We start from the raw sequence: 272,964 nt of genomic DNA, 5'->3' as shown, positions 1-272,964 counted from the left end.
CCCCCTGGAGGTTGGCGACGTCCGTCCCGGGCCTAGAGTGCCGCGCGGCAGCGGAGAGGGGCGTGGCGGCCGCAGGCCCTGCCTCGTCCGACCCCGCACAGGGTCGCGGGACAAGCGGTCTTTTGAATCTAATTCCCCGCAGCGATTGGCTGGTCCAGCGGGCAGTGTAGCCAGTTTCACAAAGAAGGAAACTGAGGACCAGACTGGGAAGTGACTTAGACAAGGGCAAACAGCCATCCTTGGCTCCAGGCGGTCGTCCTGGCGCCCGCTCTTTCCACGTCGCCACAAGCTCTCTACGAAACCCCTTGTTAAAAAAGCTAGACTCCTCTCGAGATCGGACGGTCCCTGTCCTAGGTGTGTCTACTCTTCGCTTGGGTGCAGCGCTGCTCTGGCGGAGCACAGGCGCGACCTGTGTGGTGCATGAATCCTGACCTGGGTCACGCCACATCCAGCCGCTGACGGACTTGAGGGACAACCACCTGAAGGTAACCGGGCAAGTCTCCTCCTTCCCGAGCACCTGAGCAGAACCGGTTTCGGCAAATACTGAACCTCCGAGACTCAGAAGAGGAGGGGTTAGTGGAGACGGAGGCGGAGGAATCTTCGCGCCCCACTGCCTGCCTTAAGCCCGGAAGTGCTGGCTTCCTGCTCCACCGCGACTGTGCAAAGCAGTTAACTAGACCAAGTGGACCAGGTGGTGTCTGGGCACGTGCTCTGCGGAAGGTGCTGGAGAAAGAGGGGAGACCAGTTGCCTGCCTTCAAGGAGCCCGCCTTCAAGGAGCCGGCTGAGTAGACGACAACAGTAGTCATCAGGATCTGCTGAGCGCTCAGTGGATGGGCCTGCTATATTTTTATTTTAATTTCTTTTCCTGTAACCCTACCTGCAAGAGTATGAGGAAGGAATTACCATCTTCATTTTGCTGATGATTGAACACACTCAGAGAGGGGAGGGGACCTGCCCAAGATCACACACTGACAGCCAGGACTTGAACAGAAGTCTTTCTAATAGAGAGCTTTTATTTGATTATTTTATTTTATTTTATTTTATTTTATTTTATTTTACAGAGAGAGACATAGTGAGAGAGAAGGAACACAAACAGGGGGAATGGGAGAGATAGAAACAGGCTTCCCGCCCAGCAAGGAGCTCCATGCGGGGCTCGATCCCAGGATCCTGGGACCAGGACCTGAACCAAAGGTAGACGCTCAAGGACTGAGCCACCCAGGCGCCCCAGAAGTCTTTTTAAATGGTCCCTAGCATTCCCAGCATTGCACCATGGCTCTGCGGGTTCCACAGTGCACACTCACACCTGCTGCCCTATGTGATCTTCATACTTGCCCTGGGAGATAGATGGACAGCTAGCTACTAGCCCCACTTCAACGTGTTTGAATGACTTGCTAATTCTCTTGGGGAGCAAATGTTGCTGCATTTCCTCTGTGCACACCCTTCCTGTTCCCATGTTGGACCACATGCTTTTGACCACAGTGTTCCCCGGCCAAGAACGCCCTCCTGATTTTTATGCACTAATTCAACATAACCCATCTCTTGTGGCCCTACCTCTTTGGTGCACCCGGACTCCAGCCCCCATGCTCATTTGGGTCTGAGTGCCTGATGTTTTCATGAGCTTCCCGACATGAGCTGACAAGTGTCCTGAGCACAAGGCCATGGCTTCTCTTGCTATGTGCCCCTGGGCAAACAGTAGGTGCTCAGTGAATATTTAACGCTGTTAACAATAAATCAAGCGAAATAAACCTTTGACACACAGCAGAGGAAATTTAAATTAGACCCACAAAAGCATTTTCCCCAGGCGAGCTGTCCTGCATCAGAAGTGGGTCACATTCCCTGTCTGGATTGTCTTGGTAAGATCAGCCTTCAAGACCGGAGGCTGGACCTTCAGACCTTTCCAGGGCCCCTCAACCATTCTTGGAAGACACTGAAGGACAACTCAAAAACACCGGTCACCCTTCCCCCATGGCTGTGACTTGTCCATTTTATCCCTCATGGATATTTCAGATCCCAGATTGTTAGCCTCAGCTAGCCAGCATGCCTCTTGGCACCTTCCTCACCATCCGCCGGCATTGTGGGCTCTGGGAATGAGACAAATACTTAATATCAGCTTGAGCCAAATGTAATTAGGAACATCAATCTTCTGCCCACAACCCACGTGACAAGCCCCAAAGGCAGACAGAAAATGTTCCTGATCCCTCACGGGCTGGTGGCTCACCCCTCTCGTCTCATCTCCCCCTCGGGATGGAGGTCTGGGAGAGAGAGAAGAGCCTCTCAAAGAACTCTGCCTCCCCTTGTCAAATCCGAAGAAGATGCTCAGAAATGCCTCTTCTGTGGTGCAGGTGTCTATATCACAATACCTCCTGCCCTGAGTTTCAGCAACAAGGCCCATCTCACTTCACATTCTCCCCAAAGCATAGCCTGAGAAAAGGAGCTGTCTCCACTATTACTGCCCTCGCAGCATTTTCTTTTGCTTGGGCCACACCAACTGGTCCTCCTGCCTCCTATCTTGTGCCCACCCATCCATTCTCTACCCAGCAGCTCATGCACTCCTGAGTAAACACACACAGATCTGCTTCCATGAAACTGATCAGGGGCTCCCTGATGCCTTCAGGATGAAGTCCAAACAGGGTCCTCCAAGACCCACTCCAGTCTCTTTCACCTTCAGGCTTCTTGTCTCATCATACTCTTACCCATATCTTCCCCCTCAGTACCTGTCAGAGTCTTCCTCATTCTTTCCTCAGATGTTGCCTCCTCCAGGAAGCCTTCCTGGATTATGATGAGGATGGCGTAGCCGCCCAGCCTCTGTGCTACTTTCCACACTCCCCGAGTTTCTTTCTGTGCCTGTGCATTGTTTTGACATTTCCTGTTTGTGTGTTTGGCGTCCTGCAGTAGGACAAGCTGCTTGAAGACAGGAACTACTCCTTTTCTTGGCTATTCCAGCACACAGCAATTCTAGAGCGTTCCTTCATCCCCTTCCCTCTATACAATTCTCATGGTTTCTATTTCTCCCTTCCTGGCTCTTCTTCGTTTTTTTCCCAGTCTCACTCCTTGGCTACATGTCTTAGACCCTGGGTTCTCTCCAGTCCCTGTCTCTGTCACCCCCACCTCTCCATGCTTCAAATCTGCAAGTCTGTGTCCTCCCCATATCTATGTGTACCTGTATGCATGCTGTGCCTATGTGGGATGTACGGAAATGGACAAAGAAGGGAGAAGCTGCATAAGTGAGGGAAGCTCTGTGAGGGAAGCCTGGGGTCAGCTGCCCCTGCCCTTGTCTGCTCTCCCAGCTCTCTCTGGGGCCATGGTGGCAAACAGGCATGTTCAGCCACTGGCAAGGAAGATGGAAGACACCGCAGGTGCAGCCCAGAGATAGATGTGCTCCAGAAACTCTGCCCACTCTTATACAGTACAAGGCTTCAGTGCTGTGGTCTGGAACCCTAATGCCTGGGCTCAAATCCTGGCTCTCCCGCACTATCTGTGGGATCAGGACAGGTGTTTGATCTCCTTGTACCTGTCTCCTCTTCTCCAGTGGAGGTAATACCACTGGCCCAGAGAGCTGTTGTGGGATCTCAGTGAGAGGGCACTGGGGGCCGTGTATCTGCCTGAGCAGCCTGTGGATTCAGACTCCTCCAGGGTACAGGGAAGGGAATCAGAAGCCTGAGCTCTAGTTCAAGCTTTACCATCTGTGAGCATGTGGTTTACCAAAGCCCCCTAGCCTTGCCAGGCCATGGTTTGCTCCTTTATAGAATGAGATGACAGAAACCCATCGACTCTAGTAGTATCAATTGGCAAACGTGTATTAAAGATAAAAAATGTTTGAAAGAAAAAACGAAGGGGAAGAAAAGCCAGCCATGCCACCAACCACCAACAGAGGGCGTGAGCGGTCCCTGGTATCTGGCCACCTGGGACCCCGGAACCAGATTCCCAGCTTGGAGCTCCTTTTGCGTCTCAACTTCGGGAACACCTCCACCTGTGCCTCTCAAAGCCTGGGTCCCAGAGCAGCAGTAGGTGGCTCTGGGAGCTTGTTCTAAACGCAGATTCTTGGGCCCCACACCAGGCTTACTGGCACTGGAACTCTGAAAGTGGGTCCAGCGCTGTGTTTAAGTCCTCCTGGGATTCTGAAGAGCACTGATTTTCAGCATACAGTACAGCAGGCATCCTGTGGGCCAGTGGCTGGAAGGTGCTTCACAAACCACACAGAACCAGGAGGAAGGAAGGGGCTGTTTCACCTCCTGTCTCTCAGGCAACAGCTCGGAATTTTAACCTGTGCTTCAAAATTGTAGCTAGAGGCTTTTAAGATCTTTCCACCAAAAATGAGGAGCTTACAGGCATGGCAGAACCAGAGAAGGGCCCTGGCTCTGGGTGTTCACACTTTGGCTTGAAATCGTGTACAGCCTCAGGAGCTACAGGTACTGCCCAGGGTTAGCCCCCCTCGGTCCTTCCAGGACGATCCTGAAGATGCCCCCAGGAGCGGGAAGTGCCTGGGTATCCTGATTTTCTTGTGGGAGAGAAGGCCCTCAAGCCTCAGAGACTTGGAGAAGGGTCTCAGAGATATGCTTATGGGGTGACTACCCTTCCCAGATGCCCTCAGCCAGACCAGTCCCTGACAGTCCCCTCCCCCCGCAGATCCCTCTCCCTCTGTGTCTCCAGGGACAGACTCCTTCAGGAGGAGTCTGGGGCTCCTTTAATAGAATGAGAAGATCCTGGATCCCCCACTGCCACCCCAGGAATGCTCCGTGCCATCCTCCTCCAGTCTGGCTCAGCAGAAAGTCCTCCCATTCTGAGGATCCCCCTCCCCAACACCCAGACACTCTATCCTCTCCCTCCACTGAGCCCCTAGCACTTACCAGCTTGTCCCTGTTAAATACCCCGAGGTGTCACTGTTGCATTTCAATCCCCCCTCACTTGTAAAGAGCAGGCTTTAGACCAGATGGTTCCCAAGGTCTCCCCCTGCTGTAAGACATTCTGACTCCGGTCTACAAGAAGCAGGCTTATCTCCCCCTCATTAGGACTGCTCTTAGTGTGGGCAGGGCCTTATGGAAATCTGTGTGTGTGTGGCGGGGGATCCATGTCTATATAAACAATTTGATTTTTAAATGTACTACAAAATTCTTGGCCCATATATGGTGTTGTGATTTATCAATAAAGATTTATAATAATGTGTAGAGAAAGGAAACTAACTAACTTGTTTATTGTCCAAACAGGGCATATGAAGATTTTTTGTAGAACCCAGGAAACATCTTTTCTTTTCTTCTCTTTTCTTTTCTTTCCTTTTCTTTTTTTAGTATATTTTTTTTTAATTTATTTGAGAGAGAGCAGGAGTAGGGGAAGGGCAGAGGCAGAGGGACAAGGAGACTTCCCACTGAGCCTTAAGCCCAACGTGGGACTCAATCCCAGGACCCTGAGATCATGACCCAAGCTGAAGGCAGACACTTGATCAACTGCGCCACCCAGGCGTCCCCAAGAACCATCTTTTCTTATTCAACTGTCTCTCTATATTCTTTATTGTCAAATACGTCATTCCTGGTTAATTCCTCATCTTCCACCAGGAGAAAAAGGCAAGAACACTGCTATCATTCACAATGTCGCGCTTCTTAGGAACCTATTTGTAGCCAGATAGCACGGGTCCCCTTGCCTCTGCTGGTCCCTGCTACTGTCTCTTTCATGCCAGTTGCGTCGCTACTGATGACACTGTACCATCCACTGTGACATCCAGAAATCCTGGCTTCCAATGAATTCTTCAAAGGGTCATCTGCTTCATCGGTGATGCCCCTCCATGCGAGTCTTTATTTATTTATTTATTTACTTACTTGAAAGAGGGTGTGGGGAGAGGGGCAGAGGGAGAGAGAGAGAGAATCCCAAGCAGGCTCCATGACCAGCACAGACATGGGGCTCGATCTCACGCAGACGTGAGGCACGATCTCACGACCCTGAGATAATGACTCGAACTGAAAGCAAGAGTTGGACACTCTGTGGACTGAGCGCCCCCCTCCCCTACCCAGGCCATGGCTTGTAGGTGCCCACGGCCAGGGGCACCATCCATTACTTCTTCCTCTTCCTCCAGACTTCCTTCCAAAAGGACAGAATCCTGCGAGGGGACCTCTGCAGGCGGGAAGATTCATGTTTTCTGCCATCGTCAGACATGGGGACCCAAGATCAAGAATCTGAAGGTGACCAGTCCCAGGAGCCTTCCCTGGGCTGGTGTCTCAATCTGTCTTTACTTGATCCTAGAGTTTATGTCCATTTTGCAGATGAAGAGATAGAGGCTCAGTGAGCTGGAGCCCAAGGTTGTTGGAAGAGGCAGTGATGGAGACAAGAGTCACCCGTGGGTCAGCCTGCCTCCAAGCTGGGCTCTTTCTGCTGCACCACTCGGATCTCTGCCCTTTTGGACAGTTACTTCCCTATGCTCTCCGCTGCTTAGGTGGGACTGGCTTGGCTTCCACGGTCTCCACCGAGCCCCAGGGGATACTGAAAGGAGAGCACAGAAGCACCCCTACTTTCCTATTTGGGGTTTCCTGGCTCTCAAACCAACCCACCTTTGTGGTCGCTTGGCTTGTTCCCAGTTGTCTTAGCCCCTGGACTCTTCTCATTGTGAGGACACCAGCTTACGAGTCACCACCCAGAAGTTTCTTCCAATGTCGGACAATTTCATGATCAAGACCCTCAGTAGCCCCCAACTCATTCTATAAGGCCAGGATTACCCTGACACCAAATCCAGACAAAGACATCACAAGAAAAGAAGACCCTAGAACAATATCCCTTATGAATATAGATGATGTAAGGTCTGAGTCATTGCTGTGTTACCTGCAGGCACTTAACACATGCAGAGACCTCTCTGATCCTGCCAACAACCCCAGGGAGCGGCCGCCATTTTTCAGGTGGGGAAACGAAGTCTTAGAGGGTAGGTGATTGGACATAGCTGCACAGCTCGTGAGTGGCAAAGCTGGGACACCAACTCATGTCCAGCTGTCAGCAAGCTGGCTCTTCCGACAGCATCACCTAGCCATCCGCAGAGGGGAAGAGAAACAGCCTCCACACAGGCTTGCCCTTTGTTCCAGAATCCCCTCTGCAGGGATGCTTGCTCAGGTGACTCACCAGAGAAGCTTCTCCCTGCAGGTGAGTTGCTCCCCCCAGCCTGCTGGGCAGGGCACAGGACCCGTTGGAAAATGACTCCCTAGCCTACGCGCTGTGAGAGCTAGGTGCGCAGGGAGAAGGTGGAGTGGGCGGACGATCTGTCACTGCCGGGATGAAGTCTTTGCCTCTCTGCGCCTCAGTCCCCCCGCCTGCAAAATGGGGGGGAAAGCTCCCAAACATGAACAACAACAAACACTGGTGAGGATGTAGAGCGACAGGGACTCTCGTTTGTTGCTGGTGGGTACACAAGAGACACAGCCACTTCGGAAGACGGTTTGATGGTTTCTTACAGAGCTAAACATACTCATACCATACAATCCAGCACTGATACTCCCTGGCGTTTACCCAAAAGAGTTGAAAACTGACATCTATGCTACGCACCTGGGTGGCTCAGTTGGTTAAGAATGTGCCTGCGGCTCAGGTCATGATCCCAGGGTCCTGGGATCAAGTCCTGCATCAGTCTCTCTGCTCAGCGGGAAGCCTGCTTCTCCCTCTCTCTCTGCCCTTCTCCTGCAACTCCCACTGCTCATGCTCTCTTTCTTTCTATGAAATAAATAAATAAAATATTTTTTAAAACCCTAACATCTACACAAAATCTACACGTGGGGTTTATAGCGGTAAGCAGCCTTATTCATAACTGCCCAAACTTGGAAGCAACAATGACCTCCAGCAGGCGAATGGATAAACAATGGAATAGTATTCAGCACTAAAAAGAAATGAGCTACTGAGCCATGAAAAGACATAGAGGAAGCTTAAATGCGTATTACTGAGTGAAAGAAGCCGATCTGAGAAGGCTACGCACTGTATGATTCCAACTACAGGACCTTCTGAAAAAGGCAAAACTATGGAGACAGTAACAAGAGCAGAGGTTGCCAGGGGCTAAGGGAGAGAAGGGATGAGTAGGCAGAATATAGAGGATTTCAGAGCAGTGAGACCGTTCTGTATGCTCCTGTAAATGGTGGACGCATGACATTACACGTTTGTCGATACCCACAGAATGGACGACACCAAGCAGGAACCTTGATGTAACTTACAGACTTCGGGTGACAATGTCATGTCAGTGCTGGTTTGTGAATTGTAACAAATGTCCCACTCGCTGCGTGCTGGAATTTGAGACGGAGTCTATGTCTGTGGAGGAGAGGGATATGCGGGAATTCTGTATTTCCCCCCCCCTTTTTTTTTAAAGATTCTATTTATTTATTTGACACAGAAAGAGAGATCAGAAGTAGGCAGAGAGGCAGGCAGAGAGAGAGGGGGAAGCAGGCTCCCTGCCGAGCAGAGAGCCCAATGCGGGACTCGATCCCAGAACCCCGAGATCATGACCTGAGCCAAAGGCAGAAGCTTAACCCACTGAGCACCCAGGTGCCCCAGGAATTTTGTATTTTCTGCTCTATTTTGCTGTGAACCTAAAACTGCCTTAAAAAATAAAAATCTATTTTTAAAGACAGAAGCAAAACGACCCAGGTCTCACGCTAGGATAAACAAGCTTGTGCCCGTGGAGACTGTTTGTAGACAGCAAGTTGGTTTATTGGTCTGAAGGGCCAGTGATATTATGTTCTTAAATTCCAGCTCGCCAGAGATCAGCACCGGGGTGCAGGTCGGTCATTTTGACTTTTTGGGTCCCAATATCCTTCTTTACAAACCAAGAGGAAAACACATGTTCTTTGTTCCCATCCCCATGACAACCCCTCAGAGAGTGAGTAGTGGTAATGATGGTAATAGGCACCTTTATGTCTAGACCCTGCATTAAGCCCTCTATACACATGATTTCATTTAATCCCTACAACCATCCTGATTTTATAGATGAGAAACAGAAGCATGGAATTAGAGTAGGAGGGGGAGCAGCAGGTGGGGAACAGGTAAGGTGCCCTGGGTCGCCCGGCCGGTCAGTGGCAAAGAAGATTCTGGAAGGCTCAATGTTTGTATTCAACCTCCTGTTTTACCCCCATGCCCTCCAGGGCCAGCCAGGGGTTGGCCCCATTGCCTGATTGCTGGGGACTGGCTTCATAGTAACAGGTGATGGTTACAGCCAACATTTCTGCAGGACTTACTGTGAGCTGGGACCATCCTTATGGACGTGACACGCACTGTTTCACTGATTTCTTACCATAATTCCGTGGAATAGCTCCTGTTTTGATGCCCAAGGGAAGGTGAGAAAATTGCAGCATAGACGTCAAGAAGCAGAACATGTCAGATCCAAGCAGGATCATGGGGGTCAGCTGGTCCGAGTTTTTTATTGGACATTTGGCACCAAACCCCTCAGGTCCCTGAGCTGCTGCAAGATCAGTTGAGTCAGGCATGAGTGAGCAAGCGAGTGTGTCTGTGTGTGTGTGTGTGTGTGTGTGTGTGTGTGTGTTATGCACATTGTGCTGTGCTGTTGCAATCCTTCCTTTTGGGACTCAGGAAATCAAGAGCCAAGAGAGGCCAAACATGAGCCCCAGGAGCCTTGGTTCCTGCCGTGTTCACCCTAGGAGCTTCTGGTGGTACAGGCTCCTTCCCCAATGTGATATCTGTGCCCACACTCCAGGCCAGGAAAGGAAATCCAGGAGCAGTGAGGTCTCATTTGCCCTTGAAACACAGAGGAGGACGGAAAGCAGGGAGGGGTCACCATGCAGGGAGGGGGCAGGCGGTAGCTCAGGGAAGCCACGCCCCTAGGGCCGGAAGCCAGTCCTGCAGTGCGTTGACTCCCTGCAGGTGTGACCCAAGGCTGGAGGGGAGAGGCCAGTGTCCCTACAGGTACCTCTCCTATTCACAGGACGGAGACGGGACTTTCAGTGGGAGCCCCTCCACGAGGATGTTTTGTGTGGCGATCAGGAACCTAAGAGAGAATCAGCCCGGTCTGAGTCCAAATCCTGTCTGCTATTTGCTGATTGTGTGATGTTGGTTGAATTACCTAGCCTCTCTGGGCTCTAGTTTCTTCCTCTATCAAATGGGAATAATGACTGACAGGAGCTACCTACCGAGGCAAAGTCCGTACCTGAGCTGGGACTGGCACTGGACAGAGTAAGGGCTCAGCATATACTAGCTGCTTATCAGCTGTGTACTAGGATTCCTGATAATATCTGCCTTGTCATGAAGATTAAGGGAGAAACATACATGCAAAGTGCTCTGGAAGGATCCCGCACAGAGAAGGCATTGACTATTTTTAATATTAACGCCCTCTTTCCTCCTACCTCTTCTCACATGTGCAGGGCACCTAGGGCAGGCGGGAGGCGCTGCTTGACTTTAGGATGCAAAGTGCAAAGTTAGCAGTGGGTTCTGCTGCCTCCCCACAGTGGTGGAGGAAAGACAGGGCTGCAGGAATTCGTTAGCACCAATTAACACTGTGAGGCTCCCTTCTGCTCTCACCCTGGTCTGCCTCCCTGCTGGCTCAGGGCCTACAACCACATGGCAGAGGAAGCAGCCAGGCTTGGGGCGGGGGGGGGGGGGGGGGGGGGGGGGGGGGGGGGGGGGGGGGGGGGGGGCGGTGAGAGGGATGTTGTGGAACTCTCAGCGAAGTCTGGGTACCCCAGCAGGTATTATTCCCAGTTGGGCAGGAAGGTTCCAGAAAGGGGTGTGGTGGGCATGGAATAATGGGCAGGCCTGGTCTTAGGGCCATAGACAAATGCTCTTCCAGGCAGGAATGCTTTCTAGGGCATCTGACACCCGGAATAGGGGCCGTCCCCTTCCCCTGTACAATGAACTTAACTGGAGCCATGATCTTGCAATGAAAGAAATAATCAAAATGGCTGGGAAAGAAATATAGACAGCAAAAATGGTGTGTGTGTGTGTGTGTGTGTGTGTGTGTGTGTGTGTGTGTAAGGGGGCATATTGTTAAGTCAGTGTTTTTTTACTTACTTGCAATGAAAAAATAATCAAACTATAATACACAATTGTGTAGAATTATATACAAACTTTATATATATAAATTCATTATATATGGACTTTATATATATATTCATGACTATAAAAAATTAAAAAATAAAAGTCCTAAAAAGGAAATTAGCAATGCTTAATACTTTTCATTTACCTTAATATGTTTTTAAAAATAGAGAAAAACTTCTCTCTCTTTATTAGCCTGTTAGGGTAGCAAATAATCACATGACAACTCCTGCAAATATGTAAATATGTCCAAGTGAATCTTCCTAAATCACATTCAATCCATGATACCTCAGCCATACTTGTCCATCCAAATTTGCTCCTAATTCATGAAAGAACAATTTTTTTAAGGTTTTATTTATTAATTTGACAGACAGAGATCACAAGTAGGCAGAGAGGCAGGCATAGAGAGAGAAGGGGGAAGCAGGCTCCCCGCTGAGCAGAGAGCCTGATGCAGGACTCGATCCCAGGACCCTAGTATCATGACCTGAGCCGAGGGCAGAGGCTTTAACCCAATGAGCCACCCAGGCGCCCCATGAAAGAACAATTATTGATTTTAACCTTGAAAACTTTCCTCCACATGGAGCAGCAGATATATAAATAGGAAGTCTTGAATAGAAGGATAAATTTGGTCGAGATGATTTCACAACAGAATCTAGAAATTGCAATGTGTTTGTATCTTTGTTTCTTTAGTATTGATTATAGTGGTTTTCAAATGTTTCCATAGGCAAAAATTTCCAGTAAAATATCTTTGCCAGAAAATTCTCACCCTATTTGGTAAAACCTAAAGTTTTTCTTTTCCAAAAACCAGAGAAAAGGGCAGAGAGAAAGATTCTTGACATGATTTTGACCCATTGTTTTAGAATATGACAGTAACTGAGTGACTCATGTTCTGTTTCTTCATTTTTATATCTTTTAAAGATTTTATTTATTTATTTGATGCACAGAGAGAGAGAGAAAGAGAGAGAAGCAGGCCTCCCGCTGAGCAGAGAGCCCAATGCGGGACTCCATCCCAGGACCTTGAGATCATGACCTGAGCCGAAGGCAGATGCTTAACGACTAAGCCACCCAGGCACCCCTGTTTCTTCATCTGTAGCCACTGATGATTTTGAATCTACAGAGACACAAACAATGCCTGAAGGCTTGAAGGAATTCCCCATAATTAAAGTGTTCTCCAAACAATCCTGTGTAGAAGCTTAGTTTAGGTGTGTCAAGGCCCACTGTATGATTGTGAGTTCTCTGAATTGACTCACATGTCGAAATCACTATTTATTAAAGGGTAAGTAAGTAAAAACCACTAACTTATAATACATCCCTGTACACACACACACACACACACACACACACACACACACACACAATACAGTAGTTATTTAGAGCTTAGACCACCTAACATTCTCAAGGGATATTGGCCCGTAGCTCTCTTAGAACATCTTTGTTGGGATTGGTATGAGGGTAATGCTGGCCTCCTAGAACGATTTAGGTGTTCCCTCCTCTTCTGTTTTCTGTAAGAATTTAGGAAAGACGGGTGTCGATTTCTCCTTAAATGATTGGTAGAATTCACCAGGGAGGCCATCAGGTTGTGGGCCTTGCTTTCTTGGGAGATTTTTCATTATTGACTCAAGCTCTTTATTTCTTACAGTTCGGTTCAGATTTTCAACTCTGTTTTGTTCATCTCTGCTCTAATCATTATTGTGTCCCTCCTTCTGCTTGCTTTGGGCTCAGGTTGCTCTTTTTACTAATTTCTTAAAGAATTTATTTTTAAATAAACTCTGCACCCAATGTGGGGTATTCATAGCCCCGAGATTAAGAGTCACACGCTCTACCAACTGAGCCTGCCAAGTGACTCTCTTTTCTCTGGTTTCTCAAGGTGTAAAGTTACACTACTGATTTGAGAACTTTCTCCTTTTATGATGTAGGCATTTACAGCTACAAATTTCCCTCCCAGCACTGCTTTCCCTGAATCCTGAAAGTTCTGGTATTTTGTGTTTATGTTTTTATTGTATCAAAGTATTTTCCAATTTTTTCATTTCCTCGTGATTTCTTCTTTGACTCATCAGTTTCTTAAGACTGTGCTGTTTAATTCCACAGATTTGTGAATTTTCCAGTTTTCCTTCTTTGTTGGTTTCCAGTCTCTTCCCATTGTGGTCGGAGAAAATAGTTCGGATGATTCAGATTTCCAGGATTCATTGAGACTTGTTTTGTGGCCTAACATGCGGTCTCTCCTGGAGAACTTTCCACATGCACTGGAGAAGAAAGTGTATTCTTCTGTTGTTGGATGGAATGCTCTGGAAATGCCTGTCGGGTCTATTTGGTTTATAACTGTTCACGTCCTTTATTTCCTTATTGATCTTCTCCCTAGTTGTTCTCTGCATTATTGAAAGTGGGGTATTAAAGTCTTCTATTTTTGTAGAACTGTGTGTTTCCCTTTTCAGTTCTGTCCCTGATTGCTTCATATATTTTGGGACTCTGTTGTTAAATGCACATTTGTTTACATCCTTATTTTTTCTTGTTGGATTGACCCTTTCATGAATATATAATATCCTTGTCTCTGGTAACAATTTTGGAGTTAAAGTCTCTTTTGTCTGATATTAGTACGTATAGCCCATCTGCTCTATTTTGGTCTCTCTTTGCATAGAATATCTTTTTCCATCCTTTCATTCCAACCTGTTTGTGTCTTTGGGGGTTTCCAGTATAGGGTTGCCAGATTTAGCAAATAAAAATATAGGACATCCAGTTAAATTTGAATTTTGAGACACAATGAGTAATTCTTTTAGTAGAAGTATATTCCATGTACTCTTTGGGATGCATTTATACTAAAAAAATTATTCACTTTTTATCTGAAATTTAAATTTAACTGAGCATTCTGTATTTTATCTGAGAACTTTATTCCAATAAGAATGTAAAGACACAGCCCTACACTCTGGAAATTTCTGATTTAAGGGGAAAAATCAGGACCTAGCTTGACAGGCATCTACTTCAAGTGGGGAGACAGTGCGATCTTCCCATGAAGGCGGGGGTGGGGGGGGCAAGTCAGGCCTTGGCACCACGGTCTCTGCTCCTTCTCGGTTCTTCCCCCACCCACACTTCATTGTCCACCCAGTGCCCAGCACCCAAAGGCCACCTTTTCACCCAGTGGGTTGGAGCAGGGGAGTCCCAGCCAACTTGCTTTTGGGGGACAAGTTACATGGGAGACCAGGGCTCTCCCAACCCCTACAACACATGTATCCTCCTAGACATGTGCTCACAGTCCCCACTGCCCAGGTACGTGCTCCCCAGCTCGCTGGCCCTAGATACACCTTCCCAGGCACTGTACACACAGGACTGCCCAACACAGCCCCAGAGAAACATGTTCCTGTCTGCTCAGACCCCTGAAACATGTTCTGCTCACACAGACACTGGCCCTGCACCCATTCACATACGTGTTCACACTCTGTCGACCCTGTACCCAATCATAGATCCGTCACAACAAACCTCATATACTCTGCCTGTCCTTTCTCAGGCTCGTGTGTGTGTGTGTGTGTGTGTGTGTGTGTGTGTGTGTGTGTGTGTTGGGGGGTGGATTTTCTCCTGCTATCTCTATCTGGATATCTGTCCAACTTCCGCTCTCCCACCCCAGCCGTCTTCTCCCTCCCCACAGCGAAGGCTGAGGGAGGGTGGGCAGGCCTGGTCTCCATGGCAACGAGGGACCCTCCACCTGGGAAGGAGAAGGTGCTGGGAAGCAGTGTTGGCTTTTGCCCAGGTCCTGGCTCTGAGTGGGGCTGGGGGGTGGGGTGAAGGCAGTGGGGAGAGTGGGGGAGGAAGGCCCGGGATGACCATCTGGACCCAGGAGAGGGGAGCTACAGGCCCGGCCCAAGGACTCTGCAATGGCAGATGGGCATCATGGCGCCTGAGCGGCATGGGGAGGAGGGAGACAGCCCCGCAGAGCACCTGCATCCTGGTCCTCCTCCACAGCCTTACCGCCTTCAGCACCCTCAGACCTCACTGATTCTGGAAAAACCCCTTTCACAGCTCCCCTTCCTGGGACCCCACCAGCATGGAGAGGTGGAGCTGTGAGGGAGTGGGGGTGGGGAACCCACATGGCCCTTAAAACCACCAGGGCTCTTGCGCCCTTTGTGTGCTACTCTCTCGGGGGACCCGTGGCCCCTTCCTGCATTCCCATTTTGGATCCTCTCCCTGGGAGCTGGTGGGGAAGACTCTCCTGATGGTGCTGTACGAAACCCAAAGAGTGGGAGCCGATTTGTGCAAACCTCACAACAGGGTGAGGAGGCCCAGGCTCTGGTTCCTCCGGGCGGGTGCCTCTGGTGGTCCCCGCTGTCTGCTCTCACCCTGAGTGCATGAGTCAGAAGCCTGGCAGACTGGCCCCAAGCTCCTGAAAAACGTGCCTGAAAGGGAGGGCCTACGGTGGGCAGCTAGAGGGGACTGACTGGCAAGCGCTGACGGAGGGAATGGGTTGTTTGTGGGGCAGCGCGCTTTGAGAGAGGGAAGGCTGCAGCTTCTCCTGTCCCTCTGTGAGAAAGAACTTGCAGACCCCTCCAGGGAATACAGCCGGGTGACAGCCTCCAGCACCTTCCATTAGCTGAATGACAAGGCCTATCTTGCCAAGCAGCCCTCAGCTGCTTGTGAGCACAGTGTGAGCACAGCGAGTTTCAGGGACCCGCCTGTGTGCCTGTGAAAGACCCCTCAGACTGGCAGTCTAGGCTCGGGTGTCCCTGTTGGGTGGGGGTTGGGGGGTGCTTTTGTGAGTCTTGTGTCAGGGGCTGCTGCTCTCCCTGCCAATCCCGTTTCTTCCCTCCCCGTCTGCCACAGATTTAAGCCTCGACAACTTCCTGCACCTCTGACTCCTTACCACAGGACCCAAAGTGACACAGAGGAGAGCCACGGTCGTGCGCGCACACGCATGTGGAAACACAGGGTGGTCTGGAAGCCCTGGAGTTAAGAAGGCTGTGGGCCGCCCCGCCCTCTGGTGGAAACCCTTGGGAACTACACCTCCAGGAGGAGAGACGGGTGGGAAGCATGGAATGGTCTCTTCGTGACCTCAGGTTTACTGACTGTTTGCTCTGAGACCATCAGAGATCACCTTACCAACGGGGAAACTGAGGCCCAGAGAGAAAAAGGATTAAAGACAGAAAAGGCCTTGGGGCTGACAACATCTTGTCACCACCAAACCTGTTTCCTCTACTCCTCACCCCCATCTTGTCCCTTCCTCTCTTCTTGTGCGCGCTAGCTTAGGTTCTGTCAACGGTGCCCTCTTCCTCCGTTGGTAGCCAATCCCACACATCCTTCCTTCCTTCCTTCCTTCTTTTCTTTTCTTTCTTTCTTTCTCTTTTTCTTTTTAAGATTTTATGTATTTATTTGAGGGAGAGAGGCCCAAGCTGGGAGAGTGGCACGCAGAGGGAAAAACAGGCTCCCCACTGACCAGGGAGCCTGATGCGGGGCTCGTTCCCAGGACTCTGGGATCATGACCTGAGCCGAAGGCAGACACTTAACCAGCTGAGGCACCCAGGCGTCCCATGTGCATTCCTTTCTTACACTGTCCTGCTCCCCAGACCATGGTGACTGCCTCCCCCGAGGTCCCCGTGGCCCATCCACCTCTGTGCAGCAGAGTGACCTTCCTGAAACAAGCCACCAGTGGCACCCTGGCTTCTGAGGCCCTCCGCCCTGTGGTCCTATCTGGCTACTCCCCACCCTCCGCCGATCGTCACTGAGCACCGGAGAACAGCAGAAGTCCCATGTCCCCCAGCCCAGGCATGCTTGTTTCTTCCACGTGGACTGAGCGCCCTGCACCCAGGAGCCTTTAATCCCATATGGCGGGTGTAAGAGTCCCTCACTGCTCCTGTAACACATTACCGCAAACCTAGTGGCCTAACAACAGCACACGGTTGTTCTCTTAGAGCAAGTCCTAAGTCCAAAATCAGCCTCCCTGAGCTGAAGTCAAGATGTCAGGAGAGCTGGCCCTTTCTGGAGGCTTGTCTTTCCACTGACCTCATCAGGCCACCACTCAGGAAGCAAAGTTCAATCCATGCTTTCAAAATGTAAGAAGGGGGACAGGTCTTCATTTTCCTAAGCCACACTGACCTCCAGTGTATATACTTTTTCTCATACCACCGAACGGTTCTGCAATTGTCCATGGATGAGAAATGTGCTCACTGCATGGCCTGTCTGGGCCACTTCCTCATCGTTATCTCATTTTACTCCCCACAGGACCCAGAGATGAGGGACCTGAGGCTCAGAGAGGGGAGTTAACTGGACCAATGTCACACAGCAAGTCAAGGTAAGTCTGGTTCTGCCCCAAGGTCTATCCAGCTCCTCACACCTACCTCTCCTACAGCCCCCAGCAAGGAGCTAGTAGTGGGGCTGTGGCCCCATAGCCTCCTTCTCCTTTCTTCTTGCAGACCACATCCTGTCTGGATTCTGGGGGAAGGCAGTTGCTTTCTCCTCCCCACCCCCCAACCTTCCCAGACATCTGGAGTTGCAACAGAACCCCTGGGCCTGCCAGGCAGTGGAAGCAGGAGCCAGCTTCCAGAGAGGCTGGGGTTAGCCGAGGGAGGCATTATGCATGGGGTGGGTCCCCACCAACCCCTTGGGTGGATCCCCAAAGCAGATCAGGCCAGCCTCACCTGTCAGCTTCTCCCGCTTGCCCGTGCCCTCCCCTAGGCCGTTGCCAGCCCCAGCACACTCACTGGCCCCTGTGGGAGGCCCTGTGCTTCCTCTACGCTCCCTGCCATCCCCTTCTGGGAGGTGCCCCCAAGTACCTATTGAGCTGCCTGGGACCACCGCCAGCCCCCCCCCCCCACACCCCTGCACCCCAGTCCAAAGACTCATTTGTTTGTTTCCAAGTTCGCAGTGCAGTTCCAAGTGCAGACTCGGGGGGCAGATGGCCCAGGCTCAAGCCCCGGCTTTGCCACCCACCAGCTCTGTGACCTTGGACATTCCCCTATCCTCTCTATGCTTACAAGTGATCATGAAAACAAAGGTATCCGCCTCCCAGGGTTACATGTGAGGCACTCAGACCAGCGGCTGGCTTCCAGTAAGCCCTCGGAGAAGATGCTGCTATGGTGTGAAGTTGCCTTATTTCTGAAAAGCTGGGCGTGCAAAGCACAGTTCTGGGTTCCCCTCCCTGCTCTGACATTTTCCAGATATACAACCTCAGTTGGACCCACCCAGAGGTTCAGCTTCCTTGTCTGCAACCCTCCCAGGGGTCCACTGCAGATCGAACTCCATATTGTAATTCCCTACGTGTCCCCTTCGAAGCCCTGGTGAGCACATAAGTGGGACAGATCCTGTGTGGAGCCCCATGTCCCTGTCATCTCCCTTCTGTGAGGGAGCCAAGCTTTGCTTTCCCTTCCCTGGGGACGTTCACAGCCAACAAGACTCATTTGTTTATTTCCAAGAGCTTCCAAAAGCTGGATGCCTGACTTGGATGCCAAGAGTCCTTGAGAAAGGTCTGCGGGGGACAGATCCTGAGAAACAGGGAGGAGGCCCACGGATCCCACAAGCGGGCTCCGGGAAGTAGTCAGGTCTCTGGGAGGTTGGTCAAGCCAAGGGTCACATGGGCTTGGACGGTGAGCATTTGGGCAGCCCGTTCAGTGTGATTCTGGGTGGGGGAGAAGACCCCTCGTAAAAACCAAAGGGACTCCTCCCCAACGTGGTGGCAGATCTATCTGCCAAATGAACACGGTCTCATGGAAATAAAGACCAAATGGCCTTGCTCCACGCGCAAAACACTTTGGCTCTTGGCGGTGGCCCTTGGGGGTCTGTTGGACCTCAACATCTCTGGCCTGAGCCATGCAGGTCTGGGCTTTATAAAACTTCCATCTGCAGGCTTTGTGAGCAGGACAGCCTTCCAGATTCAAGGCCAGCTCCTCTCTATACTTATGTTTACATCACAAAAGGTAACAACCCATTGAGTATGGAAGGGCAAGGTTGGGGGACAGTGCTTAGTCTGGGAAAGGGGAGACACGCCTCCCAGCAATGACCCCCGCCGCAGACAGCAAGCCTGGGCGAGCCCCGCCAGCTTGGTTCCCTGTGGCAATCAGGAGGCGAGTGTTCTGCTCTTTCCCCCAGGGGCCTCCGCATTTGTCACCCCATCTTTCCTCCTGCCATGCATCCCTATTACTAGTAAGCATTGTGGGAATATGGTAAAAATGAGTAGGTTTCCCTTCTTCTGAACTTCTCTCCTTTTTGGCCCCTGAACCTCCTCTCATCTTTTGGGGCCCCAGCCAGGAGCTACCAGGGAACAGGGGCAGATGGGTCTTCTCTTCTCTCCTCTTTGGAACCTGCCCTCCTCCGTACCAACCTTGGCCCCTTCTGATCCTAACATGCCCAGGTCAAGGAGCGAGGGCCAGATGTTGCTCTGTGACCTTGAGACTGACATGATGGATGGACCTTGACCCCTGACCCTCAGCACAGATTCTCGTGAGGGAACCCAGCCCCTGCTCCCCTCCTTCCAGACTCTGCCACATGTCATCACAGGAGCATCGGAGAGAGGAGGGGGCCGTGTTGCAGCTGCCTGACTTCGCGGAGTTGGGGAACCCATCAGCTGGGAGCAAAGTCCTTCTCTTCTCATCTGTGAGGTTGGAATATCATACAAATTTCAAGACGGAAAACAAGAACCTACCAGTACCACGGGGGAATCTGGGCCCCTCTCCCGACATTGTGCATGCAGATTCCTGAGCTCAGACGCGGGAGGGGAACCCAGGTGAGAGGTCGGTGAGTCCCAGCACCCTGGGCTGCCGCTGCCTGCCCTGTCCACTGGCCGCCCCTCCCCCCGGGGGAGAGGAGAGCCCTGACAGGGGAGGTAGGGCTGTGAGTTCTGACTCAGAGGGCTGGGTTACCTTCAGCAGGAAGCTTGTTTGTTCTCCCAGCCCCTCTGTTTGCTCATTATCAGAAAGGGGGGAGCCTGGCCTAGAACCGGCTCTAGTTTCTGGGGGAGCGGAAAAAGCCGTTTGTGGAGAGCCACCTGCTGTGGTTCCAGATGGGAGGACCCAGCCCCTACTGGCTCTGACTTCCTGGCCACCTGGGCTGGAGGAATTAGTGCCCCTGGGTGTCTGAAGTCACCCAGCATGGAGGCCATGTCCCTGGGTGTCTTGCGCGCTGACCCTCCCAGTACCCCAGGAGGAGGCAGGCGGGTCGGAGGGCGCAGGTTTGCATGCCGTGGACTCAGGGGCTTAGGGGTCCAGCAGCTGGCCCAGGAAGGGGAGCAGAAAGTGAGGAGCAGGGCCTTGCTGGAGCACCAGCGGGGGACAGGCTGCGAGGACCACGACCCCGGGGCGGGTGGGGAAGAGGCAGCTAGCCTCTCACCCCCCCCATCTGCCAACAAATTTGTTCTGCCAGCTCCTGGGGAAGCCACAGACTGCTCCCAGGAACACAGGCCACACCACAGGGCCTTGCTGACAGAACGTCTTTAGTGACAAAGAGGGCAGGTACCCGTGAAGAGGGACAGCTTGGCCTGCCTGAGGCTGGGCAGTGTGGGAAGGGGCCTCCCTCACCAAGTGCCCCCCACCTCCCCACCGTGGAGCAGGGTGGGGTGTGCAGTGGTCTGGGCCCCAGGCCCAGGAGGGAGGCCTCGGAGAAGCAGAAGGCTTCTTTATTATTTAAAAATGTTTTTAATTAGTGAAATTTTTAAAGTAAACTTTATCCACAACACAGGGCTCAAATTCACGACCCTGAGATCAAGGGTCCCATGCTCTCCCTACCAAGCCAGCCGGGGGCCCCACCAACATTTGTATTTTTTTTTTTTAGAAGATTTTTAATTTATTTACTGGCGAAAGAGAGAGAGAGAGAGAGAGAGCGAGTAGAGTCAGTGAGAACATGAGCAGGGGGGAAGGGCAGAGGGAGAGGGAGAAGCAGACTCCCGGCTGAGCAAGGAGCCCTTTCCGCTGATGGGGGACTTGATCCCGGGCCTGGGATAATGACCCGAGCTGAAGGCAGACGCTTAACTGACTGAGCCACCCAGGCGCCCCAGCATTTATAACTAATCAATGTTTTACTTCAGCACAGTGCTTTCAAATTTCTTTCTTTGCAATTTCCTTGGTGGAGTTGTTTATACCATTAAGACAGTTGTGCATGATGTAAATATTTTATATTATGTGTATTTTCCCATATCATTAAGGTTTTTTTTTTTTTTTAAACATCTTTTTCTAAGGCCTCGTATTTTCTTACCAGGGACCATGAATTCCATAGCCATTGCCCTGTTGTTCATTAGATTGTTTTCATTTCCGCCATGATAACATGGCCACAAGATACAGCTCTGTACATAAGTCTTTTCCCCCACATCTCGGCTTATTTCCTTAGGACCCGTTCCCAGAAGGGAAATTACTGAGTAAAAGCAAACAAGCATTTTTCAAGCTACGGTTTCCAAAACTGCTTTCCGAACACAGCACGTCACTCCCGCAATGTCTCAGTCAACCTGGCCACCTTGAGCTCTGAGAGTAACTGAGTAACCATTCTTTGATTTCTCATAAAGGTGAGCATCTTTTTCCATCATTTCCTAGTCATTAGCAGATGGAGACTTCATAGGCCCTAACCCGAGACCGGGGTCATGCAGGGTGCAGAGGGGCCACTGTAGCCCCCAACTCTCGTTGACAGCAGGGAACATCAGCAATGCCACAGCCCACCGCTTGCCAAGACCAGGGCTAATTCCACCTGTGTTTTATTAGGGAATTTTGAATGAAGGCGGCGAAAGGCCAGGAATGGAGCCAAATGCCCCAGCCCAACGAATGGCAATCGTAGGGTCTTAGAACTGATAGGTTTCTTTTACTAGGTCTATGAAGAGGAAGGGGCCAGGGCTGGAGGGCTGCCTGAAGGAGGAGGCAAGGTCTGTTCAGGCTCTGGCAGGTACAGCGTCTCCAGGTGGGTGTCCTGGGCCTCCCAATAGCCGTCTCCAGGCCTCCTGAGGGTTTGGCTTTGCATGAAGCTCTCAGCAGAGCCCAGATGAGACTGTGCTTAAGAGTACACTTGCTCCCGGTCCTTACTCTTCTCTAGTTCTGGAGGTCGGGAGTCCAACAGGAGTCTCAGGGGACTAAATTCAAGGTGTCAGCAGGGCTTGATTCCCTCCAGAGGGCTCAGTGGTGACTCTGATCTTTGCTTTTTTCGGCTTCTGAGACCACCTGCCTTCCTTGCCTCCCATCACTCCAGCCTCTCATGCTCCTGCCTCCCGCCCATAAGGACCATCGTGATTACATTGGGCCCACCCAGATAATCCAGGACAATCTCCCCATCCCACGATCCTTAATTTAACCACATCCATAAACATTTGCAATACCAGGTAACATTCTCAGGTTCTGAGATTTAGAACATGGATGTCTCTCGGGTTGGGGGGAGGGCGCTGACTCAGCCTACCACAGCCCCCTCTCCCACAGCCATGGATGAGATGCCTTTCTTTGTGCCCACAAGCTCCCTGAGGTCTCTTCTTTATAAGGACACCCACCTGTATGACTCTGTTTCCTTGTCTGATTCCCTTGTGAGGCTGAGCTCCTGGGCTCCCGGGCCTGGCACAGTGCCTGGCATGTAGGCAGCCCTCACTGGATGTCTGTGAAGTGTATGAAGGGCTACCTGTCTGGCTTCTTCGGTCCCTGAAGGTTGACGGCAGGGGACCCAGCCACAGGCAACCTCTGCAACCGCCAAGCGTCCTTGGGAGGGAGTAGCAAGCATCCCTCTTCCCCACCCCTCTCTGCTCCCACAAGGCAGTGGCCCAGCAGGCCACTAGGTGGGGAGAACTGCTTGAACGAGGTCTAGAGGCAAGATCAAAGATGCTGTTGTAATTTATGCTGCTGACAATTTGGGGTGGCTGAAGCAGGAGACTCTGTGATGAGCAGGGGGCAGCAGGCAGAAAATGAGGCAGGACAGTGTCTTATTCGTGTTGGGGGGGGCTCAATATGTGCATGAGGGAGTCTGCCATGGGGGAGGACGTGGTTCCAACCAGCTGGTGTTGAGAAGCCTGGAAACTCACAGGCACGCACTCGCACACAGCCTCCCTCTGATGGGGCTGTCACCGAGGCAACAGATGAAGCTGGTTGCCTAGCAACGAGGCCCACCTCCCCCATCCCTCTTATGGCCATTTCTGCCCCTTGGGATCTTCTTGCCCTTTCTAGATTGCTCCAGTGTTGAGATGGAACCAGATTCCCTCTGTGTCCAAATACCAAGGGTAGGAGAGGAAAGGGGATGGTTTTGTGATTGAAGAGCTCGGGGTTCTGGAATTGGTGACGTTGGGAGAAAGGTGGGCTGAGACTGCCTAGGGGAGGAGAGGTGAATAGAGGGCGTTTCAGCCTCAGTCTTTCCTAGGTGTTTTTCCTTTTCTCTTTTTACTAAAATGAAGCAGGGAGAACACTAGCCTGGGAGTCAGGAGACTTGGTGTCATGGCCTGGATCCATTTCTCACTTGTCGAGTGTTTTGAGGAAGGGACTTATCCTTGGGTCTCAGTTTTTCCACCTATAAGAGAAGAGTTTAAGCCACTGAATCCCCAAGGCCCTTTCTGGGCCTGACATTCTATGATTCCAGAACCTCCAGAGATGGAGCGGACCCCAAGCCCCACATTCCAGCCAGGTCTTTGCACCGCTCTCCCCTCCCCTGACCTACCCAAGTCCACAGCAGCCCGTCTAGGTCTATGGGAGGGAGAAGGAAAGGGAGCCACTTGGCTCTGGGCCTTACATTCACGAAGGGCCCCAAATCTAGATGTCATACCAGAGAAGTTTTAGTCCCTGTCATGTTTTAAAAGTAGAAACTGTTCATCTGGAATGGTAAGTATTTAAAATAAGCTTCAGTCTTTGTAACTCTCGTTGCCACTCTTCATTTTTCAAATAGACCATGGTCTGAAGAAATGGAAATGGCCCAGGCCTCCATTCCTCCTGTGAGGGCCCTGGCTCCCTGGTTCCAAGGGCTTAGCCACTCAGCATCCCTCCTAGGGGCTCTAGGAGTCTGGGCTGCCTGGAGATGAGGCAAGAACTTCAGAGGGAATGGGGTGGCAGGTCAAGGTCTGTTAGGGGATGCAGTAGGGGGAGACAAAGAGACTGGGGAGGCAGAGCTGGGGAGAAGTTATCTCTGTAAGCAAGAGCTTGCTGCCATGTGCACAGCCCATGAGGGGACCTGGGGCTAAGGTCTCCAAAGGGAGATGAGCCACCTTTAGTGCTAGGTTGTGCCTTGAGCCTGCAGGGAGAGCCCCTGAGGGTCATCTGCTGGGTTTCTCAGCTCCCAGACCCTGAGAGTGAGATACTTGCTTGCTTGGGCTAAGGATCAGGCACTCACAAGGAAGGGGTCCCTGGAGGGCAGAGGGCACCCAAGCTCTGTGCCCTCTGAGCTGCCTCCTTCAGGTCATGCTGCAGTTTCTCCAAGCTGCACCCCTCTCCACCCACCATTGGCCAAGGACCCTTGAGAAAGGCTGAGTGGGGAATTCTGTGCAGGGTCATCCAAGGGTCGGGCAGCCTGGGTCCTCCTCCCCTGGAGAGTCAGACATCACTTCCCCACCCAGACAGACACCCAGCAAGGCTTGGGGAAGCCAGTCATCCCAACCTCTCCAGCAGGTTCTACCACACCTCTGCGGAGGGCCAGGGGTGGCCCGTAGGTGGCAGGGAGACTGGAGGTGGGAAGAGAGTAAGGAGGCTCCCTCTGGCCACACGGGTCCTGGGGTGGAGCTCTGGTTGTTGTGACTACAGCGGCATGCTCTCTTTAGCTTCAGAGCCCGTCTCTGGAAGATGAGGGCGCTGGACTTTCCAGAGCCCCTTCAATCACAATGTACTCTGGCTCCAAAGGGACCTCCCCACTTGCTGGAGAAAACCTTCTCACCAGCCGCTGGGAGATTTGCTCTGAGACAGCACCACCTGCTGGCCCTTCTGGGTATGACACCCATCCCTTCTTGGGCGACCCTGGAATCCTAGAATTCTGTCTTTATACTAAAATGGACATGTTGAGCCTTACCTTGCCTGCATCAATAAATTATTTGGTACTATCAGGTTCCAGTTTATAGATTATGAAACTAAGCTTCAGAAAGATTAAATAATTTGCATAAGTCGCCCAGGGGTGGAAGAAAATCAATGCTGCTCCTCACATCACTACCTACTTCCCCTGAAGGGGAGTTTCCAGAAGGGGTCCTAGGCCCAGGTGGAGTGACTTGCCAAAGCCTCTGGGCAAGTCAGTGACAAAGTTGGGAAGGAACCTAAATCAACAAGAAGGCACTTTGGAGGACAAGCTCATTTGGGGCTTGTCTGAGCAACTCTGCATTTTCATGCTGGCAAGAAAGAAGTAGCTTAAATCTACCTGAGGCAAGCAGTGTTCTTCATAGAGAACTCCCAGCTCCAAGCACACCCAGGTCTGGCAGCTCTCCTATCCACCTCCTGGCCGACTCTACCTGCTCTCAGGTGCGGAAAACCTAACAAGTGCAGTCTGCCCCTGCCCCAGCCCCCCCAGGAAGCAGGGAGCAGGGACCTGACCAAGACTGAGAGAAGCTAAGTCACCTGCCCCGACTTGTCCCCAGAAATTCCACAGTAGTGGCCCGATTGTCAGCTCAGGGCTTTTCCCCTTCCCTCCTCCCGGTGACCCTGTCACCCCCGCCCTCTGCCCCAAGAAGGGCAGAGCTTGTTCAGCTGGAGGCTGGCCAAGGGCCAGAATGGGAACAGAATGAAGGAACTGGAAGTCCTTGTCCCCCACAGCTGGAGGCCTTGCTGCCACGAGGGCAGGCACATTGAAACAACCTGCTAACCAACAACAAACCTACTTAAAAAAAGACCAAAACTCAAGCATGGGAGGTCCAGATTTTTTTAAAAAATGCTAGAAAGGAAGATTGACAGATTAAAGAGTGCAACCAAACTCTCAGGGGGCTTCACACTGCCCAGAGCAAGGTGCCCTGGGTGGGGTGACATCACAGGGACAGACCTATGTATATATATCTGATGTATATATATCCCAGACCAACATACTGAAAGTGGTTATTTCTGGGTAGTAGGTTTATAAGTGATTTTTCTTCTCCTGGATTTTGTGTATTTTCTAATTTTTTTGCAAAGAATTCATATTGCTCATGTAACAAGACAAAAAGATGATTTGTAAAAAGGAAGCATGGAGGAGAATGTCTTTATGATTTGCAGGAGAGGAAGAATTTCTTAAACAAATGACTAAAAGCATAAACCAATAAAGGAAAGATTAGTAAGGCAGACTGAAAATATTTGCCATTCACATATAACAAACAGGGGATTAGGATATGCTATAGGAAGAACTCCCGGCCGTCATTAAGAAAAAGATAAATAATTAGGGATGAAAATGGGCTAAGAGGGGCACCTGGGTGGCTCAGTGGGTTGAGCCTCTGCCTTTGGCTCAGGTCATGATCTCAGGGTCCTGGGATCGAGCCCCACATTGGGCTCTCTGCTCAGCAGGGAGCCGGCTTCCTCCTCTCTCTCTCTGTCTGCCTCTCTGCCTACTTGTGATCTCTCTCTCTGTGTCAAATGAATGAATAAAATATTTTTTAAAAAAAGGAAAAAAGAAAATGGGTAAGAATATGAAAGGCATTTTGCAGACAGGGACATCCAAGTCACCAATAAACACATGAAAAGCTGTTCAGCCTCACTGGTTGGAATGTCTCTCATTCATCACAGTGGCAGAAATGTAAGTTGGAAGGTACTGAGCCCGGTGGAGAAGGCGAGGCATGAATACTGTCATTGGCGGCTGGAAAGTGTAAAAACTAGGAAGGCCACGTCGGTGAGCAACTGGGCAGTCAGTGGTAAATTAGAGCATGCCCACTGCAGGTTCGTCCTGAGATATATTGCTAGGGAAACGTTCACACAGACGCGCAAGGAGGTATGTACATGGTGGTGTCCTGCAGCCAACTCATACCAGCTCGCAGGACCCCAGGATGTACAGTTCCCCCCAACTCTGTGTTCGATGCCATCACGCCACTAGTCTGAATTCGGTTGCAGTCAGAGTATTTACAACATGTAAATTAACAAACATTACAAAGCAGGGCTCTCTCCCTCTCTCTCCTTATTATTATTATTTTTTTTTTTGAGAGCTGATGGTTAAACATTTAACAACACGCCACCACAAATATGTTCTCTGCAGCTTTGATTTCAATAGAATAAACATTGGCTAATTTGCATGTCCATTAACAGAAGAATAGATAAATAAAATGTATACTTATCCTATGGAATAATGTACAGAAATGAAAAGAATCAGATTTATGTATCAACATGGACTGATCTCAGAAACATACGGTTACGCTGAAAACAACAGGTGACTGAATGTAATGTTTCATAGTACATGGCTCTGGGGATTAAAAACAATAATATTATGCAAAGGACATATGTCTATATGGGACATATGGGGCTTCTAGTTACATGTACAGAAGGCTGCTGGGGCTGCCTTACAGATCACTGAGGGTCTGTTCATTTATTTTGTCTTTTATTCTCCATTCATTCAGTTTCTATTATTATGCCTTATAAAGGCATTATTATTATGTTTTCTATTATTATGACTTGTAAATTCACAAGTCCTTTTCTTCTGCAGTATCTAGTCTGCTGTTAATCCCATTGAGTGTATTTTTCATCTTTAGAAGTTTTGTTTGTCCCTGGGGCACCTGGCTGACCCAGTAGATTAAGCAGCTGACTCTTGGTTTAGGCTCAGGTCATTATCTCAGGGTGGTGAGATCAAGCCCTGCCCCAGGCTCCCCCGTCAGCGTGAAGTCGGCTTGGGATTCTCTCTCTCCCTCTCTTCCTCTGCCTCTCTTTCTCTCCCCTAAATAAATAAATAAATAAATAAATAATATAATCTTAAAAAAAATAAAAAGAAGTCTGGTTTGTCCCTTTTTGTACCTTCCACATCTCTACTTAACATACTTGGTTTTTTCTTTGCCATCTTGAACATACGGAATACAGATATAATAACTCTTCTACTGTCCTTGTCTGCTATATTTATCGCCTGTGTCATTTCTGGATCTGTTTCTATTGACTGGTCTTTCTTCTCATTATGGGTCATATTTTCCTGCTTCTTTGCATGCCTGTTAGTTTTTCACTGGATTCCAGATATTCTGAATTTTACCTTGTTTGGGTGCTAGATATTTTTGTATGACTGTAGATGGGCTTAAGCTTTGTCCTAGGAAGTAACATGGAGACAATTTGATATTTTTAAAATTCAGTTTATTTAAACTAAAAAAAAAAAAAGCAACAAAACATCCAGTTCAACCATATCTCATTTTCAATATTTCTTTCTTTCTTTCTGTCTGTCTGTCTATCTTTCTTTCTACCATTACTTTCCCTTTGCTGTAAGTTGGACATCTGGTTTATAATTTACTTCATTTTGTTTTGTATTTAAGCTTATGAAGTGATTTGAGTCTTTTTTGGAATAAGGCAGGTTATAAATTAATTCCTTTTTCAAATCTATCAGATAAAGAAGATGTGATCCAGCAAGAAAGGAAGAAGCTATCCTGAGTGGTTGTCGGAAATATTAGCTCATATTTTATAGCTTTTTTTGGTCCCAGCATAAAGGACTAGGTGATAGAGTGGACAGCTGAGGTCAAGGCCAAGGTCGGTGGAAGGCATAACACCAGAAAGGGGCAGGAACAAGTCTAGATCAAGGACAAAACAAGGCAACATCCATTTGTTCACTCTTTCAATCATTCATTCAATAATTATTAAGCACCAGGCCCTGGATCAGAAGCAGGCAGTCTGCAGGGGAGGAAGAAAATGCACGCCCCAGTCCCTGAAGACAGCCACGGTGGGGGCAGCAAGGGCTCCTGGGGGCCCATCTAAATACCCCAAGCTCTAAAATTACCAAAACCCAGCTTGGGAAACCACCACATAGCAGCCAGGGAGTCTGCGCTGGGGATGGTTGATTGTTCCCATCTTGACAGAACTCCTCTAGGTCCCTGGAAACACGGGAAGTCCTGGCGGGGAGCTGAGCCGGGTTTGATCTATGGAAACTCCTTCTACATACAACCCAAATCAGTACAGGGTGTCGGACAAGGGAGGAAAGGGGAAAATTGCAAATGGGTGGCAAAATCTCAAAGCCAAGTCCTGGGAGGTCTTGAAGCAAACAGCTCAATGTCTCTGAGATGGGTTTCTTCATCTGCAAGATGAATGCCACAGTTCCTGGTGCGGCCAACCTCCTGGCAGGAAATGCGGAGTGGGAGAGGACTGGAAAATAAGGGACAATCAACAAGAGAATGGCTCTGTATTCAGAAAAGAGCGTCAAGTCCATGATCTGCCCCAGGGAAATGGAGGGCGGCACGAACAATTTGCTGTTGGCATCGTGCACTGGAAAATGAGTGACATGAGTTGGCAGGAAAGGGGACCGAGGCCGGGGGTGTGGGAGACCCTGTGCTGAGGAAGTGAGACCTTGTTGGAGGGGATGCCAAATCTCTGGGTGGCCACTGACCCTGACAGACTTTCTGAGCCCCCGCACGGCCAGGCACCGCTTTCCTAACCACAGCCTTGGGGCTGAGGCCTGGGGACGTCTGGAACCGAGCTGGGGAGGAGACCTCGGCTCCTGCCACCCTCATGGGATGTCCACAGCCTCCCAGACAGGCCTCATTTACCTTGGCTCTTTACCCTACTGAACTGGATGGAGAGGATGTCTCTTTCCTGTGAAAGGAATGTTTGGGCCAGAGCCCAAGGGCGGGAAAGTCTCTTTGCCTCCTTCGAATGAGGCCCTGGCTGTTGCTCTGTTCCCCTCCCCCAGTATCACTACCTCCTTACCCTGTTCCAGCAGGTTCCAAAGGGAGGAGGGCACAAGCCTGGTCAGGAGCACTAAGCCTTCATCTCAGGGAGCTTTGGGGATGGTGGGAAAGGCCAGTGGGGAAACACCAACTTCTAGCTCAAGAACTTTATTTTTTTATTTTTATTGTTTTTTTAATGATTTGTTTATTTATGAAAGAGAGAGAGAACATGAGCAGGGGGAGGGGCAGATTCCCCTCTGAGAGGGGAGCCAGGGCTCAATCCCAGGACCCCGAGATCGTGACCTGAGCTGAAATCAAGTGTCAGACACTTAACCGACTGAGCCCCCAAGGCGTTCCATCTCAAGAACTTTACAATACAGAGAGGAGCCTTCCCCACACCAGCTTGCAGTTTTACCCTATTCTAGTCATGTTCAAAGGACTGAATTTACTACCTTATGTGTGTCAGGGGTGCAGGTGGGGAGGGTAGGCAGGCCACAAACTTGGGAGTCAGGCAAACCCGACGTAACACTTAGAACCATAAATATTTCACAATGAAACAATGAAAAAGTGGAAACAAGTGACTTGACCCCCCCAGACTGAAAAGTTAGGTGGGAACCTGCTAAGGCTTCCAGGCCTAGAGGTTTTCACTTCTCCGGGCCTTCCTCCCTGACTGAATAACCCGCTATGTGTCAGGCATCGTAAGTTCCATATATCAGACTCCCTCAATCCCCACAAGAGGTCTCTCATGTTGTCCAGGTGGAAGGACCCCTCCTGCTCTCTGTTACTGTGGCCTGGACACAGCTCTGTACACATACGTCACACCGTGTCTAGTCATTTGTTTCCCTGGTTCCCTCCCCTACTTAAAAGAGGGCTTCTCGAGGGGCATGGCCTGAGTCCTGGGGGTCTGTGTGTGTCCCCAGCAGCGAGCTCAGAGCCTGGCCGTCATGAGGGGCTCAGCACGTGAGTGCCTGGGGGACGGGTCAGCTGGTGGATTCAATGATAACTAGCGTGCGGATCACAAGTGACACACGCCCACGCCCACACACTGCATGTCTTTCCGTGCTCTCTCTCAATTACTCTTCCCAGTAATCTTCCGAGGAAGGCACCATCATTATCTACCTTCTACAGATGGGGAAACTGAGTCACGCAGTGGTCCAGCCGCTTGCTCAGGAAGGGTAGACCCAGGGTGTGGACCCCACCTCTGCTCTTAACCAATTCCCTCCACAGGTGGCTGTCCCCAGTGGGGGCTGTAAGCTCCTGGCTGGGCTGGCAGGGTGGGCAGGGTGGGGGCTGGGGAGCCCCACAGACAGGCAGAGGAAGGGGTGGGAAGGATATTGCAGGGGGAGAGCAGATAACTCGTTGGTGGGCTGGCTCTTCAGGTAGAGGGTCAGGGAGAGGGAAGGGAAAGGACTCGGAGTTGCAGGGGCGCTTTGTCCCCTCACCTGGACGGCCGCTGAAGGAGAAGGCAAAGGCAGAGCGGGAACCCTGGGTTGGCAACACAAGCTGGATGGCTGTGGAGGGTTGGGGAGAGGCTGGGGTGGGACTGAGGGGGAGATCCCACAGTTGTCCCGGGGAAGAGGGATGGACGTCCTGAGCTCAGAGACAGGGACAGGAGTTGGAAGGCAGGCAGAGTCAAGAGTCAGTACAAGGGAAGGCTCCTTGGAAGCAGGGCGGAAAGTCTCCATGGGAACCACGGACTCCACCTCTGGGAAACTGGCCTTGCTGGCCTTCCAGTTGCATTTTTAGTCACTCCCATAAGGCTCTGGGGTGGAAAGGTGGGGGTGGGGATCCACCAGCCCTTGGATGCTTTCAGTCTCTGTGTGTCTGCGATGTCAGGAATGGTCTCAGACACCAAGATAAACAGCTCGTTGACCTGGCCTAGGACTGAGAATCGTGCTGATAGAGCCTGTGAATCAGCTCCAGGCTCCGGTCCAGGACAGAGATGTTTCCCAGCCAGCGGGAAGGGAACAAGCCAGCCACTGTTCTAGAAATTTCCACTCACATTATCCTCCTTTTAGAGGGGAGAGAGCTAAGGGCTACCGAGACGACAGGACTTATTCAAGGTCACACAGCCAGTACGTGGCAGAGCCAGTGTCGGAGAAGGCCTCTGCAGGAACTAAGCCCAGCACCACGGCCGTTTCCGGCTCACCATTTCCTCTCCCACTGCAGGAAGATGCCTGAGTTATCTCCACCAGCCCAGCAGGATGCTTTCCGGATTTGCACGGCCTTGGAAGTTAGGCGTTTCCCTTGATCTACAATAAATTATGACAACTCAGGAGAAGTTTGCAACAAGCACTTTCTCATTCAATACGCCAGGGGGTGAATTGTCACTTAACACGTCCCATACTGACCACTGATGATCGAAGAGGGAGCAAGCATGTGCAATATGCCAGCCGGCGTTAGGATTGGTCAACGGTATTCCCATTTCCCTCTTTCCTGGCATGTGGCAGGCAGGACTGCACGTCTCTGGTGTCTCTGGAGGATAAGGAAGGCATCCATCTTGCCCTAGCCTACGAAATGTGAACAGAGTGACTAGGACCCTTCTGGGAGGCTCTACGTATGAAAGAGTGAGCAATTTCGGCCAAGCGATCTTCCGGCTGGGCAACCATGAGAGCAGGTGTTGAGATAGATGGGCTGGGTTGCTGAGCGATGACCCCGAGGAAGGCCCTTTCCTTCTGCCCCCCACCCAAAGGATGTGTACTGTGAGCCAGAAGTAAACTCTTGTTCATCTGGGGTTTGTTGCTAGCATAGTGTGGACTAGCCCATTCTGACTGTCATGAACATTTGTATTTGGAAGTGGACTGGTATTGAAACAAACAAAAAATTGAAAAGACCTGGCATTCCCTTAGAGGGTCAGGGGCAGGCAGGGAGAAAACCGATGGAGGTTTCTTGGAAGCTGGCCAGCTGGCAATCCTTGTAGTGGGGAAACATTTGGTGAAACTATCACCTGTGGTCACTTGGAATTGTACTCCAGGGAAAGAAGTTTGCAGACAGCATGTTAATAGTGTGATCTTCCTAGTGTGGGCTGCAAAAAAGGGATGAGCTCAGAAATTATGGGGTTAGGGATGGGTCAGGTTAATACATGGGTACTGACAGGAGGGTGAGTTGTGGAACACTTGGGGTCTTCCAATTCCAGCCAAGAAGGATTAAGGGACTGGATTTACTGGCCCACCTGAAACAACTAAAAATATGAACCAATGGATTTTAAGACAGTGGACCTCAAGCAACACAGAACAATAATCCCCAGGACCCAAGAAACAAATGAGATGAGCGCTGGGATTACCCCATCTCATTGTCTCGGGAGAGTTTCCAGACCACAGCACGGGCAGAAGGAACACAGGAGGATCCCAGCAGACTCCCCAAGTTGAGAAGACAAAACTAAATTTAGGGAGCCCAAGGCAGGTAGAATTCACAGGGCACAGATGACAGCTAAGGGAGCCACAGAGAGAAAGAACTCCAGCGATCCACAGAGGTCCCCGTCAAGTCTTCACAGAGCACTGAGAAGCCCACCCGTGGAGGAAACAACATGGGGACAACGGAGGAGGAACAATCTGGAAGAATTAGAGAGAACAGTGGAACTCCCCCAGGGCCAGGAAGAACGCCTGTTCTCCAACCAGACCGAACAATCCCGTAACTCACAGGGCACTGGGCAAAGCACTCAGAAGGGTCTTGCTTCAGTAGTCGGGGGTCGTTAGCTCTAAAAGATGTTATCTTGATAAAACGAAATCACGCCCGGTACTCCGACTATGGTACTGACTGCAGTGATGTGGGTTCTTCTGCGTTTGGCATATTATGGTCTTGTGTAATGACTCAAGTCTTCTGTCACTTTTTCTCTCTATCCAAAGTACTTGAAAATCTCTGTTCACACAACCTGCCATCACTGGGTATAAACCTGTGGCCATCGTGCCATGCCTCTTCCTAGCCTCGGGAGCTCTTGAAAATAAAATAGCACTACTTGGTGCAACAGGACTCTCAATTCAAATGAAAATTAGGGCCCTAAAAGCACACGATGGTACTTAGTTATCAAGTGTTTAAATAGATCTATGATTTTCAAGGTATTGGCCACTTTGGAGGTTTCTGAGAACTCTCAGGGCCACTACAACGTCAAAAACTATTCTCACTATAATAAAAGACATTATTTTCCTTTTCCTGGTTTGGAATTTCATGGATGGAGCAAAAGCAAGGGGATGCTTTAGCATAAACAGGCATAGTAACCCCAGGAGAGGCCAGCGGTCATCGAAGTTGGTTTTCACCACTCTGCACTTGCACTGGAAAACAAAGAAGTCAGATTGGCTTAAGGATATCCTTGATAAAGCAGTAAAAATTATTCATTTGATTAAATATCAAACCTTGAGGACATGCCTTTTTAATATTCTGGTTCCATGTGACAAAATGGGAAAAATGCATAAAGCACTTCAGCTGCATAGAAAAGCATGAGGGTTATCTAGAGGACAAGGGCTCGTGTGATTGATTGAATTTGAGCTAAACTTAGACCCTTTATCATGCAACACCATTTTTACTTGAAAGACAGATAAAGTATAGTTACCCAGACTTGTGTATTTGGCAGACACAATCTTGAAAAATCATGAACTAAGCCTACCACTTCAAGGAAAAGAAATTGACATTAATTGTTGCCAATTATAAAATTCAAGCTTTCATGCGCAAATCAGAGTTTTGGAAACTTTGTGTTTGCCACTGTGAGATCGACAGCTTCCCAATACGTTGCGATTGGTCATTATATTAAGGAATGTTATTTTTTAAATATTATATAATGAAATGTATCAACATTTGGAAGATCTAAATAACTCAGTGAACCAATATTTTCCAAATATTTGGCACATGATGTTTTAAGACCAGGCATAGGCAAAAGATGCATTTAAACGGCAAGGTTGACAAGTGGATTTTAATGAAACCAGAGTATGAAAAGTTCACTGATAAGATTTCAGATTCCTCGCTGCAATTCAGCTGTTCTTTTTTTTTTTTTTTTTTTTTTTAAGTAAGCTCTAGGCCCAATGTGGGGCTCAAACTCACGACCGTGAAATCAAGAATCTCATGCTCTGGTGACTGAGTCAGCCAGGAACCCCTCATTGTAATTACCCTTTAAGAAACTATCACTAGCTAAGCTTTGCCTCATTGACAAAGCAGAATATTCACAATCGTCTTAAAAATTTAAAATACTCCTCCCTTTCCAACTACATGTTTATGCGAAACCAGTATTTTTTTAAAAAAAGCTTTTAAAAACAGCTTTATTGAGATATTACTAACATATAAAAATTGTATATATTTAAGGTGCACAACTGGATGGCTTTTGTTGTTTTTTAATTTTTTTAATTTTTAGAAAAAATTTTACTTATTCATTTGACAAAGAGAGAGAGTGGGCACAAGGAGGGGGGAGAGGCAGAGGGAGAAGCAGGCTCCTCACTGAGCAGGGAGCCCCATGTGGGGCTCGATTCCAGTACCCTGGAGTCATGACCAGAGCTGAAGACAGACACTTAACTGACTGAGCCACCCAGGCGCCCCTGGATGTTTTGATATACATATTCATTGTGGAAAGATCACCATGATCTAACTTATCTATCACTTTACATAGTTACCATAGTGTGTGTGTGTGTGTGTGTGTGTGTGTGTGTTAGAAGCAGATTTTCTTTAGATACATCAACCAAAACAACATATCAAAATAGATTGACTGCAGAAGCTGATACAGGAATCCAGCTGTCTTTCATTAAGTCAAACATCAATGAGAGTTCAAAAAATTTCAAATAATGCCACTCTTTTTACTAATTTTGTTTTAGAGAATATATTTTCTTAAAATGTGTTATGCTGATCGTTGTTATTTTAAAATAAATCCATATTACAAATGTGTCTCCATTTTTCTAGAATGGAATTACAGAGAGACATAACCCTATATATATCAGTTATCAATTTATTGACTCTCAGGTCTAAATCATCCTTCACTGCCAACTCTGCAAAAATGGGGCCGAGCCCTTTAAATATTTTTTTTTCTTTGCTAGGGAGCACAAGGCTAAGCTTTGCCAGTAGAGGGTGCTAGAGACACTGCAGAAGGTCAAGGCTTTCCTTTCTGGTTGGTTCACTGCGCTCTCCTGCAGCTTGGCTCCTGTCCTGCCTGATTCTGTTACTCTGTGACTACATTTGCTCTTGGTCCCTGAGCTATCCCCCATGCTTAAGCAGCCTATGGATGTTAAGTAGCATAATGAAATTCAAATGTAATGCAAATGCTTGAATTTAGGCACAAAAACTGAAACAGAAGAGTGGGATTGCCATGGGGTGCCTGGGTGGCACAGTCGGTTTAGCGTCTGACCCTTGATTTCGGCTCATGATCTCAGGGTTGTGAGATCGAGCCCCATAGCAGGTCCCGTGCTGGGCATGAAGCCTGCTAAAGCTTATCTCTCCCCCTCTCCCTCTGCCCCTCTCCCTGCTCACGCAGGTGCTCTCTCTTTCTCCTTCTCTCAAATAAATAAATAAATAAAATAGTTTTTTAAAAAAGAGCGTGATTGCCATTCTATGATATAATAATTTTAAAAATTAATGGTTTTCTTAACCATCAATGCCTCAGGACCTTAGTGAGCTCACCCAACAGAAAAGAGGACCCCCCCACCCCCACTATGTGTCCTCTTCTGACAGGGACAGAGGGAGACCCAGGTCTGTGAGAACTTATAGGCTGCTGTAATGACACGTGGTCCCCTACTCGGGGGTCCCAGTGCCTCGCCCAGAGTTCAAGAAGTCCCAAAGGGTCCGGGAATCCTCTTTTTTCTCCCACTGAGTCTAAGGAGGTTGGGAGGTGAAAATGAAGCTGACTTTTTGTTGTATTCACAACATTAGGAGCTTCTTTTCTCTAGGGAAGTACCTATTTGCTTAGAGTAAACTTGAAGACCAGGCTTCAATCAAAACAACAGCCAGAACCGAAGTGGGGCCAAATCAGTTGGGGCGACCTGACCATGCAGAGGAAGGGGGGGTGCATTCGTGAGTTACATCAGCCACGGACTCCAGCAGCAGATGCCAGGCACAACCTGGGACCTCCTCAGGGTCACCAGCCTGAGGAACACTCACGACCAACCCCTCTGCAGCTGGACTTGGCATTTGCATGAATCCAAAGACCCATTTCTCTCCCGGCTGCCACACCCTGTGCATTTTTACCTAAAGAAACCAAGCATTGCTATAAAAAGACCAAGTTGTTGTATGCACTTTAAAATTACTGGGGTAGATTAAACTGTAACATTTCTTGCCTCTGTTATCCAATGGATAGTGACTGGAAGGAGATGTGATCAATTATTGGGAAACAAAAATAAAATTGTGTATTTCTCTGAACATCTGAAGATGGCATAAGCAAGTTTGAGACCCTGCTCCCTGGATATACCTTATCTTGCCCCCTAACTTGTACCCACCCGATGCACAAGACTCTCCCCTTCCTCTATAGCAGACATCTGATACTCAATACATACTTCTTAAAATGAAGTTATGAAACCCTGACGATGTATTCTACAGAAGGAATGAGCAAGGCCTTTCTGTGCTGGGCTATGTGGTAAGTATTCAAGGCTTTGTAGGCCACACATGGTCCCTGTAGCAACTACTCAGCTTCGCTGTCGTAGTGTGAAGCAAATGTAGACACAAGTAAACATAATTGTGTTTCAATAAAACTTTATTAACAAAAAAAATACTCTATGCTAGCTTTGCCTATGGGCTATCATTTGTTAACTTCTGTTCTAAGGTGTAGCAGCCAGAGTCTGCCCACCATGTTGTCTATCACTGTCTTTGGAGACAAAAGGCCTCTCTTTCCTCTTCTGCCTTCTAAGCCTCACATACAAGGCTCCCCTAGGCAAACTCTTCCAGAACCATTCTGAAGGGAATTCTGGGACATGTGGTTCTTGGTTTCTCCTCTTCAAGAGGGTGGCCGTGTGCTTGGTTGGCAATAGATAACAGCATACCAAGGTAACGAATCACAGAAGATTTATAGGCCATGGTGCCAGAATGACAGAAACCCAGTCTTTAGAATCATCTATTGTTCTTTGAATTAAAATAGTGAATTCAGCTTGCTTGAATGAGGCAGCTGAATTCTCTTTCATGTTTCATAGGGTTGGGATAGTACTTCCCAGTGTCAGGAGCTCAGGCTCCTTTGATCTCAAGGTCCCATCAGTCATGACTTCCCTGCCAAGGTCACATTATAGTTCAGGGTGGCTGCTGGACCCAGGTCCACATTCCAGCCAACAGGAAGCAGGAGGGGTAGAGGAAGGCTGCAGCCCTTGGTCTAGGGGCATTTCCTAGAAAGTATCTATGCTTCTTCTGTTCATGATTCTTTGACCAAAGTTTAGTTACAAGGACAACACACACCTTCAAGAGAGGATGAGAAATTTCACTTTTATTTCAGGCAGCCAGGTGGCCAGCTAAAAATCAGGTGGCTTGTAACCAAGGAAGGAAGGAAGAACAGGTAGTAAGGGACAAATAGCAATCTTTGATACACCAAGCATCCATAATCACACTTCATAAAGATGATGCTTCTGAAATCATACCATGTTACTACAGGCCAGTTTACTTGTATCACATTTTTACTGGCCAAAGTGCTGACCTGCTGTGCTATTATATCCCAGGATTCTGAATCATATAAAATTTTCATTGGCCAAGATTCTGACTTAGATGAAATTTGCTCAGGCTAAAATTTCAGACTCGCCTAAAATTCTCACAAGCCAAGCTTCAGAAACAAAATCCAAAAAACCAAACTTCCCAAATCACATGAAATTCTCCTGATCAAGCATTTAGAATTATCTGAGATTCCTACAAAAAGAGTTTTCAGATTCATGCAAGAGTCCTATAGGCTAAGGTACATGGAGACCAGGAATCCAGATTTACACTGAATTTCTTATAGACCAAGCTTCTAAGTCACATGTTCTTGTATAGCAAGTTTCTGCAACAACACAGTGTTATTACAGTAATGTCATAGCCGGGATGCTGGCATCAAGCATAGTCATTCTTTCAGGCCAAGTTTTGAGAATTACATAATGTTTTAATAAATGAAGTTTTCAGAATCATGTAAGTTTATTGCAGGTCAAGTTTCACACAAGGTTATGAAATGACATAACATTATCATAACCCCAAATTGTAAATCATATAACGTTCCTTCAGGTTAATGTTTTGGAATCACCCAAAGTTCTTTTAAGCCATTCGATCTAGAATCACACAGCATTCCGAGAACCTGATGTTCCATAAACCCATACAATTTTCCCAGACCAAGTTTCCAGAATCACACAGGGTGCTTTAACCACCTGTGTTCTGGAATCCCACGCTATGCTTGTAGATGACATTCTGGGTCTCTTGTCCCTAAGTCTCCACTGAGCTGGAATTTAAAATTGTGTGGGTTCTCAAGTTAGGATTTATACAACATCACCCCCTCTCATGCAAGTGGCAGGCACTCTTCCTCTTGCTAGTCTCCTCCAACTGTTGCATAACCCATAACAGATCCTAGAAGTGTTTATGTATTTGTAAGAGGCAGGAGGGCCAGAGTGAGAGATGGCATCATCTGTGTATGATGCGTTAATAATAATAAGAACATTTACTTAATGCCTATTATGTGCATCATACTAGTTCTTGACGCATTTGATTTCATTTCAGTGTCCCAGCAACCCTGTGATTGAATTTCACCATGATGAACATCATTAATAATTATCATGAGTATCCTCATTTTATAGATGATCAAACTCAGTTAAGTAACTCATCTAAGGTCTTATAACTATGAAATAGACTCAAAACTGTAGATCTGGTTCTTGGTCCCAGAGGTGTAGGGAGGTGCCTCCAGCTTTAGGGCAGAGCCCAGTAAAAGACCACCCCATTCTTGATATTAAAACTACTAAATTTCAAAAGGAAGATGATAAAAAGAGCCATCTATAGAAATGATCCTTCCTTGGAGTGGGTAGAAAGTGAAGACTCGGGAAGACTTGGGGAAGCATAGATCTATGTAAGGTGACCAAGGTGAAGTCTTGAATGCATGCCCACATGCCTAAGGACCATGAAACCAGACTTACTGTGCTGGTACATGCAGAGAGAACAGATGTATTGACAAAGGGATTATAGCCATCAGTGCGTTTTCACAAGGTAAATTAGCAGTCTTTCATCAGTTTCATCAGCAGCGAGTGGGGAACAAGGGAAGCCTGGATTGGCTGACATGAGTATCCTGGTCCATTTGGCAGATAAATTTCTAAGGTGGAAGCGCGTATGCCATTTAGCATCATTCGCTGAGCTTCTACCATGTTCCTTGGTTTAGATATAAAATACTATAAAAATGTATAAGGCAAAATCTCTCTTTTTAAGAAGTTCCACTTTAATAAGAGGAACAGGTGAACAAAGATCAAATATAATTGAGGGGGCCATACACTCATGCACAGAGAGGTGACGGGAAAAGTTTTCATGGAGATGGACATGGTGGGCTAGATCTATAAGGACAAGAAAGAAGAAGTCAGCTAGATGGGGTAGAACTGGCAGAAGTTGTGTGGGCCTTCCCATCTCAGAGGACCCACCAGATGCACAGGTTCTTGGGGGAAAGGGCACCTGTGTGCATGGGGAAACATGAGGAACTCTGCCTGCTTTGGACATAGGGCTCATGTTAAGAAGCTTAAGGGGCAGGGAGATTAGGGCCAGATGGGCCTTGTTGGGACCTATCTATGGCTGTCGAAACCTACTGAACATGAGGATCCAGGATGGGGGCCTGTGGACAAGAATGTGTGGGGTGTAGTGGGAAAACAATCACAAAAATGTCCTCACTTTTTGATTACTGTCCCCAGACTCCGTATTTGGGGCCCAGGTATTTCAATGGAGTATTCCATATTGCTTACCTTAACAAATTTTTATTACTACTTTGATGACTGTCATGCCAAATGTAACCTTTGAAAATGTTGAAGATACTGGTCTTTGAGAGGGTGCCTGGGGAGCTGTGGCTACTTATCTCCCTGACTGCATCCTGTCATGGTCCTTGCCCAGGGAGGACCCACCCTAGGTTTGATTCCCTTCTCATACCACAGGGAGTGGCAGTTATCCCTCATCAGTGGGCACCAGATGATCCTACCCCACTGGTTCCAGCTCTAGTCTACTTACTCTATTGGTGAGTCTACCCCAGGCCCCTCTTGGTCAGGTTTTTCTGTCTATTTGTTCATACTGTCACCAATATTTTTGCATACATATGACATGTCTGTTTAATCTGGAAGCCTGTTAACCCACCACTGCTTTCCCCAACCCAGCTGAGAGTTTCTGAGTTAAAATTCAGTACATGAGATTTCCATTTCTGTCCATGCTAGAGTAACAGAGTTCGGACTTACTTTCCCACCATAACAAACTAGGAAACTGATCAGAATATATTAAACAACTGCTTTCAGACGTTGGTTAACAGGCTGCCTGGGCGTTTGATCCCTGAGAGAAGGGAAACAAATAAGAGGAGCCCAGTGATCTCTATGGATTTGTGTCCAGAGGCACATTCTGGACTGTGATACAGAGAAGACATTTCAAGCAGAGCACAGAGGTCTCACCGAATAGAGGAGACAGAGCTCAATGTCAAGGGTCACCTAAAATAGTTGGAAAGACAGCTAGAGTTCTGGAGAGAAGAATCTAGGCAGAAGAAATCGCCCAAATTGCACAAGGGTCCCCTGAAATGCTTGCTGAATGATAAGCCCCATATGTGAAGACTGAAATGCCATGACTTCAGGCAAAAACCAATGGGATTCATCAGTTGCACAGTTCTCGAGATTCATATAGGTGAGATGTTTAGGCTATAACCAGACAGAGTGGAAATTTTGTATTGATCATCTAGGGCATTCAGCGCCAGACCTGCCCCAACAGAGGTTTAAACAAACCTTGAGAGGGGTAAGCTAATCCTTGGCAATTTAATTTCCTGATATAAAAATTCTAATACTTTATACTGGAAGATAACAAAATAGTCCACAGCATCATACTCACAGTGAAATAAAAACTGAACTAAAATTGTTGAACACACCAAGAAACAGGATAATGTGACTCAAAATGAGGAGAAAAGTCAGTTCAGTCGAAGCAGAAACAGAAATGACAGGATTAGCAAACAAGGCCTTTAAAAAGGCTATTATAAATATGCTCAAGAGGCATCTGGCTAGCTCAGTCTGTAGCATGTGTGTGTGACTCTTGACCTTGGGGTCATGAGTTCAAACCCCAGATTGGGCGTAGATATTACTAAAGAAAATAAATAAACTTAAAAAATATGCCCAGTATGTTCAAGGCCTAAAGAAAAATACGAATATAATGATGTAAAATAGAAGATACAAAAGTCCTTGTGAAAAGAACTACTTGGAATTTTTAGAGCAAAATACAGTATATGAAATGAAAAAGTCCAACAGGATGGGATTAAGAGTAAATTAGAAGAAACGTAAAGCATCAGTGAACTTAAAGACATAGCAATAGAAACTGTCTAAACTCAAGCACAGAAAATTTTTAAAAGGCTGAACAATAAATAAAGAGCCACAGTGACCTAAGGGACAGCATAAACAATCCAACATACAAATTGCTAAAGTCCCAGAGGAGAGGAAAAAGGACAGAAAAATATTTAAAGTGCTATTGGCAAAACTTTTCCATATTTGGAGACAAATGTAAACTCATAGACCCAAGAACTTCAATAAATCCCAAGCAGAATAAAAATAAAGAAAACCAGACAAAGGGATATCATGATCAAATTGTTGAAAACCAATAATGAAACTATTAAAAGTGTCTAAAGAAAAAAGGCACTCTATGTCAGAGAATGAAAGATAACAACACCACAGGCTTTTGGTCACAAGCTGTGCAAACCAGAAAACAAGAAAAGAAACCTTGGAGATGCTGAAAGGAAACAAAGACACTCTGTCAATATAGAATTCTATAGTCAGAGAAAATATTCTTTAAAAATGAAAACAAACTAAAGACTTTTTCAGGCAACAAAAGCTGGTAGATTTCATTACTGGAAGAACCACACAACAAGAAAGATTAAAGGAAATTCTTCAGGAATTAAAAAAATGATACCAGCTATAAACTTGGATCTACAGAAAGAAGCAAAGAGCGTCAAAAATAGTATAAATATGTCAGGAAATTTTCCCCCCTCATTTTGTAAGTTCTCTAAAAGATAATTGAATAAAGGTATGATGACAATAATATAAAGGATAGAAGGCAGAAATGAATGTATAGTGTTGTAAGGGTCAAAAACTGCATGTGCAAGGATATAATTTTACTTAAAGGAGAACTGTCACGAACTAAAGATATCTATTGAAAGCGGTGGAAAAACCACTAAAAAATAAAGAAGTTGTACCTAATTAGTCAATAGTGGAGATTGAATGGAATGAAAAGGAAACCTAATTAACCCAAAGGAAGGCAGGGAAAGAAGAAAAAAGGAGCAAATAACAGATGGGACAAATAGGACACAAGAAACAAGATGGAAGATTCAAACCAAGAATTATATTAAATATAAATGGTCTAAGCACCCCAATTAAAAAATCAGATACTATTGGACAGAATAAAAAGGCAGATCCAACTATATGCTGTCTGCAAGAAACCCACGTTAAACATCAAGGCACAGATAGTTTGCAAGTAAAAGGATGGAATCAAATACACTATGAAAAGAATAATGATAAGAAGACGTGTGTGACTGTATTATAATCAGAAAAAGTAGCTGAGTGACTTTGAACATTGGTCATCCTTGGTATAGGATTGCTTAGTGCCAGGCCTGGTAGTCTTGATCTTTTCTTCTTCCATACTGGAGGACTCTGCCACAACCATGTTATGCCAGATCCTAGGTCAGGCCAAGAAGCATTCGAGTTTGATCCTCATCTTCCTATGTTATTGGAGCAGCCCTGTATGTCTTGTGCCCGGCATTGTTCAATCCTGATGTCAGTTGGGATAGGAAGAATAATACAGAACCCTGGAAAAAACTGGGTCTCAATGATCAATACAAGTTCTACCCAGTGAATGTAGATTACAGCAAACTGAAGAAAGAAGGTTCAGACTTCTAAGTGAAATGTTTCACTATAATGCTGCTTAGAATGTAGTTCTCCTAGAAGCCATCTGCACAGTTTTCCACTTATCCAGGGAATATTTCCCCTCTAAGTGCATGAAATCATGTTGATATATTGTGTTGGGATTTACACTGATTAATAAATATCTGAAACTTTAAAAAGAAAAGAAAAAGTGGTATTGGGAGAAGAAATATGATCAGAGATAAAAATGAATATTTAATTAGAATAAAACATAATTCATCAAGAGATACAAAATCCTAAATGTGTATGTTTTTACTAAGATAATTTCTGAGTGTATGAAGCAAAATTTATAGAACTGTGAATGGATCTGCAATTATTGTTGGAGGTTTCAATACATTTCTCTCAATTACTGATAAAACAAACAAACAAAAAAATTCAGTAAAGATAAGAAACACCTGAACAACACTTTGAGCCAATTTGACCTAACTGACATTTACTGAGCATCCACTTAATGACAGCTTACACAATTTTTTAAAGTGCATGTGGAACATGTACCAAAATGCCATAAATACAAATCTTAGTATATCTAAAGGACTGAAAACAAAGTCTTTTTAATTCCAACATAATGGAATTAATTCAAAAACCAGCAACAGAAAGATATCTAAAACCCCCAAATATGGAGGAATTAAACAAAGAAGTTGATTTTTTAAAAAAGATTTTATTTATTTATTTGACACAGAGAGAGAGATCACAAATAGGCAGAGAGGCAGGCTGAGGGAGAGGGGGAAGTAGGCTCCCCACTGAGCAGAAAGCCCGATGCAGGGCTTGATCCCAGGACCCTGAGATCATGACCTGAGCTGAGGCAGAAGCTTAACCCACTGAGCCACCCAGGTGCCCCAAAACACTTAATTTTTTAAAAGATTTATTTATTTATTTTAGAGAGAGAGAAAGAGAGCAAGCAAACGTGGGGAGGAGCAGAGGGAAAGAATGCCAAGCAGACTCCCTGTTGAGCACAGACCCCCCCCCAGGGCCTTACTCTCACAGCTCCCAGATCATGACCTGTGTTGAAATCAAGAGTCAGACACTCAACTGACTGAGCCACCCAGGCACCCAAACAACTCACTTCTTAAAAAAGCCTTGATTCAAAAAGTAAATCACAAGAGATATTACCAAAGACATCTTAACTGGTGATTCTGAAAACTGAACATAAAATTTGTGGGATACAGCTCAATGAAAAATCTTTGCCTTTAATTATCTATTTTTAGAAAGTTATTTTATCAATATTTTTAGTTTCTTTCTGAAAGAAAAAAAAAAAAGCTAGGAAAAGAAGAGCAAATGAGACCCAAAGTAAATGGAAAGAAATAATAAGGAGCAGAAATTGAAAATGGACAAATAATTGAGAGCTTCAACAACACCAAAAGTAGGCTTCTGAATAGACCAATACATTGAAAAACTTGTGGCGAGATTCATCAGAGAATAAGAGAGAGAGAGAGAGAGAGATACAAATTACTAACGTAATGAACCAAAGAGAAGAGCTAACCACAGACTCTAGAGACAATAAATAACAGCATAATGAGGAAGTGTGATGAACAACTTCATGCCAATAAAATCAACAAGTTGGATGAAATGACCAATTGCTTAAAGACACAACTTACTCAAGAAGAAAAAAAAAAATACCCCACAGTAGCCTGACATGTGTTATGAATGTGTCTCGAGTCCATGAGCAACATCTCTCATCCTTAGAGCTATTTGTGTGACCTATGATGACCTTGACTAATGTGACTGGCATCATGTGAAGGAACATGAGGAAATAAAATGCTTTGGCTCCTTCCCCTTAAATTGACAAGCACATACAGCGCAAAAAGCAGTAAATAGAGTTATGTTTACCAAGACTCTAACTATGGAAGCATACTGACGAAAAATGCTGTTATCTCCTGACCAAGGAGAGCTGGGGACTAAGACGCCAGTTGGTCAAACCATCATCAAGCCATTTTCCATTGAGCAACCCATGTGTTTGGCTACCTGTGTCTCTCCAAGAGACATTGGAATGTCAGAGATCAAAGGACACCTGATCTTGGTTTAGGGAGAGAGAAAGATGGATTCAGGGATTCAGATGATCTACCCCATTACACCTTACAAGTTTGCTTTTCCCATTTAGCTTTTAAAAGGAATAATTGTTTGTATATATAATGTTTAATTAAGTCACTTGGGGGTTTCTTAGTTCTGCTTCTGCATATAGTTTTTGCTAAAATCTGAGTAATGTTGAAATTAAGACTGAAATTGGAAACTCAAGCATGACACATAATTCATTTAAAAAATTAGATTAATAATTTAAAAGCTTCCTCCCAAAACAAAACAAAACATTCCAGATCCAGATGGTTTCACTAGTGAATTCCAGCAAACACTTAAGAAAGAGATAGTATCCATTTTAAATGAATTCTCTCAGAAAAAGGAGGAGAGAACATGTCCCAACTCTTTATGAGGTCATTATATTCTAAAACTAAAACTACATAAGGACATTATTAAAAAAAACAACAACAACTATAGACCAGTATCTCTCATGAACATATATTCAAAAATCCTTACAAAATATAAAGAAAATCGAACTTAGAAAAGTAGATCATTAATCCTTAAATAAATCCTAAATAAGTCCTTACAAAGTAGAACTAGTGATAGCTTAAGGGATAATACACAAGGCAAAAGTAGTTTATGTCAGGAACGCAGTCATTAACTATAATATTGTAACATTAAAAATCAATCAATGTAATTTACCACTGTAATAGAATGAAGATTGAAAATTGTATAACCATCTCAATAGATGCGGAGAAAGAGTTTGAGAAAATTCAACAGTAATTTGTGATAAAAATTCTCAACAAACTAGGAATAGAAAGGAACTTTCTATTTTTTTAAAAGATTTTATTTTATTGTTTATTTGACAGACAGAGATCACAAGTAGGCAGAGAGGCAGACAGAGAGAGAGGGGGAAGCAGGCTCCCCTCGGAGCAGAGAGCCCGATGCGGGGCTCGATCCCAGAACCCTGAGACCATGACCTGAAGGTCTTGGTCTCGGGACCTGAAGAAAGAGGCTTTAACCCACTGAGCCACCCACATGCCCCAGGAACTTTCTATTTTGATAAAGAGGATCAGATAACAATAAAAGTCAGTGTGTTTTCCTTATAATGTGAGAAATAAGACAAATGTCTGCTTTTACCACTTCTATTCAGCATTGCCCTAGAGATCCTATGTAGCACAGTAATTCAGGAGACATAACAAAGGTCACCTGAGTTGGAAAGGAAGAAGTAAAACCGCCTTCATTCGTAGACATGATGTGTACATAGAAAATCCCAAGGAATCTTTTTAAGAAAGAACTAGACCCACTAGAACCCTGAGTGACTTTAGCAAGGTGAGGGGATACAAGGCCAATATGCAAAAACCAACCATTTTCCTTGATCAGCAACAACTAGAAAACGCAATTTGACAAAATAACACTTCGAATATTATCAAATAACGGGAAATACTTAGGGATAAATTTAACAAAATCTATGCAAGACCTGTATTCTAAAAACTACAAATCATCACTGAGAAAAATCAAAGAGATACGCAGAGAACTATATCCTGTTGGTGGATTGGAATACTGTTAAAATATTAACCCACCCCATATTGGCCAATAGATTCAAAGCAATCCCGATGAAATCCCAGCAGGCCCCTGCTTCTTTTTAAAACGTTGACAAATTTATTCTCGAATGGATATGGAATGTACATGAAATATATGGAGTGTATATGAAATATACAAAAGACTTAGGCTAGATGAAACAACTTTGGGGGAAAAAAAAAAAAGTTGGAGGACTCTGATTACTGGATTTCGGTGCTTACTCTAAAGCCTAAGAGAGTTGTGATGCCGACACCAAAAAAGAGTCCCAGATCAGTGGAACAGAATAAAGAGTGGCAATAACTCAGATACACACTCCATTGATTTTTGACATATTCCAATCAAGGGAAGGACGGTCTTGTAACACATGGCGCTGGAATAACCAGATGTCCGTTCAGGGTGGGGATGATAAATGAACCTGGATCCCTACTGAGCACCACACATAAAAATGAACTCAAAATAGGTATGAGACCTCAAGGTAAAATTGTAAAATTTACAGACAAAGAAATTGACAATTTTTGCAACTTTGAGGGAGACCAAGATTTCTTAGCTGGAAAATAAAAAGCATGAATCACGAAAGAAAAAATGAATCACTTGGTCTGTGTATGGGTTGGTGAGGGCTTCCCCCACAAATTGGGGGTGCTGAAGGAACAGAAATGTATTTTCTCAGGGTTCTGGAGGCTGGAAGTCCAAGATCAGGGTTCCAGCAAGTTGGTTGCCTTTTCTTTGCATATCCGCGTCTCTGGTGTCTCTCTTTTTCTAAGGGACGAGTTCTACCAGATTCCAGCCTCAGCCTCCTTCATTTAACCTCATGTACCATCTTAAAGGACTTCTCTCCAAATTTGGGGACGTAGGGTTTTGCGTGGGGCTTCAACCTGTGAATTTTAGGGGAAATAGAATTTGGTTCATGACAGTCCTCATCAGAACTAAGTATTTCTGCTCTTTGAAAAACATCTCCAGGCTGTGATCGTATAGTGGTTAGTACTCTGCATTGTGAAAAACATCTCCAATAAATAAAAAGATAAGACACAGGCTGGGAGAAAATATTCACTTTTCCTATCCTGTATCTGACAAAGGGCTTATACCCTGAATATATGAAGAACTACCAGGATACAAGAGTAACAGAAAACTCAACTAAAAATTGTTCACTGGATTGGGAGAGGCATTTTACAAAAGACAATGTGGGAGTAACCAGTGAGCACATGAAAGGATGCCTGACATCCTTTGTCATCAGGGACGGGAAAATTAAAAACCACCATAAGTTATAGCCACACAGCCATTAGAGTGGTTAATACAAAAAACCTGACAATTTCAGGAATTGGAAGGATGTGGAGCTTGGGGAATAGTGGGGCTGGTGTAAAATGGTATAACCTCTTCAGAAAATTTTGACAGTTTTTCTGAAATTGAGCATGCATTTGGCATATGACCCCAAAATTTTACTTCTAGGCATTTCCCAAGAGGTATGAAGACTTGAGTCCATGTAGAACTCACCCATAAATATTTATGATATAATAAAAGCCCCAAACTAAAAATAACCAAAATGTCCATAAACTAGTGAGTGGATAAATAAATTGTAGTTCATGCGTATAATGGGCTATTAATCAGCAATAAAAAGGAGTGTCATACACCCACATGGATGGATGTCAACGTAATTATGCTGTGTGAAAGAAACCAGTTATAAAAGAACACATACTCAGAATTCCATTCATTTGAAATGCTAGGAAGTATAGAAACAGCAAATCTTGGCTATAGGGACAAAAAGCTGATCAGTGGTTGCCTAGGGCTGGTTGTGAATCACTCTGATGGACTGGGAGGGCACAAGCACACTTTTGGGAGGATGAGAAAAGGTCTTCATTTTGATTTGGGTGTTGTTTACCTGAATGTATGCATTTGCTAAAGCTCTTTGTACTATATACTTTAAATAGGTTCATTTTGCTGTACAGACACACAGACACGTATGTAGTCTGTATCACTCACATACATATAAATAATACCCCAATAAAGTTGATTAAAATAATTTTGAAAATCCAGTAAACCAAGCCTGACTCTCTGCCCAGCAGCCCATTCTCTCAACAATGCTGACAATTTTGACCTCCATCGTGGACTGCAGTTTCTGTGCTGGGGACAGATATAAATTAGACTGATTCTGAGACAGGAGCTTAGAGATGTTCATTGAGTGAGCAAGTAACAGAAATTGCATTTCTAGTATTTAACAAATGATGAATATTTTCCCCAAACCCTGTAAAAGCCTCTGTCAGGAGTTGATTTAGTCTCCATTTGCTAACTCGTAAAGCCTTGTTGAATCCCATGACCCAGACTGAGGGGACACAATCTCTTCCCACATTTGGACAAGCAGACCGGTAATCTGCTTGAAGACATCCGTGGTCTTTCCCGACTTGTTCGGCAACGTGTCACAGAAAAGCTCTTTTTTTCTTTTCAAAATGCTTCAGAATTGACGTTGAAACTAAAGATCGTATTCTCTCCACCCCTGGAATTCTGAATGACTTATTTCAGAAACAGCTTCAATTTCTATGCTTGTCATTTTAGACCAGAACAGGCCCCATTAATGGTTAAGTGATGTCAGTTGGCTTTATCTGGGGGTGGTTTATTGGGGTTTTTTGCTGGGTTAAGCTGCCTTTCTGTGAGGGGCAGATTTAACGGATTTGGTTATCCCCAGATGTGCCTAAATATAAGACAGAGAAGAACAAATACTGAGTAGGAATGTTAGTGAGTTTGTTGTATTTCTCGCAAATTCCTGTGGGTTTCTTTTGGCACCAGAAATTAATTTATTATTCTCAGTTCCTTTTAAATAAAAATCTGATGCAATAGTTAGAGCCCGTGTCAAGCTGGGAGCCTCCCATTCTAATCAGTTGTTGCAACCCAGCGTAAATCAATTCAGCAAACATCCCTAGAGCATCTGTCTTGTACTCCGACCCTCAGTGAGCCTGACGGAACACGCCGAAGAAGGTTCTGGCTTCAGGGAGCCCCCAATAAAAAAAGAAGCATGAATGGTGGCTGGACTTAGAGCTAAAAATAACTAAATTTTAGTTAGAATTTCTCCACTTTCTTAGTAGCCTTCATTCAAGAATGCTCCTTAACTTCTCTGCTAAATCAATCTTACGAGTTACGGCGTCATGATTTTCAAAATGGGAAATTTTATCCCCATGTCCTTGACCAGATTAAGGTGAAGTTCAAGGAGGTCATGTTGAGGATGCCAGTTTATAAACGCCACGCAATAAAGTTGTAAAGTCCGTTTATTAGGATATGATGCCGGAGTTGGCCAAGGCTGCACAGCGGTAAGCATTTTGCTGTATGTTAAGTGTGTCAGATCAGCACGGTCTACACCTTGAACTTACACTGTGTCCTGTGTCCATTATATCTCAATAAATCTGGACGAAAGTGAGCTAGAATAGAATTATCTATATAGAGTTCAACAGTGGAAAATAAACCTGACAGTTTTGGAAAATTCTTGGCCATACATGGCTTTTGCCCTATTTCCCGATTTTTCTCCTTCTAGGATTCCAATTACACATGCTTATGGATGTTGCTTCTGTGTGTTTGTACACCTTCCTAAAGTCAGACCTCCTGGGGCCCGGTCTGTCCTGGCCACACTCTCCGAAGGCTGCTGGCACTGGGTTTTTCCGGGGTAGTCCTCTGCAGGATACTTTTGCCTTGGAGTGGTAGGGGGCGCCACCACCCAGCTACAGGCCCCATGCACACATGTGTGATGCCCAGCTGTGGGCATCCCCAAGTGTGTGGAGCCCCCGAGACCCTGCATGTTCTGCCTTTGCCCCTATGGATGCAGGTTGGGGCCTAGAGCTGGACAGCTGAGGCATGCTGTCTGGCATAAGTGATCAGAGAGGCCAGGCCTGGCCCAAGTTCCTCCTCTTAGACTGGAGGTCATTCCAGGACGTTGATCAAAGGGTCTGGAGACCCATGGTCTGAGGGACCAAGCCCATCTGGCTTGCTTACTGTCTTTTAAGGCCCCTTGACCTCTCAATGTTTACAGCCATAAAGAGAAGAGACCTGTTTTTCCCTCCAGCCGGCCCCCACGTCCCGCCTCCCATGGCTCCATCTGAAAGGAGCAGGAAAGGTCATCATGGGGTTACCAGGGAGCCCCTGGGAAAGCCCTAGGGTGGAGACCAGTCCGGACTGTGTTTCTCCAGCTGCAACTAAAGTGTATTCTCTGATGGTTCTTGTTGGTTCAGCAAGACTGCATGGAAGAAAGTGTCTAGAGGCTTCTTCCTGGGAGGAAGACAGGAGAGCTCCCTTCGCCCCCTCCCCCCGCACCCCCTAACAGAAGAGAGGAGACAAGGAAATTGGGAGGGAGCAGAAAAGAAGGTAGGGGGACAAGACAGAGGGGAGGGAGTGGAGCCTGGAGAGGGGAGAAGCAGAGGGGGTGCAGAAGAGGACAGAGAGCAGAAGGACAGGGGAGGAGAGGAGCCTGTCCCTACGTCACGGCCACCTGCACTTTCCAAATGCTAGCTACTGAGGATGTGCATTTTGCCTGAGACAGTCCCACAGTGAGAAGCGCTAAGGGTGGAATTTCAGGCCCAGGGCTCTCCAGCGTTGGGGACTGCCCTCTGTCTGCGAGGCTCTGACTCCCCTGCCTGGATTTAGGATTCACCCTGGGAAGCTGGAACCTCACCCTGGCAACTGGGAGCTGGAGATGGGAGAAGGCCTTTCTTGTGTGTTTTCAAAAAGCCTCTGTTCTTTCTAAACAACTTTTCAGCAAGAAGTCCGAAAAACAGAATCTCTCCCAAAGCCAAATCCGGCCTCCCTCCAAGCCCGTGTTCTAGATCCTAGAAGCTTCTCTGTCACCCTGGGACCATGTGCTCAGACTTTCTGTAGCCTCGTGAGCCCATGACCAGGGTGGGGAATGTCATTTCAAAGCGGGGATAGTCAGATCAATCATAAATCACCGTCCCTCATGTATGGTTTGGCTCCGTGGCCCTTCTGGGAATGGGGATTCAGGGCAGAAGAATCTTCCTGATGGATTTTCCAAAGGCCCGGTCCAGTGCTTCCATGAGTCTGGCCCTCAGAGGCCCCCTTTCCCTCGGCCCGGCCCATAGCCAGGATATCTCCTCCCTGGGCCCCCAGACTCTGGAACTGAAGGTGGCTTGGGTCCTGAGAGATGGATGGAGAAGGCGGTCTGTCCGGTCGGTGGGGAGAAGGAACAGCCGTACCAGCTGTGAAATAGAACCCGTACGCTGGGCCACCGCTGGCAGGGGAGGCTGCTTTCCAAGTGGAAAGTGGTGAGAAGTATGTTGGAATCTGCCTCCAGAGTCATGGAATTTTTTTTTTTTTTAATGTCCTTTTCAAACACATACTTTGAAAAAAAAAATATTTAAAGGCAGGGGAAATTAATTAGGGCCCTTTGTGCTGGAATCGCCTTCCCAGAGCTCCTCTGGCTGGAGAAGTAAAAATAGAACCTGTGAGGAGTTGAAAATGGACTGCAAACAAAGATCATATTTAAGAGCCCAACTAAGCATGGCCATCCACATAGGAAGAAAGGGGCTAATTATTTCCATTGCCGTGAAGGGAAATGGTGGCAGTCTTCCTTGGGTCCCTGGGAACAGCCCCCAAACTGGAAAACTCCCAGGAGGCTGGGAGGAGAGGCATTTCCAAGGGACAGACCCTGATTATGCCCCTCAAAGAATCATAACTTTTGTCCCAGCTCAGTGACTGAGGAGGAGCGAGGAAGTCAGAAAGGAAAAGTGGAGAAAAGTAGAGTTTGGGGGGTCTTACAAAGCTCTTCCGCTTAAGCAACATTTTGACCTTTTTAATGTATTCTGCCACTCGTTTGACTCTCCATTACCCCTTGGGAAGTTGGCCTGGTTGGAGGTTACATAGTCTCCAAATCAAGTCCAAGATGCCTGTAAGGTGTTGCTGGAGGGTCATTTAAGGCCCGGAGGTCCCATGTCCGAGTCCCAGCCTGGCTGGATTTCAGTACAACATGGGGGATGAGAGCAGGCTTCAGAAACAGAAAGGCCCCAGAGAAGTCTCAGCTCAGCCACTTACCAGCAAGTGGGAGGGTAGGATGCCACTCTGGGCCTCAGTTTCCCCATCTGCAACGTTGTCTGCTGGGATCTTCAGGCATCAATAGGCCTCGCTTTTTTTTTTTTTATTGAAGTCCTTTCTTTCTTTCTTTCTTTCTTTCTTTCTTTTTTTTTTTTTTTGAAAGATTTTATTTATTCACTTGACAGACAGAGATCACAAGTAGGCAGAGAAGCAGGCAGAGAGGGAGGAGGAAGCAGGCTCCCCACTGAGCAGAGAGCCTGATGTGGGGCTCGATCGATCCCAGAACCCTGGGATCATGACCTGAGCCGAAGGCAGATGCTTAACCCACTGAGCCACCCAGGTGCCCCAGGCCTCGCTTTTAAAGGTGGTCATGAGGGGGCATCTGGGTGGCTCAGTCAGCCAAGTGTTGGACTCTCTGTTTTGGCTCAGGTCGTGATCTCAGAGTCGCTCTCCCTCTGCCCCTTCCCTCACTCATGCATGTGTGCCTGCACAATCTCTCTCTCATCTAAATAAATAAAATCTTAAAAAAAAAAAAAAAAAGGTTGTCCTCACCTGAGGTGAAGGAGAGGAAAGGATTTGCTGTGAAAAGTCACAGAGATTAGGGGATTATTTGTTGCCTCAGCATGTCGAATTTAACCTGGCTCACATACCTTCCACCACAGGGGGCCATGAGGATCAAATGAAATCTCATGTGTGACAGGGCTTTGTCAAGTGCGGATGGCTGCCCTTCTAGTTGCGGGACAGGTTCAGTGCCATGAACACGTTAGCGCAGATCCCCAGCGCGACCCTGTGATGGAGGGAGTGCATGGCCCTGGAGCGTTGACGGAGCGTGGTGGTCATGAGTGAGGACCTGGGCCAGTCGACCAAGGTGTGACTCCTGACTGCACATACTGACTGTGTGACTTTGGATGCTTTCCTTCACCTCTTTGTGCCTCAGTCTCCCCGTCTGTACATGTCACAAGATTTAAATGAGTTATTTCATGAAAAGCCCTTAGCACAAAATAAATTGTCCAAAACGTTGGCTGTTCTGGCAACTGAGGTGGTTCAGAGGGGTAATGTGCTGTGCCCATGGGCACACATCTCATAAGAGGCTGAGCTGGACTGAAGCCGGCCTCCACCGCTCTGCGCCTGAAGAAGAAACTGTGCCCCGCTGGGAGACTCCAGGAGAAGCCATTGTCAGCCTCTGGTGTCACCATCATCAAGCCATCAAGATCACATCCCCTCCTTCGTGATAGCTCTTTGTAGTTTGAATTCTAAATGTCTACAATCCATCTTATTCCATCAGAAATTCCAATTCCCACTTCGCCAGCAAAAAACCTGAAGTTTGGAGCGAGTGATGACTTACCCAAGATGGCTTACTCCACAGTGGGCGAAGCAGGATTTGAACCCAGGACACTCTCCTCCACCCAGCAGGGCGACTGGGTAGCACATCAGGGCACCTTCGGGCTTGCCTAAGGCAGCCACGTTTTCCTCTATGGCCTGTTCTTCTCTTTCTAGGTTAGCTACCAGCTTCTCTGGGGGAGGGTGAGCTGGGGGGGTTGGGGCTCTAGGGGACCAGGACTATGCCATCTCCCAGCAACGCCACCCAGCTGTGCTGGAAGCAGAGGAATGGGCCATCCCCAGGGCCGAGGGGAGACCCTGTGAGGGGCAAGGGTAAGGATTGCCATGGTCCAGGTTGCTAAGGAGGATCTGGCCAGAGCACATGCTGTACAGATGCCCACATCAGGGGTTGTCCGGCCGCAGAGATAAGGCCTGGGGCTCTCGGCAGTGCAGAGGGTAGCGGGAGCTGCTCGTGGAGCCAAGGCCAGCCTCAGGCCCCACGGGGGCCACTCTCTGGCCCACGGTTCCAGCCACACATGGACTCCTAACCCTAGCCAGGACTGACCTCAACCCTGGCCACACAGAAAGCCTTCAAACCAGGCACAATCTGGCCCCAAACCCAGTCATGGGCTGACCATGAACTTAGTCATAGTTACCCCACCTGGAGACTAACTGTAAACATGAACCGTCCTTGAGTATTGACCCCAAACCTCAAGGGCTGCTCCCAACTGCAGCGAACCAGTTACTCACTGGTCACAGGCTGACTTTAACCCCGGTTTCAGACTGACCTACTGCACGGCGGCCAGCCTGAGCCTAGCACAGCCTCATCGATCACACAAGGGAGGGAGAGGTGGGTCCGCCCAGCACATCTTCATGATAGAATCCTTAGACTCCCACGAGGTTGGGGAAAGGGGAGGACAGAGCCCCTCTCTATAAGCACATATGTGATCAGTATTCTCCAGGGAAAACCTTGATTTCAGGAAAACACATGGCGAGATGATCCAGGTCTCGGCAACATGAGAGCCCAGCCACAAAGAAATCCTGATAGAGAGAGAGAGGCCCCTATTACGTTGCTCTCAAAACTGGGCAAGGACAGGTCAGGCAGAAACTTACAGACAATTCCACTGATTGACATAGTTGTAATTCTTCATGAAACAGCAAATGGGGTGCCCGGGTGGCTTCGTCGGTTAAGCGTCCGCCTCTTGGTTTGGGCTTAGTTATGATCTCAGGGTCGTGGGATTGAGTCCCACGTGGACTCCACGCTCAGCATGGGGTCTACTGGGGATTCTCTCTCTTCCTCTCCCTCTCCCCCTGCCCCCCCCCCACAGGCCCAGTACCCATGCCTGCCCTCTCTCTCAGATAAGCAAACAAATCTTTAAAAAAAAATTAGCAAATTATTTAAAAATAGCACATCATGACTAAGAATGTTTTATCTCAGGAATGTAAGGACACTCCAGAATCAGGAGATCTATCCATGAATTTTACCACATTAATAAATCAAGGGAGAAAAATCACAGAAGGTCGTAACAGAAACATACGAAATATTTGAAAAGTGCATCATCTCTTTATAATAAACATTCCTAGAGGCTAAACAAAGAAGGGAACTTATTTAACTTTAGAAAGTTCCTCTACTTAAGTCCTACAGTGAACATACTCAACATGATTTTTTGTTGTTGTTGTTGTTCAAATACATTCCTCTTATTGAAGGTATAAGGCAGGGATGACCACTGTACCTAGTATTATTCAATATAGTGCTGGAGGGCCTGGCCTAGGCAATCAAAGGAGAAAAAGAAATAAAAATTATAACTTTTGTAATGGAAGACATGAAACTGCGATTGTTTTCAAATAAAAACTAACATTCAGCAGGCAAACTAACAGAAGTAAAATAAATAATCTTTAAGATGGCTGGAGACAGGGGCGCCTGGGTGGCTCAGTGGGTTAAGCCTCTGCCTTCAGCTCAGGTCATGATCTCGGGGTCGTGGGATTGAGCCCCGCATCAGGCTCCCTGCTTGGTGGGGATCCTGCTTCCCCCTCTCTCTCTGCCTGTCTCTCTGCCTACTTGTCTGATCTCTCTCTGTCAAATAAATAAATAAAATCTTTAAAAAAAAATAGATGGCTGGATATAAGATCAAACTACAAAATTCATTAGCATTCCTTTAAAATACCAATAATCAGTTAGAAGCTAAGTAGAAAATAAACTCCTATTACAATAGCAATGAACTTACGAATCATCTAGGGATGCACCAAGTGAAATATTAGTAAGACATTCACGGATCAGATTGTCAAACTTGGTAAAAAGGTTAAAAAAAAAAAAGCAAAAGGTAAACAGCAGCTGGATGGAAGAGCTAATTCTAAAGACTTCTAGAGGCATCTGGCTGGCACAGTTGGTGGAGCTCATGACTCTTCATCTTGGGACTGGGAGTTCAAGCCCCACGCTGGGTGTAGAGATTACTTAAAAATAAAAATCTGAAACAAAGCAACCCTCCCCCCCCCGCCAGCAAACGTCAAGAAGACATACTTTGTTTATCTGGAGAGAGCTGTCCCCGCACACAGCACTCACCCCCTCCCAGGCCACCACAATCTCCCTGCCACCTCTCATAATGAAATGGCTTTTCTAAGATCATCAGTGACCTCCCTGTCAATCAATATTTCTTTTCTCATCTTACTTGGCATTTGACTCTGCTGCCATTTCCACCTTGTCCCCTCCTCTTTGCGTGACTTCTGTGAAACCTCTCCTGTGGTTTTCCTCCGACCTCTGTGCTCACTGCCTCCCTTTCTACTCTGCAGCTTTCTTTCCTCTAGTCACTCCTTATAGTAGAATGCTTCTCGGGTCTCCATCCCTGGCCACGTTCTCATTTCTCTCCACGCATATGCTCTCTGGGAGCCCTGTCCACGGCTTCTATTACTCTTTCCAGGTGAACAACGTCCCATTTGGAATCTCCAGATGGGTGACATCTACTTTTCTAGAGCTGCTGTAACCATGTACTACAAACCACATAGCTTTAAAGAACAGGAAAGTACCCTCTCACTGTTTTGGAGGCTTGAAGTCCAAAATCAAGGTGTCAGCAGGGCCACGCTCTCTCTGAAGGCTCTGGAGAGAATGTGTGCCATGTCTTTCTCTTAGCTTCTGGTGTCGCCAAGCAATTCTTGGTCTGCAGAAGCATCACTCCAAGGTCTGCCTTCCTTACCCCCTGGTGTCCTTTCTGGGAGTCTATGACTGTCTCTTCTCCTCTCCTCAGAACACCAGTCATCAGGGACTAGGGCCCACCCTAACGACCTCGACTTGATCACATCTGCAAAGACCTTATTCCCAAATAGAGTCACATTTTCACAGTTCCCGGGTGTTAGGAGTTCAACATAATTTTTTTTTTGGTGGTGGTGGGGCATGATTCAACCCATCGCAGCACCCCTGTCATGGGCTCCTGTGGCACAGTAGTGCTGGGTGGCCATTGCTGGCCCATCTGCAGTCAGACTCACCATCACCTCAGGGCCTGGCACACAGCACATAACACGTTTTTTGAATGCACAAACGCTGATCTCATGAGTCAACGGATTCCAACATCTACCGCACCTGTCCGCTCCTTCTTGCCCTAGTGGCCCACCTGGGTTTGACCGTACCTGCCAGACCACCCCCAGTTAGTGCCACAGAGGAGTCCTAGTCAGAAAGGAGCAGACAGTAGCAGTCCCAGAGCCACTCCTGAGACCTCAGTCCCACCCAGCCACCACCCAGGAGCAGAGGATGCAAAGGTGAGGGCTGCATGGCCTTTCCTAAATTGGGCAAATTTACCTGGAGGCTGCAGCCAGTGTTGGGGGCCAGCTTCTGGGACCCCATTGCACAGACTCACCATTCAGAGGGGAGGGGAAATGTCATGCTACCAGCACCCTGAAACTGTCCTCTGATTCCTCATCTGGCAGCTTCCTCCCCAGAGTCAGAGAGGGGATGGGCGGGAGGAGGTGGGAGGGGTAAGTGGGCAAAAGCCAATCCCTTTGGCCTGGTTCTCCTTGCAAAATTGTGTTATGCTCATTGCTGTCACCTGGGCCATGAAAGGGGCCTTCAGAGCAAGGGAGAAGCCGGCCTGCCCCACATGAACTTGCTACATGGGTTCTTAGGAGGGGATCTGTGCCTCTTCCACGACAACACAAATGTTATAACCATGATTATTCCTCCTGATCTAGAAGCATCACTCCCTTTAAATTACAGGGTGAGAGGTGCTGAGGGGGTGGCCTGAATAGAATTCTGTACCAAGGAGAAAAAACCTCAAACCAGAGAAGGGCAAACTCCTGCAAAGAAGGGGAGAAGCAGCTCCTGACCCTTTGCAGTTATATCATTCCTTTGCTCAGCAGCCTTGTGAGGTGGGAGGGCGGGAACTGTCCCCCCCGGGGGAGCCCCAAGGGCAGAAGACAGAGGGATACACTGGCCGTGCTGGAGACTCAGGTCTGAGGCTGGGCTGTGTTTTCCGGGGCCTGAGCTTTGAGGCCCTCCTTGGTCCCTCCTGGCTGGATGTCTACTTTATAGTGGTTGGATTCTGTCCCATCCAATAAGATCCCAGGCTCTGGAGTTTTCTAGGAGGGTGGAAAGGGTATCCGGGATTCTAGGATCCAAAGTGACAGATGTTGGGAGGCAGAGAGTTTGCCCTTCCCAGGAGCTAGAAATCAGGCCTGGGGGCCTGCAAATATCATTACCTGAAAGAGACATGTTTAGCTGTCCAGAACTTTCAAGTCTTTAATGAAAACCAACTTGTTAACGCTTCAGGAATTTTCTGGCTGGCTCTGGAGCAGCCCAGTCCCCCCCGCTTCCTCGGGGAGAGAGTTTCCAGCAGAACCAGGCCAGATGTGTGCAGCTGGAGATGAACCTGAGACAGGGAGAGGGTAGTTCAAGGTGAGCAGGCCAGAGAGGATTGGGGTGAACCCTCTGAGCTGTGGACAAGCTCCAGGGGCTCAGAGCAGACACTAACATCCAGGGAAAGAGCCCCACCTGGCCAGCTAACAAACCCTAAAATGTGGTGGGGCAAGATGAGGAGGAGAGGTGAATGGAGGCGGGGAAGCAAGCACGGGCCCTGGAGGGCAGCCATGGCGGCCGGGTTCAGAGCTCCCAGCTGACTGCTGGGTCCCTTTCTCCAGCCCTTCCTTCTGCTCCGATGTCCTCGCTGCCTCTGCCAGATGACATCCTTCCCTTCCTTGAAGGCACTGCTCAGAAGCTTCCCCTCCCAAAGGAGACCGGCCTCTTCCCCAGACTCTCCCCAGGGCCACTCTGAGTGCGTCCCCATGCGAGCAGATGGACAGCCCATGGCTCTGTGCACAGCCCAGGAAACGCCTGTCCAGACTCACAAGGAGCCTCAGGTACAAACCCCCCGTCTTCCCAGATCCATGATTCTGCCTGTTTGAATCCCTAGAATCCCTCCCCACCCTGCCCTCCTCTCTCTGCTGCTCAGGGAGGGGAATCCCACTCTTCTTCCTGTCCCTGCCGGGACATCAGCCCAGGCCACCAGCACTGTGATCCATCACTGATCCTTATTATGATCAAAGTCCCTCGAGTGAGCGCCTAGTTCAATTGACGTATTACCGTCACCGTTCACAGTTCAAACTTGTATTTAACTCCGAATTGTACTCTTCCCCGACCCTCTTTCCTGATTCCAAAACCTCCTTGGGGGCTGTAGCAGCCTCTTTCCAAGATGGCGCCCATGATGCATCTCCTGGTGTTCACCCTCTGTGTCGTGTCCTCCTCCTTGATGCCAGGATTGATCGGTGTGAGCCGTGGAATATGGCAGAAGCGGGGGTGTGCCACTTTCGGGATTCAGTCATAAAAGACATAGCAGATTCTGTCTTGCTGGCTTTTCCCTCTTTCTCTCTCTCGCCCACCCCTGTCTTCCTTTCTCTCTCTCATCCCTGACTCTGGGGGAAGCCAGCTGCCAGTCATGAGCAGTTCCAAGGAACTGAGGCTTCCTGTCAACAGCCACATGAGTGAGGCTACGGGAAGCAGGTCCTCCAGCCCCCTGCGAGCCTTCAGAGGGCCGCAGCCCTCTAACACGACGAGAGGTCCCGAGCGGGACCACACAGCTAAGCCACTCGTGGATTCCTGCCCCTCAGAAGCTGTGGGAGACTAGAAGTGTTTGCTGTCGTAAGCTGCCAAGCTCTGGGGTAATTTTTATGCAGCTATAGCTAGCCAAAACAGGGCAGCTTGGGTCCAGCCGTGGCCAGCAGCCCGCCAGGGCAGCAGCGAGAGTGGGGAGATTGTACTCCTAGGACCGAGGCACAGCCCGGGAGAGAAGAGCCCCCCACCTGGGCTTGTTTCTGTCTGATGGCAGCAGCCCGTGCAGACAGAGGTCCCTGTCTGAAATGGGAAGTCCTGGCCAGGACACAGCTCCATGTCACCCCTCTGTTATCAAGGAACCCTGTCCCGTGTTCAATAAATAGTGACTGTGGCAGTAACTGACTGTGTCATGCTCTTGGTATGGGCCCCACTGGGGATTTCCTTCCCTAGGCAGGTGGCAGGTTTTTGCAACTTCCAGAAGATCCGGCTGATTGGAGCTAGCCTAGTCTGCACAGACAGAATCCATTGCTGAGCACGAGGGTGTCCCAGGCTGAGCAAGGCTGGTGCTGGTTGTGCAGGGTACTGTGGGGACAGCCAGGACAGCGGGTCAGTGGCCTTCCAAGCGACAATGGGTCTGGGAAGAAAGAGGATGTGGCCTGGTCAGTGGGCACACCTGGCTTACCAGGTCCCTGAATGGTGGCTGGAGAGACCAGCCTGGTCAGAACTCAGGACACACTGCCTGGTCAGAACTGACTCACGCTATGGGTAAAGGGGACCGAGGGGCAGTGGAGAGGGTGCCGAGAGGGGAGCGATCACCATAGTATCCAGCTCCATGGATAGTTCTGTGGGGCAGGACCTGTCCTCCAGCCTTCCTCCCCGCCCACCGTAGGAAACATTTCCCACTCCTGGCACCGTGAAGCAGTAAGCACCCTTCCAGTGCAAGGCAGAAACCCAGCTCAATGCTGCTGATAAGCAACTCATATTTACAGATTATATTTGCTCTATGCATAACTCACTAGTCCCCACCACAGCCTAGAGGTACGTATTTTTTTTCCCATTTGTGGATGAGGAATATGAGGCAGACAGTGGACTCAACCAAGGTCCCTCTCCTGGCAAGCAGTAGAGCCAAGATTTGCCCTCAGCAGGCTGTCTCCAAAGCCTGTGTCCTAACCCCACACCAAGAGGAAAATCCTAGAAGAGATCTTCCTTGAAGTATGCCTGCCTTGGGAAGTTCAATGTCACCTGTCCCCACTGTCCTTGCTGTCCCTCAGCCAGCTCTTGGTGTCGCCTTCAGTCTCATACCTCTTCATGGGGCCGCCAGCAGCTAGGCCTACACTCCCCCAACTGTTCTAATGGAAGTCCCAGAAATGAGTCTCCTATGTTCACTTCTGAGCCATGCTCTGCGGCCCAAGGCATCTGATGCTCTAAAAAGCCAGAGTTGGGTCACAGGTCCAACTTGGGAGCCAGTCCCTGGAATCAGAACCTGAGGACCCCAGGACCTGGGAGTTGGGAGAGAGGACACTTGCCCAGAAGACAGAGGAACAGGTGCTCCACAGGCAAACACAACAAATGTGTCTGAAACAAAATACTCCCAATGTTTTTTAATTGGGGGGAGGGGATATAACAATACCATTAAAGAATGTTCTAGAAACAACCACCCATGCCACACCTAACGATACAACTCTTTTTGCTCTTGCTTATTACCTCCAGGTATTGGTGTTCTTGTCCACACACGTACATCTTTTGAAATAGTACGACCCTCCTGTGCAGGGAAGACCTTGAGAGACAATAGTTAGCCTGGAGATGGTGTGCCTGGTTCCTTTCATTAAAGATATAAGGGAATCCTATCACTCTGGGCCTTTAACCTCAATCCTATCGTCCTTGGGTGTTTTGGGTTGACTGCTTGGTTGTTTTTCTGATGTTGGAATTTTGCCTTTGTGGTTGTGTGGAAATGAGGGTGGCTTGTTTCTAGGGTACTGTGTAGCAAGCCTGGGAAGTGCCTGGTGGCAGGGCCAACCCTGACCGCCCCCTGCCCCATGCCACATGGGTAGGCCTTGCCAGGGTCCTGGGCAGGGCTGGTCCTTACACTTGGGCACATCCCAGGAGTCCTTGGCCAAGTGCTTGCCTGGGCCGGCTCTCAGTGCCTGAGCCTACGAGTGGATGGCCAAGATCCTTCTTTAAGCTAGGGGATAGTAAGTTCAGAGTACTTTCTGGAACGTGCCCTCTCTATGCCAAGTCCTGTGCAAAGCACTTCTGCACACCTTCTTTCACTGGACTGTTATAACAACATTGTGATATGGACACTATCTTTGCCTTGTTTCCCACATGAAGTTACCTAAGTGATCTCATCAAGATCACCCAGATAGGGAAGGTGCAGCCCTGATCTAAAGCCACCAGTCAGACCCCATGCTCACAAGCACCTTGAGAGGGGAAGCAGGAGGTGAAAGGGCATGGACTTCCTGGGCTTGTGGCTCTGAGCAGGTTACCCAATGTCTCTGTGCCTTAGCTTCCTCATCGGTACAACGGATGATTTCAGTATCTACCTCACAGGCTGTTATAAGGGTACATGAGTTAATGCTCATAAAATCCTTAGACTTTAACCAAGCACAGAGTAAGTGCTCAGTAAACACTAGCTATTAGTATTACCCTGAAGTGGTCTTAAAAAACAGTCAGTTTTCGACAAAGGGGCTGAGGACCCAGTTGAAATGGGACACTGCTCGGCATGGATGGGGTGCAGGAAGGAGAGATAGACCCAGAGATATGCGGGTAAGATAACAGTCATGTACAGTGAACACTAAAGTAAGGCAGAGTCTGATTCATTCTACCATACTTGACAAACGTGTGGTCAGAGGGAAAATTGTACAATGCTCCGTGGAAATCTGAGAGGGCTTCAAGGAAGGGGCAGCTTTTGATTTAGACCTTGATAGAAGCCCAGGACCAGGTAGGCAGATGAAGAGGAGACATTTTAAACAGAGGCAAGGAGATAAGGAGGGTTTGGGGTTCCTGGCATGCGGCTAGAGGGTCAGTACTGCAACAGAAGGAGGGTGGGAGGAACTGACAGAGGAGTCAGAGTGAGGCAGGGCCCCAGGAATTTGGGCATTTTTGCTTAGAGAGGTGGTCTGCCTCGCAGCTGAAGAGTGTTTTTAAGAAAGCCCTACAGCCGGGCCATACTCCCCACCCCCTTATCTCTGCATTCAGGGCCCAGGTGGGTCACAGCTCCGTCCACCACCACCTGGGTGGGCTGCGCTGCTCGGCAGAGGGGTGCTGGCGTTCCCCACCCGCACAGACCCCAGGAGGGAAAGCAATCACTGCATTCAGACTTGATCCCTCTCCCAGGCCCCTTCCCTGAACAAAGCCAGCATTTACAGAGCGGTCGCTCTGGGGTAGGGTTACCCAGGCTGTTTATGACTTGGGATAGAGGATTTTCCTGGAGAGCAGAAGCCCCTTTCTGTCCCATTTGAAAGCCATTTTGGGCCTTTTGAAAGGGTCTGGGTGATGGCATTTTGCCCTTAAAAATATGGCGAAGACCAGAAACTGGAAAAAAATCTGGTGGAATCGTCCCTCCTTCCAGACAACTGCTTAGGCCTGGACAGGACTCTTAGCTTTTAGAAATAGGGGGAGCCCTCTGAGAGTAGTGGTCTCAGTCAGGAGTGGCAGCCATCCAGGACAAGGGGGAACCCAGGGCACCCAGCACCAGGCCAGGTTCCAGCCTGCTGGAAACAGGGAGAGAGTCTTTAGGTCCCAGCCCACATGGCCTGGGGCCTGTCTCTCTCACCTGGCCCGGATGCTCCAGATGCTGAAGGAGACGGGCCCACAGGCCAGCTGAGCTCGTGCTCCCATTGTGCCCACACCTGCTGAAACCGCTGCAGGCCAGCATGGGGTGGGGGCCATGGAGGAGAGTTTCAAGCTGCTTCCACCCTCCTTACGAAGATCCGTGCCTGGTCTTTTGACTCCCAGGCCCAGATTGAAGGCCCTACCTCATCTCACACCCCCAAGGGGTGTCTAGGAATCCTGGGCCATGCAGAGAGATGGGTTATCTCTATCTAGCATCTGGGTCCTCTCTGGAGTGTGCCCCAAGCCGTCCCTCACTTCCTACTGCACTCTGTGACTTGAGGGCCTCCAGAAAGCCTCTTTCCTTTTCTAAATTGCTCCTCCAGTACTGCCGTGGTCCTGCTCTGGGCTTATTTCCAAGGTCAGATTCGTTGCTTGGGGTTCAGGGACTGTATATGCAGGAGGCTCCTCTTCCAAAGTGAGTGGCATCTGCTAGGAAAGGCCCCAGTGAATAAGAAGGGCAGGGAGCTGGGCAAAGGAGACAGGGTGAGCAGGATTTGGAAAATCCGGAAAAGAGAAGGGGTTTGGGGAAACTCTTTGACAAGAGTTTAAAACCTGGTGGGCTGATGAGACACAAAGGAGAGAAAGTGGGGATAAGAAAGGGAGAAGGGAATGAGAGGGAGGAGAGAAGAGGCAGAGGGATGGGAAGGGGAGGGGAGCAGGGAGAAGGAGGGTGGGAACGAGGGGTGGGGGTGGCAGAAGGGAGAATAGAGAGGGCGATGGAGGGGAGCCAGAAAGCACGTGAGGAGGGCAAGGCACTGGACCTCTGCCCCTGTCTGGGGTGTCCTGGTGGCAGGCCCGAGTGGGGGAAGCCCATGCTGCTCAGTGGGGGCTCCTCCTCCGAGGTTCTGGGGTCCTCACCTGGGGAGGCTGCTAGGGGCTTCTCCTCTTCCACCTCTACCCACCAGTTTATGACCTGCAATGAGCCTCTCTTTCCATTTTGGGGGAAAGAGAATATAAGTATTCCCGGGAAAGCTCATTAACTCTGCAGCAGACTCTTGGCTACCTGTCCAACAGACAGACACATATGCGTGCCCACCCACACACTCATATACACTGTCTAGACCTGCCAAGCCCCAGATGGTAGGCACGTTACGTCGTATTAGGCAGCACGGACGCAGAACACTTACACTATTGCCGAAAGTTCTACTGCCCAGCTCAGCTCTAGGTCCTTGCCAGAACCCTGATTTTGCTTATGGGCTCACCTGCCCATGTGTTCTGGAAGGCGACACCCAAGGACGGATGCTGATTAGCCTGAGTCAGTCTTGGCAATTCCCTATTTTTTGTCAGTGATGGGCTTAGTCCTGTGATGCCACTTTGGCCAATGAGATACAAGGGGAATGCTGCTTCATCACAGGGGTTGCTTCTGGAACATCTTCCTCACTAATAAGCAACGACACCAGTGAGGAAACACCCTCCCTTCTTCCGCGAGCTCTATCCTACCTGTGAAGCTCCCGAAAATGTCTCAGCCATCCTGCCAATTGCTGGCCCTGTCACTGAGCCCAAACTCACCAGCTCTGGGGTCTGGACTGCTGGCCGCAGGATCTCACATATTTCCCTCATGTTTTAGTTACGAATTGTTACTTGCCGTCAAAAGCATCCTAACATACGTGACAGGTTTTTTTTTTTTTTAAGAGTTATTTATTTATTTGAGAGAGAGCAAAGGGAGGAGCAGAGGGAGAGGGAGTGGAAATCTCAAGAAGACTCCCCACTGAGCACAGAGCTCCATGTGAGGGTCGATCTTATTACCCTGAGATCTGGAGCTGAGCTGAAACCTGGAGTCGGACGCTTAACCGACTGAGCCACCTGGGCACCCCTTACAGGACCATTTTTGATGAAAAAGACTTTCTGAGCCACCTGAGGACTGAGCCACGTGAACAGACACAGGCACAAGACAGGTATTTATGAGGGGAGGAAAATATTTGACTTCTGGCAAGTGAAAGAATATTGAAGTTGGAGTACAGTGGAACTAAGGTCCAGACCTGCAACTTCTGCTAACTCACCGTGTGAGCTTGGACAAGTCAAATAGTGGCTGTGAGGGTTAGTATTCCCTCTGTGGATAGGGAGAAGGCTGGATCCCTCATAGAAAAGGTGTGGCATCTATGGTTGTTACAATTACACCTGGCATTAATCATCCTTTTCCTTTGTACAGTTGGTATGTTATTTTAGTTGTCTGGTCTATCAGTTCCTACTGAGATAAGAATTACTGCCTCCGTCTTAGAGACGAGGACACTGAGGCCCAGGATGCCTTAAACTTTGCCCGAGGCCACAGCTGTCCAGTGACAGAGCTGGGATTGCCACCTACCATCAAATCCTGACGCAGTCTTCTCTGACCTGGGAGGGGCTGAGTGGCATTCATTCACCTTCTAGAGGGAGTTAGCTTCAGACTGTCCGCCTGGTGGTCACAGCTGAAATCCAGGCCCTAGGCTAAAGAGGCTGTGGTTGGGGAGGGTACAGGAACTGGAGAGGCCTGGAGACCCAGCTGCATCGGACACAGGCCAACAGGTGAGCCAGCCCCCGCACTGGGCCTTGGGGAGGGTGCACGGTCGGCCCCATTGGAGCTGGGGGCTGGCAAGTTGGCAGGTGCCCGGCATCGGGCAAAGTCCTGGCAGAGGCCTCAGGAGACCCTGGGTTCAATTCCCAACTCTGCCCTGTTAGCTGTGTGATCCGGGCAAGTGTCTTCACTGATTTGGGCCTCAGTTTCCCCACTTGTAAAATGGAAACAATAATCCTTGCTCGTCCCATGTTGATAGAACATAGATCAACTAAGGTGCCGAGCACCTTAGCTCAGCAAAGCATTAGAGAAGTCAAAGGTATTGTTTTAAGGGGGAAAAGAACATCCAAAAGGGAAACCTACGTATACTGTCAGACAAAGTACAAGATCCCTCATATGGGATCCCTCTTTGGGGTCACTGGGGACTTGTCCCAGCACCAGGAGACACAGCAGTTTGCCTGGAAAGTGCTGACCGAAAACCAAAGCACACAGGAGGGCAGCTTGTTAAAAACCAACCTGGCGCAGCTGGGGACCATAATGAGGTGTGATCCCCAAAGTGCAAGACCTGAGTGGGTTCTGCAGAAAGCGTGCTGCCTTTGATCCCCCTTCTCTCATAAAATGTTATTTCTGCTCTTGGCTCCTCAAATTCCTAGACGGACGAATCAGTCTGGGCTGCCCATGGAATTTGAAAAGAGTAAGTTTTCAAAAAACCACACTTGGGAACAATGGTTACCAGAAGTGTCTGGGTCTCAGAGGAAAAACAAACACACTGTCCCCAGTTTGCAAGTGTTTCCCGAAACACCCTTCCACCTAATGGCTCCTGCCGTGAGCCCCACCCAACAGGAGACACCCCGGCTAATGAGGGGAGGTTTACCCCATGCTTCTGAGGCATGACAAGAAAACACAACCAGACACAGCAGCTGGGTCCCAGCAGATTCCCCCCACATCGCTCCCTATGGAGCCCGAGGCCCTGGGGGCTGAAGGCTAAGGGCTCGCTCTCTGCAGACCCCCCCCTCCCCGCTCCACCGCCATTTCCCCAGGGTGATGGGGACAGATGTATGGGGGAGTGGTAGCAGTCAACTCATCTTTCACCTGCATTTAAACTGTTTAATTGAAATCTGAATTCTAACCGGAGCAACGTATGTGCCTAGGTTTACAAAGTCAAATAGTTCCAGCAAATTTATAGCAAAAACAGCAGCACCTTGATTTTGGAAATGGGGCAACCATTTTGAACACTTTCTGGGGTGCTTGGACCTTCCTATTTTTTTAAAAAAGATTTTTATTTATTTATTTGACACAGAGACAGAGAGAGACAGTGAGAGAACGAACACAAGCAGGGGGAGTGGGTAAGGGATAGGCAGACGTCCTGCTGAACAGGGAGTCCGAGGCGGGGCTCGATCCCAGGATGCTGGGATCATGATCTGAGCCGAAGGCAGGCGCTTAATGACTGAGCCACCCAGGCACCCTTCCCTTCCTATTTCTATATAACAGACTTACAATTCCAATTCTTGATTTTTCCATTGTGGACATTAGCTATTAACAAAATGACAACTCGGGACACCTGGGTGGCTCAGTTGGTTAAGCGGCTGCCTTCGGCTCAGGTCATGATCCCGGCGTCCTGGGATCGAGTCCCACATCGGGCTCCTTGCTCAGCAGGGAGCCTGCTTCTCCCTCTGCCTCTGCCTGCCACTCTATCTGCCTGTGCTCTCTCTCTCTCTCTCTCTCTCTGACAAATAAATAAATAAATAAAATCTTAAAACAAACAAACAAACAAACAAACAAAAAAAAAACAAAATGACAACTCAGCTCTCTTAGTCCTGCCTCCCAGCTCTGACACACACACGTCTGTTCACACTCACGCATGCAGTCACAGACACACACATTTCCCAAACTCTTGTCCTTTCAATATAGTTGTATCACCATTTTTACTTAAATCTCTGTTCAGTACTGACATGATTACGATTATATAAATAAGACACAGAGTGTACCATGATTACATTTTCTTTCAAATAGCTTTTGTCCTTTTTAGGAGTCAGTAATTGCTTTTCCCCTTTCGTTTGTTTGCTTCCCATGAACCTATGAGTAATTCAGCCCCTAAACTTCAAAACAAGGGATGTTCCTCCAGCCAGTTCAATGGACCGCATAACCTGAGGCTCTCCCCAGGCCATCCCCTTCGGAGCCTGTGTGCTCCTGCTCGCGTCTGAACTGCGGGCTCGGTGAGCCTTTGTACACCTGTTATTCAGGCGATAACAAGCACAAGGGGGCTGTGCAGGCTCGAGCACAGCATCTGTGGTCAGCGCACTGCTGCATGGACCAGCCGGAGAGTGGCGGAGAGCAGTGTGCTGTGCAGAAGAAACACAGTGTTGGCTGGAAAGTGAGGAGGGTATAATGAGTACTGTGAGTCGGGCTGGCTGGGGACTGGGAGTAGTAAGCATTCATCCTGACCAGGGAAATCAGAGAAGGCTTCCCAATGGAGGTGACGTGGGAGCTGGGTCTCAGGCTAGGTTTGTAAGATTTCAATATGATGAGGAACGGGAAAGCCAACCATCACTTGGGGCAGAGGAAACAGAGTAAGGACGGGAGCAGAGACTTGCAAGTGAATTGTAAGGATGGGCTGTGTGTGTTGCCAGAGCCCAAAACACATGGGAAGGATGTGCTGGGGCTGAGTGAGCCCAGATATGGAGGGTGAGGGGTGGGTACCAAGGGTGAGTGGAAGCGAAGGTCACACGCTGGTCTAGTTTATTCCATTCTAATGGCTTGGCGTGCTCTGGCAAGGAACATGCACTTTCTATCCTTTGCCAAGACAGAGCCACAGAATATCAGAGTTTTGAGCAAGTGTCCTGCTGTGGAACAGGATGAGCAAACGGAAGCTGGAGGATGATCACAGCCAGGGACTGGAGGAGATACTCCTACTCTGTTAAATGAGCGTATTGTTATTTTCCTGAAGTCTGTCTTATTTGCATGAGGACCTAGATGGGTATGTGCCCAGAACCTAGACAGGTGCACGCGCAGGTAGGTTTTTGGTGAATATTTGATGAATGAATGAATCTCCCTAAGCCCACAAATCAGTCGCTGCCCCAGGAATTGGACCTCAGCTTCCCCTGCCCACAAACCCTCTGGCTTCCAGCCCTTCTCCCGAGAACTTGGAATCTCTGGCCTTCTGTTGACACCTCACCTGCCCCAGGGGCGCTGCCTGCCCCCTTTTCTGGCACCAGCTCCTTGTGATCGCAGGCTTTCTCAGAAGCCTGGAAAGGAGAATGTTCCAAATCCATTCTCTATTGTCTCTGCAAATATCCCCAAGGAGAGGAAGCCCCAAAGCCCAGCCTCGGTCTCAGAGTGGGCAAGAACTGGATACAGTAAAGAAAAAAACCCCAAGACTGCATCCTCTCGATCTTTCCACAGAGCAAAAGTAAACAAAAATGAATGTCTTCACACTTCGCCTTTTGTCTGGCAGGTGCTCCAATGTTCTGTTGTTGCTAGCAGCTGCTGCTAAGTGCCACTTGGGTCCTGAAGGGGATCGTCTTTGGGCAGGATGCCATGGGACCGTCCTCCTTCCCTTCCCAGCCTGTGTTAGCAGCAGAGCCCTAGGGATGATGCCTGGGTCAGGGTCAGTGCTCCCGGCCACGTTGGTAAGGTCCCCACTGGCTCTGAGCTCTTTGCATACTCCCACCGCTGCGCCCTGGGGACTTGGGCTGTGAGGTCACCTCTGGCAAAGGCGCTCCCCCCACATCCTTCTTTTCTTGAGTCAAAGTAACACATGATTCGGCCTCCAGGGAAAAGGCATGAAGAGCACTGAAAACAATCTGAAGGGCACGAGAAGAGGTCAAGCCACAGGGCTGCCTGACGGGGTTGTATGACCCGAGTGGGGACAGATGAAATCTCCGCTCACTGCAATTTACTAGTCCGCGTGACCTCGGATGGCAATAAATCTCTTCGAGTCTCACTTTTCTCATCTGTACAATGAGAATCAAAGATCCTAACCCTTGGGTGGTCATGAGGGTTAAAGTGGACAGTACGGCCCACAAGCTGTGCTTGCACCGATGAAGTAAAAATAGCACACGGAGGGGAAGCGTTCGAAAACGTATAGAGTGCTTTGAAACTGCCTGACGGCCAAGCACATGATCCGTGGACTTGCTTCCCTGAACATGGTGCAGATCAAAATACTGATCTTCACTGGACTGGATGTATGTTTTTAAAAGCAAGAAACAAAAACCTGATCCTTTTCCACCAGCCGTTTGGGAAGCAGTGCTGCAGAGAGTCTGGGTACCTGGGACACGCCGTCATGATCCGAGTGGTGCGATGCTCAGAGTGGTGGGGGCTGGGGGCTCCCCTTGCCTCCACTGCCTGGATTGGTCGACTGCAACCTACCCTCGTTCTCAGGCCTCCTCCAGGCCTGGCCCTGGGCTCAGGGCTGGATTATCACCTCTGACCCAAGCCCCCAGCTCAGTTCCCACATCCAGCCAGCTGTCCAGCCCTGGCCCTCCACTGTCCTGTGCCACCTGCAGAGCTCAGGTCTTCACGACCATGACCATGGGGATACCCCATTCAACTCCACCCTCCATGCTGCCTGCAGAGGGAATTGTTTTCAATTTATTTAAATAAGCTTGCTGAGAAGAGGTTCAGACTTGCAGAAAGTTTGCAAATGTTGCATAGAGAATTTTCTTATACCATCTCCTAGCTCCCCCTATCGCTAACATCCTAGGAGATATTTGTCAAACCAATGAGTGGACACTGGTACATTCCTTACTAGTCACTAACCTCCATACCTGTCTGGATGTCTTCAGTTTTTCACTGACGTCCTTTTTCTGTTCCAGGTGCCTGTCTACGGTGCCCTGTTCCATTTCTGCATGGGATCTTCTTAGCCACTTCTGGTCTGTGTCATTTTCTCAACAGAGAGAGTATTTGAAAACAAACTTCATGGGATCTCACCATGCAATAACCTTCAATGGCTCCCCATTGCCAAATCCCATGGCCTTCTGTGGTCTAACCCACTTAACTAACCTTCTTCTTCTATCTGTTGCGTTCTCCAAACATCCTAATGCCAACACCACCAGACAGCCCTAAGTGTGGTGTCACAGTCGGAATCCAAAGGCCTGAGGGCCAGGAGAGCCTGAGGACAGGCGAAGACCTACATCTTAGCAAACCCATCAGGCAGAGTGGCCTGGCAACTCTCTAGGGCTTTACTGTGTTCTTTCCTTCTCAGTCTATGAAAACCCTTCCCATCCCTCAAGAACAAGCTGGAATAAAATCTCAGCCTTTCTGATCACTGTGCATGGGTCCCCTGCCATAGCCCACTGTTTAACCCATCTGTTTAGCACTGATGCTCTTCAACTTCCAGATCTTTTTCCCATTACCTATAACCCCCCACAACCAACAGGTTTGTAGTGTAGCGGTTAAACCGGAAAGACTGACTCAGTGATGTTACATTAGACAAATGTCTTAGCTTCTCCGTGACTCAGTCTCCTGATCTTTAAAATGAGGCCCAAAATTGGTATTACAGGATTGTAGTAGTTGGGGCTTAAATGAGCCATATATGCAGAGTGCATCGCATAGTAAATGCTCAATAAACAGTAATCAATAAACGGTAAGTGTATTGTCTTCATTATCACTTTTGGATCTGGCCCCCACCGTCTCCTCTCCCCTACAGGCACTGGCACATAAAAGGCAATCAAGCATGGAATTTTGTGTAAAATCTCTATCCCTCTGCTGAAGTTTTTAGCACTTATAAAGAGGGCTCACCAAAACCAAACCAAAACAAAACAACACAGTGCTGACCCCAATGGAATAAATCACAAATGGTGGAATTTCAGGCACTAGCAGAAGAGGTATTTGGGGAAAGACATTTCCTGTCTCTGCTTCTAGAGTCACACCCGTCTGACTGTGAGCCCTGGCTGCAGAGCCCCAAGTCCGGCTCCCCTAGCCTCCCTCAACCACGCCACAGTGATGCCATGGGGACGCCACGGCAACGCTGCAGGGGCTCATCCCCATGCAGTTGTGGGAGCAGTTGTCTCTGGGCGATATCGCCCCACAGCCAGCAATGGGGACTGATGCAAAGGCCCCGTTGGGGTGAGCAGGCCTTCCCCCGACCCAGACATGCTACTGTCACATCAGTCACCAAATGCCAGCACTCAGGGGCCCTTAGACAACATCTCTGTGAACTGATGAGGAGCCTGAGGCCCAGAGAATGGGAAGGGCTTTACCCACTGTGGGGGGTCATCACTCATTCATTCAATAACCATTTGGGGAGCGTTTTCTCTAAAGCAGATTCCAGACTGCTGGAGACAAAATGATGAATGTGTTTCCATAGCTGAAAAAAAAAAAATTAGCTGAGGCTCAGCAGCATAGGGACAATCCCTAGAATTCTTTTTGGGCAGCCATATCCCCCACTCTGGGGACGCAGTGGCTTGGTTTGCTATGGAAATCTCGAGGATAGCTCTTGCTCATGGGTATGGAGCCTGCATCCCCGGGTGCTGTTCTGTCACGAGGTTTGTCTCCAGATCAGCCTTGGATCCAGTTACCTTCTCTTCACCACCCCCAATCCATTCCCTTCCCTTGCCTGTGCCCTGCGTTGATTTTATTCACTGCTCGAACCCTAACACCTAGAATGGTCCCCAGACCACAGGAGGTGCTCAAAAATAGTCGCCAAATGAATGAAAATGTTGTATAAACTTGGGAGCCCAATACAGACCCCGGGACTAGTGGCATCATGGGTGGGAGGGTTGCGTGGGGTTGGCTTTGGTCACTGTAGCTACCGGGGTCTGCTTGGGTTTAAACCCCAGCCCAGCTTCTGGCTACACGACCACGTGGGTGGCTATGGGCCTCAGTTTCCTCCTGTGCTTCACAAGATCAAATGAGACAGCACTTCTGAAGACACCTGGTTCTTTCTGTGCCCGCCGCACAGAGGATAAGCTGATAAAACAGTGTGCTTGAGTTTCTTTTTTGTTGTTCAGTTTGTCTTCACATAGATGGGCAGCTGGATGTTAGGGAAGGAGAATAGGAACAGGAGAAAGACTCTAACAAGGCTCTTTGAAAATGCAGTGTTGCCATCAGCCATTGAGATCTTGTGATTCTTTGTTACTGCAGCATTGCACAGTCTATCCTGACTAACAGATTCTCTTTGAGAATCTGCTGAAAACCGAGACCGCAAGAAAACTCACATTCACACAAAGCTAAGGAGCTTTCGAAGTTAATGTTGTGAGATTTCACCTGTGTTGCCAAGATCCTCGGTGCCCCCGTGGCCTCCGCTTCTCAGCCTTGGAAGTGGGGCCACCCAGGTGTGAGTGAGGCTGGGGTGGGAGTTGCATGTGGCAGAGGAGGACGGACACTGTCCCCAAGGGGCAAGGCCTAGGGCTGTGCACATGCTTGAGCCCGAGTGTGGTGCTTTTGGGATGCTTTCTCGAGTCTGAGCTTGTTTTCCAGAGCTTTCAGGAGCCCAGGCTTGTTGTCTGGATGCTTTCTGCTGCCAAGCTACTTTATAGCCCCTCCTAGTGTGACGGCATTTTATGATCAAAGGGCTGCAGAAGGAAGAAGGGGCTTGTTGCTATTGTGAGCAAACACTGTATAAACACTCAGCTCACGCTGTCCCAGAGCATGTGACCCAGGGCTCGGAGGGAGGGGAGGGGGTGTTCTGAGATCCACAGTGGCCCCATTTGGAGAGCATCTCTGTAGGTGGGAGCTGGGAGTCATTGCCAAGGCCACATGCCCAGGCCAGAGGGTCCCCACCACGGATGGCACTAAGAATAGGAAAGGTTTCAGTACCCCGAAGAGTCCACACTCTCAGCCTGAGTCACACTTGGAGCCTCTCCTGGGTCACACATTCCCCTCTGGCTGAAAGGCTGAGCTCCGGGCCAACTGATGAGTTCAGGCGGCTGCCCAGGGATGTCTCTGTCCACTCAAGGGTGTGTACTTTGAGAGTGGATGGTGCAGGGTGAAGGAAGGACCTTGGCCTTGGGATCAGGACTCTTGGCTTAAATCCTGGCCTCACCATCGGTCTCGTAGGTGACAAGGCTAGGTCCCCGCTCTCTGGGCCCCTCTCTCTCTGGCCGCTGTAGGTGCTCTCCCCAGCTTTGAAGGCAAGGGCCTCATTCAGAGGACTCTGCCAGCTCAGGGTCCAGGCTGGCTTTCCGGGAGCTGGCAAGGGTCTAACCAGTGGAGCTTGACCTCCTCCTTCTGTCAGATGCTCCTAGCTCAGTCCCTGGGCAGGGGCCGCAGGAACTCTGCCTTCACCCAATCCCCTTTCTCTATCTCCCTGCTGGTTGTTATTATTCAGCGTAGGATGGACAAGGAGGTCACTCACTGGCGATCACATCAGCTACAGAAGACCGGGGGTTCTGAGTTAGAGCCTTATACACAGGCAAAGGCAGTGTGTTCTATTAACAGGCAAATACTCCCAGACCGAGGTAAGTGCACAGGTCTACCAGCTGTGTACCCCCTAATGTGGGTACTATGGGGTGACAGATTTGGGTGAAAGGGAGAAAGGAAATTTGGGTGCCTAGAGGACGGAAACCCATTTGGTAGGAGTGTGGTACGTACAAGGCTAACAGCAAACACTTCACATCATGTACTCTGTGCCAGGCCCTGTTCTAAGCCACAGATCAAGAGCCAGACACTGACTGATTCATTGAATCCTGACAACAGCCCTATGGCACAGATGTTATCACCACCATTTTACAAACGAGGGAGCTGAGGTCCGGAACTGTCCCCTGTGCTAGCCTTTGCCCCCCACATCCCCCCTCCACCTTTCTCTCTGCTGCTCTGAGCCCTGAGAGCCTCATCTCCAGTGGAATAAGCCCTCGGCAGGAGCCCCTGCAGCTGCCCCGTCCTCCGTGAGCTCCCCTCCCCCTGTACACATCTCCAGAAGTCGCCCCTTCCGCAAGCTCTGCTCATGAAACCCTGTGAGGGGCTGTCCGTTCCCTGCACCCAAGATCACGGGTCTAGTTAAAGGCAGGGGCTGTGGGCGAGAGGAGTGTCTCATCAGCAAAGGCCAGAAGCAGCACATAGGGGTCTGTAGGATAGCATGCTGCAGGCCCGGGGTCATGAGGTCCTCGTCCAGGTAAACACAGCATATCAGGTAAACCGAGCTCAGCGAGAGCTTCTCACCCAGCGTGGCTCGCAGCCACCAGACTGACCAAGGGTCCAGAACATCGCCACCCCTCCTCTAGCACTCAGCCCTGCAGACGGAAATGAGAGCCACCCCCTCCCTGCACTACTTAGTTTCTCTCTTCCCACCAGCCCCCCAAGCATGCATATATCATTCTTGGAAATGAGGAAGCCCCTGCTTCATAGAGGGGGAGCATGTGCTGATGCTGCAAGGGATACAGATCCAGAAGGGAAGAAAGGGGACCGCTGAGCTTGCCCGGAAGTAAGGCACGGGGCAGGGAGTTCCGTGGAAGTCATCTGGTCCACCGCTCTGCCCCTGGCTCCCTTTCCTGAACCAGGCTGAGAGTGCAGTCTGCCATCTGACTCTCCGAACTTGAAACCACGTCAAGCAGCCTCCCTGGCCAGCCCAGGTGGGCCCACACATAGCACTCTCTTCCTCCTCCAGCCTCAGAGCGGGGATGGGTTTTCCCCCAAAGTTGCACCCCGTCTTCGGCATGGGAGCCCCCTGCCAGGGATCGGGTTTGTCTCACAGTCCGTGGACGAGACGATACACCCCTGAAATATACTGACATGGTCTGAGCACCAGGGGTACCGCCATGGTGAGCCCTGTGGCTCCCGCCTCACCTGGAGCATGGCAGGTGGCGTGGGAACCAGACAGGCCTTCACACCATTCAGCCCAGCCTCCTCGCTGGCAGGGGGGAAACTGAGGCCTCGAGAGGGACACGAGTTGCACCAGGCCCCTGGCTCCCAGGCCACCGGTCTTTCTCTGGCACCCAGCAGCCAGGGGAGACATTCGGCTCCAGACAGGCAGGCTGACGGCTTCCACTGCAAAGAGCCAAACGTGAGGTTGGCAGGAGGGGTCGGATCTCCGCGTCCTCACCACCACCCACATTCCGAGGATCCTCTGTCGGAAGCTTTCTTTGGAAGCTAAAAGCTGGTAATTGGGAGAAGTTGGGGTGACTCATGTACCAAATGCTGTTTTTGTTTTTCCTTTTTCTTAAAAATCTCAACTATTGGCTATTTTTATTTCGGGGCCAGATTCGATTTCATCATTTTCCTTCTCCTTTCCCCGGATTCTTTGTCCCCCACCACCCCCCTGCCCCCCGGCCGTAGGAACACCGGGCCCCCTCCCAAGCTGTCGTGAAGATGCCGGCTGGACAACCAGGGCGGTGACGGAGGGGCTCGTGGGCCACCGCAGCGGCCACAGCCAGGGCAAGACTGAACTCTTCCACACCCCATGCCTCACTCCCAGGCCAGCCCGGGACGCCTGCCTCGCCTGCCCCATGCTGTTTCTGTCCTCAGCTGACCCCTTGATCCCCAACACTGTGTCTTCTGGGCACCCAGATCTGCAGCTCCTTATTCGGGCCCTGCCTTGGTGCCCCTCCCCTGGAAAGCTTCCCCCACGGGCTCTGTCCGGCACCCCCTCTCCCCAGCCTGGCCTCCCCTAGCCTCTCTGCTTTGAGTCTCATCATGTGTGTCCCACCTCCCCAGGACTACCAAAGCCCCTCCTTTAATTTTTCAGTGTTTATTTAATTAAGGTACCCCCCCCACACACACATATAAAGTAGCACAAGACCCCAAACACAGCGGCCCTCTGCCCCTACCCTGGGCTGCTCTCCCTTGGGCACCAGCTTTTCATCCTTACAGCTCTTCAGGTTTTGACCGTCAGATTTTTAAAGGGATATAGACATGGGCTTATCATACAACTTCTTGATTTCTTGTTTGTTTTTGACAGAATCTCTTGGCTTACTATCGTGGGAGCTGGGGATTTAACCCTTTCACCTGTGACTCTCCCACTTCCTTGCTCCTGTATTTTCAAAAGCACAGTTTTTTAGTCAAATCTGTAGGCAGTGTTCCCAATATGACCCCTCTGTAGAAGTTGTTCCTGATAGGTGAGGTAGTGACTGCATTTACTTCCTTTGGCATCTAGCTGTTTCCCCCTGGAGTTCAACCCTGAGCCCCGGGCCTGGGGTGCCTGCTCTGGGCTTCAAGTTGGCTTCCCTCTGACTGCCTCCCTCTAGACCGTGTTTTGGATTCCTGGGAGTGCCGCATTCTCTGGTTCAATGGCACCATGCCCATTTTCAGGGAGTCTTCTCCGGAGCTCTCTCTTCAAAGAGGGTCCACACTGCTGCGCACACGCCCCTAGCCCCTGGGGGCGGCCAAGAGCTGGATGTTTTCTGGAGGGCTGCAGATGGAACACGGACATGAAGGCTGCTTGTCCACCCACACATGAACTCACGTGGCAGGATGTGGGGGCAGAGCTCAGCCAGGGGCAGGATTAATTTAATAATGACTTTCTTCCTGACCGCCCCCCCCACCGTTTACTTGGTTTTCCCATATTCCCATAGCCATTTCTCCATAGTGTTCCATCCAAGGTTCATCAATAATTTTACCAAATGCTCCAAGACTTCCAATCATTGAATCTATCCATTTTTTCCCCCTCTTGAGTGAAGAACTAAAGAAGAAACACTTAACCACCACCTTCTGGGTGCAGGCCCTGTGTCGGGTGCTGGAGGAATGCACAATGAGCAAGGCACAGTGCCTGTCCTCCAGGAGCCTACGATCTGGAAGTGTGGGCTTTGAGGCAGATTACTGTATGCTCTGCGGGTCCAGGCACACTTGGTGACAGAGGAACCCAGATAGCCAGACAGAGACAGGCAGGTGGGGCCCAGGGTGTGATGTTTCCATCTAACAGATCTATAAACTCCTTATTGGGAGACTCATTCAAAGAAATTGAATGAGAGAAACATAAAACCAATGAGAGATAGAAAACAAGTTGTTTATGGAACCCTGGGGGTGACTCAGAACACAGTTTGAAAACCACCTCTCTAGGCTATTATACCAACAGTGTTTATAGTCAGATGCCTTTTTGTAACTGTAGGTACCAAATAGGGACCTCACTTGTTGCTACTTGCTCCATACGTGAGTTGAAATTGGCTTCAATGGCTTTATTTAGCTGGTGGGGATAGGGGCAAGCTGCGGAGGGGCAGTAAATAGAGGTCTCCTACCTCTACCTTAATTCAAAGCTTTGTTTTTTAAAAAGATTACTTATTTATTTATTTACTTAGAGAGCGCGAGTGCATGTGCAAGTAGGAGGAGGGGTAGAGGGAAGGAGATAGAATCTCAAGCAGGCTCCATACTGAGCGTGGAGCCCCATGCCGGGTCCATCCCACCACCCTGAGATCATGACCTGAGCTGAAACTGACAGTCGGATGCTTAACTGACTGAGCCACCCATGCGTCCCCTGGACCGTAATTCAAAGCAGTGTATGTTTCACAGCCAAAGGGATCAGCAGGGGCGTCCTGTAGGAGATGGTACTCAGACTGATCCGTGACAACTGGTGGGACTGTGGACACTGAAGGAGCCTATTTCAGACCAAGGCCCTGGTTGGGAAAGCATGAGGACTAGCTCCTCGTGGCCAGAGCATAGGTGGGGCTGGAGGCGGTAGGGCAGTGGTGAAATACACACCCCTTCCCCCAAAGCTGCCCTGAACCCAGCCCCATCTGCACAACACTAGCTCCTATGTGTCTCTGTCACCTAGACCCCCTTTCCAGCATTTTCCATGTATACATCTCATCCTATCAACTCTAGTATGAGCACCCCAAGGGACGGTGCTATTTCCTTTCAGGAAGCAGGTAGCTCTATGAAGAAGGCATGCATTAAAGTCTTTCTCACTTCAACTCACTCATCCAATGGATGTTTACTGAGCACCTACAGGCCCTGTTCTAGGTAGTGGGATATGGAAGTAAAGAGAAGGCATGGTACCCTGCCCTGTGGCACTTGAGTTAGAAGCTGCAGACACAGGTTCTTTTGTGGCTGGCTAGAAAATCATTCTCCAACTTACCCTGAAGATTAAGAAAAACAGAGGTGGGCCTGGGTTCAAATTTCAGCTCCCTGCAGAGCTGTAAGGTTTGGGAAAATCTCTGTTACCTCCCTGAGCTTGTATCCTTGTATGGTGTTCATAATTCTACCCCACAGTGCCACTGTGGAGCTAAAATGGAACAATCTGGAAAAGTGTCCAACATGGCGCCTGGGCCAAGTCATGGCTCTGTTTAGATATGAGTCCCTTTCTCTTCCCCACTTCGAGGCCTCAGCTTTCTCATCTTTATAATGACCAGTTCAGGCTAGAGGATCTCCTTGCAAAGGCTCCAGTTGTAATATGTTCTGATTCCAAAAACCCGAAAAGGCAGGGGCAGTGGGAGGGCGTGCGTAGTCTTCTCTGCTGTCAATCAGTGTCTGTATGAAGTCACCTTGCCTCCCTGGCATTCGTCAGGTTTCCCTTTATGTGCCGAGAGGCTCGGGACCTGCCAAGCCTTTAAGCCACACTGGCTGCTTCTCCACGTGTAAATGGCTTTACCATCCGTCTGCAATTTAACCATCCTCTTGTCATCCCACGGGGAAGAAAACAGCCCCTTCTTATGCAATCCTGTCTGGAGACATAGACAGCAAATGAGCACAGCTAAAAATAATTCATTTTAAAGTTTGTTGGGGGGGGTGAGAAGGAGGGGTGGAGGGAAGGTGGGTCACATTCCCAAATGCTCTGGATTCTTCAAGAAATAAGAACCAAGAGTGGCAGCTCTGGCCACACTGAATCCAACCCGTGGTGCTTTCAGTGCAGGATTCTGACATGTCCTCCTTCTCCTCCTTCCTAGGTCCTGCATCCAGCGTCATGGTGCTCAAGGTGCTGTTCCAGGCCTCAGTGATGGCCACAGCCAATGCCCCACCCAGAGTCTCCCAGATTCTCCAGCTTCTCCCTGCTATTGGCTGGCACCCATGACCTTCAGTGAGTTGCTCTTGGACCCTGGAACAGCCTCCCCACAGGAGCAGCTGGAAGGGGCCAAGTGGATCCCCACCCCCCGGCCCCACAGCCAATGACTGGTAATTCACACTTCAGAGCCCCCCTGGGACCAGGTTTCGACCTGCAACTGAGCCAACTTTGTCTCTTCCCCTGGTCCACTGCCTTACCAGTTCTCCATGGGAGCACGCTCTTGACCCGCCCATGGCACTGACTCTTTGGTTTGGAGAAGCCCTGCTTCCAGGAGCCCATCCTGGTTTCAGATGAGCTCTATCTTCTGCACTTTCTTACAGACCCCTTCTCTGGTGATCAGCAGCAAGCACTTAAATGTTCCCTTTCATCATGCTCTCATCCTCTTCTCTAGTCACTGGCACAAAGATTCTTAGACCAGGACACCAGAATGACCCGGGGTTCATAAGGAGGAAGAGATCGGCACACCCTAGTCCTCGGGTTATTCTCGTGCACACCGTGTTCTCAGAACCTCTGCCTAGAAGATGCTTGGAGTATTCCTTATCTCTGTTGCCAGGCCACAAGATCCTTGTAAGATAATAACAATTTTCTTCCATTTTGTGCAAAATGCTTTGATACGTACCACGCCATTTTATCCTCCCAACCAGACCATGTGCTAAAAAAATAAATAAATAAAAAGTGGTTATATCATCCTCATTGTAAAACAAACAAACAAACAAACAAGACCTACGAAATCAAAAGGGAGGGCTAAATAAAAGTTCAAGTTTGAAATGGTTGTTCTGGACGACCTCTAAGGACCCTTTAATTATGACCTTTTAGCGTATTCTGTTTTAAATTTCTCTAGGACTCTATCCAATTAATCAATTGGTTAAGGATGGAGAAGAGGGACAAAGACTTATGTACATGATCTCTTTAAGTACATTGGTGAGATTTTATTATTATTATTACATCTACTTGTATAATAGATAAATATATTTATCTATACATAGATAATAAAACAGGCTCCAAATAGCTAAATGAAATGACAATCATGGTCCTTTTTCAAGTGCCAGTGATAGAAACCTCATTCCAATTAGCGTAAGTAAAAAAAAAATTCCAATTAGCATAAAAAAAAAAAGCATATTGCACCTGGCTTCAGGTCTGGCTGGATCTAGGAATCCTAACAATATCAGGTTATTGCTTCTCCCATGTGCACTTCCTGTGTCATTCTTAGAGTCATGGTCCCAGAGGAAAGAAAGTACCCTTTTTCATAGCTCTTAGGAAAAAAAAGGAAAAAGAAGGTGTATGGAAGACTCTGATAGGTCCTGCCTTGGTCACAGCCTGACACCACGAGCAATCGTTTTGGCTCTGGTGATGAGTCCTTGAACCGCCAGACTGCAGCTATGTGCCCACTTCTGGCCAGCAAGGACGGGTTAGCCCTATCTGAAGCACAGGGAGTGAGGGGAGGATCAGGGCAGAATAAAGGACTCAGCCACAAATGACCTGCCAGAAGTCAAGGGCTTAGTAAGTGATAAAGTTGAGATTTGAATCCAGGTCTTTTGTCTTGATGCCAAGGGTTGGTTCCTTTACACCAGAGCCTTTGTGATCCACAGTATTTAGCAAGTACCAGAGGCATTGTCACAGTCAACATCAACAGCTATGGCAACTGTGAAATCTACAGGGCACCTTTAACTTTTCTCATTACTTTGACTGATACTTCTTTTCCCCCAGCCCCAGAAAACTGCAAGACATGTTGACTAATTGCAGATTCATTTGCTATTGTGAGAACCAGTGTACCCAGTTTCCCCCACGTAACACCTTCTAAAACCATTCGACAGTATCACAAGCGGGATGCTGACATTGATACAATCTAAAGACAGATCATTCCCTCAAGGATCTCCCACGGTGCCCTTGACAGCCACATACTCCTCTTTCCTGTCCCCATCTCCTCCTTAACTCTGGCAACCACCAGAGAGCCACAAGTTCTCTCTTTCCATAATTTTGTCACTTAAAGAATGTCATAGAAATGCAATCTTACAGCAAATGACCTTTGGGGATTGGCTTTTCTCACTCAGCTCGATTTCTGGACATTACGCACAGTGTCTGTTGACCTCAGTAGCTCATTTCCTTTTATTGCTGGGTAGCACACCAGGGTGTGGACATAGCACCGTTTGCTTAACAATTCACCTGTCAAAGGGCGGCTCTGCTGGTTCCAGGTTTGGGCTATTACAAATAAAACTTTTCTTTAGGTTCGTGTGCAGGTTTCTATGGAAACATAAAAGTCTTCATTTCTCTGGCCAGGAGGTGTGATTGCTGGGTCCTATGGTAGTTGCATGTTTGGTCTTTAAAGAAATTGCCAAACTGCTTTCCCCAGTAGCTGTACCTTCCTCCATCCCCACCAGCAATGAGAGTGACCTAGTCTCTGTGCACTGACACTATTTTTTAATTAAGCCATCCTGAGCCATGTGACATCTCATCATAAATTTCAATTTGCTTTCCCTTAATGGCTAATCATGATGAACATCTCTTTGCATGCTTATTTATCATCAGCATATCCTTCCGGTGAAGTGTCTGGGCACATCTCTCACCCTTTTCCCAATTGGATTGTTTGAATTTTTTACTGTTGAGTTTTGGGAACCCATTAGATATTCTAAATACTAGCCCTTTGTCAGTTATGGGGTTTACAAATATTTTCCTTCTGTGTGTAGCTTGTTTTCTATCCAGAGGGTGTAACAAGGTATTTTTCAGAATAAAAATTTTTAATTTTGATGAGGCCCAACTTACAAATTTTTCCTTTTATGGCTTGTTACCTTGGTGTCACGTCTAAGAACTCTGTCTAGCCTTACATCACAAAGATTTTTCCTTTCTGTTTTTTTCTGAAAGTTTTATAGTTTCGTGCTTTATATTAAAGTCTCTCATTCATTTTGGATTAATTTTGTACAAGGTGTGAGATTTGGATCAGGTTCATTTTTCTGCCTATGGTTGTACAATTATACCAGCGCTGTTTGTTGAAAAAGCCACTTTTTTCTGTTGAATTGCTTTTGCACCTTTGTGAAAAATAGGTTAGATACATTGTGTGGGTCTATTTCTGAGCTTTCTGTCTGTTGTGTTTTTTTTTTTTTTTAAGATTTTATTTATTTATTTGACAGAGAGAGATCACAATTAGGCAGAGAGGCAGGCGGGGGGCAGGGGAAGCAGGCTCCCTGCTGAGCAGTGAGCCCAATGTGGGGCTCGATCCCAGAACCCTGGGATCATGACCTGAGCTGAAGGCAGAGGCTTTAACCCACTGAGCCACCCAGGCGCCCCCTATCTGTTTTATTGATCTAAGTGTCTAACCCTGTACCAATACTACAGGATCCTGATTGCTGTGGCTATTTAGTAAGTCTTGACATTATATAGACTGATTTCTCCCAATTTATTTTCCCTTCTTTCTTCTTCTTCTTCTTCTTTTTTTAAGTAGGCTCCATACTCAGCGTGGAGCCCAATATGGGGCTTGAACTCATGACCCTGAGATCAAGACCTGAGCTGAGATCAAGAGTCAGATGCTTAGAGGACTGAGTCACCCAGGTGTCCCTTATTTTTCTTTTTAAAATTATTTAAGCTTTTCTAGTTCTTTTGTCTTTCTATATGAACTTTATAGTCATTTTGTCTACATCTGCAAAGTACCTACCTGAGCTTTTGGTAGGAATCGCATTAAAATTCTATATTAATTTGGGGAGAACTGACCTCTTTACTCTATCGACTCTTCAATCCACAAACACAAACACAAATACACAAACAGCACTTTAATAGAGCTTTAAAAAAAACACACTAAAGCTAAACACACATATTGGGTAAATACATTTTTAAAGTAAGAAAACCATGAATACAAATTTCAGAACACTGATTATCTCAGCAGGGGGAGGCAGAAAAATGGGATGAGAGAAATAATTCACCAGTCCTCTATTTCCTGGTATTGGGTGGTAGGTTCGAGGGTGTTTATTAAACACCTACGTTTAAAGAACAGACAATGACTACAGCAATGATAATGAACATATGTCAAGAACCATACAGACATATCCGCATTGTGCGGATCCTGAATTTTACACAATTTGGGCCGTGGGAGATCCTCCAAGAAAAAAACACACGAAATACAAATATAAAATCAAGCATAAAAGTGATTTTTTTCAGAATTAGAAATCACAAATGAGAAATTTAAAAATATGGCAAATAACATAAACATCACCAGATCTGGAAGAGTACCATAACATTTTTATTACTGCTAATAATTGGCAACCTTCCACTCCTCAAGGATGGGGATACTTTTTTCCCTGGTATTTTAACATTTCTGACTACACCGTCTTTGATTACCTCCTTACGTAAAAAGGATTCTATAAAATCCTTTTCTAAAGAGAGGAGAGAAAGATAATTCAGTTCTCCCTCTGACATAGGTTATCAAAATGTGTTCTGTGCTGTTGATCATTTGGAAAAGTCGGCTTTGTAGCTTTTTACCATAATATCACACATAAAACTTCCCCTTAAGTTTCTTGCTCATCTTTCCCTGAAATTTCTTGCTAACCTGGTGCTTTATGTCTAGGGGGTCATGCGTGGGCACCTGGCCCAGCTCAGACCATTCATCACCATCACCCCTACCTGCTGGGCAGGTATCCACGGAGCAGGGTAGTGGTAAAGTCTGCAGCTTATACTCCATGGGCTTTCAAAACAGGGTTCACACTCCCAATGGCACCTCTCAGGGGAGCTCTAAGGCTGGGGGGTGGAGCTGACACAGGCTTACAGACAACCTGCACCCCTAGCAAAGAACACCTAGCCTTGGAAGTGCCCAGTGGGGGTCCTGAAGCTTCACCTGCTTTAGCTCCACTGTCCACCCCTCTTGAGAGTAATCCGCTCTGCCCATCAGCAGTCACTAATAACGTGATCCTCCAGCCCTGAAGCAGTGGAAGAGGAGGGGAAACTACAGCTTGACCACATAAGCTAGGGCACTAGAGAGGCAAGACCTCCCCCCATGTTTAGTGCTTGGCTATAGTTGGTCATTTATTCAACAAAAATTAAGCAAGCAGCTACTATGCGCCAGGCTCTGTACTAGGCTTTGGGATACTGTGGTGGGCCTGTACTGGGGACCTCCCCTAAGGAGAAGATGGAATCAGTTTAAGTCTGAGCACATCCCCTCCAGGGTTTGGTGTCCCCAGCTCCGGCCTTCTAGGGCCCCTGCTCTAACTCCATCAAGTGACCATGTGTCTGTTCCACACATACTGGGTATGTTGGTTCCTCTGTTTCTGTGTCCCCAGTGCCCAGCGCGCTGCTCAGCACACGGCTGGAGGCAGCAATGAATGGAGTTGGCTGACCAGAGTTCCCAGGCTGGGAAGACTGGAAGGCAGGTGCTGAAGGAGCGGGGGACAGGAAGTGGAGCTAGGGCATGAGCGCTGCCTTACACGCAGACCCAGACCCGTGGGATTGCATCAGTGTCTCCCCAGGAAGTTGGCCACACCCCAAAGTGGGGCTCCCTCCCGTCTATCCTGTGGAGTACCGGGAATCCCAGTGCAGGAAGCAGGGAGAAGTCTCCTAAGGGGAGAAGGAGGGTGCAGGAAGTAGCAGCATCTGGTCTTTGGGAACAGACAGTGCGGGACTCAGCTCTCTGCACACTCATGACTTCATTCTCTCTGGGTGACGGTGGTAACAGCCCAGCAGCCTCTTACGCATGAGTGGAGGAAAGGCTACACATCCAGAAAGTTCACTATGGGCTCCCAGCCCTTTTGGTCCCTGCAAAAAACCTCCGTGCTGGCCAGGCCTGATCTTACATTAGAGCAGAAGCTCCAAGAGGGCCCGGGCCCATCCTCTTTCCCTCTGAACATCTAGGACAGTTCCCAGGACATAGCGCTACAAGATAAATATTTATCGAAGGATGGAGGGAAAGATGACACTAAGAAAATATAATGAACATGAAACTATATTGTCAAAATGACACAGCCCTAGGCTAGTTGCTTTGGTTAAAATGACTTCCTGACTATAAAAAATCTGACCTCAAAAATGTGTTTTCCATTCTGCAGGAGGACCAACGCCAACTGGGTGCTATTTGAAGAGCTCTTGCCTTCGTTGATACTATTATTACTACCTCACTCTGAAAAGTTCAGTTGCGGACTGGGAGACGTGGAGAGCTGAACCAGCGGCACAAGACTGTCGCAGATCTTTGGCTCAGACGGCAGAAAGCAGCCCATCTTCTCCCCTCTTTTAACCGCTATGCTTCGGATACCACAACCAACGCCCCCCCCCACAGCCTTTGTAGCACAGACCTCACCCCCACCCAACACTGAACAATCTTGGTGTAACAAAGGAAGGAGGGTAACCATGTGCATGTGTGTGAGTGTGTACATGCATGTGTGTGTGTACACGCATATATGTGAGTCTGCACGTTATATCCCTTGCCCTGGTCAGGTGCTCAGTACACAAGGTTCACTTGTGTCTCTGGGGAGAACTGGAGCCAGGCCCTCCACTCTGTCATGTCCCATTTGTCAGGAGAAGGGCCAATGTCCCATGTTCAGAGATATGGAATCACATAGGGATGAGCCAAAACTCCAAATTTTCTGCTCAGAGGCTTCCCAGCCCTGTCTAGGTTGCCTGGACCCACATTGAAACTGCAACTCTCTGTATACCCAGCATTATAGCTCACTTTCCAAATTGTCAGACTCATATTTCCTCACCTTGATATTCACTTCCCTCTTCTTCCCATATACCCAATCTATAGCTACTATCTGTCTATAGGCTGTCAGTCTACTGCATGAGTCCTGGCCCCCTCTAGTCTGACCCAAGATCAGTCTGATCTTGACACTTTCCCTAAACATCTTCAGAGTCCCCATATCCTCCATCTATCCTCAACCCTTGGGCATCACCTTTATGACCCCCTCATGGGTCACCTTTATCTGTTATGTCTCTAGCCCACATCTCGCTGCATATTGTCCCTTCAAAAGAGAGAGAACATCATTCACCAGCTGCTGCTGTCTCCTTTCTTCTGTGTTCCTGTGAGCTTATTCCTTTCCCATGAGAAAGTAAGTTTATGAGGACAGGGTGTTGGTCTGTTTTCTTCACCAAAGTATTGCCAGTGTCAGGCACAAGTAGGCACTCAATAAATACTATTGAATACAAAGAAATGCATAGTACGTTTGAGCAACTGGCCAGTGAATTTGGAGCTAGCTCAGTTCATCAGTTTCTGAGGCATTTTTGGAAACCCTAGTAGCTCCAGAAATTATATTACTAAAGCCCAAGGAAAGGAACGTTCTCTTACATGCTAACAGCATTCTCTTGTCAAAGAAAAAAACAAAACACTCTGTCCTCCCCAGCACGAACCCTATTGAGAATTCCACCCTTTTTTAGATAAATCCACTTGGGGAGTAAGAGCATTAGAATGTACAAGGGGTCCCACTTCTACTAGCTGGTTGTCCATTTTCCTCAGAACTGTGGTTTGTAATTTTAACTGTGCATCCTAATTCCAGAGAAGTTTGCTTAAAATGTTATTCCTGAACCCTTTACTCGGGGGCTTGGTTTTAGTAGGTCTGGGATGAAGCCCAGAATCTGCATTTTTCACAATCTCCTGGGACAACTTAGAGGCAATTGGCTCTCACATCTCACAAGATATGAGAGACTATATCATAGAGTTTATTATAGCAAACGAAAATTCAGCTGAGCACAGTCAGATAAAATCTGACACAAAAGAGATTGGGGGTGTTGGTTGATAAACCCAATATGGCGGCCTCAGACAGAGCCACAGCTGGGAAAGGGCATATATGAAATCTGAAAGGACAGACAGACACATAGCCAGGAACGTGAGGTTGTTGACAAAGCTGAAGACCAGGATAGGCTAAGGGATAATTTTTAAAGGAAACTGTTGTTAGTATTTGAGGACTTGTCTTATGAAGGAAAGCATGGGCTTCAGAGGTAGGAGGGACTTCCGTGCTGACAGCATTTTGGGCCATGGGATTATATCTGCACATAACTACATTGGATTTGAACACCGGCATGTGCGCGCGCGCGTGCACACACACACACACACACGCACACACACACACACATACTTTCTGAGAACACACATCTGTGTCTTTCTCATGTTTACAAATGGACTGAACCATCCAGAGGCCTCAAATCGATCATAAGTTTTCTGAACCTTTTGAGACTTCCATCCAGAGCTCCTGGGCCATAGGAGTTTGGCACCAGGAAAATTCAGCTGTTGCTTTCCCCACTCTACAAATACTGTGGACATTTGCCCTGTGCCAAGCAGGGTACTAGGCGCTGAGGAGGATACAGGGGTGAGTGAAATCAGACAAGCTCCCCACTCTCATGGAGGAGACAGACATTAACCAAATAGCCACAAAGACAAACGTACCATGCACCATGACTCTGCTGTGATGGGGAAGTCAGCAGAGCTATGAGGGGGTACTCTGACTGGGATCGAGCTGGGCTTGGAGACTCAGGGACTGAGGTATGAGGATAAGCAAGAGTTGTCAGGTAACAGACAAAGAACAGCACTCCAGAACAGCATACACAAAGGTCCTGCGGTGGCAGGGTGTGTGGCCACAGGGAATTGAAGGCTGGCTGCTGTGGCCTGGGCAATGGCAAAAGTGAAAAACCAGAGGGTAAGTGGGAAGACCAGAGAAGGCTTTGGAGTGTGAAAATGGCAATTCCCCAAAAGCAGTAAGGAGCCATTGACTGGTTTTAAAGAGGGGGACCCAGAGGAGTTGGAACATATTTACATTTCAGAAAGGGGACTCTGGCTTCCTGTGGGAATGAGACAAGACCAGCAGCGATGCAGATATTCCTGTCTGGAGATGACTGCATGGACCAGAGCCCTCATGGGCAGAGATAAAGGGGACAAACACTAAGGTCTTTTAAAAATGAATACCAGCCCTTCACCAGCCCACATCCTCAACTTCTGCTGCAGGGCCCTGGGGTTCAGGAAAGGATGATCAGCTCACTGGCCCAACTGAGAACAAAATGGGCCCTGGAAGTTGCAACAGTCCCCTGCTTTCCCTTCCTAAGAGCCATGTCCTCTTTGGCTGAGCTCAGGCATTTTGCAAAATGGAAAGGGATGGGGGAGGGTGAAGAAGGGAGGCAAGTTCTTTAATTTCTGGGCCATTTTCCCATTTTTTGTGGGAAAGTCCCCTGCACTTATCTGCACGGATTTTCAGATTGTCTGGCAGAAACCCCAGCTGGGGCCCTTTGGGGAGAAGAAATGCATGATTCAGCCAGAAGGGTGGAGTCAGAAAGGTCTGCAATTGATGAGGGAGGCTGGGGGTGAGGGGTGAGGAGTGAGAGGCCGGGTTCTTCCCCACGAGAGCTGCGGGGAGCCAGACAGCGACAGTGAGGAGGCTAGAAGGAAGCCAGCCAGCATCCCCAGGTGTGCCAGGCAGAAGCCTGGCTCCCGTGCGCCACTTCCTGGAGGCAAAGCCTCCCAGCCAGAAAGCCAAGAAATAAGATAGGACCGATTGAGTGACTGATTCAGCAGTGGGTTGCTCTTGGTCCAGGACCAACCTGGAAATTACAGCCCTGGCTTGCAGCTTCCGGGACAGCTACTGGAATCGGGGGCCTGCTGGTGATTGTGGTCAACAGCCACAAGGCCTTGCCTTGCCTTCCTGCGCCATGGTCATTGACGGCAGGGGTGGGGGGTGGGAGTGGGGGGCTCTTGCGCCCAACCCCGGCTGGAGAGCTGCAACTGGGAGGGCCCTCCAGGCATTTCCCAGCAGCACAGATATCCCAGAACAGCCCACTGTGAAGACAAGCCTGGCCTCGCCCGGGGCCTATGAGACAAGGATGGTAAATTCTGTCCCCATTCACAGTGGTCGCGGAGGCGCAGGTTCATATGGGCGCCATTGTAGTCCAAAGGAGACAAACTGTGGCTTTCTTATCCCAGTTTTGCCACTGCTATGTGGCTTTGGCAGATTAACTTCCCCTTTCTGAGCCTCAGTTTCCCAACCTGGAAATGGAGACACAGAGACAGTAGTAACTGCTTTGGCTGACAAGACTGTTGAGATGGCCAAGTTCAACACTTTGATGAAAAGTGAGACAAGAAAGAAGGTCATCATGGTGATGACATCCCATGTGCCCTTCACCTTGCCCTCTAAGGAACCACAACCTTATCTCAGGGCCAAGGAAGTGGAGGCTCAGGGAGCTGAAGGATCCCATTCAGATCAGGTTGGATGGTGAGTGGCTGAGCCAGCAATCCAGCCACATCCACCCACTGGAAGACCAAGGCTTCCTCCTAGCCCCACAGCAGCCTGTGGGTTCCTCAGGAGCCATTTGCATTTAAAGAGGTTTAAAAAAAAAAATAGAAGGTTTGGAATTCAGAACTGACAACAACAACGGTTGCCTTGTTAATTTTCAGATTTAAAAAGTAAGCAAGATTGCAAGGATCCGCTCATAGCAACCTCTCCGTGAACTCCAAGCAAATAAAATACCTGGAGATTTGTCCCCACAAATCCTTGAAACAGGAGCATCGAGCTTAGGGCTGGGTGGGTTTTGCAGAGCTCACCAAGCTGCGGGAACTTGAGAGACGAGGTATTGCCGCACTCCCATGTTACAGATAAGGACAGTGGGTCCCAGGAACTGAGGGTAGGACGGTGTCATCACTAGTCCAGTTAGAAGCCAAGCTAGGACAAGAACTTGAGTCTCCTTTAGACTCCACACAATGATCTTTCCAAAACAGCAGCTCTCTGTGAATTCATCAGAAGGGACTGGGTGATCTCAGGAAGTGAGAGGTGACACTTTCAAGGAGCCCTTCAGCAAGTCATCGGGACCTTATCCTTGCTGAGGTGCTTAAGCGCTGTGTAGATAGAGGTTCAAGACCCAAGTTCACTCCCCATCAACTACCCAGACTCATCCCTCAAGCTCCTCTTGGATGACCTTCATCTCCCGAGCCCCATCTCTGCGCTCTAGCCAGGCGGGCTCCTTGTCTCCAGCTACCACATCCTCCCACCCCTCCTGAACTCCTGCCTCAGTTTCCCCCACTCCTGCCATCTTTTCCATGGATCCAAGTTTTACTCTTCTCTTAAGGGCCTCGTTCTGCCTGTTCCACGAAACTTACCCCAGGTTCTCTCTCTCCCTTCTCTGAATCAGTGTAATAATCATTCCTATAGTAGCCAACACTTTCTGAGGTTTTGTACCTGCCCAGTGCTGGGCTAAGAGATCACCTCGTGTAAATCCTCAGGCATTATTGCTCATTTTTATCCCCATTTTGAAGACAGAGAGGAAACAGGCATCTATCTGGAGAGTTGAAGTAATGACTCAAAGTCACACAGCTTGTCCATGAGAGAGCTGGGGCACTAGGCCAGGCTAAGCTCTCACCATCAGGCCCCCCAGCTCAGAGGATGGGGCTGCAGCTCATTCCGTCTCTACATCCTCCCCCACCCCCGAGGCAGCTGCTTCGATGCTGTCTTGGTGCTATCCATTCCCTGTGCGTAGCCCTGTCTGACCAGCTAGGTGGGGACCTCTCAAGGCAAGAACAGAGAGATACCTGCCCATTTCACTCTCGGGGAAAATAGGCAGAGTTGGCTCTCAGAAAAGACTACCCTTACTTGAATCACCTTCCCGAGAAGCACTCTGGGCTGCTGAGAGACAGACAGACTTAGGTCAGCCGAGCCCCTCCACTAGATGGTTCCCTGTGTTCCCAGAAGACAGGGTGCTTTTCGTAGTAGCAGAGTAAGTGGGCTCCTTCTTTCCAGTGTGGTGAAAGTGTCCCTGGTCAAATGTCCGTGGAATCCCCTCCTTGTGGTTCTTCCTTTCTTGTCTTCCCACTCTCTGATGCCCTCCAAGCACTTCCAAGGACCTCGCCCTGCTGTCTTCTCTGAAATCGCCAGCTCCTCATCACCGGTGACCCAGGATCCCCGCTTCAGTCTGTGAGTCTGGATGCCACTCGGAACAGGCTCTTGTCGGCCATGAAGAGAAGGGGGAGGCCTCTCCCAGCCCCCTGGGTATTTCCCTGGGATGGAATGTGATCAGCATCTCACCATCGCATTACAGGATTGTAAGTGCGGAGGTTGCTGGTGGCCTCAAGGACGTGCTCCCCGAGAACTTAGAGCAAAGTTACCCTCACAGACAGAAGGGCACCCTGTCAGCAAGACTGAGCCACATCTGAGGGCAAGGTCTAAAGAAAGATGGCAGTGGTCCAGTGGGGAGGGCCTGGCCAGTGACAGAGGACAGGCCCAGAACAATCCCGCAGGGCCTGAGAACGCAGGGAGAGGCATCCCTGGCCTTTGGACCAGGAGCACGTTCACACTTTTCACTGAATCTCTCTGGTCATTCCCCTGAACATGAGTTTCTGTGGCATTTATCACAATTTATAACTTTATTTCTAGTTGCGTACTTAACTGTTTATGTCCTGCTTCCACAGTGAGCCAGTCAGCTCTGTTCTGTTCCATGCTGTGTCCCCAGCGCTCACCATGGCACTTGACAAGTGTCTATTGGCTGAAGGTAGGACATGTCATCCCTGGTGAGACGAGGAATGCAGGGAGTTGTGTCAATACACAGTGACGATGCCAACCTCACTGGCAAGGCCATCCAGGCTTGAGAGGGATGGTCCCCCTGAACTCACTAGTGAGCGTCCTAAGCTGCGTCCTGTGGGAGACGAGAGTCCCCCTTCAGGAAGAGAATGTGGGCGCACTGACTTAATTCTACTTACAAATTAACAATGTAGTATTCAGGTGTATCCATGAAGTTGGTATGTTTTATTCACGAGAACCTGCCCCTCCCCACTAAGGCAGAGTGGGTAGGAGCCCAGCCGAAGCCAACAGTAGCAGGTGTCCTGTGTGCCTGGCCCAGGGTCGATGTCGTGAGCGCCCCCTGGAGGCCTTGAGGAGATGGCCAGCCTGGGCTCCTTCAGGGTCTGCCTGGGAGATCTCCTTTCCACTCTAAAGTCGTCCACATCAAGGTGCCCCAGTTCTGGAGTGTCATCGAATCTGTGCCTAAGAGCTGCTTCTAGCCTTCTGTCACGCCCACAGAGCTGGTGACCACCTGAGCAAAGAGGTCTCTGGGAGATTCCCCTCATCCAACTCCTTCGGTGTAGTTGTCTTTGTGATGCCATATATCATCTGTCTAAGAGTGCATAAGAGATATGTGTTTGTTTACAGAATCATGAAAATGAACACCGTGTCCTACACTGTCCAAATTAAGGAATGACCCATTACCAAAGTTTTCAAACTGCCCACCCCCATTTCCTGTAATAACCACCCCCGCCGAACACACACACCAGAGGCAGGCATGTCTTGATTTGGGGTTAGCCGGTTTTGACTTTTGAAACTGGTTTTACCACCTAATATGTATTTTCATTATTGAGTTGTAATTCAAATAGCATCAAGTTTACCCTTTTAACGTTAACAATACGGTTCAGTATATTTACATGGTTGGGCAACTGTCACCCCTATTTTCATCACCCCCAGAAGAAACTCTGTACCCATCAGCAGTCACTCCCCATCACCCTAGAAACCATTAATCTGCTTTCTGTCTCTATAGATTTTTTTCTATTCTGGATATTTTGTCTAAATGAAATCGTACCATAAGTGACGTTTTATGCCTGGCTTTTCTCACTCAGTGTGTCATTCTCAAGGCTTACTTGTGTTGTAGCCTATGTTAGTGCTTCGCTTCTTTTTATGGGTGAACAATGTTCCATTGTATGGATATGAATATAAACATTCTGTTATCTGTCCATCAAGTGGTGATGAATATTTGTGTCGTTTCCTCTTTACGGCTCTTATGAGTGATGCTGTCCTGAACATGTGCATACAAACTTTTGTGTGAGCATCTGTTTTCAATTCTCTCTGGTACACACCTAGCACTGGGATTTCTGGGTCACATGGTAACCCTCTGTTTAATCACTTGAGGATCTGCCAAACTGTCTTTCAAAGTATCTGTGGCATCATACCATCAACAGCATCCTTCTTCATCTCCTCTAACACTTACTATTGTCTGTCTTTTTCATTACAGATGTCCTAGGACGTGTGAAGTAGTGTCTCGCTATGACCTTGATCTGCATTCCCTTAATAACTAGTGACGTCGAGCATCTTTACACGTCCTTACCAGTCATGCGTGAATCTTCTTTGGAGAAATGTCTACTCCAACACTGTGCTCCTTTTTTATTTGGGCAATATGTAGTTTCCTTTTTCTTTTCTTCTTTTTTAGAGAGAGTAAGGGAGAGCAGTGGGGGGGGGTGGGAGAGGGAGAAGGCAGAGCAAAAGTACAGGCAAAAAAGAAAGAATAGAGAAACTGAGCATAATCAAGATGAAAACATATTGTATTTGCCAGGACACCATCAAGAAAGTGAAAAGGCAAACTACATATGGGAGAAAACTTTTACAAATTCTGTATTTAAGAAAGAACTTGTATCTAAAAGATGTAAAGAACTATTGTAGTTCAATAATAAAAAGATAAATAACAGTTAAAACCGGCCAAGATGGGGTACCTAGGTGGCTCAGTCCATTCAATGTCCAACTCTTGGTTTTGGCTCAGGTCATGATCTCAAGGTAGTGAGATTTAGCCCCAGTTCGGCTCTATGCTCAGTGTGGAGTCTGCTTGGGTTTCTCTCTCCCTCTGCCCTCTGCCCCTCTCCCCTAACCTGCACATACTCTGTCTCTTAAATAAATAAATCTTTAAAAAATAAAAATAAAAACGGGCAAAGGATCTGAATCTTCTACTGAGAGACATCTGAGCTGTTTGAATTTGGGACTGTTACAAAGAGTTCTGCCATGAACTTTCTTTAAAGTGTTCCCTGGTGCACAAGCACAAAAATGTCTTTATTTAACAGTGGAATTCGAGTCATAGGGTTTCCACATGTTCAACCCTACTAGGTAATGGTAAACTGTTTCCAAAAAGTTTCATCAACTCATATGCCCACCAGCAGTGGAAGAGGGCTTTCATGACTCTATATCCTTACCAATACTTGGTGCCATCAGACTTTTTACTTTTTGCCTATCTTGTGAATGTATAATCGTATCTTGCTCTAACTTGTGGTTCTTTGATGATGGTTGAGTTTGAGCCTCTTTTCCTATACTCATTCACTATTTATATTTCTCTGTCTCTGGCATGCCAGTTCACATATTTTTTTTGCCCAGTTTTCAATCTTTTGTCATTTTGTACTCGATTCATAATAATATATTCTGGATGCCACTCAATACCTTGTTGGTTTTACTAACTAACTTGTTTTACTTGTTGCAATTACCCTCTGCTGGTTCGTGGGTTTGTCTTTTAACTCCCTTTATGGTGTTTTAATGTACCTAAATTTATTAATCTTTGTCTTTCTGGTTTGTACTTATGGTGTCTTGTTGGAGAAATCTTGCCCTACTCTGAGGTCATAAAGATATTCTCTTATATTATCTTCCAATAGCTTTTTTAGTTTTTTCATTTTATGTCTAAGCCTTTATTCCATCTGGAGTTGATCTTTGTGTATTGTGTAAGTTGGGGGATTTAGTTTCATTTTTTTCCATATGGATAACCAATTGTCCTCGTGCCACAGGCCTGCAATGTCTGGTCTGTCATAAATCAAGTTTCTGCATATGTGAGGGCTTATTTCTGGACTCTCTTCTGTTTCATCCCTATGCTAATATCACCTTGTCTTAATTATCGTATCGTCATGATAAATCCTGATATCTGGCATAGTAAGTCCACCATCTGGTTTGTTGGAGATTTTAACATCAGAGTGTCTTGGCTAGTCGTGACTATTTTGCCTTTCTACACATTTGAGAATTTGGTTGTTAAATTCTAAAAAAAAAAAATACTTTTGGAATTTGAATTGGAATTATATTGAATTTACACACCAACTTAAAAAAACCTGACATCATGAAATTATGATTTATTATTGTTTCTTTTGTTGCTAATGCTGTTTGTGTCCTGTTTAAGAAACTGTTGCCTATTTCAAGGTCATGAAAATGTTCTCTAGTGTTTTCTTCTATTATTTTGTCATTACTTTTCAACTGTTTTTGCTTTTCACATTTAGACCTGCAATCCCTCTGGATTCAGTTTTTGCATTTCAGCTAGTGGAACAAATTTATTTTTTTACATGTGAATAGCCCATCAACCTACCACCATTTATGAAAAACAAATCATTCTAATACTACATTCTTATACTACATTATACTATATCTACACTCTACATTAGAATGTCACCTTTGCATAAATCCAGGGACAGAATATGTGTGGATCAGTTAACAGATTCTAATCCATTTCATTATTCTGTTTGTATGCGAGCCATGCTGTTTTAACCACAATAGCTTTATGACCGGTCTTGTTAGCTAGTAATGAAAGTGCTTCAGCTTAGTTTTTTTTGAAGATTGTTTTTAATATTTTAGAACTTTTACATTTTCACATGAATTTTACAATTAACTTGTCTATGCTTATTAAATACACACACATGCATGCATGAACACACATATACATACAGATTTTTTAAAATAAAGTCAATGTAATTCCATTGACTTTATAGATTAATTTGAGGAAATTCACATTTTCACAATATTAAACCTTTCAATCCATCAACATATTTTATTCCTCCCCCTTTTTATACAAGGAGTATATTCTTTTTAAACATTTTCCTCATCAAAAAGTTGAAAATAGAGCTACCCTATGACCCAGCAATCGCACTACTGGGTATTTACCCTAAGGATACAAATGTAGTGATCTGAAGGGGCACATGCACCCAAATGTTTATAGCAGCAACGTCCACAATAGCCAAACTATGGAAAGAACCTAGATGTCCATTAACAGATGAATGGATAAAGAAGATGTGAGATAGATATAGATATAGATATAGATATAGATAATGGAATACTATACAGCCATCAAAAGAAATGAAATCTTGCCATTTGTGACGATGTGGATGGAACTAGAGGGTATTATGCTTAGCGAAATAAGTCAATCAGAGAAAGACAATTATCATATGATCTCCCTGATATGAGGAATTTGAGGCAAAGTTGGGGGTTAGGGGGGTAGGGAAGGAAAAAAATGAAACAAGATGGGATCAGGAGGGAGACAAACCATAAGAGACTCTTAATCTCACAAAACAAACTGAGGGTTGCTTGGGGGAGGGAGGGTATGGAGAGGGTGGTTGAGTTATGGACATTGGGGAGGGTATGTGCTATGGTGAGTGCTGTGAAAAGTGTATAAGCCTGATGATTCAGAGACCTGTACCCTGGGGCAAATAATACATTATATGTTAATAAACATTTCCCTCAGTAATATTTTGTAGTTTTGCCACAGGAAACTTGCACATATTTTGTGAGGTTTATTCCTAGGTGCTCAATGTTTCTTGATATTATTATAAATTGTCTTTTAAAATTCTATTTCCCACTTATTTCTGGCATGGAAAAGAAACACAAAATTTTAGTACTAACTTTATAAACAATGACCTAGTGGAACTAACTTATTAATTCTAGTAGTTTGTAGATTATTTTTGGGTTAGGCACAAATTCATGTTATTTGTGAATAAAAAAATGTTTTTTTTTTCTTCCTCTCCAATCCATTTGTCTTTTATTTCTTTTTCTTGACTCATTGCACTTGTTAGAAACTCCAGTACAATGTGGAGGACATGAAATAGCAGGCATCCTTGTCTTCTTCCTAATCTCAGGTGGAAAGGTGTCATTATTTTATACTGGTATTATAATATCCATATTAGAAATTATATTAAGCAATTATATAATAGCAAAATATTAAGCATGATGTTTCTTATAGATTTTTTGTAGATGCTTTTAATGGTTTAATAATGTTCCCTTCTACTTATAGCTTGATATGAGATTTTATTATAAACGGATTTTAACTTTTACCAAATGCATTTTCTGAATCTATCAGGATGATCGTATTATTTTTTCCTTTCTTTTGTTAGTATTGTTAATTATCTTAATTGATTTTCTAATGTTACCCCAAACTTGCATTCCTAGAATAAATCCCAAATATAATAATGTGTTGGCTCAGGCACCTGGGTGGTTCAGTGGGTTAAAGCCTCTGCCTTCAGCTCAGGTCATGATCCCGGGGTCCTGGATCGAGCCCCACATCTGGCTCTCTGCTCAGCAGGGAGCCTGCTTCCCCCTCTCTCTCTGCCTGCCTCTCTGCCTACTTGTGATCTCTGTCTGTCAAATAAATAAATAAAATCTTTAAAAAAAATAACGTGTTGGCTTTTTAAATATGTTGCCAGATTTTATTGAGTAGCATTTTGATAAGGATTTTTACAACTATATTCATGAGAGATACTGATTTTTCTTTTCATTTTTTGCAGTCTTTGTCAGGTCACAATATCAAAGTGATGCTGGCTTTATGAAAAGTGTTAGGAAGGATTCCTTATTTTGATGTTTTCTTGAAGAAATTGTGAAATTGGTATTATTTCTTCTTTAAGTGTTTGGAAGAGTCCATTAGTAAATCCATTTATTCTTAGAGTTTTCTTTCTAGGGAAGTTTTTGACAACCAGTTAAAGTCTTTAAAAGAAGGGTGCCTGGGTGGCTCAGTTGGTTAAGTGTCTGCCTTTGGCTCAGGTCATGATTCTGGGGTCCTGGGATTGAGCCCTAAGTTGAGCTCCCTGCTCAGTAGAGAGTCCAATGCTCCTTCTTCCTCTGCTCCTCCCCACCTCCCTCCACTCCCTATGTGGGTGCTGTTGCTCTCTCTCACATAAATAAATAAAATCTTTTGAAAACATTTTTAACAGATATTAGACTATTCTGATTTTCCGTATCTTCCAGCAGTGTTGATAAATTATATTTTTAAAAATTTTTGTCCTCTCAATTTTCTAATTTATTCAAAAAAATTGTTCATACTCTATTATTTTTCAATATCTATAGGATCCATGGAGGTGTCTATCTTTTCATTTCGGATATTGGCAGTTGTGTTTTCTCTTTTTTCTTGGTCAGACTTGCTAAGGAGTTGTCAATATATTAATCTTTTCAAAAAACAAAGTTTAGGGTCTGGTGTTTTTTCCCATTGTCCAGTTACTTTCTATTTCATTAACTTCTGCCTCTATCTTTAGTCTTTCCATCTGCTTTATTTAGTATCATCCTGTTGAACTTCTTTTTTTTTTTAAGATTTTATTTTATTTATTTGACAGACAGAGACCACAAGTAGGCAGAGAGGCAGGCAGAGAGAGAGGGGGAAGCAGGCTCCCTGCTGAGCAGAGAGCCAGATGTGGAGCTCGATCCCAGGACCCCGGGATCATGACCTGAGCTGAAGGCAGAGGCTTTAACCCACTGAGCCCCCCAGGCACCCCACTGTTGAACTTCTTAATATCGACATTAGCCACAGTATATTAAATTTGAACTTTTTTTTCTTTTCTAAGGAAAGAGTTTAAAGCTAAAAATTATAAATTTTGTACATAAGAGTTTCATTATTGTTCAATTATAAGTATTTTCTTTTCTGTTGTGATTGTGTCATTGACCTATGAATTATTTAATAGTATAGTATACTTAGATTTAAATTCAATGTGTAGGTTTTTTTCTAATAATCTTTTGGTATTTATTTCTAACTCCATTGCACTATGTTTAGAGAATATGACCTATCTGATACCAATCTTTTTGAAACTTTTTGAGATGAGTTTTGCAACCTCCTATAAATTTATCATAAATGTTTCTCCTATGTGTGCTTGACAATTCCTATGTTCTTTGATTGTTGGGTGTAATGTTTTATCTATGCCCATTAGATCAAAATTTGCATATTGTGCTATCACTGAGTCTTAACATTTTATTACTCTATAGGTAATAGAAAAAGCATGTTAAAAATCTCTCATTATATGGTCTGTTTGTCTATTTTTTCACTATAGATCTATGAATTTTAATTTTTATCTTTTGAGGATATTATTATAGGCATACAGAGTCAGAATGTCATATTTTATTGGTAAATTTTTCCACTTATCATTAAATACTGCCCTCTGTAATTGTCAAATACTTTGGATCTTTAAGTTCATTTCTTGTCTCTTATTGAAATAAACATTCCAGATTTAGTTTGGTTAGTATGTGCCCAGCACATATTTCTTCCCATGCTGAGAATTCCAATCTTCCATTGTTCTTTGTTTTAAACATGACTGTAGTAAACACCTTATAATTGACATTTTCCTTTGCAACCCAGTCTGACAACTCTTCTCTTTTACCCTGAGTTTTGTCTATTTACCCTTATTGCGCTTACTTATGTATTTGTATATATCACTAATATTTCATTACATACTATTTCTTTTTTCTTGCTTTTTTGGTCTCCTTTTCCCACTGCCTTTTTTTTGCCATCTTTCTTCTTTATTGGGTTTTTCCTCTTTCTCATTACTTTATTAGAAGTTGTAAGTTCTTTGCCTGTTTAGTGACTGTCCTAGTTATCATGAAATGCGGACTGAGCTCAACACACATGGAAGATATTATCCTCCTTTCTACCAGGTAATATAAAGATCTTAGAATGCCTTAATTTCAATGATCTCCTTGCAATTCATTTGCTATTATTGTTCAGTATTCTAGTTTTACCTTGTTTCTTCCCCTATATAAATTAGTCAATATTATGCTATTTTATGCAGACAATAATTTTCCTATTTGCCTGCATCTTTACAAGTATCTTTGCCCATCATTACCTCTTGTACCTTCAGTCTTCCATCTGGGACTATTTTCCTTTCTGCCTGAAGCACATACTTTATCATTGCCTTTAGGGAAGATTTTTGGGGATAAACTCAGTGTTTGTCAGAAAATGTCTTATTTAACTCTAATTCTTCAAGGATAGTTTTGCTAGGTATAGAATTCTATATTGGTGGTTATTTTCTCTCAACTCATGCTTTTCCATTAAAACATTGGGAATCCATCTAACTTTGTTTTTGTCTCTGGCTGTTTTGAAATATTTACTGTATGTCTAAGTGTGTACATGCATGTATGTGTATGTGTTTACTCTTGGAATCTGCTAGATTTTCTGGATACATGGTTTAGAAGCTTTCAACAATTCTGGTAAATTATTACTACTTATTTCCAAAACTATGTCCTCTGTGTTTTCTCTTTGCCTCTTTCTGGAAATCAATTCAAAATATATTAAAGCATTTCACTCTGTCTTCCATGTCTCTTAACACCTCCCTCTCTTTCATATTTTCTAGTTCTTTGTGTCCACATTTGGCTAGTTCTTTGAAACTATTTTCCAATTTACAAATTTTTCACTCAGTGTCCAATCTGCTCATTAACCAATTCATTTGAGTTTTTATTTTAGTTCTTATATTTTTCAATTCTCAATCTGCTTGACTGTATTCCAAACCTGCTTATTTCTTCCTCATGTTTATGTTTCTTTATTTCTTTCAATATGTGAAACCTAGTTATCCATCTGTTAATCCCAGAATATGAAGTCTTTGTAGATCTGCTTTTTGTTGCTTCCATTGACCCTTCCTTTTGGTATCTTATTTCCTAGTGTATTTTGTTTCATTTTGTTTTTCCTGTGAGTTGCTCCTTTTCCTTGGAAGTTTATTTGTGGAGTTCTTTGAGGGTTGGATTTAAGTTTAGTTTCTCCAGAAATTATTTATATTTGTTTCTTCTAATGTAGGGCCACTTAAAATTAAATTCTCCACTTGAGGTTTTTGGGCCACACTGAGTATGAACTTGGACTGGAAACCCACACGAAGGTCAGCTTACAGTTTTGAATTTTCAGAGTTTTTCCCCCTCTCCATCCACAGTTAAGATTTTTTAAAGACTAATTTCTATGCTTTGTCCTCTTTGCAGAGTTCATTTCTTCTTCATTTCCACTGAAGGCAATGCTTTTTAGGGATGTCTTAGCCTTGTGCAAATAGCTCTCTTATTAGATTTTCTACCTTGGGTCGCCCCTAGGCCTCCTATTCTGTCCCCTGCTTCTGTAAAACCATGAAACAGAAGCTCAAGATCCCCAGATTTTGACAGAAACCCACAATTCAAAGGAGAGCTTTGGCACCAATTTATATTCAAGGATTTGGGGTTTCAACTTATTTGTGATTCCTTACCTTTATGCCAGCTTGTCAGTGCAGTTAAAAATATTTTTTCTTCTTTAGATAGCACTGTGTACTCTTCCAGCTGGTATGTGGTTTATGGTCTGCCATTGTGCAAGAAAAAGAAGTCTCCATCACTTCACAAAAGAGGAACCTAAGGCCCAGAGAAAAGAAGCCAGCTCACAGCCAAGCAGATGCTGGCATTTTTCAAAGGAGCTAAATGAGTCTGCTGAGAGTACGACTCAGAAGGATCTCTGGAGCCAGAGCTGACCTGGCAGATTACTCAGCATGGCCACTGTGGGCAGTGTGAACAGAAGAAGTCTCTGATTTATGGTTCAGAGAATCAAGTGTCCCCAGCACACCCTTCTATCCTTACCATACTTATGTCCCTCTGTGCACACCATCAGCTTCCATTTCATAAGAGGATGGCACGGGACATCGCAGAAAGCTAAGGCCAATCTAGCTGGAGATGGAATCATAAGCTTCTTCCCAATTATGGTCCACCCCAGAAAATGCTCTCTGCCCCTTCTAGCATCATCCATTGGTGTTTGCTAGGTTTTGACTGGACTCCCTTGACTCCCTGCCTCACACTCAGTGGCAGCCACCTAATGACTAGTTTTTAATCCTCTGGTAACCAGCCAGATATTGGTCTGGGTGCCTGGGGAGGGAATACCAGCCTTGGGGACTGAAGTGGCACCTTTTGCTCCTAAAAGCTCCACTGCATTTGTTTTCCGGTCTCTGCCCCAGAAAGCACAAGTAGAAAAAAGTTGAGCAGAGTTGTGCACACAGGCTCATCTTTATCTTCCTAAGAGCTCATAACTTATTTACTGAATGTTCCCTTTACATTAGGCCCTGTGCTACACTCTTGGATGCATTCACTCATCTAATTCTCAAGCAACCCTGGAGCTAAGAGAGGTCACCCCCTTACCCAAGGTCCCCTCTTGGTAAATGGTGCTGGGATTCAAACTGCGTCAAACTGTCCGATTTCAGAAACCATGATCCTGACCCTCTCATGACAATTTATAACCTGAAGTGACCTTTTGGATAACTGGATACAATCCCTTCATTTTTCAGAAGAGGAAACTGAGAATCAGGGAAGTCAAGCAATCAGCCCAAGGTCACACATCTTGCCAGTGGCAGTGCCAGGCTTACGTGATTTTCCTCTTGATGAAACATTCCTCAAATAAGTGAAAGCAGAACTTGGATGCTTTCACTGATGAAAAGAACCTGGTTTTCCTCCAGGGAGAAGGGAGAGAACATGTCAGGGTATAGCCTCACAGCATTACCCCTTGTGAAACCCTGACCCCAGCCAGACTCTAGACACAGTGTCAAGAGAGCCCAGCACCTGGAATTCTCCTTCACATCTCCTATACACCAAGTTGGAGGTGGCAGCAAATTCCCTGCCTCATCCTTTGAGTACTCCTCCAGCTGCCAGCCCAGCTGCCTGCCTGCCTCCTATCCACAGGATTGTGGTCAGGGCAGTCTGGGAAGTATTGGATGCTGGCTTTCCATCTTCCCATCCAACCTTGGAAACCACCCCCCCCCCCCAAGATCTTTGGGCAGCAAGCAGATTTGGAGAAAAGTGAAAAGTTGGCTCTCCTTTCTGATATCCTGTGGAGTACCAAGAATGGAACAAAAAATAGAGCCGCCAAGCTATGGATCAATGTAATTTAAAATGAAAGTCTCATTTGAGGAAAAGTGAACAAGGTATACCAATCTCCAAAGACAGACAATGAGGCAAGGTACAACTTTTTCTTTCTCCTGGGTTTTGTGGTTTGTAGTGCTGTTGTTTTATATTACTTTCTTCCTGGAGGAAAATATCTGAAGAAACCAGTTCCCACCTAGAGGGGTGTGTAGTGTAGACCAGAATGATGGGTATCGTGTGTATACGGTGTGGGAGAGGACAAATAGGGGCCAGTTAGGGAACAGTGGTGGTCCTATGGAGTAGGGATCTCATGAGACATAGTGTTTAAAAACAATATTTTTGGGTAGAGCTAGAGGTAATCTCCCCAAACCACCTAGCCCTGTACCCCTGTTCTACAAACAAAGAAACTGAGTTTCAATAGGAGGAAGGGACCAACCCAGGATCCTTCACCTACAGTTTAAGAGTCAGAAATGGAAAGTCTTGGCTTTTTCAAAGTCTGTCAGTGTGTCAGCCAGGAATCCCAATGGGAGATTCCTCTACAGTTTGGACCACAGGGGTCATTAACCCCAACCATCACGGGGGAGGGAACAGAAGATATTTTGACCAGCTCTTTTGGGGCAAATTCCCAGGGTCTTTACAATCCACATCCCACCTCCAGCCATCTTACCTTGGTTTGTCTTTGGCACTGACTGCTTGTGGCATAAGATCCATCACATTGGAAAGCACCATGTCTGTTCCATGTCTATCTCCTCCATCAGACTGTGAGCTTCTAAAAGCCATCTTCATAGTGCCAGGACCATGAATATAGTAAGTGCTCAACAAATATTTGTTGAATGAATGAGCAAATAAGTGGACGGAGGCATGTATGTTTAGACGGATGGATAGATAAACTAACTGGTATTTTCCCAATGGACAAGATTTCAATTCAGTGTTGTAGAAAGTTCCCAGTATCTAGAAACAAAAGGTGGATGGTTAAATCTGAGTCCACTGCTTACCAGCCATATGACCTTATGCAAATCACACAACCTATGCCTGGTACTTGGCAAGTGCCAGGCGCCTGTATTAAATGCTCACCTCATAGTGCCTCATTCAAAACTCATAAATAACCAATGAACCAGGCACTATTATTCTGATTTTAAGATGAAGAAACAAAGGTGCAACCAGGTTAAGAAACAGTGATGTAAAGCTTGAAATGAAGGTTCACTATCATGAGCTGCATGATATCTGGTGAAATTAAGAGGACCCCAAATGGCTTAATGGCTAGCTCTGCTCTGCTCTCATGGATAAGCTTCTTTAGCCAACTCTTCTTATCAGACAGGCTAGGTGCAAATCTTACTTATCCCCGAATAGCACATTTTAGTTCCCTGCCCGACCACAGAACTATACAAACAAGCCAGTCATTGTGAACCAGGAGGCACCATATCCTAGAGGCACCACACCATAGAGGCTACAAAGTCTGCTTCCCTCCACTCCAGTTGTTCATCCTGATCCCAAGTGAGACCCCTTGTGGTCCTGCATGGTGGTGGTATCCTCCTCCCTAGGTTGTGAGCATAGATAACTAGTAAATACTGTTGGTCTCATCACCCAGTGTGTGTTTAGCCATCCCCATAACCTTAGGGTAGTAATCTCTCCCTCACCAATGGGGTGAAGAGGTCGTCAAAACAGAGACTTGCCCAAGGTCAAGGACAACTAGTGTGCCATAAAGCTGGGACTTGAACCTTAGCATCTGATGCCAGAGCCTGCAGCCTTTACTTGTGACAAAGTGCTCACAGTTAACATTCAATGATTATTATCTTACAAGTCTGTAGGCAGCATAAGGTCAAGAGCAAGGTCTTATTCAGAACTGTATCCCCAGGGTCTAGCACCAGGAGTATTAAGCACCAAGAGTAGTAAGGGATAATTCAATAAAGTTTTATAAGAGAATAAGTGGATGGACAAACCTCACATTTCTGAACTTTAATTTCTTCATTTAAAATATAAGGATAGTCCATTTACCTTGCTAGAGATAGTTTATTTTAGAGGGTAAAATCTATAGCTTTGGAGCCAGATGACTTGGGTTTAAATCCAGCTTTCAGGGGCACCTGGGTGGCTCAGTCAGTTAAGTGGCTGCCTTTGACTCAGGTCATGATCCCAGGGTCTTGGAATGGAGCCCTGCATTGGGCTCCCTGCTTGGCGGGAAGCCTGCTTCTCCTTCTCCTGCTCCCCCTGCTTGTGCTCCCTCTCTTGCTGTCTCTCTCTGTCAAGTGAATAAATAAAATTTAAAATAAATAAATAAATAAATAAATAGTAAAAAATAAATCCAGGTTTCACCCATCATGTAAACTTGGACAAGCTCCTTAACACTCTGTGATTCAGTTTTGCCATTATAAAATGAGGATGATAATAGCACCCACCTCACTGAGTCTAAATGGGTTCACATATGTGAGCACTCAATAATGTTAGCTGTTACTATTGATTTATTGGCTAATTGTGAAAAACATGTCAGAATGTGTATGTAAAGACTCAAAAGAATGTGTGGAATGGGTGGTTTGTCTTTGGTAATGTTCTACCCTTACTACCAGTCCCCTGTGGTGAATATTGCCCAGTAACCATTCTGCTCCTTCCTTCTTCCTTCCTAATAGAACCCCAATTTTTTTTGAAGAATTGGCCTTTTCCCCACATGACTCAAGGGAAGATGGTCCCATTCCCAGCTAGAAACAGATCATGGCTAGTCTAGTTCCTTCTGGTAATTTTATTTCCTTTACCAGTGATTGGTATAGGAGAGGGCATGTGACCCAATACTGCCCAATGAAAAACAAGGAGAGATGAGGGGAGGTGCGTTGGTCTTCCCGTTTTTCCTCTGGATCTTTCAGTGGTTGGATGAGACCAGTGGAACTTCAGCTGCCATCTTTTGCCAGCCTGAGGACAATGAGAGGTAAGAGGCAGAGGAGCAGCTAACATTCCGATGACCTCTGTCTGAGGTTCCTCTACCTTAGGGCTTATTATTTTGTGAGTGATAATACATTCAGTCATTATTTAAACCCATTTGGGTCCAATTTTCTGCTGCTTGCAGACAGAGCATCACAATTATTGTAATTCTTCTTGTACTTGGCATCCTCATACTCTTCCTATTGCAATCGATTGTTTTCAATTGATTTTTCTCTCAATCTCTCATCACATTTGAATGTAGCTAAATTTTTATATGTGCCCTCACTCTCTCTCTCTCTCTAGACTTTAAACTTAGGGACGGGGGGAAGGTGTCTGGTCTACTTACCATTATATCTTTAGGGCCTAGATCAGTGCCTGGAACATAGCCAACACTGAATATTTATTGAATAAATGAATAAATTAATTTCCTAGTCTATGAATTGTTATTAGATAAGACTAGATAAAATCAAGATCCCAGACATACTCACTTTTGAATAGAAAATTCTAGAAGGTTTACTAGAAAATTCTTGCTGTGTTTTATGAGATATTAAAGGATGTCTTGAGGAAATGATATTGTCATATTTTGGATTACACTTCCAGTGTTGGCAGATTGAATAATGTAGACAAGTTTCCTTCTGAGGAAAATTCAAAAAACTGGACAAAATATTTTCCAAAAACCATCTTGTAAGGATGGGAAAGCTATCAAGGTAGTAAAAATATTACTGGACTGAGGTCTGCAAGAGGAAGGAAGCCCAGAGAGGGGAGCTTGGCATTGGGACTCCCATTGACTTGGGGGCATTTGCAAATCCAGAAGATGCAGCTGAGAAACTGGGAAATATTTTTGACCATACCTGTGGGTAGGGAAAAAAAAAAATGTAGTTCAGGATCAGCAAAAGTAGGGACCATAGTAAACCTCTAACATTTTAAACCCAGAAGGGCTATACCCTAAGAGTAAAGGTGAACTACTAGTAAACCAACCCTCACATAGACTGAAATACAGCTCCTAGACATTTGGGGACCCAAGTATTTGAGTGATCTAAATGACCTTGGGAGCCTAGCAGAAGCAAATAATCCTTTCTGGAAGATAAAATTCAAGCTCTCAATTTATTTTCATAATTTCCCAGCCCATTGACCTATTCACAATCAAGGATAGCCAGTCCCATGAGAGCTAAGACATCATACATGAAGATCAGGAGAAATAACATACAATAGAAGCAGACCATAATGACTCTGGTTGATCAGACCCAGAGTTTAAAGTAATGACGTTTCCTATATTTGGGAAGATAAAAGACAAGATTTAACATTTTAAAAGAGAACTGTAAAGAACCAAATAGAAATTCTCAAAATAAAAAATTAAATAACCCAAATTAAGAACTTAAAGAATAGGTTTGAATAAGCTGGGGCAAGACCTAATAAATTGGAAGATAAGGCAAAAGTATATATATATATATATATCTAGAATGAAACTTAGAAAGAAAAAAATAATTGAAAAATGCAAAGATGAGAAGCATAAAGAATACTGTCTTAGTCCATTCAGGCTGCTATAACAAAAATACCACAGACTAGGTGGCTTAAACAGAAAACACTTATTTCTCACAGCTGAGAAGTCCAAGATCAAGATGCCAACAGATTGGTCTGGTGAAGGCCTGCTTCCTGACCATCTCTCACCATGTCCTCATGTGGCAGAAGCACACATGAAGTGTCTTTTATAAGGACATAAATCCTATTCATGAGGCCACCGTTGTCATGACCTAATCACCTCCCAAAGGCCCCACCTCCTAATACTGACATATTGGGGTTGGGATCTCAACATATACTCTTGAGGCAATACAAATATTCAGTCTATGACAGATACATGATAAATTCTAATAAATGTCCCAGTGGTAGATGAGAGATAAAATGGGACAGACACAATATTTGAAGAGGTAAGGGCTAAAGTTTCCCCAAACTGATAAAAGGCTTGAATTAACAGTTTTTTAAAAAGGCCAAATTAATCTCAGTAGGATAAACAAAAAGAAATCTACATCACAGCAAAATTTCTTAAAACCAAAAGAAAAACAAATCTTAAAGGCATCTATAGGGAAATTAGACATTTTACCTTCAAAGGAACAATGATTAAACTGAGAATTGACTTCTCATCAGAAATAACAAGAATCAGAAGACAATGGAATGATCATTTCAATGTGATAAAAGAAAAAATATAATGCCCAGAGAAAACATCCTTCAGGAATAAAAATGAAATAATCATTTTCATACAAACAAGAACTGAGAGAATTTAACACCAGAAAATCCAGTCCTAAAGGAAATGCTAAATGGCATTCTTCTGGCAGAAGGAAAATGATCCCATATGAAAAGTCAAAGATGCCAGAAAAGCAACAAAAATGGCAAATATGTGGACAAATCCAAATATTGACAGGCTGTAAGAAAATAATAAAGTATCATGATTTTTAAAATATGGAGAGAATTAAAATAAACAAAAACAATTGTGTATAATCATGAAGGTAGCAACTGCAGTGCAAATGCTCTGAAGTTCTTGCATTGTCTGGGAGAAGATAAAAGCACTTTTTCATATTAGACTTTCATAAATTAAAGATGCATGCTGGAATCTCTAGGGAATCATTAACACCTAGCAAATTGATTTATTACTTTCCACCTAACAAAGTGGGGGAAAGAATAATTTCAAATGATCTATCCCAAAGAAAGTAAGAAAAGAGAGAAAAAAAGGAGCACACACTTCGGGCAGGACAAATAGAAAATACTAAGATGGTAGATTTAAACTCAAATATAGTGAAAATTAAATGTAAATGGACTAAGTGCTCCAGTGAAAGCTTAACAGATTAAATTTTAAAACAACTAAATGCTGCTTACATGATATATGTGTAAAATACAAAGATATAGAAAGGTGAAAGCAAATAAATGGAAAAATATTCCATGCATACACTAACCAAAAGAAAGCCAGTGTAATCATGTTAAGATCAAAAAGTAGATGTTGTCAAAAGGCATACCTAAAGATAGACATTTTGTCGCAAGAAAAGGCTCAAGTCACTAGGAAGATATGACAATTCTACATTTGCACACACCTGGAGACTTAGCTTCAAAATCTATAATGCAAAAATGGACAGAACTATAAAAGAGAGACGTATGATTCTGCAGACTTCCTGGGAGATGATTTTTGGTTTTACTGTAAGCGAATAACACTCTGTGCCAGGCACTTTTCCAAACACTTGACATGTGTGAACTCATTCAATCTTCACAATAGTCACAGGAGACAGGTATGCTTTCTTATAGGTTAGAATTCTAAAAAACCGAGAGCTTAAAGCACTTGCCCAAAGTCACAGAATTCATGTGTCAGGGCTGTGATTTAAAACCAAGCATTCTAGCTCGAGTCTTGGTGAAACATAGCGGGAAATATTAACACTACCCTCTCTGTAACTGATAAAATACACAGGCAAAATTTTACCGGAGTAGAAGATTTGGACATGGCCATGAGACTCTCTGTTATAGGAGCTCTGCTCAGCCCAAGTTTTATGGCACGGTTATGTCCAGTGGTGGACTGTCAGGAGGTTGATATGAGATCATACCTGTTCATAAAATGGAAAATGTTATACAAATATTTGTTCCATTGTTTGACTCTCGGTCTTCTATTGCTGGGATTTTTTTTTTTATTGTAATCCTTCAGATCCTAATTATAAAGTTAGAGGATAAACAAGCAATAAATTGTTATTGTTGTATCACAGTTTACACAGCTAGGTATGAAAATGTTTCTGTAAATGCAATCTGAGTGAAACATACTAAAGGACCACATGCTGATGATAGCTTGGCATTTTTTTCAGCCTGCTGGTGTGTAATTCAGGCTCTGGGCTATCAACACAGGCTTGCTGAATGATGGTATGACCAGAGGGCTACTGTGGGACCTTATGTACATTGCTGACCTTGGGCCTCCATGTCCTTGTTCATCCAGAAAACATGCCCACTCGAAACTGCCCCTACCACTCTCACAGGGCCTTCAAGGAAGGTTCTCAGAGACCTAATCAGAAAAAGTCCTTTGAATTACATATGGAGCTAAATAAATGTCGGGCATTGTTAACAATCTCAAATGGTGCAGATAGCTTGACTAGTCTGTTTTACTCTGTTTCATATGTTGATAACAATAAAAACTAACATTTATTGCGAGCTTGCCATGTGGCAGGCACTGCGCCAAACCCTTTATAGGCCCTGGTTCAGCCCTGCCTCACGACAACCCAAGAGGCAGAGGGATCCAGCCAGATCACATAAGGCCATCTCCAGGCTCCACCACACCAGTTGAGTGTCCTTGAGCAGGTTATGCTCCTCTTCATGCCTTAGTTTTCTCATCTGTAAAATGGGAACAATGATAGCCCCAACTTCGGAGAGCTGTCGGGATTATTCAACGAGATGATACACGTCAATTGCTGAGAACTGTGTCTGGCACTTGGTAAGTGACTTATTGGAGCTGTTCCATCGTTTCCACTTGAAATGGTCACCCACCCGATGCCAGGCCAGGCTGGGATCCTAATCTAGTCTCTCTGGGCCCTGAGCCTGCATGTGTAACCACTACACTTCCTGCACTCTACAGCCTCATGAGCAATGTCAGGGTCCCCAGCCATTTACAGGGTCTGTCTGAAACTCTGCAAACACAAACACAAACCAACCCCTTTCCTTGCAATAATCCTATACTTGATGCTTAACTTTTGGCCTACACGGAGGGCTGGTGGGGTTAAGAGGCCTTTAAGTCCAGATTTTGCACCCACATTTTGCTCACTGATGCTCAGCAGAGAAAAAAAAAAAGGCTCACAGAAGCATTTGCTACCCAAATGTCAACGAAAACATCTCCACTCCCCATCACTCTCCCCACATCTGCAAACACCATCACTTAGCCTCTGCCCCCAGCTGCAAATTGCCTAGGAGATGTTTATTTCCAGTACATGCTTTAGGATAAGCAGCAGCAGCTGGAAAAGTCTGGGGACAGCCTTCCCCGGCAGGATGGAGGTCTGTCCTCTTTCCAGAAATACGTGTAGACAAGCAATCTCGGAGAAAGCCCCCACTGGTGGCTGACCCAGCCTGGCAGGTATGTGATCTCAGGGACGAGGCCAGCCCCTCATGCCTGTGGCAGAAGGGGAGGTAGAGGGAGGTAGCAGCCCTTTAAAATTCTAGTCTCTGGGTTTAGCGAGGCTGGCTGGAGACAGAGGTAGACAGATAGAGGGTTCGTCACTGGTTATATTGTCAAGAACATTTTCTTTTTTTATGGTTTGTTTTGGTTGTGCTCCCCATCTCTTCTCTTGGACTTCCAAGATCAGGTATACAACTTGTGATGTTCAGAAACCTCTGCGTGCCCTTCCAGGCTGAGGCCATTAGCCGAGGCCTAGGACCGCTCTAAGCTAAATGGGGAAACAGGACATGCTTTTCCCCCACCCTCTCAGCAGCCTCCCTGAGGGGCTGCTTTCTGCTGCTGCGGCCTCCAGTTGCCCGAGGGCTGGTTCTCCTGATCCACATTTGCTGCAGATCCCTTTCTTGTCCCTCTTAAAGCTCCTGTTCAGGACCTTGGGGAATGAAGGGCTGATATTCATTGAACAGGTTCATCGACTTCCCAAGTGGAATTTCCTTTTTCAAAGAGTGCTCTTGGAGCCAGAAACTCAGACAACAGAATTTCCAGCATTCCCAGGCATCCCCGGTGTTTGGACAGATGTGAGAAAGTCTGGAGGTCCGATAGTTGGCAAGGTTCGGGGCTACTCTCAGTGTCCCTCCCGTGTCCCCTGGGTTCCAGGCTTAGTCTGCCACTTCCTAGCTACAAAACTTGGATCCAGTTGCTTTACTCCTCTAAACCTGGCAGAAGACCCTGATAGGAGAATTTAAGTGCAAGTGTTCTGGGATGGGGGTGGGGCCGTGGGAAGGTGATCCCAGAGAGCAATGTCAAGGGAATGACAAGAGAGAGAAGGGAAGGAAGCCCTTACAGGGTGCAGCAGTGAACAGGTGGCCACGGAGGGCAAACAGGGCTCAGTTCCGCCCGGCTCCCTGGGACACCGTGGAATATTCCTCAGAGTGATCCCTCAGGAGGGATGTCTTCATCTGTTCGGCCAGCTATGTCAAAAATACCACAGACTGGGTGACTTATGAACAAGAGGGATGTGTTTCTCAGAGCTCTGGAGGCTGAGAAGTCCAAGATCAAGGAGCCAGCAGATTCGGTGTCTCCTGCGTCCTGCTTTCTGGTCTGCAGACAGCCTCTTCTAGTCATACCCTCAGATGGCAGGAGAGGCAGGGGGATTCCCACAGTCTTTTTTAGTAAGCACGCTAATCCCATTCATGAGGGCTCCACCTTCACATCCTGTTCCAAAGGCCCCCACATCTTAATACTTAGGGATTAGGATTCAACATAGGAATCTGGGGAGGGGGAGACAAGCATTCAGCCCCTAGTAAAGACTGTGGGAGCTGGGGTACTCATCCGTCATTGGTTGGGGCTGCTCCCACTGATTCCCCAACACTCCCAGCCTGCTGACAGAGCTCCAGAGTCAGGGAACACAGAGAACCCCCTGTGGGTCGCAGCTGGAAACCTCAGGATATGGCATTCACTGGAATGACAAGGGCCAAAGGAATACTTGAAAATACTGACAGTTGCTTGCAAAGCTGCCCAAGCGGCGGGAACAGAAGGATGGGACAAGACGGTGCAGGACACTCGGTCCAGAATCTGGTCCGCGGTCAGGGATGCTCAGTGACGGTAGCTGGTCCTGGTATTCACGTTCCGGGCGTGCTGAGTACTAGCCACCAGACAAGAGCACTTGGTTTGTTTCGGAGAGAGATGGGAAACACAACAGGGAAGGCAGGAGTAAGTCCCATTACACAGGCTCTGAAGGGCACTGAGGGCACAGGTTAGATCCAGTAGGCAGGGCTGGGAGGAATGCAAGGTTCAGTGCTGAGCACAAGGAAAGGTACCCACCAAAGCCGAGGAGGAAAAGACAGCATCTTTATGGAAGCCCAGACATAGTCCATGAAAGCTCACAAAGTATTGGGGGAGCATGAAGGGAGGATATCCGAAAGATGATCCAGGAGTGTTGGCCCTTCCTTCACAGAGCCTTCCTGAATGTGCAAAAGGCCACAGGCTTCTGTCCCCCGGACTTGTTTGGATACAGATCTCCCTGCCCTTCCCCATTCTCACTCAAAAACCTCTGAAGCCTTCTTGTTATCAAATGAAGGCTGATTAAAAATACCCCACAATGGTACCAAAATTATTTCTACACTTTATCTTTTAACCTACCTTCCTCCCAAATCCCTAGGATTTACCACTCCCTGCCCTGGAATTTGATCTGCCCCCAAAGTAAAGGCTAAAAATGTAAAAGCTTTATCTGGGCCTTTTTAGAGCCAAAGGTCATCCTTCAGGAGCTCTGTCCCTGGCATTTGAGCCAAGGATGCCCTGACTTGTAATTCAGATTTCACCTGAAAGTGGGAGAAAGAATGATGAGGAACCAACACTGTTCCAAAATGCTCTCTCCAAAATGCACAGGGTAATCTGTACATTTGAGGTCTTCTTGGAGTAATGTGTCTCTTCCTTTACATGGATTTGGACGGTGCTGGATGGGAAGAGTGTATTTATGCCGGCACGGATGTGTGTGCATGCGTGCGACCATGCACGTGTGTGTGTACCTGTGTGTTTGGCCCGATCATACCCGCTAGAATTTGCTTATCGAATGGCCCAGCTCCCACTACTTGGACAAGAGGCACCCTTGCACCTGGTCTGTGCACACAGTTGAGAATCCCTTTCTCTGCTCCACGTTCTTGTCTGAGACTCCCCTGAGAGCCCATCTTTACCCTAGAGCGTTCCATCCAGACCCTTAACCTTCACGGCCTCTCCCTGACCTCTCAGCGGAGCCGGGGCTGGGATGAAGGTCCTAGACAGCCACCCGGGTGCAGATGGCTAAAGGAGTTCCGTTAGTCTGTATTGAGTGCTCATTGAAAGCAGGTGTCCTTCGCAGTGTTCTCGCTGCAAGGTTTAACCCTGATGTCGCCCTTCCTGTCTGGTCCATAGTCAAGGGTTTCTCTCATCTAAGCTGCATCAGAAATAGCTTTTCCATTAGGATGTTGACTGCTACCTCGAGACTTTCAAAGCAATTTTTATTCTCCCGCACCCTCTGGCATATTTTTCTTCAAAAGGATGTTTCTTCATCTATCTTGTGTGTCTGTTTGTGTTGTGGCCATTACTCCTTCCCTTTGATATCTTTACTGCGAAATACTGTACATACTTGTGGCTTGAGAAATGGAAATCAGAAAATAACTTCCTGGATTTGGTATAGGTTGTGTACAGGGCTTGGTCCCAGTAGGAATCCCAGTCCCTAACCCTCGGCTCAGCACAACGTTTGGAAGATGGGAACACCCCCACCCACTCCAACATTTAGGATGATCGAACTTTCTACTTCAAGTGGAAACCAGCTGGGGCAAACATCAGCTACTGGAGTAAACACATTTATTCAAAGCTAACCTCCTTCACTCTTTTGGCAAGGATGAGACCTGCATGACAAACTGAAACATAAGGCCATTTGTGCGTGACACAATCACCTTCCCATCATCCCCATTATTGGTCTGGAACAGTGACATGTGTCATTCAAACAGCAGATAACAAAAGCAATCCTGTAGCTTTCTTCTACTTTGTTTTTTGCAGTGGGATTTGTTATCTCTCTCTCTCTCTCTCTCTCTCTCTCTCTTTTTTTTTTTTTTTTGGCAGATGATGTGCCTTCCCACGGACTGTAAGTTTGCTGAAGTTTATCTTAATTTAAAAAGAGAGTCTGCATTTCCTAAGTACCAACCAACAGACAAGGCACAGGAAGAGGGAAGATCTATAAGGGGGGCCTAAAGGGGCAGAGAGGAGCCCAGGAGTCAGGGTGCCCCCGCCAAGGTGGACCCTCCCTCATGCTAACAGGTGAGCGGTTGCACTGGAGGCACATGGGGGCAGAAAACAGAAGGGTGGGGAGAAATAACCAGAGAGTAGGGGATAGATACCTGGCAGGGGAGAGGGGAGGAGAATCTTGGAGAGGAAAATTGAAGAAAAAGTGGCAGAAGGTCCAAGAGACAGAGATAGGGGACCAATCTGTCCCAGCTGGCCAGGGATGGCTCCGATTTTGACACCGAAGTCCAGCAACCCAGGAAACCTCTCTGTCTGGCATACTTTGTCATCCCCTTTTTTCTGTTTCCTTTTAGGGGACTGTTCTCCTACAATATGGGGTCTTGGTGGGGCTGTCAGTCATAAAGCCCTTCTCTTCCAACTCCTCAGGGCTGGGCATGTGCCCCAGACTTGGCCAATTATAGTACCCTATTGCCCAGCTACTGATTGGTTCTGGAGTAGACATGAATCAAAATCCTGGACTTTCCTGCTGCATCTAGTAGGGAAAGCTGTCTTTCTCCCTTTAGAATCTATGAAGTGTAAGCTTGGATCTGTCGGCTACATTTTCCTAGCAGGCAGAGAAATCCTGTCTGCTGCAGGAAAGGAAAGCAGAGTGAAGCAAATGTAAGAGAAGACAGAGAGAAAAAGATGAGAGTTTCACTTAAGACTCTTCATCCAGCCATACCTGCAGCACTTCGTGCCTACATCAGCTCATAAGCTGCCTTTTCTGCTTGAGTTTGTTTATGTAGAGTTTCTGTTCCTTGCAACTGAAATAATCCTCACCAGTACAGTGTTTTTATCTATAAAAGTGAATATAATTCCTTGCAGGACTCTTGTGAGCATTAAGTTGGATCATAGGTGTCAAAGGGATTTCAAAATTGGTAAAACACCATGTACCCCCTCATACATCGTGGGTAGGAATGTAAAACAGTGCAGCCACAGGTGGTTCATTCTTCCAATGATTAAGCATAGAGTTACCACACTACTCAGAATTCCACTCCCAGGTATATATCCAAGAGAACTGAAAACATATGTTCACACAAAAACTTGTACACAAGTGCTCATAGCAGCATCATTCCAATAGCCAAAAGGTAGAAACACGCAAATATCTTTCACCTGATGAGTGGATAAATAAAATTCAGTGTGTCCATGCAACAGAATGTTACTTAGCAATAAAAAGGAATGAGGTACTGATCCTTGCTGCCGGAGGGAGGAACCTCAGATACGTTATGCTAAATGAAAGAAGTCAGACACCAAAGACTATGTATGATACGATTCCATGTTTAGAATAGACAAATCCACCCAGACAAAAAAGTAGATCTGTGGTTGCCAGGGACTTGAGTGACGGAATGGGGAGTAACTGCTGATGACTACAGAGTTTCTTTGGCAGGGGGGTTCATGACAATAAAATTAGTGGTAATAGTTGCACAATGTTGCAAATAAACTAAAACTTGCTGAATTGCGTGGCGAATTACATGGTATGTGAATTATCTCCAGAAAAATAAATATGCTATATACCCATGAAGGATTAGTATTATTCTTATCATTGCTCAACTCAAATCCCGGCTTCCACAAAGCACTTCATCCAATTCTCTGAGCTTCTGTGGGTCACGCATTCTCCCCCACACGCTGCTGCCCTGTGTGATTTTCACAAAGTGTAATGGTCATTAATGAATACATTATTAAAATAAGTGATTAAATAATAAATAACAATCACATCCATAAATATGAGGTTGTGTCTTGTCTTCTCAGCTCCATCCCTTGCTCCTCCAGTGTGAGCCCCTCTCATGTGTTTTGCACGCTGAAAGAGGGAAGGCACACCTCTCCCTCCACTCCCCCAACTTGCCAGATTACAGAAAGGCACACATATTCTATTCAGGACTCCCATGCCCCTGATGAGGACAATGAGAGCTAATGACTGGAAGAACAGCCGAATTGTTACTCCAGCCCCTTCAGCGAGCAGTGTTTGGTGCTTTGGGCAACCCCCATAATATGTGGAGTTTGAGAACCACCAGAGAAAGTCTGAATTTGTGTGAGGCAAGGACGTAGTTTGGAGCTCCTTAGATTGCTGTTCCCAGTTAAGATGCTCTAAGTTCAAAGTATCCTGACTCAAACCTGCTCAAACAATAAAGGGGCCTCATTGGTTATAGGACTAGAAAGTCTTCAGGGAACAGGCTAAGGGGGTGGCTTGATTCATGGACTCAACAAGACCCTCCTGGACTTGGGCACTCTATTCTGCCATCCAGCATCTGTCTGCCTCACCCCAAGCCCAGATTTCCTTTCCCCACCCCTCTGAGCTTCTGGGCCTATAGGAGTCTTTGTCTCAGCCTGGGAGGGCACGTGAGAATAGGAGAAGGGAGGAGCGAGTTAGTTAGTTCATTGTTCCTTACTTCATTCATTCCAGGAGAATCAGAAGAGCAAGAAAGCTTGTTTCCTAGAAAAGAAAACCTTCCTTTTTCTTCTCACATTTCCCTTTCTTCAACTTCGGCCAGGGGAGGGCAATACATTGATTCACTTCGGCCTAAACCACGTGCCTCCCCCCAGTACACATGAGCATACCCCTTCCAGAGATGGAATCAGCTTTCCCCAAAGTCTGCGGACCAGCAGGAGAGGTGAGGTTGCCCAAACAACAACCAGCATAGCTAGAAGGGAGCAGTTTGGGCGCAACACTCATTACTACACTTGCATGAAGCTGGACCTTCTCAAAACCCACCTCCTCCTCCAGGACCCAGCCTGAATGGCAACTCCTCTGGGAAGCCCTTCCAGTCCCTCCCAGACCGGAAGTTCTACCCTCTGAGCCTCCCCTCACAACACCTGTGCTGGTTCACCAATTCATCCAACCATCCACCCACCTACTATGTATTCCTGGATGCTCAGCGGTGAACCAAACAGGGATTTCTACCTTAACGGGGTTTTCAGTCTGGACAAGGAAAGAAAAGTTAATGCTTCTACCAACTGAGGCATAGCTTCTCTACTAAGAAGTTCAGGGAAGGGGGGAGAGAGAGAATGGACCTGTACCCTGGTGCGGATCTGGGTTCGGGAGGTGGTGAAGGAAGGCTTTCCGGAGGAGGTGAGGCGGGGTGCCTGCTCTAGCTTTCACGACCTGGGCCATCCCACTCTGTGCCTCAGTTCTCTCCCTTGCGGGACAGGCCAGCCTCCGCATTCACCGGTTGGGGTCCAGGTCCTATTTTAAAGTTCGTGCAGCAAACGTGCATGGGATTTAACTGTCCGGGTTAGAACTACTGGGAAGGAAGGCAGCTGCGTTCCAAAGAAGAGCTTCTCTGTTACAGATGTAGGCACGGGTTCCTCCTGTTGCGTTGGGGTGCCTCAGGTAGGAAGCAGCCAGAGTGCAGGTCAAAAGAAGCACTGGGCCCTTTACATTCCAAGCTCCCCGCGGCGGGCCCGCAGGGGGACTTTTCAGAATTGACTTGGAGGGACATCTGCTCTCCTGGGCCCACGGAGGCCTGAGTCGTGGCCCGGTATTCCCGGGTCACCTGAGATAACCCCTCAGAGCTTTGTGAAGCTCTTCCCTCTGGGAAATGGGAATATAAGCCACTCTTCCTGCAGCGACGTGGAATTTGGTAGCGGAGCGTGGGGGGCGGCGCCGCACCAGCTCTCCCCGGCAGAGGTGGGGTGGGGGCGCGGGGCTGGGGTACGGGGACGGCGCCCGGGCGCGGCACGCCGCGGGCCCAGGTGGCAGAAGGGCCGAGACTGGCCTGGAGCCCGGCGCGAGCGTGTCCGCGCGCCCCTCCCCGCGGCGCGAGCCCTCCCACTTCCTCCGCAGGAGCGGCGACTGTCAGGGAGCCCCGCGCGCGGCGCGCAGTGCAGGCTCCGGGCACCCGCGAGGAGGCTGCCGCTCGGGCTCGCTGCCCTGTCGCCCCGCACCCGGCCCCCGCCGCCGCGCCGCGCGCCATGGACCTGCCCAGGGGCCTCCTGGTGGCCTGGGCGCTCAGCCTGTGGCCAGGTACGTTGCCCCCTTGCCTCCGCGTGCCCGTGGGAGCCCCTCGCAGGGTCGGAGCTTGGCCGCCGGGTCCCCCGGAAAGTGGCTGCAGTCTAGCGGCTCCGCCAAGCTCCGCAAAAGAGGGAGGCGCGGTCGGATGGCTTGGAGCCGAGAGTTTGGCGTGTGGGGGAAGAGTTGGGGAAGAGTTGGGGAAGGGCGGAAGAGGAGCGCGGAGGGCTGGCGGCCCCGCGGGACACGCTGGCCACTCCAGGCGCCCCGCCGGGGACACTCGAGCGTCCCGGGAGCGCGGAGGGCGCGTGGCCCGTGCTGGGAGGGGACGCGAGGCGCGGAGCAAGCGCCGCCTCCGCCGCCCTCCTGCCAGCGGAGGGAGCCGCCTGAAGTTCGGGGGGCACGACACGGAGGCCCGGAAGGGCTGGGGGACCTGGGCGCCGTGAGCTGCCCAGAATCCCTCGGTCCGGGGACGGACGAAGCCCTAGGGCGGCGGCCCTAGGCGGTGGCGAGAGGTCGCCGGCCGGGCCAAAGGAGACCGGGGCAGCTCCGCAGCCAGGGCCCGGGAAAAGTTACCTGATGCTTGGGGTAGGGACTGGGCAACCCGCGCTTGGAATTACGCAGTTATTCAATAATCTGGAGAAGCCGCCGTCGCTGAGAGGCGCGCCGCCCGCCTAATGCAATCCAGGTGTCGGGGCGCGGCGGGGACCTCTGTCCCGCAGGGCGCACGACCCGCAGCGAGAGGCCAACCCTAGGCTCTCCGCACTGGGGCAACCAGACTGCGCTTCTCCACTCCCGGCGACCCGGCCAGACCCGTACCTGTAGCGCCGTTCTACCGGTGGCGACAGCTTTCGGGGCCTCTCGTTTGCGCAGCCGAGTGTCCCGGTGGGGACCAGCGCCAGCCGCGGGTACTGGCCCCCCCGGCCTCGCCTCCCCTTCCGCATGGGTTCCGGGCTGGGCTGGGGCCGGGACCGGGGGTCAGATATGGAGGCAGCGAGAGAGGAGCCGTCAGGAAGCACAGGTGGAGACCCCACAGCCCCGGCTCACTCACCACTGTCCGGAGGTACCTCGAAAACAAGTGCACCCCCCGCCCCCATCGGTCTATAGCAGAGCTTCTGGGAGGGGCTGTAGTTGAAAAAGTCTCTGGCTGATGGAGTTCAGTCCAGATCCTAGAGCCACAAAGTAAACGTTAACGCTTTAAGTTGTTGGGGGAAAGGGGTGTTCTGGAGGACAAAGGAAGAGCTGCCACCAGGCCAGTGTTCATCTAGAAACCAGCTGCCGAAGGTGATGCCCATTCTATGTCACTTAGGAGGGAAGAGAACTCCAGGAACTGTCTTCTGATCACAAGAGGATCCCTCCGTAGGAAAAGGGAGTGTGCGCCTGTGTGACTCCAGAGAGGAGGACCCATCCCACCAGACCCTGAGATGGAGTGGCTAGACTCAGTCTGAACCTCAAGGGACTGAGGGGGAAGTCTTTGCAGTCAGAACGTGTTTTCCATTCTGGCTCTGCTGCCCACTAGCCGTACAACCTTGAGTACATTATGCAATCTCTCCACAGGTTTCCTTCTCTGTGGAATGGAGATGGAAATTCAGACTGAGTTCATAAAGTTCTCCAGATAATTGAGTGAGGCACTGTCAGAAAAGCCCTTAACTCTGGGCTGGGTGCACAACAGGACAGAAGCAATGGTTGTTCCTGTTGTTGTTAGTCAAGCAGGAACGGTGGTGAGGGAGGGGGGTGTGCGCTAGGGGAGTGGGGTGAAGGACAGGGACAGAATTTGTGACTCAGAATTCCCTTTAAATGGAGAAAACCGCCTTGAGTTCTGTCTGGTCAGTTTGGGTTCTTAAAATATGGGATTCATTAAATATATCAATCAATGTTGGAACGACATCTGCTTGCAAGAAACTGGGGGTGGGGATGAAGTATGTGTGTGATCTGGGCCCTGCCTGGTGCTGGGAATGAGGCAAGGCCAGGCGAAGTTAAACAGAGGGAGAAGGGAGTGAACAGCACAGAGAGACTAAGAGCCACGGTTCAAACAAGAAATTCAATTTCACTTGCATTTGCAAGGAAGGCTTCCTGAAAGAGGAGGTATCATTTTAACAGGGTCTTGAAAGAGTGTGGAGAGGCCTTAAAGTCGGTTGGTTAGTAAGTTAGAGTGTTATTTCCAGGGACTAATCAAAGAACAAAAAGGTGGATATTATAAACCACAAGGGTGACCCTAGCTTGGACTCCGAAAATTGGAAAGGTCGTAGGGTCAATGAATCCATTTCCGTGGCTCTGGAGCAAGATTGATGTCCATCTCCCAATTGTGTATCACATGGATCCAATGTGAGAATTACCAGGAAGCGTGCCTGCTGGTGACGGCACAGTTTGGCTGAGCAGGGGAACAGGGGACCTATCACAGGCCAAGTTGGGAGGGAGTCTGCACTGAAACCATTATGAGTTCAGAGTCTCTGTCTTGCCAGAGCTTCTGCTACAAGCTGGGCAGGCTGATGGGTGGGCAAAGCTACCAAGAAAGCAAGAGAAAAAAAGAAATAGACAAGGCCAAAGACTTCTATAGCTGACATCCAGAGATAGCAGATCCATTGATAAGAAGTTTCTATAATAACACATCTCTAGTAAGGGTTGATGAGTGATGATTCTTTTCTTAAGATTTATTTATCTATTTTAGAGAGAGAGAATGTGTGTGTGAGTGGCAGGGAGGGGCAGAGGGAGAGGAGGAGAGAAAGCAGACTCCGTGCTGAGCACAGAGCTCCACACAGGGGTTCATCTCAGGATCCTGAGATCATGACCTGAGCTGAAACCAAGAGTGGGATGCTTCAGCGACTGAGGCCCCCAGGTGCCCGAATGCATGATGATTCTTTTTAAAACCTCAGTCTTCACGGAGCATCTGTAATCTGCCAAGCCCCATAAAGGCACACAGGGAGATTAGGCACAGTGTGGGGGTGAAGGCTCTGGGGTCTCACAGCCTGGACTGGGTCTGGGCTCTGCCAGTTAGGACTCTGTGCTCTTGGCAAACTACTAAGTGGTTCTGTGCCTCAGCTTTCTCACCTGCAAAATGGGGATGAAAATAATAGAACTTACAGAGTTAGCCAAAGATTAAATGAGTAAGTGTAAATAAAGGGCTTGGAAAATCCCAGCACACATTATGTATTCAAGGAGGTTGTCTCTGTTTTCCATCATCATCAGCAACAGTAGGATTCAAGATACTGACCATTCAGTAAGGGATGGGAGGGTGCACAGAGATGAAACTGCCAAGCCCCAGTCCTAAAGAGAAGTGTAAAGGAAGGGCTGGGGTTGGAGGCTCAGAGGGGGCATACATGCCAAGCGCCCAGGAAACCCACACTTTCCCAGCTCTTCTCCCAAAGACCTGGCCCAAAGTCTTCAGTCTAATGCTCTCCCAACTGAGCTATTTCGGCGCCTTAAACCTGGCCCAAAGTCTTGATCATCATGGGAGTTCAGGGATGGATGGATGGATTGATTGATTGATTTGCCATGGAGTCAGTGTGATCTTAGTGTGAGTGCCTTGTGGCATTTTGTGGAGCAGAGAAAAACCATGCCATTTCATTTCCAGCAGGAAAACCTTGTCTGGAAAAAACACAGGACTAGGCAGCAGGAATGTGCAAAGACTAAAAGGATCCAAGCCCTACTCTCCAGCTTTGGAAGAGCAGAGCAAGAGATGAAGTCTGTCCCTCCCTGCTAGGAGCTTGTCAGGCAAGCCTCTCCACGACCATCACCAGCTGAAGAGCTTCTAGATCCTTACACATGGAAGCCCTTCCACATAGGGCTCTGAGGGGATAGGAGTAGAGTCTCACCTTCTTTCTACTTATACCCCATAGCCCATCCACCCCACCCTGGACCCCCAGAGATGGGCTATCTCCTGGCCGTTCTCCTTGTCCTCGCCCACACACACAGGGCCATGGGCCTTAAGGCATTCAGATGGTGACTCACCTTCTTTATAACCTCTCTGCAGCTCTTTCTCTCCCCTCCTGTAGTGGAAGCTTCCTCCAGCAGCAGGGAACTTCCCTTCCGTCCTCTTCTCTCATTGCTTAGGACAAAACTTTTTTCTCAGCTGGCTTGACTCTTTTTTTTTTTTTTAATGGTAGTGTTTTGTTTTGTTTTGTTTTTTCTAAATAAAAGCAAAATTGGTATGCAATATTATATTAATTCCAGGCTACAACATAGTGATTCAATGTTTATATACGTTACAAAATGCTCACCAGGATAAGTGCAGCTACCATCTGTCATCATATAAAGTGGTGACAATATTATGTTCCCTGTGCTGTACTTTTCATATCCATGACGTATTTATTTTTATAACTGGAAGTTTGTACCTCTTAATCCCTTTTACCTCCTCGGTCCATCCCTCCACCCTCTTCCCCCCTAGTAAACCAGTTTATTCTCTGTATTTCTGAGTCTATTTCCATTTTGTTTTGTTTGTTCTTTTGCTTTGTTTTTTTAGATTCCACCTGTGAACGAAACCATAAGGTATTTGTCTCTGTCTGACTTATTTCCCTTTAGCCCAACACCCTGTGGGTATTATCCATGTTGTTGTGAATGGCAAGATGTCATTGCTTTTTATGGTTGAGTAATACTCCATTGTGTATGTATGCCACATCTTCTTTATCCATTCAGTGGACATTTAGGTGGCTTCCATATTTTGGCTACTGTAAATAATGCTGCAATGGACATGGGAGGACATTTGTCTTTTCATATTAGTGTTTTCATTTCAGGGGAGTAAACACCCAACAGTAGAATTGCCAGATCATAGAGAAGCTCTATTTTTCACTTTTTGAGGAACCTCCATACTGTCTCCCACAGTGGCTGCCCCAGTTTGCATTCCCACTAATAGTGCATGGGGGTTCCCTTTTTCTCCACATCCTCTCCAACACTTGTTACTTCTTGTCGTTTTGATTCTAGCCGTTCTGACAGGTGTAAGGTGATTGCTCAGTGTGGTTTGGAATTGCATTTCCCTGATGAGGCGTGATGGTGAACATCTCTTCATGTGTCTGTTGGCCATCTGGATGTCCTCTTTGGAAAAGGGTCTATTCAGTAGATCTGCCTATTTAAAAATCAGATTGTTCATTTTTTTTTTTAATGTTGAGTTGTACGACTTCATATGTATTTTGGGTATTAACCCCTTGTCAGATATATCATTCACAAATATTTTCTCCCATTTAGTAGGTGTTGATGGTTTTCATTTTGTGGGTGTTTACTTCACTGTGCTAAAGATTTTAGTTTGATGTCGTCCCAATTGTTTATTTTTGCTTCTGTTGTCCTTCCATCTGGAGACAGACTGCCCCCCCCCAAATATTGCTAAGACCAAGGTACAGGAGTTTACTGCCCATTTTCCTTTAGGAGTTTTATGGTTTCAGATCTTACATTTAGGCCTATCGTCTGTTTTAAGTTTGTTTTTGTATATGGTGTAAGAAAATCGTGCATTTCCTCTTTCCCCCTGCCTTCCTTCCTTCCCCTTTCCCAACTTCTTTCTCTCCTTCTTTTTTCTTTCTCTTTTTCTTTTCTTTCTTTTCCTTCCTTCCTTTCCCTCTTTCTTTCTTTTCTTTCTTGCCTACCTTCCTTCCTTCCATGTAGCTGTCCGGTTGTCCCAACACCATTTATTGAAGAAACTGTCTTTTTCCTATTGGATGTTCTTGCTCCTTTGTCATAGATTAATTGACCATATAAATGTGGGTTTATTTCTGGGCTCCCTGTTCTGTCCCACTGATCTATGTGTCTATCTTTGTGCCAGTGCTACACAGTTTTGATTATTACAGCTTTGTGGTATAGTTTGAAATCCAGGATTGTGATACCTCCAGCTTTGTTCTTCTCTCTCAAGATTGTTGGGCTATTTGAGACTTTTGTGGCTCCACACAAATTTTAGGATTATTCTAGTTCTGTGAGTAATGCTATTGGTATTTTGTTAGAGATTACATTGGATCTGTAGATTGCTTTGAGTAGTATGGGCATTTTAACAATATTAATTCTCCCAATCTATGAATATACTATATTTTTCATTTATTTGTGTCATCTGCAATCTCTCTCTCTCTCTTGCTCTCTTTCTTTTTCTTAACTTTTTTTCTTTTGAGAGAGAGAGAGAGCAGGGAGGAGGGAGAGAGGGAGAAACAATCTTTTTTAATTTATTATTTTTTATTTAAGATCACTTTAGTTAACATATAGTGTATTATCAGTTTCAGGGGTAGAATTTAATGATTCATCAGTTGCATACAACACCCAGTGCTCACTGCATCCAGTGCCCTCCTTAATGCCCATCACCAATTACCCCATCCTCCCAGCCACTTCCCCTCCAGAAGCCCTCAGTTTGTTTCCTGTATAGTTAAGAGTCCCTTATGGTTTACCTCTGTCTCTGTTTCTATCTCTTATTTTTCCTTCCCTTACCCTATGTTCATCTCTTTTGTTTTTTAAATTCCACATATGAGTGAAATCATATAGTATTTGTCTTTCTCTGACTTATTTCGCTTATCATAGTACCCCCTAGTTCCATCCATGTCGTTGCAAATGGCACAATTTCATTCTTTTTCATGGATGAGTAATATTCCATTGCATATCTAAACCACATCTTTATCCATTCACCTATCGAAGGACAGCTAGGCTCTTTCCATATTTTGGCTATTGTAGATAGTGCTGCTATACACATTGTTGTGAATGTGTCCCTTTGAATCATTATTTTTGTATCCTTTGGATAAATACCTAGTAATGCAATTACTCGGTTGTAGGATAGTTCTGTTTTTAACTTTTTGAGGAAACTTTATACGTTTTCCAGAGTGTCTACAGCAGTTTGCATTCCCACTAACAGTGTGAGAGAGTGAATTTTAAGCAGGCTCCATGCCCAGAGTGGAGTCCAGCACAGTGCTCGATCTCACTACCCAGAGGTCATGACCTGAGCCAAAATCAAGAGTAGGATGCTCAACAGAATGAAACACCCAGGTGCCTCAATCCTCAGTGTCTTTCATCAATGTCTTACAGTTGTCAGAGTAGAGTTCTTTTACCTCCTTGGGTAAATTTATTAGGTATTTTATTCTATTTGACACAATTACAAAAGAGATTGTGTTCTTAATTTCTCTTTCTGCTAGCTCATTACTAGTGTATGCAAATGTAACAGATTTCTCTATATTTTATATCCTGCAAGTTTGCTATATTCATTTTTTAGCTCTACTAGTTTTTGTGGTTTTTGAGGGGACTCTATAGGGTTTTCTATATATATCCTGTCATTTGCCAACAGTAACGGTTTTACTTCTTTTTTATCAGTTGGGAGACCTTTTATTTCTTTTTCTTGTCTGATTACTGTAGCTAGGATTTTGGATACTATGTTGGATAAAGGTGGCAAAGTTGGTCATTCTTGTCTCATTTCAAATCTTAGAGGAAAAGCTTTTCACTGTTGAGCATGAGGTTGGCTATGGGTTTGTCATATATGGTCTTTATCCCGTTGGAGTATGTCATGGCATCCAGTGGACTCAGAGAAGGTCAGCTACAAAACAAACTTTTAACATGCACCAACGCATTTCAAAATGGTATTTCTGCTGACCCCCATCACTTCACGTCCCTATCCCCCCCCCACACACACACACTACCACCCAGCTGTGGGCTACCATCAAGGATGGATGCCATTTGAAACCATCTTCACCCAAACAATTGAGAGCTCCAAAGACACCCACATGCCCTCGGTATGGAAGGCTTGCTAGAGGGAGCTGTGGTCCAGGTGGGGACCATACCCAACCCCCATCATGTAAATCCTAACTGTACCAATTCTTAGCTGAAAGCCCAGAAGGAGAAGAGAGGAGAGAGCCTGCAGTTGGTGATCTTGTAAACCCAAAGTGAATAAGCTCCCAAAACATTCCACAGAGGGCTTTCATACTGTGTCTTATGATCTGAGTCACAGCATGAATAAAGTCCCACATGGAGGGAAAATTGGTCGGGGAGTCACACTGCCTCCCTGTCTCCACCCCTCATTTCTTTTTTCACTTGCATGCTTCCTGAGCAGCAAAAACAATCACTACATGAAGGGCCCAGGAGCCCAACAGCCCGGATCCAAATCCTTTCTCCTTGGGTGACCCTGGATAAGCCCCTCTGGGCCTCATTTTCCTTCATCTGTAAAATGGGGAGAACAATGACTTCACCCCCTGCTATGCCTGCTATGTCTGCTATGCCAGACGTTAGATCATCTCTTTGTGGTCCATTCCCATCCATGCTTACAATAGCATCCAGCATCCAGGAAGCCCTCAGCTACCAGGACCAGTTCTTACCCTTCCCATCGTTTATTATTTGACAGATGCCAGCCGCCGTTTGAAGCCCTTTCCTGCATCTCAGTTAGGCCTGGCTACTGCCGCACGAGGTCACTACTGCGGTCACCGGGTTACACGGGAGGAGTCAGTGGTTCACCCAAGGTCATGCCGATAGAGTAAGAGGTAGTGTCGGGATTGCCTGGTCCCCAAGCCGCAGCTCTGACTTAATCCATTCATGATATTTCTTTGGGAAATGGGCCTGGAGAGCATTGAAAGATGAGTAAGACACTCTTGCTGAAGGAGCTGTCCTCTGGGAAAATGAGATCAGTGCTCAAATGGCCACCCGCACAGGGGCACCAGCTCACAAGTGACAACTCCCTTCTTCGAACTCAGCTAGCCACTGATTTCTCAGTCAAGATGCTGGCTGGGTGAGAAGCGGTGCTCACATGGGGCCTCAGGAGGTGGGGGCCGCTCTCCCTTGCCTCATAGCTTGGGGCCAAGAGAGGCTCTGCCAGCTGCCTCCCAAGTGCCCTATACTCTGGACCACTCCACCTGCCCCCAGACTCTCTCTCTAGTCCATCCTCAGGGTCCAGGCTGAGCAAGTCTGCTCCTTTTCACCTGATCACAACCTTCTCTGAGCCCCAGACTGTTAACAAGGAGTTAGTTCAGGCTAAAGAGCCCTGATGAGTGGTGACAACTTCATGTGTCCTACCTGAAGGGATTCACACTGGAACTGGGCTGTGCCTTGAGCTAAAGGAACCAAGGGCTCATGGTGGGATGTCAGGCTCAGAGCCTAGCCAGCAGACCACAGAGATGAGGCAGGGGACCTGCCTTCACATGGTCTAGCCGCTCAGCCCACTAAACCAGTCTGCGGCTTGGGTGATATGCTAAAGCAGACAGAGGTTTTTCCACGTGGCATGTGGGGTGAGTTAGGCAAGTTGCTATAGGAACATACTCCAGGATTCCAACAGGATGACACAGAGAAGGGGCTCCTGCCTCTACAGCTGGGGCTGATGGCTTTCTTCCTCCAGTAGCATCACCCAGTGGGGCTGGGCTACCAGAAATCCTGACCCTGTAGATTTTCTGGGCCTATTTCTTTACAGATTGGGAAGACTGTGCCTGAGGAAGGTCTTGAAAAGAAAATGATGAAGTGGGTTCAGATCCCGATAAGCAGTACCATATGTTCATTCTCTGAGTGAGTGGGGGGCCAGGTGAAGCTTAAAGGCCCTGCCAAGGGGGCTATGTCCATTAGACAGATGGAGAAACTGAGGCTATAAAAGGTTTCCCGAAGGTTACATGGGGACTCAGGGGTAGGTCTTCTGGCCAAAGATGAGCTTAGGAATCTAATCTGCCATACCTAATTTAAGGAGCAAGAAATGCTTCAGCCAAAGGAATAAAGTTCTAATGGTAGAATTTCTACATCTCTGGTAGGCAAGTGGGGTAAGATCATTGAAGTCATTCTCTATAGACCTTTGGTTGTATCCCCAGTTTCCATAGTTCTCCCTCTCAGCCTGGCCACTCCCAGACCCTCAGACCACTGCCCCCTCCTCCTGCCAGAAAGGTCACAAAGCAGTGTCCATCTTCTCTTCCTCTACCAGAATTGGTCTTTCCCTGGAGCTAATGGCCCCTCAGATTCAGCAACTGGTGGCAATCATAACATCCCATAAATAACTTGTAGACAGGGCTCTTCTCTGAGTTTATTCACACCATTTTCCACACATGCAGGACCAGCTACATAACCTGTAGAACCCAGCACAAAATGAAAATGCAGCACTCCTTGTTTAAAAAGATGAAGAATTCCAGGATGGCCAAAGAGGAGCATTAAACCAAGCAAGGGCCCTTCTGTGTGTAAGACCCTGAGCAGTTGCACAGGTCGCACACCCAAGAAACCAGCCTTTCCAGATAGCGCACAGGCAAAGTGAAGCCCGGGTGGGGTGGGAAAGGATGCTCCATAAGGAAGAGAGACCTGGTAGCAGAATAGTAGGGCACTGGGTCCTCCCTGAGGCCCCAGCCCAGCTTGGGTGTCTTTGTCTCTCTTGTTCCCACCCATCAGACCTTTCTCAATAGCAGCCAGAGTAAAGCTAAAACACGAGACAGTGTGGTCACTCGCCTCCCCTTCAATGGCTCCCTATTGCCATTAGGTTGAGTACAGACTGTAAGAGAGCTAAGCAGACCCTGAAAAGCTGGCCTTGGCCTGTGCTAAGGACTCACCTTGAGGATCACCCACACGGCCCTCTAGCACCCCCAGCAGACTGGGCTTCCTTGTGTTTCAGACACACCAGCTCTTTCTGACCTGCACTCAGGTTGTTCCTTAGTTCACATCCCACGTCCTCCTTTCTCCTGGCTGCCTCCCACTCACTCTTCAGGTCTCCACTTGGACACCAGTTCCTCTCGGAAGCCTCACCTCATCCCCACAGTCCGACCTTGGAGGCTTGTCTGCTATCCAGACCCCTGCTTTCCACGCAGCACACAGTCCTGTGACTGCTTGAACATCTTCCTGCACTGGACTAACAGCGGAGACCACCTCCCCGACCAGACCCTGTGTCCCCAGCTCTCCCAGGTGCCACAGTCGACACTCAATTAATATGTACTAAATATGTAAGCACTGTCTCTCCAAGTAAACAGAAAGCTATCTAAGGGCAAGGCAGATGTGTTGCATTTCTCTGCACATGCCCCCCACCCAGGAGGTCCTAACGCAGGAGCCCATATGAGTCAGGTCCCATGCTAGGTGCTCTAGTGGGCAAAAGACAAGAGATGTGATCTGTCCTCCTGTGGTCTTATGGTTGAGTGGGAGGGATAGGATCTTCGGGTAAATAACATAAGGGAAGACACACTAAAGGCTATTCCAGCTACAGATAAAAGACCCTGGGATTTGAGAGTTGAGCAAGAAGTTGCAAATGCAGGAAGGGTAGCGAGTGGATCTGGGCAAAGGGCCTGACGTTGGTCAACAGGATGCTGGAGGGTGTGACACAAGGAACCGCAAGAAGGCTGGGACCCTGAGAGAGGACCTGAAGGCCAGCCAAGGCATTGGATTTAGCAGCTAGGGAGCCACTGAAAGTTTTTGAGGGAGGGTAGTGGCATGTTCGAATCTGTGTTTTGAGAAGTCATGAGGGGGAGAAGAGAATGAATACTGGGAGTGGGTAGAATGATAAGATGGCATGGTAGCGACCCAGGCAAGGGACAGGGGACACCAGAGCCTGATGGAAAGGGGGTGAGATGCAAGAAGAGGCGTGAGCCTGGGAGGCAAAGAATGGAGCAGGGCCTAGTCACGAGGGGAGGCAAAGGTGTCAGGGAGGCCAACGGCTGGTGCCACTGGCCTGAGAAGAAGAGGCTGGAGGGAGAGAAGTCAAGTCTGTTTGAGACATGTCGACTTGGTGGGGCTTTGGGGGCAGGTGGAGGCAGCCCCAGACCGGCTGGAAAGGTTGGCCAGGAGCTTGAGAGTGAGTCCGAGCCCGAGGGCTTTGAGTGGGATTTATCACATAAATGTGCTCAGTGAGACACAGGCCTACGTGAGAGGGGGCACCCGCAGATGGGGCCTCCTGCCTCCCATCCCCTTCCCAGGCCCAGAAGCAGTGATTCATGCCCCAAACTTAAAGAGAACCTAGATTTTTATTTTTTTTTTAAAGCCTTTCAGAGCAGAAGAAACCAAGGAAGAAGGCCAGGCCAGACCACAAGCCAAGCGTCAGCTGTGGAATGTGCTTGCTGCTGACGGTGAGGCCAGCCGGGGCAGAGACGCAGGCAGGCTCGGCAAGGGGCCCCAGCGACAGTCCCGAATGCGTCCTAATGGTCACCAAGACTGTTCCTGCTCTTTTCTCTTTTCGGCGTGCTGCTGCCTGCGTTCTAGCTCATCTTAAAACTCGCTCTCCCCTGCCATACCCCAGCCCGGGAGTTCCCAGGTCCCACATCATCCGTGCCGGGAAAGCTCTGGTTTGCCCTCTGCCTACCCATCTCTACTCGCTCGTCCTGGAGGACTAGGGACCAGGGGGCTGGCGGGGGTCAGGAGGCTACTGCAGGACCCCCAGAAAGGCTCCTATGGCTCATGGCAACAACCACCTAACTGGTCTCCCAGCATCTGCCTTGTCCCTTGAGGCCCTTCCCCCTCGTCGGCAGAGGGATGCTGCTAGAATGTAGGTCAGATCATGTCACGTCTGCCCTCTGCTCCAAGCCCTCCAGGGCTCCCTTCTTCCCCTGAGTAAGAGGCCCCTTGTGATCCAGCTTCCCTGCCTTTCTGACCTCATCTTTGGCTCCTCCCCCACGTGTTCCTTCTGCCCCACCCACACAGTCTCTGGAAGATTCTCCAAGCCAAGCATCCTGGGCTCTGCACTTGCTCTTCCTTCTGCCTGGAATGCTCTTCTCCAAAGAGCTTCTGTCACTTCCTTCAGGCCCTTACTCCAGCATCACCCACTCCTGGAGGCCTTTCCCAGCAGGGCCAATGAAACTTCCAACCTCCGCCACATGCACACACAGACATCAACACCCGCCCAGCCTCTGCTTCTCTGAGCTTATTTCTCATTCTTTAGCATCGTCACCGATTTATTTACTCACCCTGTTCATTGTCTGCCTCCTCCAACAGGAGGAGATCGTGAGAGTAATCGTGAGAGCAAGGATTCTCGTATGCCATGTTGGCTTCTGGGCCCCCGGGGTCCGGAGCAGGCCTGGATAGAGCAGGCAAGCAATAAATAGTTGTGGAATGAATCAATGAATCAATGAAAACTCATCCAGGCCTGCAATAGCCTGAAACCCCATTCATTAATCCCCTCTGAGGTTACGATCCCCTTTCTTAAAAGGCCAGTCCCCTAGATGGGCTTGTGTACGGTCTTGAGGTTTCCAAAGCCATTTGCTATTATGTTAAAGGCTTTCTTTCCAGACAAGAAGAAGTTAGTGGCAGTTTCAGATGGACAGGACAAGGTGGTGGAAGAGGGTCTCTTGAGGAGAGGAGGGCCTGGAAGGAGCAGAGCAGTTCATAGTAGGCAGCCCAGGTTGGCCCAGCTGGCCCCGTGCTATTCAGTATTATTATTACTGTGACTCAGGCAGGACACGAGGGAAAGGGCTTGATTTTACACAGTGCAAACCTGTGTATATAATGGGACTTCCCAGGAAACAAGGCGGGTGGAGGACAAGTTCAAAATGCTTCGTTCCCCACAGAAGGTTGGTGATTCAGACATTGTCCACGTACCGCGGGACACAACCATATCATTTAGTACCCAAGGAGGGGCTGGCAGTGCCCAGAGAAGATGGCAGGGACTGAACGGTAAGCCCCAGGTTATGCTCCAATCCCTGGGCACTACCAAACCACAATGTGCCCTGGGGGGCTTGGGAGAGCATGTGAAACCCATTGTAAGGGTGGAAAGACTGAGTCTGAGTCAACGCGGTTCACATGAGTAGCATGTTGCAGTGACTTGGGGTGCGATTCCTAGCCCCGACACTTACGAAGTGTGTGACCTTGGGCAAGTCACTTCTCTTTAGATTGTATCATGGAAATTGTAATGCTTACCATGTAGGATGAGTATGAAAAATTAGGAATGATGCTGATTACCCCAAAATGTCTGGCAGGGATGAGGAGCTCAGTAAATGTTCCTTTATTACATTTAGCAATAATAATACTTGCTGACATTCATTGAGGGCTTCCATGAATCAGACTTCGTTTTAAGGACTCATTATCTCTATAGTCCTGTAAGAGGAGTGCTATGTCCCCCATTTTAAAGACGAGAAAACGGAAGCCTGTAAAAGTTAAGTAGCTTACCCAAGATCACCCAGAGAATAAAGTCATAGCCTGGCTCGAACCCAGGCTGTCCAGCTCCAATGACCACAATCCCAAGAGGTTTATGTGACTCGTCCAAGGTCACAAAACCGCCTTTGAACAAGAGAACCCAGATCCAAATCCAGGTTTGATCATCTCAAAGCCCACTCCCTTCCTGCTTTTCATGTACCTCCCACATGACTTTGGCCTTACCTGTGCAACATGCTGATGGTTTTCGCTTAATAATTTTCTTTAAATTGACTTTCAATCAGCTTCATTTTATTTACCCCAATCCAAAGCAAAAATCTTCATGAAACCTAAGCTTTCATTGGCTTGCCATTTTTTACTATCCATTAAAGAAACACATGAGTCATTGAGTTTCAAAGTTCACTCTTGTCCCATGTAAAATTTTTCCGCCCACAAAGCCATGGTTTGGGGGCCACTGGCTTACACTGTGCAGCGCTCAGGAAAGACAGATACCCCTGTATCTGCTGGGACGGGGTCAAGTTGGACTGGGGGATTTTATGAGACAGACCTGGACTCCATTCATCTGTGGCGTGATTTGCCTTGGTCGAGGTCTCTTCAAGGGCCAACTCCCCTCTGGCATTCGCTAGGAGGAGTCTAGAGAAGCTGGTAGGTGTCCAGGCACAGGGGTGGCCATTTTCCCTCGTGCTCAGCCCACCCTGGGGCTTTTGCAGAGCTGCCTGACTTGGCAGTGGCCCAGCTGGCCTAGTTCCCACTGCTGATGGGGGTGGGCCTGGGAAGAGTGGTCTGCCCAGGGTGCCCCACTCCTGAAGGCGAAGGGAGCTTTATATGGACCTAGAGCCCAGATCAAAGCTTTGCGGAGCGAGGGTTGGCCTGGAGTTGGGATGGGGGCAGGAGGGGTGGGATGTGGTGGGGGGAGTAAGAAACCACAGGGAGGACAGTCCAAATAAATCTTTGGACCCCACGAGAGAAGAGCAAACCCCCAATCTTTTCCATAATAAGTGCCCTTAGTAGATGTAGGTTAAAATGAAGAGGAGCTTGTTGCTCTCCTGGGCTTTAGCAGCCCAAGAGAGACCTCCTCTTTCAGGAAGCCCTCCTGGACCACTGCCGAAGTGATGATCATATTTCTGTGGGCTTCTCTATCTTATCAGCAACACCTCCCTTATCCTGGCCCCTTGGGCAGTGGACACTGTTCATTGGCTTCTCTCTTACTCTGTCCCCCTCTGTGTAGCATCACACCACCCTGCTACCCAGTGCCAACACAGATCCTGCTTAAGGCTGGGACACTGGCTCAGGCATCTCACCCCAGCCAGCAGCCCCCGCTTCTTCCAACTGTGGCTCTGCTCAGCCTGCTGGGCAGGAAAACAGCTGCAAACCAATTCACACAGAGGAGCTCCTGGGTGACAGGATATGAGCCCTACCATGCTCCTTACTGATATTTTTAGGAGAGGCTGCTTGAAACCAGTGATGACTTGACCCAAGCAGGCCAGTCTGCACCAACCCTGAATCTTACAGATGTGGAAACCAAAGCCCAGGGCTGAATTACATCTCTCACTACCCCTCTGAGTCGGAGATCATGAAGAAGGCTTGGCTTACTGATGATGACCTCTAGGTCGAGTTCAGGCTCCTGTACTAAACTTGAGGGAGCCATGTATCCTTTTAAGACTTCCATCCAATCACTTCTGAAGTGTTTGGCCTCCACAATTCTAACAGCTCTTGCTTCTGTGAACAGTCCTGAGCCAGAAGCTCAACTTGGACTATAAAGGCCACGTGTAACATGAGAAAGTTGACCATGGGGACTCTCTTTCAAAAGAAGTTCATCTAGAGTGTGGGGAGACCCACTGCATGGTTGGCCCTTCCCCTGCTGCAGGTCCATGAGCAGTCCTAGGCCCCAGGGGCCTCTTACAAGGCCTCAGTACCAAGTATCTGCCTGAGAGGAAATGTAGAGCCTGAATATCCCAGACAAGCGGCCATCCTTGGCTTGCATCCCTCCAGGGACAGGAAGCCCACCACCCCACAAGGCAAACCTTTGCTTTCTAGCAAAGGCAGATGGAGTCATGAGCCCTTGAGTCTTCTAAGGACCTAAAAGGGACAATAAACAGTAGAGAGTTTTGGAACCATAAGGAATGGACATACACAAAAACCCAAAGAGAGGGCTTCTGCATAAGCTTCCCAGAGCCAAACACTTCCACTCCCTGGTACCCTCCACTCCCATCAAGCCTAGCCAATAGCATCCAGCTTAACTTGTGTTCTGCTTGGGTCTATGTTGAGCTCTGTGCAGCCAGAGAACTTTTCAGATGGGTGTGGGTGTGTCCACTGTAGGGCAGGCCCTGCAGGCTTGGGAGGGAAGGCCCCCACAATTCCTTTTTTTAGTTCGTATTCAAAGACTAGGGGCAGACAGGCAGAGCAGTTCTCTGGGTCCCACTGCACTGCTTCCTCTCTTCCGAGGGAAAGCCCTGCCACAAATTGCATATCCTAAGCCTTGTCTTTCTCTTACTTTGCCCAAACACTCCCTGGGCTGGGGCTAACCCTGGATGTGCAGGGCTCTTGATCCACACCCCCATGACAAGCAGGACATAATCTTAGGAACTGGAAAACCAAAACCAAACTGTCTGAGCTCTTTGAGCTGGCTAGTATGTCAGGAAAGGGAGGAACTCAGTGTCCAATTCGGCTTCCTTTGAAATGGCCAGTGGCCAGGACCAGAGTGGGCAGGGCCGCCACGTACAGCTGTGCAGACTGTGCACTACATAACTTGATCAACTACAATAGAAACAGCACCCTCTGCAGTTGTGTAGTGCAGTGCAGTGACTGGGGGACAGGAGGGGGTCAAGTGTTAACAGTGTACATTAATAGAGCAGCTAGTCCAGTGTGTGCCTTTTACAGATAAGAGAGCAGAGTCAGGAAGAAGAAGAAACCCATCCAAGATGGAAAAGAAGTTAAAAGCTATGCTGGGATTAGAACCAGAGCTGCTGGAGTCAGATTCAGTACTCTGAAGTTCTCTCCCTCTCTGAGGATCCAAGGCTCGCATTCCCCTTCTATTCCTTGTTGGCAGGTTAGCGTATGAGACTCTTGGAGGCCTGAATGCTTTTATTCATTCCCCCCTCCCCATCTCTTTCAACAAATGCATATTGAGTATTTATTGTGTGCTAGGCATTTTTCCAGATGCTGAGGATAAGGTAGGGAGACAGACAGATACAGTCCCTTCCAGGAGAGTGCTGATAAATGTTTAACAACTTGTTCTGGTTCTTGGAAGGAGATGGGAAGAGTCCCTATTTGTAGCATTTGCCAAATATCGTGGTGTAAATCCTCCCGCTGTGGTCCGTTAAAAACCACCGTGACATCACTGAAAGGGAAGACTGCACACATTCAGCTCCGTGAGCGTGGTCTCCCCAGCACACCACTGGTCCCTTTCCCTGTAGAAATGAAACTCTAGGGGCAGAGGGAACTGTGTCCAAGTGAGCAAATAGCTCTTATAACCAACTGTAATTATCTTTATTTGTAAAAGACATAAGGAAGATGCTGTGAGGGAGAATAAGGGTTCTCCATGGCATGGCAAGGGAAGATTTCTCTGAGGCTGAGACATTAAAACTGGAAGTTAAGAAGGAGCTGGCTGAGCAAAGATCATGGAGAATAATGTTCCTGACCAAAGGAACAGCACATACAAAGGCCCCGAAGTGGAAAGAACTCTGTGGGTTTGAGGAGCAGGGAGGAAGTCAATATGGCTGGAAGTAGAAAGTGAAGAAGATGGTGATGCCGGAACAAACAGAGCCTGCAAGGCCTGGTGAGCCCTGGGGAAGGGTCTGGAATCACCCTGAATGCTGTGGGAGGACCCTGGAAGGTTTTTAGCAAGAAAGTGCCAGCCTCACTCTCGCTGCTGTGAAGAGCGTAGCTTGGAGCTGAACGCAGGTAGAAGTGAGGGACCGAATGGAAGGCTCTCGAAAAGGTCCAGGCACACAAGAATGAGAATGACTCGGTGTGGGTGGCATAGGAGGAAATAGACAAGAAGGGGACTCATTCTAGGAAATCGAGGGGGTGGAGCCTGTAGGATTTGCTGCCTGGGGACTGACTTCCAAGTCTTTGACTTGAGCAGTCAGGTGGTTGGTAACTCCAGGTCGTGAAATGAGGAGTCTTTGGGGAAAGCCTATTGGGGAGGGAAAACCTAAGGCAACTTTTTGGTCACATGAAGTGAGATGCCAGGAGACATTCAAATGAAAATACCTGCTGCAGCTGGGCATTAAGCATGGGGTGCAGAGGGCCGGGCTGGGCTGGGCTGGGTGTGGTCTAGGGTTCAGAAGAGCCTGAGCGAGCCACTTTGGGGTGAGTGGAGAAAGGCAGCGGCCCAAGGCCCACTCCCTCAGCTGGGTCCTACAGGTGTATATTGGGTTCATATCTCTTGACTGTGGTCCCCCAGGCAGCTTGCAGTGGGTGTACTGAGGGGAGGGGGTTAGTTCATCTAGGCTTTGTTGTGCTTGAAATGAACCTGCAACACAGAGATTCATAACACTGAGATCGGTGTGTTTCTGTATCTCCTTCACAGCTGTTTTTGAAAATCTTAAGGAAAGCAGTCCATTTGGATCACTTTTCCTGGCTAGAAAAAGGAGTAAATGATGTAAGGCAGAAAAATGCACTGGCTTTCATGAAATTGTGAGTCTTATTCCTGAAGGAGGTGATCCCCTGAGGGCATGAGATGGCTGTCCAAGGCTGGGAGTGAAAACAATGTTAATTACAGCAAATTTCAGTTCGGAGTTTGCTGTTTTCAATTTTTAGGCCTGTTTTCCATGAGCTTGACATCTGCTTAACCAGCACATTGGCAAACTCCTGATTTCTCAAAAAAATAAAAAGGACAGCTCTGGCTTTCGCCAGCACAGCCTCCTTCTCCCCACTCCTCTCGCAGGATGCTTATGCAAGTGTATCTCTTTGAGCCCACAGCATCCCCCACCCCCAGCCCCGTGTAAGTGTTGGCTCTCCTCGGTAACCCCCAGTGGCCAGGGGCCCTCAGGACCCCATACAGCTGCCCAGCCCATGTCTGATTGCTTCTGATTTGTGCTAAGTCACACATCAGCAAGCATTAGGACCCTACGGGAACAGGACAGAGAATGTCTGAGCTTTTAGATGAGACAAGGAGACTGGAATAGGGGACAGAGGTAGGCTGGTGAGATCCATAGTGTTCCTTCTGGGTAGACAGTGTGTTAGAAGCAGTCTGGACCCAATGAGATCATGAATATGGAAGCTTTTATCTACCTTTGTACACATAGGAAGGCTTTTCAGGACACAAGATTCAAGGGGACCCAGAACTCACCCAGGGACAACGTCTAGACCCCCTTACTGTACCCAAGAGGAAGCGGTCTGATTCCAATGTGCTCTTTTTTCATACATGTAACATCCTAAAAGACATGAATGTACACATTGACCTGGGGCCCTTCCTCCTGCGACAGGGGGCAGGTGGCCACAGCTACCCAGGAGATGGCTGCTGGCTCGCCCAGAGTGGCTCTCTGACAGAAGCAGCAGGGAACACGGGCTGGGGACATGCTGGTTCCCAGATGAGATCACTGCTCTGAGAGAGTCCCCCAAGACATGAGAGGTATGCTCGTTCTGTGTGGAAGGCCATGGAAGCCTCCACACGAAGGCCTCTCCCTCCCTTCTCTACCAGTGTGAGGAGAGGGATGGTCCTTCAGAGGGATGGTGCCTGCATCCCCTGAATCTGCGCCTTCTTCTGAGCTGTTGGGTGAAATCATTGCATCGGGCTCCCTCAGTGGGCCCCATGCCACTGCACCACACGGGGATTGGGGTTGAGGGGCTGGGATTTGAGATTCCGTCCAGAGATAGGTTCCCTCCTGCTTCTTCAACAGAGGGAAGGAAGAGGAAGGACGGTGCTTGGATGGTGACACTCGTGGTTGGAGGGATAGGACAGAGGGTGGACTCCATAGGACTTCTTTCTGAGGAAAAGGCAGTGGGATAATGACCTGTTAGCAGAGAGACCTGAAGTGCCTCTTGAAAGGCAGTCATTCTGTAAAGAAGCAAGGCACTGAGGAGCTGGTGGGAGGAGGTGGAAAACAGGCTGGTCTTCAGCCAGAGGAAAGACCCAAGTTGGGGCAGGTTTGCTCGAAAGCTCCAGAGGGCCGTCAGGGCCTGTCAGTCAGACCTGGTGTGGAATCCCCAGGCCTGTGGCCCACCCCCACCCCATCACAGCCCCCAACTGTAGCAGGGGCTGAGTGCTGAGCCACGGAGGGCAGGTGGGAGGGGGCTCCAGCTCCCTTCCAGAAGTGGCTTGAAAGTGAGGGGGACCCAAGTGCTACAGGGGAGAGGCAATGGCCCCAGTCCCAGAAGCTAAACTGGCAGGGACTTGGGGGGGCAGTGACCATCAGCTTGCCCTCTTGGGGTGCCCAGTGCTCATCTGCCGCCTCTCCCCTCCAATAGGAGATGGATTTGGAAGTGAATCCAGAGGCAAAGGGCCACACAGACTCAGAACATCCCGACTGTCAAGGTTCTTAGGCTACCCGGTCCAGCGTCCTCATTTTTGATAAGGGGAAACTGAGGTCCAGAGAGAAATGCCTTGTTCAAGGTTCAGCCAGTGGGTGGCAGAAGCCAGGGAAGAACCCAGGGCTCCTGCTGTCTGGCCTCCTTCTGCTTACCAGGGCAGGCCTAGCTCTCAGGAGGTGGGCACTATATTACCAGGTTGCTTTTTCTGAATTGTCAGGAGCCCCTCCTCTGGCTTTTGACCTCAGTGGGAGTCCTCCAGCCAGTTCTCCCCAGTGCCTTCACTGGGCTCATTACTTCCATTCCTAGAAGATCCTGGGGAGAGAGAAGCATCAGTCATTCCAAGGCCACGTAGCCGTGTACTCAGGGAGGTAGTGCCCAAAGCCCGGCATCCACAATTCTAAAGAGAATTCCGGAGGCAGCCACGGTATCCCCTGCCGCAGACTCCCGATCTCCTCCCTGGGGTTTCAGCAGCACAGTCTCATGATGGGGCAGGGCTGTGCTTTCCTGGAAAGGTGACCACATGGCCTGGACCCCCACCAAGGCCACCCCTCTGGCAGCTGGGCGGGCCGGTAGCCACAGCCAAGGAAGAGAGGCCCTGAGGCCTGGTCTCCAGGGTTCAGGCAAGGAGAGAGAGCTGGGCCTGCACACTCCGGAGCGCTCCATGACAGTTCTCTTCCGTCCTTCCCTTTGGCTTGGGAATGCAAAATATCATCATTTTTGCCTGGAGAGTTCCCTTCCTACATGTGTTTGGCTCTGGCCAACATTGAGATGAGTTTGCATTCCTCCACATTGCCGGGCCTCCGATTCTAAATTGTTTGCAAAGTCTCAAGACAGATGCTCGCGTGCCGACAGCTGGAAGCTGGCTGTGCTTTTGCCCAAGAGAAACTTACTGACGTGCGCAGGGATGGGGCCTTAGAGGGCAGGGAGCAGAACCCTCTCGTTTTACAGATGGGGAAACTGAGGCCCACAGAGGCATAGGGACTGTCCACCGACACATGGTCCAAGTAAGTGACAATGCTGGGATTAGAACCCAGATCACACCGGCCTGGTCCAACTTTCTCTGGGCCTCACTTTGGGCTCTGCTGACTAGTACACATGTCCATTGGGTCGCCCACATGACTGTTGACTCTGAAGACCACAAGTCTTGTCTTGTCAACTTTGTGTCCCTGCTACTAAGCGTGGAACCTACACTCTTACAGACCCAAATACACTTTTATTGAATTGAAGGACTGAAGAGAAAAGTCATGCAGAAGGCCTGGCAGTGAATAAAGATGGGCGTGAGGAAAAGCCAGTGACCTTGCACAAATCCCCACCCCTCTCCTAGCCTTTGCTCTTTGACCTATGACAATGAGAGTCTTAAACCTGATCAAGTGGTTCTCAAACTATGTTCCAGGATACCCCGGGGTTCCAAGGAATTAGGACGCTCATTGGGGGTGAAGAGGTACTCCATGTCCCTCACCCTAACCCCAACCTCAACCTCTTGTGTCTGCATTTCACGTGTTGATTGTGTTCAAAAAAGCTGGGTTTCACTGCAAAAAAGTAAAGTTGGGAGACTGCTAGACTTAGAGACGTGATCTCTAAGATCCCTGCTTACTCAGAAAAATCAAATCCGAATACATTTTGCATCCCTGGTAACAAATTTGCTACTCCTTTGACCCAGTGTTCAGTTGTCTGGGAGGGGTGGATAGTGGGTCAGGAGCCCTGGTGATTGGGAGGAAAGAGAATGAGGTACAGGAGGGCCCTCATGCTGTGGAGAGTTTGTTGGCTGCATAGACCCTACCTAGAGCCCAGATGCCTCGATGTTCAGGGTCTGTCTGTCTGTCTGCTTTCCCTGCGTCTGCCATTCTGTGCCTTGACTAGGCATGGCAGCGCTGTTCTAAGGCTGGGTGCATGGCTTAGGTCATGACCTGCTGGCCGGGCCACACTGCTCCCTGACAGGCGAGGACCTGGTCCAGCCCCGCTTCACTCCAGTCTTCCCTGTGAGCCCTTGTGAGGGGAATGATCAGACTGCTACCCTCGAGATCATGAGTCCCCCACAGACCACCCCCAGCTTCCCTCTCCCGTGTCTTTGTCAATCACGCTATGAAACCGTTCCTTCCCTTCCCTGACTGTCCATCCTTTAAGAGCCAGACCAAATCAGTGACCAGTCGCTTCAATGATTCCGCGTAACAAAGAACCACCAAAATCTGAGTGGCGCCCAATAATCATGTAGTTCATATGTCTGACACCAGCGGACCTAAACTGAGCTCAACCGAGTAGCTCCTCTGGTCTCCCTGGGCTTGTTCATACATCCTGGGGATGGCCGATCTCAGCCAGGGTTGGCTAGGGCAGCTCAGCTCCTGATATCCTTCATCCTTTTCCCGGCGTCAGTGAGTTAGCCTGAGTGAAATACTTCGGACATCCATGGCAGAAGTGCAAGTGAACAAACAGAAACAAAGCCTCGTAAGACCTCAGCTGGGAGCTGGCTCACTTTAATTTCTGCCTCCTATGGCCCAGCCCCAAGGCCAGCAGGAACGCTCCACAGTATCTGTTTTGTATTATTGTTAGGCAGAGCTAAATGGTCCACTTCCGTTCCACACATTTTACTGAGCACTTACTGGGTCCCAAAGCCTTTGTTAGGAATGAAGAGATAAGTGGAACCCAGTCCTTGTTCTTCTGTTGCTCAGAGTCTTGGCACTGGGATACGATGTAGGAAATCCATTCTGCTCAGGGTATAGGTTTAACCCCACACTTAACAAAGATTCACTCGACACCCGCACCAAGTGGGGGTATGGGCCGAGCTGCTGCCCAAGAGAAGCTTGCAGGACAGTGCGATTGCCCTGTTGTTCAAATAGCTACCCACAGGGGAAGGACTGCACACTTTCCCCACCTGCCAGGGGCTCCCAAGGTCAGAGTCCAGATCCCCACCCTCCTGAGGGCTTCCTGAGGGAATGTGTAGTTACTAGGTTTCTTGGAGGGCAACGGGACCCCGGGGCGCAGGGTCCCGGCTTCTCCCCAAAGCCAGAGGACACCTCGGGCTGTGCCTACCTTCTGTCTAGTGCAGGCCTTCTTCCTTCAATGGGCAAGAAGCTTCTCTGATGAGGGGACCACATGCCCCCTCCTCCTAGCCCTTCTCTTAGATATCGTTGGCCGCTATAGCAGGGGCCTAGACTAGGGGGCGCCCTGGGGACTTGCCAGCCCTGCCCCCAAACCTGGCATTGTCTTCTTCGATGCCTTGTCTTTGGAACAATGGCCATGGGGCAGAAGGGAAAGGTGACTGGTAGCAGAGTGAGAATCACCAAACTTTCGTGATTTGCCCAGCCCAGGCAGAGGGGACAGCCATGCAGATGGGGCAAAACAGCCAGACATTGAAACCTCATTTCTGTCTCACTTTGGAAATATGTTATATTGTCTTCCCCAGTGGCCAGAAGTCCACTTTATCATTTCTTTTTGCTCAAATTAGTTTCTGGGTCTTTCTGCCGCCACACCGTGCCACGCCTCACCCCTCTCCTCCACCCCACACCCCGCTGCCTCTATCTGTGTGATTGGCTTTTAAACAAACTAAAGTGAAGATTCTTGGGGCCCATGTAAAACTGAGAAGAGGGAGACAATCTGGGAGAGTTTGGGTCACATTTCCACTCCCTCTCCCCCATCCAAGCTCATAGCATCCAAGGAAAACCAAAGCGTTTGCTTACACAGGTGCAACTACAGCCCCGAGCAGGGACCGCAGAGTGAGCCGAGGCTGCGTCTGGGCACACGAAGAGCTGCTGTGAGGCCTTCATCCTCAGGGTATCCTAGGGGGCTTCTTCTTGCTGTCACTGCTAGTCTGGTGTTTTCAGGGTCCTTGGAATTCTGGCTGCCTCCTTCTGGCACAGCTGGTCCCTCATATTCTACATGTTAAGCTCAGGGGTTCACTGATCAGCTCTCTAGTGAGCAGGATTTAGGGCTTGGGACCTAGGACTGGGGAGGGTTTAAGAAGCAGGGGGTGGGAGGGGTCAAGCCTGGGTGAGAGCACTGAGGGTGAGGAATTCAAGTGAGGGGGCGGGGGGCTGACAGGGGAGAGGAGGCTTGATGGAGGCAGGCGGCAAGGGGCTGGAGTGCCTCCCTGCCATTCCTAGCTGTGTGACCCCTGCTGGTTTCCAACCAGTGCCTCCGTTTCTTCACCTGTAAGATGAGAATATAATGTGCTTACTTCAAAAGGGTATTGGGAGGATGAAATAAATTTAGAAGAGTGTTTGGTACCTAGTGAATGCTATCCATGTTGTTATCATAATCTAAGTGGAGGGGACTGTGAGTACCTAAGTCAGAGGGCCGGGAGGTAAACTAAGGCAGGACGAAGCCAGCAAGTACTGGTTCTTAACACAGATTCTCAGAAGGTGAGAAATCCATTTCCTCAGAGAGGCTCAAGCAGAAGAAGCAGCAGGGGCAAATGTCCTGAGGCGGGAGGTAGCAAGGGTGTCTGGGGCTCAGAAAGGGGCCCCTGGGGACTGCCCCGCAGGGAGCCAGAGGGAAAACTCACACAAGAGGAGTCTGCAGAAGTCTTGGGCCTGCATGGAGGATTCGGGACAGGGCTGGGCAGTGGCGGGGAGCAATGAAAATGGACTTGCGGCAGCCGCCCCCTAGGCTAGAGTAAGCATTCCCCGGGGAGCTGTTGGCCAACAGTAGCTGTGGACGTGTGTTGGCCAGCGTGCCTCGTGGCATTTGGGACGATGACTGCCCCACCTGGTAGCTGGGCAGTGGCCTTCACCTTAGCCTGGAGGGGTGCTCAAGCTCAGGGTTGTGTCTTCCATCCCTTCTTGGGACTGACTGGTGGTTTTTAAAAAGACAGATATGCTTCTGAAAAACGGAGCAGCAGCCGATGTCACTTTGGCCCCGGTCCCCAGGAGAGCAGCCCAAACATTGTGGATCTCCCTCCTCCATCATCAATACCCAGGGCGGAGGGGCGGCAAGCCAGGCTCCCGGTGTTGCTCCAGTCGGCCTATCAGTTCCCATCAAAAACAACTTTGTTTGGTTTTACTGGTACTCAGAGTCCATAAATCTCTAAGAAGGGTACATTCCCCAAGCATGGAAGCCGTCTGCCATCAGAAGAGCACGCCAGAGATCTTGCTGGGAGCCAAGGTCGGGGCGTCAGACTTGACATCACATTTAGGAAATCCATTCTCTGACTCCATTTGGCCAAAAGAAAATCCCAGCACCTTGTCACTTAACGCCCTGACCCTGAGGGCTTTTGTCCTCTTCCCTGTGGCCCACTTCACTAATCCTGTCCCCAGGAGGTTGAAGGTGGGGGTTGGGGGGAGACTGGGCTGGTCCCAGACAGACCCCCAAGTGAGGGAAGGAGCACAGGGAGGCCTGCCTTTTCTCCGTGTGCTTCTCCCAGCAGACCCCAAAGACAAAGCCTGCTGACATCTGAGGACAGAGGTCAGGGAAGATCCCCTTCTCTGAAAAGAATATTCCTTCCTCCCTAGTGGGTTCTTCTCATGAAAGGCTGGTCCCCCAGGGGTAACACATCAATCACCCCAGGGCCCGGAGCTCTTTGGTCTTAGACTTGCTCTCATTTAGGGCAAATTATTTAACCTCCCAGAGGTATAGTACCTGTCTTACAGGGTTGGTGTGAGATTTAACTAATGAATGTAAAATTGATGGTTAGATACCTAGAATCGTGCCTGGAACATCTCAGTGCTCAGTGAATAGACTTTTCTTTCTCCTTTTCCTCATGAAAGGGAGAGGGCGCCCCAGCCCCGTGTGCCTCCTGGTCCCCAACCATCCAATCAGTCGGTCCCTATGACTATGCGCCAAGGGCTAGGTCTCTATTCAGGCCCTAAGTATGAGCAGTGAGGGCAAAGCAGTGTTTCATGCCACTAACGAGAACCTAAGAATATTATCAACACCAGCCAGGTGACAAGAAACAGACAAATATATATTATGTGATCAGTGCTATCAGGAGGAATGGAGAAGGGGGATCGAGAGTGACGGGGTGGTCTGCTGGTGGACAAAAAGGAGCTAAAACAGTGACACCAGTGACTTAAAGGATGAGCCATGTGGCTAACCGGGAGAGGAACCTTCCAGGCAGAGGGAACAGCCAGGGCAAAGATACTGAGCAGAGGTGGTCTGACAAAGTAAGACTGGAGCAGAAGGATGGAGGAGGAGGACAGGGAATAAGGGGCAGAGGGAACAGCACGGGGGTGGGGGTGGTGACACAGAGCCTTGTGGATAAGGAGTCTGGCCCTGACTGTGTGGGGTGGAAACCTGGTGGAGGGGAAGGGACTGAGGACTGACCAGACCTCACAGGTCTTAGAAGGATCCCTCTGGCCATGTTCACACAAGAAGCACTGATAGCAGGAAGACCTCAAAGACACAGTTTTTGGCCTTGTTTTCCCTGGCCCTCACCCTCCAGGTGGGTGGGTTCCAAGAGCCAGAATGCGCCTTCCTCTTACTCCGGGCCACCCCCTGCTGCTGAGGTCAGATCCAGAAACAGGAGGACCAGGGACAGCCACGGGGTGTCTGCAGGGGGCACAGGGAGCCAGGTAAAGTGTTGCACACAATCAGGGACTGTGTGTGACCTGTGCATATAAAAGTGTGTGTGTACGTGTGCATGCGCACAGACTTGTGTGTTACATCTGTGTGTGGGAGCCTGTGTGTGTGCACACAGGTCTATGGTGTGCACGGGTGTGTGCATGTGTATAAGTGTGTTCATTTATGGAACCGATTTGCAGTTCCTCATCTGAAGAACTCCACTTCTTTGACCCGTCCATAGCCACCTCTCAGCTCTGCACAGGGGACACTAGTGTCCCTCTCTCCTCCATGACATGCCCTTACTGGCCAAGAATTGGTGCTCCTTGATCCCCCTGTGCTCACCAGACAAGGAGCCTCTTTCCTGAGGCTGCGCACTGCTAACCAGGCTGAGAAACCCGTTCATGGTCTGGGCCTTATAAAGAAGGCACTAAAGGGTTAAGTACTCCTCTTCTCCCACCCCCACTCTGGGCCATGACACTAAATTCATGTGGCAGATTAAGAATCGTGAAAACAGGATTGGCAGCTACATAGCAACTTGCCATGGTCCTTATCCCTAGCGGGCACTGCTCACAGACCAGAGTAGTCTTGCCTGCTCAGCACAGAATCTTTCTTAACTCAGTGCTCTAGGCAGCACTAATAATCAATTGACATTAGATATATCTAATATCCCTACTCTAAGGCATTCCAGTTTTCCCTCTGGGACTGTAATTCAATGACTCTAATGATGAAACTGTATCCATTTTCAGAGCAAAAAAGAAAGTGTGGAAGAAACTACTTGCTCCCATGCAATAGGTCTTATTCAAGTAGGTGCTCCTGGGTATCACCCTCAAACACTCAGCCCAGGGGTTCAGTGTCCACGGGAAGGACAATGGGACACTCAAGGTACAAGCCTCACATTCAGAGTCCTTGTCTAGGGGGCTACCCTTTGCTACCCACATCACAAGACTATCATGGAGGTCAAAGGGTAACATATATATAGACGTTCTTTGAAAGGCATAAAGTGCCCTACACATGAAAGGGGTGACAATGACATTCTGTCTATTCTATTCTATTCTATTGGTTGTACTTCACTAATCTGAAAGTTTGATCTGATGGTAGGATCCTACCCCTTAAATCCCATGGGTCCCAAGTTTGGGACCTGTTAATGATAATAGGTAAGGAGGCCAGACATGCCCAGAAAATGCCGCATGGAGAGAAGGAGTCAAAGAGCAGGCATCTAAGGTGCTAGCTCCTGATGCTACCACTGACTTGCTGTGCATCCCTGGACAAGCCTCCTTCACCTCTCTGGGGCTGAAACCCCTCCACCAAATATAGATGATACTTGCTTATTTTCCCAAGGTTCCTTAAGGGAAAATAATGGCTGATATGAGGAGACCCAGAAACCCAAGTTACCATGCAGATGTGAGTTGTTGTTTGTTGTGATTTGGTACAAGAATACCAAAGGCTCAACACCAAGGCTCTCCAGCAGATAGAATCAGTTCACTGATATGTGACCTAACCAAACAGAGAAGACGGTAGAGGCCAGGGTGAAAGGGTTATGGAACTCTTCCTCTCCTTTGCATTGACTGCTCCAGCCAAGCAGTGTCCCCAACTAAAGCCAGGCAGAGCTTTGCAAATTGATTCAGAAGGCAGTGGTGAACTGGCAGAGTTGGAGCCATGACCATTAGGACTCCAGGCTTGGGGGACAGGTGGGAAGTCAGTTCTTTGACTCTTTAACAGGCAGAGATGAGAGGAGACCAGATAGGAAAGAATAAGAGGGAGAGGAGGAGGAGAAAGGAGGGAAAATAGAAAACAAAATGGAAGAAGATAGCAAAAGCTAGAAGAAGCAGAATTGGAGGTAGGAGTGGTAGAGGAGGAAAGAAGTGGTCTTTTCCCCACCCCCACCATGGGACCAGGAATCCTCAGTGGGAGGGACCAGGTCTTCCCAGTCACACCTGGTCTACCTGGGAATACATTTTATGCCTCCCCTATCAGATTATGGCTCTTGCAGGGCCGGGGCTGGGCCTTCTTCTATCAGACCATGGGCTCCTCCAAGCGGGGACTACCTTAACCATTTCATATGGGGACTCCCCAAGGAGAGGGGAATATACTCCTCCTACAGCCAAGACCTGCCAGTGGGGCCCATCAAGCCATTGGGGCCCACACCTCTGCCTGCCTGATTACCCTCTTCTCCCCATCCCAGGGCTCACAGACACCTTCAACATAGACACCAGGAAACCTCGAATCATTGCTGGCTCCAGGGCTGCCTTCTTCGGCTACACAGTGCAGCAGCATGACATCAACGGCAAGAAGTGGTGAGTGAGAGCTGCCACCCCAGCCAACCCTAGACCTCCCCACACCTGTCCCCTCCATCAGTTGCCCAGCATGGCTCTCACATGTGCAGACACCCCCACATCCAGTGACTTGATTTCCTGTCCCGGCTGCCTAGGGTCTGCCCCTGACTGTGAAACCTCAAGCATTCCATAGCTGGCCCTCGATCTTCTCATCTGAAAAATGGGAATGAAAACAACACAGGGAGCAGGCATCCTAGAACAAATAGTTACTATCTGTCTCTCCCATTTGCTTATTGTTTACTCTGTTTTATTTTACTTTATATACTAATTATAGTTATTTTGAAGTCTGTGGCTAATGCCAATATCTGAAGCATCTTCGGGTCTGCTTCTAGTGACTATTTCATCTCATGATTATTGGTCATTTTTTTTTCTGATTCTTTCCCTATTCAGTAATTTTTGTATTTTATTCTGTGGTGGATATTGTGAATGGTACACAGTAGAGGCTCTAGGTTATGTTACCTTCCTTTAAAGAAGTACACATTTTGTTCTGATAGGCAATTAAAATACTGAGGAAATCACCTAGATCTTACTATGGCTTGATCTTACTGTGGCTTGGCCTAGGCCTTGGTTAGGGCAGATATCATCTTGTTTTGTCCTTACTTTGGGGCTGTGGTCTTTATTCCTAGGGCATGGATTTTCTGGGATCTCAACTGAAAGCCTGTAGTATTCATTAAAGTTTCTCCATTCAGACTGAGCATGTACCCCAACATATCCCAAGCACTGGACAGTCTCTAATATCTCTTCCCCAAGGGCTCTAACAGATTTTCTAGAGTCTCCCACTATGCATACACAACTTAGAAGCCAGCCAAGGATCCTGAGGGAAATTTTTAGCAGAATTTTGGGGTCTCTTTCTCTGTGGCTCTCTCCCTCTACCTGCCCCCACCAGATCCTAGTTTCAGCCCCAACTCCAATCACTGTTCCCTCCATGCAGCAAGACTGCTGCTCTCTGGATTCCATTCCTGTGCCAAAATAAGGAAAATGCTTCATGGAGAGGGCTAGACTGAATGTGGCATTAGCTGCTGGGGTTCCCTTTTCTCAAGTACTGACCTCTGCGTTGATTGCTGTCCAGTGCCTGAAAATAATTGTTCCGTGTGTTTTATGTAGCTTTTGCAGTTAGTTTATGGCTACAACTGAAAGTCTTCTTTCCTATTCTTTTACCAACTGAGATTTCACTTCTCCGACCTTCCCTTCCCATCACTGGATGAGTTGCCCCATAAGGTTTGTATTTCATTTTTTATAATGTTTATCAAGCTGAATAGTGATCACCTTTTTTCCTAAAATGAGGGGTACAGTCCTTGGCAATTAGTAGATGCTCAAAAGAACATGCTTTGAAAAACTAAATTAATGATTTAAACCTCTCTCACCCTGCCCAAACGTAAGAGGCATAACATTCAAACTTTTTACACGGGATGAAGGGTTAAGGATGAAATAGAACTGGCTTTGGCAAGATTGAAACTGTTTTGACTCATATTTGTTTATTAAGCTTCTGTTAATAAACTTTACTAGACTCTGCAAAATGTTAGTATGAGTGGTTTCACTCTCAAATAATTCACAGACCATTTGAGGAGGCCACACTAATACCCCTGAAATAATTAAATTATACGAGACAAAATACAAGCTGGTGTTCATTATATTTCCCTTTGTGAGGCCACTTTCTCCATGAGGCTCTCCAGATCCTTCTCCTAGCCTAAGATGGTCTGACCCTTCCCAAGCCCTCTCTTCTGGTGACAATATCACTTCCTACCTTATGTTGGAGTCGCTTAGGCCCGTGGCATATCTCCCCTCCTGGACACCATCATCATCTCCCAGCACAGTATCTTGCTCATAAAAGAAACCCAGCCAGAGTTCAAAAGGAGAAATCTGCATGCCTGGGGTCTCTGGGAGGGCTTCATGGAAGAGGTGAGTGAGGTCTTGAGTGAGGTCTTGGAGGATGGGCCTAGATGAGCAGTAATGTAGCATAGATTCAACTCCTGGTCCTGTTTGCTGATCTGAGTACATCATGGGAGGGGAGTGGTATTGCACTGGAGCCACTTGACCTTAGCTTGTTTTCTGCCATAGCTCATGGGCTGGGAGAGCCGAGAGAGGCCTCAGAATCCCAGGGAGCCGCAGCTCATGCAGAACGATCTGGGGCCCACAGGACCCTTCAGGAATCCCTGTCCTCACTGCAGGGATACCCCTGCTCATCTTACTTCCTTGCTTCCTCTCTGGCCCCCATTTTTCCTGTCCTGTAGGCAGCATCTCAAGAGTTGTATTCAGACCTAAGCCCCTGGGGATGTTGATCGTAGGGAAAGAGGTTGATGCCAGTGTAATTTGGGGGATGCTGGCTGGAAATGATGCACGGGGACGGCCCCAGGGGTTTGTGTTGGTTCAACTCCCTGCCAGGAGACACCTCAAAGGGAAGACAAGTGCAAGCAAAGTCTTGCCATCCAAAGATGGCGGCTTGCGGGGAGGTCTTGGGAGAAGCTATCTCTGTTTCCCTGCACCTCTATTAGCTGGTGTGTAAAATGGATATGAACATACCTATCTCAGTGCTAGGCAAGGTCAAAGAATGAATACCTCAAATGTGAATGTGCAGAGCAGGAAATGGGGGATTGAATTCCTTACAGCCAGCAAGAGGCCAAACCTGAGATTGGGCCTCTGCAACTTGGTTGAGCGTCTCCCTCTGACCCAGGCTCTTCCTGCCTCCTGGGTATGGACTTGGATCCCAGGCCCACATCTCCTGGGCCTGTAGAGAGGCCACAGAATCTGTGTTTTAAAGAGCTCCCCCAGGAGACTCTAGCAGGGGGAGGGGGACTCCTGAGGATCACCATCTCCACCGGAGGGAGGGACGTGCCAGTGTGGAACCACATCACTCCCCAGCCCCTGCCCAAAGACCCAGCTCCCAACCCTGCCACATAGAAGGCCCCTCCCCCAGCTATCATCCACCACAGGTGCCTATGAGGCCGGGCCCCCATTTACCAGGCTGTGGGCCTCCTTAAATGTCAAGGGCACCCGAGCCTTATGGAAACAGTTGGAGGATGAGGGGACAGACTTGGTGGGGATGCCACTTTATTTTCTGAGCCCTTCACCTCCTGCCCATGGCGCCCCCAATTCCAGGCTCAAACTGGTCAAAGCTGGTGGACACAATTTATCAAACATCTTGAACAGTTTCCCGCATGCCTTGGTTTTAACAACAATAACAACATGCACAGACACACAAAAAGGAAAAAAGAAAACAAATTCCTCTTGTGCTGAGTATTCTCTGAGCCTGCTTTTAAAGCCCCTGTGTATTTTCAGAGAAATTTAATCCATATGACTCTAATGCATGTACATTGAAGTCATTAAATCAGTTGGTTTTTAAAGTCTTCAGTTCCCAGGAGCAGGAAGCCTCCTCGTGCTGAAGAGAAACAGAACTAGGCCTCATGGGCTTTCAGTTTGTCACTGAAGCTCTCACCCCTTGGAGAGAGAAGCCTCAGCTCTCGGCAAGGCAGGGCATTTGGCACTCTCCCATCAATGGGGAGAGTGGGGCAGTGGGGAGTGGGAGCCAGACAGCCCTAATGGGCTCCGCAAAGGGGCCCCTTTGGAACTTAAACCCCTTTGGGCTTTAAGAACAAGAGGGCATGGCAAGTTCCCTGGGGTGCAAGTTAGGGACATGAGCAACTTGTGAGAGAAGTTGGCTTGTCCCCATTTTACAGGTGGAGGAACTGAAAAGCAAGAGAGAGGGGACATAATTAGTAAGGCTCTGAGCCAGGTCTGGAGCCCAGATCTCATTAGGCCCAAGGGGGTCCAGAACAGAAGCAGCCCCAGCCCGGAGGCCAGCTAGAACCTACAGTCTTCCTTCAAGGTGCCCCTCCCCACTGGCCCCACTGCTGGCCTCACAAGAACCAAGGCAATGGTGTCCCTAGGACCCAACACTAGCAGATTCACATAAATGGGCTGAGCCCAGCCAGGAAGGGAGGGTGTATGCTCATAGAACCCGAATACCTCATGATAAATACCAAGAGAGGGCACACAGAAAGGATGGTGGGAATCCATGTGATGGAGAAAGTTCTAATTCAGTAAGTGGAGGGAATCAGGAAAGGCTGTGGAAGAGGGGGCTTTCAGATGGGTAGGATTTCCATGGGCAGAATGCACATGGGTGAGAGAACTGGAGGGACTAGCATGGATATTTGTACAGAGATGGAAAAGAAGAGGCCACGTTTAGAGAAAGGACACTTCCCATGTGGCTAGAGGAGAAGGTGCAGAAAGCCAAGCAGGGAGGTCACAGGCTGGGAGGGTGAGGAGAACACCAGAGAAGGGGACTGTATCTGGGAGGCAGTGGGGAGCCAGTGGAGGTTTTAGAGCAGGAGAGTGGTTCGTCAGAGCTGTAATTTCTAGGGTGCTCAATTTGGCTACTGTGTGGAGGAGGGAATTGAGGGAAGGAGAGCCTGGAGGTGAGGAGGCTGGTGGGAGGTCTATGGAAGTCTAGGTGAGTGGAGGGTATAAGGCCTGGGGCTTGAGGAAGGGGCCTGCTTTGTGAGTGTCAACAGTTCATTCATTCATCCTTGTGAGCCTGGTGTTAGGTCCTGGGAATTCAATGGTGAGCAAAACTGCAAAGTCCCAACCCTGAGGGAGCTCTTCTTCTAGTGGGACAAGACAGGTTGTTAGTTTGCCCATTGTCTGTCCAATGGTGATCTGGGCAACAGAGATACATTAGGCAAGGTAAGAGGGCTTATAAGTGGGGGGGCAGGGGGAGGTGAGTGCTGCCACCTTATGCAGGTCACCAAGAAAGGCCTCAGTGCTCGGGTGATAGCCATCTGAAGGAAAGGGAGACTGGGACAATCATGGATACCTGAGAAAAGACTCTTCCAGGTGGAGGGAATGGCAAATGCAAAGGCCCTGAGGTAGGAAGATGCTTGGAATGTTCGAGGAACAATGTGTGTGGTTGGAGTCGAGTGAGTTAGGGCAAGAAGGAGGCAGTTGAAACAGTATGAAAGGTGACTGAGGGCAAATCTTGCTGACTGGGAAACCAACAAAAAGGCAGAAAACCCAAACTCGGCAACAGGAGACCAACTTTGGGGGAACATGAGCTAAGCTTTGGTCCCACTGGTTTGAAGTATCCAGGGTCATCGGGTGCAAGTCGTCAGCTGGCAGCAGGGTACAGAGACCTTCAACTGGGCGGGGAGATCAGAGCCAAGATTCAGATGTGTTTGGGAGAACTACATTCTAAGAGGAGCGATCAGAGAGAAGGAGGGGCCTGGGGAAAGCACTGTCAGATGCCTATGGGTATGAGTGGGGAGGAGGGAGAGAGAACAATCAGAGGGACCGGCAAAAGGGGGTGCAGTGTCCCAGAGGGCAGAGGAGGGGAGAACTGCAACACAGAGGGGGTGGGGTTATCCCGAGTGTCCCTCCAGGAAGTAGTGGCGGGGCCCAGCTGGGGAGCATACAGCGCTGGGCAAACCCGTACAGGACCAGGAGCCCTTGCAATGGATGGAAATGCCCGTGATGTGAACTCAGGCACACAGAGTTAGTCAAGAGCTCTCCAAAGGACTCCGTGCAACGTCTGTGAAGTCTTCAGTTCCTACTCTAGATGAAGTGGTTCTCAAATCTCAGGGGGCATCAGAGTCCCTGTAAGGCTCATTACATGGGATCCCTGGGTGCCAGGTCCAGAATTTCAGAGTCACTAGGTCTGGGATGGGACCTGAGAATGCACTTATCCAGCAAGTCCCCAGGGGCGGCTGGTGCTGTCAGTCTGGGGACCACACTCTGAGAACCACAGACTAGAGACTTCTGTTCCCGGTATCTTAAGCTGATGACAACAGGCAGACACTAAATGACCGGAACCATGTAGGTGCCCCCATGTGTGGGGAAATGGGGACTTGGGGAGCCACAGTCAGCTGGGGGTGAGACTTGAGAAAGACCTGCTCACACCTCACTGTCATCCCTGGGCATCCTCCTGTTTCTCTGAGCCCTTCCTCTGCTTTCTCTTTCCTTTGGATATTCTTTTTTCTTCTCTTTGCTCATTTCCTCTTGCTAGTTTCTGGATTTCTCGCCCTGCTCCTTACTAGGTGATACCTATTTCACCTAAGTTCTAATTGGGGTAAGGTGTTGATTCTTTCATAGCATGGACAGTCTAAATGGACATTCTTAGATAAGTCCCACTCGTGATAGAATTGGGAGTGGACTGGAATGTATCCACGAACACCAGGTGTCAAGCCTAAGCCCAGGGTGCCCTCTGACCCTGCCATTCTCTCCTGTCCCAGCCCCAGCCGATTTCCAGCCTCTCATCGTTGGCCCCTTCCCTTGAGGTTGTGGCAGGTCTCATGGTTGGCACAGGTGTCCTGCCTGGGCACATAAATGAAGGAACACTGAGGGGGCTTTTTACTAAGGAGACGTCTAAGCTTCGGAGCCACATGGACCTGGGTTCTGTTCTCCGCTCAGCCACTTTCCAAGCCAGGGGAACGGAGCACCTTACACCCACTTTCTGGACCACATTTTCTTCATCTGTGAAATGCGCACAATGATGCCAGAGCCCAAAAGGGCTTTCCTGAAGGTGAAATAGGAGATGGTGTAGGAAGTGTCTACTGTGGGCAGATTTTGCTGGAGTTATGTTTCCCTGCGCGGGTCTATGCTCCATAAAAGAATATGGTGTCCGGGGAGAGGTTTTGGGGAAAAAGGCCCGAGCGACTGTTGCTTGGGCAGAATGGCGGGTCTTCTCCAAGCCCGTCCCTCCTCCTCCTTGATGCCCTTATGGGCAGTCAGGCCTGAGGCAGCTTCAGCGCAGTCAGGCCTGAGGCAGCTTCAGCCTTTGCTGCTGTAAAATCACACTGTGGGGCAGCCTAAGCTCTTCTCCTGGCTCAGGCCCCCAGAACAGCCTCCCAAGACCACAGGGCAGAAGTGCCCTCTGCTATTTTCTCTTGGAACAAATAAAATCTGGTACCATGAGTCATTCTGGTTAAAGGATAAATCACTACAGAAGCAAAGCCCAGGGCAGGATGAAACCACCCAACGCACCAGAGAGAGGAAGAGAGAGAGAAAAACTGTGCTGGTGGGGAAACGTTGGCCCAGGGCTCAGGCCCCCAGCCAATCCTTGCAGGCAGCGCACGCCCCGGAAGAGCGTGAGCCGGGATGGGCAGGAGCAGTGGAAATCCAGACAGCTGTCCTTCCAGACCGGAGCCCGAGGCGCCTTCAGGCCCTCAGAGACACAGAGCAGGCTCTGAGCTGCCCGGGAGAGCCCACAGCAGGAACTCTGGAGCCATGTGTGCAGGAGAGACTAGGCCCGCGAAGGTTTTCCAGGTTTCTTGCATCCGCAGATACTGCTTCTGTTCTTGCCTTTTTCTCTCTCCCTCTCTCTTTCTTTCTCCTTCACCGTCTGCTTCTTTTTTTTTCTTCTTAAGGCCACAGCCACACAGGGAAGTCCCAGGACTTGAAGAGTATGTCAGCTAAGGCTCAGGTTACCCCCCACAACGTGCACACGCATGCACGCACACAGACACACGCACACACACATGCACACACAGCTGGTCAACCTGAGGCCCTCGGGGTCCCGGAACAACCTTAGTGCTGAGCACAGAAAGGCAGAGAGCCAACCATTGCATGCTTTGAGGGTAAGTGGAAACATTGCAAGGAATGTCTCCAGGTTACTAACCTCCATGAAAGCAAATAAATTTAATTTGGGCAGTTCAGGGAAGCCGGAGGGATTTGTGAACTCAGCATCTTCTCCACCACCACCCCCGCCCCACTCACCCCCCAGGGGCCTATGGTCTCTTCCACCTGGCTCTTTGGCCTCTGCCAGCACGCTCTTTCAAGGACCCGCAGCATCCTTCCTGGGTCCAACGCAGGACAGGGAAGGAGGGCTCCTCATATGACGTGGAGAACAAACTGATGCTGAAATTCACTCCATCTTGAGAATGGCTTTCTATAATTTCATAGGATTGAATGAATTTTCAAGACTGGTTATTAATGGCGCCTTAGCCCTTTATCTGCAATTCTCATAACTGACAATAGGGGGCGCAAGACCGGCCAGTAGGGGTTCCTTACGTCCATCATCTAGGCTTCCCATTGATGTTACAGCTCAGCGCTAACAACCTGTGCCTCCATGCCGTCCGGCTACAAAATGTGAAAGACTGAGCTCCTTATTGGAAACCATAATTGGAATAAACATGCCTTAAAGTTATATTCAATTATAAAACCAAATCAGTGGGCTGTACATGCTTTTTCTCACTAACCTCAACTGTGATGGCCCACGGCTTAACCTAACCCTTGCTTTCTCCAGGCTTGGATAGAATACCTCCTTCTAGCTTTTCCTGACTACTTTGTGAAGAATTAAGGGCTCTTGGGGATTTCAAACTCTTTCCAATGGCTCTTCTCTTTCACACGGCTGCCTCCCTCAGACATACAGCCAATGGCAAACGCTTGCCGTTGACTCAAGACCGTCTTGACAAGGTTGCTCTTGCCTTCTGTGGAATCTCTAAATCCTTTCCACTTTCCCTCTTGAATCACTTATTCCTGCTTTAGCTGTGATGAGTCACCCTGAGCCAATAAAGTAAACAGACGTGGAGAGTTATAGACAAAGCCAGTTAAGAAAAGTGGCAAAGGACCCCCAAGGGTAGGGCTCGCCTTTGATTTGTCTTTGCCTGGCACAGACCCAAAGAGGGAGGAGGGGAGGGTGGTTCTAGAAGTTAGGCTATGACCTACCTAAATCTCAGGGCAGCCCTAAGCTGGACATTCTGGTGGTAAAGAGGCTGGGGACAGTGACTCCACATGGGAGTTGGTGAGAGACTGAAGTATGGGTGGAGGGCGGCAGAAAGGGAGTCAGGCAGGCAGCAGGTGGGCGCTGGACAGGGGTCTGGTCCCATGCCGGGTGCCTACTTCATAGCATCAGGTCCTCTTTGCTTCTCCCCAACCACTGAGCCAGGGATTTTGTAAGCCAAGAGGGAGGATGATGGGGTTGATGTAATGACAGATTCTATCCATCCAGTGGTTCAAGGGAGTCTGCTGCCTCCGTGCTTCCTTATGGCTTCTCCAATAATAATGCTGTAAGAAGAGCCATTACTCACAATCCAGAAGGGAGAGGAGGGAAATAAATCTGAGCTCTGAACCAGACAGAAAGTACTTCGAAGGATTTTGCATAGCCAGTAATTCCCTGATGCAACTCGGGGCTGGTGTCTGTGTGTCCCGCCCTCCTGTGCCCAGAGCCAGAGAGAATGAGGCCACAGAGCTGCCTAGTAGCTAGCTGGGTGACTTGGGTTAATGTCCAAGGAAACACCTAGCACAAGCTCAGACACATGATCAACTGCCCCGTCATTTGTGCGTGCATTAGTTTATTTGCTTGTTCATACAAAGTGCTTTCGAAGTCCATGCTTGTTAAGTAGTGTTTGTTAACAGTTTTATGACCGGGCATCCTGTCCCCGGTTCCTATTATCCTGTTTTCCATTATCTCAAAGCCTAGTAATCACCTCATAATATAATCCAGGGGTTCCTCAAGCTGGCAAAATAGAATTGCCTGCGAAAGTATTGAAAAGAATACAGATTCCTTAGCCCAGTCCAAGACTTGCCAAATCGGAATCTGTGGAGGTAGGAATCCATACTCTAAACATGCCCACACAAGTTGGATGCCCAGCCAAGTTTCCCGAACCACTGATTTAGGGGGTCTGTGAGTTCGCATGGATTCGTGGGTTAGCTCCTTCCCAGGCTTACTCTGAGAGTGACCCTCAATTCCTGAACCCAAAGGCATGGCCAGGTGCAAGAATTTAGAGACTCTGGAAAGTGGGGGGAGGGTGCAGGGGGTTAATCTGATCAGGGGGAAAATGCAATGGTCTTCAGCAGGTAGGCTTCTAAGCATCTGTGCACAGTTCAGGTCACGTTAGGTAGAGTTCTCTGAACAAGTGAGGGGAGAAGGGTGGGAATTTGGGGTGTTGAGGAGATGCAGGTGGGAAGGAAGAAGGGGGATGAATGGCATGAGCACAGCTGAGAATGACCTCACGCTGAGCTCTGTGAAGGCAAGCACTTGTCTTTCTCTCTGCGTCCATCCCTGGCCCATGGGAGCCTTTGCCACAGCAGGTGCAGTAGAAGCACGCCCACAGCCTGGTCCGGTCAGGACTCAGCAATCACTCCTCCTCATGGAGGGCTAGTCACCTTGCAAGGCTCTATCTAGCAGCTGCCTGCTCCAGAAAGGCTCCCCAGATGGCTGAGCTAGTGCCCTTCCTCTGCATCCCTACCACATCCGGGCCCCCTCTCATAGTGCTATCCTCTGCCCTGAAATCACCAGGGGCTTGTCTCTCCGCCTGCTCCCAATTAAGGGTGTGGACTAGGCTCCATTTGGCTTTCCATCCTCAGTGCCCAGCTCATACGATGGGTTCAGTGACTCCTTCTTTGCACTGAATCTGCCCAAGCTGTCATTTCACAGGTGGGGACACAGGCCCAAAGAGGGCAGGGGCTTCCCCCAGGTCACTAAGCCTGCCTGGGAGCAGATCGGAATTAACCATAAACATGACAACAAGCCCCAAACTAAAAAACGGCATTTGTTGTTTTGCCTCTTCTCCCCTTTTCCTCCGCTCCCCAAATCCTGCTGGCGGAAACCGCAGTAGACTCAGTAGGACTAAGGAGTATCCTGTCTGCACCTCGGCCTCTACCCAGAGCCTCTGACATTTCTTTTTCAGCCAGATGCACATACGTGCTTGTGCGATTGCCTCCCCTGGCCTGGGGGGGCAGTGCCATGAGCCAGGGCTGGGTATGCTGGTCACATTTTGGGTATCACCAGCCTGACCATGACCCTGAGGAAGCAGGCCTACACGGGACAGAGAATGGCAGCTTCCATGGCCAAGTTTGAACTGAGGAGCTGCCACGACACTGAAACCATACGTTCCACCGAGCAACATCTCCCCAAACTATCCAAGTGTTTACGTTTCATTTTCCGAGGAAAGAGTTGTTCTAGAACTGGGGGGAGAAAGCAACCTTGAGTGCAGCTTAGAAAAACAAGCAGGTTTATTGGACATTTTGAAAAGAGAAGGGGGGATCCTTATGCTCCCCTCTTCAAATGGAGACCAACCCACAGTCACCCTCCTGGAGAGCACCAGGTCAAGGGCATTCCAAAGTCAGTGTCCCAGCTGCAGAAGGGGTCCTGGCTACCTGCACCCTAAGAAGCAGAGTGAAGATTCAGCTCGTCTTTGCCAAATGAGCGGTGTCTTCCAACTGTCCATCTGCATATTCACTCAACAAGCAATTATGAAGACTAGACCATGTTCAAGGTACTTTGACCAGCATCGAAGGGGAGACTGAAAGGTGGATTGGGGTCTCACTCTCTGCTCTCTCGAGGCAAATTGTCTAAAGGAGAGAAAAAACAGACAGGAGGGGTAAAAACAAAGCTTCATGGGAAGTGAGAGAGAGCTTTCAGCTGAGAGATCAAGGAGGGCGTCCTGGAAGAAGAGGCACTGACGAGTGGATGGAAGGAGGCAGGCTCAAGAGTGTGGAATTAGGGGACCGCACACACAGAGGTAGGAAGGAGAGCTCCAGGTCTGGTGAAAACTAGGACAAGTGGCCCCGAGAGACTGGCAGCTGGGTGTGTGAAGGGGAGGGGCACTGAGCTAAACGGCACAGGGGGCTACTCCGTTCTTCCTGGTCAGTGGGTCAGGTTCTTGTTTTCCCTTCCAGTGGGCTGAGATTGTCCTTTGCGGTCACCTTCCCTCACTCTTCCCTCTGCTGCAACTTAGGAAAAAATGCTGTTTGGATGTAAGCTGAGGTGGACCCAGAATTTTCCAGGAACAAAGCAGAAAGCCAAGCTTGTGAATGAAGTCAGCAGCTGTGATGATGCTTGTCAGGCAGGCTCTGTGCCCGAGACGATGGGGGCTGGCTCCAGGGCCCGCCTGCACAGTAACAGGCATGAGTTTTGTCCCCACTGACTACACTGCCCCACGTAGCTAGGCCTGCGGAGACTTGTTTATTCACTAAGGCTATGAAAGGCCGCACCTCCAAGCTCTGTCCATACCCCCAGCGAGCAGCCATTCCTCTCTGCTAGCCCTGTCGGTGGTAGGATCCACCATGGGAAAGACAGATCCACGGAAGAGGCCTGTCCTGAGCTGTTTGGACGGGAGATTTCGGCATCCCGGCCCCCAGGCTGGGGGGGTCGTCGGCTCTAGGTGTCCTGTCCCTTTGACCCCTAGGACTCTTCACCCCGTGGGAGGGGGCGCAATCAGAGAAGGGTCAGAGTGGGCCCCAGGGCAAGAGGGGCCAGGGACCAGGTCTAAGTGTGACATTAATATATACTGACATGGAAAGTTGTTCGACTGCAAAATAATTAAGTGAAAATAGTTCACTACAGAACCGTATATGTAGAATATTCCATTTTCCAAATTTGCTCTATAAATACCTAGAAGGTTTTCTGCACCCGTATTGCTAGGGGTGGCTATCTATAGAGGGCTGGGTGAAGAGGAAGGGGGAGGCCTTGTATATGATACTTTGCACAGTTCTTCACTATGAACTTCAGACAACAAGCATATATCACTTATGTGTTAAAGTAGGTGTTTCTTATGTGTTTTCTTGTGACCAAAAGAAACAAAACAAATAAAAAAAAAAAAATTCCTGGACCATTCTGGGTCAGGTAAAAAGGGTGCCATGGTCATGATTCCCAGATGTAGTAAAAATTCCTGGAACGCACATGCTTTTACACATGTCCGCAAGACCTCACATCTGCTTCCTGCCTGAACACTTGGGAGCTTCTAAGAATAGATTCCTGGGCTCTGTTCCCCACCTGGTTGAACAAGAACCTTCTGGAGGTGAGGCCCAGGAACCTGCATTGGTAACTCCCCAGGTGACTCTGATGACCAGCAAGGTCTGGGACCCACCACCCTCAAAACCCCAGTAGCCCAGGTGTGTTCAGTCTCATTCAGTAGAGGAGAACATTGAAGACCAGGGCAGTTAACAGCCTTATCTCAGATGTTGTTTCCTCCAGTAGAGCTTGTTCCACTCTCCCGGCTGAATTAACAGGTTTTGGGAGATCCCAAATTGTAGGCCATGGGATCACAGTCATTCCACTGAGCCAGGTGATTGGCTAACTCATCCGACAATTGTATTTTGGGGAGCTGAGCTGTGCCAGGCACTCTCATGGGTGCTGGGGTGTCTAGAGATGCAAACCTGGCCAACAAGGTCCTCACCCCCCTTGCATCTCACATTCTACTGAGAGATAAGGATGATGAACAGGGGGCTCCCTGCTCAGCAGAGAGTCTGCTTCTCCCTCTGCCTACCGCTCCCCCTGCTTGTGCTATCTCTGTCAAAAAAAAAAAAAAAAAGATGATGATGAATGGAGGGGGAAGCATCTTCAAGGACACCTAGGTGGCTCAGTTGGTTGAACGCCCGACTCTTGGTTGGGGCTCAGGTCCTGATCTCATTGTCGTGAGATCGAACCCCATATCAGGCTCCATGCTAAGCCCAGAATCTGATCGAGATTCTCTCCCTCTATCTCTCTCTCTCTCTCTCCCTCTGCCCCTTTCTTTCACTCATGCTTGCTCTCTCTCTCTCGAATAAGTAAATAAATCTTAAAAAAAAAAAAAAAACGGCATCTTCAGAGAGGGGGAAGAGCTAAAGGGAGTTAAGGCATGGTAGTGAGACAGGAGGGGCAGGTGGTCAGGAAAGGCCCTTTGGGGGAAGTGACCTTGGAGCTGAGCCCTATGTGACAGACCCAGTCGTGCCACATTCAGAGCCACCCTGATCAAAAGGGGGGACGATCAGGCTCTCTGTTCCTCAGAGAGCCTGCTTTCTCCTCTCTCTCTGCCTGCCTCTGCCTACTTGTGATCTCTGTCTGTCGAATAAATAAATAAAAAGTTTTAAAAAAGGGGGGGGTACGAGCAGGTGAGCATCAGGGAGCCAATACAGAGCTTCTGCCGGCAGAGTGAAGAGGGTGGGTTTTACTGGAATGGATTTGGGGCTTTGAGCCCAGCCAGGGTTGCAGGTTACCCTGTGTATTATGATTACATGGGTCAACATCCCCTGGAGGGTTTATTAATACACAGATGCTGGCTCCCCCTTTTAGTTTCGATTCTGTGAGTTTGGGTGGGTGGGGCCTGGGGGGGGGCAAGATGTTGCATTTCTAACCAGCACCCAGGGGAGGCTGATGCTGCTGGTCTGGGTACCACTGTGAGAACCACCACGGTGTTGTCATGACCTGTTAACCTACCCGTGTCACTGGGTGAGCTCCTCTGGAGAGCTCCCAAAGGCAGGATGACCTCATGTGCATTGTTGTGTCCCCAGCGCTTGGCGCATTAGCAGGAGCTCAATAAACGCTCACGATTCATTGAATGAATGAGGGTGTGGATCACTGGCAGCATCAGATTCATGTAAAATATAACAAGCACTATGTAGCAGTATTGGGGTTCCCCAGAGAAACAGAACCCATAGGGTGTGTGTGTTTGTGTGTGTGTGTGTACATACACATATCTATAAAGAGGTTATAAGGAGTTGGTTCACATGACTATGGAGGCTGGCGAGTCCCGAGATCTGCAAGGTACATCAGCAAGCTAGAGGCTCCAAGGAGATGATGGGGTAGTTACAGGGTGAAGGCCAGCCGGCTGGAGACCTAGGAGAGCTGAAGTTTCCATTTGAGACTGAAAAGAAGAAAAAGCAATGTCCCAGTTCCAAGGCAGTCCGTTAGGAAGGATTCTCTGTTACTGGCGCTAGGGTCAGCCCTCTTGTTGTCTTCAGGCCTTCAACTGTTTGAACGAAGCCCACCCACATGAAGGAGGACAATCTGCTTTACTCAGTCTTTAGATTTGAATGTTCATCTCATCCCAGAACACACTCACAGATATACCCAGAATAATGTCTGACCAAAGATCTGGACTCCCCATAGCCCCGTCAAGTTGGCACATAATAAAATTAATCATCACAGTACATGTGTGTGTTTCAAATACACACAAAGGAGTCCCACCTCTGATGGGGGTTGCACAGGAGCAGGGGGAGTTAGGGATATGCTGGCAAACATACAGAGGGGTCTTCATCTTCCTGGCCCCCAGGGGTTCAGATCTTGTCAGCTCTTTGAGCCACAAGCCCCTCCGACCAAACCAGGAAGACCAGCAGGTGTCCGGTGGGCTCTCCCTCCACACCCCACCCTCAGCACGGGGTTTGCTGCGCTCAGCACTTTCCCAGCCCCATCTTGAACACATTAGCCACCCTATTCATGTTGGCTGCAAGAGATTACATTTTCCATGGAGAGAGAGGGAGAGGAAAAACCTCACTGAAGGAATAGTCTCTCCTTTGTTCCCCTGAACTCTCTGCTCCTTAAGTGGACCCCCACTCCCTGATGCCCCTATCTGATTTCAAGGAAGGAAAATGGAGCCAAGAAAGAAATGGAACAAAGGGGCTGGGTGGGTTTGAGTGGAGGAGGGGTGCTGGGAGAGAGGAACAGGTGAGGGAGGGAATGGGGTGATTGGGAGAGAAGGGGACACAGGGCCCCTAGGGGACTGGCTCATTTGGCTCCAGGGTGGGCAGCCCCTCTCCATGCTGGGCCTTCTGAACTCCATGCTGGCCACTCTTTCACAATGGTAGAAAGAGCACTGGACTTGGAGTCTCAGTGTCTCCCCACAGGCTTGTCACCTCACCTTCTGAGCCTCAGATACAAACTGTTCTTACCGTCTCAGAGCTGTTCTGGTGATCAAAATCAAGTGTAATTCAACGACACCAAAAGGGATTCATTAAATGAAAAAAATAGTCAGTGATAGTCAGATGTCCTAGGATGCGAGGGCCAGGTCTTGCAGAGAGAGGCAAAGAGGCTGCCCGGGGAGAAGATGAAACCTACATCCTGCCTTTTTCCTCAGCCGTCTGTTCTGATCTCGGGGCTCAGCACCTCCTCCAAGGGCATGCCCATGGCAGTTTCGGAAGTTTCCTCTTTCTTTTCCCAAGCCTCTGATGGCCTTTTTGTGCCCATGGTTTCTGCTGACTCCATCTGTTGGGGAGCTAAGCTGTTCACATCTACCTCCCCAGACCCAGCCAGTAAAAGGCTGAGCTGCACCTAGAGCCCCAGCCCTTGTCCCCATGCTTTCCATCCTCCATGCTTTGGGGGACCATTGCCCTGGGAACCAGGATGCCATATACCAGTCCAGCTCTGCCACTGTCTGCTCTGAGACCTCAGATACAGAACTTCCCTGATCTGGCTTCTGATGACTCACTGTTAGGTCGTGAGGCTGACCCAAGGAACCTCTTGGTTTCCTCTCGGGTCTGATGGCCTGCCAGGCCAGTTACCAGGTAACCAGAAATACCTGGAGTGTGGGTCTCCCTATCTAAGTAGCTGTTGTAAGTGTGATGCACATAGAACAAAAGAATTTCTGTTCCAACAAGAGTGGGTCAGGGGACGGTTTTATGCATTCAGCTAAACCACCAGAGAAATAATATACATGGTGTCTGTGAATCCACCCACCAACCATGACAAAGTAAGGATATGCCCCAGATGGAGCATGAACTGAGGGGTAGGAATCTGCTCCTCTCTCACTGGTCTTGGATGTCAGGTTCCTCTTATAGCATGGTAATATATGGAATTTCTAAGGGTAATTTTAACTATGTGGGTTTTTTGGCCTTACACACTGTAGTTAGATGTCTGTGGTTACAAATATCTGCAAACTCAACCCAAACAGGATTATATGGTAAAAAGTAGTTATTGCTTATATATCTGAAAAGTCCAGCAGCAAATCTAACTTCAGATAGAGTTTGATCCAGGGGCTTACAGTATCATCAGGACTTCAGCCCCTTCTCTTAATGATTCTCTCAGCCCTCCTCCTTTCCATGCATCAGCTCACAACTCTCATTGCCACAGGGTGGCTGCTGGCAGTTCCATGGCTTACATCTACATATGGCATCTGGAGAAAAGGAACTACTTTGGTCCCTGAGTCCCAAGCAGAAGTCCTGAGATTCACTCTCATAAGGATGACCCTGACTTAATCACTGCAGCAGGGGATAAACTTGGCCTCGCCTGAGGTATGTGCTCAGTCCTTAGAACTGGGAATGGAGCTAGATTCCCTGGATCCCCGAGCAAAAATGAGGACTGTGGGAAGAGAGACATGGGAACCAAGGAAGCAAGCAACACTGACTAAATGGAAGGTGGGTCACTCCTTTGCACAGAAAATACTCCATTTCTCAGTAACACTTTTTCTGGGCACTGAACTTGGGGCTCCTCTTAGGTCAGAGGCAAAGCTGAAAGCTCCTGAAACTGCTACTGCAGCTCTGGACCATCAGCCAGAATGTCAGATCAGCCGATAGGTACCTCTTTACTGAGGGCCTTCCGGGCCACCACCCAGTGCTAGTCCTGGCAGCAAGGCCAGACGAGGACATGTCAGCCCTCAAGGAATTATGACACTGAAATCCCTCCTGCAGCAGGCAGCAGGGATTACATACTAGTTCATGTGAGAAAGCCTGGGGGTAATCAGGGAGGGCTTCCTGGAGTAGGTGGGAATTTTGCCGAACTCAAATGAAAATTTTGCTGGAACGGTGGTGTCCGGGGTGGGATGTGCACACCACCGGGCATGGGCAGGACAGTATACTTGGGGCACAGAAATAAAATAATTCAAGTTCTGTTTAAATTTATATTTTATCTGAAAAAAAAAACATTACTGATCTTTAAGATACAGACTAATAGTTTCACACAGGTGTAATTGACATGTAAATTTATACACACTGGAGGTACATGTTACCTTTTTTTCTGATAGGAACATGCATTTGAAAAGGTTCAAAGATTGAAATTGCCTTGAAGGATGGAGCCAAGGATAAGGGGAGGTCAGGATGAGCTCCCAAGGGGCCCTGTTGGAGAGGGTGTGAGTTACAGAGCCAGGGCCCCGTCTTAGCCTGTGACCTGCTGGGAGCCAAGGAGCCCCACCCCCAGCGGAGCCACCACACCTGCCTTCCTCAGGTGGCCCTCTTTCTGGGGAGCTCCTCCCTTGGCAAGGCCCTGCTTCTCTAGAGGACAGCCACCAGGGAGGTGTCCGCCAGGGCTGGGGCCGAAGCCTGCCTCCAGTTCTCCCATCTGCAGCAGCCCAGCTCCCAGAAGAATGCTGGGAGCCCACAGCCAGTGAGTCACAGCACACTGCGTATGGAAAGGGCCCGATGCTCACCATGACCTTTGGGGTTTGTCTTCCCATCTGGTGCCCACACCACAGGGATTGGTGTCCTGTCCCCAGAGACACAGCAGGCCTGAGGCTGCAGATGGCTATATAAGGGGACGGCCAGGGCTGCCAGACCCCAGGAGCCATTTGGCTGGTCTCAGTGGTGACGCAAACATTTTCCCTGGGCTTGGGCAGTTACCCCCTCACAGTGAGATTGAATCATATCCTCAAAACCTCAAGCCTGACAGGCACACGTAACGCCAAGCCTCGAGAGTGGTAAAGAAGGCTGACCCAGGCCCTCACTGCATGGCAAAGAAATATTTGGGACAACACAGACAAAGCTGTCCCAGGAGAATTGGTCCCAGCTCTGCCATAGACAAACTGGGGGGTCTGGGTTAGCCTCCCTCCTGGGGGTCTCATCTTCTGCATCTGTAATATGGGGACAATATGCCCTGTCCCGTCACCTCTTGAGATGCCAGTGTCCCACCAGGGAAATGAGGTCTGGAGAATGGACATGGGATGTAGGGGCTGGCCCATGACCTTAGTCTTTCTGCATAGGTTACTTCAATGTAGCACCTCTGTTTCTTGAGGACTTTTGACATCTGTGACTTCGCACAGAGATAGTATGGGGGTTGTTAACCCCATTTCACAGCCAAGAAAACCATGGTCTGGAAAGTTCAATGACCTTCAAGACCACACAGCAAGCTAGAGTCCAGATGAGCCCCTACAATCTCAACCCAAAGGCCTCTCCCTGTACTGGGAGCTTTACACAATAGGCCCCCAACAGAGGCCTCAAAGTTCCAATCCATAAAATGGGCAGAGTTGTGAGGATCTGCCTTGTCAGGATGCTGGGGTGTTTTCTAGAAGACACATGGAGATAGCTTGTCTAGCAGATGGCCCTGGGTTTTCTGATGTAGAGCGTGCTGAGCCTAGTTCTCCCAGAGGCGCCCTCCGAGGTATTCCTCAAAGGCACTCTTTCCAGCAAGCACTCACTATCAGGTGGTGGGGCCCTGGAGGGAAGTCTGAGTCACATATCAGGTTGACCTTGAAAACTGGAGCAGACAAAAAAGCAAACCCGGAGCCCAGGCCTCACTTACTGATAGATAGCTCCCTCCCTCCTGCTTTCCCTTCTCTGTTTCTCTCTGTTTCTCTCTCCCTTCGGTCATCCTTCCCTCCCTCTCTCCATCCTTCGTTTCCTCCGTCCCTCCTTCTTTCATCCCTCCGTCCCTGGATCTCTCTCTCCCTCCCTCACTCACTCTCTACCTCTCTTCTTCCTTTCTTCCCTCCCTCTCTCTTTGTCTCTCTGTGTATCTCTGTCTCTCCCTCTCTCTCCCCAACCCCCTTGCTAGAAAGAATGCAACAGCCTTGACCACACAATCACTCACAGAATTAAGTAGCCAAAAATCATGTCGTCTAGACAAACAGATTTTATGGGTCCAATTAATTCCTGCTGGTCAAAAATAGGCAGGCTTAATTAGCGGATATATTTAGAATCTGTCATTATCTGGTTCCCAGGGGAGAAAGCTCAGCTCTTATTTCATAAACTCTAATTTCAAACAGAGCTCTGTTAACCTTCTCCTTCAGACCTATTGTGCTTCCCTGACAGCAGTGAGAAGTGGACCAGAGTTGGGTCCGGGGGAATTTGACCACAAGAAGCCACTGAGTCCCGGGTAGCCTGAACCTCCAAGTCTGTCCCCTCTCAGCCATCAGAAGTCAGAAGACACAATGGCTTCTTTGGGCAGTGTCACCAGGGATGGGGAGCTGCGGGGAAAGCAGGCATCCAGAGTGGTCTTTATGTCCCACTGTCTCCCCTGTCCCTGCGCCCCAAGCTCCACTGTTGTCTGCTGCCTGTGCCTTAGGGCCTGGGAGGCCTCTAGGGCACTGTGAGCTCTGGCACCTTCTGTCCCTGCCAGGCCTTCATTCTTGAGTCAGGCCTGAGCAGAGGAGGTGGTCGCTGGCTGAGAGCAGCACTGGAGGCCCAGAGGGTTCCAGGCATCTAAAATCAAAGTGTAGGCCAGGCTGTGTTCCCCTGCAGGATCTAGGAGAGACTCTTTCCTTGCCTCTCGTAACTTCCATTTGGCTCAACATTCCTTGTTTTGTGGCTGCGTCCCTCCTAGCTCTGCTTCCATCTGTACACGGTCTTCATCTCTCTCTGGGTTTCTTCTGTGTTTAGCCTACGAGGACACCCAGTCATTGGACTTAGGGCCACCTGTGTTATCTAGAATAACTTCATTTCAAGATCCCTTATTATAACTGCTAAGACCCTCTTTCCAAGTAAGGTCACAAAGGCATAGGCTCAAGGCAGAAGCCCAAGCTGAGGGCCTTGCCCACCTTGTGCAAAGATTTAGTCATTCACTCATGGCTCTGGAGGCAGCCATGAGTGACCACTAGGCACCATGCCCCAGTCCTTGGGTCCCCAGCGGAAAGACTGTCACGTATGGTGAGGAATGAGGCCCTCCACAAGTTGTAACACTTGGCCAAGACTCTGGCTCCAAAACCATCATTCCTCTGCCTGAATGACCACCATTACCACCGTCCCTTTATTTGACAAACTCATAAACATCCATTAAGACCCAGCCCAAGCACACCTCCTCCATGATGTCTGCCCTGCTCTCTTCTCCCAGGGACTAACTTCCATCTCGTTTGCAGCAGGGCCCATATAGTCTTCATCTCTGTATCTCTAGATCCTGGTAAGGGCCTGGAGTAGGTCACAGGCCCCATGACTTCATACCGAATGCCCGGCATCCCTCTCCCTGGGAAACAAATGTCTGAGCTGGAAGGTCTGCACACAGCTGCCCCTCAGGATTTCCTCCTGCCTTCCTTACCCCATCTTCCCCTCAGTATCACCCTCCCTGTTCCATCCTCTGCCAGGAAGAAGCCAAGAAGCCCCTCCTCCAACATCTTTACATGTCTTCTTTTCCTTCCCAGGCTGGTCGTGGGCGCTCCATTGGAAACCAATGGCCACCAGAAGACAGGAGATGTGTACAAGTGTCCAGTGACCCACGGGAACTGCACCAAGCTCAACCTGGGTAACGTGAGCCTCTGGTCTCCCCACAGTGAGGCCAACCGCCATCTAGGGCAGGACGTGCTTTAAAGTGCATCTATGCCCACAGTCATGCTGGCTTCTCCCAGCCACCCTGGGGTCGCTGCCCCCATTTGACAGATGAGCAAGCCGAGGCCAGAGAGAGGAAGCCGCTTTCCCAGAGTCACACCAGCTTGTCTGGGGCCAGCCAGGATTCAAACCTCGGCCTCTGTTGCTCTTTCCAATTCCTCCACTGCCTGTGAATGTGAGGCTTTCTCTCCCAGCAGGAAAAAAATTCCCTGTCTTCTTTCCAGTTTTGAAGTAATAACAATGGCTAATATTCGTATATCTTTTATAATGTTAGCCATGTGCCAGGCACTAGTTTAAGCATTTTTAGAGATTTTGACTCATTTAATCCCCTCCACGACCATTCAAGATTTGAGATAACAAAGGAGGGAATGGCAGCAGGGGGAGGTGAGGGGACCTGTCGAGAGTCACTAGCTAAGCAGTAGTGAGGCCGGGGTTCCAATCCAGGCAGCCCACTGCCACCCTGCAGTCAGTGAGCAGTACGGCCTTTCTGGAAATAAAGGCCCTGTCCTCACCCAAGAACCCCGCAGAATCTGTGGGTGCAAGTGTGTGTGTGCACATACCTGGGCATCTGTGAAAACACACACGCTAACCGTCTGACACACTTCCACCTTGTGCTAAACACCCAACCGTGGACGGGCCATCACTGCACTTTCCGAAGGGAGCGAAATCTCCATTTGGGCTGGGATGCTGCTGTCTCAGCCTTGCCCCGGAGCCAGGACCCTTGGCCTCCCTGCCTTCTAGGAAGGCCACCTCTGCCCTCCAGCAGCCGCGTGGTGGGGCTCCCTGGAGAGATGAAGCTGGCGAGGCCTGGTTGGGGAGGCAGCAGAGCTTCAAGAGATAAGCAGATGAACGGAAAGGTCGGCATCAAAAAGAAAGCCCAAGAACCCAGATCCCCAGGGCGACCAGCTGTCCCATCACATGGACACTCCCGCTGTCCACATCTGCGTCAGCACTGTGGGTGGGAAGTTCAAATCCCAGCACAGCCGGGGCCCGGACTTCAGTAAGGAAACAGTCTAGGGGGAGGCGGGAGCCTCATTGGTGGCTCACAGAACCCAGTCATCACCACCCTGAAGGCACAGGCTTCTGGAACAAGTCAAGCTGGGTGTCTTCTTCTAGCTGGACAGTTTCTTTGCTGTGTGTCCATAGGGAGCTCACATCCTCTCTCTGAGCCTCTGTTCACTCATGTGTGAAGTGAGGAGGGTAGACTCGAAGGCCCTAGGATCCATTCCAGGTCTAATAGGTCCCCAAACTTAACTAAGAGCCTAGTATGTGCCAAGCACTGTCCTAGTTCTGGGGGATACAGCAGGGCACAAGAAGCCAAGGGCTCTGCTGGGAGAGGACAGTAAGCAAGCAGATAAACTAGAAAGCAGGTAGAGATAGACAGGCATAATGCTATAGGTGAGGGTAAATGTTGTGTGATCAACCCCAGTGCTATGAGAAGAGAGACTGGGTGGGGAGGAAGTGGGGAGCGGATTGTACTTTAGCAAGGTGGTCAGGGGAGGCCTCTTTAAGTAGGTAACATTCAAGCAAAAGTCTGATGGCAAGGAGTCAGGTGGGGCCAGAGCATGCCAGGCAGTGGGAGAGCACATGCAAAGGCCCTGAGGTGGGAATGAGCTTACTCTGTTGGAGGGCAGAAAGAGGGGCCATGTAGCTGGGTCAGAGGGAGCAAGGAAGGGGGCGACAGGTATAAGCACTGGGCTCAGGACTAAGGCCACTGAGAGAAGCTCCTGATCCAGGTGGGGACATAGACATGTGAACTCATCATTTAATTTCCTCTACTGCTCTGATTTCCAGTGTGGATCCTATTTCCTTCCAAAGGAGGAGGAGCGCCTGCTGGCAGTGAGAGCCATGAAGCCCTCAGACCCTGGAAAACATTCCCGAACTGGGGCGTATGCTGGGAGGTAGTGGGCAGCAAAGTGAGTCAGGGCAGAGGAAAAGAACTTATCAGGAAGCCCTTCATTTGAAGAGTGTTTCTTTCCCTCCCACTGAGGAGAAAGTGTAGGGCAGGAAGACCATCTGTCGGTTTATCCCCACAGTGGAAAACGCAAGGCTGGGAAACCTGACTCCTGGGTTTTCCTATGGCTTTTCCAGGCTGTGAGCCTCACCAAGCCAGGAATGTTCTTTCTTCTCTCTCCAGGGAAGGCTAAATGGGTGGCAGACATTCACAACTCAGTGTGAAAAAGCCTGTCACTGGTGCTGTCTTCCCGACACCTGGATGAAGTCAGGGGTTTAATGAAGGGCAGAGGCTCAGGCAGAGGATGTGATTCTGGAAGGCAGACTCCATGTGAGGAAGCACTTGTGCCCCACGGTCCTCAAACAGACCAACAAAGGGGCACCTGGGTGGCTCAGTGGGTTAAAGCCTCTGCCTTCGGTTCAGGTCGTGATCCCAGGGTTCTGGGATTGAGCCCCGCATCGGGCTCTCTGCTCAGCAGGGAGCCTGCTTCCTCCTCTCTCTCTGCCTGCTTCTCTGCCTACTTGTGATCTCCGTCTGTCAAATAAATAAATAAAATCTTAAAAAAAAAAAAAAACAGACCAACCAAGAAAGATACTAGTTTCTCCTGCTCACAGAGGGGCAGACTGAACCAAAAAGAGGGTAATGATTACCCCAAGTCCACAAGGCCTGTACACAACAGGGTGTGAGCTCGAGTCTCCCCTACCATGCTCATCTACTTCCAGGTCAGCAGTCTAAGGACTTTGGTGACTGAGACCAGGGGGAATTAGATGGTGCATGGTGAGGTGAGGTGAGGTGAGGTGAGGTAAGCTGAGGTGAGGTTAGATGGGTGAGGTGAGCTGAGGTGAAGCGAGGTGAGGTTAGATGGGGTGAGGTGAGGAGAGGTGAAGCGAGGTGAGGTTAGATGGGGTGAGGTGAGGTGAGGTGAAGTGAGCTGTGGTGGAGTGAGGTGGGGTGGGGTGAGGTGAGGAGAGGTGAGGTAAGGTGGGGTGAGGTGAGGTGAGGTGGGGTTGGGTGGGGGCGTGCCCCTGACACAAACGGAGGGCAGAACTCCCCAAGCTGCTGAAGGGTGGAGGTTGCCCAGTCAGGGCTTGCTTAGAGCTTCCTCTCCAGATTTCTCTCTGCCACCCCACTGCCACCACTGCCCAGCCATCAGACAGGACAGCTTGGGAAGGAATGGTGCATAGCCTGGACTGAAGTCCCCACTCTCTCATCCACCAGCAATTGACCTCCTAGAAGAAGTCACTAACCTTCTCTGCATCTCCATTTTCTCATCTGTGAAATGGAAATGTTGACTCCTGGGCCTCCCAAGACCAGGAGGGGGTCCTGGGAGGGCACGTGTGGACAGTACGTTGTAAATGATATAGGCATTATGAAAACACAGGGTTATTACTATTCTTTTCTCTCCGGCTTCTCTGGACAGACAAAACAAAACAATCCCAGTCACTCACAATCTCCAGCCAAGAGGGGCTGGATTTCAAAAGGAGCCTTACTACGAACTGAGGGAACCCAGAAAGAAAAAACAGCCAATGCAGCTGCCCCATCCCCTGCCCACAGCACAGTGAGGTGTCGAAGCTCCAGCCTCTGCTAATGCCCAGCTCCAGGCCCCTCTCGTCAAACTGACAGCCTCCACCAAAGCTAAATGCGAACTGTTCTCAGTGGAGGTCACCCAAGTCCTTGGAAGTCGACAGGGAAGGCATCTGTTCGCCCTTCACAGTATGGGAAGATTGACCTGCTCTCCATTTAATGAAATGCCCAGCTCACTTCCCCCCAAAACTCTACCCCCTGCCACATGCCCACACACATGTGTACACCCCAACACACATCCATTGACACATCAGCACTGGGGAGGTCAAGCTTGTCTCCTTCCCTTCAGCAACCTGGGGCGATGATTTCGTCAGACCCTCACAGAATTTTTTGAGCAATTCTAATGTGCCCCAGCCCAGTCCCAACACTCAGGTGGCTGCTGGTAGTCCGGCTCCTCATCAGCTCTCTTTGCAGCCCACCACAGAATGACATTCTCGCAAGACCTCACACATCTGTAGAGAGCTCTTGCTGCCCCGTGAGAGAATCGGTTATCGCATGTCCATTTATCAAATGAACAGAGAGGTCACGAGGAGGACATGGACTGCTAAGTTTTGATGGCAGACTGGCTTGAAGGAAAATGTGGAGGGCACGCTGCCCAGAGGAAGCCAGCCTAAGTCGGGTGCTCTGGAAGAGGCAGGACGGGACACATGAGGAATGCTAGGGACCGGTCAGATGTCTGGAGGGAAACGCTGGACTGGGCAATGCTCAGCGAGTGCTTACTGTGTGACCTTGAGCAGGTTGCTTGGCCTCTCTGAGACTCAGTTTCTTCATCTCACAGGGAATTGTGAGGAAGTAACAGGACCGTGTCTGGGCAAGACCTTAGGATAGCATGAAGGGCTGCTTGGACATGCAGGCGAACAAGGGCTCCAGAGGGGCAGAGAGAATCAGGGAGGGCTCCTTCTGACCCTGACCCTGGACAGGAACACCTGGGGGCTGACAGCAGCAGCAGGCTCTGGGCAGGGGGGTACAGGGCTCCTGGCTAAGTTTCTCCTTCCACCCCAGGAAGGGTCACTCTATCCAACGTGTCTGAGCGGAAGGACAACATGCGCCTCGGCCTGAGCCTGGCCACCAACCCCAAGGACAACAGCTTCCTGGTAAGAGCCACCCACCCCACCCTCTCTCCACATCCCTGCCCCTCTTACCCACCCCCAAGACCCTCTGCTTGGGGCCAGGAGAGGCAGGGGGTGAGTTACTGTCTCCTTATACACTCGCACTCTGTCCACACGCTCAGGGAACAGCTCTGCCTCTGATTCCTGCCTGTACCATTCTGCCAGCATGCTCTCAGCTTTTGAGAGGGACAGCCCTGGCAAGAGACCATACTGAGCTCTTTGTGTACATACCTTGGGATGTGGGATGGACAGCCCGAAAGGAACAGGAAGCAAGATGGCCAGCAGTGTGAAGGGGGTTCATCCCTCCTTCTGGAGAGCCAAATTTTTGAGGCAGGGGGCCGAATATCTGCTCCAGGTTTGCTCAAAGAACCAGGACACACCACACACCCTAGGAAGTGTCTGGAGGAAAGCCATAAATGAGAGAACACGGATTTATGACAACTGGGGGAAGAGATACAGAACAACGGGCCCCCCAGACTGCACAGGGTTAGATGGGAAGGTTTCCTGGGGGAGGTTTTTGATTTGTTTTTTGAGAAGAGACAACGGGTCTTAGCAGGGAAGAAAGAAGAGAGGGTACCTGTGCTGAAGAGGCAGCGATGTGCTGAGCCCAATGCCGGCCACGGGATTCAGCAGTCAACAGAACACCTGCCCCCTGGAGCTTCTGTTCTGGTGGGGGAAGAGCTGATAAACCAATGAGTAGTGTAAACCTGATGTTGGGGCAGGAAGGCCAGTCGTCAGAGATCTCTGCACCCTGCCCAGGCAAGTGCTCCCCAACTTTGCACACAGTTAGCAAGGGTGGGTGGCCTTGTGGCAGGCACTGCTGCTTTGCCATCATGGGTTGGGCAATGCTGGAGATTCAAAACAGGATCCTGCTGGGACAGATAATTCTAGAAACAGCTACAGAAGAGCATTTCAGAGAAACATTACCCCAGAAAGCCCAATAAAATGACCCACTCGTTTTAAGATGGGAGGGCTTGTGTTGCTCTCTGTTCTTGTCCAACAATATGTTTCTGTAGACAGATGGGACATTCAGGGTGTGGAGCACCAGACACCAGAACAACAAGATGAGTGGGATGCTCAGGGGCTGTGGAGAGCAGAGTGGTTCTGCCAGGGAAAGTTCAGAGGTACCTCGGATGTGGTCAGCCCACAACCCTTCACCATCTCAACCAAGGGCAGACAGGACACTGGGTCTTGTCCACACACAGACCTGTCAGGGGCTTTGTTGCTACTCCTTTTTCCTTCTGAGGCTCCTTATCATGTTCCTACCGAATTGATTTCATCTACTTCACGAGGTGGATGAAGGCCCAAGAAGGAGGGTGTGACATACCCTCTGGGGCTTCTGTGGGTGGGTTAAGTCCCTGGTTTATAAATGGCAACTTTCATTCACTTATTAACCCATCCATTCATCCATTCACTCATCAGTCCATCCCCCAACCAATTGTTTATCTCTCCATTCATCTGTTCATCCATCCATTCACTCATCCTTCCGTCCATCCCTTCCTATACCCATCCATCATCCATTATCCATCATCCATCCATCCATCCAATTTCCGTCATTCATTCACCCACTCATCCATCTATCATCTATCCACCTATCCATCCAGCTACCATCTATCAATCTAGCCATCCTTCCATCCTCCATCCTTCTACCCACCCACTCATCCATCCATCATCTGTCCACCTATCCATCCAGTCTATACCCCCCCATCTATCCATCCGTCATCTATCCATCATCATCTATCTATCCCTCCAGCTAACATCCATCATCCATCCTCCTTTATTCTCCCTTCTACTTCCAGAAAAAATTTACTGCACATCCATCATCCACCCTCCTTTATTCTCCCCTCTACTTCCAGAAAAAATTTTACTGGAGCTTCAATAAAGGACAGAGATAAAACAAAACCCTTAAAGTCTGGCTGAAAAAGAAAGCTGATTAAAGAAAGGAATTAGAAATGGAATAATTATTTTTCCAAACCAAAGGAAATTACAGCACAAAATTTAATCCCGGGTTTCCTGGCAGCAGGACAAAAATGGAGGCATGGGGCCAGGCTTTTTTTTTTTTTTTTAATGACCCTGACCCTGAGGGGACTCATCATTCAGTCTTTAAATGAGAAGCTGACATCAATGTGTTTGGTAGCAAATTTCAGAGAAGGAGCAGAAACATTCTTTTTTCTTTCCCCAGTAAAACGGATGGGCATGTTGTTGGGACCCAGTCCTGGAAGTTTTCCCAGTAAAGACCTTCAGGGGACCTCTTCAGACAGAGAGGCTCTTCTAGTGACCTTGAAGGGTCCACTCCCATGGGTGATGCTGTGTGGTGGGTGGGGTGGGCAGGAAGAGTGAAGGAGAGTCACAACTCTAGATGATGGGATAGAGAATGGGACCCTTGAAAAATACAACAAAGGAGGACTCTACCATTCGTTTTTCACCATTCCATCGGAAACCAAGGGAACTAGAACACATTAGAGCAAGATGGAATTCAGTTAGACTCCAGAAAACTCTCTAAATCCTTGGAGTACCAATCCTCAAATAAAGGATGTCTGTCTGGGGTTATGGAGGTTGAGCTCAGCCAAAGGCTGTTAGGCCTGGACCCTCTGGAGATGCCCCCTGCCCCCCACCCCCTGACTAGGGGTCTTCCCTGTGCTTCACAGGCCTGCAGCCCCCTCTGGTCTCATGAGTGTGGGAGTTCCTACTACACCACAGGAATGTGTTCGAGAGTCAACTCCAACTTCAGGTTCTCCAAGACGGTGGCCCCAGCTCTCCAAAGTAAGTAGCTTCAAATCTGCAGATCCATGCTGCATGGCCGACAGTCAGTTATGGGAGGCTCTGAAATATCCCTGGGTAACGGTCCCCTCTAACTGGTGTTCCTGGATATCAGGAAGCTCTACCCAGCTTGCCCAGAGCCTCATGGAACACAAAACCTCCCACTCACTCCCCATCAGCCAAGAAAATCTGGAGGAATAATGTTCAGACCTTGTCTCCAGCAAGCCCAGACTACTTGGCTCTGAGCCTCACTATTTCCTCTGGGCTGAATACCATCCCCCAAGCAGCTGCTAACCCAGTTTATTGAGGGTGAGGGGATTAGCACCTCTGGCAAGCAGCAGCCTCCTTCCAAACAACGTGGCCCAATCAGAGATGGAAAGACGGTGCTTGGGGGCTGGGGGAGGGTGGGGAGGAAGCATCAGCACAGCAGGGGCTGCAGAGTGGTCCTTTTAAGGGTAAGGAGGAGGTGTTGATTCTGTGCTCACAAAGTGGCCAAAGGAAAGGCAGAGCAGTGGCTGGCAAGTCCGGTCACATGAAGTGTGAATGGGGAACCTCACCCCAGGCCAACAAATGACCATCTACCGGCCCATCAACATGCTGGGAGTTTATCCGACTCAGATCCCAGGGCACCGCCCACCGGAGGCTCTAACTCTAGGTCCGGAACAAGCCCCAGGGTGTGCGTACGCCTGAGTGAGTGAGAATGTGTGTGTGTATGTTCACCAGAGTGTGTGCTCCATCCTGCTTAGGAACCCCAGATCTAACTCAAAGTTCTTCCCAAGACGCTTCAAAAAAAAAAAAAAAAAGGTGAAATCTCAAGAATCAGCAATAAGAAATGCATTCTAATAATAAAGATGGCTTAAAAATCAAAGAAACCTGGTTCCTACCCCTAGATCAGGAATTCCCCCTAAATAAAGAGTTTCTGTCTCTGTCAAGTATGGCCTCCCATACCACACAGTTGGCCACAGGCATTAAGCTAAACCAGACTGGAAAAGGACAAAGCTGTCCGGCTCTGGGAGCCCAGAAGAAATGGGCCATCACGCGCTGCCCACAGTGGCAGATGGAGTGAGAGTGTCCGCATTCAAAGCCGCCACCTTTCATCTCTGGTGAACACTGACTCCAGCCCTTCAGGATGCAGGAGTTACTGGAATGGTTAGCGCTCAGAAGCCTCCTGCCATGTTGCCATAAAGTAGACTTTACCATAGCGTGAAGATTCTCCAGTAGAAATCAGCAGGTACCCAATATTTCGATATGATATAATCTAATATAGTATGTATCTGTCCTATCATATTGGGCCATCAATTTCAAAGTAACTGCAACCACTCACCAATAGAAATAAGTTACTTAGATTTTAAAGGAAGCTTTTTGCATTTGTTATAGTACCAGTGTTTCTTTGTTGATTTTTATTTTATTGATATTTATTTATTTTTATTTTATTTTTATTTTAACTTGGTATTCATATTAAAAAATATAGAGAAACATTTACACTCAGAGCAGAGATAAAAGTACAAACGTTTGACCCGATGATGTCATTGTCACATTAACAAAGTACTTTGCTTAAAAAGTAAATAGAGTAAGTAAGTAAATAGAGGGGCGCCTGGGTGGCTCAGTCGTTAGTCCCCTGCCTTTGGCTCTGGTCGTGATCCCAGGGTCCTGGGATCGAGCCCCTAATTGGGCTCCCTGCTTGGTGGGAAGCCTGCTTCTCCCTCTCCAACTCCCTCTGCTGTGTTCCCTCTCTCACTGTGTTTCTCTCTCTGTCAAATAAATAAATAAAATCTTACTAAATAAATAAATAGGGACGCCTGGGTGGCTCAGTTGGTTAAGCGGCTGCCTTCAGCTCAGGTCATGATCCCAGCATCTTGGCCTCCTTGCTCAGCAGGGAGCCTGCTTCTCCCTCTGCCTCTGCCTGCCACTCTGTCTGCCTATGCTCACTCTCTCTCTCTCTCTGACAAATAAATAAATGAAATCTTTAAAAAAATAAATACAACTTTTAATTTTTTTAAAGATTTTATTGATTTGACAGACAGAGATCACAAGTAGGCACAGAGGCAGGCAGAGAGAGGAGGAAGCAGGCTTCCTGCTGAGCAGAGAGCCCGATTCGGGGCTCAATCCCAGGACACTGGGATCATGACCTGAGCCAAAGGCAGAGGCTCTAACCCACTGAGCCACCCAGGCACCCCAATAAAACATTTTTTAATATAAGAGGATCTGCTAAGATTTCTTGAGCACTGACTTTGTGCTCAGCCTTTAAAAGCCTCAGCTCCTTGATTCCTCATGGCAACCCTCTCCTATCACCACACCTGTTTTTACATGACAGATAACAGGCACTGAGACGTTAGGTGATTTGCCCACGGTCACACAGCTAGTGCCCGGCAAAACCAGGAATCAAACAGTCTGATGCCAGATCCCTCATCCTAAGCCATCACCCTTTACCGTTCTCCTAAAACATGAAACTTATTCATTTGGGCTGAAAGCAGTAAACGCAGCCTGCCCGTTACAGTAAAATCAATGACTGTGAGCTCCTGGTCTGGGCAGGACGGCTGCCTCAGAAGAATTAGCCAGCTGATGGTAGGCTGGATTTAAGCTTGGTTCACAGCCCAGCACAGAGAGGATGAGAAGAGCCAGGAATTCCTGGGCTCAGCATTCATGATAATCAAATAAACGACTAGCGCAAACAATTACAGCTCCCCAGCCCAGGAAATCTGTACATGTGACAGGGTCCTTCTTCTATTGTCCCCTGGACATGCACCTGGGGAATCAGAGCCTGAAAGCACTGAGTTAGTGGGCAGCCATGACTGTGTCCCTACTTCCCAGGGTGCCAGACCTACATGGACATCGTCATTGTCCTCGACGGTTCCAACAGCATCTACCCCTGGGTGGAGGTTCAGCATTTCCTCATCAACATCTTAAAGAAATTCTACATTGGCCCTGGGCAGATCCAGGTGAGTGTCTCCCTCCTCCTCTGACCAGGGCTCCCCAGAGGCTGGCCTGGGGTGCGGAGGAGAATCTTGGCACCTGCTAACTAGCTTTAAGTGCCCAGGCCCTGCAGCTCAGGACGCCCATCTCTGGGAATATTTCAGGGGAGCCTCCGCTTCACAAGTCAAACCTGTCTTTTGGCATTGATTCTCCCTATTAAGAGAGACCTTTCCTAGAGAGATAGTAAGGAGGAAGGCAGGAAAGGTTGAGTGGATCCCTGCTGAGTGAGACACAGGGGAGAATTAGACACATGGATCCTGAGAGAAGACTAAGCGGAAGAGGGAGGGCATAGCCGTCAGCCCATGTCCAAAACACCGCCTGGCGAAAGAGGGGGTAGATTTATTCTGTGCTGTTTTGGCCGGCCAAGTGAGGACTAACATATAGAGGGTACAAGGTGGCAGATTTCGAGTCACTCTAGGAAATTATTTTGTAACATTCAGAGCTGTTAAAAAGGGAGTGGGTTTTCTCAAGAAGTAATGACTTGCCCATAATGGGAAGATCATTTTTAGGGTATCGTGCATGAAAGTCTGTCCTTAAACAGACACCAGATAAACTTGGGGCCCGTCCGACAGGAAGATTTTATCATTCTAGTCCTACTATAGGCTTTTAAGGGGGGTTTTTGTTTGTTTGTTTGTTTGTTTTGAGGCTATTAATATTGTCTATACCTTATCAACCTTGGGGATAAAAGGTTCTCTTCCAAGTTTTTAGGAACCTTGGTTCCAGCATTTGGTGAAAAATGTCATGGGCCTCCAGTCATGCTGCTCCTAATATTTTAGGCTTCAATCCTATGCTCAAGCGAGAAACATAACCTTTCTTTATTGGGCCTTTCTTTATTTTTCTTTTTTTTATTTTTTTTTATTTTTAAGAAAGAGAGAGCGTGCACAAGCTAGGAGGGGCAGGAGGAGAAGGAGAGAAAGAGAATCCCAAGTATGGTTCCAAGTATGGAGCCTGAAACGGGGCTCGATCCCACCTCACAGTCTCCCCTCTGGAGAGGCACCTTCCATTCTCCTCACCCAGCCACCCCTCCATTCCCAGAGCTCTACAGGACTCTGCAGAACAACTTCCCTTCCCAATGACTCTCCCTCAGGACGGTTTCCCACCCTCCACACTCCCCAGGAGTCACAGACAGAGGGATGAATCCGGAGACCCTCACTGCCAGCACCCCAGCTTTCAGGGGTCAGAGTGTTCTGTAGTCCTCTCCCCTCTCTCACAGGTTGGAGTTGTCCAATACGGAGAAGACGTGGTACATGAATTTCACCTCAATGACTACAGGTCTGTACGAGATGTGGTGGAAGCTGCCAGCCACATTGAACAGAGAGGAGGAACGGAGACCCGGACGGCATTTGGCATCGAATTTGCTCGGTAAAAAAAAAATAATAATTTTTTAAAAAGTCCTAATAAAATGGAAATAATGATAATGTACTTAAATCTCAGATAACTGTTCTAGTTCTACATTGCTGTATAACAAACTTCCACGTAATTCCATACCTTGAGACATTAATCCCTCCCACGTTCAGGGTCAACTGGGCTCAGCTGGTCCGTTCTCTCTGGGTTCTCTCCTATGGGTGTAGTCTGGTGTGTCATCTGGGGCTCTTGTCATTGGAGGCGTTGACTGGACTAGACGTCAAAATGGCACCCTCATGAGGCTGGCAGTTGTCTCAGGCTATTGGCAGGGAGCTCAGTGTGTGCTTGTGACCTGAGCACCCACACGTGGCCACCTGGCTCAGTTTTCTCATGGTGTAGCAGCCGGGCTTGGAGAGGGAGCATCCCGAGAGTTTTCCAGTAGGCCCCCACAGGAACTCTGAGAGTGCCTTGACCTAGCCCCCAAAGTCCTGGATATAATTTTGCCATATTCTATTGATCCAGCAAGTCATTACGACCAGCCCAGGTTCAAGGGGGAAGAGAATTTGATTCTGCCTCTTGATGGAGGAAAAGCAAGGTCACGTCACAGAAGAGCATTTGGAAAGGGAGGTATTGCTGCAACCAACTTTGGAAAATGCGCTGTGCCACAGAGACCCCATAAAAAGTGGGTAGGTTCCATGAGGGCAGAATCTTTTGTGGTGTCTGTGTCATCAATGGAGTATGAGGAACATCGCTAAATCTCCTAACTCCCAACGTGGTAGACTAACAGGGATGGCTCCTTAAAAATCATACCAGAACCCACTCACCATGACAATGGACATTCCTTCTTAACAGTGTCCTCACAGATGGCTCCGGTGACACCACCCTTGCTCAGAACTCTGGCTCACCCCCCACTGAAATCAGGGAGTGCTTTCAGAAGCAATTCCCCAGGATGTTTTGAGCTGAGGCCTAAACCCCAAAGGTGACTCCGTCTAAGGCTAATGGGTTTTAATGTATAAATTCTACATCTACAAGTAAAAGTTCTGCTCTGTCCCTTGGGACCACAGGCCCATTTTCATATAATCCCACCTCACATAGGATGAGGGGATGTTTTTCACAGAATTTAGCAGGAACACAGATTTCATGTGGTCTAACGAGGAAGCTTTTCCCAACCTTATAACTAACTCTTCATAACTAAGTTACGGCTCCACTAACATACTTCTGTTTGCTGATAAAACTTGCCCTAGCATTTTTCCTAAATGAACCTCTCTCTGTGAGAAGATGAGTCTTACTCATCCTCACAAGGAACGGGGCCATTTTGCTATTTTGCCATCACTAGGATGAGACCCTGAGGACCCCACACACCCTCATGAAATTGCTGGGGCAACAGAGGAAGCCAGTGCCCACGGGCAAGTGCTTCCTCGGTGTGAACTAACTGACTCATACAGGGTTGCAGCCCACCAACCCCAGGTCATTTACGAATGTGGGACCCACCAAGGAGTTTGAACAAGTCATGACTCATGAAGATGGCTGGGCCTCAAGAAATCTGGGCCTCAAGTGAAGTGTGAAATCTGATCTCAGCCTGCCAAGTCCCAAATTACAGGGGTTGCGTCTTAAAGTAAAAGGTTTGCTCTCCTCACTCAGTTATTCACAATACATTGTGTGTGTGTGTGTGCACCTGCCAAATTATAAAGATCGGGGCCATGGACTTGAGGGCTTACAAAGATGGTAATCTCTGGGCCCTCCTGGCCCAGTCAGGAGCTCTGACAAGCACCAGCCTAACTCAGCGAGGATGAAAGGCTGGGATCCAAGGGGAGATTGTTAAGAGGGGCTGGCATTTGGGTGCCTGGGTGGCTCAGTGGGTTAAAGCCTCTGCCTTCGGCTCAGGTCATGATCTCAGGGTCCTGGGATCGAGTCCCGCATCTGGCTCTCTGCTCAGCGGGGAGCCTGCTTCCTGCCCCTCTCTCTGCCTGCCTCTCTGCCTACTTGTGATCTCTCTCTGTCAAATAAAGAGGGGCTGGCATTTCTCTTGTTCTAGGAAGATGCCATAATTCAGTCAGGGAGAGGTGGAAAGAAGACATTCCACCCAGCCAAAGACAGAAGAGGGGAAATGTCAAGGAATGTTTCTATCTGGAGTCTTTTGACAATGGAATGGGGTTTCGGTTTGGGGGTATTGGGGCCAGATTGTGAAGATGATAATGTCATCGCTAAAACAACCATGAGTGGCCACTGAGGGCTCTTAGGCTCGAGAGTGTTGTCATCAGATATGCCCATAAAGGTGAATCCGGTAGTCATGGGTGGCTTGGAGGACATGGGCACAATGATGTGATTCCTCCGTAGTTCACTCAACACTTTCTATTAAGGGGAGCAAGCAGGAGAAAGGGCTCAGAGTGGCAGAGGAATGGCCAGGCCAGATTATGATGAGTTGGTGAGCCATTGTTAGGACCACGAGAAATGGGAGCCAATGCAGATTTTGAACAGAAAGGAGACATGATATGGCCTCCTTGTCCATAGACCACTCTGGCTTCCAGAATGTGAGTTGTGAGTATCCAGCTCTCACTGCTCTCAAGGAACTTATGATCTGATTTACAAAGGAACAAATCCAAGGCTTTTTACACAATAGAAAATCACAATTTTAAATTTGATGATTCATGTCAATATTCACCCTGTTGCAGATTCATACAGATAGTCACACGATTCCACTACATGGAAATATGAACCTGAAAATTCTTGGCTCCACATATGATAAAACCTGTTTCTCCCCTGCCATACTTTTTTTCATGAGTTTTGTGGCTGGGCCTGACCCTTTCATGAGGTGATGGAAACATCTAGAATCTCCTTTGAGGGACTGGCAGAGTTCTCACTCCACTGGGTCAGGCTGATGCTCAAAATTTGCTGTAGTCACATCAAGTGTGACTCTAGCCTCCTTTAGTTCACAGCTCATATTAAAATTTGACTTTTTTTTTTTTTAGGCTAACCACAATATCATAGAGTTGAGAGAATGGTGGGTCTGTCTCTCTTAACTGGGAGCTTGAAGATGCTCTGAACTAGCTTCTTCCAGGCTCTGTGAATTCCTCAACCTCTAAATCATGCCCATCGGTTCATCAGTGCGCCTGGTGATGGGCTTCAACCTACCATCATGGAGCTTAAATCTATGGTTTAGACCATATGGGTTAGACCAGTGTCTATGGGAAACATTTATCTTCAGATCCTTACTGGAAAATTCTACCTGCTGGGCCAGACTTTGGGTCCAGGCCATATCATTCCTACTCAGAATGTCACGGTACAAAGGAGGATTGGCCCCAGAGGCACCGAGAGCCTGGGATGGTTCCAGAGCCGGGTTTCCTGCTTCTGAGATGGGCTGCCAGCGGCAAGAGCCTGTCCACAGTGTCGTGGGCCAGCAGGCCAGACCTCCAGCCCCTGGCTGCAGGGCCCAACAGGCAGGCCAAGCACCTGCTCCAGGCACTGAAAACAAAGTAAAAAGCAAGAAAGAGGAGTATTTGTCATGGAATTTGATATTTAATAGCTCCCAAAATAGAATCGAAATAGTCCTTGTGGGAAAAGTCAGAACTTCGTTCAGGCTGCATTCTGTGTATTTTACGGATTAATGTTGTTTGGGTGTTGAGTTACTCTGGCCCATCGAAGAGCTTCTCAACATCAGATCATTAGATCTTTGGGAAAATACTGATGCCTAGGCCATGCCCCAGAGCTTCTGATTACATGCCCAGTTAGGGCCTGGACATTGGCATTTTTTTAAACTCCTCAGATGATTCTAATGTACAGCTGGGTTTTTGAACAACTAACTTAGACACCTTTAAGGTGTCTAGAGGTCCCCATCTGGGGCACCTGACTGGCTCAGTCTGTTAAGCATCTGCCTCCAGCTCAGGTCATGATCCCAGGATCCTGGGATTGAGCCTTGGATCAGGCTTCCTGCTCAGTGTGTAGCCTGCTTCTCCCTCTGCCTCTGCCCCTTTGCTCCCACTCCTGGTGCAGTCGGTTAAGCATCCAACTCGGTTTGGGCTCAGGTCGTGAATCTCAGGTTCTTGAGATCAAGCTGCACATTGGGCTCTGCACTCAGGAGGGAGTCTGCTTGAGATCCTTTCTCCCTCTCCCTATACCCTTCCCACTCGTGCATTCTCTCTAATAAATAAATAAATCTTTCAAAAAAAAAAAAAAGGACAAGCAGGTACATGACCCATCTGAGCAGCTGGTGAACGAGGAGTGTGGCCATCCCAACCCAGCTTCTTCTTTGGTTCTAGATCCCAGCCCTTTTGGGTTGCTCCCCCTGGGAGTGGGCTCACCCCTACTTCTGTGGCTGCCCCCTGGAGGAGCTCTGGGGGCTGCCCCATCCCTACATCCCTCTTCTGACCTTCCCCCTGCACTCTGGTTTCAGCTCAGAGGCTTTCCAGAAAGGTGGAAGGAAAGGGGCCAAGAAGGTCATGATCGTCATCACAGACGGGGAGTCCCATGACAGCCCAGACCTGGAGAAGGTGATCCAGCAAAGCGAGCGAGACAACGTGACCAGATACGCTGTGGCCGTGAGTCCCGCCCCTCGTGTCCCACCCTGCGTGCTCCTAAAGGCTTAGCCATCAAACCCCTGGGGAGTCCCAGGGACATATTCTAGATCGTGAACAAGCTGTCCAGACCCTCCAATGGGCCTCTCCTTGTTTCATCTTCTCCTAAAGAGCATCTGGGGAGTTTTCCTTCAGCGCTGTCCAGGGCCATCCAAAACAGTTATGGAGTTTGGGGGATTTTTTTTCACCATTGCCAGGGAGGTTCTGAAACTTCAGAACTCTAGGAAACACTCCACCAAGCCACCCGGCTCCCGACCCCTATCTTAGACCAGGGGCCTTCTGTAGCCCCTGTAAGACAGCCTGTCTCAAGCTGCAAGTGGAACCCCAAGTTCTGCTCCTGGTGGCTGAAACGGGGGCCCCGGCCGCTTGAGGGACAGCAGCCGCAGGCATGTGGGGAGGTCTGGGCTACGTCCTGGTTAGTCATCCTGCCCCTGTTCCCTGGCAGGTCCTAGGCTACTACAACCGCAGGGGGATCAATCCAGAAGCTTTTCTAAATGAGATCAAATATATCGCCAGTGACCCCGATGACAAGCACTTCTTCAACGTGACCGATGAGGCGGCCCTGAAGGACATTGTTGATGCCCTGGGGGACAGGATCTTCAGCTTGGAAGGTGAGCGATGCCTACTGAGAGGGGTCTGAGTCCCTGGGCCTGGGCTTACATCAGGTGAACCCTGTGGAAGATATCCAGCCCCACAACATGGAGTGTTTTAGCAGGAACCATCCTATAAATCCGTGCTACTCCGTGAGGGACCAGGGCTTTGCTGGCATTCTCCTCCTGGGACCACTGGCAATCCTGAAGCCTGTAGGAGCCAAGGGACTTGCCAAACCTTCCCCAGCTTGGGAAGGAGACGGGATCTGACCTAGTGTCACCAGAATTAGCAAGTACAAAATACCGTGTTTGTGGCAGACTGACCCTAAGACATTATCTGCTGGTTGTCTGAAATTAAAATTGAACTGGGCATCCTGTATTTTATCGGGCAAGCCTAGTTTGGACAAAGCTGGGCCTGCCTCCCTAGCCCAAAACGCTTAATCCCTGAGTCCTGCTGCCTCCCGCCAAAAGCACATCAAGTAGGGTTCCTCCTGATTGCCTCTCTCCTTACTATTTACATTCCAGTTTTGTCTGCATGGCTCGCCTTTGTGCAGTGTCTTGCTAGAGCGGGCCCTCCCAACACTGGGCTGGGCCACGTGGGAGGGTTTGTAAACAGAGAGAAAGCAGCATCCCGGGGCCTGAGCACATTGGAAAAAGATGAGCTCCAGAGACGAAAGCAGCCCTCATCCACAAGGATAAAGGGGTAGAAAGTGTAAGCCTGAGTTTTGAAACTCACCCCAGGACTTAAATATCCAGATGAGAGTACTTCTAGAAACGGTTGCCTTGGGTGTGGAGAACATGGACTCCAGGGCCCTGGGCCGGGGGAGAGGGGTGGCTTTTGTGGGGTGGGGCTTTCAGCACACACGGGTTTCTTGACAAAGCTGTGGTGGTGACAGGTCTCCCTCCCAGGGGTCGAGCCAGCATTTGGGAATCATCCAGAAGCATCTGGAACCAAAGCTGGTGAAAAATAAGAATGAGAGAAGTGCAGAAAGAAATGGAATTTCCACTTCTTGCCAAAAATGTAGACTATTTCTTTCCATGCACTTTCCTTGATCTTTCCCCTATTTTGACAGTCAAATAGCATGCACGCTCTGTCCTATAACTTGTCCCAAACCCTTTTCAGCAGTGACGGGGTTACTAATAGTAAAGCCAGCGGCGAAAGGAAGGTCCCAGGAGCCTCTCCCTGCAGGCTGCCTCCCTGTGGGGCCACCCAGAAGGGCAGTGCGGCTGGACTCAACCTCAGGCCCTCTCTGCCCTCCCTGAAGGGGCCCCCAGGACCCAGGTGTTGGGGCTGAAGATGCAGGTGTGCGTGGCGCTAAGCGGTCAGGTGCGGAGCTGAGATCTCTCTGTCTCTCTGTTTTAGGCACCAACAAGAACGAAACATCCTTCGGGCTGGAGATGTCGCAGACGGGCTTTTCGTCTCACGTGGTGGAGGTGGGTCAGGGTTGGAATCACCCTCCCATACACTTACCAGCTCTCTAGGTGGTCACCCCACCTTTCCTGGGCTCTCACCACTCTCTGTGTCTCTGGGTCTCTCTACCTCTGTCTGCCGTGGCTGCAAGAAGGAAGTCAAAGTCTTCAACTTAAAAGAGGTTTTCTCGAGCCCTTTTCATCAGGGAGTGGTCTACAAGTAATGAACCACCCCTCCCTGAGCAAGGCCGCTGGGGGCATTTCCTCCAGGATCAAAGTTCCCAATCGGTCTGCAGAGCCCTGCGCGAAAATTGAGTCAATGCGGCAAAACTGATAGCATTGGCTCCTAGTGTCCTGCTCCTGTGGCGGCCGGGGTGTGCGGGGGCGTGGCCCCGCACTAATGCTGGCAGGTGTCCAGATGTGCCAGATGCGTTCCCCCTGCTGGCTCGGCATCAGCTGGCAGAGGTCCCAGGTGGGCACGTGGGGTCACAAGCAGCATGTCCTGTCAGAGGCTCTGCTTCACAGACCCAGAACGTCAGGCCGTCACTCCCCGGGCACACCCCTCCCCTGAATCTGATTGACAAGATGGGGCTGGAACCTCACAGGATCGCCAGAGGGGCAGAGAGTCAGTGTCTGTGAGAATGTTCTGGAAAACGTGGAGCCCTGTCTGGGAGCATCATGTGGTGGAAGGGCCGCGTGTCAGGAGTCTGTCTCAGTGGACATGCGTTGGGCAGACGGTGTCCTAGCTGTTCCCAAGTTGGCACCATGGGAGTGTATTTCTGCCTCCTCATTTGCCAGAAAAGATCTATTGGTCCTTCCGCTTATACATCGCCTTCATTATCTCACCGATCCCCGCCCCTCCCCAACTCCTCTGTGAGGTAAATCAGGCAGGATTCCTAGGTGGCGGTCTCCAGAGGAATAAACTGAGTCACACGAAGTCTGAGGGACCCTCTGAAGTGACATAAGCCAGTAAACACCATTCTTACACTCTTCCTCCCCACACCAAGCAGCTGCTCCCTTAAAGCTTATGGACTCTAAGGGGATCTGAGTCAGAAATCCCAAATCGGAGTGGGGGTAAGGCAGGGGACATGTGCACAGCAGGCAGCAGGCAGAAGGGCGGAAACCTGACTCACGCTCCGCTGTTCCTGAGCTGAATCTGGACAGGCTCATGCCCACCCCGAATATAGCAAGATTTAAATGGAACTGCCTGTAAGAATAACACTCCTGTTCTACGCACACAGCACTTCAGAATTTTCCAGGAAATTCCTGCGCCCCATTTCACGCTCCACACAGCCCTGCAGGGTTGGCAACAGGAAATAGTTGTCCATTTTAGGTGGTCAGATCTGCATATCTTTTCCATGCCTTCCCGGGGCTGGGCCATACGTTGGGTCCTGGAAGGTGCAGGCTCCTGCTTTGAATACCGTGTATGCCCAGCAATCAGGGAACCTGAAGAGAAGGGGAGGTTATGATGAGGTTCAGGTATTCAAGAACACTGAGATGAGTCCGGAAAATGACCCAGGCAGCTCAGTGTGTCGAGCGAGATGAGTCCTTGCAGGATCCGTGGGCTCCCCAGCTGCACAGGGGAGACCGGGAGCTCCCAGCCAGGCTGTTATTTAGGTCAAGGTCATGCATAGCCCTGTGCAGATTCTCCCACATGTCCAGCTTGTTTTCATTCCCTGGTTGGAGAGACCACGGTGCCCTTCCCATCGTCAGGAAGTTTTTATCTGATAGGACTCTTAAAGAGATGATTAAATTTGAATCTGAGACGCTTTAACACTTAAAAAGAAAAAAAAAATCCTTCCAAATCTGAAGGAATAGAACAACGATGGTGGGCTGTCGGCGCTGTGACTGGCCATTGGGTGGCTATTTTAGGGCACGGAGGTTTCTCAGTGCAGGTCACTGATGCCGTCATAATTGGCCACAGCTGTCCTGTCCCTGCAAGTCCAGCTCCACAGCTCTCAGGGTCGGTCAGAGCTCTGTGGGGGTGGAGAACAGGCAGCCCAGGCTTTCAGCTTTGCCGGAAGTGGGTCTGGAGCCCCAGTCAGTCTGTGTTCTGGGCAAGCTACCAGGCTCCACCTTCCCCAAAAGTGCTCCGCAGACAGCCTCAGACAGCTTCTTCCTGTGAATGTGTGAAGAGCCTTCAGCTGCCCTGGACCTGTTTGATTAGTTAGGTCAAAGAGAACGATCCCTAGTCCCAGGGGAAGGACCCCATAGAATGTCCTTAAAGAGCAGAAGAAGGACCCAACCACTCATCACCTGGGCTGCTGTTGTCTACCTAGCAAGGGAAATAGCCTTTGAGGGGAAAAGGATGAAAGCAACTAGAAAAAAAGAGACTCCAGTGCCCAGGGTAGGAGAGGAGACCCCAAAATGTCACCTGGTCACCCAAAGAACCCAATGGCCCAGGCCATAGGAGCCTCTGGGGAAACCCAGGGAGCTACAGTCAACCAGGGAACTCAAGTCTCAATTTGCAAAAAAGGGAAAAAAGATATTCGGGAAATTACCATCAGGAAAACCAGCTGTGGATCTCTGGTCAAATTCGAAAACAAATTTTGAAGACAATGGCTCCATTAGCATTTGGAAATGAATGCAAAGGTCACTAATAGCTGGAGGGGATTCTATTAGTCCTGGCTGCCTGCTGAGGTAGTGAACTCCCTGGCGAGCTGGGTAATCAAGAAGAAGCTGCAGGAGTCTGCCAGAAAGCTTACAAAAGGGATCCATACCTCCCAAGGGGGCGTGATTCTCTGAAGCTATAATACCCACAGGCCTGGAGGGGAAGCTATGCTGGAAGGAAGGGACTATGAATAATCATTGCCTGTTGGGGTGGGGCTGGGGATAGGGGGGTGCTCCTCTTACCTGAGCCCTCAGGTAAGCCCTCAGCTGAGGAATTTCATTCGGACCTCCTACCCCACAGTCCATAGGTCTCCCCAACCCGGAAAGTTTACAGAAGGAAGCATTTTTATTAGGATGGGTCCTGTCTACACAAATACTTTGGTGACTGACCTGAGACGGGAAGAGACTATTTTCCTTTCACCTACATGTGATGACCCAACAGGATAGCCCTCAGTTATTCTGGAACAGGCCAAGGACAGAGAGCCTCCCACTTCCCCGACCAGTTGCGCTGTCCACCTGTGCCCTTCCCGCAGCAGCCCCTGGGGTGGTGGGCCAGAGCGCAAAGGCCCTTGGCCATTATCGGAGGCTCTGAGCTGCTGAAACCTTCAGGTTGTCATCTTTCCTAAAGGTTTTACGTCTGAACTAGTTTGGCACATTTGGTTCAATCAAAAATGAAAGAAACTAATCCATAATAATGATGTGAGGGGTTGACACCTGGAGGTTGTAAACTTTTCTATGCCCCCGTAACTAGGGCAGGCAATCGGGGTGTTCTTGCGTTCCATCCTGTGTGGCCAGGGCGTGGGAACCAGTTTGCTGTTCTAGATTGTTCACAGGTGGCTTCTGGTGGCAGGAATCATGTCCAGTTCATTGGGAGGTCCTCCTAAGCCCCAGGCCCTCAGGCACCCCACTCCTGGGCCTCGTTCCCAGAAACTCTGATCAAGACTGAGCTGTCAGGTTCTTGCTCCCCACACCCCCTCCTTGCCACCCTGGCTCCTGGTTTCCGGCCCGGTGAAGGGCTTCATTCCACAGAAGGATTGAGGTCCTGTTTCTGGCTGTCTCTTGCCTAACCCCATCTAAACCTCTTGGCACTCGTCCCTTCCTCAGGCTCCTCTTCGGGCTTGTTAAAAACACACCATCTTAGGACAGAATCCGAGCAATTAGTGAAAGTATAATCCATCCTCTTAACAACGTATTTGCCTTGGGAGGGGCTCTCGGCCCTTCTTCAGTCACTCTGATGATGGGCACACAGGCACTAGGGAGCCATGGAGGAGTCTGGGGAGGAGGACAGCACTCAGGGTCCTCTAGGTGGCACGTGTACCAGTGCACAGGGCCACCAGCAGCCACCCCACCTGCCTGCACTGCCCTACCTAGCCAAAGCCGAGAAGAATGGCTAGCATCTGGTATCCTCATTCCATTACTACCGGGCAAGAAGAAAGCACTGCTGGCTGTGTGGCCTCAGACAAATCATTTCACCTCTCTGAACCTCAGTCTTTGAGCAGATGTCTGAAAAATATTTGCTGGAAGTGAATCTTGAGGCTTGGAACTGGAAGTGTACATTTCAAGTCTTGCTAATAAATCAAGTAAGGGTTTCTTAAAATCCTTTCCTAACTCCACCCATCTCCTCAGTTGCTCACTCCTTCCTGCGGGGGGCCCCCCCAACGAGGCTGCCCTGGCCTCCAACGGGGCCCTCCCCTTGGGCTACCAGCGGTGCCAACCTGACCATGAGGTCTGCCTCTTTACTCCTGACTCCCTGGTGTTTTATGGATGAATTAAAGAGTGAGAGAAGAGCTACTACATACCGAGACCTTACTGGCTGCCCAGCATCATGCTAGGAATTAAAAATGTTAATCCTCACAACAAAACGACTTACAGCTGCGGTGGAGACAGAGCAACAGAGAGAGAGAAAGAGCGAGTGAGGGAGAGAGAGAGAGGCTCCCCCAAGGTCACACAGCTAGAAGCTCTGTCTGGCTCCAGACTCCATAATCTAGCCACCAGGCCAGGGATGCTCAGCCTCAGCCCAGTGGACAGTCTGGGTTCCATCATTCTTGGCTGTGGGACTGTCCTGTGCATGGTAGGCAGCAGCCACTACCCCCAGATGCCATACCGAGCCCAACACCACCTCCAACCCCCTGCTCTGACAACCAAAACTGTTTCTAGGTATTGCCAAATATTGCCTGGGGGCCAAACTGCCCCCATTCAGGAACTACTGCCCTAGACTATGCTGTTTCCAGGGCTGGGGATGCAGACTGACTGGAATGTGGTTTGAAGAGATGTGGTCACATGCCCAGGGAGCCTTCAACTCAGCTGGGAAGGCAAGACTGCTGCAGAGGCTGGGTCAGAAAGCAGCTAAGAGCTGAGCTAGCAGAGTCGGATGGCAGGTGCTATGCTCAGGTGAATGCAGGTACAAGTTGTCCATAGGGAGGGCATGGACTTGGCCTTGACCATGCCTGCATCCTCATTTCTGCACAGAGCACCAGAAAAGGCAGCTTGTGCCAAGGGTCCAGGGGCAAGGCCACCCGGGCACACCTTGGCCCTATCAGGTGGGAACTCAGGTAGCCCCAGGGGAAAGGAAGCCATAAATTGGGGCGCCAGTACCGGGCCTGGGGCATGGGATGAGGCTCTTCCTTGGAATGCCCTGCTATTTGTGATCTAGCTGGGTCTCCCTGCCCGGCTCCTCTGTCCAGGCTTTGGCCCTTTGGGGGGCCCTGCCCATCCAGATTTTTTCCAAATTCAAATTGTCTAGGCTCCCCTAGCTGAGGAAAGAGAGTGCCATAGCAAGGTTTGGTCCAGTGGCCTTCACCTGCCCTCCCGTCCACTGTACTCTGCAAGGCTCTCCCGGGCAGCAGACCCCAGCAACCTGGGAGCACAAGCCGCAGCCCTGCCAGGATAAAATGGCATAAAGCAAGAGCCTGTGAGCCCTCAGCTGGCCCAGTACCGCCAAATCCAGAAGGCCAGTGGTATCCCTGAGCCCCACTGGTCGGTATCAGTCCTCCCCAGCGGAATCCCAGGCATGTCACCTGAGCCAGTCCTCCTCAGTCCACTGTAGAGGCCCCCCATTATCTGCATCTTCCAAAAACTCATCTTCCAAGGCCTCTCCATGAAGGAAGAAGCCTGGTCCTGCAGTAGCAAACTTGGACTCAGCCAGAAGAGAGGGGGAGGAGAGAGAGAGAGAGGGGAGGCCCATGCATCATGACCCTCTTAGAGGGTGCTCCGATGGAAAACCAGAAGCAGAGTAGGAGCTGCCCATGGGTATTTTCTCCCCTGCCCAACCCGCCTCCCTGCTCCAAATCCTAGCCCTGCCCCAACTTGCTGTGCAGCCTTGGGCAAGTCGCTTTCCTGCTCTGAAGCTCAGATGCCGTTTGTCAAGTGCAGATAATGAATATCTGTCCTGTCGGCCTCGCACAGTGGGTGGCTGGATGAGAAAGCACTCTGCAAAGAAGGGAGCATGGTCCAAGTTCAAGGAACACTGGCAGTGACCATGGGCAGCAAGTCTTTGAGGCCCCAGCCCCAATCCTTGCCTGGCAGATGTCAGGCACTCCCAAGCTGAGGCTCACATAGAGTAGGAGGAAAAAGCTAATTAGAAAGTGTGACATTAAACACAACCAAGCATATCAGACTCTCCAGAGACCGGCTCACTTACAGTCGTAAAAACATTCTATCTGAACAGTCAGTTCCACTTCCGGAGTATTCCGACTCTTTAAACCTTATCTGAGATCAACTTCAGTCTTTTTAAAGTGACCCCTGGGAAATGAGAAATGGAAGGTCAGCTTCGGGTTCACGGTCCTGCTCCCTCCACTGCCACCAGTGAGGCCAGCGCCCAGTGGCCCTGCTGTCCTGACTGTCCCAAGGCCAGAATCACGTTTTCCATTGGCACCATCGCTTTGGAGGTTTGGGGAGATGGAGTGGGGGAACCTGAAATCCTGCCAACCAGCCAGGAGCAGGGAGCTTCAGTGTGGGGGTGGGGAGAAGTGACTTTGCCAGCTAATGCTCTCATAGTCCAAAGTTGGGGTACCACCTGCCTGGCCCAGAATGGCCAAGGTCATCCAGGAAGGTGGCCCTCCCTGATTCCACCACCTCCTTGGGCCTTCATTTTCCCTAGTCACTGCTCTTCCTCTTCTAAGTGCTTGCTGTTTGCCTTCCTGGGCCCACTAGCTCTGTGGGTTGTTTAAGGAGGTGGTGTGGTAAATGCGGGGTTGCAGAGGCAGCCCAGAGAGGGAGGGGACCCAGTCCTCTGGGATGACCCGAGTCAGGAACTGGGAGCCTGCCTCTCACGGAGCCAGAGCCCCCATCTTCCCATCCAAACACTGCAGCTAAAGACAAGTGTCCTTCCTTGGAACACAGGCTGTCACGGATGTGGCCCCGGCTTATCCATCCAGCCTCATCAGAGTCACTCTGGCCCCTCATTCTATGCTCCACCCCATCAAACAGCTTCCAGTTCCTTAAAACCAAAGCCTCAAGACTCTCTCCAGCCTCAGGGCCTTTGCACACGTGTCCCCTCCTTGTCCAAGTGTCCAGGCCAGCATTACGCATTCACAACGCTTTTCCTGACCCCCATTTCAATCTAACCTAAACCTCCCTGTGCTATTTACCTACAGCATTTATCACACTTTGTAACTATTATGCTTATTTGCACATTTCTTTAGTACTTGGAGCTTTGCAAGAGCAGAGACAATATCCCAGCACCAAGCAAGTAGCTGGGACAAAGAAGACACTCGGTGAATTTTTACTGAAGAAATGAAGAAGTAAGATTTACACATAGGAAAGCAACTCAGACACCACAAAGGAATGTGCAAGGAGGCCAAGTGCAGGGCTTCAAGGAGCATCAGAAAGAGGGAGAATGACAGGAGATTTCCCTCAGGGGGTTTGAAGCCCAAAGAGGAACAGAGGCTGGGTCCTAGAGGCGGAGTTTATTTCTAGAACATTCCTTTGTTTGACCCATTTTGTGCAAAGGATGAGGTGGAAGGTTCTTGGCTCATTCAAAAGTCAAGAATCCTGGTGGAAGTTGTTAAATAATGAACACAGGAGAAGGGGCCTGAGGTGGCTGGCAGATGCTTCATTGCGTAGAAACCTTTCGCGGCTTCCCAGCGAAGGGCCCCCGAGGGTCACGAGCTGATGTGTATCCCCTCCCCAATGTCAGGACGGGATTCTGCTGGGAGCCGTTGGCGCCTATGACTGGAACGGAGCCGTGCTGAAGGAAACCAGTGGCGGGAAGGTCATTCCTCTCCGAGAGTCCTACCTGAAGGAGTTCCCCGAGGAACTCAAGAACCATGGCGCATACCTAGGTAAGAGCCCGAGCGGGCGAGGAGGGACCCAGCGGAACTGGCCCCACATGAGACGAGGAGCCTGTCTGTGACTATCCAGGCACAGGTCAGGGGCCATGGCCTCTTCAGCCTGGCATCCACCGCGCCCAGCACCGTGCCAGGCCCACAGTAGATTCTCGAGAAACAGGTAGAATAAGTGACAAGCAATGCACCTGTACCTGAAATTCAGCTGATGCTTCTAGACGCTAGGTCAGGGGTTTCTGCATCTTTAAAGCTCACTGCCTTGACTGGGGTTTGACCCATTAAGCACTCCAGAAGTGGACATTAGAGAGAGCTACAAATTGTTGGCCATTGGTGATAGGTCCCAGCTCTGAGGCCCTAACCCACTGAACACAGTAGCCTCCAGTTCTGGAAGAACCATGGGCCTGGCCCTTGATGCTGAGGCTGCCAGGGCAGATTCCTTTTTGAAACGGCAGAGCCAGAGCAAAGGGGAGCAGGGGATGAACGGCCGGGGGTCTCATTGTTTCTGAGCCAAGTCAGCCATCTTTGAAGGCCACCCATCATTAATGCCTCCTCAGACCCCGCTCCTTCATGAGCCTGGGCCACCCGGAGTTGGCATATCTGTCCACATGTCTGTCCTCTCCCTAATGCTCCATGTCATCCTCGCCTTTGTCACTCAGCTCTTCAGCCGCCCACCTTGCCTGTGACACTGTCCATGCGGTGGTCACCCCATTTTCCATCCGCAACTCTGGGACCCTGAGCTGACCACAGGACAGAAGCCTGGAATCAGGACTTGCCCTGGGAAATACAGAGGCGTAGGTCCCTAGAAGTCCCCCAACACTGCCTGGCCCACAGAGATTAAACCTGAACTGCGTAGAGCGCCCTCCGGGCCCCCTGGTAAGCCGGACACCGCCTCTGCCTTCCAGCCGCTTCTCAGCCAGCGAGGCAGAAACAGGTGCACAAATTATAATGCAAGTGGGGCCAGAGTTCAGATGCAAGCACAGAAAAGGAGAGAGAGATTGGAGCCCTGTCTTGGCAAAGACCCAAACAGTAGAAGAGATGTCAGAAGAACGAAGGCTAGAGGCCACTTAACGCAGACCAGTCATGATGGCTCGTGCTCCTTCCTTGTGCTCAGCAGGGGGCTGAAAGTGGGGACACCAAGTAAGCGATAGTGGCTCAGTGGCCGTGAAGCCTTAACTATCAGGGACATAGCACCAGCGCCCTGGGCCCGAGTGAGTGTAGTCCAGCCACCATGACACTCGGGCCCCTGCTGCGTGCGCTGGGGCCTATACCAGGGCTCTGAGTCAGGAAGAGACTGAAAAAAACAAAAAGGTCCAAGAGAAGGAGGGAGATGCGGAAGGTGCTGGGTGGGTTCAGGACCCAGGGGATAGAGCGGTGAGGCTGGGGTGGAGAGGGGCAACAAGAAAGGGAAGGCAGGCTGGGGCAGGCAGTGGCTGGAGGCCTCAGATGCCAGGTTGAAGAGCTGGAGCTCTTTCGAGCTAGCGTAGGGAGATAGTGAAGGTATCTGAGTGAGGAGGCAGCAGGATGAAAATTCCCTCTCTCTCCAGGTTCCCAAGAGCTGTCTTCCTACTCCCAGGAGACCCTGGTGGGGGAGAGCCAGGCCAAAAAGCCTCGTCAGGCCCCACCATCTTGCCTTACCCACAGTCACAGCCTTGGGCGGGAATCCTGACAGAGTGCCTTCTCTCTTCCTCCTCCCTCTGGGGCTCATCCATGAGTGTCTGGATTCTCTGAAAGATTCCTTCCTACGTGCCCCAAGGGAGAGGGCATTTGGAGGAGGGAGACCGGGAGGCCAGGCTCTCCTCCTCCACACAAGGAAGCTGTATGGACTTCTGGCCGTGGGTCTTCCCCCATCATCTTGTCAAGGCCTTCCGGGAGGTCGGTCCAGCTTTCAGGATGGCCCTGTCTGCTGGCCAAAGAACCCCACGGAAACTGAAGCCACAGCCAGCAGACTGTGGGAAGCAGGAAGTTCCCCATGCTGCTTGCTGCTTTGAGAGGCGCCTGCTCCCAGGACATTAGACCCCCATGTCCCTCCCCCCACCACTATCCCTCCTTCTGAGGAAGCCCAGAGCTGGGGGGGCTAATTAAGAACATTTTCATTAGTGCCACTGGGGTCTCAAAAGAAGGCTTGGTGCGGTGCCTGGGTGGCCCTATTGGTTAAGTGTCCGGTTCTTGATTTCGGCTCAGGTCATGGTCTCAGAGTTGGGAGATCAAGCCTGGAGTCAGGCTCCATGCTGAGCATGAAGATTCTCTCTCACCCTTCCCCTCCAAAAAAGAAAACGAAAGCAAGGAAGCAAGAGAAGGAGCTCAGCCGCTCTCCCTCAAGTTGACCCCACCTTTATGTTAATACACAGCCATATCAGCCTAGGCAGTATCCTGCTTCGCTGACCTCTCAAGCCCCATTGACCAGAATATACCTTTAAGAGTCAAAAATGTTGTGTCTGGAACCAGGGTAGCTCACCCCCACTGCATCTGTGCTCCCAGCCACTGAATCAACTCGTCTACACATCCTGCAGCCACTGTATAAGCAACCTGTGGGACCATAGTGGTGACCGCCTCTCACACACACACACGCACACGCACACGGCAGAAGGAGACATCCATTTGCCAGAAACAGCCCGGGAACCACCAACAAAGGCATCTAAAAACTGGGGTCCAGTATCTGAGGTCATCTGGCAGAGAGTGGGGCTCTAGGCTCCGCACGCCTCCTGGGTGCTGCAGGCGCAGCCAGAGTCACAGCAATCCGGCAAAGCCAACCCGACGGCCCGGAGTGGTGGCCGTTCCGGAAGAGCCCCTGGTTTCCATTTCTTTCTCACTTGCCTAACGTACCTGTGGGACTGAGAGGAGCCTCAGGGCTCCTTCCTCTGGTCTGCAAAGTTCTGGGGCCGCAGGCATCCCTGGGGCCCTCTGTCGATGCCCCGTGGAGCAGCTCCTTATACCCCGCAGCCAAGGCTCTAATTTCCCAAGAGCCGCTTAGCTGAGGTTACAGGAATGAGGATGACACTGGCTGGTACCTGAGAGGGTCAACTGGTGGGAATCAAAAAACAAAGCCAGCCCAATATGTAATAAAGCCCAGCTCAGACCCACCATCTCCCTCCTCCCTGCTCCCCCTTGCCCTGGGGACTCAGGACTCTGGGGAGGGAGGGGACATGCATGTTCTGGGTCAGCAGTGCCTTTTAGTAGCCCAACCCCCTGCCACCCTGGCTTCCTCGGTGCCCTCCAGCTTGGAGTGGGGGACCTGAGTTCCACCTACCCTCCAAATCGCCATCCTGATCCCCGCCTTTTCCAGCTGCCCCCTCCCAGTGGTACCTAGGAATCTCCACCCTGTGGTTTCACATCTGCTCAGTTGCCTGGACGCGTTCCCCAAGAGGGCCCATCCTCAGGTACCCCCGAGGACCCGGGGCAGAGACCAGCCTGTTTCCTCCCGCGGCAGGGTACACAGTCACATCGGTCGTGTCCTCCAGGCAGGGGTGGGTGTACGTGGCTGGAGCACCCCGGTTCAACCACACGGGCAAAGCCATCCTTTTCACTATGCACAACAACAGAAGTCTCACCATCCACCAGGCGCTGCGGGGCGAGCAGGTAAGGAAGGGGGAGTCTGAGGAGGGGCGTGGCGGATGGGAACAGGGGAAAGACGGAGCTGCAGAAGACTCTGGAGCTCAGCAATTTGTCCTCGGAGGTTCTTCCCAGTTGGGGGTGGGGGGTGGGAGGAGCATACACCTCCTTCCTACCAGCCTTGGAGCTGGACTGTCCCTTCCCCAGAAAGCCAGGCCCTGGTCCTTGCTGCAGCAAAGAGATCCTGGGAGAATTTTCTTGCCTCCGTTTCATGGACCTCAGGTCTCTGGTGCCAAACCTCTGCCCCTGCCTGCCACCTTCTCTGGGTTCACATCCAGAGTTCAGGGTCAGAGGCAGCCTCCTGGCTCTGGATTCTCAGCTCGGGCTGCTGGGGCCCCAGGCATCCTGAGGAACAGGCATGTCACTCCAGACACCTTCACGCTGCCATCAGCGGAGGGCAGCAGCATACCCACCCACAGTGAGGCCCCCTGGGGTCACCAGGACACCCCCAGCTTCTTTCCTGTCCTTGGAATGGGAACAATGCAGAATGCTACAGCCGCCAACACCACAGCCCTGCCCAGGCTGCTGTGGGAAATGCGAGGTGTTGCTCTGAGTCTCGTGGGTCATGACTACCAGTTGCAAAGCTATGATAAGAGTCACTAGAGGGGGAAAGACCAGAAAACAGGTTCTGATCCCAGACATTCCAAAAGCTGAGGAAGACCGTGGTCCTGAGAAGCCACAGAGCTTTTCCAAGGTTACACAGTGGATTCAAGGCTGGGTCAGATTTAGAATACAGGACTCTCTGGAAGCTCTCTGCCTTATGCTACCTCCTGACCCTTGATAACCTCAAAACTAGTGCATGTGTGCACACGTGCGCACATGCGCAGACACACACACACACACACACACACCCCACCTGGCAGCACTCAGCATCTGTGGTCCCCTGGGCCTGAGCTGGGCCCCAGCCAGGCCCTTACCATCACTCTCAGCTCAACCTTGGCTCTGCAGGGCCAGGAACAGACCTGTCTCCTGCACCTTTTACTGCCCTTGTGAGGACAAGGTCCTCACGGGGTCTAACCTAAATCCCTCCAGCTGCAGGAGGCCATCGTTCCGGTCTCAAGGGCACTGGCAGGCCAGAACCCTGCTCTGTCCCCGGGCCTCCATGCCGCCTTGCCCACACTGTGCCTGGGGCAGGCTCTTCTGGGAATCCAAAGCTAGACCTTGAGAGCTGGAGGGAATTTGCTGATGAATTTATGACATTTTTACTGCCCGGTTCCTCCTCCAACATCCGAACGAGAAACCGCAGTGCTGAAGGCAGCTAAATTAAGTAGATTCCAAATCTCTGTGACCCACATAGCTGAGGCCACATAGTTAGACAAAAGAACTCCTTCCCTCCTCCCTTACTTGCTCTCTGTCTGCCTCTTAATTACCTTAGGTAGGGATAGCTCTTTCCGCACCCACCCCCAGGCTGAGATTTCCGTTTTCCTCTTTTCTGTGTTTCTATCTCATTCCTCAGTTAAAAGCTTTTAATACTTGCAGATAGATTTCTCCTGAAAGCACCCCAAGCCAGGAGGCAGCTGGAGGAGGCAGTGTCACAGGCTTGGGTATCAGACCGGAGTTTCAACTCAGTTCAGCTGTAGCCAGCCTCTGACCTTGGCCAAGTGACTCAGATTCACTGAGCTTCAGTTCGTTCCCTGTGAAATGAGGACAGTGATCTCTCCTAAGGTAGCAAGGGGCTCACACAAGCCAACTGAGGCCGTAAAGTGTGTCACATGGGGCTAGTCTATGGAAAGGGCTCCTTTATCCTTCCCCAGTGGCCCACTGGTCCAAAAAACATTTATTATATTTATTATATTATGATCATACCCAGGCCTGGAGGGGACACAGCAGGCACAGTGCCCACTCTCTGTGGGGGGAGCAGGTGCTGGTATGGGCTGCAGAGAGCATCGAGGAGGGGTACCCATCTCAGGCAGGACGGGGCAGGGCGGGAGTCTAACAGGAAGCGACCTGAGGATGATAGACATTATTAGGCAGGAAGAAGGGGATAGGAGGGCAGACAAGAGAGAAGTATGTACAGAGGGAAGCCTGGAACCCAGCCAGGGCCTGGGGCTTTGGAGAAATCACTGGGAATGTCCAGAGAGAGTATGGGAGCCTGGGGCGGGTGGCGGGGGGACACAGAGGCTAGTGGGGGATGGAGGCAGATCCAACAGGGTCAGGCTGAAGAATTTGGACATCCCCCCGCACCCTCTTCGAGAGCAAGGGAGTGGTGCGGTCAGCTGCTAGAGGCCACTCTGGATTCCCATTGGGGTGGACTGGAGGGTGAGGCAGGGTGTCCTTTGGGAGATGCCTCACCTGGGGAAGAAGCCTCAGAGGAGGGAAGTAAGCAGACTCAGGACAAGTCTGGTGCACACCAGGAAGGGCTCCTGGTGGGAGAGGTGGCAGTGGGACCATGGAGGACCCTCAGGTTTCAGACTGAACAAGTGGTTGGCACCCTCAGTGAAGTGGGGGGCATGGCACCCGAGGGGGGAGAGGAGCCTAGTGAGTGCTCAAATGCTAAAAAGAAACCACAGTTCCCCGTCTGAGGTGCTAATCCCAAAGTTCTTCGTAACATTAAACATTGAAACGAGCCAAATGTCCCACAAGAGGATTGATTATGCACCCGTGGCCCGTGTGTGGTTTGGAATATCACAGAACCACCGATGATCAGCTTGTAGGAAAAAATATAACACATCAGGAAGACACTGTTCGTGATCCATTGCTTGATTTAAAAAATCAAGCTATACAAATATTACAATCCTCGATTGTACAAGTAAAACCGTGTACGCACACACCAACAAGTCCCACACACCCTGGACAAAACAGACTAGACAAAAATGCACTCAGATGTTCACGGGAGTTCCAGTAGGATGTTGGGACAATGGGTGACTTTTATCTTCTTCTTCATACTGTTTTCTGAGTTTGCTCATTTTTGTCACAAGTTTGTTGCTCACAAACAGAACAAATGGTAATCAAGACAATTTACCAATGGAAAGAAAGAAGGGGGGAGGGGTGGATGACAGAAGGAGAAAAGAGGGCAAGGTGGGACCAGGTGAAAACAGGTGAGTCTGTTCCATGGGAGAGAAGGGGAGTGGGGTGTGAGAAGGGGAGGACCTTCCTCTTTGCTCACCCTGATTCTGAGGGAAAGGGTGTCCCCGGCTACCCGCACATTCCAGCCCACTGCCCTTTCCCATCCCTGTGCTCTAGATAGGCTCTTACTACGGGAGTGAGATCACCTCGGTGGACATCGACGGCGATGGGATGACCGATGTCCTGCTGGTGGGCGCCCCCATGTACTTCAGTGAGGGCCGAGAGCAAGGCCGAGTGTACGTCTACAACCTGAGACAGGTACTGGGGCGGGGGAGGGGCACTTCACCCAGGCTTTCACTTGGGAGTCCGTGAGGGAAACAGGGCTACCCCAGAGAGGCCAGCACCCGCCCGCCGCAGAGCCAGGCCGGGGACAGCTGGACCCTCCTCTGTCGCCGTGCTTAAGGAAGCCAGAGAGGGGAACTCCAGGGGGAAAATGGGGTGGAGACAGGCTGAGTCTTGTCCCACCCTGGTGTTGCAGAACCGGTTTGTTTATAACGGGACGCTGAAGGATTCCTGCAACTACCAGAATGCCCGATTCGGCTCCTCCATCGCCTCCGTTCGGGACCTCAATCAGGACTCCTACAACGATGTGGTAGTGGGAGCCCCTCTGGAGGACAACCACAGAGGAGCCATCTACATCTTCCACGGCTTCCAAGCCAGCCTCCTGAAGACGCCGAAGCAGGTAAGACCAGGGGTCCTGGCCGCTGGGGCTGGGGCATCCTGTGCGGGGATCTCTTCTGTGTCCTCTGGCAGGAAAGGATTCCAGTCTGTCCTAGCTCTACTTGCCTCAAGTCGGGATTTTGAAATGGGTGCTTTTGTCTTCGGGAGGGGTGACTTTACCATCACCCCTGTGGGCACCCTCTCCCTGCTTGACTTTGTCTCCCCGACAACAATGAAACCCCTGGGGACCAGAATCTCCCTACAGCCCCTCACCCACCCTGTTTCCCTCAAGAGGGACCCATCTCAGGTCCCATGCTCTTGGGGTCATCATTTTTGCATACATATTTTCTTGTAAGGGGGTCTAATACACCATGGTCAGAGATACGAGGAGGGTCTGCCAAGGAACACGGAATTACCCTTAATGGTGATCCCTTTTAAGATACAATTTCTTAATCTGAAAGGATGACTGGAGGGTCGGTGCCATCACAAACCAGGAGAGGAGATCATTTTGGGCTGGGAAAGTTTCCCAGTGGTTCCAATGGTTCCAAATGGGCTCTCTCCAATGCTCCCAATCGTAGCTTCCCTGAGGGTGGCCCTGCCCCACCCTGTGCTAACAATGCCGGTCTCCAGCTTTCTCCTCCTACGTCCTGCAGAGAATCGCTGCCTCTGACCTGGCTCTGGGCCTCCAGTATTTTGGCTGCAGCATCCACGGGCAGCTGGACCTCAACGAGGATGGGCTCGTCGACCTGGCGGTGGGCTCCCTGGGCAACGCTGTCATTTTGTGGTTGGTTCTTCTGCTTCTCTTGGCTCTCGGGCTCTTCTGAGGGTCATGATGGACACCGGGTTTTAGAGCTAGGCTTTAGGACCTCTGTCCCTTTCTTCAATCATTGTCAACCCAACCCACCCTGTTCTTGTCCTCTCGTGATGAAACATTTCCTTTCTGTGGAATCACTCGTACGTGCCTTTGGAGTCCAAATCGCTCTTCCCAACAGCATTCTAAGATTTTAGAGCAATCTGGTGTCCAAAAGTCCCTCTTAGAATTTGGCCTAAAAGTTCTGGCTGTTAGGGCATTTCTTCCGCTTCAGCTTTTCAGGCTCCTTAAAGGGTCAGGCTGAGGATATTCTTCTCGGCCAGACAGATCCTCCTTCTCCCCAAGTGTGGCAGAATGTTCCTCCCATACAGGGATCTCTTTCCCCTAAATCCCTCGGGGCTCCTCATTTCCTTTTCCAGGGCCTCATCTATGTACCATCCCATCAGATCTTTGCCATATATCTGCATGCAGGGGTTTTCTTTACAATTAAAGTCTATAGCTCTTTAAAAAAAAAAAAAAAAGCTTTCTAAAAGTCGCTGTATTTTACTATGGGATGTGTTGGCTACTTTTTAAGCCAAAAACTGTTCAACTTTTCATGTATGTTAATGAGCTATTTTTCATTATAAATCCAATAATTTAAAGAAACATGATAAAATAGCGAAAAAAATCATTCAGGGTTTCATCAGCATAACGTTACCGCTATTAGCATTGGGGCTTTTTCTTCCCCCCTACCAATCTTTTCCCACCTGCAGGTAAGTTTATATAAGCACAGTCGTATTTTTCATACGACTTTAAAAAGGCATGAAACCAAAGTGTCCCACGACCTCACAGGGAGAGCGAAGGAGTGGACATGCTTGCAGGGTCAAAAACATCACAGCGCAGTTGGGAGATGCCTTAGCCCGGGTTCCCTAGAAAACAGAGCCCAAGACTGGAGCTCATGTGTAACACCCCGGGAGGAGCCTGGGCCCTGAGGCAGAGATGGGGGCAGGGGTGCTGGAGGAAAAAAGAGGAGAGGTGTGAGTGGGGGCATCCCTGAGCCAGCCGGGGCCTCACCTTCACACCGCTGCTTGCTCCCTGGATCTCCCACAAGGCAGGACACACCCCGGCTTCTGGCAACAGACCATTGTAGGGGAAGAGGGAGAGCAGTGTGTCTGGGTTGTCCCTCTATCCCCTGTGGTGTCCCCAGGCCTCTAAAAGCAGCACTGGGCTACCACACACTGGGGCCACGGCCTCGCTCTGAAGGTCTGCTGCATATGTAGGGGCTCGTGGATCTTTGGACGTGACAGCGGCAAGAGCAGTGTGGGTGGGAAAGGTATCCCCGATGTTGGTTCCAACAGCCAGGAAGCAAGACAGCTGCCCAGGATCCAGGGTATGAGGTAGACATGGCCTAACCGGTCGGTAGGGTGACACAGAAACTGGGTCCTTTACAGGAAAGAAGAGACACACCCCCACACCCCCAAAAGAATCACTTTGGCACAAAGGACCCATTCAAGCTCTAGATTTTGAGGTCTCAACCTAAGTGCTACCTTAGTGTGTGATGAAATTGTGGGCCACAACCCTCCAGAAGGGTTCTGTGCTCAAACCCCATGGATCTCAAACTGCCCCATTGCAGTCGGGTGCGGAATTTTTCTCCTTTTTTTCCCCTTTCTTTTTATTTGAGTATAGGTGATGTTCATGTTCTGTTAGTTTCGTAGAGCATGGTGATTCAATAGGTTTATATGTTAACTGTAGCTTCCATCTGTCACCATATGCTGTTACAGTATCACTGACTCTGTCCTTTATGCGGTGCCTTCCATTCCCAGATTTCCACATTCCACAGCTAGAAGCAGGTACCACACACACACACACACACACACACACACACACACACACCCCGTCACACTTTTTGCCCATCCTCCCACCCCTTCCCCTCTGGGAACCTTCAGCTTGTTCTCCGTGTTTATAGGTCTGATTCTGCTTTCTGTTTGTTTATTCATTTATTTCGGTTTTTAGATTTTTTTAGGTTTTTTTAGATTTTAGATTTTTTTCACAAATAAGTGAAATCATATAGTATTTGTCTTTCTCTGTCTGACTCATTTCACTTAGCATCATACCCTCTAGGTCCACCCATGTTGTCCCACACTGGGGAGATTTGCAAAGGCTCGTAGCCCAGACTTTATCCTGACCACTTAACCCAGAATTTCTAGGCAGCAAAGTTTGAGAACCACCGATAGAAGCTATTATGCTTACACAGCTCTCTACACTGTCAAAGGGCCCCCCTCACTGACCTCCTTCGATTCCCACATCCCCCTCAGAGAGACCTTGAGACCTGCCCAAGGGCCCTGAGGAACCAGTGGAGCTGAGACTCAGATCCGAGACTCCACACAGAGCAAGGAGGAGGCACCAGCCCCCTCACGCAGGGAGCAAAACATCAGGACAGATATCAGTGTGAAAATTTGGACACATTCTAAATCACACTACACCTGCTTCTTTGTATATAAAAGCATGGTTTGGAGTGGCAGTACACTTCCTTCTCTGATTCTGTTTTTCTTACACCCATAGAAGAATAAATTTGCATGGGGTGGTGTCGGGTGGATAGGTGGGGAATCTCTAGGACAGGGCATGGTCCTCGACTTCGGCCACACATTGCAATCCCCAGGGATCTTTAACACCTTGCTCTTCTAAGGGTGGTCCTGGACCAAGAGCAAGCGTCTCACTGAGGGCTTACTGGAAATGCAGCATCTGTGCCCACCTATGGGGTCAGGGTCTGCATTTTAAAGATCTGCTTCCGCCTGCACCCCCCCCGCCGCCCCATGGCCCCGGAGATGTGCAAACATTAAAATTTGAGAAGCACGGCCTTCAGACAGGTGGATGCCAATTCTGATTTGATTTGACCTGAAGGGCAAACTGGGCATTGGGATTTTTTAAAACTCTCCCCATTATTCTAATGAATGTCCAGGGATAGAATGGGGAGACACAAGGAGGTCGGTGTGGTCTGCTCCGAGTACAGCTGCGAGGACATAATGAAGGGCTGGCCTTTGGGGCTGCCCTCCACCCACCTGGCACTTTTTTGCCCTATAGTGTAATATCTGGGGCCCCTCTCTGCCCTTCCCCAAAGGTCTGCAGATTCCATTTCCATCTGCGGGACCCCCTTTTTCCCCTCCCCCATCTCTGGGTCCCCGGGGCAGTGGAGCGCCCCACCCCCCAACTACTCGTTCTTCCACTCCAGGTCCCGCCCGGTGGTTCAGATCAATGCCAGTCTCCACTTTGAGCCGTCCAAGATCAACATCTTCCACAGGGACTGCAAACGCAGCGGCAGGGACGCCACCTGCCTGGCCGCCTTCCTCTGCTTCACGCCTGTCTTCCTGGCACCCCATTTGGAAACAGACACAGTCGGTAAACCAGCCCCCACCCTGCCCAGCCCCGAGCCCCAGTCTCCCCGCAGACTTTGGCATTGCTCTGCTTCAAAACCTGGGCTTCTGCTGAAATGGGCTTTAAGGGCCGGGTCGCACCTTAATGACTGCACTTGCTGATCTAATTCCAAGGAGCCAAAAGGGAATAGCATGCCGGGGTTAGGGTGGCGTGAGCCGCTGTGACCAACAAAGGAGAGGCCTGGGGAAGAAGGAAATAGTTGGGGTGCGAAGTTTCCATTGGAACAGAGAACTGGGAGCTGTGGAGCATACTGGGCAGCCTGGAATCGGAGGAAGTGTCCGATCCAGGAGAGGGAGCAGGAAAAGGGAGGGTCAGTTAGACACGCCCCCAGTCGCCGCAATGGTAATGGCTCAGAGTGGGCTCCTGGCTGCGGTAGGACGGTAGGACGTGTCCTTCTGAAGATCATCCCTTCCACCCCAGGAGGCAGCCCTGGGCCCATGCGGCCCCACGAAGTGATGGCTGCAGGTTCTGGGACCAGACTGGGCCCTGGGGCAGGAAACTGCAATTTCCAAATTTTTTTAGTCAAGGAGCAGGGCCCACCTGAGGGGTGGGGGTGGGAGTGGGAGAGAGAAAAAGGCCAGTCTGGGTGGCTGTGGTCTTCTTTCCCTTCTACCTGAAAAAGGAGAAAGATGCCAGAACCTGGCACACCTAGAGGGCTGGCGGGGTCTAGGCAAAGGGATGAAGCCTTTCCTGGTTGTAGCAAAAGATCAGCCCCATTGAAGGCAAGGAGTCTGCAGGCCTTAAATCCCAGAATGGAGTCTTGGGTTCGAGGAGCCGTGGGGAGGGAACTGTGGCTTGTGGAGGCTCTGAGCAAGGCCTGACAGGATAACCCGGGAAAGTGAAGGAAAGGAGAGCTGGGGAGGCCTAGCCCTCCAGCGGGGGCTCAAATGAGGGCAACGCCCTGGCCCCTCATCCTGTCTCCTCTCCCACCATGTTCCTTTCTCCTGTATTTCTTCCTCTTTCTCTCTCCCTTTGCGGTCAGGCCCCCCTTCACTCCTCCTGCTTCTGCCTCTCTTCTCTTTGGCTCCTTCTTTTTCTCCTTTCTCACTGCATCACTCGCGCTCTGCATGGGAGTTTCCCACCATACTAGGCCTCTTGAGGGGAGAAGAGCAGTTTTCCCAGAGCAGCCTAGAGGGCTTCCTGGAGGAGGCTGGCTTTCAGGAGGCTCTCTTAGAAGACAGGCCAGGAGTCTCGGATGGCCCCGTGGCTCCACCTTCCTGCTTTTGCCCTCTCCCTCCTGCAGGCGTCAGGTACAATGCTACCATGGATGAGAGGCGATACGCGCCACGGGCCCACCTCGACGAGGGCGGGGACCGGTACACCAACAGAGCCGTCCTGCTCTACTCGGGCCAGGAATACTGTGAGCGGATCAACTTCCATGTCCTGGTGAGCTTGACACCCAGCAGCCCCGCCAGCCGGGAGCAAGCTACCACAGGAAGGGCCACAGAGCTGGAGGAGGAATTGCCACGGGAGAGCCAGAGAGCTCAGCGGGCACCAGGCTGGTTCCAAGCCCCCAGCCGACCTCAGGAGGCCCGGCCAGGGTGCAGAGTCCTGGACCTTGGCCGCACCATACTCACGCCCCAGAGAAAAGGCTACTGAGACACGGTATCCTGTGGTACCCTCTCCGGACTCCCTTCTTCCCCAGCACTCAGATGCCCACTGTTCAGTTAGCAGGGGGTGAGATCTGAGGCGGGAGGTGGGCTCGGTGAGGTCTCACAGAGGAAACAGGGGTCAGCCGGCGGGGCCGTGGTTGGAGGGGATGGAAGCAGGCATTGGCTAAAGTGGAGGTAAGACAGACCCCTGGTGGGCGCGAGCCAGGAAAGGAACCGACTGTGGCCCGCCTGGCAGAGGTGGAGAAGCAGCAGGGGCCTGGTGCCTGGTTTCATGAATAAGGAAGAGATGAGAAGTTTGCCCCATCCAGAAACTCCAGATACCTAGGCCACAGCTCTGGCTTTGGAGACACAAGCAGGGGGCACTCAGAGCCCTCTCCTGCCCCCTTTAGTTCAAAGGCAAAAGTCAGAAAAATGAACAGATGTGGGAAGTCCTCCTGTCAGTTAATATGGGGTCCCCTCTGATGTGTTCGTGTACCGGTTCTCAAAGTGTGGTCCCCCAGACCAGCAGCAACAGCCCCATCACATGGGAACTTGTTAGAAATTCATGGTTTCTTTCTTTCTTTCTTTTTCTTTCTTTCTTTTGTTCTTTCTTTCTTTCTTCTTTCTTTTTTTAAGATTTTATTCATTTGAGAGAGAAAGAGAGAGGGCACAAGCATGGGGGGCAGGGCAGAGGAAGAGGGAGAAGCAGACTCCCCACTGAGCAGGGAGTCCCACATGGGGCTCAATCCCAGGACCCCGGAATCATGACCTGAACCGAAAGCAGACGCCCAACCAACTGAGCCACCCAGGTGCCCCAGAAATGCATGTTTTCAAGCCCCACACCAGACCCACCAAATCAAGAGTTCTGGGGGTGGGCTCAGCCCTCAGTGTGTTGCCGGGGCCCCCCTCAGGATTCTGACACAAGTTCAAGTTGGAGAGCCACTGCCTTGATACAAAGAAGCCAGTCACATCAGGATTCGGGTTCCATGGGGGAGGTTTTTTAGGCATTTCTAAGCGTCTCCTTCTTTACCCTCCGCACCTGGACCCCGCCAAACAGCCCCAGTTTTGCTCACACATTTGTTCATTCATTGACTCGGCACACCCATGAACCCTGTCACAGGGCTGCGGCGGGCCCCAAGCTCCTGAAGAAGGGGGAGGCTGGCACACAGAGATAGTTCAAATGCCATGTGAGAAGAAGTGGGCTGTGCACACTGGATGGTGGGGGCTGCCTGGGCCCTCAGAGGCCGAGGCGCCGGGGGATGGGTGCCCAGCCTTGAAGGCTGAGCGGGGCCTTGCTGAACCTCCAGCCACCCAGTGTGCTTCTCCATCCTGGCCTCACCCTGAGACTGGCAGGGAGGCTGCCCTCCCGCCTGCGGGACGTAGCAGTTTTCTCTCATGGTCCTGGCCCAGAAACAGGTGCTCCGTGCCCCCTCACCCTGTCCTCATCTCCTCCCACACAGGACACCGCTGACTACGTGAAGCCAGTGACCTTCTGGGTAGAGTACTCCCTGGAGGATCCCGACCACGGCCCCGTGCTGGACGACGGCTGGCCCACCACCCTCCGAGTCTCGGTACGTCCCCCAGCACAGGGCACACAACCTGGGCGCTCCGTTCCCCCCCCCCCCCCCCCCCCCCGAAGCCCAGACCCAGAGGGCCCCAGGTACAAAGGACTCCTTCCCCTACCGCTGGGAACACACTGAGGGAAAGGACGGGGCCTTTCCTGTTCGAGGATCCCCCGTATCTCCAGCATAGGGGGAGACCTGGACAGTCCTGGAGAATCACAGAACCAGAAGGGATCTTAGGGCTCGATCACCTGCTTCCCTTAGGAGCAGGTGAGGGCACTGGGGCCCAGAGCATGGGAGTCAGCCACCCAGAGCCTGCCCTGCAGCTGGGTCTGTCCCCCTCAACCACAGTTCCTGATCCCTGGCTCTAGTGGCATCGGAACTTTCTGGTATAGAACACTCACACGCTCCTCCCACCTGCAATTCACGGTTTATTTCTGCCTGAACTGAGCTAGGAGAGCAGGCGAAATTCATGAAGTCAATATCTAATTCCTGAACCTTGAGGAGCAGCAAGGCTTCCGAAATCCCCTCTCTGCTCCCATTCACCCCCACCTTCCCTGCCCTCCCAGACCCCACTGCCCAGCCCCCGACCCTCACGCCTTCCCTCTTTTCTCCTGATTCCGCATCCCTCACGTGTAAGAGAGGCTGTCTCATGCAGTTCGAGAGTGGGGGGGGAATGGACTGGGCGAGATGGAGACATCATCAGTGACGGGTGCGTGAGTCACTACTGTTTCGCCGCAGTAATTACAGAGATACTAGGGCGAATGAACGAGAATCTGCCAGGCGATCCACGAGTGAGTCGAAGCCCATGTTGCAGACTGATGCGAAAGTCTCACTCTGCCCCACACTGACAATCCCAGTGCAGGCTACCAGTTAGGGCTGGAGGCCAGGGCGAAGACAGAAGTGAGCTCAGAGGAGGTGTCGCTGAGCAACCAGAGGACAAGCCAGGAAGACTTCCCGGAGAGGGCGGATTTCAGCCAGACCCTAAGGAATAGACCAGATTCAGATAAGCGGGGATGGGAAGAGTGGCCTTCCACTCCAGGAGAGCTGACGATATGACCAAGGGACGGCAGCGAGAGAGGCAGGCTGAAGAGAATGTGTAAAGAGAAAAAAAATTAAAAAGGAGGAATAATCTGGGTCCTATTATCAAGGGCTTCAGATAGCAGCTAAATTTCTAAAAAAAAAAAAAAAAAAAAAGAAAAGAAAAAAAAATCTTGTTAATCTGGATTTCTAACCTCTCCCCATTTCTAGCACATGAGAGACATTCTGCCCAGCGCTCTTCTGCAAATTTTTACTTAGCATCCACTCGACGCCCAGCTCTGGTACAGCCCTGCAGTATCTCGCTTCCTGGAGGATGAGCTGTTCCACATAATTGAGTGTAGCAGCTGCTTATCACATTAATTATTCCTTTTAATCAATTGAATGGAAGTGTTCTGAAGGTGATAGGACAGTTTGCACCCTTTGTAGGCAGGAGGCTGGGTGGGCGTGGGGGCATCTTATTGGAGACTTGAAGTCGCCGAGGTGAACGTGGGTACTAGGGTTCAGTGAGGCACCTGGGGGTGACCAGTGTTTTCCACTACGTCCCACCATTGGATGGCCTCCCTCCACCCTCCTTTGTATGGCTCTGCTGCCCTCTCTGCTTTTAGCTGCAAATCCACCATGCAACGGGGCAGCTGGGGGCTGCAGGTGGATGTGGGTGAGGCTCAGGGGCTCACCTTTGAGAAAGGTCCATGAATTTCAGATCTGTGCGGGCTTGGTTTCCCCTCCCCTGGGTTTCCGCTGTACCCTTGGGAGGGACAGTTGTACTCTTCGGCTCCCGACCTGAACGCTTACCTGCTCGCTGCGCACTTAGACCCGGAAGGACTACAGGACCACAGAACCAAACTCAACTTCACCCCTCCATTTATAAACGAATGGTGCAGCCCTCCTTCCAGACACTAAAAAGGGACTTGTCCACATCCTGGGCCCTTTGGCCCCTTAGCGCTGATGAACTCCAGGTCCTATGGACACCACCTCTGGCAGTCCTGACTTGCTGTCTCCTCTCCACACCCGTACCCCCCAACACCATCATCATCTCTTGCCTGAACACTGAAGCAGCCTCCTCAGTGGCCTCCCTGACTCTAGCCTTGATCCCTCCAGTCCATCCACCCACAGCGGCCACAGCGAGCCTTCAGCACGCAGGTCTGACGGGATACTCCCCTGCCTACAGCAGTCAGTGATTCCTGTCACCTGCAAAGAACGACCCCAAGGCCCTAGAAGAACTGACTCCACTCATCTCTCCATCCTCCCCATCCCAAAATGCAGCAATGCTAAACCACCCAGCATTTCCCAAACTCACTATGCTGCTTCATGCCTCAGACCTTTGCACAGGCTCGTCCTTCCCCCCGACTTCTCCATCTCCCTGGTCACCCAGCTAACATGGTCATCCTTCAGAACTCTGACCTACTGTCTCTTCCCTGAAGGCTTCTCTGACCATGTACAGGCCAAAATGATTATTTCCTCCCCTCTGCCTGTCTTTTCCACACACAGATTTCTAAAATTTTTTTTTGCACATTACACACTGTAATTATTTATCCAGCACTCTTCCCCACGAGCTGAGAGCGGAAGCTGTGTCTTCCTCATCCTGTACCGCCAGTACCTAAGACCTTGCCCGCAACACAGACGATCCTTAAAAACCTGCTGGGTGGGTGTGGGTATTCTGAGCTTAGCTGAGAACTGAAGGAGACCCAGGAGCTGCTGAGTTTGGAGCCATGTTTTAAAGAAGGGAGTACTGTGCAAAAGCAGGAGAAACAGCAGGGTGGCATCTGTGAGGAGGGCAGAGAAGACGAAGCCCATGTCTAGTGTGGTGGAGAGGGGAGCCGGCGTGCTATGGGGGTGAGGGCCGGTTGGCAGCAAAGACAACCAACCAGCCACCCCGCCCTGACTTTCCCTGGCACAGGTGCCCTTCTGGAACGGCTGCAATGAGGACGAGCACTGTGTCCCTGACCTCCTGCTGGATGCCCGCAGTGACCTGCCCACGGCCATGTGAGTTGGCTCCTCCCTGCCCCTGCCCTGACTCCGTTCCTTCCGCCGTGAGTAGATCTGGGGCTCCCCAAGCCCTGAGTGCTGCCTGCATATCATTCTTGGAGGCGGCATGGCTCAAACACAGAACATGGAGCCTGGGTTTAGCCCAGGCTCTGCCTCTAATTCCTGTGTGACTTCAGGCACGTCCCTTCCCTCTCTGGGCCTCAGTTACTTCCTCTGCAAAATGAAAAATACTCATCTATCCAAACTCCTCAAACTTCATTTAGGAAAAGGAATCCTTTCTTTGGAGTCTTTACCACCAAACAGATGAAAGGTGGAGACTAGGACCAGTGATCCTGGTTGCTCACCCTCCTAGCCCCCAACTAGGTGACCTATGGGCCCAGTGATGGACTGCTTGAGCTAAGGAGACAAAGCAGGTGGATGAGCAGGGTGCCCACAATCTACTGGAAGAAAAAAAAAAAAAAAGAAGTAGTATACAAGGAAAAATAATGAGAAATGTCCTCTTTAAAATTTATGTCATTTATTTTCAAGTAATCCATCCTCTACCTTTACCCAACTATGATATGACTGAGTTAGAAAACATATACAATAAGTAGAAATAACACAGACAAACCCTGTAGAAGGATGAAGAAGCAAACCGTCTAGCCATCCAGGCTACTCATCAAGATAGTCTCTTCATTTAGCTCTGAGCTTCCTGGTAGCCAAAGCCAAAAGGGAAACACGCTGAGGAGAGCAGGGAAGCCTGGCCCCACCCTCCCCATTCCATGTGCCTGGCCCCGGGTGGGCTCTGTCCCACAGGGAGTACTGCCAGAGGGTCCTGGGCAAGACCACGCAGGACTGCTCCTCCTACACGCTGTCCTTCGACACCACGGTCTTCATCATCGAGAGCACACGCCGGCGGGTTGCTGTGGAGGCCATGCTGGAGAACAGAGGCGAGAATGCCTACAGCACGGTGCTAAATATTTCGCAGTCAACAAACCTGCAGTTTGCCAGCTTGATCCAGAAGGTAAGACCTCAACTATGGGCCTGGCCTGCCTGAGGCTAAGGGCAGAGGCAGGAAGGGAAGGGTCCAGCCAAGGGGACTGGTGGGCTGCACGTTACAGCCACCAGGAGCTTACAGATCCCTGTGGCCAGGCTTCTCCCAGAGGTTAGACCGGCTCTGGTCTGGGGCCACGCCCACATCAGCATGCTTTGAAAGCATCCCTGGGAAGGTCGGCGTGCAGCAGGGGGAGAGCCACTGGGAGAGGGGGGTCTGAGCCCTTCCCGAGTGTGGGGAGGAATGTCCTTTAGCCTGTGTCCTTGGCCCTCATTAGGGGCACACACACATGCGCCCGCACACGCACAGCCACACACACCCCACACGGGTGCACACCAGCTAATACAGCCCCCTGCCCACAGTTCATCCTTCGGGCTTTCTCAAAAGGGCCCTTCTCACAAGAACCGGAACAGGTTATTCCAAACTTTAACATTTCCTATCATGCCAGAGACTGAGACACAGAGGGCTGGACGGGCCTGACCAGGACCACACAGCTAGTAAGTGGCAGAGGGGTTCCTGGGCCTGCACTTCAGGGCAGGGCTTTGTCCTCATGTCACATGCTCTGGAGGGCCTTCCCGAAGCCCCAGAAGGCCGCACAGGCTCCCCCAGCCCCACGCAGCTCCCCAGCACGGCCCCGCATGCGTTCCAAGGGAATTCACAGTGCCTGAGTGTTGGCCTGTGGTGACCCTGAACTCCGCAGGGCTCGAGCCCAGAGAAATCCCTGAGACAGGGTCACTGACTCAACCCAGGATATCACTGTCATGTGGAGCGGGGGTGCGGTCCCAGCTCCCCTCAGACAGTCTCTGCCCCCAAGGATCTCAGAGCATCAGTGTGGAGCCCTGAGTGCTGGGTGGGGCAGACACGGGACCCCTCTGTCTCTGCCAGGCAGTCCCTCCATCAGGCCTAGGGCTGGGCCCCACAGCCAAGCCCCCTGCAACCCCAAGTGAAGATGGGCAGCCCATGTGATGGCCCTCCTTCCAAGTCCTGTCCCGCCCAGAGATTTTCGCATCTGTCTGACTTGGGGTACTTAGGGGAAACAGAGCCCCAAACCCGCATCCACTTTTCACTACTTCCCTGGTCCAGACGCTACAGTGCCATGCCTATTCATAAGCCCAGGGGGCAGTCTTCGTGGGATTTTGTGTCTGTAGCACAGAAGGGCTTTGAGGACTGAGGAGGGCAAAGAGAAGCAGGCAGCGGGCAGCGTGTTCTAGAAGGGGCTGCATCCACACATGCAGCGGGGTTGGGGGGGGGAGTGGGGAGGGCGCGTGTGTGTAGGGATAGCCCACAACCTGGCTCCGCCCATCCAGCCCCAGCCCAGGAGCTGCTCACAGCTGGGAGACCAGCACTACTCTCCCTAGGCTGCCCTCTATCCCACCATCCAGCCAAGGGGAACGCTAGTGGAGGAAGCACCCCCGCCCCAGCCAGTCACAGATGTGTTAGTCTGATCATGTGCACTTTGTACACACACATGCAAAAGCACACAGACCTGCCTGTGCATCCAAGGAAACCCACCTGTTCCTCGTGCCTGCCACAGGACACACACAAGCGGAGTCTACACAGACATGCCTTTCCGTCCACATGTGCATATGCATGCCCAAAGATACACACAAGGACACACAGCCACCCAGCAGTGTCAAGCTAGAGTGCTGTGGGGGAGTCCCCTCCCTCAGGACCCTAGCGGAGGGGACCCCGGTGCTTGCCCAGCAGGGCCCCAGCTCAGAGAGGCCCAGGAGCCGGGCGGTGATTCCCCCTCAAAGCCACTGCCTCCCGTGTCTCCGGGGCCCCTGGGGTCCCAGCTTCCTTCCAAGGTCTGTGGTACTGCTCTGGTGTAGGTGGTGGGGTGCGGCATGGGTGGTCCCCAGGCCCAGGTCTCCGGCCCTCCTAACAGCTGCCCGCGGTGCTCCCCACCCTCCCCCAGGATGACTCAGATGGCAGCATCGAGTGCGTGAACGAGGAGAGGAGACTCCACAAGAAAGTCTGCAATGTCAGCTACCCCTTCTTCAGGGCCAAGGCCAAGGTTGAGACTGGGGGCAGTGTGGGGGCGGGACCGGGTGGGTACTGGGAGGCACTAGGGAGGCAAGGGAAATGGAAATGAACAGAGGGGAAAACGGGGGAGGGATGGAGAAGCCTGAGCATGGCTTTTAAGTATGCTAGTTTTTTTCTCCCAGGAAATGACACTCACAGGACCTAACTAGCCAGCCCACCCCCAAGAGAGCATCCAGGCTCTTCATCTCAGGGGAACGCCACCACTCCTACCACCTCCTGACCAGTTATCCCTTTATCCTAACACACTTTTTCCAAGTCCAGCCTCTCTCAACTTATTATGTGCACGTGGAAAGATTGGGAGAAAAATTAACGTTTTGTGAGCACTTATCATGTGCTTAAAAGGGCAAGTGGAAAGTGGGTAGGGTGTGTGAAGGGAGAAGCAAATTCTGCAGGAAAGAGAATCCCCAGATTCCAGACTCCAGATCACGTAGCATTTGTCCATCTCTACGGGGCACTGGGTAGCCACTGAAGGTTCTGGAGCAAGAAAAGACCCAACTGAGACTAGGCTACTTGTAGAGCTGGAATCAGACAGAAGGGAGCTTAAGGCAAGAGTCAGGGAGAGTGACAGCTTGTTCCCAGGATCGGGGTCTGCAAGGCTGGGGGAAATAGGGGGAATCCTTGCCTCCCCACTGGGACACAAGTCAAGAATGGGGCCCCAAGGTCTCCTTGGGAAATCCCACAAAGCAGATCTGGGAAGAACATGAGATCTGGGCAAAGCCCCTGTAATGTCCCCAGAGTCGGGTGGGAGGTGGCGAGGAGGGTCAGAGGTCATAGCCCACAGTCAGGAGACCCAGGCTACAGTCCTGGGCCAAGGCCAAGGGAAGCACAGGACCAGACCATCAGAGTGGTGGGAGGACCGCTGGACCAGGAGGCAGGTGCCTTATTGAACTGCTGGGTGCCCGAGGCAGCCTCCGCTCTTCTACTGGCCTCTCCCTATCGCACACATGAAGAAGGGGCCACTGAGGCAGTCCTCCTGCTGGCTTCCAGCCCTGCACCCTGTGATTCATGGGGATGAACCCCTTCCCACCATCAAGTTCCCCACCCAGGAATTCCCACAGGATCCTGAAATTGGACCTGCTGCCTTCTAGTTGCCTGTAGTTGAAAACAAAAAGGAAGTCAAGGGGAGAAGAGCTGGTCCCTTAGCCAAGAAACCCCATCAGAGGAGCTGTTGTCTGTGGCTGTGTCCCCAGGTCCCGAGCTCAGCTCACATCACTCTGGCACCTGGTCCTCCAGGCACCCCAGGCAACAGCTACCCACTCACCCCCCCGCCCGGGGGGGATAAGGGCAGGGGCAGGGAGGGGCAGGCTGGCCATGCCCAGACCTGCAGTTCCCAGACACCCCAGCTCCAGCAACTGGACCTCTTCCTCGCAGGTGGCTTTCCGGCTGGATTTTGAGTTCAGCAAATCCATCTTCCTGCACCACCTGGAGATCCGGCTCACCGCTGGCAGGTCTGGGCCTCGCCTGCTCCTTCCGCCCTCGCTGGGCTCTGCTCACTGCTGTCCCCTGTGCCCCTGCCCCGACCTCGGGGGCCCACCTGCTGCCTTCTCTATCCTCGGGCAGCTCGGAGAGAAATAGCAAACCCTTACCATTGCTCTGGAGCTGTTTTTAAAACCTTCAATTACAAAGCACTGTACATGGAATCATCGGGCCTCACAGCAGCCCCTGACGATAGCAAAGCAGGGGTCATCCTCACAGAGTAAGGGAAGGAAGGTCTTCTAAAATGGAAAAATGTTGGAGAGGAGAGAAGTCCAGGACAGAAAGAACACTGGAGAAGGAGTAGAACAAACAACCAGTGTCCCTCTCCCAGTTGCTATAGTTATACGCTGTGTGTCCTTGGGAAGTGCACACAGCCTCTCTGAGCCTTCCTTTCCTCACCTGTCAGTTGTTTTGCCCACCTGAAGGGGCTGCAATGAGCCCACGCGGGGAGCCGGCTAGGCTGGTAGAAGGCCCCCTGGCCCGCTCCTGACTGCCCCGCACAACTCTCCTTGCAGTGACAGCGATGAGGAGGAGAGCACCAAGGAAGACAACACGGCCCTCCTGCGCTTCCACCTCAAATATGAGGCTGATGTCCTCTTCACCAGGTCAGGGGGTGGGGGGGACAGGCTGGGGGAGGCCCGAGAGAAGTGAGGCCTAAGACGGGATACCCTCTGGGGGGGATCCGCATAGGACCAGAGGTCACAGGGGCCAGGCTGCAGTGCCGAGGGACTGTGAGTCGGGGGTGTCCCTGAGGACTTGGAGAGGGCAGCCCCCTCAACCATGCTGGGCAGGGGGTAGAAGGAGAAACAGAGCTGGCCTCCAGGGAGCTCCTGCCTCGGGGAGGAGGTGGCGCATGGGAGATGTCCACCCCCAGTGCTGGTGATAAGGGGGACCTTGTCTGAGAGGATTTTAAAATAGTCATAAAACCTACTAAAAGTCCATCTGCTTTTCATTACCACCTTGGACCAGCAACTCTCCACAGCGAAAGTATGAGAACCCACCTCCTCACAGGGCAAAGTGCTCCCACCAGCCAGCCCTGTCCCCTGGGAGCCCCTAGGCCGTTGGAGAAGTCAGACTTGCAACCACACAGAAAGCAGGCTCAGGCCCTCCCATGGCCAATGCCGGACACTGGAACGGGGCAAAGCGGGCAAGTTCATGCTCTAAAGAGGCCGTGCCTTTGGGCTGAGAGGCCAGGAATGGCCCCCAAGGGCAGGGATGGCCAAGGACCAGCTCTCTGGTCTCATGCCCATCCCCCACATGAGGCGGCCTTTGCTGAGTGATCTCGGCATGCATTCCTGCTGAGGCTCAGAACCCTTCCCAACACAGTCCTCCCCGTCCTGAGGGACACCAGAGAAAACCTCTTTCCTGTGGTCTAGGGGAGCCAGGCACATGCCCACGCCCTCTGTCATGCATTTATTCAGCGAGCCAATACTGCCTGAGCTCACAGCGGCCCTGTCCTCTGTCCCTGCAGGGGCAGCAGCCTGAGCCACTATGAGGTCAAGCCCAACAGCTCACTGGAGAGGTACGATGGCCTTGGGCCTCCCTTCAGCTGCATCTTCAAGGTAAGGCTGGCAGAGAGCCAGGCAGAGTGAAGGACAAGAGCTGAGGGTTCCCCTTGGGGTGGGGAGGAGTCTGGAATCATTGCAAGTGCCTGGGATTCAGCCCCAGACCTGTTACCCACTCACTGTGCGATTTTAGGCAAGTTCCTTGCCCTCTCTGGGCCTCTCAGTCCTTATCTAGAAAATAATGGGGGGTGCCGGTTGGGGCTCAGTCTCTTAAGCAGCTGACTTTTTTTTTTAAGATTTTATTTATTTATTTGACAGACAGAGATCACAAGTAGGCGGGGGCGGGAGAGCAGGCTCCCTGCTGAGCAGAGACCCCCCGCCCCAATGCGGGGCTCAATCCCAGGACCCTGGGATTATGACCTGAGCCGAAGGCAGAGGCTTTAACACACTGAGCTACCCAGACGCCCCAAGCAGCTGACTCTTGATTTCAGCTCAGGTCGTGATCTCAGGGTCGTGAGATTGAGCCCCAGATGGGGCTCTGTGGTCAGTGGGGAATCTGCTTAAGATCCTCTCTCTCCCTCTTCCCCTCTCCCCCGACTCAAATAAAAATAAATAAATCTAAGAAGAAAAGAATGGGGCTGGACTGGGAGGATGTATCAATGAAGGTTAGGTGTGGTTGCCTATATTTAAAAAATATTTTTAAATACAAGTGGCCTAAATGGATCAGAGTTTATTCTCTCCATAAAAGAAGTCCAGGGTTGGCAGCTTCATAAAATCATTCAGGATTGGATCTTCTGTCTGCTCCACCGTCCTTGACATGCCACTATCAGCCTCTTAAGTTCACCTCATTGCCCAATACAGTTGCAGCTCCGGCCATCACACTCTCATCCCAGGAAGGAGGAAGGGGAGAAGAGCAGTCCCCTCCCTCCTAAAGAAACTCCTTGGCAGTTCCTCACACTGCCAGTTACCTAGGGAGGCTGGGAAATGTGGCATTCGTCTCTGTCCTCGTGTAAGGAAGGAGCAAGAAGGGGGATGAGGAGGCATTCAAGCAGTCTGCCCAGTGGGCTCCGTGCCCCCCCCCCCACCCCTAAACGCTGCGTGAGAGCTCGGGGCAGGCTGACGCTGGAAACCATGTATCAGACATGCTGGTATCCAGGTGGCTGTTCCAGGAGGGGTCTAGCGACTGCCTAAGGCCAACACAGCTGGTAGACGCTTGAAGCTCTGGGTCAGAGACCGGCCTCTCTGATTCCGGAAGCCTGCTTGGAGTCACTGCCACTCTGACACTGGCCATGTCACGGCTAGCACTCGCTCACCAGTTACAGCCTTCGTTAATGAATGACTCAACTCTCACCATCTCCTCCCTGACCTCAGCCCAGAATGGCCAGTGGCACTAGGCTACAAAATCCCCACAGCCAGGAGAGCCTGGGAATGGAAGTGACCTTGCTCTCCAGCCTCATGGCCCCCACCAGCTTGTCTTCAGCCTCCAGGAGCCCGGCCCCTTGGGTGCTTCCACGCACCTTTGTGTGCATAGCCCCTGCTGTGATTTGGCAGAGCATATATGCCAGGGGCTTGAGGGGCCTGATTCCCAACCTGATGGGTGGCTCACCTCCATGGACCTCGTCCTCCACTCCCCTCTCCTGCAGCTGCTGCTGGAAGTACTGACTCCTCCTCTCTCTGGTCACAGATCCAAAACTTGGGCTTGTTCCCCATCCACGGAGTAATGATGAAGATCACCGTCCCCATCGCCACCAGAGGGGGCAACCGCCTGCTGATGCTGAAGGACTTCCTTACTGACCAGGTACCAGAGCCCTTGGGAGCCTGCTCAAGGGAGGGGACCAGTAGGCGACAGACCTACCCCTAGGGGTGTCCCCAAGTCCTCAGACCTCAGCTCCTCCTCCCCGGCCCCGGACCAGCAGGGCCTTCACGGGGCAGAGAAGGAGAATAGAGCATCTCTGGGATGCTGATTGGGCCAGGGCTGGTGGTGAGGCCGGTTGTGTGTGGCCCTGGTGCAGGTGAACACGTCCTGTAACATCTGGGGAAACAGCACCGAGTACCGACATGCCCCGACAGAGGAAGACCTGACCAGAGCCCCACAGCTGGTGAGTGTCCTCCTTACCCAGGGGCTGGGCCGCGAGCCTCAAACCAAGAGGAAACAGAATGAAGAAATATACTTCCTGCTCTTAATGAGCTCACCATCTCACAGGACACACAGAGTGAATGCCAGAGGAGCCAGGGGACGAGGCTGTGACAGGTGTCGAGAGAGAGGAGGGGAGCAGACAACCTCCAGGAAGGAACAGGGATCGTGACCTGGCACCTGTGCCTTAAAGGGCAGCAGGATACGGATGAGCAAAGGGAAAGGGAAGCCCAGACCCAAGGCTCTGAAGGCCAGGACCTCCTTGGCTTGTATTGGAGACTTTGACCCCAGCAGCTGGGTCCTCCCTGTCCCTGGGGATGGACGGCAGCTCACGTCATCTCCCAAAGCCCTCCCCAAGACACCTGCTTGTCCCCAGCTTTTTGTTCCCAGGGCTGCCCCTGCTCCAGATAGCAGTTTCTGATTGCTTTCACTGTTCTTCCCCAAACTAACATATTAGCTGTTCTGGTTTGATTTCCACAAATGAGCCCCTCACACCAAGCCTTTTGAGTGTAGTGCGCTTTCCTGAAGACTGGGCCTGGGGGGCTGCTCAGGAGCTGCAAGAGAGGGACACAAACAAGTTTAAGCTAATAAAATCTAATAATTTGACGATTTCTTTGGGTTTTCTGTTGAACGGGATCATCTGTAAACAATAATAGTGTGAGTGTTACCATTCAATCCTTACGAACTGTTTTTCTCATCTTCTGGCTCTGGCTAGGACCTCCAGGGCAGCAGGAAATAGAAATGATGATGACAGTCTTGTCTTGAACTTGATTTTTTAAAAAATTGTTTTTAAGTTTTTCATTATTAAATATGATACTTGCTGTAGTTTTATACACACACACACACACACACACACACACACACACATATAAACACCCTATATTCAGATTCAGGAAATTCCTTGGGAGTTTTTTATTGGAAACAGAACTTGGATTTCCTAAAATGCTTTCTCTGCCTCTGTTACAGTCATCATACAATGTCTTCTTTAATCTGTTTGTCCGGCGATGACATTTATAGGCTCCCTAAGGTCAAATCCAAGTTCTGCTCCTAGAATACACGTGATTACCCACAACCTCGACCAGCATAGGCTATACCGTCCTTACCTCGTCCTCCAGCCATCACCTGGTACCTGCAGCCCGTGTGTCCCCCCACCCCGGACCTCTCCTCATCCCCATCCTCTGCCCCTACCCCCTCACAGGAGCCAAACTTGGGCTCAGCCATCTGTCTGATGGCCCAAGGCCCTGCTCACATTCTTGGGTGTGGCTAGGCCAGCTGCCTCCCTTGCTCCCCTGGAGCCCAGTCGCTCACCCCAAGACCCACCTCCTCTTTCAGAATCACAGCAACGCTGACGTAGTTTCCATCAACTGCAACGTGAGGCTGGCCCCCAACCAGGAGATCAATTTCCATCTGCTGGGGAACCTGTGGTTGAGGTCCCTAAAAGCAGTAAGTAGAGCTCCTGAGCTAGACCCCAAGGAAGCAAGGGAAGGTGGTGGGTGCCGGGGCGTCTCCCCGCAGGGGAAGTGTTGGCTTCTGACAAGACCTCTGATTATACAGCTCAAGTACAAGCTAATGAAGATCACGGTCAATGCAGCCTTGCAGAGGCAGTTCCACAGTCCCTTCATCTTCCGCGAGGAGGATCCCAGCCGCCAGGTGAGCCCCCGAGAACCCTGCAGGCCTCAGCCTGAGCCAGACCAGCTAGGGAAGGGGTTGCCCCTCTCCCTAGAGCTTCCTATGCTCTGTGTTCACGTGTTCCTGCAGGAGAGAGGTGGATCGATCTGCAGTTAGTGCAGCATCAGAAGACAGGAGAGAAGCAAGACAAACAGGCTGTTGGGGCATGAGCAGGGATGGGGCCAAAAGTAGGCATTAGCCCAGTGACCTCGAGAGCACCAGGTTCTATACCACAGCAGCCCCGTGGAATCCGAGGAAGGAGGGGAGCGTGGGTATTCTGCACTAGAGGAAAGGACTAGGTCTTACGCCTGCCTACCTCTAGGGGTTGGGGGTCTTGGTGGGGGGAACTCATTGATTGGTTCCACCAACAGTGAGGCAGGCTAGCAGCCTAGAATGACCATCCATCCCTCTCTTCCCCATCCATCCTCACCCCAAATACAAGGAAATGCACACAACAGGCTTTAGAAGTTGGTGTGAACTAAGTTCGTGAAGAACAAGGGAACCGAGATGTCTCTGTATTGGGACTCTGTGAATTGGCTAAAACCGGATGTCGTAGGCCAGACTGTCTAGAATCAGGGCCCCCAGAAGAGGGTGAGGCTTCGTACAGTGCTCTCCTAAGAAAATGAGAAGTTGGGTCTTGAAGAAAAGCCCAGTCCTTTGGAGTGGGGCTTGGGACATGGGACACTGCTGCCCTCCACTGGCCACATCCCCACACCGGCCGTGGCCTGCAATCCTTGTGAGTGGTTCTCATACTAGATGCCAAGTGAACCCCCAGCCCCACACCCAGGGGGATGCTGGAGACCCAATTCAGGCATGGACAGGAAGCCAGACCTGAATCAAACACACAAACACCACTCGCAAGCCGGGTGGGGGGCTGCCAGGCAGAGGGGGAGCAGGAGCAGGGGACCCACCGAAGGAGCTGTTTGTTCCTTCATCTGACATTTGGTGGGTGTTCCTCCTATGACTCAGGCCCCCAGGGGATACGGAGATGACTTAAGCAGACAAGGGGGATGAAGATAACATAGCATGGCTCTGATCTGGGGGCGAGTGCAGGTGCTGGGCTTGGGGGGGGCAGTCAGAAGAAGGGATGTCCAGGGGAAGTTTTCTGGAGACAGTCCACTTGAACCGAATCTCAAGAGGTATGTCAGAATTCTGCAGGCAACCGAGAGAGGAGGCGTTGTACAGGCACCCCCAAGGCCCACCCCCCACACACACACACAACCCCTCTCTCTACACTAGTCCATGGTTTCTAAGTGAATTCTCCTTCTCCTTCCACTCCCACCTCCCCCCAGAAATCCCTCTGAGCCTCTCCGGATGCCTCACTTCTCTTTTAGAAATGCAGCAACCCAGAACCGAAGGCCCTGTTGGCTTAGCTGTGAGCTAAGAGCTGTAACCCAGCCCTCGTGGGTTGAAAGAGAACATAAAAGGCACTCGCCTGCCTTTTGTTGAGCCGTGACTCAGGCCCAGGCACTGTAACAGACCCTGGGCATGCGCTCTGGCTCACTCCTCAAAGTGCTGTGAGGTATGCCCACCCCTATTTTTTAGATATGGAAACTGAGGCTGTGGCAGGTAAGGCGGAGAGGGGGCCGTGACTGGCTTGAAGTTGAACAGGGAGTGGGTGGCCAAGCCAGGGCTCCCCTGAGCCGCCGCTGGGGGTGGGTAGGTAGGGGTGGTGTCACACATTAAGTCCCCTGCCGTGTTGCCTGAGCGCCTCCTCTGTCCCGGCCACTGAACACATAACAGTGACCAACACAGATAAAGCCCTGTTCCCCTGGAGCAGACGTTCTAGATGGGCAGGATGGCAAGACACGGGAATACATCAATGCCGAGTGGTGATAAAGCTGTGCCCGGAAAGACAACAGGCACAAAAGGGTGGAGACTGGGGGGACAGGGCGCTGTTTTATACAAGGAGATTGGGAAGAGCCTCCCAGATAAACTGACATCAGAGAGAGAGCATGAAGAAGGGGGGTATCTCGTCGCTATCAGCCCAGCAGAAGGGACAACAAGACCAAGACCCTGCAATGAGTGTGTGCTTGGCTCGTTGGAGGCCAGGTAGCTGGAGGGCTGGAGTGGAGAGAGCGATGGGGAGAGGAGGAGACGGGGCCAGGGAGGTGAGCAGAGCTGGAGAGTGTAGGGCCTTGCGGGCCACGACAAGGACTCTTACTTTCCACTCTGAGCTGCAGACGCAGAGTGGAGGAGAGAGTGTCTGCCTTCCTCTGGCTGCCATGCCGAGAACAGACTACAGAGGGCGATGAGGAGGCTGGGAGGCAGTAAGCGGGTTCTTAGGTTTCCAAGGCTAAAAGGAGGGTGCTGGGTCCAAGGAAGTAGCCCTGGAGGGAGGAAGACTGGCCATATTTGCGGTGCCTCAAAGGTCGAATGGCCAGATTTGGCTGGAGTCCATGCGGCCGTGAAGGTAAGAGTCAGGGCCGAGCCCGGAGCTTCTCAGCTGAGCAAAGCTAGGAAGGACAGTGCTGCCTTTCGCTTCCGTGGGAAAGGCAGCGAAGGAAGAGGTTTGAGGGTGAGGAGTGGGATCAAGAGTCTGTTTGGGAACCTGTTAAAGATGCCAAGTAGGCTGGGAAGACGGAGGATATGGGTCTGGAATTTAGCAGAGAGGCCAGGTAGAAGGGAGAAATGTGACAGCGGTCAGCGGAGAGATGGTAAAGCCCCACGTTGGAGAGAGTTAGGCCCCCTCATGGCCCTGAGCCCTTTTGCCTTCGGAGCCCCTTCCTCCTTAAAAACATAATTTAAATCATTATTTTATGACAGTGTCCATATAAAGACAAACATAATCCAAGCAAGGTTGTATTTTTTTCTTCTAATTTTAAAAGAAATTAGAACAGTTTCGGGGCCCCCTAAAGGCACCAAGGGCCCTGGGCCCACTGTGCCAAGAGGGGAAGAAGGCCCCGAGCTCACCAGGAAGTGACTATAGGTAAAGCAGAAGTCCAAGGACAGAGCCACAGGACACATCAAAATTTAGAAGCTGGGGAGGAGATGAAGAAGCAGCAGAGAAAATAAGAAAAGTAGCCCACGTGGTGGGAGAATCCAAGGGATGTGGAGAGTGGCCCAAGGCCAAAGGCAGAAAGTGTCTCAAAGAGGAGGCAGGATCACCTGGGTCCCTTAACTCCCGTGTCTGTTGTGCAAGGGCGGGGTGCTCTGGGGCCTCTGCCAGCCAGGTGCCACCCATCCCTCCAGCAGATTCCCCTGGGCGCTAGCTATCCCCACTACCCCCCCCCGTTGGCCCCCACGCTGGGGCCCCAGAACAGTCATGCTGTAGACCTGGAGCCCTCCTCCCCTTGCAGATCACATTCGAGATCTCCAAGCAAGAAGACTCGCAGATCCCCATCTGGATCATTGTGGGCAGCACCCTGGGGGGCCTCCTGCTGCTGGCCCTGCTGGTCCTGGCACTATGGAAGGTGAGTCCCCAGCGGGCAGGTGATGGGGAAAGCAGCAGGTGGGGGGCCCAGGCCAGGGGCTCTAACCTCTGGGCTCTGGTGCCAGTCCCTACATTCTCCTCCCCGTGAGAGCTGGCACCCACCCAGCCTCCTCCCCAGAACTTGCCTGCTACCGAAGCCTGCCCCTCTCACCACAGCAGACAACTTGGCTAGTGCCACCAGAGGACCTGCAGCCTGTGGCTCTGACCTTCTGTGTGGGTCCCTTTAGGAACTTGATGAAAGCTAGGTCTCTTATCAGAAAAAGAAGCAAGCACACAGAACCACAAAATTTCTCCAACAAAATTTGCCCACGCTGCTCACAAGCCTCCCAAAGTCTTCTCTGTGTTAGAGCGGCAGGTGGAGAACCTATTATAGATGAGGCAAGGGAGGCCCAGAGAGGGGTGTTGACTGGGGCAGGGTCATACAGCACAACTTCTAGCCTCCTGACCCAGGCTTCATGCACTCCATTGCAGCCCCCCCCCCATCACCACCACCAATTCAGGGGCCCATTGTGGTACACCAAGGGAGTCCTGCTGGATTGGGGGTTGGGGGTTCTCGGGGTTAGCTGAGGTATTCGGGAAGGAGCCTTGGGAGGGTTAATGAAGGGAAAGCAGGGAGGGGAGACAGGCCTTGTCCACCGGGCCCACCCCTGAGACTTCTTCTACCTTTGCTGCCCACAGCTCGGCTTCTTTAAAAGTGCCAAGCGCAGGAGGGAGCCTGGCCTGGACCCCAACCCCAAAGCGCTGGAGTGAGTCTCAGAGGAGGCTGCGAGTCGATGGGGGCCAGGATGCCGGTCCAGGCAGTGTGCAGGCCCAGGCCCAGGGCCCGCTGAGCTGGGGTGGAGAAGATGCCAGCTCGCTTTGCACTTGACCTCATCTCCTGAGAGACCAAGCCTACACCCTCTGAAAGGAACTCAAGCCAGTTTTAGGAGGGACTGCTCTACTGGGAGGCCCAGGCACCTCCAACACAGAGCCCTGGTGATTTAGAGGGGCCTGTCACATGGCCCACCAAAGCCTCCGCCAGGCTCTGTGGGGGCATTTGCACCCCTGCCACTAAGGTGCTAGGAATTCCTACCGGCCTGTCCAATCCTCGGAAGAAACTGGGAGAGGAAGACTGCCATGCAATCCTACTCTGCACACTCCAGGCCTCCAGTCCCAATAGGACCCCGGGGGGTGGGGGGGACCGGCGCAGCAGATCTGCATTCTGTGCTGTCCTCCCACCCCCCCGCACTGCCCCAGGCTCCAGGTCCCGCTCTCATCTTCTGCGGACAGGAGCTAGGTGCCTGGAGCTGCCCCTGAATGAACCGGGGCCCCCTGGGCTCGATGGTGACAGCTGCGGGCCAGGAATGAAGGAGGACTCTGGGTCGCGGAGACTGTGTCGGACGGGCAGCTGGAACGCAGAACATGGGGCACCCACCCCGAGATGGGGAGGCAAATGGGCTCTCCACACCCCCACAGCCCCTGCCCCGCCAGCTGCTTTTGTTCCTAGTACCCAGCCGGAGCCCGAGCACCACACACTCCCTGAGTCCCGCGTCCGCACTTGGTCTTCCAGCCTGCCTGGCCCAATGTGCCGCGTGGCAGCAAGGGGCAGCGGTGCGGAGCCTCCCCTCCCTGTGTCACCCACCTCCCTGCGTGCGCGTGTACACACACACACACACACACACACACACAGAGCCTCCCATCCCTCCCTTCCGCCCACTGTGCAAGAGAGAAGGGCCGGCACTGCTGAGGGGTCTCTCTGGAATGCAATGGTTAAAGCTGGTGTAGGGACACCTGAGTCTGTGCAGCCTCAGTGGCAAATGTCTGATCCGCTGGCCCATGGGACAAGTGGTACCACCAATGATGGCGCCTTGAGGACAACAGGCACACCTGGTGCCCAGCGAGTAATTTATGCCTTAATCTTGTTTTGAGGTAGAAATGAAAGGGGGATGCATCAAAGGCATCTGTCCCCTGGTCACATAGTACGACCTTTACTGTCGTAAATATTTTTTAAAATTAAAAAAAAAAAATACAGTGATTGAAAACAACCAAGTTGCTGTCATCCCATTCTGTGGGCAGGGCATGTTCTGGGGAGCCAACCTCTTTTCTCTGAAGGAAAGGAGACAGATGTGGGGGCTCCTCCTGCTCTCCCATTCTCTCGAAATGTTGAGAAGGGACCTGTCCACCATTTGTTCCCTACATCCCTACACCCTCCCCACCAAATGGGTGCCTGATCTGCGATGAACACCTCCAGCGATGCAGCCCTTCCTCCCTCGCAAGACCACCAGGCCCATCTTCACCTGTTTGGATAGTTCAAGCTTCTAGCCCTTAGTTCCAGCCCTTCCCTCCCTGGTCTCCCAGACTTCTCCAGGCTAGCATTTCAGTGCTGACCGGACACGCTGACTTAAGAGTTTCTCCACCTTTACACACAGACTGCTCTTAAACCAAGTGGTCTCCATTCTAACCTTACGCTACTGGAATCCCAAGAAGCCGGAAGTGGAAGCTTAGAAATTATTGGCTCTTGTTCCCCCAGAAATAGGACACTCAGAACCAGAGCAGTTAAGAGATAGCCCTAGGTTCCACAGCAAAATCCAGACTCACCCCAGGATGGCTCTCTTTCAAGCCAGTCATTATAGCCCAGCCTCGGGGGTCTTATAGAAGGAGAAGGCACTGATGGAACTATGGGAATATTTTTTCTCAGATGGTGAACCCCAAGCCAGAAGGACGCATTTACAATCATGTTTCCCTGGAGTCTTTCTCCGTGAATGGAGCACCTGATGAACGGAAACCCAAGGCACCCGCACACACAAGTGTGTCATGGGACTTAGTGCCGCGTCTTCTGTCAAGCACTGTCACCTCTGAGAATGCCTTCATGTGAAACCTTTTAGGGACTGGCATTCACATTTTAGAAAAACTGCTCTGGGCAGCCACACTGCAGGCCAGACGCAATGTTATCTGCAGGTCAAATGCAGCCCTGAAGTGACCACGTGGCAACCTCGGGGCCTTTAGAGGCAGCCTTTACCCCCAGGGCTCCAGGGTCTGTCCATGCCCCACCCCAGCCCTACAGCAAGAACTGGACGATCAAAAGGCAGAAACTTGTAACTTCAGGGAATTCAAGCCCTCCTCTTGTGTCTCTGCCTTCTTTCTCTTATCAGTTCTCCCTTTTGGAATTTATCTGCTCTGGGGTATAAATGTTTGAGACTGGCCTTAAAGAGTGCCTGGTGGGGCCACAGAGAAGATGCATTTCCTAGGGAGCAAAGCTCCCGCTAGAGCTGTGTTCTTCAGGCCTAGGAGCTCTGAAAGATACCTACGCAAGGACCCGTCCCAGGGATTCAGATTTAATTGGTCGGGAGGGGCCAGGGCACCATCTTTGTTTCAGAGTCCTCCCCCCTCCCCTGTGACTATTGTGCAGAGTCGAGGTCAAGAGGCAGGTGTATATAGGCTAGAAAACAAGTAAGGGGTTAACGTATCCAGGTGACCTTCCATTACGAGTAATGAGAACTATGCTGTCGTTCTAATGTTCAAGTTAGCCTGATCCCAGCCTGGAGCTGGGAAGACTTTCTTGTTCCAGCAAGTCTCCGGAGTGGGATCTGCTGCAGATTTCACTTAGTTCTCCTGGGTCTCCAGAGGCCCAGGGGAACTCTTGGAGAAGCTGAACATTTGCTATTGTCTGGAGGAGAGATGAAGCAATTTTGGCATTTAGTGGCAAGCACCCCAAATGCAACCTCAAATCAACATAAAATTCTTATCATGGTTCACAGATGGATATTATTAGCAATGCTCTATTCTATAGTTAAGAATAATTTTTTCTGGGGCGCCTCGGTGGCTCAGTGGGTTAAAGCCTCTGTCTTCGGCCTAGGTCATGATCCCAGGGTTCTGGGATCGAGCCCCGCGTTGGGCTGTCTGCTCCGCGGGGAGCCTGCTTCATCTTCTCTCTCTCTCTCTGCCTGCCTCTCTGCCTACTTGTGATCTCTGTCTGTCAAATAGATAAATAAAATCTTTAAAAAAAAAAAAAGAATAATTTTTTCTGATGGAACTAAGGGTTGAAATCAGAGTGTTAACCTGAAGTGCACCAACTTAAAAAGGGTTCAGTCTTCTTAAAAGCATTACCAGTAATCCTAGGCGTTACTCTAAACAAGCCGATTTGACTTTCAGGCAATCCGTGATACTTGCTTAAGCAAGTCTATAGCAAACGATTGCATGGGCGAAAAACACATGGGGCAAGGTCTGGCTCTTATAAACCAAATACCAACAGATGATGGTGTTAGAATTTGGTGGATTGCGTAGATTTCCTAAGTTCTAGGCTCACCATCTTGTAGAGGAAAAAGATAGGAGTTATTAAATAAATCATTCGAGATGTTCTGTAAGGTTTCACTGCTGTTCTAACATGGTGAAACCCCAGGTGGGATGGGGGCTCTCAGAAAAGATCCAGAAATCGAAGGGTGGGCCTTGGATGGACTCAAGAGAGGCCTCAAGCCAAGCCCTGTGCCATCAGCACCCAGTGCTCTGCAGGGAAGTGGATATCAGTTCTGGATCCCTCAGATCCAGCCAGCTGAGCGCGGGAAAGAAATCCAGGCGAGGGCAGGGTTTCTTTCTGGCATTAGATGGTGTGGGCATGTAAGCGGGCAGGACAGTGTGACTCTTAGAACACATGATCTATCCCAAGTTGAGCGTCTCAAAGTGGGATCCCAGAGCTGCCCAGATCAGAACCACAGTCTACATTCCCCTCCAGACCTCACAAATCCAATTTCTGTGATGTAATTCTAAGCACATTCAGTTTATAGAACCAGCAATCTGGAGCCATAATATTCTCTTATGTCTAGACTTCCACGTCAGTTTCTTGAAACGTGTAGCGTTTCTTAGCTGCCCTTGGATCTTGGTGGCAGTGGTCATCAGCAAAATCCCCCCAGGTGTGTCCTTCCAGCACAAAGAATGGAGATTCCAGGTTTTCCTTTTTGTTAAGGAAGGGGGTATTTTTAAAAAGACAGCTATCAGGTAGGAGGGGCAATGTGCTAACACAAACACGACAGAGAGGGAGAATCAATATGGAAGAGCTTCGGACAGAAGGTATGGAAGTGACCTTTCCTAGAGGTTTTTAAAAGACAAGTTGCTATCTCTATCAGCACTCAGGAGTTTTTAGTGTCAGTCTCTGTGGCTCCAAGTCCCAAGATGCTCTGTACCCTGTAAGAGAAATGGCCAGCTTACCCATGCTCCTTTTCCAGCATGACTCACTCCGACTACATCTCACCCCAAACGATAAAGTGGCTAGGTCTCTCCACCACCAGATATGTCTTGGGTGGCTTAACTTAATATAGCCATTAATGGTGAGTGGTCTCCTGTTTTCAGTCACTGCCACATTGGCCCGTTTTTACCTCCAGTTAATATCACGTCAGTCCTTTATTCTGCACTACTTCTTACTATTTTTTTTAAATCCCCCCAAATTATCCTAATGTTAGTATTAACATCAGCTAGGCTCCGTGCAAAGGGCAGTTCAGCTTAACTGACCACATTGAAACTATGCCAGTGCTGCTGTGTCACTATCTATTCCATTAGCTTTGACATCACACTAAAGTAGGACACCATGTTCCAAACAGAAACTGAAACAGGGACGGAGGAATTTTGCTGGTTAAGTGTGGAAAGAGGGTTAGGAGCCAGGCACTAGGATTCTGAAACTTTTCATTAAGATACAGACTAAAATGCACCTAGCAAACTCACAAGATTCAAAGTAGGGTATGAGCAGAACATGTTCTTTAAAAAGGGGTCACCACTCCCAAGGTTCAAAGTAGGGTATGAGCAGAACATTTTTTTTTTTTCTTAAAATGGGACACCATTCTTTAATGGATTCCTCCTTTCTAATAGGTTGTGTACATTCTTTGTCCTCATCTCCCTGGTACGATGTACAAAAATGACAAGCAACAATCCAATGATGTTTTCTGAAATGTTTTCAGTAAATGGCCTAAGCCAGAGTCTGAAGGTAACATCATAAACTTTTGTTTGGGAAATTAAAGTTAAAATCTGATGAAAAACAGAAAATCAGGTTTCAGATAGAGGCAACTGGCAAGATGATGAGCTTGTCGAGGGCAGGGATCATCTTTCTTATTTTGGTATGCGCATCCGTGCAGGAACACAAGCCCAGTTCTGCTCTCAGGACAGACCAAGCACACCAAATGTACAAAGCACAGGGAAATTAGAGTAGAAAATCCTGTCTAAGCCTGCCAACATGCCAAGTCTTTATGAACTACCTGACATGTGCTTCTCATACTGACATTTTCTACATCAAGCATCTGATTAAATATATTACGACCAGTATTTTCTTTTGTCTGGTCTTCTGTTACTTTTTAATAGAGCAGATGTTACTTCAAACACAGGGGGGAAAAAAGTTCGGAATTTGTCTGGGTGATTTCCAGAGCCCAGCCGGATATTGCAGCCAGGCACACACCTGGCAGAGAGGCGAGGGGAGCTTTGTTTGTACCAGCCTGACAGTCTGTTAGTCAAAGAGCACTGCTCACTGGGTCGAGACACAGCTTACCCTGGGCTCTAACATTCAATCCTTGTGTGACCCTGAATGGACAAGTCACTTCTCTCCAGATCTACCACCTCAGCTGTAAAGAGACTTGGACTAAAGAGTGTTCTCAGGTATCTATAAAGGGACGGGGAGGCTACACTAAATCGAAATTTGAAAACACGTGTGGAAGATGTTCTCTAATACCACCATATGATAATACTCCGGGGGTAACCTTAACCAACGTTAATGAGGCAAATGAAAGAAATATAGAATATGAATACTGAAATGGGAAGGCAAAATAATCACTACTTGTAAATGATGTGTATCTGGGACATCCAAAAGAAGCAACTGAAAAATTTCATTTTTCAAGAAAAGGCAAATTCATTAAAATGCCTATGTAAAAACATTAACATTTAGAAGCATATGTAATGGAAGAAAAACTCCTATCCACAATATAAACAAAGAATGTGATAATAAAAGGAAGATATCTGTTAAGAACTTCATTTAAAAAAAAAAGGCTTGAAAAAAGTCTCTAAGAGATGTAAGACTTCACTAAATAGGACTATCTTTCCTTCGGATAAAAAGGCTCAGATTTATAAAGACAGTCTCCCTAACTTAATCTATTAAACTCAATGATAAACAAAATCATCTTTCAACATAACAGGACACCAAAATTCTTCTGGAAAAAAAAAACACACACACACACAAATAAAATAATTATATCCCCTCTGCCGAAGAAGGCAAATGAAGACATATTAGCCCCACTAGCATTAATACATAACATTTAGCAAGCATCTCACTGCTATGTGTCAGGCACTTTAAGTAAGTATCTTTATTCTCTCATTTGCTCATCACAGTCCAAGTTAAGTATTATTGTCCCAATTTACAGAAACTAAAGCTGGGATAGAAAAGTAACTTGCCCAAGGCCACAGAGCTAGTAAGTTATAGAGCCTTGACAATAATCCCCAGAGCTCCATCACTCAGCCAGATCAACATAACAGAAAACAAAACAAAACAAAACAAAATACCCAAAAAACAAAAAACAAAACCAAAACAGAAAAAGATCCCCTTACACTATGGAAATTTGGTTTATGACTGAACTCAGTGGAAAAGAATTAAGGAAGTCTTTGGCTAGCTGGATCCTTACATGAAAATAAATTCCAAAAAGATAAAAAATGAAATAAATTCCAGGTAGATAAAAATTTAAGTCAAGAAAGAGGAGGAAGAGGGAAAAAACAAGGGAGAAGAGACATGGGAGAAGCCATAAAAGCATTAGAAGAAAACAATGGCAAAAAAGATTTATGATTTTGGGGTGGAGACAAGATACAAAACTGACTCCATTTTTAAAAATTATGATAAATTTGGCTACATAAAAATGTAAACTTCTAATATAAAACTACTATATTCAAAGTCAAAAAATAAACTAAAGCTGTGACCTATGACAGAGGAAATTTCCTTAAACTTCCAAAGAATTTCTAACTAGTAAGAAAAAGACCACAAATCAAAAAAAGAAATACAAATGTTTCAGTAAATATATGAAACTGTTGGGCACCTGGGTGGCTCAGTCAGTTGGGCATCTATCTTGGGCTCGGGGCCATGATCCCAGGGTCCCAGTCCCGGCCCACATCAGGCTCCCAGTAGGGAGCCTGCTTCTCCTTCCCCTCCTCCGCTCTTGTACCAGCAGCTTACACTCACTCTAATAAACAAAATCTTTTTTTTTTTTAAAAAGTGTCAACCTCATTCGGAATAAAAGAACACTAATCAAAACCATGAAATGCTGTTTTTCATTAAGCACCTTGGCAAAAACTATGTGATTAGGTAAAATCTGATGTCAATAATAGCGTAGGTAGATGGAAGACAAATTTAATGACTTCTATCAAAATTTTAAATACTCAGCCACCAAACTATAAATTCCAGGAATGAATTTGTTCTAGGAATATAGAATATAAGGATGTTCACTGAAGCATTATTTGGAATATCAATAAAATGAAAACCTAGAAGTCTATGACATGGTCTGGTTAAATAAATGCTAAGCCCACTCAGAATTAAATCTATTTAAAGATATTTAAAGAAGAAACCAGGGCACCTGGATGGCTCAGTCATTAAGTGTTTGCCTTCGGCTGAGCCCCCCCCATCTGGCTCATGGCTCAGCAGGAAGCCTGCTTCTCCCTCTACCATTCCCCCTGCTTGTGTTCCTTCTCTTGTTGTCTCTCTCTCTGTCAAATAAATAAATGATTTTTTAAAAAGGAAAGAAAAGAAGAAACAACCATCCCCATACGAAGAAGTCCAAGATATATTAAATGAAAAACACAAGATGCAGAAGAGAGTAGGAAAAAGCCCATTTGCATTTTTAATAAATGAAGAGGAGAAAAAATACATATATGCACAGAAAAATTCTGGGAAGCTATTTAAAAAATCTAGTAAACAGTGACTGCCCTCTTAAGAGTCTAAATGGGAGGCAGGTAGAGATGGAGAGGGCACTGGAGTTTTTTGTTTTTTACTATCTGAATTTTTCTTTACTAGCTGAATTCTTCCCCAGGCACATATAACTTTGACAACTCTTTCTTAAATGCACTCAACAAAAGATCATCTCCACTAAGACACACTGAACAATAAAGACACAAACTTCAAGGCAGGTTTTTTTTTTTTTTCAAACATTTACTGAACACAAACACCATTTTTTTTTCCTTTTACACAGCAATATTGTTGAGCTTCAAATTAGCTGGGCTATTAGGACTATCAATTGCCACGAAATTAAAAATGATTCTACATGTCAAACTCAAATAGAAAATGTCATGCAATATATAAATCACTAACAGACCTCTGGCGCAGTCAGCAAGTTTACTATGTTTATTAAAGTCACGTAAATGGTTTGACAAAAGTGCACAATAGAATGACATCACTGGTTTGTTATAAATCACAGGGAATTACTAGAATACAACAATGTTGTTTTTCTACACAGAGGATTACAGGATGGGGTGAATATTATAGAGGATAGGATCTTTTCAACACATTAGGGCCAGTCGGATTTTACTCCCCAACTAAGTAACTCTGAAAAGATTGGTTAGCAACGCTGAGGGGTTTTCCTCATCTTTTCTCCTCTACCAATTACTAATAAGCCACAACCAAAAAAAAGCCATGCACAAATTTTACAACACCTGATAAAAAAACAGATACAAAACCTTGTTTACTTCATCACTTGGCAAAGCTTGCATCTTCGCTCCTTCATTTTTCTGATTAGGCCACTGATCACATGACTCACCCCTAAATGAAAAGCTGTTAATAATTTAGCAATACTCACCCCTGCACACACATCAAGATACGCTCCCCATAACCATCAAGTCGATGTCCCTTCCCTGCACATTAACACAAATGAACACACCACAAACCTGGGACTAGAGACCACATTTACTTTACAGTTTTAAAAATTAATACATCTATCATCACTATCAGTTTGTTTAGGTCAGATCCCATATTTGGGAGAGGGGATGCTGTACATACAGCCCAGCCCATCTGAGAAATTTGGGCAAATCTGCCAGAAATGTAGGAGAAAGCCCTGCGATGTGCCATACATAACCAGGAGCTTTCTACCTTCCAGGGAGGGTATCCAGAGCAGAGCTGTGTATTTTCAGGGTAGGAATAAACACGCAGCTTAACATCTTATGGACTAGTAACTTTTCATAAGAACAAAAGGCAGAGTTTTGTTTTCTTTAATCCATTTTAATGTTACAGCATAGTCAGTGAGGAAAACAGAATAGTCATCTGTACCTAGATATATCTGGCTAGCCTAAAAAGGAACATTTAAGATTTTTACAGAAAATCTACCATAAAAACAAGTCCTTTAATATACTCTTATCCATCTACTCACTAGTTCAATCACTGGTTGCTTCTAAACCCAGCAAACTGTAACCCGAGGTCCAGCAACTCACGCCTCACCCCGCCCCATTCCAAAAAAGAAATGCTTCCGCCTGAATAATCTGAAATGGTCTTATCCATAAAGCAGCTGCCTCAAACTGCAGTGGAGACTGGTGACAGGGTGCTGTTGTTCCCTTGGGATTTGAATTTTTTAAAAACACTTGCCAAATGCACACTTCGAACAGTGCTGTCGTACCTAAGTTTCTCAATGATTATCAGTTATTAGTCAACTATTAGTATAATGAAACAAAAACCTTCCCAAAAACAAGTCAGACCAAAACTTGCTTTTTGGTTTGTTTGTTTTCAGTTCCCACAGCAAAGAACCTTAAGGTAGTTGGACTGTGGCCTGCTAGAGCCATGCACTAAGTAAACTGAAAAAAACTATGTTGTGTTAGAGTTCTTACATCAAAGATTTCCCCCTTCTTGATCAATTGTGGGGATGGCTTTGTTGCCCATTCCTTGAGTTAAACAGTTACCTAAGTTCAAGAGTTCAATTTCACCAACTCCACTGTAAGTGTAAAACCCACCCAAGTCTCACATGGTTTGCCCAGGCTGTCATTCACCTGGGCTTCTAGCTCAGCCAAATTTGTAGGACAATTACTGAGCAAGACAAAGAAGTTTTGACTGAATTTGCAGTATCCTCAACGAAGACTTACAATCCAAAGCATATTTCTACCAATAATAAACTGGAAATGACAAAAGTGGCTGGAAATGGAGCCTAGAGTTCTCAGTGAGCGGAGATACAGATTATCTTTCTTACCGTTTTATTTTCCTTAAAACACACAATACGCACACAGACACAAAACAAAAAACCCCTTAAGCTTGGGAAGGATTTGGCTAAACAGATTTAAAATAATTCTACCAAAACAAATAAAAAACAGGCATGTAGATCACTTGTTTCAAGAATGGTTTTATACAGATGTTTCACAATACATACTTGGACTTATTTTACAAGATAAAATTAGATCCTTAGCAATAGAGTGAACAATGTACTACTATACTATAGTAAAAAAAAATGTGTTACCATTAGCAGAGTTCATAGTTTATTCCACGGTCTTCAAATTCTTTCTCCAACTCTGTCAGCATTTCAATCAGCAGTTCTATTTTCTCCAGCATTCATCCCTTCTCAAAAACACTGTCATTAAATTTTGATGTCTGAATATGTACATATAATCATTATCCTCATTTTATAAATAAGCAATACCTAAAATAGCACTGGTCCTGGATAGCCAAAGGGATGAAATGGTTTTTAAAACATGCAACATTATCTGATATTTTAAGTTTTGGTGTTTAAAAACCATACACATTAATAATGGAACCAACTGAATACCAAGTATCATAGCCACTCCTCAGGCTATCAAAGCAGGCCCCGAAGTCTGAAAAACACAGGGTCTGATCTAAGCTGTGGAAAAGGCAGGATTCACTCACCTTGAGGCCATGCATTTTCTCTTTCAGGCCATGAGAGTTGCCAAGAGCAAAGTACAGTACTTCCTTGATTCATACCAGAGGAGCAAGGCCTGTAATTTTCAAATTAGGGCTCAAATACCTCCCTTTAAACCATCCTAAAAACCCTCCTTGTAAAAACCTCAGGTTAGGAAAACAAAAATATATTACCATGACAGAATTTACTATCGAAACATTCCCAGCTGAAGCAAGAGGAACATGAAGAGTAACTACAGTAGCTAGAAAAGTATCTCGCACTCCTGGGGGGAAAAGTTTTTAAGCTTCCCACCTGCCATTTCCTCCCACTCTTCAAACTATTTCATTTCATGGGGTATCTATTTTATTAAGGCCCTAGGTGCTACTTTTGGCTTGGTCATTATATTTCCTACTGATCCTACTGCGATCCTTCTCTTCTACTTCACAAAACAATATGCATACATAAAATGACCACTGAAACCATAAATGTTGGGGAGGGTTGTTTGTTTTTTTAGTTTATATCTGATGGTACTACACAATCATAATGCTTTTCATTAAAGAAAAGAAAAAGCTGCAGGTCTTCACTTACAGTACCATGCACTATGAGTAGCTAAGGCATTCATTTGGCACTAGAGAGAAAAATACAGATAGAGCTAATTTTACTTTATCATTTTTAACATCGATAGGTGTGTACCCTTTACTTGAATTTCTGTGATGCTTAAAAGATAATCACAGAATACTTTCAGTCTGACAGTTAAAATGCTGCCGTTTAAACAGAACAGAAAAAACACAGAGACCTCTGCATAGCCTATCAGAATCCGTGACATTTTGCGGTTGAAAAACTTGCAGCTCTCACAGAAACACCTTTCAAAAGAGCACTGCAAATTATTCTTACCATCAAAACCATTTAATTTCCTATACCACACTAGCGATTTTCCTACTAGTAATAAGGGACAAAGTAGAGAAAGTGAAAAAAAAAAAATCACAAATATCTTGGGTTCCTTTTCGTCTGTCATAAACACCTTATCGGGGGGGGCACACAAACAATGCCCTCTGGAAAAGCAGTTTCCAAATCTGAAGAGACCACACAGGAGGAAAGGGAGAAAGGGACAAAAACAGAATGTATAACTATATTATAACAATTTGTTTCATAAGAAAACACAGCATTCATAATTTTTACATGTCTGTGAGCTGAGTCAAATGCAGACTGCTGCAGTTTAAAGAAATTACATTAAAACAGAGACTTCGAAGAATTTTAGAATTTAAGCCTAAAGGCAAGTAGTCCATCAATATTCTCTGAAACATTGCTTTAAGATTCTTACTACTCTGTATATACCACTCAGCATAATGCAACAATTTCAATGGATTGAAATTTATAAATGTGTAACTATTATTAAATTAGCACATTTTCAGATTAAGCTGCAGCTGTATTTTTTGAAATCCTCCTGATGTTATAATGTGTTGTATCACTCCACATAAATATTGGAAGAGCGAAGACTACCTACAGCAGTTTGGCACGTGCAGAACACCTAGGTATCCCGTTACTCTTAATGGTCCTTTTTAGTTGTTTTTCTTCATGAGATCCTCAAAACTGCTGCAAGGATAACACGCTGACACAGGCTTAACAGAAATACTTTTGTAGGCAGTTTTTTAAAACATTATCAACTTCAAATCATAAATGTCCCTTGTAACATAAACAAAATATTTTATACTCATTCCTTAAAAAAAAAAATACAAATGTCGAATCATTATGTTATATACCTAATATATCTCAATTATACTTCCATAAGAAAAAGACACAAACGAAGAAAAAAGAAAAAGTGAAGTGACCAGTATTCAGATACCTTATAGTTACACCTAAACAATGTGGCTTTGTTTAAAGTGTATTTGAAATCAATAACCGTTATGAGGCAGAAAGACCAAATACAGAACTAAGGAAGGATGGGGAGGGAGGAAGGGTAGTGGAAAGAAAAGTAGAATTTATGAACACATAATTCTATTGTCTGTGATTAAAGTCCTTTACTTTTTAGCACCACATTAAACGATTTTACATATCCAGTCACTTAATGAAATCCAACAAACTCTTCAAGCGTTCTGGGGATCTGGTCTTGGTAGTTAATGTCATTAGCCCGAACCGCTCGGGCAGCCAGGCACTTGAGACTCATTTTCATTTGAGTTTTAAGCAGTATTTCAGATACCCCAGTGGTACTTTTGTCTAGCGGAGTCTTATTCTGTTTGTTTGTCATGTCAGTGTGAGCGCCAGCTTCAACCAGGCTAATGATGATAGAGTGCAAGGTTAAAAAATCACTGATGGGCCTGTTGTACTGAACGATAATGTGGAGGGCACTGTTCCCCTCATTGTCTACAGCATTCACCTCAGCACCACAGTCCAGCAGCAGCTTTGTGACGAGCGCATTTGGAAAGCTGCAGACATCATTGGTGTGGAAATCATCAACCGGGGTATTCGAGTTGACGGCTAGATGCAACAAGGTGAAACCTTCCCGAGTTCTGGGATCAAGGTGAATCAGGTTGTAGATCTGCTTATTAATTTTGCACTGATCTTCTTCACTGCACTGTGTTTTGGTGGAGATGCACACTAAATACAGAAAAGTATAGAGATTACATTCATAATTGTCCATGGCATTGTGGACATCAGCATCTGGAATATTTTTTACTCTGTTCATACTCTGCTCTATTTCCAAAACGCTGCATCTCAAAACACATTCTATGTCTGGGGCCTTCACAGTTTCATTCAAATGTATCATCTGTGAAAAAACTTGAGCAAATCGAAGAAGATCCTTGTGGGTATTCCTGTTCCCTTTCTGTCTCAGGTGCAGGGCATGCAGCCACAACTTGATACACTGTTCGAATTCCATGTTATCCGCATAAACAGCTCCCCTGTAAATGATGGGATGGGAAACATCAATATTGTCGGCACCTAAAATCCGTTCCCGAACTATAAGGCCTTCCATATGAAGAGCATCTCTGTCTTGCCGAATGGATTCCAGTTCCTGAGGATTTCTACATTCAGTTCTATTCCCATAAGCGTGGATCGGTGGGAGAACGTCTTTCTCCAGGATGTTACCACCGTCCTGAAACCTCTCCAGCATGGCTAAATACAAGTAGTGGTACGTCTTCATGATGTCATAGTTCTCGCGGTCATTTGCAAAGGAGGCACCCAAAAGTTCCAAAGCTTCAATGCGACTTCTTCGGTCACAGTCAGCATGAGAGAGCAGCAGTTCGACAACATCAGCTTTACAGCTTTCGGCGGCTACTTTTAAGGGCGTCATCCCGTGGCCGTTGACGACTATAGCAGCGCGCCATTTTATCAGCTCCTTCACGATATCGATGTGCCCGGCTTCAGCTGCGAAGTGCAGCGCTGTGGCTCCACAATGTGCTTTAGCATTGGGATCAGCACGCTGTTCTAAAAGGTACCTGACCACGTCCGTGTGTCCCTTATACGCTGCAATCATCAGGCAGGTGTTGTCGTACTTGTTGGCGATGCTGATGTTGGCATTATTTTCAACCAAGTATTTCACAATGTCCAGTCTGCCATCAAAGCACGCCGCCCGCAGCGGGGTCGAGTTAGTCACTGTGGTGTGGTTCACGTTGGCTCCATGGCTGACTAGAAGTTTAACAACTTCAAAATGTCCGGCTCCTGCTGCACACCAAAGAGCGGTGGCACCGTCAATGACATACCTATTCGTGAAAAGAGCAAAGGGTCAGAAAACACAGGCCACACGTCCTAACGTAAGTGTAAAGAATGGATTTGTTTGCACTGACTGAAACCTCCATCTGTGGAACATGAATACGACATTAGTTTGGGTGAAAACAAAATCAGGTAACTTAACTAAAGCACTCTGCACTGTACTTATACCTAGCAGAAGCTCAACAAACCTTAACTATTACTGTTACTGCTAAAGTATATAATTCTAAAAAAAAAAAAAAAAATCACAAACTTTCTACTACCTAAAGTAAATACATTTCACAAAACACAGAAGAAATGCAAGGAGGTTCATAACTTCTTTACCACCAAGTTCATGCACTGGCTATTAAGGAAAAACCTGTTCCTCCTTCCCAGTATCCCCCAGGTACCACAGTTTCTCTCAATAGGTCAGTAAGAAAGCTACCCCAGTCCCTACAGTTAACACTGTGTTAGAAACTGCTTTAAAGAAAAAAATATTTAAGCAGATAATTGCCCCCTAAGATTATCTGAGCTAATCAAATATACTTCTACTACAGCAATGAGAATGCAAAAAAATCCCTGCTCCATGTAATACAGAACAATCACATCAACATGGTGCTGAGCAAAAGAAGTCAACCGAGCACAGTACATATATTACTACATTTATACACCTATCTGTGGTATTGAAATCAGAACACTGTTTATTTTAAGGGGAGCAGATAGTGGGAGGAAGCACAAAGGGAACTTTAGTAAACAAATACATTCACTTTGTGAAACTTATAAATGCTTTCAATTAGTGCATTTTTCTCCATCCATTCTACTCCAATTTAAAGTTCTTAAAAATACGTATGTGTATGTGTGTGTGTGTATTATGGGTGTGTTCCTCAACTAAACCACTGAGGGAAATGCTAACAGCAAGAAACAATCAGCACTTTCCTAAAACCAGTGGGCCTCTTCCCGACATTCGGCCCATGTCTGCACTTTGTGGCTTCACAGTCACCACCTACTGGCTGACATGTGCTAGGTTCTTATAATAGAATTAGACACTTGCTAGGAGGCCAATCTTTCCCATCTTTCTACCTTCCATTTTTCCCCAACCTCAATTTTTCAACTGTTTATCCTGTTACCGACCATCAGTCCTAAAAAGTAGACTTTTGCCACACATACTTAGATATACTGTACTTGAACCACTAAAATAAGTATATTTGCAAGTGTTAAGAGAAAAGGTCAATCAAAAGCAGTATTTACTAGCACTATTATTTATACCAAAAACCTCACTGCTGAGCTTCTCACTATACAACCTAATGTTTTAACACAGGTCAAACTATATCGCCCATCAAGTGAAAGAGTATAATCCCCTGGTAGAATATAAATATCATAGCTTAACCCCAACTAACAACATTCCCAAAACACCACTTGTCTGTTGTTTCTGCTGAAAACAAAAGACCCACTTTATAAGGATTCAAGCAGTTAATTCTTCAATTTCAAATAATGGCACCAAATGACCACAAAAGCCTGCTCACTAACAAGTACCTACGGAGGGAGTTACCTAGGGGAGAGGGTGCAGGACTAACTAGGAAGAGTCTTAAAGCTATTGGAAATGTCCTAAATCTTGATCTGGGTTGTGGCTACATGGGTGGATATTTAGAGAAATTTCTCATCAAACTGCACACTATGCATAGAAATTAGGGAAGTAGCATAGATCTATATAAAAAGCAAAACCATGAGAGTTTCTAAAAAAAAAAAAAAAAAAAAAGTAGACTATCTTCATGACCTTGGAGTTAATGACTACATCTTAAACGGAATGCAAAAAAAGCACTAATCATAGAAAAAAATATGATTTACTGGACTTCATTAAAATTAAGAGCTTCAATTCATTAAGATATTAAGAAGGAAATAAATATGTAATCCACTCACTGGGAGAAGACATTTACATTAAATGTATTTGACAAATCAGTAAGAAAAGGGCAAACAACCCAAATAAAAAAATGGGCCAAAAAGACTAATAAACAAATGTATTTCACAAAAGATATTCAAGTGACCATAAACATATGAAAAGATGTTCAAGATAACTACTGCAAAGGGAAATGCAAATTAAAATCATGAGTTACCAATACACAAGCACTAGAATAACTAAAATTAGTAAGACTGACATGACAATACTAAGTGCTGGCCAGGATATGAAGCAACTCAAACTCTCACTGCTGGTAGGAATGTAATTTTTTTGAAGCACTTTCGGGAAAACTGTTTGGCAGTAACTATTAAAGTTAAACATACACCAACCCCATGACCCAGCAATTCCACTCTCTGGCATATACTGACAAGAAGTGAACGCAAACACCCACCAGTGAAGACGTACACATAAAAAAACAGCTTTTTTCCTGTAACAGTCAAACACTGGAAAAAACTGAATACCTGTGTACAGGATAAGTAAGTTGCCGTATATTCATACAATGGAATGCCACAAAGCATTAAAAAAACTACTGATATACGCAACTGCACAGATGAATCTCACAATGTGTTAAGCAAAAAAAAAAAAAAAAAAAAAAAAAAAAAGCCAGAAAGAATAGAGCATATTGTATGATTCCCTTTATACAAGTTCAAGTATAGGCAATCTATGGTGATAGAGTCAGAATAATCATTACTTCTGAGAAGGGAAAGGAGAGGAACTGACTGAGGAGAATAAAAGAAACTCTGAGTGATAAAAACTTTCTGGATATTGATCTAGAAGGTGTTTACATGGCTAAACATATTAAAATTTTATCACATGGTACATTTAAAATGTATGCACCTTACTAGATGTTACACCTTAAATAAAAAGTTATAATTAAAAACAAAAATGAGACACAATTAAAGAATAACAGTTTAAAGGAACACAAATAGCTAATAAGTATCTTCAATGTCCCAAGCACTCATTGTATTAAGGGCTCAATATGCAATATATCTCATTTAATCCTCATAATAACCTCCTCCCAAAAACCCTGAGATAGACACTATTATTATGCTCATTTTACAGATACATAACTAAAAGTTTACATGAGATTAAAACACAAAAGTACTCTAGTACATAGTACTCTATGTATTAAGGAAACATAATACATGTCATTGTTCAGTTTCAATATAAAAGGCATTTTTTCCAAAAAATTAAAAGCATTTTTTCAAACTAATTAACAGTAATCTATCAAAAATAGTTAATATGTCGTTACACTTACATGGTTAAATGTTTCCTTGCACTTTAAAAATACGAAATTATTATATACATGAACCCAAACTATGTAAAACTTGAAAATGTTACACTGAAATAGGAATTCACATATATTATTTTTAACTCTCACAATAACCATAAAAGATAAATATGATCCCCATTTTAAAGATGAAAAAAAAAGCAAAAAGTGATTAAAATATTTTTCTCACCTCAAATGTCCCAGAATTAATGATGTAGGAGTAAAAATTAAATTATAAATATATATTTCACTTGGTTTTTGTAACAGTTTAATACTTTTTGTGGTGTAGCCTAATGGTTTCCATTTTTCCATAGAGTGATGTAAGAGAAACCTCAAGAAAATTTCAATTATCTATTTTTATTGAGGCAATTAAAATTTTTAAGTAGTTTAGGATAAAAATATTCACTGCAGAATGTATTAGAAAAAGACTAGTCCTTCAGAAACATTAGCCTGAGCAAATTTTGAATTTCTACATCTAAACAAAAACTTTAAACAGATTAAAGGGAATCATAAGCCTAAAATCTATGACAGTCCTTTGTCCATAGGCTTCAGCTGAAATAATGAGCACAGACTTCCTCAAAACAACATACCACATTTATAACAGAAAATAAAAATATGATAAATTAATGCAATATGTACTTAGTCCCTAAGGGAGAAGTACTATAAAACAAAGTTCTTTCTAGACTCACTCCAAAATTGCAATCCAAACTCTCTATAATGTATTTCATTTTAAAAAATCAAGAAACCAGGGAGTGCCTGGGTGGCTCAGTCAGTTAAGAATCTGACTTTTGTTTTTTTTAAGATTTTATTTATTTATTTGAGATAGAGCAAGAGAGTGAGAGAACGAGCAGGGGAGGGGCCGGGTAGAGGGAGAGGTCTCTCCATTGAGCAGAGAGCCTGATGCAGGGCTCCATCTCAGGGTGGTGAAATTGAGCCCTGCATGCGGCTCCAGGCTCAGGGCAGGGTCTGCCTGTGATTCTCTGTCTCCCCATCTCCCTTTGCCCTTACCCGACACGTGCAAGCACAAGCGCCTGTGCACTCTCTTTAAATAAGTAAAATCTTTAAACCAACCAACAAACAAAAAAATCAAGAAAGCAGGACACCTGTCTGGCTCAGTAGGTGGAGTGTGTGTATCTTGATCTCAGGGTCATGAGTTCGAGTCCCACGTTGGGGGGTAGAGACTACATTAAAAAATAAAATAATTAAAATTAAACTATAATCTGATATTCACCTTTTTAAACAAAATGTACACATCAGATGATGGAAACATTTTATAATAAAAGAACATTTCGGGCACCTGGGTGGCTCAGTGGATTAAGCCTCTGCCTTGGGCTCAGGTCATGATCCCAGGGCTCTCTGCTCAGCAGGGAGCTGCTTCCCTGCTCTCTCTCTGCCTGCCTCTCTGCCTGCCTCTCTGCCTACTTGTGATCTCTGTCAAATAAATAAATAAATAAAATCTTTAAAAAAAAAAAAAGATAACATTTCTGATCTCACAAAACTAAGCTGAAACTATTTCCTGATTCAATTTAAAATAAAAATGTCTGATCAAGTATTTGAAATGGAAATAAAAATTCATTAAATGTAAATGAGCAACACTTTTTTTTAACCAAAGTCCTTAAAATTGTTTATTAGACCAAACATAGTTTCTTTGAAATATATACTGCATGGCAATGACTTTTAAATGAAACCAAATGATGATGTGGTCCTCAAGCCTGTCCTCTACCTGAACATTAAAAGTATTAGTACTAGTGCCAACTTTAAGAGAGAACTCAACAAAAAGCCTCAGAACTCCCAGAGGTCCTGTTCTCCTTCCCATCCCTGTCAGCAAACTTCTTTTAGGACAAGGGTTCCCCTACAAACTCTAGTACAGAGCTGGCAGGCCCTAGGAACTCAGGCCAGCACTCTAGTCCATGGTCACAGGACACCTCGCCTTTGTTCTGTTCCATTTCTTTAACATTCTTAAGTTTCCCATTCTCCACCTAAAGGTTCTTTCATTTCTACTCAAGTAATTTTTCTTGCCCACTCGTCTGTCAATAGTAGTCTTCACATACTAAGCCATAAGTAAAATGATCTCAAATATTACTTTTAGAAAAATTTGAACAAGGGCTCAAATATCACCATGGGGCTTGACCTAGGTAGGCAGTCCCTTCCTCTCTGAGAATCTGTTACAAATCCACTTGAGTTTCTTAAGATATTATAGAAATTTTTAGGCAGAACACAAAATTTTAAATAAGCTATTTTAATGTCTCTCTCTCTCTCACACAAAACATACTATATCAAACCTATATACAAGTAACTGTTGCTTAGGATGAAACTAAGAAGTGAAGCCTTTTTTTAAATATTAGGCAAATAACAGGATAAGAAACAATTTTGACAAAAAATTGTGAAGATGGTACACAAGTGACTAAAAACTAGGAAACACTAATCTACATCAGCACACACAAAGAAACTGTTAGTCCCCATCTGGCCATGGTCCTCAAGAGCTGATGGAATCTAAAGGGGGATTTAAAAAAAATAAAAATATATAAAATAAAAATAAAAAAATAAAGGGGGATTTTGCTAAATACATCTCAAAAAGCCAGCCCCTAAGGGGTGAGTGGGCATACTGTTAACACATTCAGACTATTTTCACAATGTCTGGAATGAGTGCAAAGTGAAATCATTACATTTGCCATCTAGTTCTGAAATGCCAAAATGACTGGAATAAACTGAAAAGTAATAGAGTGGTTTGAATGGGCATAAAGGTGGCCATGAACATCAATTCTCCCATGTTAATTAATTGGCAAGCTTCTCAAAAAAGCAGAAACCTTACATTTTTTCTGTATCCTCCACAGAAGGTGTAATAGCGCTAGACCCATCACAGGCATTTAATAAATAAAATTCTCCACTACTCTTACACAGCAGCTAATAAATTCATAACTGTAATAATCCATAAACAAAAAAGATGCTCAGCCAAAATCGTGAATGACTGAACCGTTTGCAATTGCGGTCTCCCCCATGGAACTCCTGATATTTTATACAATGATCATCAAAATCTGGCCTCCAGCTCTCTCCAGTCTCCAACAATCTCTTTCTTAATTTCCCCAGCTTGAATTCTTTCCTACAACCACACTCAAACACTTGTCACTGCAAGTTCACCATGCTGTTGCCCCTCTTCTTCACTTCCTTTAAGACCCCAACTCAAGCATGGGAAGGGGGGAGCCTTCCCTGCTTCCCCCAGGCAAAGCTTAGCACTTCCCATTCCCATATCCCTCACTAGTCCAACAGACTTCTAAAACTCTAAATGGCATGGCATCTGCAATTACTCACTTACATCTCTATTTCTCTTGTCTCCCCCGCTAAAACGTCTTCCTCCACATTGGGAACAGTATGTTACTCACCTCTGCATACCCAATCCCTACCACACAGCCCAGCACACAGCAGGAGTTCAGTAAGTGTTTGCCTCCTGAACCCTTTAATTTCACAGCCCAGTGCAGAACGCAGGCTGTATTTCTAATCATTTCCATTAATTTCAGGTTCTTTTAATTCCATCTCAAAAAAACTTTCTCTCTGACGGTAAAAAAGACAGTAATAAGCAAAACCTTTCCAATGCTTTAGGAAACTAATTTTTTTCCCCACCACTATCCTCCCCTCATCCAAAAAGGCCTCAGGAAGCTCCTTAGCTGCAATGTTTCTAGCAGCTGTTACTGAGATTCGTATCTCAGTGAATCCAGGTGCCTATACAACTGGAATGCTGTTGAAATTCAGGGGTCATTCTGTCTCACTCCTTGTCTAGGTATAGGAAAGGCTGTGGAAATGCAGGGAGTTCCAGAATGGACACAGAAGCCAGTAAGGGAAAGCAAACATGAATCAGGTTGCCATCTTTAATCAAGAGGAAAAAAACCATCTCCTTGAAATCTAGGGAGGTGGTACCGGAGATTAACCACCAACTTGGGCTATCATTTCATTAAAATGTAATGCTCTACAATATTTTCCTCTCATCTAAAAATATCTTCCTCTCGTTGTTTTATTATTTAAACCTTAAAAAGAACCAAAATTCAACAATGCTCTAGTTATTTTCAAGAAGTCCTTTTCCAATGAGGTTTGTAACCAAGCAGTTTTCAATCACCAAAACTAAAGATACATATCTTTATGCTTGGACCACATCTACCTCAAACAGAAGAAAATGCTAGAATAGCTTATGTACTGGCACAAAAGTCAAGAAAAACAAATGCAATTGATGAAGTTTGTAAACTGAAGAACACTTTATAATAATCCAGCACAGCAAAGAAGATGTCAAACCTGATAGTTCTGTGTTAAACATTTTCATGCCTACAACAATATATACAATTAAACCTAAAAGACAAATTTTAACTATGACAATATGAATTTTTGAACTTCCTACCTCAAATGACATAAACCATCAAGTTTCCCCACAATATCACAAGATAACATGTATTAACAATGCCATTATCTCCTATACCAGGCCCAGGGCCATTTTTGCAGCCAACCTATCAACCCCGAGCTATGTGCAAGTGTCAGAATCAGGTCTAGGGATGTCTGGCAGCCTGACAATCCCTCAAAGAGGCTGGAATTCTAGGGGCTTATTTTGACATTAAGGCCCCCGCAACCCGTCTGAAGGGACCACTCAGTTGAAGGAGTAAAAACTGGGTGACTAAATTACTCATCAAACAGAGGTCTTCGATGTTAATTGCTGACCGCGTTAATTTCTGATCTCGCTTATAACCCCAATACCGATAAAGGTGAAACCTGGGAAGGAGCACCTCCTTCGTAACACGGACTTTCCAGTGAAGAAGAATACCCATTAGGTATCTAGACATAGGGTGTGGCTATTTACCCACATTGGGAATAAGGGGTAGGGGCTGATGAGGATGGGCAGCAGACCACGGGACGAAGCATTAGCACTGGAAGACGAAGCGGGCATTCATGCGGCAGGAGGATGCACAAAAGGGAAGAAGTGATACCTCTATGGGAAGAGAGTGAAGGAGGGAAGGACCAGTGAGGTGGTGGGTCCGCGCTCGTGGGAGGGGGCTTGGGATGTACCTACCCGTCGAAGCGGACGGTGCCAGTCTGCTGAGTCTGCACCCGGTAATGTTCTAACAGCAAACGCACCACCTTGGCGTGCCCATTGCGGGCTGCGATGATGAGGGGCGTGGAGCGCTGCCCTCCCTGCTGGCTGACATAGCCCAGCAGATAGCGGATGTCGCTTTCAGACCGGTTGAGAAGCAAGGCGGCCAGGGTCAGCACCTTGCCCTCGCTGGCCGCCTTGTATACATAGCCAGCCAGGCCCTCCATGGCCGCCGCCAACTCCAACACCCGTTTGGTCGCCACCGCTGCTGCTGCCTTGCGCCCCCGGAGGCCGCGTTCGCCAGCGCTTCAAACCTGGGCCCTCACAGCCCATTCAACAGGGCGCCGTCGCCGCCGCCGCGCCCAGGCAGCAGCGCGGCCCGGGGAGGGCGGAGACGCAGAGGTGGCCGAATGCCGCAGGGGGCACGTCCGCGACCCGGCCCGGGCAGGGAGGAGGGCGGTCAGGGCCGCCCCCGAGGCCCCATGCGCCGGCCCTGGGCCGAGGCGATCTCCATGGCGGCCGCCGCCCCGGGCCTCAGGCCGGACCCCTCCTACCTGCGGGCTGCGACAGGCGCGTGCCCGAGCTACGGGTCGCCGGCGAGGTCCCAAGAGGACCGCACGCGCCCCGGATGGCGAATGCTGGGCGCGTCTCCCCAGTCCCTGGCGGCCGGGCCTAAGGCCCGAAGCTGGCTCGGCCTCCGCCTCCGCTATGCGTCCTCCCCCGCTGGAGGAAAAACGCAGATCCTCGCCCACCAGAGCTCAAGAAGCGCCAGACGCTAACGATGGCTTCGCAGCTCCACGCCTGGGGGCCTCCGAGGCTAGACGGAACGCTTCCGCGGCAGCAGCCCCCGAACTCGGGGCGGGCAGGAAGGCGCGCCTCCGCAGACTGGGCCGGGAGTGGGAGGGTGCGAGCGGGAGGAACGGTTAAGCCGGGTGTCTCCTCCAAAGCTGCCCGGCCGGCAAACGAGGGCATGGTGAAGAAAGGTTCTATTGCGCGAAGTTAGCCTACCCCCTTTTCGGGCCTGAATGTCCTCATTGCCCTTGACGCCTGGACCGTCGTCCTCGTCCCACACGGCCTGGGGGCTCCCTAGCTTGGGAGGGGGCCACAGTTGGGGACCTGAGGCGATACCACAGGTGGACCAGGGATCTCGCCCCATTTTACCATAGACGGTGCGGGACTCCTCTGTGCCCTGACTGGGGACCCAGGGAGGGGGTTGCACGCACCCGACAGGGTCCATTTTAAGAAAAGGGCGGTGTCTCTGAGCCCCCGAGATGTAGGAGGACTTGGGGGCTGGCACCAGACGCGGAGAAGGGATTGGAATTCGGGCCTATCCTCCCTGGAGAGAGGGGGATCAAGTGTGTGAGAAGGGGTGAGGGGCGCTACCCCCGCCGTGGAAAGGGGCGAGGTGTCTGAAAGGAAGGCGAGGTCTGTATTCAGACAGACCAGGACTCTGATCCCCAGCCTGACAGAACCTCCCTTTTCTCACAGACCTCTCGAGATGGTTCAGGTTTGAAGAGCTCATTTATCTAACGAATACTAGAGATCTACTACGTGCCAGGCTCTGCTTGGCCCCAGAGATTGGGTGATAGACAAGATAGACACGGCGCCTTCCCTTCTCGGGCTTGTGTTGTGAGGAAAACAGACAGTAAAGAAGTGAGCAAATGACAGACCAGCCCGGTTGAGTTCGTATCATTACCATTTGCTTTGAGGCCAATAGAGGGAGGGTGGGTTCTCTACTTAGAGTGGGCAGGTAAGAAGAACAAAGGGTATTCTAGGCAAGGGGAATAGCCAGTACCAAAGCCCTAAGGAGGTCACAGTCTTGGCGGGCTCAGAAACCAAGGTCAGTGTGGCTGCCGCAGAATGGGCCGTAGGAGGAATGATGGGAGGCGAAGTCAGCAGGGTGCAGGTCACCCTCCCGCCCAGTAACCCTTGGTGAAGTGTTTAACTTCTACTCTTTGTTAAGTGTGATGGGGGCGTTTGAAGAGTTTTCGACAGGAAAGTGACAAGATAACAATTTACATTTTTAAAAATATCGCTCTGGCTGCTATGTGGAGAATAAACTAGGAGGCAAGTGTAGAAGCAGGAAGCCTATTTAGGAAGAAAGGTCTTGGACTAGGATGGTAGAAGGCAGGGGTGATGAAGCTCCTGGGACAGTCAGAAAATGTGCAAGCTCAATAGGGAAGTTTTCCTCTCTCCCACTTAACCCCAGAGGACAATATATACCACAAAGAAAGAACAAATACGTGTATTTGGCCCCAAGAGACCAGGCTGGGCTCAACAAGTTGACATAAATTATTTCATTTGACACCCACCCCACCCCACCCCCAATCCCAGTTGGTGAAGGCCTCCCCTCAGTTACAGAGCAATTGGTGGGGTTTGGCCACTTCTCAAAAAAAACTGTCCTTTTATTGGGCAGCACGACTTCACCTCTTGGCAGATCCCTACACAAACATTGTTTCCCCCCCTTAAGATATTAAACAAAAACAATGTTGAAAATGGGGGCTGAAGATGAAGTTCTGTTGATGGAAAAGAGGGGAAGGCTGGTAGGTTTCATTCTGGGGCTCTCAGAATTGGCAAAATATCCGGTTCCTGACAGGCTTTTTGGCCTCTGGGGACTTTGCAGGGACACATTTAGATGTGTGACCAGGGCCTCCCTTCTAACTGGTTTCCTTCCCTAGCTCTGTAGAGCAACCAGGCTCCCCATCCCTTCTCACCCCTGTGCCCAGCCTGTTGCCCTGTGTCTTTTTTTTTTTTTTTTTCCCACCTAACTTTTTGAGGAAGGTGATCCAGACACAGGCTCTTTCTTCCCTTCAGTTTGTTTTCTGAGGGAGACCTGATTCAGCCAGCTATTCATCGTTGAATAAGAGACTTCCTTCTTCCTCCTCTCACTCTTGCAAGATAAACTAGGGTTCACGCTAACATTGACACCTCAATTTGGTGGTGTAAGTGGGTGGTTGCTGGGAGGGGTGACTGGACCAAGAGTCATTCATGTGAGAGAGGGGCTCAAAACTTGCACTGTGTGACCTCCTCCCCCAGATAGGAATATGCTTCTGTTCCAGCAGTCGGAGGTCAGGAGTCTTAGGCTGCTCTTTTCTTCTATATTTATCATAGTTGCCTACTATAGGGTTCTGGGCTCCCTTGGTTACTCAGTAGCCATTGGCCAACCAGACTTATCTGGTTGCCTCTATTTACCTGGGCTTGGAAGATGACATTTCTGTGGTCAGGTTGTGCAAATCTGGAGAGAGGATGTGTAAACAGGACATAGCTCCTTTCCCAAAGGCCAGAGCCCAGTAATAGCTCCTTGTTCTCCTGACCTATCCCCCACACCTGTGACAAGAGGCTACTGAGCAACTGAACAATAGGAAGATAGAAGTGCAACTAGTAATATCCCGATGGAGGTCAATTTGCTGGTGACAATAAACTGCAACCTTCCACCTGGACCAAAGACAGGACTGACCTCCAGCACTTCAACTCGTAGGGATTGGGAGGAGGCCTACGAGCAGGATAAACTATACCTTCCTTCCATGGAGCAGTCCTTTCCCCCAAGCCAGGCTGGCCTGGCCTGATAGCTCTGAGTCAGAGGAGTTTCTCAGATTTTGTATTAAGGATGACCCTTGGCACTGAATCCATCTGGGTTGGACTCCCTGCTCCATGGGCTAGCTGTGGCCTCAGACAAGTTTCTACGATGGAGCTAAGAAATACTTTCCTTGCAGGGCCGGCGTGATGGCAACATGTAAGCTCCTTCACCCAGCTTGGTCCTGCAAAGGAGTATGGGTGAGTACACATTTGCATTCATTTCACTTCTCCTAGTCCCCACCCAACAGTCATCCTCCAATCCTGTCATTAATCTGTTCAAGAAAAGACTTCTCATCCATCTGCATTTTCCCTGCAGGAATGTGTCTGCTTGTGAGAATGGAAAGTAAATCCACAGTATGCAAAGGGATGAGGAGGCTAATTAACAACGGTTCAGAAATGCCAACAGAACTGCAGAAACCACCGCTGACCCTTTTGTATTAGCCCAGAGGACTGGGGGCCCATTGGCCTTTATCTCCTCGTCCTCCCACTCCTTACCTTTCCCTGAGCAGCAGAGCCAATGATTCTCGGAAACAAAACCTAAGGTGGGAAAGCGGGGAGCCAGTCCATGTTCTTCTGTAATCCAGTTCACCTCCAGCAGATTTCGATTTACCAGGAGCAGATTGCAGTAGTCGTATGTGTCTGCTTTCCTTCTAACCCCATTCCTCCCTGAATCAGGACACCAGTCAGGCTTCCTGGGACAATAATAACAAATAGCAATGGCTAGCTCTTATCCAGTGCTTACTGTGTGCCATGCATCAGAGTAAACACTTGAAACAAATGAGCATGTCAGTTTTGCATGAGCCTCTGAAGACTCACCATTATTGTTCCCATTCTTCAGATGAGGAAACTGAGATACAGATGTTGTGTAGCTTGGCAGTGGCCTCCTAATCAGAATGTCGTAGAACGGCAGGATTTGAACTCAGCCTGTCTCACCCCCATCCTTGGCCCTGCTACCAGCCTTCTGTGCCTTCATTTATCCCCCTCTGAGTGGCCCCACCCACCGGCTTGCTCTCTGCAGGTCCCCAAGGCTCTCTCTGGTCCTGATCACCACGTCACCTGGGCCAGCATGCCCATGGGCTAATCTGATCAGCCATCCTGAGCTAATGGGGGAGAACTCTAGGGAACCTTCCCCACCACCACCCCATAACACTCCCCCACCCCTGGACATTTTTCATTCCTACTTAGCATGGGTCCAAGTCCAAAGCAAAGCCATCTCATCCTAGAGATAGTCCTTGGTCTTGCCCTGGGCTTTATACCACTTTGGGGGTTTTTGTCTTTTTTTTTTTTTTTTTAAGATTTTATCTATTTATTCGAGAGAGAGAGAGAGAGAGAGAGGAGTGAATGACAGAACATGAGTAGAGGGAGGCAGAGGGAGAGGCAGATTCCCCGCTGAGCAGGGAGCCGGACACAGGGCTCCATCCCAAGACCCCGGGATCATGACCTGAGCTGAAGGCAGACGCTTAACCAACTGAGCCACCACCCAGGCATCCTTTCATATGACTTTACAACTCTCTCGGGACTCTTCTTTCTAATGAGAAGCTGTGTCTATACAGCTCTTTGAAATCTACAAAGAACTTTCTGATCTACCTGATCCACCTCCTAGGCTCCTTAACCACCTTTCGTGAGCGGGGCAGCCCAGAGCATGGTGGGTTGGTGGTTTAGTGGCCAACCTCTGGAACCCACAGCCAGCATCCCAGCTCTGCCACTTGCTAGCTGTGGGAGGTGGGATGAGCTGCTTATTAACTTCTCCATATCTGTTTCCTCATCTGCGAAATGGGCATAATAATAGGGCCTCTCCTGTCTGGCTGTTGTGAGGGTTGAAGGATATAAACACACTCACACAGGGCCTGGGAACCCAGTAACTGTTGCCTATTGTTCTCTCACTGGTTCTTCCTCCAAACTCTATGGGAATAAACAAAGCAAGTCTGTTCTTGTCCTCAGTAAAAAATGAGTTGAAACCAGATAATCTCTTAGCTCTAATTCTACATGAATCATATTTATTTATGGACACATCCTAGCTCTTCTATACTGTAACAACCTCGCCAAGGCCCAGCCTTTCCCGGAGGGCCTTGTATACCATGCTGCAGGTCAATGTTAGCACATAATGACAGTCCCCGCCTCATCCAGACATGGGGACACACGGATGAGAAGTTCCTGAATAGCAGGAATTAGCGTCATGCCTGGCACTAAGTGAGCTGCTAATAAATCATTGTTATTGTTGTTGACTCATCTTACAGTGAGGCTTCCAAACGTGGTTGTTAAACGCAGACTCTAGAGCCACACCGCTTGGGTTCATCCTGGTACTGACCCTGCGAGGCCTTGGGCAAGTGAATCAACCCCCCCGGCTGCAGTTTCCCCGTCTCTAAGATGGACATGATGATAACAGCAAGTGCCCAGTACGGTGGCTGTGTAGATCAAATGAGTTAATATAAGAAAGGCCCCTAGAACTGTGCCTGTTGTGTGCCTGGTGCATGTGAGTGCTTTTGTCATCATTTACAGATGTTGAGACCCAGGCTCTTGGACACTGAGTGATGGTTCCAAGCAGCGGTGGAGTTGGGATCCAAATCTAACCACGTCGGCCTAATTCCAGAGCCTCAATCCTAGTATCAGGACAGGTTGCTGCCCCCAGAGGACCTATATACATTTCCTTAACAGTGGAGATGTCGGGAGCACTAGACAGTGAATTGGCACCAGAAGCTCGGGGTGAAGGAGACCACAAGATGCTCTCAAATCCTCCCACAGAAAAAGCAGATTTTTCCTCACCTGCACCCAGCCAAATGGCTTCAGCATTCCTTTGGGGCCACAGCCCAGAAGCCTATAACCATGGCGCCACCCACACCTGCCCTCTAGCCTGGAATCTGCAGCAAAACCCTCATTATGCACTTTGATGTCACACTCAAAACTGAGCCCCGGCTCTTCAAGCCAGACGGGCCCCGGCCTTGGGGCTTTTTCCATTTCTGAGGCATGATTGAGCCCAGGAGACAAGACCAGACAGCCCTCCTTCCGAGGAAGGAGGCCTGGATGGTTCATGGAGGAGAAAAACAAACAGGAGTGAGAGACAGGCGACAGGGTAGGGAAGCAGGAGGAATCAGAGGGAGCCGCCTGCTGCAGAGCCGCACAAAACACAGCCCGCCCACTGACCAATTTTTCTTCCTTGCAGTCAAATTTATTGATTTAAACGTGAATCCAACTGTGCTTCTTGATTTCCAGAAAAACACTAATATCATTACACATTTATGTAGCACAATTTGATTGTCAAAGCACTTTCACACAAATAACCTTAGTTTTGAGTTGCTTTTTAAAATAATTTGCTTCTCAAGATGCCTGGGTGGCTCAGATGGTTAAGCGCCTGCCTTTGACTCAGGTCATGATCTCCAAGTCCTGGGATCAAGCCCCACATGAAGCCCACATGGAGCCCCCAAAACAGGCTCCCAGCTCTGTGGGGAGTCTTCTTCCCCCTTTCCCCCAACTTGTGCACACATGCTCTCTCTCAGATGAAGAAATAAAATCTTAAAAAATAACAAATAATAAATTAAAAAATAAAATTATTTGCTTCTTTTATTACAACGCATCATATGCTTATTGAGAAATACAAGGGGAAATTTATTAACGTGAATTTAAAAATTTCTAATATATATACGTATCATACCACTAGCAATAACATTTTCAGTAAATTTCCAACTAGTTTTTTTTCTAAGCCTATATACATGTATATAATTCATTAAACAGAATTGGAAGCACCTCACAGAGTTTTGCATTTTTTTCCACCAATATAAAATCACCGACATTTCTTTTTTTAAGATTTTATTTATTTGACAGAGAGAAAGAGCACAAGAAGCGGGAGAGGCAGGCAGAGGGAGCCTGATGTGAGACTCCATCCCAGGACCCCAGGATCATGACCCGAGTGGAATGCAGACATTTAACCAACGGAGCCACCCAGGCACTCCAAATCATGGGCATCTTTTAATGTCACAAAATATTCTGCTCTGATGATTCATAATGACAGCATTTATCAGTATAGACGTGCCACAATTTCTGCAATTACTGGACATTCAAGATGCAAAACTGCAGCGATTATAATACTGCCACGAACATCTTTTCAGTTGCATTTTTGTCTGTACATCTGATTACATCTAATAATAATTAATTTCTAGTAATGGATTTGCTTGCTCAAAGGATTTGAATGTTTTTGAGCACATAGAACCAAAGTTAATCTCCAGAAACATATTTAGTTTACACTCCCACAGGCAACGTGTGAGAGTACATCTCTCAGTCTCTGTTTTGAGCCAGTCAGACACTGAGTTAGGTGACAAGTTTCTCACATTACAGTTGAGGAAAACTGGATGCAAAATGTTTAAGTAACTAGTGGGGCCTTCATGTAGCCGAGACCCAAATTCTGGTCTCCTGGATTTGGCACCAGGGCCCTTCCCACTCTGCCTTCTTGATAAGGAGAGCTCTGAACAGGTTTTCCTGAGTAATGGAGTTATATAACAGTTTATTTTCTCATCAATACTTGGTGAAAATATTTTTTTAAATCTTCCATTACTTGACCTTATTTGTGCCACGGACTCCTTTGGCAATCTGGCTAAGCCTACCAACCCCTTCTCGGAATAATGCATTTATATGCATATGTTAATTAAAATAACAAAGGAAACCAGTGATATTAAAATATAAAAGCACAATGATGAAGGCACCTCAGTGGCTCAGTCAGTTAAGTGTCTGCCTTTGGCTCAGGTCATGATCCCAGAGTCTTGGGATCAGCCTCACATCATTCGTGGGGCTCCCTGCTCACTGGGAAGTCAGCTTCTCCCGCTCCCCTCTCCACTCCTGTGCATGCTCCTTCTCTCTCTCACTTGCAAAAGTAAATAAATAAAATCTTAAAAAAAAAAAAGTGATGATATGATAAAGTATCTGCTCCTTTAAAAACGCATTAAGAGCAAGGTCTAGTACTACATGTTGGAGAGGCAGTCCACATGGGTCCTGATTGTCCCTGTACACTTTTGCTGAGTGTGCCAGACTGCACGGCTTCTCCATTGCTTGAAACTGAGTAGCATCAGTAGCTAAACACTTCGGCAACCAGACTAGCTTATTTGCTGCTTCCCTACATTTGTTACTTGCTCAAAAAGTACGCCAGCCCTGAGCCCTAAATTCCTGTCTTCTAACAAAATCTGCTACCTGTGTCCTTGTGACCTGCCCCACCCCTCACCCACCATCCCTGTGGAAATAGAAATTAGGGAAACCGCACAAATACATTGATACTCTGGATACCCCTTTTTGCTGTGAATAATAAAGTCTGTCATCTCGGACTCAGGAGTTCTGTGTCTTCTGTCATGATCCATGAAACTGGCAAGCTGACTTGTTAGCTTGCAGGTTGGGTAAAATCTCAGAGCCTTCACAGCTCTGACTTTGCATTAATTTTAAAATAGTGGTGAGCATAAATGATATTTTGAGATAGATACGATAGCTCTAATATAGATTGAAAATACCTGTAATTTTTATTGGTGACAAGTGGTCATAATTTTTATGGGTGACATAGCCACAGTCACTGTGGTTTTGCTTATATTCCTAGTTGAAGGAAATGTTCAATTTCAGTTATAGGTTTAGGAAAACAAATGTCAGGTTTTTTTTCTCATTTGAATTCACAGATCTTGTCCACTCCCAACTCCCCCAAAGAACACCCGCGAAACCTGTTAATCAAGCAACATAATTCTATTAGATATTTACTGCAGCAAGGGAGAATAACACCTTGATAGAGATTGGTAGTGTCTCAGAAAGGAGATTTCAAGAAAGGACATATATAGGATTTGGGGGTCTGGGCTCAAGTGGTTTAAAGTGGTTTTCCAAAGCAAGAAATTGATGGGGATTGGGCACAGTCTGGGAAAAGTAAGACAGTCTAGGATTCATAGACTCAGAGAAGCAAGGGTCTTGAAACAAGTCTTGATAAATAAACTTTGTCATAATGGTTAGTTCTTTGCCTCTGTGTGTGGTCAGTGGTCTTGATAGGAAAGCAGTCATCTGTCGTGTCCAGATGAGCAAACTATTTGCCCAGATAAATTAATTTCTTGAGCTAGCAATTAATCTATTTATCTTCCTAGGCAAGAATTTTCTGGAACAGTTGTGTCATGTTGATATGGGTGGTGTCAGTTCTTACTCAACAAGACCAGCTTCTTAGCCCGAAATCCCCTTTCTCAAAAAAATGGAGGCCTGCCTACTTTTGCCTATTTTTGCCATCTGTCCCTTCCATACTGTGAGTTTACCAGGGGTAAAGGCTAAATCTTCTCCTCCCAGATGTCAGGTTAGTTTGTTTTCTACATATTTATATTCAAAATGTATAATATATGCTATTTGTAATATTTGCCTTTGTTGATATTGCCTGCTTTAAAAAAAAACCTTAATATTATATCTTAATTTCCCATCATATTACACAATCTTTTTTTTTTTTAAGATTTTATTTATTTATTTTGCAGAGAGAGAAATAGTGAGAGAGGGAGCACAAGCAGGGGGAGAGGGAGAGGAGAAACAGGCTCCTCACCAAGCAGGGAGCCCAACGTGGGGCTTGATCCCAGGACCCTGGGATCATGAAATGAGCCGAAGGCAGATGCTTAACAACTGAGCCACCCAGGCAACCCCATATTACACAATCTTTATAAAAACAATTCCAGTGGATTTGTTATAGAATATTGGGTTGTCGAAAAAATATCCTTCGCTAGATTCCAAGAAGTAGAATTACTAAGATAAAATGTATAAAACTGTTTAGAACCTTGATCAACAATTACCAATTGCTTTCTTAAATAATTTTACCAATTTACATACCTTCTGGCCCAGCATGACGGCCGTTTCACCAAACTCTTCGTAACACTGGATATTAATATTTTTATTTGCTAACTTGATAGTATAACTAATATCTCATTGGTATATGGATATATATTTGTTTGAGTCCTAAAAATGTTGGATTTTTTCATATATTTGTTTCCTATTTTATTTACTTTTTGAAATTATGCATTGTTTTCCTTTCTTTTTGAAATTGGAACTCAGATGCCGAGAATTCATAAATAACACTCCTTGATCCATAATATATTGTTGTCACAGGTTGGTACAAAGGCTCTCTCAAAATTTTTACTTTTTTCTCCATTCTTCCCTGATATATATATATATATATATCTATATATATATATATATGCAAAAGAAACTATACAAAAGAGTAACTACTGTGTGATTCTATTATGTGAAATTCAAAAGAAAACAAAACTTATCTTTGATGATAGAACTTAGAAGAGAGGTTACCTTTTACAGGGGTTATTTATTGTCTGGCAGAAGACAGGAAGTTTCTAGCATTTTACAAATGTTTTATTCTTGACTTAACTTGGATGATGATTACATGGAGACCCTCATTTCTAAAATCGGTTGAGTTTAATGTTTATGTGCTTTACTGAAGTGTTTACCCAAAAAGCTGCAATAAAATATCTTTTTTCATTCATGGGAAATATTTACTTGGTGAGGAGGTACTGAGTTACTTGCTTTTTCATATATATGTAATACTTGAATAATTTTTCTTTTTCTTTTTTAATTTTTTAAAAAGACTTTATTTATTCATTTGACAGAGAGAGACATAGCGAAGAGAGGAAACACAAGCAAGGGGAACAAGAGGGAGAAGCAGGCTTCCCGCGGAGCTGGGAGCCTGATTCGGGGCTTGATTCCAGGACCCATGACCTGAGCCGAAGGCAATCCCTTAACAACTGAGCCACCTAGGTGTCCCTAATTTTTTTTTTTTAATACCCTCCTATTGGGGCACCTGGCTGTTCAACTGGTAGAGCCTGTAACTCTTGATTTCCAGGTTGTGAGTTCCAGCTCCATGTTGGGCAGAGAGATTAGTTAAAAACAAAAACAAAAACAAAAACAAAAAACCTTCTATTGACCCTCCTAGCTATTCTTTTTCCTTTTTGCTCCTTTTTTTACATTAAAATTGCTACAAAGAGCTATTTGTACCTATTATTCCTAATTACTCTCTTTTCATTCTCTTTTCGAATAAACTCTTTTGTTTGGAAAAATTCCAGCATGAACAAAAGTACAGAGAATTGTAGGGTATGCATCACACAGATTCAACAGTCATCAGCTCATAGTCAGTCTTGGTTCATCCGCACTCCATCCCACACACACTCCCACTGTGTTATTCTGAAGCAAATCTCTGACGTCATATCATTTCATCAATAATTATTTTAGTAGGGGCGCCTGGGTGGCTCAGTGGGTTAAAGGCCTCTGCCTTCGGCTCAGGTCATGATCTCAGGGTCTTGGGATCGAGCCCCACATCGGGCTCTCTGCTTGGCGGGGAGCCTGCTTCCTCCTCTCTCTCTCTCTGCCTGCCTCTCTGCCTACTTATGATCTCTGTCTGCCAAATAAATAAAAAAATGAATAAAATCTTTAAAAAAAATAATTATTTTAGTAGATCTTTAAAAGATAAGATTTTTTTAACCTATCCATGATGCCACAAAGCTACAAAACAATATCCTAATATCTAAAATGTTATGATAAAAGAGCATAATACCATAGTACCTTCAAATTGACAATGATTCCTTAATATAATTAAATATCAAATTGGGGTTCAAATTCTCAATCGTCTTACAAATAATAACACATATTTTTTGTTTGAATCAGAATATAAAGAGGCCCATATGTTACATTTGGTTGCTATGAACCTTAAATTTACTTTTTTTTAAGATTGTATTTATTTATTTGAGAGAAAGAGCACAAGCAGCAGGAGCAGAAGGCCGAGGGAGAGGGAGAAACAGACTCCCCAATGAGCAAGGAGCCCAACACGAGACTTGATCCCAGAACTCTGGGATCATGACCTGAGTCCAAGATAGCCACTTAACTGACTGAGCCACCCAGGCACCCCACCTTGAATTTATTTTAATTTAAAGATTCCTCCTCCCTCCTCCTTTTTCTTTTTTTCCTTTTAATTTATTTATTGAAGAAACTAGGTCACTTGAGTTTCCTACAGTCTGGATTTTGCTGATCCCATCCCCTTGATATATTGCTCAATGTGTTCTTACCCTGATTTTTTCTGTAACTTGGTAGTTGGCAATTAACCCTGGTGACTTGATCAGACTCAAGTTTAGATGTCAGGGAAGTATAGTTCAGAGACAGCGTAATGATCTCCTATCAGGGGCCACAGGATATCTAGCTGTCTCTTTCTTACTTTGTCTCTCTTTTGTGATCATTGGTGATCACTGTCCACCGCTCTTTTCAGTGGTTCCATCATTCCTTCTCCACTTAATGAGAATATTTTTATAAAGAGAAAATTCCTCCCATCAACTATCTGGCTATCCTGATATACGATATAAAGTGTTGACGTAGCAAAGACAGGTCACGCTCGACTCCTGCCTTTTGTTTTCATTTGCTTGTTTTCAAACTAGTGAATTATTTCCCTAGCATCCTCCAGAAGTGAACTTTGAAAATTTGGGAGTTTTTGTGGTATCCTTCCAAACTCGTGGATCTCAACATATTTTACATGTTTCCATTCATTCTTACTGATGGAAATTCTATTTCTAATCTACTGTATTGTCAAAGATGGTTGACTGAAAACATACGACATTAGGTTGTTGTAAAATCGTTTAACCTCTATGGACAGCAGATTGGCAATCTTGAACAAATTATAAAGTGTACATTCCCTTTGACCCATTTACCTTTAGGAATGTATCCTACAGATACACTCACATGTGTGCAAAGTGGTTGTATACAAAGATATTAATTGCAATCTTATTTATTTTAGCCAAAAATTGGAAAGAGGTATTTGTAAACCCCTGTTCATAGCAGCGTTATTCAATAGCCAAAAGGGGGAAGTAACACAAATCTTCCTTGATGGGTGAATGGATAAAGAACATGGTATACACATACAATGGAAAATTAGCCAGTCTTAACAAGGAAGGACATTCTGACCCATGCCACAACATGCATGATCCTTAAGAACATTATGCTAACTGAAATAAACTATTGCAAAAGGAAAAATGTTACAGAGTTTCAGTCAAGCTTATAGAAACAGAAAGAGAATGGTGGTTGCCAGGACTAGTGGGAGAAAGAAATGGAAGAAGGTTGGTGTTTCATGGGTATAGAGTTCCGGTTTTGCAGGGTGAAAAATTCTGGAGACTGGTTGCACCTTGCTCATTTGGGCAGCACATACACTAAAATCTGAGACTGGTCACACAGCAATATGAATATACTTAATGTGACTGAACCGCACAGTTGAAATGGTGAAGATGGTACATCTTATGTGGTATGTATTAGACCACAATTACAAATTAAAATTTTTTCAATCGTTTGAAAATATCAGGAATAACTTAAGATCTTCATTATTAGCATGAATTTTTACCATTCTCTGTAATGTGTAATGCCAGTTTTAAATGCAGATATCCCTAGTATTTAACCACAGGCGGAATCATAGAAATTCCACAATTTTCGTGGTTTGGCCTGTCTCCAGGGAGTGCCTAGAGCTGCAGAGAAGAGACAAACACAAGAAAGATTGAGGATGGTTGGAAGGAGGAAGACCCCGCCCGTCTCTCCCCAAGCTCAGAGCCCTACCAGGGCACGCTTTCTTTTTCAGCTCAGACGGATGTGCTGGTGGGTTGTGGCTCCTTCCAGCCGCTGAGGCAGGTGCCGCGCCCTGGCTGAGTCTGGAGACCGTCCGGCCAGGTGTCTCACCTTCCCAAGGGCGCACTGCCCCCACCAGGCAGACAGGCAACTCCCAGCGCGACCGTCACCTCCTCGCGGCGCCACTCACGCTCCGCCTCTGGATCTGAATAGGCGAGAGCAGCGCCAGGAAGGGATGGCTACCGCAGCACCCCATCCTGACCATCCCCACGAGGGCCCCCAGGACCCTTCCCCGGGCGGAAGGTGAAGACCTTAGCCATGAGGTTGGCTCCGGAGGCAGGGATTGCAAGCACTGGTAGTAACATCCAGAGCAGTGTTGTCCAATGGAATTAATAATATGAATCACATATGTAAGCCGTGCAGTATGTAATTTTAAAATATCTAAGAAAGTGAAAAGAAACAGATGACGTTAATATTAATAGTATATTTTATTTAACTTAATGTATCTAAAATAGTATCATTTCAACAGGTGATTAATACGAGTAATTATTAACAGATATTTACCTTTTTTTTTCATACTAAGTCTTCAAAATCCAAGGTGTATTTTACACTTAGGGCACATCTCACTGCAAGCGCTCAGTGCCACATGTGGCTTAGTGGCTAATGTATTGGGCCAGCGAGGCAGATCTAGAGAATGAAAAGAGAAGTGGGTAACTGGGGTCCTGTTGCCACTTGCTGTCCTAACACTGGCTGCTGAAACAAGTCTCTGCCAACCTCAGGCAAGCACATCACATGAAAAAGCTATTGGGCATCATGATTTCTGTGAGTAATTTTGATGACTGTTGTGTCGCTATTTTAACGATTGTTACCAAGATTTAAATATTCCTGTATATATGATTACCAGGTCACGCAGATGTTTATTGAAGCGTAGTTCTAATGCTAGTGCTGAAAAACAATAGCCCCAGATCCATAAACACAGAAGAGGACGTGTCAGTTGCCACGAGGGAAACCAAGTAATAAACCTCACGCTCCATGCTATTTGTTTAGGAACCACGACCTTGGGAAACACAGAAAAACTCTGAGAAATAAAAATCAACATTCCAGCAGATATACTTTTAAGTTTGCAAAATGGTTCCACAGCCAGGCCAAAAGAAAGGCAAAAAAACAAAGCCTGGCCCCCTGACTTCGAGATCCTAGCCAGAGTAAGGCGCATCCGAGCTGCCCCATTGCCCGTGTGAACACTCAGAATTCCCCGCAGGCTCCTGGCCCCTAGAAAGCAGCCATTACGCAGCATCTCCCCTCTCACCAGCCTTTTCCTTTTAGGAATGACTTTACTGACGGACTAGCCTGTCATGTAGTGGTGAACGAGGGTAACTACAGTCCGCTCTATAAAAAGCTTAATGCCTAGTGTCTGATACATCAAAAGAATAAATGCGCATAAAATAAACTCCCGGAAACCCACCACTCAATTTAAGAACTACGAAAACACCTTTTGGTGCCTCCACCTGTGTGCCTTGTTCCTATCTTGTCCTGCCTCCTCACCACAGGGAACAGTAGGTTGAATTTTATGGTGCCCATTTAAAAAAAAATTTTTTTTTAAATATGTAGCTTTATCATATGCGTAATCAACCTCAAACAAAATATTGTTTAGTTTACTTGCTGGAGCTTTACAATAAGTGTGGTATCGTGACAATGCCGTTTTCTGCAACCTACCTTTTTCAGGTTTATAAAAAATTTATGTGGAAAATATTTGTTTTATTTTATATTTGAAAATATAAATGTTCTAATTATATTCGACCAGGTTACGTGTGTAGCTGTAGTACATTCACTAGCTAGGCTTTTTATTTATACATTCTTCTCTCCATGGACATTCGGTAGCCTCCAATTTTTTGCTGTTTTGCTGTTGTAAACAGTCCTGCGACGAGTATTCTTAAGCACGCACAAGGATTTCTCCGTAATCTATTCTAGTTCAGTTTTAAGAAATATTGCAAAGTGTCTTTCAGTTATACCAATTCATGATTCTAATAATTTCAATGATCTGATTTGTAGATTCGTTTATTGCTTTCTATGTACACAGTTACAGTAGCTACAGCCAATGACAGTATTGTTTCCTTCTTTCTCCTTCTATCTGTGCTACGCTTGCCTATGGAGCAGACACACCTTTATCTTGTTCTGCTCTTAAAGGAATAGCGACTTTCAATGATTTGCCGTTAAGAATGTTGACTACTGGGGCACCTGGGTGGCTCAGTGGGTTAAAAGCCTCTGCCTTTGGCTCAGGTCATGATCCCAGCATCCTCGGATCGAGTCCCGCATCGGGCTCTCTGCTCAGCAGGGAGCCTGCTTCCTCCTCTCTCTGCCTACTTGCGATCTCTGTCAAATAAATAAATTAAAAAAAAAAAAAAAGAATGTTGACTACTGAAGGCTTTTTTAAAAAAGATAACCCTTTAATGTTAGGAAGTTTCATTTTATTCCTGCTTTATTAAGGGCTTTTTTCATGATTGGATGTTGACTTTTACTGAATGCCTTTACTACTTCTGTTGAGATAATCATAGAACTTCTCCTTTAACCCGCTGATGTGAAGAGTTAACGTTACCGGGTTTTATGTTGAATCATCCTAATTTTTCTGGAATAAATCCAGCTTAGTCATGATGAATTGTCTTTATCATACACTGTTGGACTTGATTTGCTAATATTTTGTTTATAGCATTTCCGTCTATGTTTATGAGGGATTCTGGTCTGTTACTTTCTTTCTCGCAGAGTCTTGGCTCATTCTATTTCAAGCTTGTACTAATCTCATATGAGTTGGGGAGTATTGCTTCTTTTGATATTCTTTATAAGAGTTGGTATAAAATTAGAATAGAGGTGTTTGGGTGGCTCAGTTGGTTCAGTGTTAACTGTCCGACTCTTGATTTTGACTCAGGTCATGGTCTCAGGGCTATGAGATCCAATCCTGCTCCCAGCTCCACGCTCAGCAGGCGGTCTGCTTGAGATTCTCTCCCTCCACCCTCCCCTACCCCGCATGCACTCTAGCTCTCTCTCTCCCTAAAATAAATAAATCTTAAAAATAAAGTAAAATAAAATAAAATTAATTTATCCTATGAAAACCTGCTAGGAATTGCCTAAAAACCAGTGAAGCTTGATTTTTTTTTTTAAGCCACTGATTCAATTTCTGTAATACTATTGAAAACTCAGGCTTTCTTGTTATCGCTTTGACAAACTATATTTTTCTAGAAATGTTTCCCTTTCTAATAAGTTTTAAAATTCACTGATGTAATGTTATCCATGGTATGTTCACCGTATCTTTTTAACCCCTTCAGTATTTGCAGCTTTCTTCTGGTCTTTATCTCTATTACTCATGCATGCTATTACCCTCTTTCTTAATGACTCTTACCAGAGGGTCTATTTTATCCGGTGCCGGCTTGTTGGTCATCCCTATTGCACATTTGTTGCCCATGGCATTGGTTTATGCTCTCATCTTTACCTCTTCCTTATGCTCTGAGTTTCTGGTGGGGTTTTTCTTTCCTTTTTCCTTCTTTCCTTTCCCTCCACTCTGCTTTCCTCTAGCTCATTAATTTTCAGTCTTTTTTTTTCCTAGTATAAGCATCTAAAGCTATAAATTTCCCTGTAATTACCATTTTTGCTGCATCCACTATTTTTGTTATGCAGAATTCTCATCACATCATGTAACTGTCTCTATACAGTGTTCAGTTTTTATTATGAGTTCTTACTTGACTCATAAATTATTTAGAAGTGCACTTTCTAATTAATTTCAAAAACTTGGGGAGGGTGTCCTTTTTCTTTCTGTTTCAGATTTCTAATTTAATTGCATAACTTGGATCTATGGTCATAGGTCATAAAAAGTGGTTTATGTAAACCATATTATTTGAAATTTGTTGAAACTAGCTTTATGACCTTTTATATGGTCAGTTTTTAGAAATGTTCATGTGTACTTGAAAATAAGGTCTATTCCTTGATGAATGGATGCAGAGTAATTTGTAAACATCCAATAAATCAGGCTGGTTGACTCTATTATTTAAATCTTTCTTGAGGCGCCTGGGTGGCTCAGTGGGCTAAAGCCTCTGCCTTTAGCTCAGGTCATGATCCCAGGGTTCTGGGATCGAGCCCCGCATTGGGCTCTCTGCTCAGCAGGGAGCCTGCTTCCCCCTCTCCCTGCCTGCCTCCCTGCCTACTTGTGATCTCTCTTTCTGTCAAATAAATAAATAAAATCTTTTAAAAAAAGAAAAAATAAATCTTTCTTAACCTACCAATAATTGAAAGCATTGTACTGATAAAATATACATCCCCTATATTAGATTAGTCAATTTTTTTCTATAGTTCTGTAAATTTTTATTTTATATGTTTGAATGCTATTTCAGAAGGTACCTACAACTTTAGAACTATGGTATCTTCTTGATAAATTAAACCTTTTATCATGATAATGATAAGAGTCCTAATAATACTTTTTGCTTTGTAGTGTAGTTTGTCTCATATCTATATAATTACACCAGCTCTCTTTTAGTTAGCATGTCGCTGGTATATCTTTTTTCATCATTTTATTTTCATCCTTTCCGTATCCTTTTATTTTAGGTGTGTCTCGGGTTTTTGTCTATTTATTTATTTATTCATTTATTTTTCTTTTCATGAGCTTTATGCCCAATGTGGGGCTTGAAATAATGACCCTGAGATCAAGAGTTGCATGCTCCACTGACTGAGCCAAATAGGTGCCCCGATCCAGATGTTTTTTAAAAGAAAATGATTCCAACTCTGAGCACTCCCATAAAGTCAGTGGAGGAATTTTGATGCTGCTGCTGGCAAGAGAAAAAAACTGAGAAAGAAGTGATTCAAACTCGTGGCTGTATCCCAGAGACCTTGGGGGATCTGACAAAGGCTATAATTACCGAAAAAATATATCCTCAAATCATGTTGGGTACAGTTTCAGGTGGTTCAAAGACCCCTGATGCCCATTCGCCCACCCTAACTAGCCATGGAGAGTAAGAATGTGACCAAAGAGAAATAAGGTCTCATACAAAATATCAGCCCAACTTTTATAAAGAAGACAAAGCCATTGGGATTTTTTTCCCCGATGCTTTTCTAAAGACAAATAAAAGCATCTCTAATTAAATGTTCACTGTTCACCATTTTTAGCATATTAGCTTTAAATTATATCAAAGATCTAGTCGGGTTTTTCATGTTGCATAAAAAAATGTGCAGGGTGATAGGCCCCTTTGTGTAATTAATGCCTACACTGTCTTTATGCTTATTTCACAAAGACTGAGCATAGTTTCACTAATAAGTTATTATAAGAGTTTCTACTTGTAATAACTTTGCTTATATGAATGAGATTTTCATCACTTCATTTATGCCAAGACCTTAACCAGGAACAAGCTCCCAACTCAATTCCCTTATGGGGAAAACAGTTCTATGCAATGGTCAGCTTTTTTAGGAATGTCCCAGGTGAAAAGCTGGATTGTCTTGTTTCGTGCACATTAGTCTTGCCCCCACTCCCATCCCCTGGCTACCTTTCAGGGCCCCCAGGAAAGATATGGCATAGCAGAAAGACCTGGGAGTCCACTCTGACTTCTGCCAGGAAGCCTCAGGCAGATTAATTCCCATCTCCAAATTTTCATTTAATCATCTGTCCAAGAACAATGACAACATCCACAGAGTGCTTGGGCAAGGACAGTAAGGTTACAAGAAACATTGATTCCCTGCACACTATCCTGGTGTGGCTTAACAAATGTTTACTGATGTAACTGAGAACTGGTTCTGGTTAATTGTCTAGCTAGGAAAAGGGATCCGGCTTTGTCTGCTGGGTCCATTTAGAATTATGACTTGCCTATTGTTCAATGGGGGATCCTGTATCCAAACAAATGAATAGTTAATTGAAAGCCAGGCAACTAGGGCTTTTTGCTTTGGGTAGAAACTTAATTCCCAGACAATCCATACATTATGTATAAACTGCCTTGACCCGCTTCTGTGCTTGGCACTCAGGCCAATGCCCAGCACAGCAAGATCATAGAAGGGTAGGGGGGATGAGGGTGAGGGTAGGGGTCAGTGACCCAGTTTAGAGCTTCCCTCTCACTCTGCAGGGATGAAGAAACTCCCAGCCATCGGGGATGAACACAAACTTGATTCATCATGAGGATACACGATGGTCACCTCTGCTACAGTCCGGAAGGTAATCTTTCTGATCCTACTACCAGGCAGAGTGCAAACTACTTCCAGAAACACTGTGCGGTTTCTAATAAGGTGAAATATACACTCACTGTATGACCCAGCAATCCCATTTACCCAAGAGGTACTTATCTAAGAGAAATGAACATTTGTCCACACAAGGACTTGTAGGTGAATGTTCTAGCAGCTTTATCATAATAGCCCCAAACTGGAAACAGCTCAGATGTCCTTCAACTGGAGCATGAATTACAAATGGGTTCATCTAAGCAGGAGAATTCTGCTCTGTAATAAAAAGAACTGGACTCTTGATATATACAACAACATGAACGCCTCTCAAAAGCGTCATACTGAGTGAAAGAATCCAGATGGGAAAAACTAGATGATTTGTATTTATATGGAATTTAAGAAAAAGCAAAACTATAATGGTGTGAAGAAGTTCCCTGGTTGGGCTGGGGAAAGTGGGAGGGAGTGACTAAAAGGGGCACAGGGGAATTTTCTGAGGTGATATGATTATTCTGTAACATGACTGTGGTGGTGGTTACATGAAAATATACACTTCTCCTGTCTTATTGAATTGTGCTTAAAATTAAAGAATTTCATTGTGTATAAATCGTACCTCAACAAAGCTGAATTTTTTTTTTAAGATTTTTTTTTTTATTTGACAGACAGATCACAAGTAGGCAGAGAGGCAGGCAGAGAGAGGAGGAGGAGGCAGGCTCCCTACTGAGCAGAGAGCCTGATGTGGGACTCAATCCAAGGACCCTGAGATCATGACCTGAGCCGAAGGCAGAGGCTTTAACCACTGAGCCACCCAGGTACCCCTGAATTTTTTTTTTAAATGATGTAACTTGCAGCTATCATGTTTGTCTCTCAGTAAAACCTAAGACTGCGAAGCTTACTGGAGTTTGATCTCAGCCTCATTTTTCAAGCAGGTCAATGGGCCTCCAAAGAATTCCCTAGGACCTTGTTCTGACCCTGTGGCAGCAAAGGCTGCTGCAGGCTTCTAGAACCAAGCTTACATGGTGTTTTCTGCTTCAGGAGTCCACAGGTTTAAAGCCCAGAAAGGAATTCGGGTCATTCCTATGATGTGGAACCACCTGGTGTGGCTCAAGGGGACCCCAAAG

The 272,964-nt window shown here is 48.2% G+C and overlaps 2 protein-coding genes and 1 pseudogene across 2 annotated transcripts; 2 read left to right on the top strand and 1 right to left on the bottom strand.

The window, feature by feature from the left end:
• Nucleotides 1-43,392: 43,392 nt before the first annotated feature.
• LOC111153378 lies at nucleotides 43,393-43,627 on the top strand (annotated as a pseudogene).
• A 77,389-nt stretch (nucleotides 43,628-121,016) lies between these two features.
• On the top strand, nucleotides 121,017-229,370 carry LOC111153129 (integrin subunit alpha 11). The gene is made up of 30 exons (XM_022511924.1): nucleotides 121,017-121,137; nucleotides 149,191-149,302; nucleotides 170,251-170,408; nucleotides 175,032-175,123; nucleotides 177,787-177,901; nucleotides 180,710-180,837; nucleotides 182,085-182,233; nucleotides 186,606-186,750; nucleotides 187,232-187,397; nucleotides 188,740-188,810; nucleotides 196,534-196,678; nucleotides 200,109-200,257; nucleotides 203,474-203,614; nucleotides 203,835-204,038; nucleotides 204,670-204,800; nucleotides 208,036-208,202; nucleotides 209,482-209,624; nucleotides 211,291-211,401; nucleotides 214,331-214,416; nucleotides 215,215-215,422; nucleotides 217,371-217,469; nucleotides 218,870-218,946; nucleotides 219,490-219,579; nucleotides 220,446-220,536; nucleotides 222,164-222,277; nucleotides 222,492-222,578; nucleotides 223,946-224,056; nucleotides 224,168-224,263; nucleotides 227,581-227,694; nucleotides 228,393-229,370. Exons 1-30 carry the CDS (start codon nucleotides 121,017-121,019, stop codon nucleotides 228,462-228,464), a joined length of 3,693 nt encoding a protein of 1,230 aa, XP_022367632.1. The 3' UTR covers nucleotides 228,465-229,370.
• A 7,654-nt stretch (nucleotides 229,371-237,024) lies between these two features.
• Nucleotides 237,025-252,202, bottom strand: LOC111153300 (fem-1 homolog B). Its single transcript, XM_022512237.1, has 2 exons — nucleotides 251,486-252,202; nucleotides 237,025-243,228 (listed from the first exon to the last, which is right to left on the bottom strand). The coding sequence occupies exons 1-2, from the start codon at nucleotides 251,731-251,733 to the stop codon at nucleotides 241,593-241,595; spliced, it is 1,884 nt and encodes a 627-aa protein (XP_022367945.1). The 5' UTR covers nucleotides 251,734-252,202; the 3' UTR covers nucleotides 237,025-241,592.
• Between the last annotated feature and the right edge of the window lie 20,762 nt (nucleotides 252,203-272,964).

The sequence above is a fragment of the Enhydra lutris genome, unplaced genomic scaffold, assembly GCF_002288905.1.
Source record: "Enhydra lutris kenyoni isolate GAN:26980312 unplaced genomic scaffold, ASM228890v2 scaffoldscaffold31, whole genome shotgun sequence".
Taxonomy (NCBI): domain Eukaryota; kingdom Metazoa; phylum Chordata; class Mammalia; order Carnivora; family Mustelidae; genus Enhydra; species Enhydra lutris.
Note: the sequence above shows the minus strand (reverse complement) of the source record. Positions and strands in the feature narration are given on the sequence as shown.

Excerpts from the sequence above, each read along its gene's own strand:
- LOC111153300 (XM_022512237.1), bottom strand. The coding sequence starts at position 251,733 with ATGGAGGGCCTGGCTGGCTATGTATACAAGGCGGCCAGCGAGGGCAAG. Across the intron at positions 243,229-251,485 it reads GGCACCGTCCGCTTCGACGG|GTATGTCATTGACGGTGCCA; the intron begins GTAGGTACATCC and ends TTTCACGAATAG.
- LOC111153129 (XM_022511924.1), top strand. The coding sequence starts at position 121,017 with ATGGGTTCCGGGCTGGGCTGGGGCCGGGACCGGGGGTCAGATATGGAG. Across the intron at positions 204,801-208,035 it reads GGCAACGCTGTCATTTTGTG|GTCCCGCCCGGTGGTTCAGA; the intron begins GTTGGTTCTTCT and ends CTTCCACTCCAG. Across the intron at positions 224,057-224,167 it reads GGTTGAGGTCCCTAAAAGCA|CTCAAGTACAAGCTAATGAA; the intron begins GTAAGTAGAGCT and ends CTGATTATACAG.